General features: G+C 38.1%; 2 protein-coding genes across 3 annotated transcripts in view; both read left to right on the top strand.

Moving 5' to 3' along the window:
• Positions 1–64,761: 64,761 nt before the first annotated feature.
• Positions 64,762–246,078, top strand: LOC127985714 (gamma-aminobutyric acid receptor subunit alpha-3-like). Its single transcript, XM_052587784.1, has 10 exons — positions 64,762–64,925; positions 88,443–88,549; positions 118,344–118,465; positions 121,721–121,788; positions 156,659–156,879; positions 198,068–198,150; positions 202,456–202,599; positions 208,677–208,829; positions 222,234–222,439; positions 245,157–246,078. Exons 2-10 carry the CDS (start codon positions 88,464–88,466, stop codon positions 245,493–245,495), a joined length of 1,422 nt encoding a protein of 473 aa, XP_052443744.1. The 5' UTR covers positions 64,762–64,925; positions 88,443–88,463; the 3' UTR covers positions 245,496–246,078.
• A 40,728-nt stretch (positions 246,079–286,806) lies between these two features.
• LOC127985712 (uncharacterized) overlaps positions 286,807–288,358 on the top strand; it is a 7,020-nt gene continuing 5,468 nt past the window's right edge. The window contains exons 1-2 of one of the 2 annotated variants that reach the window (XM_052587782.1): positions 286,807–287,612; positions 287,788–287,989. In XM_052587782.1, the coding sequence (XP_052443742.1) occupies positions 287,358–287,612; positions 287,788–287,989 (457 nt within the window). In that variant the 5' untranslated portion in view covers positions 286,807–287,357. The remainder of the gene's footprint in view (positions 287,613–287,787; positions 287,990–288,358) is intronic. The other variant, XM_052587781.1, reaches the window with a different exon arrangement.

Genomic DNA, 288,358 nt, shown 5'->3' with positions numbered 1-288,358 from the left:
AGACTTGGCATTATACTGAGTATTTGTGTAAGATTCCAAGTCATATCTTTCATAATACCATAGACATAGAAGTAATATGGGTATGATATGAGCTAAAGGTTACTCAATCAACACTCACCTTTGGACATGTCTGACAGCTACTCCTTGAAATGAGCCAGTATCCCATTGTGTATGACCCTAAAATGCCAGTTTCTGGCAAATCTCATTATTACATGAATTGGTGAATTAGAGACATGAGTTAGGATCAGTTTCTATGTTTGAATCATATTCAGTAACTACTGTCATCATCAATATTGAGCATTGACGTGACCAGGTCCCACACTAGGACTGATGGAAGGGATGGATGCTTTGATGGAACAGTGAATAAAGGAGGAGGGGACAGACACTTAAGGCCTTCTCAGTCCTTAATACCTGGTGACTGATGACTCATTAATTTGACAAGCAATGCAGAGCAGGGATGGATTACACAAAGAAGTCTCCGGCCGGCCGTCCCCACAAGCATACAGATGAGGAGAGCAGAAGAGAGTGACAGATAGGAAACACGTGGGGAGGACAGAAATGTTTCTGAACATATCTCTGCTTTTATAAGCCAATACTGGTGACCAAACAGACCACATGTTCAGTGACATTTAAGCATGGCATGGTCACAGATAGGAAGGGGAGGGTTTAACAGAAGCGATGAGATCAAGCAAGACAGATAGAGAGAGATTACATGTTGTACTGCATCTATGTCCAAAAGCGTGCCCCTAGCCATTGTGTAGATGCACGTAACACAGAAACATTGAATTATTTGAGAATGTGAAATGCTTTTGTGCTAGGTATGTGCAACTACATATTTTTATTCATATTTCTTTCATAATATATACAGTGCTGAGAAGTAAATGATTACATGTAATCATTTGGAATATGTAATCAAATTCCAAAAAAAGAAATAAGTAATGGTAATTAGATTACATTCCATTTTAAAATACCTGTAATCAGGCTACAGTTATTTTTTTAATGATTACATGATATCTTAACATATTATCCAAGTGGTCACATGACATGAAGGTAAAATATTTGTATTAAGTGTTTTTATTTTGATTGTTGTATTTAAGTTTACATTTGAATTATTTTTAGCTTTTTGTATGGTTCCTTGCACATAACTACAAGTATGTAAGGACCGCAAAATACTTCTACCATGCAAGATTTATAAACTAATATATTTTAATATTTGCATGATCTATAAAGACTGGTCACAACAAAATGCAAAAGAGCTGAAAGCTTTGTATAAGGAAGCAAAAATCATGTTGCCGATTTACAAAATGTGTTTTTATCTCACATTTGCTTTTATTAACACTTTCAGTTAACACTATCAACAAACAACGTAATAAAACACTGCCACAGTCATGTTTATGAGAAAATTAAACATGCTATTTAGTATCAGAAAGTGGACAGTTTGCTCTGAAACTACCATGCAATGTGGTACAACAAGCAATGCAATATTATTTTGTTACCATTTTGTATCCACAGTCAGATTTTTAGCTTTGCACATGCTGCTACTAAACGGAAAACTCAATTTTGTAATAAATGTATATATTTTAAACAATCTCCTTATGTTTAATTGCCTACTCTATTGTTTAAAGACTTGTCGGCTATCTTTACCTATTCCAGCGGTGAAGAACTATCCACACTTCATCCTGCACTTCTGTCTTGTTGCAGTCGAGTCTTGACATGGCAAATTCTTAGCTTATGTATGTTAAGGTACTTTATCACATTCTTTCTAGGCAACGAAATGTTAGACTTCAAGCCATAAAAAGCATTGTTGCATTGTTATTGTTGCTCTTAGACAGCAGAGAAGCTCGATAGTGCTTTAAAAAATGCACTTCCTACTGATTATGCTGAAAAGCTAATCTGTTCAAGCTTCACAACAACAATGGAGTCCCAAACACTAGCATGCTCTCCAGACAAAAATACACTGACAGGCTCTTCATCGTCCGACGTGTAATTAAAACCAAAACAAAAGGATGGACGAAAGAGGTAATGTCAACACTGACAATGACAAAAGAAGCATGGGCTGTCCCTCCGATAAGACGCCCATGCAGTCGGAAGCTTGGGACACAGGGCCTCTGACCAGAGCAACAGGGCAGGGACGTCCACCTTCACTAAAGAGCCTGCGAGACAAGTCTTGGCAATGTATAGACTCAGCATACAGAGTCCTCTGAGAGTCCTCAACACCAGCCCATTGAACACTCTGCTGCATTAATCTTACTGCCGCTTTGTCCTGGTGTGCCTGCGCCCCCCTGTAAGGTCAATTAAACTCTGTAAGATAAAATACTTGCCATGATATTAGGATATAAATAGCCATGCAGTGGGTGTGTGTGTGTTGTACAGTTGGTTAGAGTTACACTTATGTCACACTAACATGGCGGGCATGAATGTTGCCTCAACTACCGTAAGTCATATTCCTTATGGCAAAATTAAAGGAAGTGCTGCAATGGGAAGCTCTATAGGAAGGGGAAAAATCCCTAAGGAAATTTGAACACTTTATTTACATTTTTATTTATAGTACAAATAATAACCTTTTTTTTTTTTTTACTATTAACTAATTACTTATTAACATGCATATTACTGGTATATTGGCTGTGTATTAGTACTTATACAGTAAAGCACATATTTTAGATCCCTTAATCCCAACCTGTCCTCCAAACAATATGTTCAATAGGACATTTTTCTCCAAATTCCTGAAATACGACCCATCAGAGTGTTTATTACAATTGTGCCCCTATCGGCAACAGGACGTTTTCATATTAATGTTTTGTAGTCTTTTATTTGCGCTATAATTCGGGTTTCATGTAGTGCAGTTGGTATGGTATTGTGTTATACGACGATATGTAATCATGCGATCTTGGGTTCAATCCCAAAGAACGCACATGCTCCTAAAATGTAAATGCTCTATAAATCATAAATTGTGAGGTGTAGGTTTAGGTGTGGTCATTCGAGCGAATAACCCTCCTAGTAAAATAGTTACTGTGAGATGGGTGCAAAAAGTCAATTTTGATTGGTACGACAGACGCAAAACAATATTCTCATTATTTTTACACTTGCTAGAGTGCGCTTAACTTTAAAACGTAAATATAGGTCGTAATAAGGTGCTTTCACAAAAGACCTATATGGTTGATTTTTGGACAGGCTCCTTAATCCACCCCATACCTAAATTTAACAACTACGTACCTTACTAAATATAAATAACCAGTAAATTAGGAGTTATTTTAGGCAAAGTCATAGTTAATAGTTCATCAATAGTCCCTAAACTAAAGTTTGACAGACAGACAAACAAACAAACAAACAATAAATAATACATTTGTATTTATTTTAATTATAATTTTTAATTAAAATTGCAATTTATCTGTTTTAGAGATGCTGATTAATGTTTTTGATTAAAATATAAAATCTGTTGTTTTAGATGCTCCTTCTCTCTCTCTCTCTCTCTCTCTCTCTCTCAATTCTCACTCTATACTGCCAAACCAATAACATAGCTCAAATGGGTTTTTAATGTTTCTCCCACATCACTTTCTGTGGTAGCTACCATTTTGGTGTGATGTCAGAGGGGGAATTTAGGAACAGCTGTTTTCTCTTTTATTTTGCTGTTAAACCTCTCTTCTGTTAATGTGTCTTATGGTATTTGTTTGGGAAGTTTCAGTTTTGTTGTGATTTGTCTTTATATTATTTATTTTGACTGCTGCAAAATTTTCAGTTGGTTCCAATTATGATGGTTTGTCCTGTAAGTGGGGCTTAAGCCTAGGCTTGCTTTGCGTTTATTCAGTTCTGCTTATGGTTGGGCCAATTGCTTTAGCCAAATTAGCACAATGTTGCTGTTTTAATTATTTTTTCTACAGTTTTTATTTATTTTTGTTTTGTCCTTCCCTGTAAATAAATATGCTACACCCTTCAATAAACCACCAGCTTTTGCAGTCTGCAAATTGTGTACAGCACGTCATTTCATTTTTTTACTACTCCGTTTGGCCTTCCTACAAACATCATTGTTAGCACTTTTTTTGTTTCCATGTTATGTTACCTGTAGTTATTATAGCAAACAATGAATTATGCATTATTGCATTCAACTAGCCTTAGTCCTAACTGCTACTTCAAGTGCATGTTGTTGATAATTAATACTACTAAGTACCTTATTGTATAATTTTACTCCAGCACAGACAACTTAAAGTGCATGAATTAAATTTGAAATACATTTCAGAAATTATCACTGAATAAGAACATACTTTTGGTCTATTCCTCAAACTGGACTATTATATTACTTGCTGACTATATTAGGCTAGTCAGATAATAGCTCCAATAACCACAAATGCGCATTCTAACCCAATAAAACAGTTTCCTGGACACCTTAAAAATCTGTTTAGCAAAACCAGTCAATTGAATTATATATATATATATATATATATATATATATATATATATATATATATATATATATATATATATATATATATATATATATATATATATATATATATATATATATAAAGACCAAAGAAATGGAATCCATAAGGGTCTCTGCTTACAGATGCATGCTAATTTCATACTGTACTGCATGCTATGAGTGACCACAGGAGGTTTCCACACTTTGCTATAATAACCAAATGGCAATCACTCACTGACTGCATTGTCATTACTCAGCAACCTCGTTAAGTGATTATCATAACAAGACAAGACCAAGGGGTCCTGGACGATGAATTTGAATGATTTTCTTCAGCGTAAAAACATAAGCTGATTATTTGGTTATATATGGCACGCAGCATTGTAATAAGCAGTATAGCAAGATAAAATAATGTATGTACTTGTAATATAATTAGTTTCAAGCCCTGTCAGGTTTTTGCAAAAATGACCGGCTGGCTGTACAGCATTTGAGCCCTGAGCTTTGGCATGAAATGCACTGAGCCTGTTACTATATATGGTGCATGTCACCCGACATCATTGACTGCACATTCTGCTGTAAAAGGGGGTTATTAAACTTTTTTATAATTAGGCAGTGAATTGTAAACCTAAAAATTTGAAGATAAGCACTGTGGCTACTAATAGTGTCTGGCCATTAGAGGGCGAACCAATGATGATGCCGTACCAAATGTAAATATTTACCTGTTGTTTATGCTTGCCAAAGCAGTTTGCCCATGGGGTGTAGACACTTTCTGTCCATTCCACTCGTGGAATGTTTTCCCATCAGGAACAGCTGTAGGAGACTCTGTCTAGGGACTGGAGGGACATCACATCCAGGGATTGCTGCATTTGGAGGACAGCTGCTGCTCCTCACTCACGTAAGTGCCTAAACTGAGTGAGTTCTTCACAGATTAATCAACAGCACACAGAAGTTTTGTCTCATATGCCCTATCTATTACTTCATATTTTGATAACATGGAAATATAGTCATGGATTTTTGCATTACTTCATAAATTATTCCTGATAATAGAGAAGGTCACAAATATTTGAACAAAGAACATACACACTTAGATACATTGTTGTAGTACATACCAGTAATACGTCACAAACTGCACCCTACAAAAAATAAAAAAATAAAATACATGAATGAAAATCAATGCTAAATACTAAATTTAGCAGAGAAGTTTAACCAACATGTTGTCTTTTTCCCCTTAGGAGGGGAGTCTCTTAAACTCTGCATTATTTGGTCAAACATTTTAAGGTCCAAACCATAAACTTTTGCCTCAATAAACTCCTACTTTGTTGCTTATAAATAGTTAGTAACGTAGTTGTTACATTTAGATATTAGGAATGTAGAATATGGCCATGCAGAATAGGTGCTTTATTAATTAACAAGCAGCCAATATGCATGCTACAATAGGCTTGTTTAATAAGCAACTAGTTAAAAGTGAGAACTGGTCACTATGCTAAAGTTTCCTCATTATTTTGATGTTAAATAATACAATTTATTAGAAAAGGCATAAAAAAGGAACATCACCCAAACCCCAACCATCCTCAAATAGGATAAGAATTGCATATTACGCAAACAGTTTGACTAAGTTATTCCTAAAATTGACCATTTTAGTATGATAAACAGTTTTAATACTTTAGGCCATGCCTTGCCTTGCCTTACATTAGGCACCATGAGCAATGTAAAATCAGGCTCCTGAAGCAAAACCAGTTGAGAATCGCTGCTCTTTTGCATATGCGTGTGTATGTTTGGCTCTATTATTGGTCAGTGTTGCACTAAGCACTCTTGAAGGCTGATTATGCACTCTTCCGTAATGCAGCCTTCAATGGCCGCTAATTTGGGGGTAGAGAACCTCCCTAGGGCTTTTTGTTCTGCCTTGCTTGCTGTATAATGGCACATATAGATTCAGTTCGATATCTCAGCGGATGAACGAAACGCTGAAGCCGGGGGCTTGTTCTCTTGGGTCAGGCCCCACACTTGAATCTTGAATCTTTGGAGAAAGAAGTGAACACATGGTGGCAAGTCCCTACCCCAGCCTATAGCAGCAGCACTGAATGTTAATCAAACAATTTGAACGCTATAGGTTATTTTCTCTATGTGTGATGGAAGATGTAGATAAATTAAGCAATAAAAGTTTATATTTGGAAACGCGGTACAGGTAGACTTACTGTTAGCCATATGGATCTTTACTGTAAATTTAGGCTATTGCTAACAAAATGCACTATGCAATACAGGTGCTTCTCAATAAATTAGAATGTCGAGGAAAAGTTGATTTATTTCAATAATTCAACTCAAATTGTGAAACTCATGTATTAAATTCAATGCACACAGACTGAAGTAGTCTAAGTCTTTGGTTCTTTTAATTGTGATGATTTTGGCTCACAGTTTACCAAACCCCACCAATTTACGATCCCAACAAATTAGAATATGGTGACATACCAATCAGCTAATCAACTCAAAACACCTGCAAAGGTTTCCTGAGCCTTCAAAATGGTCTCTGACAGTCATTGACACCCTTCACAAGGAGTGCAAAAATGAATTGCCAATAAGCTGGCTGTTAACAGAGTGCTGTATCAAAGCATGTTAACAGAAAGGTATCTTACCTGGGCTAAATGGAAGAAATGGACTGTTGCCTAGTGGTCCAGAGTCCTCTTTTCAGATGATAGCAAGTTTTGTATTTCATTTGGAAACCAAGGTCCTAGAGTGAGGAGGAAGCATGGAGAAGTTCATAGCCCAAGTTGCTTGAAGTCTAGTGTTAAGTTTCCACAGTCTGTGATGATTTGGGCTGCAATGTCATCTGCTGGTGTTGGTCCATTGTGTTTTTTTTTGGAAACCAAAGTCACTGCACCTGTTTACCAAGAAATCTTGGAGCACTTCATGCTTCCTTCTGCTGACCAGCTTTCTGTAGATGCTGATTTTATTTTCCAGCAGGATTTGGCACCTGCCCACACTGCCAAAAGCACCAAAAGTTGGTTAAATGACCATGGTGTTGGTGTACTTGACTGGCCAGCAAACTCACAAGACCTGAACCCCAGAGAGAATCTATGGGCTATTGTCAAGAGGAAGATGAGAAACAAGAGACCAAACAATGCAGATGAGCTGAAGGCCACTGTCAAAGAAACCTGGGCTTCGATAACACCTCAGCAGAGCCACAAACTGATCACCTCCATGCCATGCTGAATTGAGGAAGTAATTAAAGCAAAAGGAGCCCTTACCAAGTATTGAGTACATGTACAGTAAATGAACATACTTTCCAGAAGCCCAACACATGACTAAATGTTTTTTTTTTATTTTTTTATTGGTTTTATGAAGTATTCTAATTAGTTTAGATTGGTGGGTTTTTAGTCTGGGTGCATAGAATTTATTTAATAAATGAGTTTCACAATTTGAGTTGAATTACTGAAATAAATGAACATTCCATTCTCGACATTCTAATTGATTGAAAAGCACCTGTACATTCTGCAAAGGCTTTTAGGATTTAAATGTAAGGTCAAAGGAGCATTTGATTCTATTCTAAACCAGTACAAAAAACGTTGAATCACTACACACTGGGACACTGGATCATAATATTTTGGCAACATGACTATGTACTGTCACACACCTGGACTCATTTAATGTGTTTTTTGCCCGTGACCCAGTTTCTGTCTTTCCGTGTTTGATTAGTTCCCAGGTGTGTCCATTATCTTCCTCATGTGTTCCATGTCCCTGTTAAGTTAATGATTCCATCCACCTGTGTTTCCCCAATTATCTGTTGTACATAAGCCTTGTCCCTTCAGTTCTGTTTGGTCGGGTCTTCTCACTTGCAGCTCACTTGTCCTCACTTGTGCCTAACTTGCTACTTACGTGTGTCTACCTCTGTGCTCCATGTTGGATATCCCCTGTGTTGGATATATTAAAAGCCTTATTCTGTTTATCCTCGACTCCGTATTCCTTCAGGCAGCGTAAGACCGTGACAGAAGACCCGACCTCATAAGAGAAAATAGAAAACTGCGTGTTCTTCCCTCCGTTTTGCTTTTGTTTTTTCACAGTCTTTTCTTTTCTTAGTGTCTATGGATCCCCTCTATCGTCCCGAATTCCTCATCCTCCTGCTGAAGCAGGAAGGACGTTCTCTCGAGGACCATACCAGACAGTTTTTCCTATTAGCTAATGCCACCAGCTACCCGGACGGCGCGCTCTGCACCTTCTACAACACCAGCCTGAACTCCAAATGCAGAGCGTTGTCGTCCGAAGATGGTCCTCGAGAGGATTTCGCCGCATTCGTGGAGTGGACTCTGGCGAGAAATGGCTCATCTTTCACCATCTGCCCCATAGAGGACCTCGCCAGCCCCACTCCCGACCCAGAGACCAGCCAGCCACCATCACGCCGCACGGAGCCAGAGCCCACCGCAGCCGCAGAGTCCGAGCCATCCACTGACAGGGAGCCGGATCTCGAGAGCGCGACTGACCAGGTGTGTGAGCCGGCAACACTGTGCATCGTGGGAGTCCTCGTGGAGAACGAGGGCGTGGAGGAAAGCCCTGCCCACACTCCTGCGACTGAGGGTGAGCTATATGCAGTCTCTGAAAGTCATATGGAGCAAGTTCTGGATCTGATGGACTGGTCTACGGAGGTAATCCCTAATTTTCCTGTTTCCCCGCTGGTTCCGGCCAGCCCTGATTCCCCTGTATACCCTCTCAGTCTCCCACTCCTACCTCCTCCAGTCATTTCCTCTGCTCCATTTCCGCTGGATCCGCCCAGCCCTGAGTTTTCTGTTTCTCCGCTGGTTCCGCCCAGCCCTGAGTTTTCTGTTTCTCCGCTGGTTCCGCCCAGCCCTGAGTTTTCTGTTTCTCCGCTGGTTCCGCCCAGCCCTGAGTTTTCTGTTTCTCCGCTGGTTCCGCCCAGCCCTGAATCTTCTGTGTCACCGCTGGTCCCGCCCAGCCCTGAATCTTCTGTCTCTCCACTGGTTCCGCCCAGCCCTGAATTTTCTGTTTCTCCGCTGGTTCCGCCCAGCCCTGAGTTTCCTGTGTCTCCGCTGGTTCCGCCCAGCTCTGAATCTTCTGTGTCTCCGCTGGTTCCGCCCAGCTCTGAATCTTCTGTGTCTCCGCTGGTTCCGCCCAGCTCTGAATCTCCTGTGTCTCCGCTGGTTCCGCCCAGCTCTGAATCTTCTGTGTCTCCGCTGGTTCCGTCCAGCCCTGAATCATCTGTGTCTCCGCTGGTTCCACCCAGCCCTGAATCTTCTGTGTCTCCTGTATTCCCTCCCAGCCTCCCTCTCCCGCCTCCTCCCAAACCTGCTGGTCCCTCTACTCCTCTTTCGCTGGTTCCGTCCAGTCCTGATCCTCCTGTCCTTCCTCCCATCCTTCTCCTCTCTCCTCCTCCTAGACCAGCCAGTTCCTCGTCATCCCTGCTGGTGCCAGCTAGTCCCGCAGCTCACCCTCAGTCCGCGCCATCGGGGCGCGGTGGTTCGCCGCTGGACTGCCAGTCTCCAGCTCCGCCTTGGCGTGTTAAGGCCCTGTCTCCGCCTCCAGCCTCCGAGCCCTGGACTCCTCCTCGGTCCTTCGACCCAGCGGCTCCGCCTTGGCTCTTAGCTCCCTCGTCTCCACCGTGGCCTGTCATCCCACCTGCTCCACCGGGCTCCCTCGTCCCTCCGGCTCCACCTTGGTCAGTCGTCGACCATCCGCCGCCTCGGGACTCCACTCCTCTGGTTCCACCTCGTCACTCCATCCCTCCAGCTCTGTCAGGCTCCTCCTTCCCTCCGGTTCCACCTCCATCCTCGGTCGCTCCGGCTCCACATCGGTCTGCCAGGACCCTGCCTCCGCCTTGGTCGCCTGAGCCTTCTGCTCCACCTAGGCCCTCCGGAACCTCGACGTCCCCCTGGCTCTGCGGCTGTGCTGCTCCATCTTGGGCTCCTCACCCACCGGTGCAGTCTCCGCCTGTCGGCCCCCTGGTGTCGTCGACCCCTCCTTCACCATGGCTCCTCCCGCCGTCGACTCCACCTTGGATCTCCGTCCTGGCTGGTCTCTGGTGGACCATCTGGCTCCTCCTGCTCCTGTCTCCTCCCTGGCTCCTTCCTCCGTCGTCTCCTCCCTGGCTCCTCCTTCTGTGGTCCCTGTCTGCTGGCCCCCTCCTGGAAGTCCGTCCTCCACCGGAACCTCCTCCCAAGTTCCCACCTACGCCTCCCCCTGTTGTTTCTACGGTGCGAGGACGCACCTACCGGGAGGGGGGAGTACTGTCACACACCTGGACTCATTTAATGTGTTTTTTGCCCGTGACCCAGTTTCTGTCTTTCCGTGTTTGATTAGTTCCCAGGTGTGTCCATTATCTTCCTCATGTGTTCCATGTCCCTGTTAAGTTAATGATTCCATCCACCTGTGTTTCCCCAATTATCTGTTGTACATAAGCCTTGTCCCTTCAGTTCTGTTTGGTCGGGTCTTCTCACTTGCAGCTCACTTGTCCTCACTTGTGCCTAACTTGCTACTTACGTGTGTCTACCTCTGTGCTCCATGTTGGATATCCCCTGTGTTGGATATATTAAAAGCCTTATTCTGTTTATCCTCGACTCCGTATTCCTTCAGGCAGCGTAAGACCGTGACATGTACAGGGTCAACGTACAACATTGTAGAACATCTCTTTAAAAACGGTTGCACTGTTTACTGTTACATATCCTTACAACATTTCAGCTGAATATTAATTTTAAATGCTGACTTTTTATGCCAACATATGTGACCCTAGATCACAAAATCCTGCGTGTCATTTTTTCGATACATCATCTTAAAGCTGAATAAATAAGCTTTCCATAGAGGTTTATTATAATTGGACAATATTTGGCCGAGATATAACTATTTGAAAATCTGGAATCTGAGGGTGCAAAAAAATCTAAATACTAAGAAAATTGCCTTTGAAGTTGTCCAAATGAATTCTTAGCAATGCATATTCCAAAAAAAAAAACCTTCATGGAACATGATCTTTACTTGATACCCTAGTGATTTTTGGCATAAAAGAAAAATCTATAGTTTTGACTCATACAATGTTTTTTTGTCTTTTGCTAAAAATATACCCCAGAGACTTAAGACATAAGAGGCCCAGGGTCACATATAATAATAATAATAATAATAATAATAATAATAACATGATTTGTTTTAGACGACACTTAAAATTTCCGAATCCCTGATCAGTGACCTGACTACTGAATTAGGGAGCTGAGTGAGACGCAGCCTGATTTTAGCTCCAACTCAAATAAAGCAAACCTTAACCAGCTCTTCAAGGTCTTCAGCACTACTAACTTCCAGGCAGGTGTTTTGAAGCTGTTTGGGGCTACTTTTTGCTGGCCAGAAACCCTCCAGGACCGGAGTTTGACACATGTGGTATAAGGTAATTCAATAATAATTCAATAACTGAAGAATATGTAAAAATATCATATTTGGCACTGCAGTTAATTGGGGCTAAGAACACATTAATTGACTTAATAATAAATAACTGGTTGACTTTTCTATTTGTTGACATTATGTGGCATAACTATACAGTACTGTATGTTGATCTATCATGTTTTAATATCATGTATTAAGTTGGGGGTCCACCAGAAAATCATTGTATTTATAATAAAATCACCATATTTAAAGAGCTCTGAGAGTTTCAATGACAGTGTATGATTTTATGATTTATTTTATCACAAAATGTGTTGTTTCATCAATGTCCCAAAAAAAAAAAAAAAAAAAAAGTTATTCTGGAATCCCTTTGTTACCATTAAACTTTGCTGTACAGTATAGAATATTAATGTGTGTGAAAATATAATCCGGACATGCTACATTCCTCATCTTGTCATCGTCTCCTACCATTCTGCCATTCACAACTTTCCTGTGGCCTCCTGGGATAAAGTGTACATTGGATGCGCATTTCGGAATCTGGTAGTAGGTTTTTTAAGCCTACTGTTTTATGAACACTGCTAATTCAGACATATTACTCTTTTCACATACTGTTTGCCTTCTATATAGTAGGGAAGTATGGCTATTGGGATGCAGCCTTAGTCTTCTACACAGTGACTGGAGCAGCACATTTACCCACAAGTCCTTGCATGACCTGATGTGCCTGTGGCCCGAGGGCTCTGAACGGCTCCCTGCTCTTAACAACTGATTTAGAATCGCCTTTGCGTTCCTGTCTAAACATGTTTCAGCACAACTATGGACAACAACAGAGCAGTAAGTGCAAAGGTCATTAAATTGTCCATGTCAGGGCACGTCTTGCATGAGCTTAAACAAATGAACTACAGCAGAAATACGAGGTAACCTCAAAAACACGAGTTTTCTTCAGCCGCTCATCTAATTCAGTTTAGCAGAAAGTCTCTCTCTGAGGACACTTGGTTAGCAGCTGGCTAAAGTGCTTTCAGTTCTCACTGGGAACTGCTCGACATTTTTGCCAAGCGTAAGGTCCAGTGGCATGGCAGAAATAGAGCTTTAAAATGATCTTGCTTGCTGCTTTAAATTAAGAATCATATATAACTTTCTATTACGCTATTAATATATCACTGTATTGGTATGCCATGCAAATTGGTAAATTGTATTTTCTATGTCTTTATTTATATAATAATGGTAAATGGCTAAGACAAATTAACATTAAAAAATTCAAACATTCTAATACTTAAAGTGTTAGTTCACCCAAAAACCTTAAACTGTGTTCCGAAGATGAATGGATGTCTTACGGGTTTAGAACGACATGAGGGTGAGTCATTAATGACATCATTTTCCTTTTTGGGTGAACTAACACTTTAAGGTCTTGCATTTATATCATACCTTTTATATTACACACTTGTTGTTTGCCACACATTTGCCATATTGCAAGCAAACAAGCATATAATTAAATAAATGTTATTTATGTATTTATTAATTTTGTATTATTATTTTTTTTTATTAATTTTTTTTTAATTTGTTTTTGCTGTAATGTGAGGTAAAAATAAAGTAGTAACACTTCAAGCCTTTATGTATAATGCATTATAAAGGGTTATTAAAGGGTTAAATGCATTATATTTATTCATAATGTGCTGCAATACATTATATTTTGTTATAAATTATTATAACTACATTTAAAATGCATGGTGTAACAATGAATTGATAAGTGTTCAGTATTGTATTAAGTGTGGTTACAATTATTCATGAGATTGTACAATGCATTATGAGGTGCATTACTAGGCATAATAAATGCATCAAAACTACTTTTATAATGCAATATACATACAGGCTTTAAGTAAAGTGTTACTGATATACCTTATGTTTTGGACATGTGTTACTTTTCATGTAACCAACTTGGGAGAAAAAAAAAAATTGACTGGATCATTTGCGAGGAGTTTGTCTTGGGGTTTATCTGTCACTCTGCTATCTATTGAACAAGCATACAGTATGAACACAAGCTTGATTGATTTCCCAGTAGAGGTTACTTTGAAGACCAGAGGTCAGAGTTGTGCCCTTGTTTAAGATCATAGACAGATGCATACAAACATATGTAATAGCACATATCTCTTTGTGTGTTCACATTTGGAATTCTTAGTACAGTAGCATATCACATGATTGTTCACTTTCTTTAAACTTGAAATTAAATGGTGAAATACATGAGATCACAGTAGTGATAAATACGTAAAGAAAAAAATCCTTTACTTTTATATGTGGTTTCATCCCAGTGATTTACATTATTTGTGGCTGTGTGTCATGGCATACACATTAAATAGAAAATCTGGTTCCATATATGAAGCATTGCATAAGTCTATCAGTTACTAATTATAGCAGGCACTTGCTGTGCGGAAATAATTCCTTAGGCAAAACTTGAGGGTTATGGAGCCTTTGGAAGCCAGTCGGAATAATTGCAATAACTACATATATTTTAGTATGTATTTTGATGCTGTAAAAAAAATACTTACAAACCTTGCCAAAATAGTACTTATTTATATGGATTATGTCGCAATGGTCTTGTACTACAAGACTACATTCACCATCATAAATGGTGAAGCTCAAAATTGCAAAAAATAAATAAAGAAATAAAATAAAAAATTTGCAAAAAAAAAAAAAAAAACTATTACTATTAATTTCTTAACTAATACACATCCTTTGGTTTACATTTTGCTACATTAGCTCTGAAAAAGCTTCTTGTCTTTGTCAGTCCACTGGTAATCCTTCCCTCCAGTGAGCTGTAAACCACTATTAACTGTCGTGATCATTAAGTCAGTAAGTGCAACTTGAAAACCAGATCGGTTCAATTCATTAAGAGAGAAAGAGCGAGAGAGAGGCAAATTTCGCTGACCGTCATAAGTCCTTGGTCCACCCAGAACACCATCATCATCAAAAATGTGCAGTATTCCACACTGACTCACGTAGGTTCATAAACAGACACTCTGGGTCTAGTCTCTCTTCAGATAGAGGGCATCAGAACTCAGTAAATCATCTCCCAGTTTCTCACACAGCGGACACAAACCCACCAACCCCCACCCCCATGTCCCAGCATCCATCATGTTCAAAGATCTGAAGGTTACAACTGTACAGGATCCCAGCTTACAGAGAGGAACTAACTAGGCAATGAAGCATGCACAGCTCTTCCCGGGGTAGCGAGCGATGTCTATCGGTCTAGTGATTCTGTCATATGTCTTACATCACCACTTTGGTTTCCAGAGAACAAGAGTCGAAAGTAAACGGACATGCTAAATATAAAAGAATGAGGTTTATGGAGTATATACTGTAGCATGTGTCTAATATCAAGGGACTTTATCATTCTTAGCATGGTGCATAAATAAGAGCTCTTACTTTCACAGTGTTTATTGCTGTTGTGAACACTTTCTGCGCTATTAGCAACTCCAAAATGGAACTACAAATATAACTGAATTTTTCAGGACATTCTTAGTGGGTTGCTACAGTCAACAAAAAGCCCTCACCCAACCCTATACGTAGATATTCTGGTTACTAGTTTTACCCACGATCCCTCTTTTAATTATTTTTTTCACCCATTTATCTTTTTAAAAGTTTTTTTTTTTTTTTTTATCAACAAACCATGAGAATTAAAGTTATTGAAAGAGTTGCACTCCAAAGTTTAATACAAAGAGTTAGGGGGTTGTTCAAATCCCTAGACCTAAGTATGAACAAGTATGAGTCCTGCCCCAAGTGCACACCATTCCTCGACTAGAGACTGACATGTTGGACTTTTTCAAACAAAGAGAGAAATTATTTAAAAACATCACGGGACCAAGAATAGTCAATAGCTTTAAGACCTTTGTGTACACAATATACCTTTGATGTAGAAAAAGAGACAGCCAAGCTGTAACCAGGTCAGATTAAATGCTTGGTTGTACTATTAAGACACAAGCATGAATATGCACCACACTGTGTTGACGCTCATATAGTGAGGCTGTAACGTCATAAATATGCAATTACAGCAGATATATAATGCATTGGAATTTCTGAGAGTAAGCACCATGCTCCTAGTCATCTTGCTTCATGTAGTTCGGCATGAATTCTCTTTCTCCTTCAAGAGGCACTTCCTGGTAGCTTCATCCCACATGCGCAAACACATCACTCCACCATGGGGGTGGACAACCCCACCTGCCTCATCTCCAGATTACCAAAGACTCACAGAGACGGCCCAACCTGAATGACAAGATTGATTTATGTGAGTCGTTCCTCTGCCCTCAGCATTGGGAGGCCATCGAGCCTGCCTATAGGCAGCCCCCCTCACCGTTACCTCTTATTGCCATTATTGATCAGGCAGTATTTCAATGGCACGTGACCTGGGACATCTGTTGCAGATTGCCTACTTGTCACTCTGTCTGCGGTGAGGTCATGCCCCTCACGCCACTCCTGTGCATTAGATCATCTGTATTATTATTCGCAAGAGAAACACTCTAGGAGATTGTGTCAACGCATACAGAATCCTCCTGAGCGAGGCGTCCGTGGCTGGCTGCTTCGGTGGGGGGCGGCGTGATGTAGAGGTGGGAAGACAGACGGGCGAGTGAGTAGGTGCCAACACGCTCGAGTGACTGGCTTATGTCCGCAGCATATTACTGTAGTGTAGGGTAAAGGACCGATGCCAAGGTCCTGGCCTCTTTTTACTGAATGGATTTACTTAGAAGTGTGAATGTGGCGTACAAATGATAGCTTTGAGGCAGAGGAAGGACAGTTGTATCTTTGGTTTCAGGCAGGAAGTGGATTCTGACTTAGTATCTCTCTTGCAGATTTTAATTAAAGAAAAAACTTGTGGAAATAATGTAACTTTAGCATACTTAGAAACAGTACTTATTATGGTAACAGTATACTTTAAAATTAATATGCTGACGTGTTGAATATAATGTTTTGGACACTTAATTAGATGTTAGTTACAATTAAATGAAAATGTATTGTAGCTTAAATAAAATTCATTATTTAATAATATTATTTAATATAGAATATATTAAAATCCATAATGATTAAGTATATTACTTCAAATTAATTGACCTATAAAGTACTTTTTGACCTAATTAAGAAGACTTTGGGCCCTATAATACACCCAGCGCAATATGACGCAATGCGTAGCACAAGTGTGTTTTCTAGTTTCAGTCCGTGACGTACGCTTTTTTCCATCCAGCACCACATTGCTTAATTAGCGAATGCATTTGCGCAAATTTTTTCGGTCTTAAAAACAGGTGTGTGCAGGCTCATTGCTGGTGCAATGCTATTTTAAGGAGCTAAAAATATACTGTGCCATAGACCAACTCAAACCTGGTCTAAAGTTTGGTGCAATGTTTTTTTCTTTGTTATTTAAAGAGCATGTTAGTATAGGCGGGTGCACAATGCGCATTTTTCCATTGTTAAAATAGCAAAAGTGGATTTGGACACGCCCTGAGTGCACCTACGCCATGTGCTTTACACTTCACGTTTACATCGTTACATGACCATTCTTTGAATCTTCTCTTTTGTATAATACAACAACAACAAAAAGGCCTATGAGTAACTGAGAACGGGAATATCATTTTAAATGTTGACAGAATTTCCCTTTAATGTTAAAATATGCTCTCTTAACCCTAACTAATGTGCAGAGTTCTAGAAAAGTGTTTGATTAAATTACCAGATAGGTCAACTTCTGTCAAAAGCATGTTTAATTTTCAACAGATTTGATGAGCTGTCTTCAAATATAAGCACTGTAACATTAACTGTGTATCTGTAATATTATAAGAAGGCCCTAAATATAAAGGCTGCTGGAAGTGTATATTGTAGAGGTAAAGTCTTTTGATTTCAATGAGATCTCGGCGGTTATTTGCTAATAACTTGTGCTTTGTCTTCAGAGACCCGGAGAGGGCTTCTTCTCTGACCAGCTGGTCCTGCAGCAGAGGAAAAGCTGAAATAGATTCAACACAATTGTGATGTGCTAACTGATCAAATTGGGCTGTAATCACTCTAATCAAAGCTTAATCACTGGTTTATGCTGGAGTGGTTGCTCTGTTGAGAATAGCTTAATAGAGAGAAGCCATCTCTGTGTTTGTGGTGTTGCTTTGAAAGTCAGTTTCACCCTAACATTAGTTTCACCATAACACTAAACAAATGAGATTAGCAGATTAGCCTTGTTATACAATGTCGAATAAAGTGTTAATAACAAGTTATAGTTATGTTTTTGTGTGTATTGTAGGATTATATTTAGACAAAACTAATTGCATGGGCAGGTTTGGTAAATGTACTGTATGTTTTGCAAGCTTATTTTGTGATTTTATTCTCGTCCAAAATCAGTAAAAATCACAGTGCAAATTAATTTACGTTTCTCAGCTAACTGCAATATAATATCTCAATATTTCAGCCAGACCACCAGGAACACTTTCAGTCCTCTTTATGGCCTCCAACAAAATGTAATACTTTTTACTTTCAGTGATATATAAAAAAGTCCTTTAGAGCTTACAGAAATATATATAATGTTAGTAACCAACCTTGTACGACCTTCTGATTACAAAACATTAACTAATACAAGTAATGCAAGTTCGCTTATACAATGCCCAGGTCTGCCTGAACAGCCTTTAAACTGGCCCTTTGTAACTAATTTGAGTGCAGCATATGTATTGAATTCAGTTAAGCTGTAGGTCACGTGTGGTGCAATGCACCATGGGGCATGCTGGCGATGGGACAGCTTTAGCAGGTGAAGCTATTACCAGCACAGTTGTCCCGCTTGGCAGGTGAAGCTGGGAGGAGAAGCTGAACACTGTGAAAACAGGAAGGACACCAGTAGGGGACAACGTTTAGCATCTCCGGAGGAGCAGTAAAACCTTCCTGTTAAACTGCTAACACAAGATCTCACTGCTGATCGCCTCAATTGTGAAGCCTGCTGTAGAGATGCATGACTGCTTTCGTACCATTGAGTAAATGGGCCTGTGTGTTTTTTGTAGCTTTATAGCCTGCTTTAGCTGTGTTTTGCTGCTTTAGCTATTTGCATCTTTTTAGATTATGTACACATGAAGAAAATGTGGTTAAATGTTTGTAGGGATTGGATGTGAGTAAGGTATGAGAGTGTCAGGATGTTTTAAAGTTGTGTTATATGACTGGATTCTGGCACCCACATTCTTTGGTCTTGATATATCTCCTTTGGATGTGTGCTCTTTTCTTTGTTTCACATTTGGTTTTGGTGTTGGGATCTAGAATCTCATGCTCCATATTGAATTGTAAGCACATGACATTTGCTGTTAGCTCCTTTGCCATGTGCTCTTACTGCAAGTGTGTTTGACTTTGGCTGACATTTGGAACCCAAGTCTGTGCAGTAGTGATTAATTTAGAGATTGAGTCAATGCAGTTGTGATTCACTTGGAGCTTGAGTATCCGCAGCAGTGATTCATTTGGAGCCTGAGTCAGTGCAGTAGTGATTCATTTCAAGCCCGGGTCTGTGCAGTTGTGATTCACTTGGAGCTTGAGTATCCGCAGCAGTGATTCATTTGGAGCCTGAGTCAGTGCAGTAGTGATTCATTTCAAGCCCGGGTCTGTGCAGTTGTGATTCACTTGGAGCTTGAGTCTGCACATTAGTGATTCATTTGGAGCCAGAGTCTGTGCATTCATTTGGAGCTCGAGTCTGCATAATAGTGTTCCTTTTTGAGCCCTAGTCTGTGCATTCATTTGGAGCCTGAGTCTGCACAATAGTGATTCATTTGGAGTTTTAGTCTGCACAGTCGTGATTCATTTGGAGCCCGAGTCTGCACACTATTAATTAATTAGGAGCTCGAGTCTGTGTAGTAGTGATTCATTTGGAGCCCGAGTTTACACAGTAGTGATTCATTTGGAGCCCGGTTATTTGCAATTGTGATTCATTTGGAGCTTGAGTCTGTGCAGTACTGATTCATTTGGAGCTTGAGTCTGCACAAAAGTGATTCATTTGGAGCCGGAGTCTGAACATTCATTTGGAGCTTGAATTTGCACAGTCGTAAATCATTTAGAGCCAGATTCTGCGCAGTAGTGATTCATTTGGAGCTTGAGTCTACACAGTAGTGATTCATTTGGAGCCCGAGTGTGGACAGTAGAGACTCATTTGGATCCAGATTCTGTGCAATAGAGATTCATTTGGAGTTTGAGTCTGTACAGTAGTGATTCATTTGGAGCCAGTGTCTGTGCAGTAGTGGTTCATTTGGAGCCTGATTCTGCAAAATAGTGATTCATTTTGAGCCAGAGTCTGCATACAGTAGTAGTGATTCCTCTGGAGCCAGAGTCTGTGCAGAAGTGATCATGAGGTGGAGCCGACGATAGCTCCTCGCATCTCAGCTTGTCTAACAGACATTTCTTGCTGGATGAAGGACCATCACTTTCGACTCAACCTTGCCAAGAAATAACTGCTTGTGGTTCCAGCAAAACCATTGTTTCATCACAATTTCACCGTCCAGTTAGGCACATCAACAAGAACTCCTTCAAAAACAGCCAGAAACTTAGGAGTTACGATTGATGATCAGCTGACTTTCTCAGACCACATTGCTAAAACTGTCCGGTCCGGTCAACATTAAGAAGATCAGGCCCTTTCTTTCGGAACATGCTGCAACATGCTTGAACTCCTTGTTCAAGCTCTTGTTCTGTCCAGGCTGGACTATTGCAATGCTCTCTTGGCAGGACTTACAGCCAGTTCTATCAGACCTTTACAATTAATCCAAAATTTGTCAGCAAGATCTCTCCACGGTTGAAATAGCTTATAGTAGGCACAAGATTCTCCACCTCACAACTTTAAGGACTTAAAGTACCTGCTACTAAAGTCATGGTGCCAGAGACCACAGGACTCATTCGGGTGTCTTGTGGAATTCATGGCTCAATGCATCAGAGCTGTTTTTGCTGCACGAGGGGGACCTGCAAAAGGAGGTTTTAATGTTGTGGCTGATCAGTGTATATACAATTACCAAAATTCCAGTAATTCCAATGATAATGATAATAACAATAATAATACAAATTTATTTTGCTACACAGATCTGTTTGGTGAAGCAGTCATAGTCATTTTATCATAAATAAATAATGGCTGTTGGAATCAAGGACCAGATGTATCCATTTTAAGTAATTTCAGTATACTATAATACATTCAGCATTTATGTTTTATATATATATATATATATATATATATATATATATATATATATATATATATATATGAGTAATTTTCAAAAAATAAGAGATATAATGCATCTTGTTTCCTTTTGGAGCATCAGTGAATGTTTGAATCTTTTTAAATAGTTGTGTTGGTGTCCCTCAAATGTCCTCGGTCTGAAAAGATGCATCTCAAAATCATAAAGTCACTGCTGGAAAGGGTTCAAATATGCAAAGATGCTGGAAAACTGAAGAATCTGCAGGACCTTAAAGATTTTTCTGAAGAACGCTGCTCAGTTTAACTGTTCAGAACAAACAAGGGACTCATGCACAACCATCACAAAACAGAAAGACAGTCGAGGATCATCAGGTAACAGAACACAGTATTAAGAACCAAGGGTTCCCCAACTTTTGAGTGGGGTTATTTTAATAATTTCAGCATTTTTTTTTTTGTCTTGTGGACTATGTACAATATCTTACTCAGTACAGTACTAAATAAAATTTAACATGCATTTAGTATGATCTCTCTTATTTTTTTAAAATTACTCTTTTTTTCACAGATTCTGCAAGGGGTGCCCAAACTCGAGCCCCACTGTATACATACACACACACACACACACACACACACACACACACACATACATATAAAGCAATGAAGACAAAAATTGCACTACATTTTAAGACTTATTGGGGGGGGGGGGGGGGGGTTATGTGTGTGTTTACATCTCACTTTATTTTTTGCATAGCTGATATATAAAAAATATGTCTGATGATGTATTAGAATACCTGAAAACTTTGGATTTTTGTCAAATTTAAAGTATTGGCAGCATGGTGGGTGTGACATTTATCAATTAATTGACATTAATTGAATGTATGCTTTATGTCCTATATATATATATATATATATATATATATATATATATATATATATATATATATATATATATATATATATATATATATATATATAGGAAGTAATGTATTTAATTTATTAATTGTTAATATATAATAAAAAAAGTTTATTTTTTTTTTTTGTAAGGGTAATGGTGAGTGTCAACGCTATCATTGGCCATGCTGTATTACCCGGCCTTTGTGAAGGTTGCTAGCAGTGTTTGCTATAATACATCCAATAGAACATACAAAACAAGTCTGGTGGCTCTTATTCACTCTACAACAGCACGCCAGTTGGTTCAAGTAGGTAAAGACAGCTCAATCCGGTGCAGAAAGGGGGTGGATGAGGGGAATGAAAACAACATGGCTTGATTTGCATGTTTGGGGGGGATGGGTGGTTTGGGGTCTTGAGAATCCTACTTAGTCTAGTATGAACGAAAAACAGCATTTGAGAATGGCATGGCATCATGACATTACATAAAATCTAAGTGAATCAAAATGGTGCTGAAGCAGAATGAGAATGGAGAAAAAAAACAAGGCATGTTCTAGAGAGACAGCAAGCATGAGCCTGTTTGACTCAAGCTTCTGATAGTGTTGCCATGGTGACCAGGAGCAAATCTCCCAAGCATCGTCATCAGCATGACTCTTCCCGTGGAAATGGTGGGATAAAAATAGATGTAGGACCAGAGAACAAAGGCCTATTTATGAAGGAGGAAGAAAACGAAAGGAAATGGAAAAACAGGCAGTGATGAAAAAGATGCCACACGTCTGGCTTGTGCTGAAGCACGGATGTAAAGCAGACAGGCTGGACGAAGTTTTAAAATGGCAGCCTTCTGATTGACAGGAGTAGCTGAGTTGGGGGCTGGGGGGGCAGGAAATCCCATTGTTAGTGCAGCCCATTTTGAAGCAGTAGAGCTGTCGGTAGTGGCAGGGCCACCTCTGGTGTCTATACTGCTCCCACACAAATGCTCGCTTTGTGTGGAGAAGAAAACGGCATCAGTGGTGAAGACGTGTTTAGAGTTTACGTACAATTTCTATATTCAGTTTACAGATGATGATATAATAGCAGTGCGTGATATTGATTGCGGTACTATGCAGAGAGCTTTGGTTATATGCAAAAAAAAAATGGGCTATTAAATGTCTCATATTTTCCATAGAAACTCCTGGGGCCTTGCCCACCGCTGGGTCGGCAAATGCACCATCACAGCCCCTCTCATTGTCAGTAGTTAATTAACCATGCGAATCAGTAATTACATGTTTTATATGTTTTGGTTTAAGGGCAGAATCATGCATTCTTGGGATCTGAAAATGTTTGATTTCCATAGAACAGTGGACATGACATGCAGAAAATTAACACAAATTGACAATTTATTCCTACAATTTACTAATACCTCAGCATGATTTACTAATCTGGCTCCTTGTGTAAAGTAAATCCATGAACCATTTGGTAATTTAAGCACATCATGTGCATGATTTACTAATTAGTTTGCACACTTTAAGTAAATCATGAGCACCTTTTGGGCCTACTAATTTTTTTACCTCGTTATACACAAATTCGTTCTGTTCATTGAATGACTGAATGAACAGGCTACATCCTCGTTACAGTCCTGTCAACATTTATTCATAACGGTAGTAAACAGGTCTTTTCTCAGTGTGTAAAAAGGACAATGGGTGAATTAAATTGCGGACAGGAATATGTAAAAAGTGGGGATGCACGATATATCGGCCACCATATCTGTATTGGACGATAAATGTTAACTTTATCGTTATCGAACCGATGAGAGAATTTGGCCGATATCTCAGAGCCAAAAAATTATGCATTATTTCCTGCAGAGACACTTCAGATGTGCACTGTTCACCATGATGGTTTTTAATTGCTTGAAATATTATTGGAAAACACTATGAAAAGGAAAATACTGTGAACTGCAACATATGCAGGGCAAGTCTGTCATATTATAATGAGATTAGCTACTGTAAAATAATGTAACAGAATATTTGTTCACCCGCGTTTTAGCGCATTGTTAAAGGGTAGTTCACCCAAAAAGGAAAATTTTGTCATTTATGACTCACCCTCCTGTTGTTCCAAACCCGTAAGACCTCCGTTTATCTTCGGAACACAGTTTAAGATACTTTAGATTTATTCCAAGATCTTTCTGTCCCTCCATTGAAAGTGTGTACTCTATACTATCCATGTCCAGAAAGGTAATAAAAACATATTCAAAGTAGTCCATGTGACATCAGAGGGTCAGTTAGAATTTTTTGAAGCATCGAAAATACATTTTGGTCCAAAAATAGCAAAAACTACGACTTTATTCAGCATTGTCTTCACTGCAGTGTATTGGTATCTGAATCACTCGATGTAACCGGATACGGAACTTAATAGGTAGCCAGTGCAGAGACTGTAAAATTGGGGTAATATTATAATATTTTCTTGACCTGGTAAGGACTCTAGCTGCTGCATTTTGGACTACCTGTAACTTGTTTATTGAAGATGCAGGACAACCAAGTGCGTTACAATAGTCCTGTATAGAGGTCATGAATCCATGAACTAGCTTTTCTGCATCAGAAACAGGTAACATGTTTCGTAGCTTGGCAATGTTTCTAAGTTTGAAGAATGCAGTTTTTGTAAGATGGGAAATATGGTTTTCAAAAGACAAGTTGCCCATATGTTTGACTGTAGAGGAAGTAACAATACAACTGTCTAGTTGAAAATTGTAATCTACAATATTCTGTGTACTGTTTTTTGGTCCAATAATTAATATCTCTGTCTTAACCGAATTTAATAGGAGAAAATTATTGGTCATCCAATCTTTTACATTTTTAACACACTCTCTTTGCTAAGATCATTTAGAAGTTCCATCTGGTCTCGTTGATATATATAGCTGAGTATCATCAGCATAACAGTGGAAACTAAGTCTGTATTTTCTAATAGTGAGTAATCTCATGAGCAATATCATTGTATCATTTGTATTATTTTTTAATGCACAGGCTACCCTTTTAGAGTCACTTTTTGACCTTCAGGATCCTCCATTGCTTCCAGTAATTTGCCTTAATTTCATGGTTTGCATGCATTTGTAAAAAATAGATTATTTTTTTTATATAAATATTAGAGGTGGGCATAGATTATTTTTTTTAAATCTAGATTAATCACACTGTGATCTTGAAATTAATCTAGATTAATCTCGATTAAAATGGCTCATTCGAATTCTGCCGACGGCATTCAGAATATGTGTGTTACCCAAATAAAATTGACAAACAGTAAGTCTTTGAGAAGGGGTTTATCAATCTAGATGGTGCATTAGAAATGTACATCTCCTGTTTCCAAAATGCATCACAACCTGCTTGAAAAAGCTGTAAACTAATTCCACATTGCACAAGCTGGGACCCGGTGAAGGTTGCACCGGTGGGCCCTGTTTGAAATTGTCTAATTTGTATGTTCGTTTATTTTTATTTATTTGTGCTGTTTACACAATGTTTAAGGTTTTTTCAAGTTTGTAGGTGTCAAGGTACAGAAACTAAATAATTAAATGTAAAAAAGCACTGGATAGTCTTCAATGTAAAAATGAAATAGGCTATACAATGAAACCTACATTTATTCAGACACCTTCAACATTTCTCACATTATTACAGTTTTGCTATATATATATATCAAAAAATATATCTGGTGTCTGAATAATTTTTGGTTTGACTGTTAAAACTACAAAGTAGTCAAGAGCAGTGAGTGATTTTCATTTTCATTTTCTTGGATTAACATTACAGCAGCCAGTAGCTAAATTTGGCGCGGTCACTTTAAGAGACGATGAACACATCCAATATAATACACATCCCATTTTTCCTCAACCGTTTACTTTCACTTAAGAAATAACTCACAGTTTTTTCGAGCATAATTTCCAAGGTGGATATTTTGACATATTTTGTATGTATTTGTCGGCACTAGAGCAAAAATAAGCAAATTCGATGTTCAAGTGTTTTGATCAAAACACTTGAAAACGCTTATTTTTAGCGTCTCGAGATGCCTTCTCTGCGTGAGCCCTAAACACCAGAACACCGCGAGTACTGAATCGGGCTCTTTCACATCTTGTTGTTTGTTTCAAACTGCGATTTGTATAGGTTCGTTCCGGTGCAGGAGGGACTTTGAGGAGAACTTCGCAGAAGAGAGCTCGGTTCAGTGTCGCTGTCCGTTAGGCTGGCCTCAGCCAGTCGGTTATATAAAATATCAAGGTGAAAGTCATCATAGCTCGCTTAATATAGACCCAGCTCCCAACCCAACTTTGAGAATAGATTAACGGCAATATTTTTTTTATCGCCCGATAAGAGTCTCGCGTTAACGCAGCACGTTAACGGCCATAATGGCCCACCACTAATAAATATATACTTTAATTGAAGCACCTACACCTTTAGAACAATATAAAACACAGGCAAGTAAAAAGTACAGTGCTTATTACAAAAACTGACTATAAAAAAAGCAGTATAAAAGTATTACAAACAAGCCATGTTGCATTCCAAGTCTTCTGAAGCCATCCGATAGCTTTATGCGAAGAAGAGAATATAACATTAAGTACTCCCGTACTTAAGCATAATGCAGTCAGTCAGGAGACATGCAAGACCCAATGGCATTTCATAACCAAAGCTGACGTAATGCTTATTCTGGTGGCAATTTTTGATTTCGTGCACAGACTGCACACAGGATAGGGGCTTCATAGAGGACGGAGATTGCATCTATCTATCACTTAAGAAATAACTGAAAATCTTTTTTGACAATCTTTTGCCTTGGAAGACTTGGAATATTAATATTTTTTGAACAAATTATTACTGTATTTGTACCTGCCTGTTATATCCTGTGTTTTATTGACAGATGGTAGTTGTAGGGGCAGGGGTCAGGTTCGGGTTATGTGGCTACAAATGCGTAATTAAAAAATCATGCTAAATTGGCACCCTGTGCATCGACAAGTGACTCTAAAGAGTCCTGACCGAATGTCAACATTTGACGAGTTTGGAGTAAGAATGTGTTGAAAGATTTTCAGTTAAAATAATATATAAAATTTCTGTCTGTGTCAATAAAATCTGTGTTTTATGTACATACCTTAAAGCAATAGTTCACCTCATGGCTAATGTGTAATAATCAGCTAATTTTCCTTTTAAATCTGACCTGCTCTCACTTTTAAGGACAGCGGGGATCCTGATGTTGAGGGAACTCCTGGGGGAAGAGTCCCTGCATCCCAGCGTGGCAGCTGGCCTGACTGTTGGCATGCAGCTAATGGAATGCCTAAATACATCTGGAACTCTCCTCATCTTCACTCCCACCCCATCCCCCAAGCCAGCTCAAGCTTCCATACACCCACCTAAGTCTCCTAGGATTGCCCGCAACATGGTGTTGCCCACTGAGGCCCCTGCATCGCGTGGGAGTCTGGCTAAATACAGAAACCAGACTCTACACCTGAGGAACAACTGAAGCACGGAATCACTCAATGCATGCGTCATGATTTTATTGTATTGGACAATAAGAAATATTGTGCATGGTAGGGGTGACCCCGAATAGTGGACGGTCTGATGCTTCGATTCGAGGAGCCTGATTCGACTACCAATGTCACAGTTGAATATTCGTGGGATGTTATTGATTATGCCATTTTGACTATGGGGGAGCTCAAATGTCTGATTTCACATAGAACTACCAGTTTTCCTCCGATAAGTTAATATACAGCCCATTATGATAAAGCTTTAAATAAGAATCTGAAATAAAAAGAATTTTCAAATAAATATTTTAAGGTGAGTGAACAAATTTTAAATTTAACAAGACTCAAACTGACACAAGACAGAGACTGTTTTTTTTCCGATCAGGTAGGGTACAAGTGATTTCATTCCAACATCCCAGCTGGTGTATATATATCGTGGATATATTATTTACCTGATATAAGATGGTTTTGGTTTTAAGACAAGCACTTCATTGTAGTACTTACGGTGATATCTCTTCAGCGCACAGCGCGAGCAGCACAAACAACAATGCAGAATATTAATAACTATTACTGGGACAGTCATACACATACCATTATAATGAGAACATCATTATAATAAAACTCTTTGAATTTTTAGGGTTTAGCTGCCGTGTTTCTACACGTTGTTAAATGAAGAACGCATCAAAAAAATGATTAGTTAATTCAGAGCCACACATGCGTTCATGTGCATTCGGGCCCTTTTTGCAGATAGCCCAAAAGTTATTAATGTTTTGTTGCATAAATAACAAAGCATATTCTATATGAAATTATGAGTTTAATCCCACTGATTAAAAACTTGCCATCACATGCGTCACTCTACTGGTCATCTTCAGCACGCTCGGCTCAAAACAGAAACCCAGAACATTAACTTCTGTCATATCAGGAAAACATAATAATAAGTGCACTAAAAAAAAAAAGAAAAGAAAAACGGTTTAACTGATCTTTTAATCGAAACATAGAACATTATTTACCCAGTTTGTATCTGCGACGCGTTCATTACACATTTTCCCTGTGTGTAACATCAGTATGGCTGTCAAATGTCTGACTTGACTCAATATATTTTGCCCTACATATGATTCGACTATCAGTCGAATATTGGCAAGCTTAAAAAATTCAGATTCGACTTTGAAAATCTTTAGTTGGGGATACCCCAGTACATGGCTTTTTATAGTATTTTATTAAATTAATAGTTCCAGTCCAGTCCTGCAAATTACCTGGTCACTTTTTCCATTTTATTGAAGGACACTGAAAAATTGAGGGCAGAGAAGCCTGACTTGAACCCAGCAGTTCCATGAGCATCACTGATCAAAAACACGTATTTTAACTCTTTCCCTGCCATTGCCAATTTTCCATTATTTATGAGACAACGCCTTTTCAGCATTGACAGATTTTTTTCTGGCTTTCTGTGCTATTACACATTTTCTAAAAGAGTACTGAACATCTGGATCAAAACACAGCAAAGCATCAGCAGAAACAAGCAATCACGTGTACATATACATATAATGTATGCATATTAATCAAAACTGTCTAACATTAGTGAATGAAATGTTGACATAGAACTGTGCAAGCTTTTGGAGTGTTGATGGAAGCCATCTATTCTATTATGTTTTGATGATTATTCTGAATCTGGATGAATATGGACACACTAAATAAGAGAAAAGGTGATATTCTCAGTTTTTTTTTTTTTTTTGTGAAACTTACCCACATTCAAGTATTGATAAAAAATAAATAAAGAGGCTCTGTTCTTTCTTTTGTGTTCAAATATTCATATTTGATCAAAAATTCTGGTGGTGACTGGCATCATTTGGTAAAAACACCAGCAGGGAAAGAGTTAACTACAAGGCCGTTGCCCCTTGAATCTTTCATTCACTCTGCATTTTAATGATAACATAGTGGGAACGTGAAATAGTTTAAAATTATGGACTATACAGAGAGAACGCTAGTTATTGAATGCCTTTAGTAAGATGAATTACCTGATGCTCTTTTTCATAAACCGTAAAAGCACTGTGATCCCGTTAAAATGCTTAAGAACAGCTGTGCCTCGATTCATGTAAAATGCAGAAGAATCCATCCTCCCATGGGGGTCTGGGTGAGTGTTGGCCCTGTTTCTATGTCTGATTTATGGTGGACATCTCTCTGCACACCAGACGCCTGGAGACATGATGATCGTCCTGATGTGGGTGCTCTACTTTCCCATCTCCCCCCTCAGCACGAACGGACCACAGCGCCTCCTTCTTCTTCTTCTGTGTCTATATGCTCTCTCTCTCTCTTCGGCGAGCTTCATCATGCCTGAACAGCGCCACCTGCTGGTCAGATTCCTGTCAGACAGCCAGTGTTCTTACTGTAAATCATGTGTGATTTGTTGGTGTTGTTATGAATTGAAGGATAACCCCTACAGATGATCCATAATCATTTCATTAGGGCATATTTGTTCATTATTATTTATTACAGTACAAAAACTGTTGCTGTTTGGGATTTATTATTATTGTTGTTGTTGTTATTGTTGTTGCTTTGTTTATTGAAGGTTTGGTTGATTTTAGCTACCTGTATTACTCTGTTCCTTGATTTGTTATTATGAATGAATTTATTTAAGAGCTACTATCTAAAAAGTCTGTAAAATCAGGGCCCGACCAACTCTTAATATAAAAGAATAAATTATATTATTTATTATATAGGGGGCAGCTGTGGCCTAATGGTTAGAGAGCCGGATTAGTTACCAGAAGGTGATCAGTTCGAGTCTTGGTGCACTTGGATGGGTTAAATGCAGAGCACCAATTCTGAGTATGGGTTACCGTACTTGGCAAATGTCATGACTTTCATAAATATAACATTATTTTGACAAGAGTTGGATGATTCATTGTGAAATATAAAATATTTAAATTATTATTTTGTGTCTGTCTTCTTCCTATACATGTTATTTTATTATTCTGTGTCTTGCTACTGTGTATCTACTAGAAGCTCTGCTACACAAATCTAATTCTTTGTGACGTTTGGATATTTTCACTGGAAAATAGAGCAAAAATTGTGGCAATTTAGCCACAAATGATTTAGTTTTGTTTAATAATTAGACCTCAAATAAGGTGAACTATACACATGAGTGAGCGATGGGTTAATCAGTGACACATCAGTGAGCAATTTTTCTATGTATAGCAACTGACAAACAACTAATTCATCTGCAGTACTGTTCATCTCCTCCAGGGTGTCTCAAATATCCGTCTTCTGTAAGACAAGGCATTCATCACTCCGGTTTTCCTCTCTGCTCTTCACTTACTTATTCTTGCCCATATGGTCCTACAGTCAATAGGACAATTTGGATGCCCCTTTTACTGGGCTCAAGGGGGAGATTGAAGCGTGGGTGAGTCTGAGGGCCATTTTGGGCTCTGTGTAATCTTTTAGTCAGCACTTCATGCAGGGGTGCCAGACACAGGTGCCATCCGGCCCTCAGTATGCTCGACAAGAGGTTATCTGCTTAACCATGCAGAAGGTGCAAGCAATAACAACTCACACAGACATACAGATGTTCACAGGCATCCTTGTCAATCCCATCCAAAAATCTTGCTTTCCCCTCACAATCTTTTTGCTAAATTACGCAGATATTGTATTTTCACGTGGCATCTCCTCATTTATGTTGACCTTTGTTGAATACCATAATGCTAATTTTCTTGCTGTGCACGATTATTCTGACTGCCTGGTGCATCTTCATTATGGATTTAGACCTTTTTGCTAACATTCTGGGTCAAATAACGGTTGGTTGTTAAAATACTGCCTGCTGATGCCTGATTAAAAATTAAAAAAATAAATTTATTGATAAGGGAGCCTGATCACAGCCTGCTCAGAAATGATCATTTTAGAAGCAGCATCACATACAATCTAATAATAATAAATTATTTTCCTTAATTACATATACAATACTATATGTGGACACATCCAAAGCACGTGAACTTCCAGAATGCCCATTGACAGACAATAAATCTCAATAGATCCCAGAAGAATGTTTCAGATGAGATCCATTTTCAAAAAATTATGTTTGAGTTATATAGGAGATATGCTATTAGTATTACAATTTAAAACAATCAGTTCTGTTTTAAACTACTTTAAAATATGATTTATTTCTGAGATGCAAAGCTGAATTTACATCAGCATCATTGCTCCAGTCTTAATGACTACGTTTACATGGACATCATTAATCTAATTAATTCACCTTATTCTAAATAAGGCAATGTTATGATTAAAGTGTTTGCATGAGTTGCTTTTAGAATATTCCTTCCATGTTCCGTTTTACATGTTATAGTACATAGATAGGTTAATGGCACACATCATTACTTCCCCACGTGACGCCATCTGACGTCCCCTTTTGGGTGTTTCATTTTTAATTTTACAAAAGCTTCAAGTGCATTTAATTATTTGTCATGCTATACATGCAAACAAGTGATGGCTTTGTTGAAGCCATGCTCCTTTGTCTGCCGTCAAACGGTCGACCACAGCCTTGTGTGTATCATGTCACAAAACGCAATAAAAGTCCTACACAGCGTTCACAGTGCGATTAAGGTGTGTTCATGTGAATACTGCACTTTAATAATGCGATTAAAATAGGAATAATCAACGTCTTAATTTGATTTGTGTTTACTATGAGTATTACTTTAATCAAAAATCTCTGTTTACATGGTAGATTCTTCATTAGAGTATTGTCTTATTCCCGTTAAAATCAGATTTGTTGTCCATGTAAACTTACTGACTGATGCTACTGAGCTACTATGAAAGCCAGTTTTCACCACTGAATAAAAAATAAAATAAAAATAAGTCATTTTTATCTCAATTCTATTTTTCTTGCAATTGCGAGTTTACAATTGCAAGGGGGGGAAATAGAATTTAAATATAAACTTGGAATTCTGAGCAATAAAGTAAACATTGTGAAATATAACTTCATAGCTCTGCATTTCTTTTCTCAGAATTGTAAGATATAAACTCGCAATGCTAGAAAAATATATATATACCCCTCAGAGTTTATCTCACAATTCTGGTACAATAAATCAGAATTGCAAGAAAAATTTCCAATTTGCTTAAACATGCAATTGCAAGGGAAAGTCAGAATTGCATGTTTATACTTTGTTAATATCAAATCTGAAAAAAAAAGAAGAATAGTGAGATATAAACTCACAATTGTGAGAAAAATGAAAAATGGGCTTTCATAAGCTACTGATAAAACGAAAGTTCATCGACCAGTTTCTAAAGATGGATGCACACTACATTTCTCTCTCTGATGCTTAATGTCTATAGGATTGTGTAAAACTAAAATGAATGCTACAAATTCTCAAGAAACTGCTCTCCGAGATGAAATTTTAACATGAGCACACATTGAATTTTTAAACATTTTAGCATTGTTTTTCAGAAGCATTTCCCCCTATGTGCATACCCACAAATGAAATCCTGCAGGAGCTCCTGATAGCGCAGATATTGTTTGGGAAACGAATCCCTTCCAAATAGTGCTAGACTGGCCTGCAGGAAAGGATCGCAGAAAATGAGCAGGTGAGATGGGAATAATGTGGGTGTGTTGCTCCTGGTAGGTAGATTGAATAAAAGGGTAATGGATATAACAAGAGCGGCCCGGTGGGGACATGAGGAACAAGAATATTCTTGAGAGGGAAATGGCTGAGGCAGTAGAAAAAGAGAGGGGAGACCTTTAAAAGCTGAAGGGATGGAGGCGAGACCTCGGGTGAGACATCCCTGAGGCCCCGAAAACCTGTCGCTCAGATCCTGCGCAATCCCAGAAGGCTGATTATTTGACAAAGCAATCTGACCACCAGCTATATACCTGTAAGGCCTTTCTCGAAAATGTGACAGAACTGATGCCAAGTGCCAAATGAGGTGAGCTGTGCGGACTGAAGGAAAAGTGCAGAGGGAGAAAAAAAATAAATAGATGTGGGCGATGAAGTCCAAACGTTCTCACCGCAGCCTCAGAGGTGTTACTGTAAGTATTTCCTGATGGCTATGTGCATTGTGTAAAGCACATTCATTGCTCCTCAGCTGCCCCTGCACTGCAGACTATTGAGCTGTGCACAGCTAAGATGTGATTTTATTATTTTTTTATGTATATATATATATATATATATCTCCTGTAGCAAGAACTGCAATTACTGGCAACACCTTGCAATTCACTTTGGCATTGGAGCATGTTTATCTTATTTGTAAAAAAATAAAGGGAATACATTTGTAAAGGGAAACTTATAAATGCTTATATTCTTAGACTACCAAGTGAATAATATTTGGATATGTACATATCTGAGTATGATAAATTACAGAAATGTTGAACGTCATACACTTGCTTTGCACTAAATTAACTACAAATGTTTTTAATGCGCCCATATTTTAAAGCTACATTTGGATGTTTATCTTTTTCACATTTTGTTGATATTTTTTCCTCCGCTTTAGCAGTGAACATCAATAATCCAGCAGCACAACTTGTGTGTATAACAATATTACACATACGTTTGGACATAATGAACCCTTTCTCCATTCTAAACGCCTCATTGGTTTTTAGTTAGCTTTTGTATAAGCAGTAACAGAAGCTGAATTTTATAAAACCATGGATTATTCACAGTATCATCAACAAAATTTTGACCCAACTATTGTGAAAAATAAGTGTGTATGATTGTACTGAATGCATACTTTAAATCCTTAATCATTAAAAAAAAAGACTTCAAGTCACGATCAAGCAGTAGCAGAATCAGATCTTTTAAACTATTAATGTGTAACCAAATCATCTGACAAATTACGGAGTGTGTACAAAATTGTTCATGATAAGATTTAGAACATGCATTTAAAAAAATAAATTGTTTTATTTCATGCTGACTTTAAGTTATTAACTTATTGCATTTCATATACATTTAATGCTGCATGGTATTCAAACACTAGGATGGTTCGAGAAAATCCATAACAAACTGCTCAGCTTTTCCTGCAAGAACACAGTAAAATATGACTGTGAAAGATGGGTGGTAACTAAACAACGGAAACAACTGAAAAGGTTTGATTATTGAGTTGTCACCAGACTGTAGGAGTAGTTTAAAGATTGCTTGTATTGATTTATTGACCACGGTATCCTTCCTGAGCAATGTATCATCAGACACACAAAGCTGATGACTTTATTTTTCTGGAGGTACCACCATTCATAGCTTAAATGCTGGGGATGGGGGATTTGTTTTAATTTTATCTTTTACTTTTTTGCGCTTGTCCAAAAAATGAGCACAAATATTAACATCTACCAAGTTGACCAAGGACATGCCTTGATAAAATTTCAATCCTGAGCCAATTTCGGTAACACTTTAGAATAAGGGTCCATTAGTTAATGTATTAATTAACATGAAGAAGCAATGAACAATACATTTATGTATTTATTCATCTTTGTTAATGTTAGTTAATGAAAATACAGTTATTCATTGTTAGTTTATGCTCATTAACAGTTTTGATTTGATTAATACATGTTGAAATTAACATTAACTTAGATTAATAAATGCTGTAGAAAGATTGTTCTTGCTTAGTTCATGTTAACTTAAGGCTGGTTCACACGGCAGGATAATTGGGCCGATTTTAGCCCCGATTCAGCCCTTCCGACAATCTTAGGATGCTCCGATTATCGTAAAATAATCTGATCAAATATTCCTGCCGTGTGTGGTGTGTTAAGACTAATCTCCTCTGCTATGAAGAATGTCAGGACCGCTCTGATCTCAAATCCGGGATATCCAACATGTTGGATTTATTTTGCCCGATTTCTTCTCGTGTGTGGTGTCCCCCGAGGACAAACAATCACGCAGCCTGTGGACTGTGGCATGTAGCCAATCAGAAAGCGAGGTGACGAGGCAGTGATAGTACCGGGAAACAAAATCAAAACAGCCGGCGTATATAATATAACAAATACAAATAAAGTCGATGGGCATAACTACATCCACAACTGCAGTCCACCAGAGTACATGGAAACTAATATATGAACGTTTATTTCAACGGTTATTAATCTGTGTAGTACGTAACAACATTTCTATGAGATAAAACAACAACTTATCTCCATATCATGATATAGCAAGTATAGTCCATGCTCGCGTCGTCTCCACCTCTTTGACCATCGCCTTTTCTTATTTTTCTTATGTTTTTTTTCCCGTTAAAAACAAAGCACAAACTATGGTCACTGCATCCTCTTCGTCTGCCATGATTGTTTACTCTGAAGTCACTTTTGATCTCGAGGGATTTTGCGAGATTTCCCGTCTGACCTGGGAATGCTCGGGAGTCAAATCGGTTCGTGTGTGATGTGTTGATATTGCCGTGTGGCTGCACACCACACACGGAGCGACCAAAACTGTTAGACCCGTGATTTTTTATCGCCGTGTGTGGGGTCTCTCAGGTTTGGAAAATCTGCCGACAATTTTAAAATCGTCCCGTGTGAACCAGGCCTTAAGTAGTTAACTTACATTTACTGATGGAACCTTATTCTAAAGTGTTACTTTCATTCAAAAACACATTATGGATGCTCATCACATTTGATGTACTTTTTTTCTGACAAACAAAACAAAACAGATTTATGATTAACTTGCAAGCTACAGTAGGTCTGCCTGCAAGAAAGCTAAATGAGTTACAAAAACAAATCCCTCAACCGTAGCCTTTGTTTGGGTTTCATTAAAACTCTCCACCACACTTGGAGAAACGCTATGAAAGATAAGAAACATGCAATGAAAGATTAAGCCTGCCCTCAAGTTTATATATTTTTTAAGTTTAGAGTCGTGTTTGACAAATCTGGGAGTGTTTTCTTTATGCACACCTTTGGCCCTGTGCACTTTTACTCTAACAAACGATTCACACTCTTAGACTGAATTGTCTATATTTTAAAAAAAATATATATATTCAACTGGGAATATACATATAAGAATTCTGTCATTTTTCAAGTGGATTGAGTGGAATTATCAAATTTTACAAGTGGAAATTACATTTAAATATTACTATTTAAAAAATGATTTTGCTGTGCTAATTTCATAGAGAGCATTTTCTGTTTTCTGCCTGGTAAATAAGTATGTTAACTTGTAGAAATTAAGGTGAAAATTGCTGGATAAGAAACAACATTTGGCTAATTAGTTTTACTCAGGAAATACATCTGGTTTCCCTATTGTTCTGTAATGTTCTATTTCTATATTGTTCTGTATTTTAATATGGTATATTTTGTTTAAATATCATAATTTAATCAAATAATATATTATATTTTATAATAAATTTTCATATTTTAAGATTCAAGGTCTTGGACAAAATAAACCCAGCATTTATACATTGCAGTGCAAGGTGTTTTTTTTTTTTTTTTTTTTGCACCTATCATGGAATTTTGAAACTTACCTTTCATGTAGTGTGTAACATAGATCTAAGTGAACAAAAACATCCTGCAAAGTTTGTAATATGACAGTGCACCGTATATAAAGTTATTGTCTTTCAAATGTAAGAGTCGATTGTGAGTCATTTTTATGAATCGTTAGAAGATCGAAGCTTTTACTCTGACTAGATGACGTCTACTTGTCAAGTTATTTGAATACAACACGCCCACTTATTGCGCTACAAGACGCCAGTGAAAACTAGAAAACATCATGGCAACGAGCAATGTGTTCTGAAGTACGGTTCAGAAGCAAACTTTTTTCATCTGCCCAAGGATGAGCATTTGAAGACTAAGTAGCTACAATTCATATATACAACTGTACCACAGAAGTATAGTCCGAGCCTTGTGCTTTGTTCATGCCATTTTGAAGACGATTGCTTTACCAACTTAAATGCAATAAAACTTGGATTCGCGAGCCGGCTGATATTGAAGGAAGGTTCAGTTCCAAGTGTATTTGCATCAGCTTCCTCCTCCGTATCACAACCTGTAAGTATGTTATTAATAATTGTTGCTTTTATGTTGTATGTAGCATGCTTAATAATTGTTTTGTTTGTTGTGTAAGCAGCGTTTAGCTTCTAGGTCATCAATGACAATTGTATTGAGATATGTGAATTGTTTGTCGTTGTTTTCGGAGTTTTCTATAAGAATAGAGGCATACCTCGTAGTAACGTAACGTTACTGTTTTTTTTTTTGTTTTTTGTTTTTTTTTGTAAAAACGTTATGTTTATGCATCGAGTTAACACAAACAAAGACTGTGCTTTTACAATATGAACTCTGGGCTTGCTAACGTCACGTAAAGGCGGGGTTTTGAAAAGTGTATCACTAAACAAATAATTTGAGAATCGCTGTCAAAACAGGTAAAAATAAATGCATATTATAAGAAAACGAAAGTCTTTTTTGTCATTGCATGCATGCAAAACTGTTGTTGGGGACTTCTAAAACAATATTTGGAACATTTTAAATGCCATATTAGGTGCTCTTTAAATTTGTTTTAGGGGGAAAAAGCATCCTTTGTTTAAAAAAAGCATAAAAGTTGAAGAAACTCTAAGGTATTACAATATTCATACAGTGTAGTGATTTATTAAACATCCAAGCTAAGACGCAGAAAACTTGTCTATGTGGTTGCTTTCAAATGGGTTTTTTGTCAATCTTTTTTATGATCTGCAGGTCTCTCAGAACCTTGTACCTTTAAATAATGAGCTTTCCAAGCTCTGCTTACAGGGTCATGCCTTTGAATAAAGTTATGGGTACTGAATACATTCTTTTCATTGCATGGATTTTTCGAGTAATTTTCTGCTAAGCTTTACACACGGGATGAATACTGTTCTGGGGGAAGGGCCTCTGGCACTGCAGCTGCCATATCCCATGAGCACCACCGCCTCTGCAAAACAAAACGACGTGTCTTATGGTTTCACATCAAACACACTCAGAATAAACACATCCAGCTTCTTTCTTCACAGTGGATTACACAGAAGTTTTCCTTGTATTGATGTGAAGGATTTTTTTTTTTTTTTGCAGTCTCGCATCTATTCTCATCTCAGATCTCTGAGGGTTCACTGGTGGGCACACCAGGGGATAATGGATTTGATCATTAAGGAAAATGATTGCATATTATGCGCAGTCATTCTAAATATATGGGGAAGTGCTGTATTGTACAAAATAAGACACTTTAAAGGTTAACAATCCCTCTCTAATCTCGTGATGAATCCAAGCTCCTGATTTTCCCTCAGTCACAGAGTAATTAATTTAGCTCATCTGAATGTTTTGTAACCGTATGGCTAATGTGTTTCCCTCTGACTGTTGTGTTGATGTTTATTAGCTTTTATCAGTCAATGACGAACTCCATTCACACAGCACATCCATCACAAAGGTTCACATCTGCAACACTTACCCCCAATCCAATATAATTGTACCCTGTGGCTGTATATAGTTTCCTTCAGAGCAGCGGAGTTAATAATCAGACTAGATATATGGAACCTTCTGCTTATTGTGGTCATTGAGTTGATCAGCTGACCTTTGACCTTGGCTATGATTGCCAGAAGAGAAATCCTAAAGAGGCCACCTGTAGAAAAAATAATGAGAGCAATCATAACGCAGTAGGATTGGAAATTCCACCTGTCAGTTAAGAGAGATAATTGGCTTAATGATATAATTTGTTCTGTTTATTGGCCAGTGTTGTGCAGTAGCACTGAAACTATTAGTTTACAGCAGGGTCAATCGTCTTTAGCCCTGGAGGGCCACTACTGCAGAGTTTAGCTTAGGAGTTCCCGACTTCTTGCACTCGATGTCCACTTACCTCTAGAGTTTAGGTGCTTTCATGCCAAGTTCTAATTACTGTAATCACAAGATTAGGATTGTAAAAAGGATTCACATCTTTGTAGAACTCGCAGTTACATCTTGTAAACTGGAGGCTACAATCTATACTGTGTAACCACTGTGCCACCTTTCTGCCGCAGATTCATATTGGGATTGATAGTGTTGCCATAGCAATATATAATTCTGAGTCGGAAGATGTGAACCGCTCCGATTGGAATGTCACGTGTTGTCATCTCCTAATTACGGTAATTACAACATGGCATGAATGCAGCATTTAGCTCAAACCTTGATAAATCGAATCTGTCTGTAACTTTCCAGTAATTCTGAAGACCTTTATAAGCTTGCTCAGGTGTATTAAATAGGTTTGAAGCTAAACTCTCCTGGAAAGTGACCTTGAAGGCCTGAATTGAGAATCCCTGGTTTAGCTGTAAACTGCAGATGCTGCATCCATTGCATTCGTCTTATTTTCTTGCATCCTCAAACCCCTGTTCCGGTTTTGCTTTTTGATTAGTATAACCATAAGTTAAAACACCTTTCTTGCTATTAGCAACACAGAACATACAATTGGAAAACAAACCTTCGGTTATGTATGTAACATGGGTTCCCTTTGTAAGGAATGAGATGCTGCATCACTAGCTGATGCTATGTAAACCCTGCAGATGTGATTGCTGTCTGAATCCTGAATTGAAAATGACAATACATTAGAAAGTAGAAACAAGAAAAAGCATATGTGAGCAGATGCATGTGTAAAATTACAAGGTAATCAAATATTAAATAACATATACATCAAAACGGTCAACTGAATTACCGAATGAAATGTCGACCCAGGAAGTGGAATCTTAGAGGTGTTGATAGAAGTGATCTGCTCCATCTACGGTTTGATCATTCTTCTGAATCTGATCTGAACAGAGTCTTTGAGAAAAACATAATTTTTCTCAGCTTTTTGTTTAAAATGTTGCTGTTTTATGAAACATACCCACATTTAAGAGTTGATTAAAAAAACAACAACTGTATTTTATATTTTGTTTAAAAGCAGAGTCTCTGTTATTCTTTTTACACATTGTATGTTCAGACATATATGCAAGAAAATATTCTGGGGGACATAAAAGTTTTGTTAAAATTATTAAAATTCTAGCAGAGGTTGACAACACTGGTGGGGAAAGAGTTAAGTGTAGCATAAGCTGGAGATGCAGAAAATGCTGGAAGGAATGCAAGCACTGAACCAACTAGGCAGTGAACTGGCTCCAGACTGCACTCTCTGCACCACTGACGCAAACAGTAGGGGACATTCTTGTATTCATGTGCAGGGGGCTTTTGGATTCAAAATGGTCTTTTTAATCTCTCACCAACAAGAGACACACTCTGTCTTCACAAACTGTCGTAAGAACTGCTGGAAGCAGATGTCAGGAAGGCATATAAGCCACATACTGTATGAGCCAAGACATCTTACCCAGAAGTGATGGAGGAGAAAGAAAGAATTAAAAGGAGAACTGGGCTGCCTCTGCCTGGCCGAACCTCTATCAAATGTCTCAGCCTCCATTCTCCGGGCCTCAAATCATGCCTCCAGAATTGTCCTTAGTGCCAGAAACTTTTTCTGCACCCAAAGAAGAATGTTCTATACTAACCTCCACATATGGCTTCATGTGCTCGACTATCAGCATGTACCACCCTGATGACTATTAGGAAAGTTGTGAATGTCCACAAGGAAACAGCTCTAAACCAGAAAAAATTCTAAAATCGCTAGGCAATTTAAGTGCCACAGAAGAAGATCGCTCTTCCAGACTCTGAAGGTTGGGTGCCCTTTATAAACTAAACCCCAACCTTCTGATGAAGGATCTTGCAGTGACAGATTCCACTCAAAGGTACAAACTGGGGCTGTTACCAAGGTAATATGGTCCGATAGCATAAGTGAGGAAGAACTACTTGACAACAGTACCATAGGAGAATGAACTGCTATTAGAACCAATAAGCCTGTGGACAGACCTATAGAAATGTCAGTTACTGCTCTTAATTACTTTAGAAAAAAGAGAATTAACTGGAAGCAAGCACCAAAAAAATAAGTCTTGCATTGTGTGAGAGTTCAGTCCCATCTCAAAAAAAAATCACTGGACTGGGGTTAAACCACCATTGCTCTTTTGGATTTGAAAACACTGGAACCAGAAGCCAGAGCCATTTCCTTTAAGGCTCCTTTCTCCAACAGGGAGTTAATTTCACAATCACCTGGCATCCAATCCTTGTGGGGAGCACTTGGTTAAAATGAGGCAAACAGTGACTAAATTGGTAAGCATACCCTTCTCTTAGTCATAAAGAACCTAACAATTGGCAAAGCTGGCAAATGGGCTGAGAGAACCGTCAGCTGTTTTGAGCCTGAGGATGAAGACTTTGGTTCACTCAATGACCACTTAGGCCCATTCAAAACAACATTTGTAGTCAGCGGGTGAGATATCAGAGACATAAAATCATTCATGAACGTGGTGGGTGAGGCGAGAAAATGTAGTCTGTCTAACTGACATGCACAATAGAGGCAAATTCTGTTGTCATAGCCACAACCTGTTAATCCACGAAACCATTCAGAATGTGCAATTGAGGGTTTTTGTCCACAATGCAGAACATGGCCGATGGTAGAATGCACAGTATCGCTCATTATGAATGGTGCTGCATGCATTGTGCGTTCACAACTGGTTGTAACCATGATGTTGTAGTCATGCTTAGAGGTCAACCAATTGATTGATTTCGCTGGTGATTTCGGCACCAGTAGCTGATTAGTGGAAAAAAAAACAAAAAAAAGTATAGTGCCGACTTCAGTTACCCGAGTGAGCCTGTTTGTTATCAGCTTTTAATGGTTGTTATCGAGGGAAAACATACATCAGAATGTCACGACTGACCAATCAGAATCAAGTATTCCACAGAGCTGTGTAATAAATGTTTTTAATGTACTTCACGTCAGGTGGTTCTTGGCCTCCACGTCATGCATTCAAATTGTTTAACGCACAGCTAGCTGTAAGTAAGTTCAGTAAGTTCAACATTTGAGTCGAGTAAGGAGTAAGTTCAAAATTTGCACATGCATCCCATGAAATCATGTACAGATTTCCCAGTCATTGGATAACATATATCAAAACACTGACAATAAACCTTCCTCTTACAGCACAAAGCATATAATAGGTTTACTATGTTTTGAATACCAAGTTATCACCACAATATGCAGTTGATGTTCATTTTATTATTTTAGCTAATTGTAATGTTTTCTTTTGCTGCATTTGTACACATTTAAGATCCCATTCTTGTCTTAATGTCATTATTTTATGATTTTTAATCTTGATGAAGTTTTGAATATTTCAGTGTTTCTCCATTCAAGCTGAAGGAGCTGAAGTACTGCATCTAGATGACACGGAGTGAACCGATTGCCTTAAAGGAAATTTGTTGCCAGCCTTCACTACGGTTTCCATAGTTTGACCTTAGATGGGTCTTACCATTATCTTCAAGTACGCTAGACTTCTCCCACTGACACTGAGTTCAGGACAGTGGCTCTCATGTGAATAATAAGCTTTGTATACTGCGAGACCTGACACATCTAGGTTATGACACACTTTTTGTGTAGTTTGTGTAACTGAGTTTTGTCATATTTCTTCCTGAGTATTTTTAAAAGGATTTCTGTAGGGATGCATAAAGGGTTTTTGCCTTTCCCAGCTACAAGATATGTGGGCCACAGTTCTGGAAGCAGCACAGCACTTTTGGGACTTCTCGTTCGAGAGGATGTCTTGCTGCACACTGACCTGGCCTTTGTGCACATCCTGGGCTTTGTTTTTGTTTTTTCACTTCTACAATCATTGAAATCTTTTGTTCTTACTTTAAGTTCTCAAATAATAAAAAAAAAAAAAAACATCAAAATGTGTTATAGGCGCAGGGGTAATTCCCAAATCAGGAAGTCTTCAGTTTATAAAGTTTCCAAGTCGTGTAGGAATGTGAGCTTCAACCAGTAATGTACATTAAAGCAGACCTGCAAACAAATCTAACACATTAACAAAACAAATGCGTAAACTAGCAGAGGTTATTCTTGAATAACAGTTTTCGGCACCTCTAACTCAAAAGAGAGTGTTTTTGGAAATAGTAAAAAAAAAAATATTCCGGAATTCCTTTAAGGGGTAAGGCATACAAATGTCATTATATTTGAAACTCAACAACTGAAGGCTAGTTCCACAGAAGATCAATATTGTACTCTAACTCCAATGCTTTTTATACAGTTTTATAAAAATTATTATTATTTCAGTTTTGAGTCTGCATAATCTTTTTTTTTAAGAGTATACCTTCTTTGACTAAGAGAGTGCCGCAGCTCAGCAGTTTATCAGCAGTTAATTTGACAGCGACCACTAATTGCAGTTATTTTTCTGCTAGAATCATGCAGCTACAGTCAAAACATCACTGCATATCTTGCCTCAGAAGCTCTCTGCAGGGCTTCAGCATGGTGTTTAGTATTCTAGCTGCATAGGTGTGCATGATTACATGATCATGTGGGCTGAGCTTCGGCTGGAGGATGGGAGTGGGGGGAAGAGAAAGAGTGCGAGGTAATGTAGAGTTGTATGGAGAGGGGGTAAATAGGCCAGGCTAATCCACAACATTAAACCAAGAGTATGATTAGAGGTACCAGAGAAAAGGAAGCAACACATAACAAAGGAAATCCAATGAGGACCACAAATAATGGGACTTTTTCTGCTGCCTTTGTTAATTGAGAGATATGTAGGCCTATGCATTGGGCAGATTTAAAGACTGCTTGGGACTCTATGCACAAAGAGTTTGCTGAGAAAACACAATCCTTTTGTAGTGTGTTTGATGAGTCTATTACTGAAGTAAAGAGTATGGGTTTTATCAATGTGTTTGTTTAGTTACTGTGCAGGTGTAACCCTGAGCATGTCAGAATTGTCTTTATTGTTTCATAGGATGCATGAATATCAACACATTATGCAGCAAGTGTGTGAATGATTACAGTATGTTCAGCAAGGAATACCAGTTTAATTGTGATAGAAAACACACACACACACACACACACACACACACACACACGTTTGTTTTTGTGAAAAGTGTGTTCATCCCATAGGCGTAATGGTTTTTATACTGTACAAACTGTATATTTTATGGCCCTACATCAACCCTACACCTAACCCTAACCCTCACAGGAAACTTTGTGCATTTTTACTTTCTCAAAAAAACTCATTCTGTATGATTTATAAGCGTTTTGAAAAATGGGGACATGGGTTATGTCCTCATAAGTCACCTTCTCCTTGTAATACCTGTGTCATACCCATGACATTATACAGAGTTGTGTCCTGATATACTGTATCACATAGTATCACTGTATCACTTGAGCACAGAGGTCAGTAGAATGAAATATATCTTTGTACAGTCATATTGTTTTCACATTTAGATTACCTTTGCAATCATATAACATTCAAAGTTAATATTAGGAGGAAAAAAAATACTCATTTTTAATAAAGGCCATTCTTTGTTTATTTGCATCCCCAAAAATGCATAAATGAAACCCATTGTATTGCATTTATCCTCTGCTGCTTGGTTGCTAGGAGTTGTATTAACACTAGAAAACGACATAGCAGTCTGCACAGCATGAAAATAATTTATGGTATGATATTAATGATATCAAGTAAGTTCTCAATTTATATTAGGTGACATAATGTACTTATGTCAAAAATAATTAATTGTTTGAAACCATGTACATTTTACTACTATTGAGTAGTGTACAGTTAAGGTTAGGGACAGTTTTTGAAAGGGTATTGGGTTAGCAGTATAATTATGAAAGTAACAAATACAAAGATATACAGATTTAAGTATGGGTAACAAGTAAAACTTGTATGTACATAATAAGTGTTCTGTAGCAAATATTGATTTAAATGAAAGTCATTGTTAAAAAAAAAAAAAAAAAAAAATATATATATATATATATATATATATATATATATATATATATATATATATATATATATATATATATATATATGTAGTCCTCAAGTAGGAATATATGTCTGGTTTTCCACAGCATTATTCCAAGATGTGAAATTGGGGGGTAAATATTCACAAATGTTTTTGTCTTGATTTGATTTGATTTAGCATTCAGCATCAGTAGCATTTAGGTGATTTTCTGTTATTGTTATCTGGCAACAGTACTAGATTGTTTTTCCACATGAGTGAGCAATTTGGGCACAGCTTTTCTAGCGCATGAAATTGCCCACACGCAATCCAACCAATAAGAACACAGAACAATGACAAATCCCTCTGTAACTGGAACATATTTCAGAAAAGTCAATTTAATCATTTACATTTTACTATTGATATGAATTCCATGTTACACCTCAATTGGCAATGAAATTCATATAATAGTATTAAGAATGTGCCAATGGGGCAGTAAGAAAACTCATTCTGTCATATAGCTTGGGTTTATGGAGCATTAGATAGATATTGCTGTAGATAGATATTGCTGGAGAAACCATATATGTGACCCTGGACCGCACAAGCAATCTTAAGTGTCCTTTTTATAAAATTGAGATTTACACATCATCTGAAAGCAGAATAAATATTATTTCCATTGATGTATGGTTTATCAGGATTGGACAATATTTGGCCGAGATACAACTCTTTGAAAATCTGGAATTTGAGGGTGCAAAATACTGAGAAAATCATCTTTGAATTTGTCTAAATAAATTCTTAGCAATGCATATTACTAATCAAGAATTAAGTGTTTATATATTTACAGTAGGAAATATCTACAAATTATCTTCATGGCACACGATCTTTACTTAATATCCTAATGATTTATGGCATAAAACAAAAAAAGTATAATTTTGACCCACACAATGTTTTTTTGGCTATTGCTAAAAATATACCCCAGCGACTTAAGATTGGATGTGTGGTCCAGGGTCACATATAAGTATGCTTTCCAAACACAGCCCATGTTTGTATAAGATGCTAAGCAGAGAAACACAGACGAGCAAACTGCATCAAAACCCAACAGAAGATAGAAAAAAAAGCCAAAACCTGGCTATCTTGAAGGGCTGCGGTGCGAAATGATTTGCATAAGCCTACTCTTTCATCTGGCAAAGCAAAGGAAAAGTTTGCATGTTTACCATTTCAATGTGCAAATGCACATCACTCACTTTTCTTTCTCCTGTCTCCATCTAACTCAGACACAATTGTTTCCCAGGAAATGAATGCAATTTTCTTGTATGGCGCACTAACAGAGGCAAAACGGAAGTCACGTTTAGACTCAGGGGACTCATTTCTATGAAATTGCCAGTAGCTCTGCTCTTGTGGCCTTGCTCACTTGGATTAAACGTGGAGGCCATAGCCATTTGTCAATGTTCTGTGGCATGGCTAAGGTGCGGCACCTGAGCCAGTCTGCTGAACCGCCTCATTAGAACCGGGTCTGGTGTCAGAGATGCTACATGCATAAATGTGAGCAAGAACTCACAGTCACAGTTTGCTGACAAGGCCAGCTTACCCACATAGAACAAGTGAAACTGTTTAGACTGTATATTTTCTTAATCCAATAATCACAAATAACTGTGAAAGTCTTAATGGATAAGCTAGTTAAGAAGTCTGCTGTGGAGACTTCTTAGGAACAAGCAGCAACAAGCTGTGGTTAAATGGCAGCTTAGCCAGTTGTGTCATACTGTAAATCAACCAAGTTAAGGCTTGTGCATTGCTTAATATCTGAGTAATATACTGATCCAAACTATCTGCTGCTGTAGTGTGTATGTCCTTCATCTGTGGATCCAGGTCTGGGGATCATGAGGGATAATCGATGGCATCGTCCCACCGCCAGTATTGTCATGCTGGTTGATGTTGTCGGCAGCTTAACATTCCCCATGGTATGTCACTTAACATTAAGTTATTTATATGTTTAATATCATACTTGCAATTGTGATGATATTTGGGAAAACTGTATTCTTGCTCATGTGATATTGCTTAAAGGTCCCTTTCTTTGTGGGCGGGAGTGGCTCAGTGGTTCATGTAGGTTGTCTACAAACTGGAAGGTTGGTGGTTCAATCCCCGGCTCCACCTGACCAAGTGTAGAGGTGTCCTTGAGCAAGACACCTAACCCCAGCTGCTCCAGATGAGCTGGATGGCGCCTTGAATGGCAGACACTGCAGTCGGTGTGTGACTGTGTGTGTGAATGGGTGAATGTGAGGCAAATTGTAAAGTGCTTTGGATGGCCATGTGGTCTGTTGAAAGCGCTATATAAATGCAGTCCATTTACCATTCCATGTTTTAAACTTTAGTTAGTGTGTAATGTTGTTGTTAGAGTATAAATAATATCTGTAAAATTTTAAAGCTCAAAGTTCAATGCCAATCGAGATATTTGACAGAATTCGACTACAAAAAACGACCCGTTTGGACTACATCCCTCTAGTTCCTGCAGTAATGACGTCACTAAAACAGTATTTTGACTAACCTCCGCCCACATGAATTCACAAACAGGGGGCGTGGCCTTGTTGCGCTCCGACGGAGAAGAAAGAAGAGCTGTGTTTGTGTTTGTCGCCATGTCATTGAAACGCTGATATTTTCATCTCTGAGTCCAATCATCTTTGTTTGGGCTTCCCAGGGACGCTGTACTTAGAGATCAATGGTTACAATTTATGTTTAACTCGGTTCCGGAAAATTATAATCTACATGTAAAACTATGTGCAGCAAATTTTGCTGAGGTCAACTTTCTCAATCTCAATCAGTTTAATGCCGGATTCGCACAAATATTATTCTTGAAAGATGGAGTAGTTCCCTCTTTGTCTGGAGAAGGCGTTGTTTATGGACCACCGGTAAGTGTATTTTATTATTTAAGTTGGTGCGTTTAACAGTTTCTGTAACTTATTACCCAAAGAGCAACGCTGTTTAGCTTTGTTAACTAGATGTTAGGGCTGTGCAAAAAAAAAAAAAGAATGCAATTTTCATGCGCATCTCGTCAGTAAAAACGCTCCTGTGACTATAAATACATCTCCTGCACATGCTCCTGCCCACTTGCTTCTCAAAACTACTCCAAAACTAGTCCCATCGTGTTACCAGGAGGGCAGCGTGCTGTAAGCTGCTGTCGAATCACAACACAGGAACCGCTGGCCCAATCAGAACTCGTTACGTATTTCTGAAGGAGGGACTTTATAGAACAAGGAAGACATCAGCCCATTTTTGTGACAGTGAAAACAGCGGTATACAGATAGGTGAATTGTGTGAAAAATACTGTGTTTTTTACACGCGAAACATGAACACATGTTATATTGCACACTGTAAACACAATCAAAGCTTCAAAAAAGCACGTAAAATGGGACCTTTAAATATAACACTTCCAGTGTCTGTTTCACAAATTTTAATTATTTAGATTGTGTCATTAGCTTGATTACTCAATTTTGTAATACCGTCTTCTCAGTACATTTTTTTCTTTTTTCTTTTTACTGTCCCAATTTGACCAGCAATGCAAAATTACTAGGTAGTACTTCTCCCAGTCAAGCAGCAGTCATAAATTGCTCATCGAAATAATAAAAGAGAAGCAATAGTCGGGTGTCAATGATTTTTATGCAGTAGAAGGGGGCATGTAGTTTTCATGTTCTCGTGGTATGCTCAAACCACCAAGAGAGTGCTGGATATTCACTCCCCCACCTACAATCCCCACCGGACCTGAGGCTCAAACCCACGACCTTCGTGTTACAAGTACGATTTTCTGTCCATTAAACCATAACTGCCCCCTGAAAGTGAAAGAACTTTGCCATGAGTACAACAGAGCACTGAATCATGTTCAGCCTCTTGTATGTTTTCATGAATGCAAGCACAAGCAAATAGGTTTCTGGCTGCAGTTCACTTAACGGCCACTGGTGTCACTAATAACAAGGGTTTCTGAATCATCTAAATCCTATTAGTTAAGCCTTGTCTATATCACAATGCCACTAAGTCATAAATGAACAGGGGCGTAGCACTAAATTCTGGGCACTGTATACTCTCAATGTCAGTGGGCCCCCTACACATGCCATTGTACAATGCAGGTTAGCAAAATGAAAATTCAATTTTGAATGATTTTTTTTTATTTATTTATTATTATTTGAATATAAACAAGTATAAATAGTGTTTAAATCTATTTGGCCTACTAAACCCTAGGATACTGGACTGGCCAGTGCTGCTACTGCTGGTGTGTCAGAACCACTGGTGTCTGGCACTGAGTTCATTCTCTCAGTTGGTGTTATCAATATATTTTGAAATGAATAATGACATCAATTGGAGGGCCCAATTAAATCGAATTAGGCTACAAAAAAAATACATAAAAAAAAAATGATGGGATTTCAAAGGGCCCTCTCCCTAGACGGGGCCCTGGGTAGTCAGGTCCACTTTTCCCCCCACTACCACGCCCATGTAAATGAATACAGTGACTTTAGGTAAGACTTCACAAAAAGATGGTTTAACGCTTCCAGGCATTTAAAATATGACAGCTACCAGTGACCAACTATGTAGATTTATTGAGCAGGAACAATATAAACTCATAAAGCGTCTCAGTGCACACAGTCACTTGTGCACACAGTCACTTCAGAATCTTGATCCATTAAATCGGTTTTGTGTAGAGCAGTCTGAGAGCTTGCATGCGTAGGTGTATTTGTGTGTGAAGATGCCCCTGAGAGATGCACGAGTGACGGAGCCTAAACACATTTGCCTGGAGGCTGACAGAAATGCAATAAATGGTGTATGCATGTGAGCGATGAACATTAAACAATTCTTGACTTTCTGGGTCAGCACAGGTAGAGATTACATCAATGGGAAAGGCAATTCCTGAACAATAGATTGTAATTCTGACATTGTTGTCTATATGTATAGACGTGCATGCATAAATAACTGACAGTATAAACCATTACAAAGCTGCCCTGGGTTCCCAAAGCAATACTACAACAGCATGAAACTTCTCATGTTTATTGGCATGCTTTCTTGTTTGTATGCAAAACATGCACATTCTAACCCACATTTTATATTTGCTGCAAAGGAACATGATTTATTTTCCACATGGCCACTGCACAGGGTGTTGCTGGACATGTGTTGGACATGTGTATAGATGTGTAGGTCTTGTAATTGATAGATGAAGGCTTTTAAAGACTCAAAATAAATGCTGGTTCTGGGTAAAACCTAATCCCTTTGTCTACGCTAAACAAGAACATTCTCTATGCTGCTGTGAATGCAGAAACCTCTGTACTTATTTCCAGACAGCATGAAAGTTCTTATTCAACATTTGATAAAGTAATAGTTCAAAACCAACCAACAAATATATAAATAAATGCCGTTCACTCACTGTTATGTCATTCCAAATCTCTGTGACTGTCTTTTATGAAACACAAAATAAAAGATTTTGAAGAATCCCCAAGCCGCTCTTTTCCAAACCATAAAAACAGTGGGCAGTGGTTTTATTCTAAGCCATCATTTACTTAAAGCTTCCCCACTGCCTTACCTCACAAGTATCATTCACACACACCCACACACACACACACAAACAGATGTGTTTCCATGTTTTATGGGGACATTCCATAGGGATAATGGTTTTTATAATGTACAATCTGTATTTTTTATCGCCCAACAGCAACCCTAATCTTACCCCTTACTGGAAACTTAAAAAATAAATTAATTCTGTATGATTTATAAAATTGTTTCCTCAAATGTCAAATTTACTGGTATTACTTTCCTTGTGGGCAAATTTGGTCCCCATAACGTGATAAAAACCAGGTACACACACACACACACACACGCACACGTATTACCTCTCAGCCTCAAGAATACAGTATAACATTGTAATCAGCAAGTTTGCATTTATGCCACCTCTGAGAAGCATAAACAGTCTTAGCAACTTCCATACCACCTTTGCGGTATAAATGTGATTATTCTTTTTAGTGTAAACAGATAGGATGGTCTTCAAAATGGATGCTTTTGTGCTCTACAAGAGAAAGAAATTCGGGCTAGTTTTGAATTACATGAGACTTTGGTGAGTAAATGATGACAACATTTTTAATTTTGGGTGAGCTATTCTTTCAGGAAGCAGGGATGAAATGATTCAATATAACTATGCAAATCTACAGCTGTCTCTGTTAGAATTTAATGGTTAACCATGCCAAATTCCCTTTGGCTCTCCTAAAAGCAAAAATCAGCCACTGTCCCTGAGTGGCCAATGAGCTATTAGATATATAGTGTATTTCTTATGCTTTCCACTCCTGGCTTTGCCTCTTCCTTTTGTCCATCCATCCAATCCACTGTCGCCAAAGCTTGCTGGTTTGTGGACAAGAGCCTTATTTCCTCCCTGGCCTGCTGTGAAACCCTCAGGCTCAGGCGTTAATTTGATGAACATTCCTGGTCCTGCATGCCAGCTTTTTAATGATTTCGGGAAGGGGGGTCTTCACCCTGCAAGCCATTTCCTGTGACCCAATGAAACCCAATTCATTTGCTTGACTGGTTAAACACACACACACACTTCTTGGTGTACATGAATCTTATTAGCAGGATTACTGTAATTGGACGAGCCACAGTGATGTGATTGTACGTCTGGCAGGTGGACACAATGTGTCACTATATCCAAATGCTGCAGCTTGGCAAGTGGAAGTGGTGATTGTACAGTTTCACTACTCAACACACTAGCAGATATAGGAGTGTGACAGACTGAGAGAGAGAGAGAGAGAGAGAGAGAGAGAGAGAGAGAGAGAGAATAAATATGTAAGGGCCTGAGGCTAGAGGAAGAGAGATCACACCATTATCAGTTCTCCACCACCCACACTGCAGACAGTAAGTCAGTTGTCTAAAGGAATCTCCACTGACTGCACTGCTACATACATGAAGCCATCTTACTTTTATACATGCTGTCATAAACAGCAACATAAAACACATCCTAGATACAACACATCCCAGGTAGTGTCATCATTATGCCACACTATGTATGGAACATATCATACATTATGATACTAGATTTTAACATTTCTGAAGCAAATGTGAGTAGTCAGTATGGGTGGCTGGCAGGGCATTGCTATGCAGTTATGGGTCATTGTCTGGGAATGATTGTGCTGCTAAGGCATTCTGACCTGGTTTTGGGGTGTTGGGTCAGTGAAATTATGTCTGGATCTATTCATTTATTCAAGAATATTAAATGCAATTCATAGATACAGTGACTTGAATACAAGATGGACCTATAATGTTTAAATTTCTTCATTTAAAATATTTTAAATGCAGCAAAAAAGGTCACAAAGTCCCCCTTAGCACCTGGTATTAGCATGCACATTATATCCATAATATAGCAGTGCTTCTCGTCTAGTTCGGCCATGGGACCCACATTTGAACATTATGAAAACTAAGCCACGAATAAACCAATCAAATTAATTTAACAAAAATGACTGACACACACAAAAAAAGGATTGTCTTAGTTAACATACACATCAGTTGTAAGAATGAAATTTCCTTTGCGATGTATTTATTATAAAATAAACTACCACACACTGCATTTGTATGTGCAATGTAGGCTACACATCAGTTAGGGTTGCCCTAACCTTAACTAACCCTAACACGATATACAGGAGAGGAAAGTTGAAAGACTTTTTATTTTGTAACAAGTTATGAAAATAAAGTTAAAATAATGAAATAGACATCGCCTAAAAAAATCTCACCACAGATACTGAATCATCACGTTTTTTCCTCTGGCTTTTTTTAACTGCGCCCTCACAGAAGTGTCAACAGCTTTCCCTCATGCCTTTCAAAGTGAAAGTCTTGCAACAGAAAAACAAATTACTGTATGTTTGTTGCTGTTTCTTTGACTGCCCACTCCACGACCCACCAGTGGAGAAACACTGCATATAGTATCTGGATAGTTGTTGAGCTGGTTTCCAGTGTGTCTTTGGTGCAGACGGACAGAGATCTGCTCACTGTCCATCATTCAAAATTAAGTTAAAAAATGTTTCTCTTGTTATGAGTCACTAAGTGGGGGGGGGGGTAAGATATATGGATTACAAGTCAAGAAAAGTAATACGACTTATGTGACAATTTGATAAATAATTGGATATTATTGATCCGTGCATCTAAACCATGGCTGCGATCATCTTTTCTACATTAATGTACAGTATGGACAAACAGAATCTGAATAACTAAAGCAACATAGGGTGTTACTGTGTAGAGTTAAAAACTGCAGACTCTTGTCATCATTTATACAGTATGACACAGTTTTCCATTTTATGAGAGCCATCAATCTAAGTCAATCTCCAGCCATTCAAGTCTATTAAATAAGGTGTAAAATAGGCTGGCTCAGTTTTGACCCAGTGTCAAATTGGCACCTGAAATTTACTTCGACTCACCCAAAGGGAAAACGAAGCAAGCGCTAAAATATTATTCATGTCAAGTTGCCTGCCAGGCAAGACATAGATCGATAGGTGGGGAAGTCTGTTCAATACAAATCCATGGCATGGTGTTGCATCATGCACTTTGTGGAAGTTTAAACTCAGTCATCGTCTCTGACAGCCCACGATGATATTACTGCAGCATCATATCTGGAGATTTATGTTTTTATGAAAACCTTCCAGTGGCAGAAATGAGTTGTTCCATCTTTATTTCCTCCATGGAGACAATTTGATAAAATACCCCTGCTTCCCCAAAATCTGGAAAAATGTTTTGCTCATAAAAATATAAAATGCACATTCATTTGAGAATTAATGGATGGACAAGATTTGCATGCACCTCTAAAATACTGTTATCTCTGAGGTTTAATGCGTATTTTGATTTAATGAAAGCAGAAGCTTATTAGAAAAAATGGTCATGAGATAAATAATTGTGCTGTCATCATAATTCTTAAAGTAATTTAGCTGATCTAGGTTTGTTTTTGTTTGTTTTGCTGAATTGTCAGTTCAGTGCTTAATGTGACAATGTGGGTTTATTATGGAGGTGTAAAAAGATTGAGCAATATGATATATTTAAAAAGATATGCAATCATTTATAATTTTAAGGTAAAATACTGTTTTAAGAAAAAGTCATGAAATGAATATGACAATCTATGCACATTTAGCTCAATAAACAACCACTTAAAAATCAGATGCTGTCGTAATTGTATGTTTATTAGGTTCATATTTCATGTTTTTAGACTTTTTTGTTACAGTATATACAGTAGCAGAATGTAATGGAACTGTGAGGGATGTTTCTACAACAAATTATCTTTTTCATAACGGCAACTAATAATTATTTCGACATTTATTCGTACACTGAACTGTGAATCGTTTCTGTCGGACGTGTCTGATTCAAGAACCGAGGAGCATGCGCATGTGTGATTCAGTGTGAAGCAGACTGACACACAAGGTGTTTCTCAATGTCAAGGAAGGATCCTCGGAAGCCAGTATTTCGAGGATGCTACATCATCGACATCCGTCGAAGGATAGTTCCACTGTCGAGGATCCTCGGAATTTCAACCAAGGACTGAGTCCTTCGTTTGAAATATATGCCATACACAGGAAAGGATGCATATGTGCATCCTTCGCGCTCTTCGCACTCTCAAATCACCCACAATCCTATGCTCGCAGCTTTACTATCTTGTTCAAAAATGTTGAACGTTAGCGGAGTCGGAGCGTTAATGGTTTTTATTTACGTTACCAATCATTTGTTATAACTGTAGTAAATATAAGTAAAGTTTAACGTTTAAATGCCAGTACAAATTAATACCATATTCATATTATAAATTATACAAATACAAATGGTTAACTGAACCGGACCTGTTATTTTTACAATTGTTAACTTGGTTGCGTCATCAGCATTTATTTTATAAATAACTAGTTAAGTTGTCCAAAGTAATTTAATGATACCATTCACAGCGTTATTCAAACGGACCTTTTCACTGACGTAATGACGCAATTACGTGCACTTGCTAGCCTGTTCCATTTACGTGTTCTCCGAATGCTAAAGAGGAGTCTCGCCTAGCCTCTGAAGGAAGTGACTTGGAAGGATCAGTTCTGCCAAGGAAGTATCCTTGTCATTGAGAAACGCCTACAGAGTGTCTGAACCGAACTGATTCTTTAGGTGATTGATTCTGAACTGATTCTGTGCTAGTGTTATGAGCGCGGGTAAACCGAAGGCTTGAATCAAGGGCAATCATCGCAAATGATGTCATTACTTCGAGCGCAAAAGAACCGGTGAACCGTTTTCTTCAACCAATTTATTGAATCGAACTGTCCCAAAGAACCGGTTCGCCGAAAAGAACCGAACTTCCCATGACTACTGGTGATCTGAAAAACGATGCTACTGGTTCTTGACTCGAAAACGAGTCAATCGTTAATTCGTTATCTGGCTCGTTATCTTCTCTCTTCACAGCAGTTCAGTCAGTGTACTGTTTGAGTAAATGAATTACTCCGGGATATTGGTTTGTTTTAACTCAGAGGGAGTGTCAGCCACATTAAAAAAGTTAACAGCTTAAGTCATTTGTGGATTAATGCGTATTGGAGACGCGAACCTTTTAAAACGATTCAATTCGATTTGGTGAACTGGTTCAAGAAGATCTGGTTACATCAGGTGATTCATTCACGAACAGGATATCACTAAACTGCTTTGTTTTGAACTCTCTCTCACAACAGACACGGAAGAGAAGACAATGCTGAATAAAGTCATAGTTTTTGCTATTTTTGGACCAAAATGTATTTTCGATGCTTAAAAAAATTCTAACTGACCCTCTGATGTCACATGGACTACTTTGATGATGTTTTTCTTAACACTGAGTAGCCACTGTTAATGAGTAATATATATGTATTTTTTTTTCAGTAACGAGCCCAACAATGATCATAGCTAAAAAGTATGATTCTTCAGTGTTTAATACCTATATTTAGTCCCCATTAAATTCCTTGTTTGAATCTCATAAATTTGAGTGTGACAAGATGTCGTTAAGATTACAATGTTGTTAACTGTGCTTTCTAAAAGGTTTGTGTTCTTACTCTGCTCAACGATAGTACACATATGTGAGTTAGCATACCTCCCGTGGGTTCGGCACTTTAATTGCATCTCAGAATATCCCCTCAGTGAAAACACTTATCATATTGAGCTATTGTATAAAAAGGATCTCAGCTTTCCCCAGCACTGCCAGTGCATGATTAGTGGCTATCCCCAAGGCTCGTGTCAACTCACTGTCAAATTTGGCATTTGGCTGAGCTGTCGATCAATGCAAACCCTTCTTAAGCCAAAATGACAATTTTGTCGTAGTTTAGTGAGTTTCAGTGATCCGTCTATTTACAATGTACCAAAGAAAGAACACCACCCACAGACAATGAGGTCTTCAGCAATGAAAATGTCATTAAACAGAGCTACACTTCAGTGTGCCATACCTCAGCAAACAGAGAGAACATTCTGGGAAGGTTCTCTTAAAATTCTTTCATTTTAAGAGAACCTTGAGAATTTTGAGAACCTTGAGAAGAGAATTTCATACATTTGTTTAAGGTTATATGTTCTCAAAATAACAATCTCAAAATTTTTGCTCAAAATTATACTGTCATGATTCTGCCTTCATGTCCTGACTTTTCTCTAGTCTTGAGGCAGGATCATGACAGACCCGTGTTTTGTGTACAAGCACATGGCCTTGTCTTTGGGCCATGTGCTTGTGTTGTCTCGTTACCTTGCCCCGCTCCCCTTGTTATCCTAGTTGTCGTGATTGCCTTATCTGTGCCACCTGTTGTGTCTTGATTAGTTCTCCTATTTAGATCCCCTAGTGTGCTCTGTCTTTTGTCGGTTCATTATGATTGTTTCCACATTGTGATATGTGTTTCTACATGTTCCTGTGCTATAGTGTTTCTACATGTTCCTGTGCTATAGTGTTTCTACATGTTCCTGTGCTATAGTGTTTCTACATGTTCCTGTGCTATAGTGTTACTCGGTGTTGCTCTTGGAAGAAGACGTTGTTATTGTTTATTTGTGTTTTGAGTCTTTGTTTATCGTTTCTACCTAGTCTTGTTAAGTTATTTAGTGTCTGCCCTAGTCATTGTTTTCCCCCTCGTGGGTTTTGTTTTTCCCCTTTTTGTTGAGAATAAAACCTGTGCATTCCTGTCTGCAAGTGAGTTCCTCCTTACCCTCCACATAACATATACATCGTTTAAATAACTTTTAAACCGTTTTAGTTGGACATTTATCTAATTTTCTTCTTTCAGAACTTTCTAAAGTGACGTTTACTTTTATTATTATTATTGTTTTGTTTTTTTTCAAATGGATAAAATTAAATAGTTTGATATTGAATTCAATGATCCAAATTAACGACACTGATTTCACTGTAATACACAGATCTTATATACAGTACACATGTGATTTCTTTCCCAGCTCTTTACATTTATACACATAAAGCACTGTTCACACCAAAAACAATATAAGATAATGATATTACCGTCCACACCAGTTTTTTAATACTGAGAATGACTGTTAGAACTATATATCTTTATTGTTATCGTTATATAACAATATAAATGTTATTTGTTGGCCTTAAATGTGTTTTTGACATAATATTGTATTTATTTGACAGCATAAATGCTATAAGATGCAAAAGACAACTTTGTTTAGACTCACGTGATGGTGTCGTGCTTCAGAACCAGAAGTTTAAACTGATATGGTTTTAAAACTAATGCAAACAGCATACATGCATTTTTGCTTCTGTTTTGCTTTAAAATGGGCATTTATAGCATATTATCATTTATCTGTGGAGTATTCTAAGCTGAAAGTTTGTAGACCCAATCTAGGGACACCTGGGACCTATAATACATCTTGCAAAAAGCAGCATAAATAGGTCTCTTTTAATGTTTTCTCTAATGGCACATAACCAATAAAATATAAATAAAAATAAAGCATGAAAACAATGGACATTTTGTAGATTCAGCGGCAATACAAAAATAACATTTTCATAACTAAATGGGAACATTGACAAAATGTTCTAAGAAGATTAAGAAATCTTAATCAAAATGTTCTTAAAATGTTCACCTGTAGAATTGGTGGAAGAGGGTGATGTGTTCTTTTTGACCAGTTCAAATTGGCCTTTTACAGAACTTTTTTGCTCCCTTTTTACGTTTCATATCATTTTGAAAAGGGAATTATTTTCAATAAAAATTTAATAATCGTTGAAAGTTGAAAATAAAATATTAGGTTGGCTTAGGCTAGGTGTAGGCAGAGGTTTTTTTTGTCCCAGTAATATGTCATCATTTTATAATTTGAATTCAAACTCTAATTTACACAAATATTGTAGAAGTTATGTTTTAGAAGTGAAAAATAATATGAATGACAATTTCCTGTGAAAATGTGTATTAAACAAGAAAATGTATATTAAATAAGAGAATAATGATATTATTAATAAATTGATAGAGTATAAATTGCTAATTAAAATTAAATGTTTATCCATAATTTAAATGATTATTTTCTTTCTATGTTCTATATTTTTGTTTATCTATTTATGTTTACTGAATTTTGTATTGATTTCTTTGTCTTTTTGTGAGTCATACTGTATTTTGTCTGTATGTTATTATTGTGGCTGGAAAAGAGGTTTGTTAACTGTGATGAAATTAAAGACAGCTTTTGACCACTGATTACCTCCTTTGTTATAATTATTATTATCAATATATTTTAACAAGCCAAGAAGATATTGTTATATTAAGAGAATGTGACTGTAAATAAATATATTAAGGGTAATATGTTAATATATATATATATATATATATATATATATATATATATATATATATATATATATATATATATATATATATATATATATGAAATGCCTTTGTGTAATTCCTGAAGAGTTGTCACTGTATTTTTAATATTATATTATATATTCTCAGTCCTAAACCATCTTCAATCAGCTAAAAACATATCCCCTCCGTCTTTATTTGACCCTCTAACTTTAGCACTCTATTCTGATTTTATAAAAAATAAAAAAATAAAAAACTAACTAGCTTTCTAATTTTTTTGCATTCTATCCGTTTTCTTTTCATTTATTATAAAATTAACAAAAGCAAAAAAGACCTTTAACACTAGCTTGCTCTATTCTTTTTCTATTCTATCTGTTTTCGTTATATTTATTATATTATTCAGAAGCCCATGTTTTGTGTACTGTGCTAAGCTAACAGAGATTTGTTATAGCACTTGTACATCATTGCTCTTTTGTTGATAATTGCTTCCACTAATCCTCATTTGTAAGTCACTTTTTTGGATAAAAGTGTCTGCTAAATGTAAATGTATTTTATTTGTACTTACAAAACAGCTTTTTTTTATCTGTAATCTAAAAATGTTGTCACTGCATTTCATTTGTATTTACAAAAATGTATTTACAGTTTAATATTAAAATAAAATTAACAAGACACCACAATGGGCATACAATCTGTCTACATCTCGGTATGCAGTGCAGTCAACTTAGTATGGATGTGGCACATTGGGCTCTTCTGAAAAGGTTCAATCAAAGGTCTAGAGAGAAAGATGATAAGATCCATAGACACTACCTTGTGCTATTTAACATCTGGAAAATCAAACGGTTTCAGAGTCTTACAGCTTTTTCTTGATCAATAGAAACAATCCTCACTTTAAGACCAAACAGCTTAGAGATTTCTAAGTCAATATTATCAGAAATCAACATGTCATGGAGGCTGTAGGTCTAGTTAGCATGAACATCCCAGGTTACGTATATAGTCGGAAAATGCTCCTGTGTGCCCATGGTTACATACATAGCCTGGGACGTTCCCTTTAGGGAACTCGCACTGCTTCGGAGAGCACTTTGGGAATGAGAATGCCCACACCCCCATACTGACAAATGCTTGTCTAGTGTGAAATCATGGCGAGCACAACTAAGACAGATGCACCGGAGAGTCTGGAGTGGTACCATACTTTTCCTGGCCTCTCAGAATGAAAGAAACATGTACCAACGGGCTTTGCTCCCAATGACTGACTACTCAAAGGGACGTGATGAGCTCACTGCTGCGATGCAACATGTAAAAACACAGAATAACTCATGATAATCAGTAGTCATATCCCTATTGGATGCAACAAATGTCTCTTTTGTAACAGGTTTTATTGTTTTTCTCTTGTTGAACTGGTGTTCAAACCGGGATACGCATCATAGTATGGCAAGGGGAGGAACATTTCCATCACACGCTTGAGGCATTCGGCCAATCACAAAGCAATCAGAGCACACCTCACTTTTCATACCAATGAACTTTGTAAAAGACAACGTGTTTCAGAAAGGCGAGGCATAGATGAGAAACATTAGTGTACCCTGTAAAGAATGTGAAAAATAATGTTTTGGGTTTTTTTTTACCTTAAAATGCATAAAACACATTTCATTGCACCAAATACACAAAATAAAGTTATTTTTAGCAACATCATATGACCCATTTAAAACAGCAGTTTCCAGGTCTGGAAAAGCTTTCGAAATATAAATAAACCCAGAAAGTTTTGGAAAGGTAATGGAATTCTATTTAATAATTTTCTGTATGGATGGAATTATGTTTAATTTTGTCCTGAATTTGAATGTTGGATTGCACATATATCGCATTACGACTGCTCCCCAGTCCGTGAGGAAGGCTTCAGTCGTTAGCGTAAGCAACAACAAGGAGATAAGTGGTTCTCTGTAGTGGAGAAAGCACACTTTCCTTGGCACTTAGCCTTAACCCCAGCTCTTTCTTATGGGCGAGAATGACATCTCAATGCCGTACTGTACGTATGCTCCAAAGAGCTTGTATCAGCCAAACGTCGATGTAGTTGAGTATGCATGTGCTCTGAAACCATGACAAGGACAGCTGTGACAGCCTGTGACAGCTCGCTGCTCAACATCGACTAGTGATTGTGGTAACTGTTACAACACAGAACGCACTTCAGAAACCCTCCACCTTCCCCAGCTCCACCTGTATAGATCTGATACAGGGTGATCATGTATGCTATGGGGGTTATTCATATCTGTTATATGTGCAGCCACAGTATTACATACATGCTCACAGCAGCATGTTGTGGATGTATTGGCAGTAGTAAGTCTCTACTTGCTCTGCCGCAGCAGCAGAGTAACAGATCTTTTCCGCCATTACCATGCAAATCCCTCTGATAGTTGTCATGACAGAACTGTGAATATCTCTCTTTTTTTGTCCATTTTTATGCACAAAAGAGAGAGAGATCAGAAAAACTAATGAATAAAAAAACATTAAAATAGTTAAAACAATAAAAAATATTTTGTCTGGCAATTGACAATAAATTATCTTCACAATGAGTCCTGGTATACTGATTTTGATAACCATGTAAACCTCTTCAAAAAAAAAAAAAAAAAAAAAAAAATTAATATCTGTACTCTAACAAATGGAGCATATACAGTAATGAACAGTACATGTTCATATACAGTATTCCTCTAATTTTTAACAGACGGACTTTAATGAACTCTACAAAATCAACAGTTTTGGGGAAAGTATTCCCACTCCCAACTGTTACTGGTTTATTGACTCTGGGGAAAAAAAAAAAAAAAAAAACCTTCACCTTCCCATTCCCTCTTCCAGTCGACTTTATCATCAGTACTATCTGTAAGGGTGCACAGTCGCAAAAAAAAAAACAAAAAAAAAATTAACTCACTCTTAAAACCAAACAAAAAAGGAAACAAGAAAAACAAGATGAAAACAAAATGGGTGGAAAGTACTAAACATATTCACTATCTTTTTTTTTTATGATAAATATCATGATCATTGAAAATTTTCTCCCGTGCACTTTCAGAACTTAAAAAGTTCTTGCCAAAATCAAAGAAGAATTGTTACAGACACTCCCAGTTTTCCTCTCCCCTCTTCATTCCTGTCTCTGGTGCTCTTAAGAAACTTTCTTAATGCACAACATGGAGTGGCCACTTTTTTTTTCACAGACCAGGGGCCTCATTTATTACCATTGCGTACACACAGAAACAGTCCTGTTAGAGGTGTACGACGCTTCCTGCACAAAAGGTGGGATTTATAAAAACAAACTTGATGGGAAAATTTGTGCACCTGAAAACAAACTCTGACCCATTCTTAGAATGTATTCTAAAACATAACAAGGATATTGGATGATTTTTTGAAATAAAAATTAATATATGACACAAATGGCATTTGTAGTCCGTATCTCATATTTCCTTAATGCCTTTTATCTTCTAAACATGGTGTCATATGGGATGGGAATATGCATGGAAATGAAATGCAGATGAGGTTATGCATAGTAAAACAAGGCGTTGAAAGCTCCATATACGGTGATTTCGGGGAGGACACGGGGTGGAGATGCGCGTTCGCACAATCTTCCCTTGACTGGGATTGTTATAAATCTGAAAATGTTTGTGCTTACACACACACACACACACAAACAAACAAACAAACAAACAAAAATAGCTTATGAGCGTATGTACACTTTTAGGCTGAAATCTACTGAGAGTTTTATAAATGAGGCCCCAGGATTTTGAGGAACGTAAAGAATCCTCATCAGAGTTCACCCCAACGTCACAATAAAAGGTCTGAGAACTCAAGTATTCAACTCAAGCAAGTAATCAACAGCCTATATTATAATAAATTATAATATTACATCCATTATAATTGTAGAGAGGAATAAATAAATGATCACTAGTAATGTTTCAAACATCTTAGCTGAGGTAATGTGTGCTCAAAAGTGTTTTTTTTTATTATTTTTTTTTGGCTAATCCCATTCCTTCTGCGCAAAAGCTTTTTTTTAACCAGACAACATGGTGTGAGCTCTAATGTGAATGCAATGGAAGTAAGAATTATTTCCTTCTAGTTCCTTATGGAGCTTTCCTTATCAGCTGTTGTGCTTTAGCAGTGTACGGGCAAGGCGTCTGATTTGTTACCTCATTTTCTATGCGGACTGCAAAACCTAATTATATTGGTGATTTAGGGAGAGTTTAAGCCTGTGGAAATAGTGCTAATTCTGCTCATCTGAATAAGATCACTCACAGTAGTCAACGACAGCATTCAGCCTAAAAGGAAAATATGTTGATTTCGTAGGGTTATTCAGACTTCTGCAGCTGCTAAAAGCAAGAAATACATGACTGGACCAAGGGCACCTTGTGTGGATGTGTGCCAAAGCAGAGGTTCCTCAACATCAGGAGCATTTGAGTACAGTATTTAAATGCAATATCCCTGTGAGCCAGCTTTCAGGAGATGGGCAGATTCTAAATGTCATTTTTGTGCCCTTTAAAGGCACTGTGTGAAGGGGAACCTATTTTAAGGATCGTTGGAAAACAAATACATCACTTAAAAAAAAAAAAAAAAAAAAATATATATATATATATATATATATAAAGGCTCCACACTGTGTTATGCTGCTTTATGTCGCAAACTGCCATTTGTTATCATATTATTTGAATCATAAACACACTGGTTTTTACTGATTGCTGCACTATAATTTTTAGCTATTTATCTACAGCGTCTAATGAATGTTAAGTATGTGAAGTAAAAGACTGTAGCCCACTTTTGGACTGAAAAATAAAAGGGAAACTGTTTATTGTGAAGTTTTTTTTTCACTGTAATGTTTTATTGGCTTTGTCAAGAAAATAAACAGATTTTGGCTGATAACGTCAACATAACATATGGTCTAAATCAAATTCTACAAATGATTATCTGACCCTGACTGATGTATAGTAAATTACATTGTAATCTTGAGAAAACATTATGCCAAAACTGACAACTATTTGAGTTTAGGTTTTAAACAGCAGCACAGATTTGTTCATATACATTGTCTGGATTAGTAATCTGTGTTCAATATATAAATAGTTGAAATCTTGTGTTTGTTTGTTTTTTAAATGTATGAAATCATCATTATTTATTAATTTATTATGGCTTCAGTTTGCCTTCCTCAGCACTGAGCCTAACCCTTTGGTAGTGCACTGATTTACATATAAAATTTCCTCTAGCAGATATTTGTGTAAAATGTATATCTTTGACTTCCAGTAAACAAAACAAATGTATTGCTGACTCATCTTGCATTCAAGGGCAAAGATTTTTGTCCAAAAAGGTGCTTTCTCACACTTTTAAAATATACTGATGATGCAACATCAGCTTTTGTTTTACTGAGGTAAAAGCCAACGTATAACTATGAGTTGTTTGTTTTATAGTCGTCTATTTTACTGATGGAAAATGTAAAGGAAAACTGATTACTCTTGTAGTAACACATAACCTTGAATGAAAACTTACTACATTTTAGGATTCTTCAAGATTATTTCCATATAAATTCCAGTGTGCTACTATCATCATATTCGGAACTTAAATATTCCTAAATGCTGTAATATAGCTACATAGCCTACAATTTTGTTTATTTTTCTTCTTCTGAAATGAAATATAACTCATTAATCAATGACAATTGCCTGCACCTTGCTACTTAGCACTTTTGGTTCTTGGTATGTGTTTTGAATGAGACATTGTGAATGGAAGAGAGCTGCATAAAGATTCTTCAAACTAATCTGGGTTTTCATGGTTTGGAACAACACTAAGACTTGTAAAATAATAGCATAATGTTGGCTGAACTATTACATTAATTGGGTGATTCTCTGCCAAAGGGTCACCGTAGCCTTCATTTAAGCGCTTGGAAACGATCCGAGGCGATGTATTCAAACCCTCCTCCGAGCGGGAAATTTGCCGCCATCCAACACCAATCTGCGAGTGAGGGAAGGAGGGGGCGGGAATGTTCGTTTGAGGAGGGCAGGCTTTCCAACATTACTAACGCTCCCCCACTACCTTCATTTCAGCATCTGAGGCAAATACTTCAAAATTCACTCATTGGACATGATAGAATTCACTGGAAAATAAGTGCAAAGACAGAGGGGGGGAATCAGCTGCCAGAGCTCAGAAAGTATCTGAAGTCCGTCGGAAGAAAAAAGGATTTATCTCTGGTGAGGTACATTTCATATTATTATGACCGAATGATGCCTAAAATGCGTGTCTTGTACATATAACGACAGGGAAACGCCGTTAAAGAGATGTCTTCGTAAAATCCCGCAGTGTTTTATTCACGAGTAAGTGTGTTTTTCAGAGGAACACGTCATTTGTTTTAAGGTTTAACAGGTCTCCTCTTGCCACAGATACACTGAGGTGAACCTGACCAGGAGCGAGAGCTGATCGCTGGCAAGACTGACCACTTTACTTTGAGATGATAGTATCACTTAAATATTTTTACAGACATTCATTTTCCCTCCATTCATTAAGATACATTTTAGTCACGCTGTCGAACGGTAGCTAGTTTATTCACACTGTTGAAATATAGCCTACTGATGCTGCGACATAAGCTTTTGTTTTGCTGAGGTAAAAGTCAACGTGTAACCAGTTGTGCGTTGTATAGTCGTCTATTTTATTAATGGAAATGTTAAAGACAATTGATTAGTCCTGTTCTAGCGTATAACCTTGAATGAAAACTTACTACATTTTAAGATTCTTCAAGATTATTTTTGTTATTTCTATAATACGTGGTACTGTCGTCCTATTCGGAACTTAAATATCCTTAAATATTGTTATATTCCAACGAATAATTTCAGTGATCAAGACAAATAAATAATAAAAGAAAAAACAGCTTAGCCTTGGAAACTCGATCGATCGGATCCCAGTGTCTCAGAGATAACACTTGGGTTGCGCGTGCGTTTTCTGTGGTTTGTTCCGTCTGCTGGTTTTCATATCGTGACAAATCATTTCAGTCAATAGATAGCCTATTATGGTCTTCATGGAGTTACTTTATTTATGAGCTCAACAGTAAAGCGCCTGCTTTCAAATGGGTGGAAGACGTCTGACTGTTTATTAAAAGAGAGCGAGAGAGAGAAAAGGGGGGTTTAGTGCGCAAACAAGCGCCTTGGGTATGTATGAATACACTTTTATCATGTAGCTGCTGGAGGTCCTGCATTTACACGGTGCTTATAAAAATTGTTGCTGCTTGCATCAAAAAATGTTAAAGGAACATTTACCCCAAAATAAAAAATGGTCATTATTTAATCATCATGATGTCGCTACCAAATGGCCATCCACCCATCTAACCCTATAGTACAAGAGATTTGCAAAATGGATGAATGGATGTTGTGCCATTTATTTATTTATTTATTTTATTTATTTATTTATTTTATCTGATGTGCATGCAGCATATTTCAAATATCATAGTTATAATAGTAATATCATAGGTTTTTGTGAGGGACAGAATGGAAATGTTAAATTCTTCCTGTTTGCAGCTATTATTTTTATGTATTTTTTGCATTTTTTAAAACTCATTCACACTTGCGAGTCAAGAAAGTTTCATTGTGAATGTTCATTAGATGTTAAAACCAATGTTGTTCAGCAATTTTACTATCAGCCCTGCAATGGATGTGTTTTACAATGCCTTGTTTGACAAAAGTGAGGTTTATTTATTTATGGGTCCTTTGGCTTTTGATAGGAAAGTGTTAAATTTACAGAGATTGGAAACTTTTAATCTCAGGTCCACATACATTATCATTATCAAATTGCAGTGCATGTGCATTACATGAGAGTTTGGTGGGGGGTTTGGAGAAGATGTTCATTGAAAAAAAAAAAAAATACACATTTTAATTTTTAGAGCTCAAATGGCCTTGTTCCCATTCACATGGATTACAGCGGCATGTTATTTCTTTAATTTTTTTTATTTTATTTTATACAACATCTGCTTCTTACAGAGGAAAGAAAACAATATGGGTTTGTAACTAGAAGGTAACCTCATGATACACATTGACAAAACATTTGTCATGATTCAATATATTTTTATGGAGAATCATACCATAATTTGACACCAATAGGATGTTCAAGGAAGATGAAATTAAGCAGACACGTTAATAGAAGAAAGACCTGGCCACATAAATGTGACTGCAAAATGAATATAAAATCAATAGAGTTCACATCACTGAAAGCATCAGATGTCCTGCATTTTTTTTATTGTCAGCTAATTTCAAGATCAAAGGCTGCAAGATGAAAGAAAGCGACAACAGCACTGGTGACAGAATTGAGTGTTTACCACTTTTAACAAAACTGACTGTGTTTTGAGCTCCAGGATGTGATGCAGAACGCTGAGTTTAATTTGCGACAGTTTGCACATCTGCTTGCCGAGGAGAGATGCTCATCTCCAGCAGGCCTTACCTGTGGAAATGCTTGTTGCAGCAGCTCTGTGGCAGTTGAGTTGACTATGCCTTAAATAAACTACCCTTTAGAAGAACAGAAAATACGTTTAAACTGTTTTATATAAATGGTTTATCCCAAAGGTTGAACAGTAGGAGAAATTAACTCAACTAGCATTGCTTTTGGTGTATATCCCAACCCTTGAGAGACAAGGCGTACAGCTGTAAAATGGCCGGGAACAGATTGAAAACCCCATTAGATGTGGAGACCATAGCCCAGATATATTGGCAAGACCATGGTAATGAGGGCAATGGTAGATAAGAAACATGTCAGGTTAAGAGCTGAAAGCTGAAGGTCTGAGAGCTCCAGAAGATTTCTCCCTCAAGGGAGCCATTTTCAGCTAGCCTGTGAGCTTGGCTCAGGCCAGAGTTACAATTATAGCTCCAAATGCAGTGCTCAAAGCAAGAAAATAAACCCACTTTCAGCACCTCTGCAAAACTGAGAGGAGTGGGCAACAGTTAATGTCTGCTCTCTCTCTCTCTCTCTCTCTCACTCTCTCTCTCTTACTCTCTCTAGCTTTAGTTCCACTAACTTCAAGAAAAGATTAATGTTGTACATTAGCATTTCACTTTAAAGGAATGGTGCCAGAGTGATTAAAGTTACTGCGAGGAATTATTAGTTTGTGCTGTTGTTCGTCACAACCATCCATTATTCCTAAATTTTAAAACTGGCTTCTGTCCTCAAGATATCAAAGCTTGCTTGTTCTTTTTCAGGCAACTGAAATTTGCATATTGAAATTGAATTATTTTTTATATATTTATTTATTCATAAGGTTTGAGGGAGGCAATGTTATTCTAGAATTGTATACCCTCTTCGACTCTCTGACATTTGACCACCTGTTTTAATCTAAATGAGCCGTGACTCATCTACCGTGGAGTTGCAGGGTTTTGCTATTAACCTTGCCCTACCCTTTACACCTTGTTTTCAATATCACATAGGCAGAGCGAGGCATATAACAAGATGACTTCTTAACTGTGACTGTCTCTAAACAGACTTTTCACCGTTACTTCAACCTTTCAAGTGCTTGAAAGCGCAGAGCCTCTTTTTTAGTGGGTGGCTATGCTGGAAAGAAGTGAAAAATCCAGATTTGCACGTCAAACTGGGATGGCTGAAGAAAAGCACTGCCTTTTTTCTAATGCAGAAAAATGTGTCTGAGCTCTCCAAATCCTTAGTATTTGGTATTCCTAGATAACTCAGCAGTTTTTACACCTCTGAAGTAGGATTATTTGACAATCCCCACTGACATTTGCATGTGGTCAGCATGCAGGAGGAAAACACAAAGGAGAACGTACCAGCTAGACGGTCACATTTATGTGTTGTCTCATGTCAGACCGGGCCTGGTTGCGACTGACTGAAATGCTATCATGGGTCAGATGGTGTTTTTTTTGGCAGATTTTCACACATTCTGCTCACTTTAAGAAAATTATACAATTGACTTTTTTGTCAGTGCATTTGTTTGTGTAGTTTAACACACTTTCAGGAACACAAGTCAGATGACACAATGCTTTTGAAAACCAAGACAAATCATAACCCAAACTATTAGCATATAGTAAAATAGATCGGTTTACTTTAGTGTGATTGTTTTAGAGATGTCTGCTTGAGCTTAAATCACTGTGCCTTCAGCCGCATAATCAGAAAGGAAAAGTAGAGCTGGGGTTAATCAGTTCTGACAGGAGGTAAACTAGGTGAGCCTTTTTAATGGCAAGAAGACTTCAGCGGGGTCAGTCAAGAGCTTGTCACTCACTACTACAAGCAGTGAGTAGACAGAGATATGTGAAAGGAGAAATGAGAGTTAGCCTAGAGCACTCATGACTCACTGATTCAGCTCATGAACCCTAAAGAGCTGTAATAGCCAATGAAAATCTTATTTGCATCTATTTAATGTATTTGTGAAGTTTAGAAAGACCACTTAACATGCAAATATCGTATATATGTGCAAGAAAATTCAGTGCAATTCACCTATGAAGACTTGTTATGATAAGAATACAAATTTATTAGTTCAGTTAGTTTAGATTGTTAAATAAATAAAATAGGTTAAGATAGGGTAAGTTACTCCCTGCCAGTAGGATTTACACTTCAACACTTCTCATCTTCTAAAGGTAGGTGTCACACATTTTAGCATGCATATAATGTTCATTAAGTAGCTTAAAGTGTACTTGGACTTCATTTGATTTTTAGTTAAAAATGCTTCAAATAAATATTGATACACAGTGTTTGATAAGGCAAGTTTGAAGGGAACATGCATTTATTAAATTAGTCCTTTTTTTTTCTTTGTTCAATTTTTTATTGACAGCTGAACTTGGAAGTTGAAGAGACGAAAGGGAAAACAGAAGAATTGCAAAGTCAAAGATAAGGACGGAATTAATTTTAGGTTAAAAAAAATCCAGGTCACAGCCTCACATTCTCCCAATAGCTTAACTGCTTATCTTCTTCACAGACTTTTTGGTGGCTGCCTGCTCAAAGGCATAATGACCTGGACTCGTCCATAAAAATTCAGCCCATTAGCCATATTGGGCTTCAGGCACAGATTGGGACAATTACTCAAACCTTGGTCATTTCTCTGCTTTTCATTAGTTTTGTCCTGTGGATGCACTCGTCTCATTAACTATGTGTTGACTGCATCACACTAATTTTCTCCTGCCTGCCAGAACACCCCAGACAACTTTTTACTTTCCATTTCTTTCCTATTAATCATTTCCCCACTCATTATTCCACGTAGAGTCAGTTGGGATTGGTGGTGAGGCAGATAACGATAATGCTATTATGATTTCAGTTGGCATTAATCAGTATGATGGATAGAGTTTCAGATTGCATTAGCTACTCATCAAACCCGAGGCATCAAATGCAGTTGGTCAATGGGAGGGCAGCAGGTTATTAAATTTAGGTATCTGGAAATGACATGACATCACTTAACTGTTGGCTAACAGATATGTTGTTTACATAGTGCATGCAAGTGAGGGCAGAGAGCTTAAAACCTGTCACATCTGTTGGGCCAAAGTGCTTTGGTAGGAGAGATAATGCACAGTGACGCACATGGCACTTGACTGATGGTATTGATAAGTCAGGAGTCCCACCAGAGCGCAGGCATCTTGCGGTTTGTTTACCCTTTAGGTGACAGTCATCTGTGAGGCAAAACGTTAGAGCGGCTTTCTTCTTCAGTGGCGGTTACACCTGACGGATTCCACAAAATGTTCCTCCTCCAGGAGGATTTATAAGAGGGAACACTCAAGTCTTGATAATCTAGGAGGAGACAGCCAAGCTCCAAATTGACTAGGAATGTGCAAAACTACATTCCATTCCAACGTCTGACTGAAATACTGGAAATTTGTTGCCTGGGGACGCTTTTAGAAAATGCGGTGATGACTTAATGTTACTTAATCATGGTTTGGTTTTGAAATGTGCATTAAATCACTTAATTTCAAGATTTTTAAGTAATATTTGAAACGTATGCACAACTGCACACCAGCAAAACATTATAACCAAAAAGACTGTCCACATTCAGGTTCAAACAGAATGTGTGTTCTGTGTTAAAGGGGTCATGACATGGATTACTTTTATTAATATGTTCCCTGCGGGTTACTTATAATATGAATAAAGTTTGTTGCACAAACAAACAAATTACATTTGTGGGAAAATAACTATTTTCATCCCACATTCTGACCCTTATTCTAACCCGCTTAACTAGTGCATGCGCTCATAGACTTGCATCGGTGCTTTAGAGCCAAAGGAATGCAAGAATGTGCTCTGTAGGAATGGACCTTTCACATTATTATAATCGACAAGCCTGAAGTGTAGATCTTTTATTTCATTATAATGATATTCATTATATGCATCATTATATGTTTAATTGCTATGCTTAATTGCTAAGAAAGCAGCGAAATTCTAATTCTCAAAAAAAACCAAACTGTAGCAGAGGATCACTGATGACCTTGTGACATATGAATATGACCCCGAGGACTGTGATTATCCCTGGGCTAGTTGATGGGTTGTCTGAAAAACTAGTTGCCCTTGAAGAAGCCCTGTATGATAATGCTGGTTTAGGACCGTGTCCAAGAGCTAGATGGAACACAAAAGAATAAAAACATACTGGAGTATCCAGATGTTTTTAAAAACCCTTTTAGAGAGCACATTCTTAACAAACATATCTCATCGCCAGCATACTAAATCCCTTTCTAAGAAATTGCTGTAAAATGCATCACCTTTAAAGCTCTGCTTCTAAAAAAAAAAAAAAAATGCCAAAAAAGTAGGTTATGGCCTAATTGACATCTTTAACTTTAACTGTATGAATCTTTCAGGTAGCTTTTCAGCGTTTACATATAATGACAGCCATCAATTCGAAATGGATCATCAAGAATGCATTTCACATATAATTATATATTGATTAATTTAAAAAAAAAAACACAAAATGATGCATTGCTGTATCACATCTGATCATTGGTTTAACAGTGAGCTGTTCTTTGGCAGTATGCCTTGTGTATATAAATAAGAAAAGATGTGCAGGTGTGACAGAAACATTTATTGGGAGTCTTTGAACTGGAGTGAATGATTATATTTACTCAATCAGAGTGCCACAAAAAAGAGGGTCAACAGTTTGCACAAGAGACTTTCACCATTTCACCATTTTTCTTCAGAATTTTGAGAATAAAATGCATTTTTTTTTTTCAGAAACTAATCCTTGTAGTTGCTGTCTGAGGGATATCCAGTAGCTTACTTATTGTGTCCTCCACATCTTCATATTATTCAAAGATATGTTTTCAAGACTGGTTGTTAAACCTTAGGTTCCACTTCCATTTCTGTGGACATGTCTCTTCTTTACCTCGTTACCAACCTAGATGTTTCTGCAGCGTTACGTTCAAGCCATCACTTCATTCAGAGTTTTCACATGGATGGAAGGACTTTTCATTATCCATCTTACTGGAACCTCTTTTGTGTTCCACCAGCCTTGCCTGAGCACTGATATCTCTTGCCTTGGTTCCTTGGAGAGAGCTTTACTGGAGTCAGTGTATCATACTGTAAATGTGATTTTTGACATTTGAAGCTAGAAGCTTTAAAACCCCATTCGCCCTCAATCCGTCCGCCTGTCATCCCTTGCATGTGACACACATGAAGCAGTGCTGATGCAGCAGGGTTGAAAGGTTGTTTCATGCAGACATGTTCAGACGGGTGTAAATTTATCTTGACACTGTACAAGTTTGAGTTGGTTTTAAAATGAAAGCACTGCACTCTGCAGAACTTTGGCAATGTTGTTTTTTCCTCTTTACAGTGAAATTGCTTTTGCTCTTTTTGTCATCTCTGTTTATTAAACTGTGTTTGTACCCTGGAAGAAAGATTTGTGTGTGCGTGTCAGTGCTTGTGTGAATGTGTTAGAAAGAGTGAAGAATCTTGACATTCTGTCAACCGGAACAGTTCAGTTGTAAGAACTGCAAGCAAACAAGTGATGACGTACTTTATGTTACAGTACAAGATTGTACTGCAGAGATATTGCAGAGAAATTTTTGTATTATGGCAGAAAGTGTTTGCCATGTTTCTTAGTGCAATGAGTTTGTTCTGCATTCACTTATGTATTCAAATTTTATCAGAAATGTAGAAAATTGTAGATTAGGTTTGCTTTATCATGCTTGTTTAAACAGCTAAATAGAAAGTGGTCATAGTTTGGTAGCTTAAAAGCATAACCATTTATATCAGAGGTAGTTAAACAAACAAAATCACCAGGTAATTTCTATCTTTTTTGTGTGTAATTTGAAGTGGAATTTTCAATTTCCCCTGATCATTTTAAATGTTGCAATACCTTAATGGTGTGCCATAATTAATGAGTTTTAATGAGCAAATGTGCATCTGACTTTTTTATTTTTTGGCTAATGGCTGCTTGCCATTAGATTTCTTAAAGGGGTCATATGATGTTAGGAAAAAGCTTGTGCTGCAGGTTAAATGTGATACGAGATTCTTGAATAACTTTTGTATTTTTATTTTTGTTTCATGCTGATAAATTTCAGGACTGGCTACCTAATACTATGTATAAGCATGTATTAATCAATCAATAGTAGGGATGCACTGAATCCAGGATTTGGATTCGGCCGAATACTGGGCTTTTTGACAGGGTTCGGTTTCGGCCGAACCTTAGGGTTTTTTTTTCACCTAACCTAACCCAAGGCTTGCGTTATGCTGGTCGACGTCACGCGGCCGTTGATTGTGTGAAGGTGTTTCTATGAGGAGGAACAAGGCCCGACAGTTCGCTCTAAACTAAACTGTTCAGGAATCTTGAGCACCTGGGACGATTTATACCGTAGCAACACAGAGCCAGCCAGTCACATCGGGTGCTGACGTGTGAGCCTTTGATTCCTCTTAGAGAGGATCCTCTACAGTGGTCAAAGACAAACCAGCAGCGATTTCCTCTGCTGGCAAAAATCTACCTCTGTGCGCCAGTAAACCTCTGTGCCCAGTGAAAGACTTTTCAGTACTGCTGGGGACATTCGTTCCCACACTCGCAACCGGCTGTCACCTGTTAATGCAGAGCGTCTTGTTTTTTTTTTTTTAAATGAAACTCTCATTTCATGTGAAAGATTAGAGGTTTTACGTTAATGTAATTATGATGCAAATAAAATATTATACCCGACCTGCTTCCTAACCCGCATTTTTAAAAAGCAGTAAATGCTCATCGTAGCATCATTGGGCCATAGGAACGTATGCAAAAAAAAAAAAAAAACTAAAAAAAAAAAAAACTTAATTTATTATAATTTTCTTATTAATTAATTATAATTAATTATTTTCTCGCTCAACCCAGAGCGGCCTGCTGGTTCGAAAATATGCAAGGAGTCATTTAATTGTTTAGTAATAAACTGGTGTTTTCTGTGGTGCAGACTCGCCACGAACGCCAGAGAGAAATGCACATTTCATATGGATTAGATCATCACAGAGTAGCCCGTTTATTTTGGTTTGAATATTTTCATTTAAAAGAAGACATTTCACGCTTTCTGTAATATATAGCCTATTTTTCTCAAATCTGTGAGGCACACGCTGAGTTTAGTTCACATGCAATGCAAGTGATCGTGCAGGCGCCTCATTACATTGTCTGCTAGGCTATTAATTTGCTTCTTAATATGGGCAACTGATTGATAATACATTGATCAAAATTAAGATACAATTTATACAAAACAATAATCTTTTAAAAGGAGTTTTCTATAAAACAAAATTTAATGAAGTCATCAAAATCATGTTTTACCAAAAACAGCAAGGTTGCTCCCCATGCAGTCTTCTTTGACGCCTCCATCTCTACGTGCATCTTCATGCCAGTTATTCGGCCAATAAAGTGTAGGCTTATGTATTTCAAAAATCTAGTACTAGTACTAGGACCCGACCGACTGCGACCCGAATATCATTACAAATATTTTTGAATGAATCGTAACCACAGGCGACCGCAGGCACCCGCTCATTTTGGATCAACCCGCCCATCACTGACTTGGGTATTTTAAGTTTTTCTCACTTGTCATCCTTGCATAATTCTTTTTTTTTTTTCTTCTTTTTTTTGACAGTTACAATTAAATAAAATGAAAAATACATTGCTGTGGACATTGTTTACTTCATTAATGTGTTTTACTGTGTTAATGGAATATGCGAGTAGGATTCACTATTCGGTTTCGGCCGAATCTTAAACAGTGTATTTGGTATTCGGCCGAACCCCAAAAAAATATGGATTCATTGCATCCCTACTCAATAGCATTGATAGTTAACTTATTTTATCTGTTTAATATTTGTGTTTGTATAATAAATAAATAAATAGTTTTTGCTATGGTACCAAAATTGGTACAGAGAACTAGGTAATTTTACTGGTGCTGATAACGATTACTGAAATTTTGCTACATTTTAAACATTGATTGATTGTTCATCCATTAATTCTCCAAATGGCTTGTCGTATGTTGAATAACGGGATGCTGGAGCCTATCCCAGCATTTCTTGCTCATATTTTATGTAAAGATAAAGGGCCCTATAATAGATCCGGCACAATGCGATGCAAGGTGCAGCGCAAGTGTGTTTGCTAGTTTCAGTCTGGCATCGCTCGCATTTTCCCGTCCAGCACCACGTCGTTTAATTAGCAAATGCATTTGCACTCATTTTTGCGCCCATGGGCATGCTGGTGTGTTGAGGTGCATTGCTAGTTCAAGGAGGTGAAAATAAACTGTGCCATAGACCAACTCAAACCTGGTCTAAAGTCTGGCGCAATGTTTTTTCTTTTAATTTAAAGAGCGTACACGCTGCTTATTAAACACAGGGACGCACAGCAGCACACAAACATGCCAAATATAAAAAAAATTAAAGAATTGCAATGCATAAGATTTTTTTTGTAGGCTAAATAAATATACAAACGCACACACACACACACACACACACACACACACACATATATATATATATATATATATATATATATATATATATATATATATATGCCCAATTGCCAAATTCCGCTGTGTAAAAAGCAAATCCTTCATGGCACGAGCGCAGATGACTCTTAAAGGGAATGGAAGATGAGACTCTGATTGGTTTATTGCACGTTACGCCCAAAAAACACCCATTACTCATTAAGAGAATAGGGACAACCCATTCCAAAATTGCGCCCGGGCACACCAACCGTTTTTTCCGTCATTAGAATAGGAAAAGTGGATTTGGACACACCCTGAGTGCACCTGCGCCGTGCGCTTTACACTTTGCATTTAGATCGTTAAAATAGGGCCCATAAAGACTGTTAGAATGGTCTCTTGTTTGCTGCAGAAGGAGAGCTACAAGTGTAAACAATACACATTTGGCTGTAAAAGCTGGGCCATGTAAACAGAGCCTAGACAAACATTCTACAAGAAACTCAGCTGTTCATGTTGTTTCAGACTCTCATGAATGGACTTCTGGTGTGACAATCATTATTCCTAAACAACAGCAAAATGCACAACAAGGATTCGATTTCCCAGTGTTATTCCCAGCTATCCTGATGAAGAGTGTGCTCAGAGTAAACAGCATTAGTCGTAGCGGTGCTCATGTATAGAGATGGAGTGATGAATTGTGAGCCATTCTGAACTAACACACAGAAAACACAATTTATAATGAGATTCCTTCCCTCCCTTCTTGTCTGCAGCGATCAGTAGAGATGCCTTGTTTATGTTCAGCTCCAGTAGGCACTTCTAATGGTTTTCAGTCTGGAGACCAAAAACAAACCACCATAAAGTGCTGTTTTCTTCAAATAACAAAAGCTTTCAAACTGAACTTGAGGTGTTTTGGTTTCAGTGCAAGTTCATAGTTTTCTTTCTGTTGCCTTTGAGTCTATAATATAATGGCATCCTAACATGATATAATACTGTATATCAAACATCCGCAAATTTTGCATGCATTTGCAAGATACAAGGGGGTTGGTCCCCCTTGAGTAATACGTTCTGATTGTCTAAGTTACACCTTTAAATACAGAGGATGGTGACACTAAAGATTAAAAAAGGACAATGAAATTTGGGTTAAACTGTGTGCGAACTACATGCGACACAAGGCAGCGTTACACAATAAAGATGTGTAACATTAAAGATGTACGTATCAGTCACTCAATATGTACATTCAATAACATTAAAAATGTTTAATATTTATAAATTAGATTATAAACATCCATCACGTCCTTCTGATTGGCTGTATATTTGATTGATTCTGTCACATCAAGTGTGGACACCTAGATTGCTTGTCGCTTATAGTTAGGAGATGTTGTTATGCTTCATGTGTAAGAAGGTTTGTTTCCCAAGCATTTATTAGATAGCTTTGAGCGATTTTAGACCTAAAGCTACAGATTAATATGAATAATTATCTATCAATTAATATAGCACACAAACTGTACAAATCATCTTATGTGGCTTTCATGGTACTATATAGTCATTTTTGTAGCTTGACAGTATGGCTCGCCAACCACAATTACAAGAGCATCTTAAACGTTTAACAAATCATCTTTTTTTTTCCTTTTTTTTTTCGGCTCCCAAGAAATAAATCCATGTAATCTATTTACAATGACATTAGAGAGAGTAAACTAACAAAATGTTCATTTTGGGAAGAGTCTTTAATTATTCTGTTGGGGCTGCAATAATTGGTGGTTTATATATCCAGTTATCTCCATTCAACCTAGCATCATTTATTGACAGAGAGTAATCACTTGTCTCTCAATGAGGATTTGCTACCTAGACAACCACTACTAGACATGCAGGCACCCATGACAACCTATTGATAATTCTCATTATTAGTACCTTCAGAGAGCTCTCGTGTGCAACTGAAATTAGCTGTGTGCTTTCAGTGGACCACAGCCTGTACAACACAACTGGTTTATGTTGTGTGTGTGGGTGACACATGTGTGGTCACAGAGCATATAACCAGATAAGAGTGCTTAGCGACAAGCACAGGTGGCAGTGGCGTAGTGTAGCATTTTATCTTCAGAACAGCGCAGTAATGCATTAGGACATGTTTCACCCACTAGACGTGCTGGCACTGCACTTGCAGCTGGTCTCAATTGTAATGACGAACATTATCATCGTTATCATCTATGTGTGACCAGTCATAGCAGCATGCTCTAGTGATCCTAATTGCCACATACTTTCGCATAATTAGTGGTGCTTGCCAAGGCAGAGATTACTGTTAATATTGCTCATAGTAATGGTAATTAATTTTAATAAACCCCTTACATTAAATGTGAAACTTCAGCACTAAAGTTTAATACTGTAAAATGATATATCAAAGCACTTTCTAGAGTAGTTCTAATGTTTTTTTTTTTTTTTTTTTTTTTTTTTTAATGATTAGATTTAGTGCGTAACACATGATAAAAGGGGTATAAAAGACTCTTGATTAAGATTTAGATGGAGTGCCTGAATCTTATTTAGAGACCATGTCATTAAGACTTAGGGGTGGGCTGTTTTGACTTGACCAATAAACAGAGATGTATAAAGTACTAGAGACCCAGACTTGAGTAAAAGTACAAGTGCTCTATGAAAAAAGTGACTTGAGTATAAGTTGAAGTGCTCTTTAAGCACCACACTTAAAGCTGCGGTAGGGAACTTTTGACGCTCTAGCGGTTAATAAACAGAACTGCTTGCGTCTTGCGGAAGAACATCGTAGCCGGAACTACTTCTCTCTGTTTATGTCTATGAAGAATCACAAAGGTACTGGGTTACTCCGCAGCGGTACCCCCGAAGCAATCTAAAATAGTCCGAATATAAACACTTATTATAGGTGCACCCTAGTGATTCAGGACAAGCTAAAAACACGGTTTGGAAAATGGATTCATGGTGTACTCGCTTATTATATACATTTTTCTACATTTTGAACACAAACAAAGTTACGGACCGCAGCTCTGATTGGTTGTTTTTTACCGGGAGTGATAGAGTTTCTGCAAATGGCAATAGGACCACTCGGAGGAGCCAGAGGAGCTTGATTTTTTTCACTGATTATCTGTCTCATGTTCTACTGTCAGGACATAATGACAGGTTTAACAAATATGCAAAAAATATTTTTTTACAAAAGTTCCCTACAGCACCTTTAAGTAGAAGTACTAAAGTATTCCATTTTTTTTGGACCTAAGTATTTCAAGTAGTCTATTTAAAAATTGACTACTCAAGTACTGAAAGTAAAAGTAAAAGCATTGTGTTAATTAGTTATTAAAGAAAGTAGTCAAAACTTTGAACATATTGTTTTTATTATTTCAAATGATTAACCTAAAGGACAATCACAATTCCTTTGGCGGTAACTTTTTGTAAACAAACGAAAAAAAAAAAAAAAAACAGATTAAAGGGTTAGTTCGCCCAATTTGCAAAATGTCATTAATGACTCACCCTCATGTTGTTCCAAACCCGTAAGACCTACGTTCATCTTCAGGACACAGTTTAAGATATTTTAGATTTAGTCTGAGAGCTCTCAGTCCCTCCATTGAAGCTGTGTGTACGGTATACTGTCCATGTGCAGAAAGATAAGAAAAACATCATCAAAGTAGTCCATGTGACATCAGAGGGTCAGTTAGAATTTGTTGAAGCATTGAAAATACATTTTGGTACAAAAATAGCAAAAACTACGACTTTATTCAGCATTGTGTTCTCTTCCGTGTCTGTTGTAAGACAGTTTAAAACAAAGCAGTTTGTCATATCTGGTTCGTGAACGAATCATTAGATGTAACCGGATATTTTTGAAACAGTTCACCAAATAGAACTGAATCGTTTTAAATGGTTCGCGTCTCCAATACGCATTAAATTCACAAATTACTTAAGCTGTTAACTTGTTTAATGTGGCTGACACTCCCTCTGAGTTAAAACAAACCAATATCCCGGAGTAATTCATTGACTCAAATAGTAGGTACACTGACTGAACTGCTGTGAAGAGAGAACTGAAGATGAACACAGAGCCAAGCCAGATAACGAACAACAGACTGACTCGTTCACAAGTCAAGACCAGTTTCTGTCAGACGCGTCCGATTCGAGAACCAAGGAGCTGATGATACTACGCGTGTGATTCAGCGTGAAGCAGACCGACACACAGGGCGTCTGAACTGAACTGATTCTTTTGGGGATTGATTCTGAAATTATTCTGTGCTAGTGTTATGAGCGCGGGTAAACCGAAAGCTTGCAGTTAACGCCAATGACACCATTACGTCGAGCGCAAAAGAACCGGTGAGCTGTTTTCTTCAACCGGTTTATTGAATCGAACTGTCAGAAAGAACTACTGGTGATCCGAACACCGATGCAACCGGTTCTTGACTCGTGAACGAGTCATTATCTGGCTCGGCTCGGTGTTCATCTCTCTCTTCACAGCAGTTCAGTCAGCATGCGCTTGATTCGCTCAATGATGTGCCAGCTTCATCAAACCTGCCATCTACAGTTTTGGCAGTGGTAATGTGGGTTTATAATGGAATGATTCATAACATTTTTATAATTGTAACGGATATTGATGCAGCACATTAAAAAAATATCGGAGTAAAAGTATTAAACTCATCGAAAATATGTACTGAAGTAAAAGTGGAAGTAGGAGAAAAAAATAATACTATTGTAAAGTACAGATACCGCCTTTTAGTACTTAAGTACAGTAGTGAAGTAGTTCTACTTCGTTACTATACATCTCTGCCAATAAACAGCCACCCTGAACACGCTAATAAACCCTTATTAAGCCCTATTCACACACAGGATTAGTATTATCTAGTGACCTCCAGTCATGTGTAATCATTGCGGAGGTTGTTTGTGATCTTAACCCCGTGTGAATTGGCCATGTCTGTAATTTGTAAAGTAAAAATTTAACCGCAAATGACCTACCATATTTCGCAAAAAAAGGGGTCCTATGATAATATGAATCGCCATTCCTGTAAATTTGCCAGCATTTGGCGGATTGTATATCATTTTTCAAGGTTTTTGTTTCCATTGCGCCCTTTTATCCATATGTCATGAAGAATGGAGCTGCGTTGGAGTGTTTGATAGTATTTTGTGTGCTGTCATATCACTACACCATACAATTTGCAGAAAGAGAAAGCTGAAAAGTTTTTGAGGGTTAATACAGTATGTTACAAATAAATAAAGCATAAAGCTTGACATATTATATTAACCTGGTGAAATGTAAATGACACAGGGCACGAAACTATTTTCAAAATCACACAAGGTCCCCAGATAATACTAATCCCATGTGAATAGGGTTTAACTTCAACTTTTTCTGCTTTAAAAAAAAAAAAAAAAAAAAAAAAAAAAAAACACAAACACTATATCCCATGCCTTCTGCAACTTGAGCCATAGGCTTTACAAAAGATCTGTCTAGTTTATTTTCCAACTAGCCCTAAATTTGCTTGATGGGGTTGAGGTTTCAATAATTTATTATTATTACTAAAATGCTAATATTTTATTTCACTTACAGTAACAGTTCAATGCAGTAATATAACTGAGGAAAAAAAAAGTTTTCTTAACTGTGCATTTTTATGTGTATTGTGTTTCTGGGGCTCAGTGTTAAAGCATTGCGTTAGCAGCACAAAAAGTCCCAGGAAACACACATACTGGTAAAAAAAGAAAAGAAAAGTATAGCCCGATTGCATTGTAAGTTGCTTTGTATAAAAGCCTCTGCTAAATGCATAAATTTGTATATAATTGCGCATTTCAGAAGATTTAAAATCAAACTGTGTTATAATCAACGTTTTAATAAATTATTTACAAAAGTTTGTCTTTCCTCCTTAGCCAGACATTTAGAAAACCATACGAAAGATTGAGTATCTTGACAATATCTAGACTGTATTCAGACATTACATTTTCAGCACCAAATGCTATCTATATAGCTGCTATGAGTCAGGCTTTTCAGAAGTAATGATTAATGGATCCCTTATTTCAGCAAAATGAAAAAAAAGAACCTATATTCCCAGTTGTTTACTGCACTGATTATTGTTTTTTTTTTTTTTTTTTTTTTTTTTTCATTTTTAGAAAAGAACAAATTATGAAGAAAAAGAGAAATGTTGCAGAAAGAAAAACACAAATATACACTCCCGTGTTTCTTGCAGCTCAACTCTATTTCCTGGCCTCCTGGTCATGGGTATGGTGTTCTGACATATGATGTCTGATGTACTCCAAATGATTAATGGGCTGCAGTGGTGGTGGTAGATGTTCATTTATCAATCAGTATGCCAACAAAGCCTTCCCCGTCATTGGTATGACACTACATTCCCCCTCCTACACTACTTCTGGCTTTTTTACTTCTGTGTTTTTGCCAGAGGAGAGGCAGGTACTGCTTTGAAGTGCTTCATATAGCCTCAAGAACATAGCCAGTCCACCCTGGAACCCGCTTCAGCTCCCAACATGCAAATTAGTTCTTAAGGGAGCCGAGGTCGCCTGCAGACTCATTATTTGTTGTCAGCTGCCTGCACCTGATTGGCCGGACTGTGTGTGTGTGGCTCATGTCTTGTGTTGTTATCCGGTTATCAGTTCTTTCCTCTTTAGATGCAATACCAGAGATGACAGCGCTGTGTGTGCTGCCTGATCCCGGGACCTGTCGGTGTGAATAGGAGCAGGGGGCATTTAAGAGGACACTGCCACCATGCTGCTCGTCTGACAGAGGTGTTGGCTGTGCCATAATGGTGACTTAGCACTTATGCCAGCTTGAGTTACAGTAGCAGGTGTTTTTTTTTTTTTTTTTTTTTTTTTTTGCTGTGTTTGTATTAGTGATGTCTAAAATGATAGAAGGGCTACATGTAGAAATTTAGATTGTTTTGGGGTTTATCTGACCATGAATGAATGTGTTGCTTAGAGGTAATTTCTTAATTTGAGATTAACAAATTTCTCAATTTGTCACGCTGTCCCAAAAAAATTTCATGTTTGGGGTGGGACACTCAAAAAAAAGGAGATTATTTAAAAATCCAACTTAATGGTACCCGATGTTTTTCCAGTTCAGATTGTTAACCCCCTAAAGCAAGTACAGTATTTATAGATTGTTTTATGTGCTCATGTAGCATAATAAGTGACTGCATGCATGCACATGACTACATGTCTAATGCCAGCTTCAAATATTAAAATTAGTGCTGTCAATCGATTAAAAAAAATTAACTAATTAATCGCACAATTTTTTAAAATTAATCGCGATTAATCGCGATTAATCGCAATTAAAAGACTGAAACTTTTTGGATATGTAAATGTAAAATGTAAATAATCAATGTAAACTCAAGACAAAGAAACTATTTAAATTCAAAATATGATTGTTTATTGGAATTTTTGTTTAACTTGTAACACAGATTTTCTCATGTAAACAACATACCTGCAATAAACCATCAATATCCTCCAAATTAACTGTTGGCTTGAAAGCCATATTTATTACAGAAATAAAAACACAGGCATGTAAGTACCATTTGAATTTCAAAACAATCAATGCCAATAAAAAACAAAAATGATTTCCATGTTGAATACTAAGTGGACTGAAAAAAAATTCCAAAGTATAGTCATTGCCAGTGCTTTAAGTGGGCCGGTACACACCAGTACTCAGTACCGCCACTTCCAAATATAGCTCTTGAGCGTACCGCCACCTCTCCGTGCGCCCAGAACGTGCTTGTAGCGTACCGGTACGCTCATTTGGACATCTGTTTTAATAGAGGTTTTAATCTTTTTGCCGATTTTCAGAGCGCCCTTCACAATGCAAGCTTCCTAATTCATCCCACTCAGAGCAGAAACTACATTACCCATTCACCCTTAAGTTATACAAGTGAATAGCGCATGTGACGCTTTTCCCACTGTTAAGTGTCAACAACTCAACGTGGCCGGAGAAGGTGTGTGAAACTCGTTGTGAGTTATACTAAAGCAAAATCTTGAGTATTTATTGTCTGATAAACATTTAAAACTGTCTGCGGAGGTTGAGTCGTCCTGCAGCCCCCGCTGGCTGCTCATTGGCTGCAGCATCTTTTTTCTAAGTTCTAAAAAAATACCGTAGACGGCAAGGCACAAATTTAGATATTCATTTATCTAATTAATCTATAGCATATGCACAAAGACAATATGATCTTTTTGTCCCCTTTTTGTTTTAAAGCTTGATGAAGAGACAGAGCGCAAGTTGCTGCAGCTGAGGAGGACAGTGATGCACGCGCACAGGAGTGATTGACAGTTCGCGGCACTGTGTACAAAAAATACTCCGCTACACAATTATTTCTTTATTTTCGTTTAAGCTTATTAACGTTAGCATTACAGAAAGGTCTGATTTACGCACTGTTACAGTCATTGTTTTTTTTTTTTTTAAACAATGACATTTGAGTTCATGATTTTAATGTTTCTTGTGGCAGACTGAATGAAGAGTAATGTTTCTTGTGGCAGACTGAAGAGTAATCCGGCAGAGTTTTATACTGAAACTTTCCGTCTAAAAGTCCTTCCTTGGTCTTATCCATATTTCTTTGCACGTTGAACACATAGGCCACAACTGGAAATAAAAAAAAGCTGCAACCGCGTTAATTGCGTTATTTTTTTTTAACGCGTTAAATATTTCAAATTAATCGAATGCGTTAACGCGCTAATTTTGACAGCACTAATTAAAATACAAGAAATTATCGCTGTTAATAACCTGAAATATGCTGTTTAATAACCCAGTTTCCTTCCAGCTTATATATGCAAGATATTAAGAGCTTAAATAAAACAACACCATAAATCATTCATTCATGATGGCCAGCAAATGCGTACTGCAATCCACAGAGTCATTAGCACATACACTCTTACTTTATCTCTAAATGTTTTCTTATTATGTGAACTCCTTGTAACTGTTGTAGCATCCATTAAATCTGTGCGGATTCCTTCCATGTGATGCTTTATCATTGACATTTAGAGCTGTTAAGAGTGAAAGATTTGATGTAATGACCAGCATATAAGCTGGACTTTGTTAACTATAAATGTGGAGGAATATAGCAATATAGTCTGTCATTACTGGCCATGGAAATGTTATTTCTGGCTCTTGAAAAAAGGCAGGCATCGCACAGCTTTTATTACTCACATCTCTACTAATGATGCAGAATTGGTTGTAATGGAGGCTCATTAATAATAACATGAAATAAACGAATAAATGAATAAGTGAATAAACTGATGCTAATATGGCTCTTGTATAAAGTAGTATGTTATTGTAGCACTCAGTTAAACCACAGTTTATTCAGTTCAGACTGTACTAGGGTTGTCATAGCACATGGTATATATTAGGGCTGGGTTATATGGCAATCAATCATTTTCTTTATTAACCATCTAGTTAAAGAAAGTTCTATCCCACATGAAAACACACATGAAATTGTCAATATGGTATAAATATAAAAAAAAAAAATCACTTAAGTATCTTTACAGAAAAGATGCATGAAAATAAATATTATATGTACAGAAATAATAATAATAAAAATAAAATAAAAATCTCAAAAGCCATGGTAATTCTAAAATTATAACACCAGTATATTTAATAGTGAATGAATGGCCAACTCAGAGGTTCAAGTCTCTGCAATGTTAAGCGCTTTCACAGGGAATCTTCTGGGATCAAATCAAGCTGCAAGGTTTTGCTTATCTGGTTAACAAACAAACAAACCTACTGAACATTTCAGACTCTTTAGTTTGTTTAGTAAATGATTTTTGAGATTTTTATTTTTTTTTATTCTTTTTGAGACAATATAATAAGGACGCTTTACTCTAACACAGCATTGTTGATTATGTTATTAGAACAGCAGCCTTCAGAATTTCCCATTTAGATGAACTGCTTTTAAATTATTCAGTATCCTCCATGCTGGCAATGCTCCTGAGGCCATGTGTATTTAATGGTCTTCAATTAGCCAGGCACACACCAGACTATTGTTTGTGTGTGTGTGTGTGTGTGTGTGTGTGTGAGAGAGAGAGAGAGAAAGAGAGAGTCTTTGGAGGACAGTGACAGACAGGCAAACTATCAGCACAGAATTACTGACACAGCTTGGCATGTACTTTAAGTTGGTCAAAGTCTTAAGACCATTTGCTGATGCTTTGACAGTTCTCAGCAGCTACATGTAACTTTCTTTTGACTGATTGTTTTTCTTGGACTTGTGAGTAGCTGCATCAGCCAGTCTTTGCCATAGGAACTTTTTTACTGACTTTGTCAATGGTGTCATGAAGCACGGCAGCTATGGATTTGTGGATTTCTTTTTGAAGAGATCCGTGACAGGAAGTAAGTTTGCAGTTTAAAAAGGAAAGTTCATACAAAAGATCTTTTTTTTTTTTAAGAAAAATTTAACTCTCGAGTTTAATCTCAATGATTTAATCCAAAAAAGGCAAAAAGCAGGCCCAAAGTACTTTAAATGACTATATCTCATTCAAATGCATCCATCACCTGAAACAAGGTGTGTAGCAATCAGGGACAAAGCAGGCAAATGTGAAACTTATCTCATAACGCTTCTTGAGGTGGCAAATTTAGAATTTATAATGAGTGCAGGATTTGACAGTTACATCAGGATTGAACCGTGCTCAAGGTGTTATCCACAACCCTCTGCATTGTAGAGAAATGTTCGGTTCAGAGATACAAACGTGAATAAAAGAAGTACAAATAAGCTCTATATTCACAAGACTGACAGTTAAGTAGAGACAGTTAAGTCAAACGCTTAAATATTTATTTAACATTTAACATTATATTTAATCTGCAGCAACATTCTGAACTTTTATAAGGATATGGATAAGACAATAGCAAAACAGGTACGTTTGGACACTTATGCCAAAAAAATATGAGCAGAGATTTCCGGATGAAAGACCCATGACTGTCAGATCAGTGTGCTACGTGTTTTCTCTCCAATGTGGCAGGTAGATTTATTTGAGTATTGTTTTATATTTCATTAAAATCAAAAGTTTTAGCTGTCCAGCATGAATAGCATGCCAATTTACACAGAGAGGATGCACATACAAGTTTATGGTAGTGTGTCCCAAAGTTTGCCTACTCTTCTGCTACTTTTCTTCTCAAAAAGAGAAATCGGGGCACAGCAGTTCAAAAACTTCCTAATCAAACACACCTGATTCATTTTTCTTCAGATCTTTAGTAGAAGACCTGTTTCAAGACCTGACGTGTATGGGTCAGGTTAGGGAGACATTCATAATGTACTTGCCCCTATGCCACCAGCAACAGGGGTCGGAAATAATGGAATATACTGAAGAGTATTTTATTTAACTATTTCAGCGTTGTACCTGTGCTGTAGATGGGATATAATGTTTAAGGGTGCCACTGCTTTGAGAAACGAAAGCCAGATCAATAGGGGAGATGAAGGACTTATTTGCCATGCTGCCCTTGTGCTTCTACTGTTCTACTGTGAATGTCTGGCAGCAGACTATAAAATCAAGGGTAGCACTGCTGCAAAGCCTGCAAGCACCTTGGAACTTAATGTATTTTCACCTTTAATTTAAGATAAGCCACAGGAGCGGGCCAACTTGGGATGCTAGCATGGGCAATATATCTAATTTCTCCTCGTCGTAGATCGCGGATCAGTCAAAGGTGCTGAGACTTCAATTCAGCTCTTTCTTTTTTCTTGAATCAAAATATGCAAGGTTGTGTATGTGTGTGAGAGAGTTTTATTAATCCTTTGAAATGTATTCAGCATATACGCAGAAGTTGCCACTAGGAACATAGCAATAATGGCTTTGCAAATGCTAGCAGAAAAAAATACACCCTACTCTGAATGCAATTGCCTACTGCAGATAAACTTTTGTTAAATAAATTACTTTGTGTTTGTTGAGTTCAAGTGCTGCTTTGCAAAGGGATTGCATTTCTGTTTTGGGCTCTTTGCAATTAGATTGAAGTCCACTCCTAATTCTCTGTGCACTTAGTGGAACTCTAATGCAGCTTGCATATAAATGTTCATGTTAATCTCCCTCTCAATATTCTACAAGAGAAAACACTTTCAAGCCTCCTATCAGAGGCACGTTTACCCCTAGCAGCTGTAGATACAGATACATATCCATAACAATTCTCCAGAAGTTAACAGAGAAAATGTGACTGCAGGCTGCCATTTGGCAGGCTATCATTGCAAAGAATCTCCAGACAGTTTAATCAAATTCTCGCAGCACTGCTCTGCACAGTAGTTTCCAGCAAACACTTGTCACAAACAGGTTGCATTCTCATACATTGACAAGTCTAGGGATTTATCCGATACAGCTTCATACAGTACATTCTTTCACACTGTGACACTTCTTACCAAATACAGTTTATTGTTAGACACAGAAATGACACACAACACAATTCACTGCTTTTCTTCAAACAAACAAACAAATGAATAAATACATATTGGTGATTAGCTATAGTGTCCAGTATTTTAATATAGTGATGTTAGCAGGTCAAGTTTTAAATATAATGGTTCATATTTCTTATTTGAATGATGGATTCAAGAAAAAAAAAAAAAAAAAAAAAACATGTATTTGTATTTATTTTTATATGTTAGATTATAATTATACTTAATCCAAATACTAAATAATCATTTTATCTTCAAAGGGTCTTCTTATGCTTTAAATAGCTAAGAATCTTTCAGGCATGTTTTAGAAATTCTAATGTTATTTCTGCGTTTAAATCAAGGTACCAAATTTTAACTAGAAAATAAGTGTTATACGCACATTTATTTTGATGTTTGGACAAATCAAATGTCCACATCAGTGGGAGGCAGTGGAGTAGCACCTTTCGTATTTGACTTTCAGAACTGGCGCAGGTGAAAGGGCTTGTATTCTTGTGAAGTTCTCCACTTTGCTAATTTGCTTGTTCTCACCATCCTTTCCTTCTTCTTTCTACAGGCGTTCAGAACTCGGAGGGATATGGCTGGCGTTCTCCACAAGCTCACAGCATGCATCCCCTGCGTGTGGATTTTCCTCATGCTTTTCAACCCCAGCTTGCAAACCAGGTGGGATGACTCATCAACCCTCCCTTTCTAGCCACGTTCTACCTTTTCTTTGTTCCCCATGTTGCGGGCTCTAGGGATGCATTGCAGCTAATACATTCATTAATAAGGTTGTATTACTGTGCAGGGGCTTTTACGATCAGCAAAATGCTATTGGAGCCAACCGTAGCTGGCTGTAAATTGCTCGCACAAACTGCCATGAATTGGATTTTTGGTGGTGGAGCGGGCTTGGTTACAAGTGTGACTCAATAAACCTGGAAAGAAACTCACGCTGGAAGAACCTGTGGGATTTCAAGACGAGTTTAGCCTAGATTGCGTTGCAGTAATGCCAGTTGGTTTTCACTGCTCATTAGCCCACTCATACATGTCGTTGTGAATGTACATACAGACAGAGATTTTGGGGAAAGGGGGATTATGAGTTTGCAATCAAGTGGCAGAGCTAGTGGTCTTCCAAAAACTAAATACAGCATTAAATCATAAAATATGATCCCTTTCATGACACACGTCTTTCCTGAACCATTCTCACCATATCTCAAGCTTGTATTCATAAAGGCCCCAAGCGAATCAAAGAATGAACTGGAATGATTTCATTTCAAACAAAATTTGGCCAAAGCAAAGTTCATTTAGATTTGGCCAAATGAGTTTTTTTGTTCAGCCCGTTGGGTTGAGACACAGGGCCAGAGCCAAGGAGGGGTGTGATTGGGCATCGCTCTCTCAATCAGGGTGTCCAGTAGACAAGATGATTGTGAAGAGGTATTTTAATGATTAAAAAAAATCTTTAAAAGATGGCTTTGGTTGAATGCAACGCTGTCAGATCACCTCATGTCTCATTCACTGGTAAAAAAATAAATAAAAAATAAAAAATAAAAAAACATTACAATACAGTGCATAATATTACAATAATATCTGCTTCCATCCTTGCTCGCAGGGCTCTAAACTGGTTCAAGGAACGAAAAAGAAAACTGGAAACAAACAAAATTTTGACAGGAATAGAACCAGAAACAGAAACGAAATAAAATAAAATTCTATAGTTCCGAACAGAATCAAAAATTTGAAGTGGCCATTAACCAGTTAATACTGTTATTTTATCGTTCCATTTAATATTTGAAATTTGCTGTCAACCAATCACGAATTCCAGCAGTACAGCATGTGCAAATGTGATGCTGAAGCCAACAAGTGAAATGTGCGCTCAACTGTGAACTCATCATGTGCAATGGCAATGAACCGCCTTCAGGGCCGGATTAAGATCAAATTGGGCCTGATGCTGCAGCGAAAAAAAAAAAAAAAAAAAAACATTTATATATAAATATATATATATATATATATATATAAACTTGTACGTTTTTTAGAGAAAAATAAAAATATTATTTCATTCAGAAATAGACATAATGCAGACACAAAATGTTTACAAACATTAGGCTATAATGAACACTGTAAACACTGTTAAATACTAAATACTGTTAATTGAAATGATATGTCTCAAATTTCTCAGAAGCTGAAGAGCTTTCATTTGCTAAATTAACCTCAAAATAATTCTTAGAATTAAATTTGCAGTCCGACTATTGGACGCATATACAGCATTACTTATTATACAGTAATGATTATTCTACATTATTTGCTATATGCTACCTGTGTTCCACCTTTATTTGATGGTATTGCAGGTGGGCCGCCAATTTTTATTAAAATGAATAATAGTATTGTTAATATATGTAAAAATGTCTAAGTCATAACATAATAACATCATTTCATATAATTAAATAATAAAAAATAAATATTAAACCGTAACTATACTTCCACTATTCGAGCTCGCTATTTGGTTTAAGAATAAACCGCCAATTTATCTGAATAAATGAATAAATGGATGTCAACATGTTCCCTCCTGACTGTTTGCTCCGCTGACTGTCTATCCGCTGCCGAGCTCTGCCTGGATCTGGTTTTCCTGTTTTTCTGAGCGGTGCCAGCCTGAGTTATTTTCTGTTCATTGCCAGTTCATTCAATGAATGACAGTTAACAATCTACCTTCTGAGTATTAAGTTATTAACCCAACAATAGCGTGGTCCGTTAATGTTTTTGCAGTGGGCCGTGCAAACATATGTGTTTGGTTGTGTGGGCCGCAAGTTTAAAAAGGTTTGGAACCACTGCGCTATACTTTATTATTATTATATTATTATTATTAATAGGCAAATTAAAGGCAAAGAATATTGTTTTGTTTTAAAAAAAAAAACATTATCAACCAGTATTTCTTCCACCGAACCGGTTTCAGAACGCTAATAATATCAGAGGAACACAGAACAGAAACTTTAAAATATCGATTCTGCTCTGAGTGAACCAAATTATTTATTTTTTCCGTTTTCAAGCCCTGTTTGCTCTGTCTGCAATACCAAGTGTATTGTAGAGGTATGGAAATACATATGTTGACAGGTAGGTAGGATAACCTATCGTTGCCCTCGGACTCAGTGATATGATTGGACGAACATTTTATTGTCTATACCTTGCACAGACGATATAATACGTATGCATACATTTAGACCACTTAACTTGGTGATTGCTGTCTGGATAGTAGTAGAAGTACTGTAACTTTCAACATGCATAACAAAAAAATAATAATTCACGTATAGTTTGATAATTGAACATTTTGAGTTTATTCACTTCATTTGTGCGTAAAATTCGCTTCATTTGTGCATGAAATTAACTTCACAACAGATGCGAATTCGCATCATGGCAGGGGCTTCTGCCAGTTGAGTTCACGCAACATTGTAATTTCAACCACCATTTATTCTGATAATTTTGAAAATATTACTGTTATTGTGTCATGGAATGTAGTTTTTAAAGTATTTCAGACAAGAATCTAGTTGTTTTAAACTCAAATATGCGGTTTATTTATAAAGACAGCGCCTATTTAAAAATGTGTTTCACCGATTTTGGAGATGATCAGCTCCATGCAGGTCGTTCAGACATTTGCCGCTGGCTCTGATGTCTCTTTAGTGGCTAAACATTAAATATAATTTGTTTTCCCTTTCGAAAAAGTAGTATACTTCAAGTTTATTTTACTAGGTATACTTTATGTAGCAAGTATACAAATATCAGTGTTCTAGTAGTATACTTGTAAGTGTACTGTGCCAATACTCCTTGGGACTAAATTGGCCCACTTTCTAGTATATAAAAGTATACTTTAAGTATAACAGTGGTACACTACTAGTTTACCTCTATGTTTGTAGTTTGTACTGCAGTTATACTAAAAGTTAACTTATAGGTATACTGATATAATAATATAATAATGAAAACGCAGATTCTAGGAGTATAGCTCAAATATATTTAGAATTTTTGGAAGTATAAGTCAAGTATAATTAAATGTCATTTAAAGTATATTTCTGAAAAGTACATACAAAGTTAACTAAAAGCATACTTTGATATTTTTAGAAGTATACTAATAGCACACTTGAATAAACTTTTTTCGTAAGGGTTGGGTAAATCTAACAGGTAATCTTTGGTCTTTATTCAATTAATCTATTAATATGTTAAAATTAAAATAGGCAATACTGTTTGATATATATTAAGTGTAATTGTAATGCAGGCTATATAAGCCTACACATTTCCTTTAACTACATTTCTGCTGCTATTTAATATGTTTAAATGAAAACTAAAGGAGGCAGTGGTGTTTTTTGTTCAAGTTTAAAATTTGTTATAGTTTTCAAATGATATATCGAGCCACTGTTTCTATAAAAGTACGACGATGTATCATACAGCTCCGGGTATCCACATACCGCGACAATGATTTTGTCCTCCATTGTTATTTCAGATTTCTGCCTCTGCTCGCTACATCATAATCACGTCACTATTAGAGCAAGCTCCTGATTGGTTAGTGTGGTGTGAATTTTCGCCAAAGTTCAGATTTTTCAAATCACGCGTTCCACGTAATTCACGCCACGTCTTTCACGCAAATCAATGCGATGTTGAATGTTACCCTCAATGAAGTAACATAATTCAGCACTCTGACATCTGTTGATTGGTTGCTTTTAATTCCATAGTTGTGGTTTGTTTATAAATAGATGGGCCACTTCACATAGAGCTGAAGATACTTTGTATCACATCATCACCCTCTTTCTTTTCGTGATACACCAGCAAAAACATGAACACGCTGGAGAGCTACTTTATATTTGCAATTTAAGTTGTAATTTTAATTTTGTAATACGGTGGAAACATATCCAAATTACTGTGTTCAGATGCTTTCTTAACTGCTCTTTTCTCACAGCTGTCATTGTTTGTAGTGGTTTTGTTATTTTATTAAGAGGATAGCACATGGCACACATTAAAATATTATTATCATATTCTTGTTATTAACGTGTGGGTATGCAGCCATGAAGGTGTTGTCGGAATATATGCAAACAGTACAACATTGATCAGCCATTTGGAACTTCTTTTCCCCCTTCAAAAAAATAACAAAAATAACACTGCAGTGAGCATATTAGGCCTTAACTGTGGCCTAAATCCAAAGCTATCATACCAGATCATCTCTTGGTAAGTGTTTAAAAGAGAATCATTATACTGCAGATTTCTAGCTGCTTAGGAAGATATATTTGGCATGTTTCTTGATACAGCATCTGCGAGTGTGTTGCCAGGCATGCTCAGCAGGCATCTATTCATCTGGATCCTCACCATCTTTGTCAGAGTAATTAGTCAAAGAAGAACATTGATTGGAATCTACCAATTCCATCTGGCAGTAACATAAGCAAAAGAGAAACACATGCACGAGAGAAATAATAAAAGAGGGAAGAAGGGAACATCTTGAGATGAAAGAGGAAGTATAGCAGCCATTCATTTTAGTGTGCCCCACACTCACACAATATTCAGTAGGGGTCATTGAATGTGAGGTCCTTTCTTTGGAAGCAGAAATTCATTTTCCGTTATGTCAGCAGATTGAAAATGTACTGAATTTGATTCAGTGTGACATCACAGCACCAGTCTTCTTGAACATCTATCACCCCCCACCACCATTAAAAAATATCACCACCTTTTTTTCAGAAGATGATTTCAGATGTTGAAAAGCCAGGCAATTTTACTGCTCCCTTTGGAGATGATGCAAACAGAATCAGCATTTAACACCATGCTCACTTTAGAATTTTTTTCAAGTATTATTTATTTATTTTTGCATTTTATTTTATTTATTTATTTACTTACTTCAAGTGCTGTTCATGCACCATTGATGTTTGCAGAGTGAAACAGCAGGTGTTAGTTGTAAAACAAACAAAAAAAAAAAAAACATTTATTGCAGTTAATCCATTGGTAGTAAGCCATTAGCCAGTAACTAAACAGTCAGTTTTATATTGTAGTAGATCTAAAAATAAAGCTGTAAAATGACCTTTTATTTATACATGACAACAGTTTTTGATGTACAAATCCTGCAGTTCTGGAAACAGCAATGAATGACAACTAATTATCTATTAAATCTCCTTCTCAGATTTTTTTTTCTCCTAATAAAATCCTTGGTATGGTATTTTCCAAATAAGATCTTAGTCCTCAAAGTCAAATATATTTCAAGGGAGGGATGCACAGGGATGATGCAGATTTTGCCATAAACTTAAAGACTGATACCAATACTTTGCTACTTGGACCATTAACTGTTAGATCACAGCTACATTTGCTTTTGAATGAGCAGAAAGGTAACAATGCAAACTCAAAACTATCCCAGATGTGTAGTTGCCTTTTATAACATAGGTTTTAAAGGTGCAAGTCTGTCTTAACAAAAGGAAGCTTTTTTGTTTCTCACAGTCTGGATGTTTCATTATCAATGGCATGAGGTGCAGCTAGGGAACACGATTACATTCAGGTGAACTGAAAGCATTGTTATGCTTGAAAAAGCATTTCACACACATTTTAAAGATTGAATTTATTTGGGTAATACAAAAATAATACAAGCAGAAGCTGACTGTAGATGATATACAACACAATAAATAATAATAATAATTCCTTGTGTTTATATAGCACTTTTCTAAGCACTCAAAGTGCTTTACATTGTCAGGGGGTATCTCCTCATCCACCACCAGTGTGCAGCATCCACCTGGATGATGCGACGGCAGCCATAGTGTGCCAGAACGCTCACCACACATCAGTTTATTGGTGGAGAGGTGAAAGAATCAGCAGATATTGGGATTGTTAGGAGGCCATGATGGTCAGAGGCCAATGGGCAAATTTAGCCAGGATGCCGAGGTCACACCTCTCTCTAAATGTGGTGGCTAGGGTTGCCAGCCGCTCAGTATAATACGCAATTATCCAGTATTTGAGGCATCAAAGAAGCATTCCATATGAAAGCCATATGGAAGGCAGCTTGTCCTGTATTCCCTAGGCATTTGCACACATGAACACATACAACAATATATTCTCAATTTGAAATTAATCATTCTTTTATGACAGTCGTTGTTTTATTTGTGAACTTCCCATAGGAAAGAAAAATCAAAAGTGAGATCTCTTTAGCATCTCAAATATTTCTCCTAGACAGAAATGAGGTCACTTTAAGATCGAATGGAGATTTTTGCTCGAGTCTCCTGCTTCTCAAACCTTTCTCCTGAGACAAAAACTCTCACAATGGACTCTTTTAAAGCTTAAAAAGAGATCTCAACTTTCTCATGTCTCAGTTGTGTCTATTTTAATTTCTCCTAAGAATTTTTAGGAAAAAACATCTGTGATACTGTTGAGGCTAAAATGAGAAGTCTCCTGGGGTCAAAATGAGCAACCACTGAGCAATAAAATCTTCCTATAATGGAGTCTTGATAGAGATTGCAGCAAGAAAATAAAGAGATATTCTAGGTTTCTTTCACCACATTCTCTGTTTTGACTATATTTATCATGTCTCATTTATGTCTACTTCCATTTCTCCTAAGAAATTTGAGAATAAACATCTGAAATGATGTTGATATTAAAATGAGAGATATATGAGAATCAAATCTAAGTCTCCTGAGCTTAGAAAAAGGAACCACTGAGCAATACATTTTTTCCTGTGGGTTAACTATTTTAGAAAGACATTATGACCTTTAAGACATTTTAATTATTTATTTATATATATTGAATTATTTTTTGAATAATTGTACATAAATAGGTTAAGCTTTAATACAACTTTTTTTACATATACTTAACTGCAGACATGCAGTTAATATTTTGAGCGTCCCTTTATTATGTCCCTTATTTTCCTATAACGAATCACAATTGTCTCTCATTTTCCTTTTCTGAAACTGGTAACCCTAGTGGTGGCTGATACAATGATGCATTTCTAATTTCAATATAAATACCAAATGACTCCAAGCTATTCTATCATTGTTGATCTCGCTGCACTTTTGAGGATTTTTTTTTTTTTTTTTTTCAAGAGAAACGTATGAACCTCTGAGCAGCCTCAGAGCAATAAAATCTACGCAGTACAGTTCTCTAGGACACTTCAAGTTGTTTCATCAAGAGTTTTGTGTCTGCTTGTAGGTCTGTCTCAGAAAGAGGCTCATTATTTTGTTGTAAATAACTGATATAGATTAAAAACAAACAAACAGAGTAAACTAGACTATTAAATGGACAAACCAGGGCCTCATTACAGCATGCTTTATGGTGCTATCTACTTTGTTGTTTGCTGAATAAATTTTCTATTGAGAGAGAGACTTAAATAGTGCATTTTATTCAGCTGACCCATTTCCCTTACAGTCAGAGAGGTTTCTTTGGTTTTGATAAGCTTTTATTGTGATCCATAGCCCTTTGTTGCTTAGCCTCTTCCAGAGTAAATTTAATTTCAGCCTTCCCAGGCATGTACAAATAAAAAAAACGTACCCCCCCCCCCAAAAAAAAAAAAAACATACAGAAAAGTATACCAGAAGTGAGGCACAGCAAAACACTGGAGCAAGGTTGAATGTTAGCATTAAATCTGCTCTACCATAAAAATAATAATAAAATTAAATTAAAATTCAACATGTCTTAGTTGTTCTGAGTTTATGAAAATTGGATCACGCAATTCCACATATTAACAAGCATCAAGAATGTTCCAAGCTCTCTTCCAGCAACCCACTGTCTCCATCGTCAAACTCACTCTGCCATACCAGAGGCACTGTTGGAGACAACATAATAATAACACAGGCTCTTCATCTTGTGTCCTTACTCGCCCAAGCTTCAAAGAAACGTGTCTGTAAAGCTTTAAGAGATTTACTGAGCTACAAATATGTTGTTAAAGAAGTCTAAATGACTACTGACGCTGACTGCCAGGTCCTTATATTAGTCTATTCTGGATGGCAGATCAAACTAGCTCAAACCCTCAGCGCATACTAACAAGGCGACCTCAATCACACGAATGGCAAGAGCGTAGCTCTTTGACGTTGACCTTGTCGCATGATTCCAGCTTCAAGTAGCTGCTCTTCTTCCCCCATGCTACAGCAGTCCACACGGATGACGGGTATCTGAGGATATTTTGCGTGCCTTCTCGAAAATGCAGCGAGCCCGCAAGAGCCATGACCAAGTTTAGGCATAATCCCTTTAGACTTCAGAGCAGCAGAGTGCTTATACCTCATGAGTATCTCTCCGAATCAGCACAGCTGTCGCTCCACGAGTCCTGCAGGCTCGCTGATGCCTAACGATACTATCACACGACTCTAAATCGGCTTTGCGACAGCACAGGCAAGAGACTTTGCTAATGGATAATGTTGTCACAGACAAATCTCTCATATTAGCTAATGTCGATCTACGCATCACAGTCATCCCTCGCTGCACACACGTGCACCGACAGCCAGGGCTTGATAAAACTATTATTCGCAACAATCCATCTTTTACATATGAATGAGCTGCCTGTGCTTTGCCTCCCCGACAAAGCGCTGCAGAACCTCTTTTCCTTCACACACACACACACAGACACACACCCCACCCCTGTGTGGTGCAATCTCGAGTTAATGATTGTGGATAGCTCAAACCTCTTTTGTTGTCTGTTTTGTTTGGAATCAGTATCAATGCAACTGTCCGAAGTGACATTAAATCGATTCCCAACAAAGAAGGGGAGAGCGACACTCCTGCGGTCCTTCCATAAGGATCACTTCAAAACTTCTGGCCTCTCTCCCTCTAGCTCAATGCGTATGCATTATTCACAAGCTTTCGAAGGATAGGGTGGCACTCAGAGATGTGACCGAACCGACAAATAACACGCTGTCAGTGACTGGCGTGACTGTGTCAAGGTTAATGTGTGGCAGGGTTCAGTGAAAGGCAAGTTGAGATGCAGCAGTCCATTTAGTAATTCTCAGCATGCATCACTTACCAAGAGTTTTTACGTTCGCCACCTCCAGCAGGGTAATTTATCAGTTGCATCGCTACAGTGAACATTACGCTATGTAAAGATATTGTGCTTCATCTCACTGCAGACTCGCTTTGTCTTTGTCTGTCACAAGCAGCATATTCAGTACGTTTCCAATGTTGTGATAGTCGTGCTAATTAACTAGTATATTCTTCCCTATCTCACTGTTGCATTTCTGCACTTGTTGATAAACTGAGTAATAGTGTTGTCAACATCCGAAACGTTAAGTGGCTGATGGTCTCAGCTGGCTTCGTGGGAATCTGATTACACTCCCTGTTGGCCCAGCAGAGGGTATTTCAGAAGGGCTGCAGGCCAAACGGAGGAAATCAATGTCACCATCCCACTGCATGGAGCAAACGGCTTCTCATTTCAGCCGCAACATGAGCTTTTATGTTGAGGAAGGATATCATGCGTCACATGTTTAGGTTCACACAAGAGGAAAAAGGACAGAAAGGGATGCATGTTTCAACATAAATCCTACTCTGTCAGTGGCTTAGAATATATTTAAAGACCTTTCAAGTACTCTTTAATACATTTTGAGTAGCAAGCTTTGTTTTTTAGGAACATTATTAGAATGTCTTCGATTTGTGGTGCGGTTTCTCCAGGGTGCTCTGCAGGACTTTCTAAATGTGCAGCGGAGCTCGGGAAGGCCTGTCAAGATTGGGACATCAGACGTGGATGTTTTAATCCTTGCCGCTGATTTGCTTCTTAATTGCTCTGAGGGAAAATCACAGGTTTAATACAGCACTGCTGTTTTGAGCGCATTTCCATTTTTGTTGCGTCTGGCTTTCGTTTGATCACTGACATCAGCTTTTATGTATTTATTTTAGGAGGTTTTTTATGTATTTGTTTTGTTTATTTTTGCATCTTAAAGTCCACAAACGGTCTTAGTGGACTGAGGAGAGTACTTCAAATAGTGAATTTTGGAGTGCATCTTCGTATAAAGATAGCAAGAAAATAAACACATTTTCTAATGCTTCTGAATTATCAACATGATCAAAACCTGTATAATCTGCTACACACCTTCTTTCATCTAATCACTGTTAATTTTAATGTAGAATCATTTTTTCAGTAAAGCTAAAATTAACTGTAAGCAAGTAAAAGGCCTATTAGAATCATTCCAAAAACATTCACCTTCAGGTCATGGTTCACAAGTCTGACACAACATACATAGTTACTTGATTGTCCAAATATTCATTTAATTCATTATATATTTATTTATTAGAAAAATTTATATGATACTGTACATAACGTGCATCACCCTACCTTCCATCCATCCATCAACCATCCATCACAACTGCATTTATTTATTTATTTTTTTTGCCCCCGCAATTAAAAGTATGGAGATTTAATAATATAATATAATTTAAATATATTGTATAAAAGTTGTCTGCCAAACAGCTATGAAGAAATTATTGATGGTTTCAGAATTTCATCTTAATTTTTGGCCATGTAAACTATCAGTTTGGGCCACTGAATAAAACTGTGTTTCTGTTTTAAAAAAGTGTTTCTGTTTGTGTCATTGAGTGTGAACTTATATATATATATTATCTGAAGTTTGATCATCTGTACCATTACATAAAAAAAATCAATCAATCTATAAGATTGTCATTTCATGTCTTTCAAGGAGAACAAATGCAGTCATGTGTTTTCAAATTGTGACTCACACTAAGCACAAACAAAATACATTATTGTTACATTACGCGCAGTGAATGTGTTTTTCTCTTTTCAAATGTTTTAAGAATAATTTTAAAGTTGACATGAAATTGCATTTGTGTTGATTAGGGCTGCACGATTAATAGAATGCGATTGTCATGCGCATTTTGTTAGTAAAACCAGATCTGTTATCAGCAGTATATCTTCTTCAAGTGCTGTCAGATGGACAAATTTTTTTCGCGATAATGACAGCTGTTTGCGTAGCTTCTCAGTGAAATATGGCTCTGTTATGCTGCTCCATCTGACAGCACGTGAAAATAACACATTTATTAAAAAATTTTTTACTCCAAACTCAATTCACAACGTCAGTCGAGTGTTTGAAATAAATTCTTCGCTGAGATGATGTGGCTTCTTACACAGAATAAGGCACGCAACATATTACAGTATTCTAAGCAGCGATAATGGCACTGCCTTATAAATATACTTCATTTTAACATAAAATAATAATAAGAACTCATAAACCATATATAGTCATACTTGTTTATTTATAAGTCACTTTGAATCAATGAAAGCAGTTAAATCTCCTGTTTATTGAGCTACCACTATTTGTATTTCCTGGGTCTCTTCTTCGTGGCATATTTGGATTTTCAGCATGAGAGTGCCCTCTGGCCTTCTGATGGAGATTTACTACTAATCACAGAACTGTGCTTCATTGAAAGATACAAATTAAAATCGCTGCTTCTGTCTAATCATGATTTAAATTCCATTTCAATTAATTGTTCAGCCTTAGTGTTGATGCCGATAGCCTCGTGTTTAAGTCTCAACTCGCAGACCTTTCCTAATCCCATCAGCCCTCTCTCTCCCAATTTGCTTCCTGTCTCACTACTGCATATCAAATAAAAGAAAAAAATCATTTAAAACAAATTGCTTCAGCAAACAAATAACTTGCATAGTATTAAAGTGAAAATGTTTGTTGGAAGCTGATTTTATTCATCAAGATGTGCATGCTATGATGAAGGCCAAGTTCACTTTCACATCTCAACATATCCTAGTATTGTTGCTTCTTAATTTCACTCATGTATTTATTTTTAATGTACTGATGTATGCTATTATCACATGTTGCATTGACTCGCATTCAAATTATTGAAGTACTACTGTCAAGATATTACAAAGGCTAAAACAATGTCTAAAGAGCACTTTAGCACGTTGGTACTTATCCCTTCAACCTTTTAAATTTGAGATCCAGTACAGAGCAGGAGTGCTTAATGTTATGGCTTGTCATGTATGGTAATGTATTGTCTCGTCACTCTGGAGGTTGTGACTGTTTAGAGGGAGGGGGGTGGGTGATGATGAACACGTAGGTTATCATCATGTGAACATCAGTTCACAGTGTTATTGTTGATTTACTGTTTGTTATGATTATGATTTCATGTGTATGGGGACAATGCCATGTCTAGTGTTTAAACTGTATTTTGTAGTTGAGTACAAAAATCGAACAGAGACTTTGAAGTTTTCATAATTATTTTATTGCACATATGTTTGTTTAATACATTTCATAGTATAACTTACTTGTCTGGTCCTGTGTTTGGGAGGGGAGTGTTCTGATGATGTGAATATCCCAAATTACTCTGCCAATTAGGGAATGTAGATGCTTTGAAATGGTGATTGTATTATTTGGAAGGTGTATTGTTTGCATTTGATCAATTATAATATTCATGATTATGATTGTGTGTTTAAATGTGTAGCATTAACCAATAGCCTAGGTTACGTCTACTATACATTAAAAAAAAAATAATAATAATAATAATAAAGAAAATATTCAGTAAGGTCAGGAATGTGCTTTTACAAAGCAAACAAGATTTTACGTTGAAGGTAAAATGCTTCACTGAGATACAACGTGTAGCTACAGTACCTAACCAGTATCCATTAGATGCATTATTGCTTTTTGATTTTTGATTTTAGACTCTTGTCCTTTTCATTTTGATTATTTTGTTATCCAGATTATAGAACTGTGGAGCTGATAAAAGCTTTTATGTAATAATTTAAAATGCCGTCTTTTGTCAAACTAGTATAAACTTCTCATGATATAATTTTGCTTTGTCTACAGTCACTCACATTAGAAGTCTCTAGAACATATGTAACATGAACCTAGGCACTGAGAAAACAAGTGATATATGACAAACCTCAAGACCAAGATAACAGGAAATGGAATGGAATTTGAGACTCCAATAAAATACTACACTGCATTCGTGACCTGTCTGCGGCTGAAAGGAAAATCAATGCGCGCTCAGAGAATCTAATGAAAGCTACAAACTGTCTGTAAAATAGGAGGACGCTGGGAGATACAAAGTGTAAAATAATAATCTAGACATAAATATGCTCTTTCTGAGTTCATATATTTGGTGGACTTATAATTAATTGGTGGCATACGAAATACAGAGGTTTTTAATGATTTCGAAAAAAAAATTAAAACCTTATTTGGATAAGGTTTAAAAAGTATAACTTCTTTCTGAACTACTTCAGAGATTATCCTAAAACCAGAGAGGACTAAATTTAGAAGAGAAATAAATAGAGCCTTGAATGCATTTGGCTTCCATAAGTGCTTGCCATTGGTTCGTTAATCGTTTGTGTTTGTGTTTGCAGATGCAGTGCATTGAGTTAACTATTGCTGACAGAATGTAGGGAAGTAAAATGAAAAATTTACTGAACAAGAGCTTTAAGAAGAATTACATAATACAGCCTGTGCCAATGGATAAACAAAGTACCACCCATAGGGGTATAAACTCTGACAACGAAAAAAAAAAAAGCAGAAAACCTTTTCAGCAAATGAACAGTGACTCGAAGCACTGATCTACCAATGGTAATGGAGACACAGAAGACATTCATATACGGATGGTTTCTTCTCCATGATGCTATTTATTTATTTATTGCTGCAAGATGAAAAAATTTGTTTTCAAATTTGTCTGACATCTCCTTTTTTTCCATCAGTACATTCCATTTCACACCATTGATCAAATGTTCAATAGCTATGGCTAGTTGTACACCAGTAGCATCACAGTAGTCAGCACTAGGAATGCTTACTATAATCCACAATAGCACTGCTTACGGCAAACTCCTGTGATGAAATTGCTGTCGGTGTAAACGCACCTTTAAATGGGAGAGATCTGGCCAGGGTGGCATTTTCTTAAAGGTTTTCAAAAGGTTTTCTTCAGTTGCTCTTTACTTAAAGTTTAGAAGTCATGGATATGAAGATGCTCTGAAAAAATGAAGGTCACTAGTTGGGTGAGTGCATGCTAATAGCAAATTACCAAAATGTGAATCACTTTATATCAGGGATGGGCAAATCTGGTACAAAGTCCAGCACTATTTAGAGCAAGCCATTGATTAGGAAGTAAAAGTAATACACTCACATTAATGTGCTCCATATAGCTTTTGTGCTGTGTGAGGTGTATAAAGTATCTGAAGCCATACTGTAGGATAGCTTTGTTTGAGGAATAGACTGGTGTTTTTAAAATGTTCATTGTTATTACCAGTGTTGTATAAAGTATCTGAAAGCTATACTTAAGTAAAAGTATAGATATCTTACCAGAAAATTAATTTCGTAGAAGTTGAAGTCACCATTTAGAATATCACTTGATTAAAAGTCTTAAAGTATGTGATATTTATTGTACTTAAAAAATGTTATGCATGGTTAGTGAAAAACTTTTCAGTCAGGTTTGTGACTGAGAGGGGAGAGTTACAAGAAAGAATGTATATATTTTTATGTTTGTAGTTTATGTAGAATATGTTTAATTATCCCACAAAATAATTTAATATTCATTTGCAGACATCCCAAGTCTCCCGGAAGTTCCGGTAGTCTCCCGCATATTGAAAGCGGCTCCCTGAGACCCGCAAATTAGTTAAAATCTCCCGGAATCTAGACCGAGCGAGCAAAAGCACGCATGCAAAACAGATATTGTGTTTCAAACTGTGTAGCGCGCGCACGGCAGAGAGGGAGAGGGAGCGAGAGACCTTGCGTGTGTGTGCTAATGTGCGTGTGTACGAAGCGCATGTCAGACAGAGAGCATCCTGATTGGCCTGTTTCTGCAAATCAACCAATCAATTGTCAGTGTGGGCGGGCTTTTATCTCTTCTCCCGAACAAAATTAATCAGTTATGTCTATCTAGAAACAGGAGCACCATGGCAGTGCCACAAAAAAAAGAAAAAAAAGAAAAGTAGACGAAAGTGTACCCCTGTCTTATAGATGTAAAACATAATGACAGTCTTGCTCAAGCATTGCCCATGGTGGGTTAAATGATTGCAAAAGGCATGTTGAGGTGAGTTGACAAGTTTCATTTCATCTGCATATTATTCAGGCTAGTTGCCAAGGCTACATGAAAACAATAAACTCCTTAGACCTGTTTAAAGTTGCAATGGAAAATAAATAAAAGCAGTTTACATAAATTGTATAAGCAGATTATATAAATAGTAAAAGTAATCTACATATTTAAACATAATTAACGAATAATTACATAGGCCTATAGCTTATAGAAATAATATTTTATGCTATATCAATTAGGGACCACAACATGTTAGGGAGGCTAAGCGCAGGGAAGGTTGCTCCAATATATCTCAGTTCTCCCATTCAGATTCTGAGAAGGTGACTACAGCTGAGATGGGGGGGGGGTCTGCGGGAAAATGACTTTTTGCAGGTCGGGATGTCTGCATTTGCGTGTACAGATAAAGTGTTTATTAGGAACAATCAAAGCTGACTTTTAAAGCTGATTTTTTTTTTTTTTTTTTTTTTTTTTTTGCATCGTTACACCAGTCACACAATCCTTCAGAAATCCTTTTAAGAATCAGATTTTCCACACACTCAAAAATAATAATAATTATATATATATATATATATATATATATATATATATATATATATATATATATATATATATATATATATATATATATATATATATATATATATATATTTGTTGTTATTACCATTATTATTATTATTATTATTATTATTATTATTATTAATGTTGAAAAGAGCTGAGAATATTTTTATCAGTTTTTTGGGGGGATAAAATAAAACAACAGCATTGTTTGTTACATTTACATTTATTTGTTACATTGTTATTATTTACATCAAGCTTTTGAATGGTATAGTGTATTGTTAACTTCATAATCTTTCACTTGATTATACACGTAGTTAGGAATTATAGTTTGGAAAAAGTAGTAAAATGTTTACACCTTACGTGAAAACTAGTACAAGTATATACAAATTAAATAAAAAAAGACTTACTCATGTTTATGATCTCTGCTGAATATAGCGCTTCATTCTTTTTTCTGAGGAAATCCAAATCTCAAATCCTGAGGTAATCCACATCACATCTTCTTGGGGGGAATTATATCTTATTCCTCTCAGCGTGAAGCAAACAGTAAAATAAAATAAAACCTGGAAGAATAGTCTGGCTGCGTTGTCTTCAGTTGTGTGGCATATTCAATCCGTGCACTTCAGTGAAACATTAGAATCTGAATAGAGCGTTCAGCGCGGGGTTGTGGTCGCATTAGAAGATAATGAAGGGAGACATGAAAAACGGACATCACTTTGTTTTCATATGGATTATTTTATCACAGAATATTTGTAGCAATATATCTATCTATCTATCTATCTATCTATCTAGATAGATAGATAGATAGATAGATATGTCAAGCTTTCTATAGATATATCTCTAATGTCTCTTCGTTGAGTATTCACTGAGTTATGGTTCATTTTAATGACACGTTTCTAAATGAAGATCAGCGCAGACAAAGGCTGCAGACAGCACACCTTGTTTGTTATCTTTATTTTATAAATGCACACAGTTTTGTTGTTATTATGTCTGTTTACAAATAAAAGTAGACCCTTTACAGATTTGATTGATGTATTGCTCTTATCTATCTCAGAGAGGAAATGGATGCATTTAAACTGCATATGCAGATGTATAAATAAGCCTAATGTTTTATTTTTTACATAAATTGTTGAATACTGATATTTGAAATCATTTAAAACATGAAACAAAAAGTCAAAATGTGAAATTAAACGGCTGATTCATTTGACTGCATTAATAAGTGAATCACTGAATAATTTATTCAACTGATTAATTCAAAAAGATGATTCATTCAATAAGTGAACAACGTCCATTGCTAAGAGATGCGGAACAGTGTTGTGATCTGTTTGGAATTATTTTTGTTAGCGAAACTGAGGAAAAACAAGCAATATTATGTCTAAAAGTAATTTATTGCTTTATTGAACTTGTATAAAATTATTTAATATGTTCATTCATCTGCAGAAAAACGGTACTCTTTGTGTGATATAGATTAAGTTAACTATGCCTACATTCAATTATATAAATATAAAAAGCATACAGAAGCATTTTTAAAAAGTTACTTGATTAAAAGTCCTAAAGTATGTGATATTTATTGTACTTAAAAAAAATGTTATGCATGGTTAGTTAAAAACTAAAAATGTTAAATCACTTAAATAAGGCCATAAAACACATAAAGAACAATGGTTCACAGGACTTTTGAGAACTGAAATTTTTCTTTCTAAATTATGTGAAAATCATTTTGTTTACTCACTCACAGAAAACAATATATTGATTAAAATGTTCTTGGTCACTTTTTGTTGGTAAAAGTCATATGCGAGTAGGCGTCAACTATTATGAATATCATTTTGATTTACACCTGAGAAGACAAAGGCCCACATAATAAGCTTTTCAGTCAGGTTTGTGACTGAGAGGGGAGAGTTACAAGAAAGAATGTATATATTTTTATGTTTGTAGTTTATGTAGAATATATTTAATTATCCCACAAAATAATTTAATATTCATTTGCAGACATCCCAAGTCTCCCGGAAGTTCCGGTAGTCTCCCGCATATTGAAAGCGGCTCCCTGAGACCCGCAAATTAGTTAAAATCACCCGGAATCTAGACCGAGCGAGCAAAAGCACGCATGCGAAACAGATATTGTGTTTCAAACTGTGTAGCGCGCGCACGGCAGAGAGGGAGAGGGAGCGAGAGACCTTGCGTGTGTGTGCTAATGTGCGTGTGTACGAAGCGCATGTCAGACAGAGAGCATCCTGATTGGCCTGTTTCTGCAAATCAACCAATCAATTGTCAGTGTGGGCGGGCTTTTATCTCTTCTCCCGAACAAAATTAATCAGTTATGTCTATCTAGAAACAGGAGCACCATGGCAGTGCCACAAAAAAAAGAAAAAAAAGAAAAGTAGACGAAAGTGTACCCCTGTCTTATAGATGTAAAACATAATGACAGTCTTGCTCAAGCATTGCCCATGGTGGGTTAAATGATTGCAAAAGGCATGTTGAGGTGAGTTGACAAGTTTCATTTCATCTGCATATTATTCAGGCTAGTTGCCAAGGCTACATGAAAACAATAAACTCCTTAGACCTGTTTAAAGTTGCAATGGAAAATAAATAAAAGCAGTTTACATAAATTGTATAAGCAGATTATATAAATAGTAAAAGTAATCTACATATTTAAACATAATTAACGAATAATTACATAGGCCTATAGCTTATAGAAATAATATTTTATGCTATATCAATTAGGGACCACAACATGTTAGGGAGGCTAAGCGCAGGGAAGGTTGCTCCAATATATCTCAGTTCTCCCATTCAGATTCTGAGAAGGTGACTACAGCTGAGATGGGGGGGGGGTCTGCGGGAAAATGACTTTTTGCAGGTCGGGATGTCTGCATTTGCGTGTACAGATAAAGTGTTTATTAGGAACAATCAAAGCTGACTTTTAAAGCTGATTTTTTTTTTTTTTTTTTTTTTTTTTGCATCGTTACACCAGTCACACAATCCTTCAGAAATCCTTTTAAGAATCAGATTTTCCACACACTCAAAAATAATAATAATTATATATATATATATATATATATATATATATATATATATATATATATATATATATATATATATATATATATTTGTTGTTATTACCATTATTATTATTATTATTATTATTATTATTATTATTAATGTTGAAAAGAGCTGAGAATATTTTTATCAGTTTTTTGGGGGGATAAAATAAAACAACAGCATTGTTTGTTACATTTACATTTATTTGTTACATTGTTATTATTTACATCAAGCTTTTGAATGGTATAGTGTATTGTTAACTTCATAATCTTTCACTTGATTATACACGTAGTTAGGAATTATAGTTTGGAAAAAGTAGTAAAATGTTTACACCTTACGTGAAAACTAGTACAAGTATATACAAATTAAATAAAAAAAGACTTACTCATGTTTATGATCTCTGCTGAATATAGCGCTTCATTCTTTTTTCTGAGGAAATCCAAATCTCAAATCCTGAGGTAATCCACATCACATCTTCTTGGGGGGAATTATATCTTATTCCTCTCAGCGTGAAGCAAACAGTAAAATAAAATAAAACCTGGAAGAATAGTCTGGCTGCGTTGTCTTCAGTTGTGTGGCATATTCAATCCGTGCACTTCAGTGAAACATTAGAATCTGAATAGAGCGTTCAGCGCGGGGTTGTGGTCGCATTAGAAGATAATGAAGGGAGACATGAAAAACGGACATCACTTTGTTTTCATATGGATTATTTTATCACAGAATATTTGTAGCAATATATCTATCTATCTATCTATCTATCTATCTAGATAGATAGATAGATAGATAGATATGTCAAGCTTTCTATAGATATATCTCTAATGTCTCTTCGTTGAGTATTCACTGAGTTATGGTTCATTTTAATGACACGTTTCTAAATGAAGATCAGCGCAGACAAAGGCTGCAGACAGCACACCTTGTTTGTTATCTTTATTTTATAAATGCACACAGTTTTGTTGTTATTATGTCTGTTTACAAATAAAAGTAGACCCTTTACAGATTTGATTGATGTATTGCTCTTATCTATCTCAGAGAGGAAATGGATGCATTTAAACTGCATATGCAGATGTATAAATAAGCCTAATGTTTTATTTTTTACATAAATTGTTGAATACTGATATTTGAAATCATTTAAAACATGAAACAAAAAGTCAAAATGTGAAATTAAACGGCTGATTCATTTGACTGCATTAATAAGTGAATCACTGAATAATTTATTCAACTGATTAATTCAAAAAGATGATTCATTCAATAAGTGAACACCGTCCATTGCTAAGAGATGCGGAACAGTGTTGTGATCTGTTTGGAATTATTTTTGTTAGCGAAACTGAGGAAAAACAAGCAATATTATGTCTAAAAGTAATTTATTGCTTTATTGAACTTGTATAAAATTATTTAATATGTTCATTCATCTGCAGAAAAACGGTACTCTTTGTGTGATATAGATTAAGTTAACTATGCCTACATTCAATTATATAAATATAAAAAGCATACAGAAGCATTTTTAAAAAGTTACTTGATTAAAAGTCCTAAAGTATGTGATATTTATTGTACTTAAAAAAAATGTTATGCATGGTTAGTTAAAAACTAAAAATGTTAAATCACTTAAATAAGGCCATAAAACACATAAAGAACAATGGTTCACAGGACTTTTGAGAACTGAAATTTTTCTTTCTAAATTATGTGAAAATCATTTTGTTTACTCACTCACAGAAAACAATATATTGATTAAAATGTTCTTGGTCACTTTTTGTTGGTAAAAGTCATATGCGAGTAGGCGTCAACTATTATGAATATCATTTTGATTTACACCTGAGAAGACAAAGGCCCACATAATAAGCTTTTCAGTCAGGTTTGTGACTGAGAGGGGAGAGTTACAAGAAAGAATGTATATATTTTTATGTTTGTAGTTTATGTAGAATATATTTAATTATCCCACAAAATAATTTAATATTCATTTGCAGACATCCCAAGTCTCCCGGAAGTTCCGGTAGTCTCCCGCATATTGAAAGCGGCTCCCTGAGACCCGCAAATTAGTTAAAATCACCCGGAATCTAGACCGAGCGAGCAAAAGCACGCATGCGAAACAGATATTGTGTTTCAAACTGTGTAGCGCGCGCACGGCAGAGAGGGAGAGGGAGCGAGAGACCTTGCGTGTGTGTGCTAATGTGCGTGTGTACGAAGCGCATGTCAGACAGAGAGCATCCTGATTGGCCTGTTTCTGCAAATCAACCAATCAATTGTCAGTGTGGGCGGGCTTTTATCTCTTCTCCCGAACAAAATTAATCAGTTATGTCTATCTAGAAACAGGAGCACCATGGCAGTGCCACAAAAAAAAGAAAAAAAAGAAAAGTAGACGAAAGTGTACCCCTGTCTTATAGATGTAAAACATAATGACAGTCTTGCTCAAGCATTGCCCATGGTGGGTTAAATGATTGCAAAAGGCATGTTGAGGTGAGTTGACAAGTTTCATTTCATCTGCATATTATTCAGGCTAGTTGCCAAGGCTACATGAAAACAATAAACTCCTTAGACCTGTTTAAAGTTGCAATGGAAAATAAATAAAAGCAGTTTACATAAATTGTATAAGCAGATTATATAAATAGTAAAAGTAATCTACATATTTAAACATAATTAACGAATAATTACATAGGCCTATAGCTTAAAGAAATAATATTTTATGCTATATCAATTAGGGACCACAACATGTTAGGGAGGCTAAGCGCAGGGAAGGTTGCTCCAATATATCTCAGTTCTCCCATTCAGATTCTGAGAAGGTGACTACAGCTGAGATGGGGGGGGGGTCTGCGGGAAAATGACTTTTTGCAGGTCGGGATGTCTGCATTTGCGTGTACAGATAAAGTGTTTATTAGGAACAATCAAAGCTGACTTTTAAAGCTGATTTTTTTTTTTTTTTTTTTTTTTTTTTGCATCGTTACACCAGTCACACAATCCTTCAGAAATCCTTTTAAGAATCAGATTTTCCACACACTCAAAAATAATAATAATTATATATATATATATATATATATATATATATATATATATATATATATATATATATATATATATTTGTTGTTATTACCATTATTATTATTATTATTATTATTATTATTATTATTAATGTTGAAAAGAGCTGAGAATATTTTTATCAGTTTTTTGGGGGGATAAAATAAAACAACAGCATTGTTTGTTACATTTACATTTATTTGTTACATTGTTATTATTTACATCAAGCTTTTGAATGGTATAGTGTATTGTTAACTTCATAATCTTTCACTTGATTATACACGTAGTTAGGAATTATAGTTTGGAAAAAGTAGTAAAATGTTTACACCTTACGTGAAAACTAGTACAAGTATATACAAATTAAATAAAAAAAGACTTACTCATGTTTATGATCTCTGCTGAATATAGCGCTTCATTCTTTTTTCTGAGGAAATCCAAATCTCAAATCCTGAGGTAATCCACATCACATCTTCTTGGGGGGAATTATATCTTATTCCTCTCAGCGTGAAGCAAACAGTAAAATAAAATAAAACCTGGAAGAATAGTCTGGCTGCGTTGTCTTCAGTTGTGTGGCATATTCAATCCGTGCACTTCAGTGAAACATTAGAATCTGAATAGAGCGTTCAGCGCGGGGTTGTGGTCGCATTAGAAGATAATGAAGGGAGACATGAAAAACGGACATCACTTTGTTTTCATATGGATTATTTTATCACAGAATATTTGTAGCAATATATCTATCTATCTATCTATCTATCTAGATAGATAGATAGATAGATAGATATGTCAAGCTTTCTATAGATATATCTCTAATGTCTCTTCGTTGAGTATTCACTGAGTTATGGTTCATTTTAATGACACGTTTCTAAATGAAGATCAGCGCAGACAAAGGCTGCAGACAGCACACCTTGTTTGTTATCTTTATTTTATAAATGCACACAGTTTTGTTGTTATTATGTCTGTTTACAAATAAAAGTAGACCCTTTACAGATTTGATTGATGTATTGCTCTTATCTATCTCAGAGAGGAAATGGATGCATTTAAACTGCATATGCAGATGTATAAATAAGCCTAATGTTTTATTTTTTACATAAATTGTTGAATACTGATATTTGAAATCATTTAAAACATGAAACAAAAAGTCAAAATGTGAAATTAAACGGCTGATTCATTTGACTGCATTAATAAGTGAATCACTGAATAATTTATTCAACTGATTAATTCAAAAAGATGATTCATTCAATAAGTGAACACCGTCCATTGCTAAGAGATGCGGAACAGTGTTGTGATCTGTTTGGAATTATTTTTGTTAGCGAAACTGAGGAAAAACAAGCAATATTATGTCTAAAAGTAATTTATTGCTTTATTGAACTTGTATAAAATTATTTGATATGTTCATTCATCTGCAGAAAAACGGTACTCTTTGTGTGATATAGATTAAGTTAACTATGCCTACATTCAATTATATAAATATAAAAAGCATACAGAAGCATTTTTGCTGAATACAATTTAGAATGCCTGGAATTTAGATTTTTAATAGACTAATAAATAAATGTGTGTGCACTCTGTGTATGATTTGGTGATATAGCCTGCTTGATAATGTCAGATTGCACATAATTACAATAACGCTTACCATATTATCGCAGACGATGCTGTATCGCACACCCCTGACTCGACTTGAGTGGGAAATCATCAGCGGTTGTTTGCACGTGAGCAAAGCTGTTTTTTAGGATAGTATTACTTGCAAACGCCAGACCACTGATTCGTCAAACCTTCTTTTTTCTTGCAGTCTGCGTTCTTCAGACTGTTTTGTTGAAAGTAACGAATATACTTAGGGGAAATGCATCGGAGTAAAAGTATACATTTTAATTAGGAAATGTAGTGGAGTAGAAGTAAAAGTTGCCTGAAACATAAAAACTCAATTAAAGTACAGATACTTCCCAAAAAATACTTAAATACTGGAAAAAAGTATTTTTTACTTTGTTACATTACACCACTGTTTATGACTCATCTTCCCCATCTGGAGTCTACATACTGACATCTGACACGGGTTTAGCAATATACGGCTTTATAATGGCACTTGCTAGCCATTTCGGGTATCAAAACACAACATACAACATAAAGGAGGATGTGTGATATGTAGCCAATATGTTTACTTAAATTTGGGCAGGAGGTAACACCCCTTGAAACTGAATGACAGTGTGAGGATGGAAAAAAATTAAGTTGAAGTCATTTGATGTTATTAATTGAATGTCATATTCATATTTCTTTTAATAAAATGGATTTGGCCTAATTGTTTGGCATAATTGTAATCTACTAGCTTTCATAGTGTCCAAAACACACCCTTGAATTTTCTCCAGCAAATCTTGCCTTGTCATGCTATTTGTTGTGTAATGAAAAACTAATTGAAAATGGTGTAAGCAATACTATTAATACCTGTTCTGCTCCAGAAGGTGATTGTATTCCAACAAAATTTCTTGCATTACAAAACACCCTCCATTTTCTGAACTGTGTGTGCAAACACATTATACAATATTCAGGAGTTCATTTCAACACTGTCTATTTGCAGCACTCCATTCTATTGAAATATTACGTGTATGTATACACTCAGTGAAATTAATCACATTCGCTACTATCTGGACCTCCTGAATATACTTTCCCACTTACTTTATAATAGAGCGAGAGAGAGAGAGAGAGAGAGAGCTTCAAGAAAACCAATACACAGAACGTGATAGGAGAGGTGTGGGTTGGGGGTGGAGGAAAGGTGTTACGAGGGAAAAGTCCATTTTTTTATTTGCAGGGATGATGTGTTTGTAATGAAGAGGGATGAAGCAGCTGCCGCCAGGGCCCATGATCCTCCAGCACTCCAGCCGACATCTGAGAGAGAAATTCCAATCAGCTCACACACCTCACATAACACCAGATGGGGACACGTATGTCTTGCGTTTGGCTGCACACAGATGATGCATGTTTCCTGTCCAATCTGACTGACCGTTTCACCTCAAATCAAGCAACATTTGGCACATCTATTCAGTGAGTTTGTTTGCTTTTTTGGCAGCATTTGTGTACCCAAAATACATTAATTTATTTAGAGGCCCCGGGTTGAGAATTACAGTCTTGAAGAAGAATGTCCTAGGACCTGTTTACACCTGGTCACTTCATGCATTTTATTAATAAATAAATAAATACATTTGCATAAACATTTGCATTCTTTTATAATTGATATTAATTGTTGAGAGAAGACAAGGAAATGATAGGAGCCAGACTTTATTGACTACTTGAGCTCCATGTTTCACTAACCACTAGGTCACAAGTGCCAGTAGAAACTTATCCAACGTATTTTTCCTGTAAGCGTGGCCATTTGTAAATTGTACATTTTATATTATCTGGTCTCACGGCATAAATGTACCTGGATGCACTTTTTAGCGAGACGCGAAATACATACCACTGCAGTTTCCAAAATGAACACTAGAGGCAGTAAAACTCTGACACCTGTAGGACATATTTCAAGACGATAGAGTATTAACTTTTTGCGACAGTCGCCGGATATTTGAATTCTGAACTGCTGCAACACGTACCAGAAGCAACATCATAAAAACACAGCAATACGTAGCTATTTCAACATAATAAAAACGTGCCAGGGTTCACGAATTGAACCAGTGTTTTAGCGGCACTCAGTGGACATTTCTTTTTGAAAGTGCAGTGAAACGTGTGGTAAGGTACTTAAAAACGGTGTTGCAGAAAAGTGCACAGAGGTACGTATTTTTATGAGACCAGGTCGATTTTATAGGTTTGGATTTTGGTGTCACCCACTTCCAGCTTTTTTTAGCTGTACAAAACTGCTTACTTCCGCGTTGAAAAATAAGGTGGGTATAGTTGAAAGTACTTTTTTTGAGGTAGACAATAAAGCCTACAGCCCTAGAATGCATTTAAAGAGAAACTTCTCCAAGGACTGTACTGTAGAGATGCGTGGGCAATGGAACTGGGTAGCTTGTATCATTTTTCTTAAGCTGTATTTTTTCCGTGCTTCATACTTCACTTTCACCCTACTGTGCACTCATTCTTATCCTCCTCTGCTTGTTTTAATGGGCTGTAAATTACCTTTAAAGATTCGTCTTCACAGGGTTACGTAAATCTGCTGGAGAGGCTGGCAAACAAACGCAAAGGAGGACTTGTATCGCAGCCTCATGAATCCCACTAATAAACCTCTGGTTTGAGTTCACTGAATGGCCATCTTCACAGGATGAACGTCTCTGGCAAGTAACAGCCATTCATTAGCTTCAATTCAGTAATACAAAAAATTGCAATGTGCAGACACACCATGAAGAGCCGCAATGTTCAGCCCGTCTCCTCAGTTAATCAGGCATTAGCTCATTTTATCTCCTCGACACAGACAACGGAAGGTACGGCCATAGACAGTTTCCATTGTTCTTTCACGTACACTGTGAGCTGCTGAATAGAGCAGCCATGTTTCTGTAAACGGAAAGAGGCTGCATCATCTACTGCTGATTAATATCAAAGAGCCCACATTCAAAGGAGCAGCAAAGAAAATGACATGAGGCAGGATGCAGTTTCCACATACAAACGGTTCTCTTGAGTGTCACTTTAAAAAAAAACTGCAATTTGTCATCTGGGTGGCTTTCTTGAAATGAATAAATTATCAGAACCCCTTCACCACAACACAATGGGAAGATCATCAGCTTCCAAAATGTCACGTCACTGACAGGACTGGTTGATCCCTCACTGGCCGGCTGACACACACACAGATCAGTCACATGGCATGTCGTTAGGATGTGGGAGAAATACAAAGACCCCTTATCAGTCAGTCGTTGCAGTGCTTTCGGCTAAGCCCCTCCACACTCAGGTGAGACAGAGTTTTCCTGCAAGGAGGTGTAAACCCCCCAAAAATGGATTAACACTGGACAGAGGCTGGTCTGCCTTTGCTGTCGGCTGAAAGCAGTCGTTCCGCCATGTTTACCTCTCCGTGCTGCTGCATTTTCAGCTCCACAATAAAGTCGACAGCCTCTTGAGATGATTCAGAACAAAATATGCTTCAGAGTACTCTGACGGAGGAATACAGCTCTCTTAAACACACCCTGGCACTACACAAATGCTTGTTTTTTGTAGCTTCTATTATTTGCTGCAACACTAGAAGGGATTTTGCTCATGTTTCGCTGTGATGATCTCTGTAATAGGCTCTTGTGACTGTTTTCGAAAGTGTAAAGAGGAGAATCATTCATTCCAACCTTTTTAACCTCCTTTACAAATAACATTTTGTTGATGCTACTTGTTACATATTAAATAGCAAACTGTTAATTCTGCTTTTCTGTTGGAGGGAGCTAAGTAATATTCAGTGTCCAGGAAACTGGATTTAAGCACATGAATTATGAGTATTTCTTTTTGAGGAGTGCTGCGAGATAAAAGCAAGTACAGCACATTTGCTGACTACTGCATTTAAAATGTGAGCTAATAGGTGAATGAAATAAAATATGAATAAGATAATAATTAATAAAACATGCTCATGCCTTCATTTTATTTTATTACATGCATATGTTTAGTTTGCATTTATATTGACAATATGCAGTATAATTAGCATAAGTAGTGAGTAAAACTAATGCACAATGTACAATGTTTAATAATTATTTCCTGGAGCAGCGTGTTAATTTTATCATAAATATTGTATGTCAAGATAGTTTGATTATAACTATAAAGTTTTATAGTTTTATAATTCTTCTGTAATTCCATGGTACTAATTATCATTGTATTGTTTATTTTCACATAGCATCAATATTTGGTAAATATTTCGGTCAGGTCAGTTTTAGAATTTCTAGCATGAATCATGAAATCATGTGTGATCATGGTTTAGTACAGATAAGTTTTTTGTACTAATTGTGCATGTTTTGAAAATAAATTATGCTTCTGAAAGGATGGGAACAGAAGTCTCTGTAACATTCTGGAATATTCTACTGCTTTGTGGAACATTCAAGAACATTTTAGGACTAGTCATAATAAACAATTTTTTTTTTTAAATTGAATAATTTTGTCTTTCATAACAGTAATATACTATAATGAGAAATTTGCAGTGCTTTCTCTGTGTCAAAGGTCTGAAGCATCATTCCTAACACAAATGACTACTCAGTGTTGTGCAAAATCAAAAAGTTTATTCAGCAATGTGGTCTTGTTTTTGCTGCCACAAGAGGACTAAACCAAATCTTATGGAGCACTGTGACATGCATTGCATGTGTTTTTTGACAAAACTTTTGTTTTGCATGCTATTTTAAGGCCTTTAAAGGTCAGCATGTAATTGGTGCAAGGTCGCTTCGAGCACAGCCCTTGATTGAGGACAACACTCATTATCTCGTCAGCTTTCTGTCTATCACGCCCTCCATCGTGCCACTGCATTGTTCATGGGGGAATCACAGCCCCAGCCAGACGTAATTATTCTGCATATTTCAGGTAATTAAAGAACCAGGGGTTTGCTGAATATTCAAGAATGCATTTGCAACTTTTGGGATATAAAGCAGCCTAATAACAGAGCTGGGATTTCTGCAAAGCCATATTCGATTGCGTGACAGGTTTCACTAATCCACTTGGAGTTCCATGAGTTCTATCACTCCTCTGCTCTGTCAATCTGTCTGTTTTGTATTTATTTATTTATTTTTGTCACTTTAACTCATTTCTCTACTGCCTTTGTGTGCATGTTGTTCAGACAGGTCTATACACAGCAATGGTATTCAAGTAGATAATACTAATTATAATTGAGAAATAAAAGGCCATTTCTACACTGATTTTAGCCAAATTTTAGTTTAAAGGGGCATGTGACTTTAAGACTTCAATGTAAGCATCCACTGCTATGATTGGTTTACATATTTGCATATGAAATAGGTATTACATGTCTGCTCAGAGCAGCAGTGAGCTTGATCACAGCCACATTGCAACTTGATTCATGCACTCTCACAAATAATTTTATCGTAACTAACACAAAGCAAATGAGTAATTAATTATATAGTGTAGACAGTGTCATTGATTATAATGGAAGTGTTGCCGAGCGAATCACAGATAAACTTCTGCTGAACTGAGGAGATTGACAGCTCCAGTGATTATAAAGGTGGTGTTCTTTCATTCCCACTGGAAATAACACATGATTTTCATGCTATTATGAGGAACAATGTGAAGGTGACTGTTTAGTCACTAGCTTGGTTTACTAATGCATAAACAGCAATAAACTATTTTGCAGCAGAGAATGTATGACAGTACATGAGCCCTTAAAATCACTTATGCAAATGTATAAATAGGTTACTGGCCTAAAATGGACCAGGGTTCATTCCGATAGTCTAAATGCAAGTCTTTAAGTTAAAACTACCCTAAAAGATTAATTCATATAATTAAATTTATTAACAAATTCATAAATAATTAAATAAAAATAAGCTTATTTTTAATTGGTGAATTAACTTTTTCTTTTCTTTTTAATTTATTTTTGTAACTAGAGATTGCTTCACAGCTTTAAAAAAAATATTAAAAAAAAATCATCAATCGACCATTCAATCAACCAATCAGATAACTCTTAGAAGAAGCTTCATTTTAAGGTTTGTGGATTGTGTCAGCTGAGTCAAGGGAAATCAGGAATTTGGGTCTGTGGTAGAAAGAGCTAGAATCCATTTCATGCTTTAGTTTTTGGATCGTTTTATTTTATAGCTGATATTTTCGTTGTAGGACCTGTCCTGGCCCCAATCATAATGACTTCATCTCCTACCTGTCTATCGCAAAATAAATCTCTCTTCTTCTCTATCCATCCTTCTGTTTATGACTTCGGACTCATATTGCTTAGTGGCCTTCTTTCTACCTTTTATTTTTTGGCCTATTTGCTTCTTTTCAAAGCATCCTTCCTATCTTTATGAGACCTGAATCTCTTTTTTCTTCTCCACAGGGCTGTAACAGGTCACAGAGAACCCATTCCTGATGACAGCAAAGACAACATCACCATCTTCACCCGGATCTTGGACCGCTTGCTGGATGGTTACGACAACAGATTGCGCCCCGGACTAGGAGGTACGATAAATGCGTATACACATTTCCTTCCTCATTGTCTCCAGTGTCTACAAGCTGGCCTTACCGTTGGCTTGCTGATGGAGCATGCTTTTCATCAGTCTGTCTTTCATATATTACACTTCTTAGCACAAGTCTCACACCTCTGAGATCCATGACAGATTGTGTTTTGGAACAGTGAATTACTCATCTTCTCTCGGCAGTGTAATGTTTATCAATAGCAAAATCTGTCACAGAACGGCGCTCTCCTGAGATCGCTTACAAATCCTAAGCTTAAGGAGCCCCAGGAGCCTCATGAGTTGAAGACGGCTGATGAAAATAAAGAAACGTCTTGACAGCTGCTGTGATGGTGCACCCACAGATTGCTCATGTAATCATAATGAAGAAGCTGATCGGATCCCCTGGTCATTCTTGATTCAGAGCACATTAAATGCTGAGCATCGATGCACTATATTCTACGTCCCAATGACATTTATAGAAATCTCCCACAGATGTCCATTAGACCATCTCCCTCTGGGCATATTTTTTATCCTCCACAGAGGTCTCACAGAGTGAATCCCTAGTGACCTCTAAAAGTACAGACCCTAAATTATGAGCCCAGCTGTGGGCAGTCAAAAATCAAGATGTATGCTTTTATTAAATAGGCTAAGTCAGATTGGCGCACTGAGAGCTGCGGGCTGATACTGTGGATCTGGACGGCTTCCATCGCCTGGCTCGCGTCCAATCACCCCTTTCAAGCACCATCAAATCTTTCCATTTCCACCCTGCTTTACATACAGTAGTTGCTGGTGTGTATTACAGTACTCATCACATCAAAGTTGCTAACTGGAACGTGATGACTTACTTCAGATGGTTAAAGGCCTAGAGTGTGCCACACACATGGCATTTTTAAGTTCCCATATTATAGGCATTTAAAAGTTCACAATTTTATTTTTGGGGTCTGCTTACAAGATTTAAAGTAGATTTTTCTCATAATATAAATATCTATGGTACCTATTTTCACCCTCTGCCTGAAACTCTCTGTTTTAAGTCCTGTCTCTTTAAAGTAAAAGGCTTAGTAAACAGCTCAGTCTGCTCTGATTGGTCATCAGTCCGAGTGTGTAGTAATTGGTCAAATGTTTGTGTCAGTTTGTATCAGAAATGTAATGCCAATTACCATTAGTTTTCATCCCCCGAGGCATCGTGAGCACCTGTAAAAGGTGATGCTGTATTGGAACCCCATAAAATATTTTTTCTCTCACAGTGAAAAAAATCTGTATCTCATCGACATAGCAAAATCATTTTCCCAAATGTTTTCTGAAGCTGGGCAAAAGCAGCAAAGTAGGTGGGAATTATGCAAATGTGTAACATGGTGACGTACGTAGACACAGAAATATTGGCAGGAGTACAAAGTGTTTCGAGCCAGTTTTTTGCTGGAAAGAATGAAGGGGTCATGGACTGAGAAATATAAATTTTTAATAGGTCATTGTTATTAAAAAAAAAATGGAAAAAAATCTGCCAAAACGAGCCCGCCTCCGCAGAAGATCAATACCTGCTTCTGCATCGTTGCCTGTTTAGCCACGCCCACCGATTTCCATATGTAATAGGTAAATAGTAAGTGGGGTAAACAAAGGTTTTTGCAGAAATCAAACAATATACTTAAAATATTTAATGAAGATCCAGGACACATCAGTAAGCACTTGATCCTTTGTTTCACTAAATTTTTGCGCGGATTCCTTTTTTGAAAAAGTTTTTCAAAAAGACTGAAACTAAAAGATGATGCTGTGCCGAATATTTTGGATTCGATTGTAATGTCCCAACACACAAGTGTGAGAAACTGTTTTTATTATGTGCTCACTATTGCTTTGTCTGTTATAACAGATCGTTGATATGTACTGAGCAGATGTGGAAAGAGTACAAAAATATTCTACTCAAGTAAAAGTACCATCACATTAATTAAGTTTTACTTAAAGGTGCTGTAAGGGAACTTTTGTAAAAAAAATATTTTTTACATATTTATTAAACCTGTCATTATGTCCTGACAGTAGAATATGAGACAGATAATCTGTGAAAAAAAATCAAGCTCCTCTGGCTCCTCCCAGTGTCCTATTGCCATTTGCAGAAAGTCATCCGCTCCCGTTAAGAAACAACCAATCAGAGCTGTGCTCCGTAACTTTGTTTGTGTTCAAAATGTAGAAAAATGTATATAATAAGCGAGTACACCATGAATCCATTTTCCAAACCGTGTTTTTAGCTTGTCCTGAATCACTAGGGTACACCTATAATAAGTGTTTATATTCGGACTATTTTAGATTGCTTCAGGGGTACCGCGGCGGAGTAACCCAGTACCTTTGTGATTCTTCATAGACATAAACAGAGAGAAGTAGTTCCGGCTACAATTTTCTTCCGCAAGACGCAATCAGTTCTGTTTATTAACCGCTAGAGCGTCAAAAGTTCCCTACCCCAGCTTTAAGTACAGTCTAAAAATCTACTGAAGTAAAAGTAAAAAGTATCTCATTTAAAATTTACTCAGAGTAAAAATTACTTATAATTTTAATTAAATTCAGCTAAACTAATCATATATACATAACTGATAGCCAATCATAGCTGTCCAAGTCTACAATTCTCAATGCCTATTCAAACAGAGCGTTCTGATGAGGACAAAAAAACTTCCAAAACATGATGTTTATTGATGTAAAAATCTTGATAAAAATCAGGGAACAGCACAAAATAAAAATAAATAAATAAATAAACAGAGGCAGTTCATGACCCCTTTAATGGCATTTACATTATAGTCTTAAGACTTTGCTGGATCCTAAGTTGCGAGGCATAGCTCCCTATCTTTCTTCTAACCCATTCTAAAAATCTGCAAATCTGCTGTCAGCCCTCTTAAAATCAGTAATTTTGTGATCTTTATGAATGCTTGCTGAAACCAGGAGCTGCAGTGAGCCAAGTGAATTATTTGACTCTAAATCCCCATTAACAACTTTAAAGTTCATTACATAAAGTATTATCCTTCCCTCTAGTCAGTGGTGAACCCAGTCATAGACGACATGAGGGTGACAATGTGTCTTAAATTTCTCATTCAGACAATCTCTGTTCCAGTGAATTCTTGAAATAAAACAATGAAATACACCACCATAAATGGACCTGTTTTTCAGTTTGGTCAGGTGATATTAGACATATATCTCATTGTTGTCTTTACAGATTTACAACTTTCAAATGAATTTACATATTTGCTCTTACACATACTCTTTCTTTCTCTTTTTGTCCAATCAGAAAGTGTGACTGAGGTGAGGACAAACATCTATGTGACAAGCTTCGGGCCAGTGTCAGACACCGATATGGTAAACATGTTCTTAATATTGCTTAAAGTTTTTATACAGATTAGATTTATGTGAGGATTGAGTTTTTTCTTTCATTCTTTCTGTTTAAATTTTCATATTCGCTTATGTTAATATTTGTCTGTTCCTCAGATTTATAGCTTTTTTACATGATGTATTATGCTTCATCCAGGGATGGTTACATGTAATTAATGGCAGATTACCACATGAGAAAACTGAGATGTTTTCTTTGCTGTTGAATTTAAAAAGACTTGTTTGTCAAATTTGCCATAGAGGAAGACATAGTACCATCCTTTATTTCCCTTTGTCCCAGTGAATGTGTGAAGCCGTGTTCCTTCATGGACTCATTTAAGAGAGAAGATAATTGGTTGCGAGAATGCATGGAGAAATGCATGCATCTTAATCATGCACACAATTGGCTGTGGTTTGCAAGATGAATCACCGCAGCCATGCGGCAGCACTTTGTATTTTGTCTGAAACATAATTCTCTAATTTTCTAATCGTGAGAAGAAAAACATCACAATCTGTCAAATTATACAGAGCATGAAACGATACTCAAATTACACAGCAATAATCATCAAGGTTAATTTTTACATAATCAATCTATAAAATGTATGCAAAAATTCTGCATTTCTAAATATGTCTTATGAATTGCTCCACTTCAAAAAATAGAACTGCTATTATGAAATTAGTAGGAAGTTACACGATATCTGTTACACGGAGGACTGTGGGAAAGTTTATCACAGAATCTAAGTTTCTGTAATCCACAACTACAGCTCTCTTTCAAGATGTTTGTGAATACAAAAAATATAAATGTCACAATGCCCTACAGTAGGCCTACATACAGTATGTTCTGTAAGTGTTACCAACCCAAAATGTGGCTGTGAAGTACCCAGAAGACTCTACAAATCACAAGCTTGCTATAATTGGCTGCTGTTGCGATAAGGAAAAACTCATTATCTTTGATCTATGCCTTGAAGTGAGAATATCACATTCTGCATGAGAGCCCAAGTATGTTTTTATGACTTATCTTCAGCCTACTCTGCAATGGTGTCAAGACCGAATTAGAAGACCGAGGCACAACCAAAGCTGTCAGTTTCAGGATGGACAGTGGATTTGGTCGTTAAACCCAGACAGCAGGTTCTGAATTATTTGGCCGCTGCATCGTCATGCAATGACAGGAGATGTGGTGTAACAAGCAACGCTGAAGAAATCCTTTCGGAAGGTGAAGCACTGTGACTGTCTCGCCAGCTACCTGGACGAAAAAGAAGTGCAGGACTTTTGTGCTCCAGCTAATTTGATCAAAAGTCTGGCATTGACACACACCAGCTCATGTCACCTGATGGAATTTGGGTTTCTTACCACTGTCACCTTTGGCTTGTGTAGTTTGTCTTTAAAGCTATCCAGGCCAATACGTACCTATGTTTCTGCAAAACTCAAAAAGTGTACCTATACATAGAAATCCCTGCTGTTTCTATTTGGAATGAACACTAGAGACAGATGTACTCCAACAATGGATTTTTTTATTTTTCATTTATTCTTTCTATTTAAATTCAGTCCCAAATATTGTGTTACGACTTAACAAAAAATTGCTGAGAGATTTGAAAACTGATGTTTTTAGTGTTGTAAGTGGTATAAGTTAAAATAACATGGTTGTATCAGTGAATGCATTTTTTTTATCACTTCTGCATTCACTTACATTATCGTGTAGGTTTAGGGTTGGGTTTGGTTTAGTTATGTTGTTTTCAAAAACGATAGAGCATTTACCTTTTAGCGACTCTCCCTGGACATTTGATTTCTAAACCACTGTAATACATATTTGGAGCAACATAATAAAAACGTGCCACAGTCACATACAGAATGCCTGTTTTAGCTTTTATTTAAAAACACTTAATATTCAGTCAATTTTATTGATTTGACACCATTGACACTACTGAGTGTGAATAAAAAGTAAACTGAATTGAGCTGAATAATGGCACTATTGTATTCTGTAGAGCTGCTTTATAGCTGAAACTGAAGTTGTTTCATAACTGATGAACTTTAAAACACTGACACTACTTTTGAGCTGAATAATGACATTATTTGCTTGTTAGAGCTGCTTTAAAGCAGAAATTTAAATTTGTCTCATGAAGTTTACATTACTGCTTTGAAATAAAGATAATTTGACGATCATCTTCTACTATGGAACTGCTCCCTACACTGGCCACCCCATCGACTCCTTTGACAGAATAAGTGCCCTTAATGGACTTCCCCAAAAAGCCAGTTCCACACAACCTCTAGCTCCCCATAATCATGGACATCCTCATAGGCATCTGCAGAGGTGTTGTCTTTTTGGAAGTAGAGACAGCTAGTGTGCCCTCTAGTATTATATGGGGCGCCATTTGTAAAGCGGCTCACGCTGAAAATAACAGCAACATTTAGTCACATTTAGCTTCAAACAATGTTTAAAAAACTGGTATGAATTTTTTAGGGTCACTTTTTAGCACATTTACAACAATATTTGTCAACTTAGAGATATTTTAAATAGTTAAATATAAATATTAAATGTTAAATATAAAATGCTAAATCTAAATCTAAATGTTAAATCTTAATCTAATTCTAAATGCTAAATCTAAATCTTAAATCTTAAATCTTAAATCTTAATCTTAAATCTTAAATCTTAAATCTTAATCTAAATCTAAATCTAAATGTTAAATGTAAATGTAAATGTAAAATCTAAATGTTAAATATGAATCTAAATGTTAAATCTAAATGTTAACTCTAAATCTAAATGTTAAATGATAATCTAAATGTAAATGTTAAATCGAAATGTTAAATTGAAATGTTAAATCGAAATCTAAATGTAAATGTAAAATCTAAATGTTAAATATAAATCTAAATGTTAAATATAAATGTTAAATCTAAATGTAAATGTAAAATCTAAATGTTAAATATAAATCTAAAGGTTACATCTAAATGTTAAACAATGTTAAATCTAAATCGAAATGTTAAATCGAAATGTTAAATCGAAATCTAAATGTTGAATCTAAATGTTTCGGGTGAAACTAAATATTTAGCTAATATGTAAATTCAAAATTCAAATAACCGGAAGTGCCAAAATAAAAGTTTGATGAGGTCAGTATGTGTTTATAGCATTGTGTCAAATAAGTAACGAATAAAAACCATCTCATCCCAGGAAATTGTTTTTGGACATGGATTATCATGATAATGACTACCTAAAATAATAAACACGGAGAAACTGTATTTGAAGTGTAGGGTAGTGTCACTTTTATAAAAATGTTTGCATGCTTAAATTCCACCAAGAGACTATGCTCTCGGCTAACGCCGATTCGTTGGACCTTTTGAGCGACAGTAGCATCAATATTTACCATACCTGGTCAGAGGGCGGGGAAATAGGCTCTTGCTGGCGTTTAAGCATGCAAATATGACAGAGAGGGATGACATGATGAGTGATACAGTCTATGGTGAGGACATAACATTCAGTCAAAGTGAGACCCCTCGCGGCTGGCTATTATGGCTACAGGTCATCATAAGTCCCACACTTTTCATAATAAATATTTAGTTTCATCCGAAACATTTAGATTCAACATTTAGATTTAGATTTAACATTTAGATTTAACATTTAGATTTAAATTTAGATTTAACATTTAAAATTTAGATTTAACATATAGATTTAACATTGAGATTTAGATTTAGTTTTAACATTTAGATTTATATTTAACATTAAGAATTATATTTATATTTAACATTTATATTTAACATTTAGATTTAAATTTATATTTAACATTTATATTTTATATTTATATTTAAAATTTAGATTTAGATTTAACATTTGGATTCAGATTTAGCATTTAGATTTAACATTTAACATTTACGTTTAACATTTAATATTTATATTTAACTATTTAAAATTTCTCTAAGTTGACAAATATTGTTGTAAATGTGTTAAAAAGGGACCCTCAAAAATTCATAGCGGTTTTTTAAACATTGTTTGAAGCTAAATGTGACTAAATGTTGCTGTTATTTTCAGCATGAGCCGCTTTACAAACGGCTCCCCATAGTATTATAGCACATATCGATGGGTAAAACCCAGTTTAGGCATTTGAAAATTTGGAGAAGTGTTTATTAATGATATATCATAGATAGCCTAGTTGTGTTATATTGAGGCTACAGTTTATGTGACGATTGGTAACATAAACCTTGTTTGGTGGAAATTTGTAATTCCTTCATGCATACAGAGAATGAGTAAACATTCATCTCAGACTGTTGTTATGCCATCACAAGAGTTATTTTCATCGTGCTGAAAATAACCGTCCATAATAAGTGATCTGGTGTCTCTATGTGACGTCTCATCAACCCCCCATGATTCCAAGTCATTGGGTTTGCATATGGGACCATCAGTCTAAAATGAAAGATTCACAGAAACTGATAGAATATGCAGGCTTTGCGACACGATTCTGAATGATCAGTCAGTTAGCAGAAGATAGCAGTGGTAAAATGTCTCAAGAAAAAAATACTGAACCAATGTATAAAGTCAAAGCTGTTGGCTCCTCTAGTCTATGACTGTGTTTACAGTCACTAGCCTTTGCGGTGGCCTGGCAATGTCACATTATACCTTGAGGAATGCTGCATTGAATGCTGTTAGAGTTATGTTACTAATGACTTACCTCATGCAATATTGGTCATTCATTACCCATCTAATCCATATTGCAAATAAAACTTGCAAGAACTGTCCGAAAGGGCATGCTCTGGTCTGATAGTACTGACTCTCTTCATTTTGTGAGAGTTAGAATGTACAAGCTTTCATTAGTCAACCAGGAAAAAAGTTAGAAAAGTTACAAAAGTGTCAGTTCCAAACAAGCAGGTCATTACTTTCACTGGAAAAGTGCCTTCTCATAGAGTTCGCCAGATCATTATACTCTTGGTAGAGTGTTCTAGCAGCTATTGGGTGTTCTTGCCCCTGCATTATAAAGTCTAAGTTGTAGACAATAGTATATCCATGTGCTATATTAAAGGACACATGTCCAGTTTGTAATGTTAGTCTTGTGATCTTTCATCACAGGCCTCAGGAGTAAGCTGAGAGAAATGAGCCCATGCTGTCTGCACCTGAGGTCAAAGTACAGGTGCTTCATATAGCCTACTATTCAGCTTGCCATCTTTTTATATTCCCATACTAACTCAACCTAAATAGTATTTTTGGTCTTTCCACATTGTACAACGTCAGGTATAGTTCTTTTAGTTGTAACTTTCTCATTACTTGAAGATCTCAGAGGAAACACGTCCCTGTGACATTTAAAAAATGCACTGCATCGGCTTCATCAGCATCTTCTAATGCACAATATGTAGTTCTTTTGACATCGGCTTTATTACCAAAATCACATTTAGACTTTTTTTTTTTTTTTTTTTTACCCTGAGCCTGCATTTTTGGAAATGCCTCAGCCTTTTTAGAGTTCATCTTTTGTCCTTCCTGAAGGGATTGTCAGAGACTTACTTTATTTTGGGCCTTAAAGAAATTCTTCTTAATTCATTGCAAGATTAAGCTGGATAGAATCCATATATCAGATCAAAAGCGCTGTAGAATAATCTCTGAAGTTACGCATGAGATACTAGTACAGGTCAGTTATAGGCTAGAACAAGCTAGCATCAAACTATTTGCTTAGAACCTTCTAGCAAAGTCATGACATTACTGTATATTTACACTCTATTCTGGTTGTTTTTGTCATGTTCCTTATTAATTTGAAGTAGTTCAAGTAGTGGTTCCCAGGTTGCATACTGAGAGCTTTTTCAACAGCTTGTGCAAATGTCAGATTTGCTTCAGATAACAGTATGTGTTGTCAGGCTTTGTAGCAAATCTCTGTTATGATCCTGTTCATGCTTATTCAGATTTGTCGCAGACTCATTGTTCACATCACTTTGTAGGGATTTCACACCAAAGTGGGTCGCACAATCTGCACTTCTCCGGCTTGGATGTGCTTCTTATATTACCTCAAGACATTATTACATATAACCCAGATTACATTTCATCTCTTGGCAGCACCCAGTTTGTTTTTGTTTGTATGGGTGGTCTTAGACTTTATACTTTATATTTTATGTCTATGGATGGATGTTTTATGCTTGTTTAGTAAATGCTGTTCTGTTTTATTTTATTTTATTAATATTGTTTTTTTTAAGTGCTGTTCATCTTTTTTTGTTTCATCTATTTTTCTTCATGTATCATCAACAACAATAATCATAATAATAGTGTTTAAATCTTGGACAACTTGATCATATTTTCAACAAAAAAAGAAGTGCTTTGAATTGCTAGTGCTTCAAGGCAGATTTCATACAACTGTGAATGGATGGATCATGTTTATTAAATCAGACAAATTACTATTATTTCAGTAGTTAGTGTGTGGTAACACTAATATAACAGCAACGATATCATTACATTAATGTTATTATTTAATTGTATTGCAGGTTTGTATAATATTCTGAGTTTGCATTTGACTGTTTGTATTCATTCTGAGGAATTCTGAATGTGTTTTTGTGCAGGTGAGATGAGTAAATACATGTTCATATTAAGTCTAGAACTACAGTGACATCATGTTCACACAGCATAAACAACGCTGAAGAAGTCGGAATAACTCCGATATTTTCTTCTGAAATAAAAAGTAATTTGTTTCCTTAAAAGTAAACTGATTATATAACTTATAATTATTATAGTGTTATATAGTTGTTATATAACTTATATAATTATAGTGTTCCTGTAGCTCAATTGGTAGAGCATTGCGCTATGTTGTGGGCTCGATTCCCCGGGAACACATGATAGGTAAAAACTGATAGCCTGAATGCACTGTAAGTCGCTTTGGATAAAAGCGTCTGCTAAATGCATAAATTAAATTTAATATAATATGTGTTACTTGCAATGTGTTGCCCCTAACACTGCTGTTTTATATAGTAATATCTCAGAAAGCAGGACATTTTACCAAGAAGCACATCTGAGAGAAGACTGCAGAAGATTGCTATTTTTTTTACATTTATTGGTATTATTATTTTCTCCATATTGATTTGGTAATGCAGTACCAGTAGTTTTTACATGTTTGTACCTCTTTTTACTCATATTTGTCAAAAGTGCTATTGATCCCATTGTCTGAAACTAATAAGGAAAAAGTAATGTTGAGGGCACCTTGAAGTTGTGTTCTTGGAATCAAAGAACTTTATGTATTTGATGCCTTCATTATATTCTGACAAGTCTCAGTGTAAGTTGTCAGTTTATTACCTATTCTGTTCCCATTCCCATTTCACAAGCATTACTGTGGTGGAATGACCTCATAAAATGACTTTTTTTCTTTTTCTTTTTTTTCTTTTTCCCTAATCATCCTCATCAAAAGGGACAAAAATAGCACAGTGTCAAAATTCTTCTAAATATACTATGCCATTGAACAGATGCATGGTCTTAAAAGTTCCCGGGGCAAAAACGGCATCTATGCTTCCTACAGGCCTAACATTAGTGCAATTATATCACCGCAGCCTTGACCGAGTGCCTGAGCTGTCAGTCATGACATTACACTATTATGGAAGAAATGAGGGAAAGACATTAAGTGAAACAAGGTCAAGAAATAGCTTATGAGACCGGTAAAGAGCAGAGCACTTATGAGATGGCCTCGTCTGCAGATTACGACAGACATTTCTTTCACTTAGTTCTTTCACTTTACAAAGCCATCCATAGAGTCATTATCTCTAGGTTATTTCTGCAGTTTTAAGTATAGCAGATGTCATCGTGTTTTATACTGGAACCATTTTTCCTTTCACCTCCACCCTAGATCATCTTCTTCATCATCCTTCATCCATCCTTCAGTTTTTTTTTTTTTTAATTTCTCCTACCAAGCCTTTTAGCTTCTATTTTTGTTTCTGACTAATGCTTCTTTTTCCACCTGTCTTGTGAAAGATTGCACTGCTCTGTAACATTTGTTTGCTCGTCTGCACTGTCATTGCCCATTCCTTCCTTTCTCTATCTTGGGTTTCATCTGACAAGTCGTCTGTTTTGAAATTTAGGCCAGGCTAATTCGCCCCAGGTGATGTGTCGAGCCTTGTGCAAACTGAGGATGACATGGTTAGTCGGGAGTTTGTCCTGTAGCATGAAAAGTCCTCATCTCTTTTCAAGTGGAACTCAGGAAACCACGGGCATCTTTGACACATTGCCTCAACTTAGCTCTTAAATGTTTTTTTTGTTGTTGTTGTTCAGGTAAAAGTTAGGCTTTTATTCATATATTCTAACACATTTAATGGGATAGTTCAACAAAAAAATTACAACATTTTTTTTTTTTAAATCCGTTAAGACCTTTGTTCATCTTTGAAACACAAATTAAGATCTTTTTGATGTAATCCGAGAGCTCTTTGAACCTCCATAGACAGCAAGGATACTACCATAGTTAAGGCACAGAAACATAGTAAAGACATCGTTAAAATAGTCCATGTGACATCAGCTGTTCAACCGTGATTTTAAGAAGCCACACAAAAAAATGTATTGTGCACAAAGAAAACCAAAACAAATACTTTTATTCAGCAATTCTTCATCTCAGCGACACCCTCAGGCGCCATTTTGGAGAGTATCACAACGTATGTGTTTTTTACATCCAGGAAAAGCATGCAAATGCATTGTGATACTTTGCAAAATGGTGCTAGGGTGATGCAGAAGAATTCACCTCATAATGCAGCCTATTAGATTGTATTTACAATGCCCCTACAATTCAAGTTATATATTCAAATAAAATAGCTATAATTTTGCATAATTCAGCGAAAATAGTTCCAAACAAAGCCAGATAAGAACATTTGCATGTCTTCTTTGTTCCTGAATAAATCAGATTATTGAATGAATTGTTTGAATGAATTATTCAATGAATCACTCATTAAAGCAGGGACTTACTGCCACCTATGGCGGTTTTAGTGTTACATTTATTTATCAATGACAGGCCTAAACCTGACAATGACCAGCACAAAAACACACTCAGCAAAATATTGTTTAATTATCATTATTGAAAAATATCTCCCAAAATATTGAGAATTTTGTTAATATTGCACACCACTACTCTCTTTACCATTTATGTTTCGCAATGATTAAACATTGTAACCAATCATAAACTTGATTGTGTCCATGAATGCAGTTCTGAATCAGGAAAGGCCTATTTGTAATGCAAACCAGTTCTAATAAAAGCACTTTTCTTTTTGGCTTTTGTCACGGAAAGTATACTGGCTACTGGTTGAAGTCAAAGGGATAGTTCACCCGAAAATGAAATTAATGGACCATTGACACTCCATCTACAATCTCAATTGGAAGTGTCAATGGTCCATTTGAGAGATAGGTTGCAGTAATGCCTCACCTCACGCACCGACTGAAGAAGAAGACGCGAATGCGCTCAGGACAGTTCAGACATTGCAGTGAAAAAAACCAGACATAAATTATGTTCAATTTCTTGCACAGACCAATCGTTTTGTGTCTTTACACATCAATGCATCATCACGAGCCACAGGGTTTAATTTGGTTTTGATTGTATATATTTTATGATTCTCAAAGCAGTGATTCCCGTCGACTGACATTATAGGACCAACAGACTGCAACGGTTTGAGTTAAAAATCTCAGTTTGTGTTTTACTGAAGAAACAAAGTCACCTACATCTTGGATGCCCTGGGGGTAAGCAGATAAACATCACATTTTCATTTTTGGGTGAACTTTCCCTTTAAGGAGAGTGAATTTGTCCTCCAGTGACTGCAAACTCACAGTCATGTTGCCATTCTGATATCGAACGTCCACTTTTCCCATTCAGTTACCAAAAGATTTACATCAAGGTCGTTCTATTTTCCTGAAGATAGACTCAGAAATACATCAACAAGGCTGCAAATGTGGTTTCATACTGAGCATCTCTCAGTGTGACATTTCTTAGTCTGTGCTCATTCTTGTTGCTACCCAGTGTCATTGTAAATATGTGCCTCTACCTATGTTTCTGCAAAACTAAAAAAATTTACATTTACCTACAAATCGTTGCAATTTCAATTATACCAATTATGATTTACAGCGTGAGAGTTTTGATTAAGAAAGGCTGATGAAGTTCCTTGCACAATATTATGACTTAAAAACAAATGGTTCGACAAAATAACACAAACCCATGTAGAAGGAAATTCAAATATCATGGTTGCATCAGCAAATCACTTTTGCATTTTTTAACACTATCAGGTAGGTTTAGGGTTGGGTTTGGAGTATAGTATGCTGTTTTCCAATAAGACAGAGCATTACATTTTAGCGACACTCCTGGGACATTTGAATTCGGAACCACCACAATACTTATCTGAAGCAACATAATAAAAACACAGCAATACGTACCTGTACGAATGTTGTACTTATGGCTTTTTAGGTGCTGTACCTTTTATATATACATACATTTTTGGTTAGTCAAGTATGCAGTGGCAGTTTTCTGTTGGTTGATAACCTGAAACTGAAGGTCTAAAAAGGAGTTTTAGTTCAAGGAGTTTATCATGTGTAACACCACTTTCCAAATGATATATTATACTAATTAAAAATTATGTAATTTTATACTGACCTTCATGTTTGCTGCAGCTCTTTTTATCAGATAGGTAGCATAGTGACCCCATCAGTCAGACTCCAAAAGAAGCATGAAAAACTGGTAAAAGTCATTATTTAGCAAACATATTTAAACATTACCACAATGCTAAGTCGTTTATTAATGTGTTGTGCTGCCAAGGTTGCTGTGTGTGGGCTGCCCGTTTCAGTCACAGTGTGTCCTTGCTCAAGGGGAAGCAATAACCAAATTAGGACTCAGAGAAAGATCGGGTAGAAGTTAAGTGAGATGTGCAGTCATTGTTTACAAGATTTCAAAAACTTAGTTTTTTATATAAATGTACCAGTCAAATACTGAGTATGTCATTACAGTATATAATACTGATTGATAACATATCATGATACATGGATTGCAATACAATATTTTGCGATACAATGTGATACTGTAACTAAAGCTTATTTATATTGGGATAATTCTTATTTTAGGAATATGATATATTGTAAGGTAAGCTGTCATTAAGAACACACCACCATATGCAAACCTTAGCAAAAAATAAATAATAAAAATGATTTAACCAGAACACAGTGGGATCTGCATTTGCAATAATTAGTCCCTGTAACATTCAACGTTATTGAAACACTTTTTATGCTGTATGAGTAAAGGAGGATACATAGAGTGCTTGAAGGATCCTTCAGTTAAATGTATAATATGTATAAAATGTATTTTATAAAAAGACGAAATATATATTTTTGGACCCTGCTCTAAAGGTTCACAGTTTAAAGGGTTAGTTCACTGAAAAAATGAAAATGATGTCATTAATGACTCACCCTCATGTCGTTCCAAACCAGTGAGACCTCCGTTCATCTTCGGAACACAGTTTAAGATATTTTAGATTTAGCGCTTTCTGTCCCTCCATTGAAAGTGTGTGTACGGTATACTGTCCATGTCCAGAAAGGTAATAAAACATCATCAAAGTAGTCCATGTGACATCAGAGGGTCAGTTAGAATTTGTTGAAGCATCGAAAAATAGCAAAAACTACGACTTTATTCAGCATTGTCTTCTCTTCTGTGTCTGTTGTGAGAGAGTTCAAAACAATGCAGTTTGTGATATCCTGTTCGTGAACGAATCATTCGATGTAACCGGATCTTCTTGAACCAGTTCACCAAATCGAACTGAATCGTTTGAAACGGTTCTCATCTCCAGTACACATTAATCCACAAATGACTTAAGCTGTTAACTTTTTTAATGTGACAGACACTCCCTCTGAGTTCAAACAAACCAATATCCCGGAGTAATTCATTTACTCAAACAGTACACTGACTGAACTGCAGTGAAGAGAGAATTGAAGATGAACACCGAGCCGAGCCAGATAATGAACGAATGATTGTCCTATTCTCAACTGCACAAAACGCCCCCAATTCAAGAGACAGCTGCAGCCGCGGGACGACCCTTACACCTGATGCGCCAGCCTCTTCAAATGGGAAGCGGCGGAAACAAGGTAACAGCGGACGTTACCACAAAAGCCCAAATTATGGCACACTTCAGCTTTGTACGCCGAAACATGAACTGGAACAATCCTTTCACTCTCCATTACCAGCAGCAAACTACATTAATGCTAACATTAGTGGCGTGCTCTAATGCTAGTATTTCCTGTCACTCAGGATTTATTCAGAGATGAAGACTGCCATATAGTGGTCAGGAAATAAACTTTAAATGAAACAACTCAATAATATATCATATAATATCGATATTACGTTTTTAAGAATCGATAAATTATTTCCAAACAAAATATCGCGATACTCACATGTATCGATATTTTCTTACACCCCTAATATATAAAACTAATGAATTTTTGCTCCTAGCTTATTGACTTGTCAGTGTGTTAAGGCTGCTGTGTTAAAAGCTTCTTGGGCAGGGTATACAAGAGGACAATTTGCATCCTTAATGGGTGGCATCCATGAGTGCTGGTATTGTGTTTCCATAGCTACAAGTCGTTATGCGGTTTGCACAAATCCATGCTGTGTAATTGCAAAGCAATGTAAGAATCTCGGTTTCCCAAGTCTCAGTCTAGATGTTCTCTCTCAGATTAGTTTATTGCCATTACCCAATGTCGGATCTCTAATGAGCTTTCAGTCGGATGGGTGTGATAACGTTTTTGTTTGATTGCAATCAGGACTTTGAATTATGAGTGCTTCATGATTTAATAACACGCTTTGACTTTGCAAGTTAGGCTTATGAATGAGAATAACTTTGTCATTTTCCCTTGGTCCAGGGAAACAGAATCACACAAAACTTTTTTTGACCTTGAAATATGTGCAACGTAACCACCAAAGCACTGGACTCAATATTTAATCAGACATGTCACAAAATCAATAATAATTATAAGTGGGGAGAATTTGACAGTTCAAAGCTTGTTAGATGCTGAGGTAGTAGGTCTTACTGAAATCACAAAATGAATATAACTGTTCATGCACCAGTTCATTTGGATCTGTTTGTGTTAACTTTAATACTTCACTTTACGTTTAAACATTACTATGATAATAATAATAAAATAAATAATCATATGACAGGCATTCTGTCTCCCAAAAAAATGGGTTTCTCCTAAAAAACATTGGGTTCACAGTCATGTGATGTGTTAAATGTGTGATAGTGTTCTCATATAAGAGTTGACATACTTGATTTTGTACTTGTTATTGCCACAGGCAATATTTGAACCATGCATTCTGTGTTGAAATGTCTGTTTTTGCTTTGGGATTTATGTTTATGTTTTGTGATTGCGCCAACTGCTATTTACTTGACACCCTGAGATTCCAGTTGGTGGAAAACATAATGTACTGGAGCCATGGAAACCAGCAAACAAACTGGGTCAGCATTAGGGATGTCAGTGATTAATCGATGAATGATTAATTGTCGATAAGCGATGGAATCGATTAAAGCTATTGATGGTCGGTTAACCTTTTAAATTTTGGGCTGCATGCAGCTCATGCGCAAAATGTGTGAGCAGCTGTGAGTGACGGTGACGATATAAAAATGCATCAACATTAATTCATAATGGACAAAAAAGAAACAACACAAGGTTCTTCAACATGGAAAGCAATAGACATGTTGTAACTAAGTAATTTCACCAGATAATTATTTCATAGTGTGCGCTTTGCAGGATAGTTAGTCTATTCATTCCTGCAACTTGTTAATTAATTCCTGTGGCTTAATCATTTGTGGCAACTGTTCATGTTTCATTAATTTTGTTCCTTAAATGACCCATGATTTCAGGAATTGAGGGAAAAATCTATAAATTGTAACAAATTGGAAAAAATGGGATGCTTTAAAAAAAAAAAAAGCATAAGTAATAGGCCTAAAATAAAAATAAAAATGTGTTTTCATTAAAAATGTGCACTATATCTGACTTAATTAAGATTTAAAACAAAAAACACTCCATAAACAAGTTCACAGAAAGATATGGATGACACTGCACATTCTGCATTTGTTTGCTTTATTTTACAAGAGCAAAAAATCTACTGTTTTTATTGTGAGTGTGCTCAAATAAAAACACTTTTGTGGAATAGATGTTTTTTTTTTTTTTTATGTCTCAGCTGTTCAGGATTTTTGCCGAATGAGACGTTAGCAATAATATCCACTATCCAATAATATACATTCTGCAAAACCCGCACTCGCTCCATCCTCGTTTGCAGGCACGCACAGTCACGATCTAATGCACTGTAAATGCCGGATTTTTAAAAACAAATAGGCCTACTAGAATGCAAAAATCTGACATTTTCCGGGAACAGGATCCAGCAGGATCAAACTATGTACTGGTCATAATAGACTACTCACACAAAAATGTTTGATGTGAGAAACTGTAACAGCACCGATGGAAGCGGTTCTCTGACTGCGCAGCACAGCCAAATGAGCCACAGTTACATTTGGGATCATTTTATTTTAAATGCCATAATGTCAGCTGAAAACATTGCAGTTGTGTTTTAAACTACAACAACGAGCACAACAAAACCATTTCAAGAGGCACATTTAGCGGTCTCCATGCTGGAAAACAGTCACAAAAGTAAATTATCTCAATCATACTCTCTTCATTTTATCAAATGATCATAATCACATCTATTATCCTGCTACTAGCATTTTATTCAAACTAAACCCCCTTTAATTCCAGTGGAAAAAGTTTTTTTTTTTTTTTTTTTGAGTGGGTTTTGCTCATCCTGTCATACCGGTGACTGTGTGCTGCTGCAATAGATGCATTTTGCAGCATTAAGGTTAACGATTAATCGATTAATTGATTGTAATTTAAATGACAATCAATTATGGAAATGATCGAAAATTGACATCCCTAGTCAGCAGCCATCTAAAAAGCTATATTATTAGAGGAATATTAAAAAGCAGATAAATTAACACATTAACTTACAGTGTACGGCTCGTTGCCTAACATTCGCTGAGTTTCCATTCAAGGTAGCAAATTTAAGTTATGTGCAAAATTGGAATATCTCATAAAACATTAAGCACTGATTCCATCCAGTGAGTCAAAAAGAACAAAATTGGCACTAAATATCACTAAGAAAAAGCAGGAGTAGCAACTTTCTGTAATGATTTTAATGTATAATAAATTACTCACGCCTCAGAATTAGCAAACAAAACACAATAAATGCGCATTCATTGCTTTCGGAGGTAGATGCCTGCTGTTTGGGATTTTTTTTTGCCATTTCCATCACTTATTTCTGATGCAATACTTCACAATGTGCATAAAAACAGGGTAATGGAAACATACTGCATCTTACATTTGGCAACCCACATGAGCGGGGGAGGGGAAAACAATGCACTCCAATATTTTGAATTTATACTGCAGTGCTCATTTTAGCCACTAGCTGTCAATATTCCAAAATGCATCTTTAATGACAACATTTTTAATGAACACCCCCCCACACACACACCACCCGAATTGGACATCAGTAATGCCCTGTGCAACAATGAATTCCTGCTTCTCCTCCTCCTTTTAAAGCTAATGCTTTCTCATGGTTTTGCCAAATGTGTTTTGTCCAGCAGTCAAATGCTGAAAACCCACAGTGGCAATGGCTGTAATGGATGAATGACAGCCAATCATGTACTGACCGGTCAGATTGCCAGCAGAGAAGAGAGATGCTTTGGAAGGTTAGATAGAGAAAACAGAGGGGAAGAAAGAAAGAATCACACAATACAGTAAGTGAGAAACAGAGATGACAGAAAAATAACAGACAAGCTTATTTGTCCCCATTACTCAATGGCCCATTTCCCTTTGTCTCCTGTGAATAGAGAGATTTCAGATCTCTCGTAGCTTTCAGTGTGCACATTTTCTTTATTGTGGAAGGTGATTGTAACCAGCACCAGGGCTTGGCTGTCTGCAATACATGCAGGTAATTTTTCTGAAATAATCAGCAATCAGGCTGATGAGACGGCCTGTTTGAATGTCCCTTTTCTCTGTGTGGTTGCTTTCATTATCATATCTGTTCAATAATCAGAGTGATGCATGAATGTGAAGAACACACAAAAGGCTTTAAGACAGGAAACAGGTGGGTTTCAAAATGGTTGTATTGTGCATGATTCTATGGCATTGTTTAAATGTATTTCCTTTTTGGCAGACATCAGACTTCTCTCTCTTAAAAAAAAGTTATTTTTTTGCTTGGTAATAAGTCATATATATATGTGCTTATATTTCTATATGCATGTAGTTCTGACGTGAGTCATGTGGAACGACTTAAGCCTGATTAATACTGTCCTTGATCATAGATTAAAATAGAAGAATACATTAAAAGCATTGCATTCTTGTGAGTGACTATTCATTCTCTGTTTGATGTGGGTGGTCGGTTATAGACTTGGAGCTTTACATCTGCTTTGGATTCAAAGAAATGTTGCAGCCACTTTGATGAAGCACTTTTCACCAGAGCTGCTGGTGTAAGAGCTGCTCCGATCTCATGTAGCAGCAGGGAATCAGAAGGCACAGATTGTATTTCAGACCGCTCTTTTGTGACATGGCCATCTATAAGTAATCCACTGCAGGAGACCCAATGCACCAAACCTAATGAAACTGTTAAAAATGATACAGCACAACAGCCGCGTTATCATTCTGCTGTACATGTTAAATGAACGCTTATAATGTAATCTCATTCATAGTTACACATTTAAAGGGTATAGTGTTTTATAGATACTTCAAAGATTTGAGTTTTACAGTACTGAATGCATGTAGAAATGTTACCATGCTTTTTCAGAATTATAGCAATGCAACCCTTAAATCCCAGATTTCACACCCTTTGATTTCTTTTAACTTTTTCCCCACAAATAAAATCTCCATTTGATTGCTTAAGTGGATTAAAGAGGTTGGCTGAACTGCAGTGAATTAAACAGATCATTAGATTGATCGCTTCGTTGGATGCTGTTCCACTCAGAAAACAGTACAAAACTCTCAGCTGTCTGCCTGTTGTCTCCAAGCAAATGTCTGCTGCTTGCCTTTTGAGCATCTAAGCGTGTTTTAGGTGAACATTTTTTTTTTTTTCAGCACAATTTGCGCAGTAGCGTGTGTCCCGTTAGTTGGCATCACGCTTGCTCGTGTCAGACATTCTTGTAGAGCCTGTGTCCTGCAGATAAGCACTTCGATTTGGATGACTTCACGGCTTGCACAAACTGGCTAGCAGCTCAGTGGCTGGGAACATCCTCTTCTGCTGCTTAGACAAAGATATTCAAAGTAGCTTCAATTAGGAGCCAAACGAAGGTGGCCTGCCCACAATCTTACGGTCTCATATCCACGTATCTACAGCAAATGCAGTTTAAAAAGAACCCGTATGCCATTCTGTGAGAGTTTAAAACCATTTCCAATTATCAAAATGTAAAAAATAGTATCCATTTAATAATAAATGGACTTCCTGACGGTTTAAATAGTTCATTATTAGCCATATACATTTTCGGTAGACCGGAATATAGTAACAAAAGCCTCAGTGATTCATTCATAGAACATTCAGCAACGACTGGAATCTCATAAGATGCAAGTTATAGTCTTTAAAAATTAGCTTTTCAGTGACCTTAACACACAAACTCTGACCCATTGAGCCATAGTGCTCATGTAGGTGACGTGAGTTTGAGTTAGTTTCTGTTCCATTAAACATAAGTCCTGAAATGGAATAAAACATTACAAGCGAACTGCAGCATAAATATTCAGACATCTTATAAATCTTTCTCAATCATCACCATCTGAGGGTTTATTTTGTTTTTCTGTTAGATAATGGATGTTTTTTTCCCATCATCCCTCTGAAGAGGAGCTCAAGTGGTTACATTGTCCTCTCGCTTGCAGTGCTGCAGTAGGGATAAAAACTAAACCCTCATTTTCACTTCCCACTTAGGTTTAAGGTTCTTTTTTCCTCCGTTTGAAGTGGCTTAGCATTAACAACACCTTTCATTTGGGGTTGACAAATCCCCACACTCCATCTCACAGCTCATTAGCTCAGCATGTCATGCCACAAGCCAGCGGCCACCATTTTTGAGTCCGTCAGGCGCATGTTGCTGAAGTGTCTTCAGTAGCATTAGTCCTATAGGTAGAAGTCACTTCTCCTGGGGTCTTCCTTCTTTTCATTTATTCTTCTACTGCTGAAATGTAGGTCAAAACCCAGTGCCCCAGCAGGGCAAGTGTGAGAAAAGCCCACAACACTCTTTCTTCTTCTCTTCTGCGACCTTGCATGGATCAACCAGACCTCTGCACAGGAGTTTTGATCTTTAAATTAATCATAATTTGACAATACGCTCGCTCTTTGAAGAGCGGCTCTTGTGTGAATTAGATGAGCATGTTAGCTCACTTATTTCTAATTGTATATTATGAAATTAATCCTTTAGAGACTGCATGGACATGTGGGGGAAAAAAAGGTGATCAGGGCTTATGCATTGTTGATAATGATAATGCCACATCTTACTTTCAAGAAGGAAACTTGCACAAAACACAAAAGTGTATTATTCTTGATTAAACAAACGTTGATGTTCTCGTTCATTTTTTTTCACTCTTTTCTTTTCCATCTCTTCAGAATTCTTCTGCCATAATTAACACATTCCATGTGCTATAATTAATAGAGATGACTTAAAGGGGATAAAGTAAATTCTTAAGAGTGTGGAAATGGCTGTGGGAAAAGCAGAAACAGAACGAGGAGAACTGTAATTAAACGGCTGAAGAAAGCCCACTGAAACAGGGTTTTAAAATTAGTGGAATGGCTGAAAACTTCATTGCAAATCATGTTTCTGGTAAGTTATATGCTCTCCATTGTTTGTGTTCTCAGGGTTGTTATTCTCCACCTGGGAGACTTTGGCAATGAAAGAGTACAAATATTTGAAAGAGTGTTTCAGATTCCAAGTACAAGTCAAACTCTATGCATAACATCACAGGCATGCTGATGTTTCTTCAGACAATTATTTCTACTTGTCACAAAATTGGTAGCAGTAAATTTGGCAAATGACAGCAGAAATGTGAAGCTCATATTGCTTCTATTAATTCCTTTTAATTTATTTGCCTATTGTATCCAAGAGTGTCTCCAGTGCAAGACATTGATAATCATCACACTATTGGCACTTTCCACAGTCATTTGATGTCCGAAATTTTGCTTTACACTGGATGCAAGTGGTGCTATAAACATGAGTTTACAATGTCATTGAAAAAGATCAACACATTTTCAATTCAATTAAATTCAGTTTATTTGTATAGTGCTTTTTACGATACAAATAATTGCAAAGCATCTTTACAGAAAATGAAGTTTCTACAATATTTAGTAGTAACTCATAAGTGGTGGCTCTCAGTTTATGTGCATATGACAGGAAATTTCAGAAAAATTAATACAAGACTATGACGAGTGGGGCGGGGCCGAGAGCCGTGGAGTAATTGGAAATCAGCGACACCTGCGACACTCACCGGTCTTGAGTCCCACAGAGGAGATTGGAAGGATATAAAATAGGAGCGACAACAGTGAAGTACGAGAGAGGACAGGCCTGGATTTTAGTTGTGTTTGATTTTTGTTAGTGCGCGGCAGTTGTCCGTGAGGGGCTGCTGCGCAGTTATGTCTTTATTTTATTATTAAAGTTATTGTGATTGTCTGCCGGTTCCCGCCTCCTTCTTCCAACGAAAGAACATTGTTACATTGGAGCCGAAGCCCGGGAGGAAGGAGGGACGCTCTGCAGAAGATCCCTCGCCGCTGGAGTGAACCTGCGGTGCCATCGAGCAGGCGTAGCAGTCGGGCGCCGTGGATGCTTGAGGTGGTGGGCTAGAGTGAGTTGCCAGGGACGGACGAGCTCACTGCCACCCGTGAGGGAGGGGGGGAGTCGCCGCCGTTCACCAGGGGGCCGGAGCCTGCTGCCATCCTTGATTGAATCGGGAGGAGCAGGGAACGGGGGATTCCTGCCGGCTGCCCAAAACTGGAGGAGCCGTCGCCGTCCACCGGGTGGCAGAGGAGTGTCTTGCCGTCCACCAAGGGCCGTCCAGTGCCACCGGCAGGCAATGCGGAGGAGTTTGAAAGGATATAAAATAGGAGTGACGACAGGTGAAGGACGAGAGAGGACCAGGTCTGGATTTTAGTTGTGTTTGGTTTTTGTTTGTGCGCGACAGTTGTCCGTGAGGGGCTGCCGCGCTGTTTTGTCTTTCTTTTATTATTAAAGTTATTGTGATTGTCTGCCGGTTCCCGCCTCCTTCCTCCCACGAAAGAACATTGTTACAAAGACATAGTCAACAGCAATTATTATGTAGATTGCATAGTAAGCAGCAAGGCTTGTTAATTCTGTATGTTTCAAGATTAGCATCATCTGAGGTCCTCTGAGAGGTTGGCATCATCTCTTCTCAGGTGTTCTGGATCCAGACAGGAGCTTGTGTAAATCCTAGTTACAGCAAAACAGTGAAACAAATAGAGACATAATTAGCATAGCTGCTGTTTCAGCCAAGTAAAATTAGTTTAACCCAAGATAAAGAATAAGAATGTGCATTTGATCAGATACAACTGCAGTCACAAATTATGAGATGCATTATTCGTAGATTTAAACAGAGAGAGTGTGTCTGAACCCCGAACAGTATCAGGAAGGCTATTCCAGAGTTTAGAAGCCAAATGTGAAAAAGCTCTACCTCCCTTAGTGGACTTTGCTATCCTAGGAACTATCAAAAGTCCAGGGTTTTGTGACCTTAGGGAGCGTGATGGACTGTAGCGTGGTATAAGGCTAGTTAGGTACGCAGGAGCTAAACTATTTAGGGCCTTATAGGTAAGTAGTAATAATTTTTAACTGATACGGAATTTAATAGGTAGCCAGTGCAGAGACTGTAAAATTGGGGTAATATTATCGTATTTTCTTGACCTCGTAAGGACTCTAGCTGCTGCATTTTGGACAACCTGTAGCTTGTTTATTGACGAAGCAGGACAACCACCTAGAAGTGCATTACAATAGTCTAGTCTAGAGGTCATAAATGCATGAACTAGCTTTTCTGCATCAGAAACAGATAACATGTTTCGTAGCTTGGCAATGTTTCTAAGATGGAAGAATGCAGTTTTTGTAACATTGGAAATATGATTTTCAAAAGACAAAGTGCTGTCTAATATAACACCCAGATTTCTGACTGTAGAGGAAGTAACAGTACATCCGTCTAGTTGCAGATTGTAATCTACAAGATTCTGTGTAGTGTTTTTTGGTCCAATAATTAATATCTCTGTTTTATCCAAATTTAATTGGAGAAAATTATTTGTCATCCAATCTTTTATATTTTTAACACACTCTGTTATCTTAGATAATTTAGAAGTTTCATCTGGTCTCGTTGAGATATATAGTTGAGTATCATCAGCATAACAGTGGAAACGAACCCCGTATTCTAATAATATTACCAAGGGGCAACATGTATATTGAAAATAGAAGAGGACCTAGGACAGATCCTTGTGGCACTCCATATTTTACTGGTGATAAATTAGATGACTCCCCATTTAAATAAACAAAATGGTAACAATCGGACAGGTAGGATCTAAACCATTTTAGAGCCTGCCCTTGAATACCTGTATAGTTCTGTAATCAATCTATGAGTATGTCATGATATATGGTGTCGAACGCAGCACTAAGATCAAGTAAAACTAGCAATGAGATGCAGCCTTGATCTGAAGTTATTTGTAATTTTAACAAGTGCAGTTTCTGTGCTATGGTGGGGCCTGAAACCTAACTGAAATTCTTCAAATATATATATATATATCCTTTTTTTTTTTTTTTGCAGAAAGGAGCTCAATTGAGCAGACACAACTTTTTCTACAATTTTCAAGGACAACACAGCACTTACCCATAGAGACAAGTTAGACTCTCTCATCCTTATCCTTATTTTTTATTTTTTTTATCGTTAAGCCTGACAAGGCATGCCAGAGATGGCGTCCATAGAGCCAGTCTGAAACTTGAATTAAACCCAGAGCATTTCTTTATTTATAGAGTCAACAAAGTTACAGGCAATGTCTTGTAAAGATTTACAGTTATTCTAATGTGCTTTCTCTGCCAGAGCTAAACTCTGTGTTGGTATGAAACTAAGAGACTTTTTAACAAGTAACAAAATAAATCAAAATAAATGAAAATTGTTTTCATCTGTGAACAAATTGATAGAAATCATATTTGAAAAGCAGTTAATATGCATTGCTACAGAGCAATCAGGGATGAACTGGGATTAAATTGAACAATAAACAATTAATTCCTTTCCCCTCAGCCCCTATTAAAGCTATGATTATATGATCTGTCTTAATGCTGACTTAAAATAGCAAGTGCATTGTGAGTTACTTCCAGCTATGGGTCCTTCCATTACCAGTCATTAAAATTTAAAAGTTTACATTAAGTAATAAATGTACAAACACAAATTTTCAATAATTTATATTGCATTAAACATTAGCCTTTAAAACTCCAATCAGATTTTTATTAATTATGTCTTCCAACATTTCAAACTATGTTTCATACCAAAGATTTATATAGTTTGCCATAATTTTGAACCAGTCTGCAGATTTGGGCCAATCATATGAAAATCATGTGGTGTTTGATAGGCAGATACTATAGCTTCAGGCTATTTTTTCATCCAGTCAGAGGAAATCAAACCTGTTCGTTATTTTGAGGTAATTTCAGAAAACATGCTTGTCCAGAAAACAAAATCATTTCTCATTTGTCTCCTAGTAACGCAGTGCTAGATTTATGCATTTGTTAAGTTCCAGTTCCCTTTCAGTCGGTCACTCTCAACGCCATGTCTGTGACCGACGAATATGGGATATCACTTTGATAGACCAATCTACTTCGAGTGTAAACTAAATGAGCCAATGCACATTGGAATGCAGTTATTGCATCCAGCTGCCGCTGATCACTGCGTGAGTATAAGAAGGCAGCAGGTGCAATGCATACCAGCTTTTAGCTTTGGAGCCGAGCATTAGTATCACTCTGCTCACTTTTTTCCGGAAGTGCATGACGAGCTCACAAAGTCGTGGACGGCACCTTTTTATTGCCAGAAACCGGCCGGTGGGCTCCCTCCCTCACCACACTCAATGGCGGTGCAGGAAAGGGATATTCAGGAATCCCGTCAGGAATCTACCGGCCGCAGTGCCCCAGCCTGCTCGTCGCCGAGGTCATCCCCCTGCAACCACCCCCACTCACGCGCCGCATCTGCAGCAGCCTCCAAGTGGTGTAGTGGAGCTGGGCGCAGGCAGGATGCCCCTCTCGTCCTGGCCCCCGTCAAATTGCCGGTGAGCAGGAGAGCAAGAGGCCCCGGGACGGGTGACCCAGAGAGAGGTAGCTGCTTTCTGGGGTATGGAATCTCGAGCAATGCTCCCGGGAGAATGGCGACTCCATCCCCTGATGGTCCAGCTGATTTGGAGTCGGTTCGGAGCCGCTCAGGTAGACCTGTTTGCTTCTCCCTCCACCCTCAAAGTCCAGGTTGCTGCTATTGCTGCATACTACGACCCCGTGAATGGGAAGTCTTTGGTTAAGCATGACCTAATCATCAGGTTCCTTAGAGGGGCCAGGAGGTTAAATCTTTCCCTGCACCCCTGTATACCCTCTTGGGACCTGTCTCTAGTGCTTAAATCACTACAGCAGGGCCCATTCGAGCCTTTGCATTAAGTTCTTTTATTGAAAACTCTGCTCCTGCTTGCACTGGCCTCCATCAAGAGGGTAGGGGACCTGCAGACTTCTGCCTTCCCAAGAGCATTTTAATCACCTCAGATTTATCCATATACACGTAAATGGATACTATATGTGTATTTGCACCCGAAAACTCCTTCGGGAAGGATGGGGCTTCCGCACCTTCCCTGTTCCAAGCAGAATGGGTAAGTTATCTCCAGTGTTATCCAATCTCACCCAGTGAGGTAGTGCTTTGACAATGGTAGGTGGAACTACTTGTTCCGAGCCCCGGCTTACACCTAATAGGGGTGCAGGTGACTCGTACAGGGCACTGGAAGGGGCAGCACCCATGGCGCTTTGGTAGGGATCCCAATTTTGTCAATCACCGACTTGACATCAAGAGAGACCGACTGAAAGGGAACGTCTCGGTTACGTATGGTAACCCTCGTTCCCTGAAGGAGGGAATGGAGACATCACATTGCCACGGTTTCTGTACCACCACTAAGCCGTCGGGTCACCGGCTCTGCTCCTCATTGAAAACTTGGTATGCATTGGACCTGCAGCCTTATTATACTTAAGCTGCGATCAGAAGCAGCTGGATTCAATAATCGCATGCCAATATGCATTGGCTCATTTAGTTTACACTTGAAGTAGATTGGTCTGTCGAAGCAATATCCCAATTTCGTCCCAATTTCTTCGGTCACCAACATGACGTCTCCGTTCCCTCCTTCAGGGAACGAGGGTTACCATATTTAACAGAGACGTTAGTTATGTTTTGAAGTTTTTTTTTTTTTTTATTAGGTACACCTTTCTAGTACCATGTTGGACGCCCTTAATTCTTTGTGATATATATTCAACAAGGTGTTGCAAAAAAATCCTCAGAGATTTTAGTCCATATTGACATGATAGAATCACGCAGATGCTGCAGATTTGATGGCTGCACATCTATGATGCGAATCTCCCATTTCACCACATCCCAAAGCTGCTCTATTAGATTGAGATCTGGTGAATGTGAAGGCCATTTGAGTAAAGTGAACTCATGGATGGACATGGTCAGCAACAATACTCAGGTAGGCTGTGGCATTTAAACAATGCTCAACTGGTACTAAGGGGCCCAAGTGTGCCAAGAAAATATCTCCCATATCATTACACCACCAACAACCTGAACCGCTGAGACAAGGCAGGATGGATCCATGCTTTCATGTTCTTTATGCCAAATTCTGACCCTACCATCTGAATGTCGCAGCATAAATCAAGACTCATCAGACCAGGCAATGTTTTTCCAACCTTCTATTGTATAATTTTGGTGAGCCTGTGTGAATTGTAGCCTCTGTTTCATGTTCTTAGCTGACAGGAGCAGCACCCGGTGTGGTCTTCTGCTGCTGTAGCCCATCTTCTTCAGGGTTTGACATGTTGTGCATTCAGAAATGGTATTATGCATACCTTGGTTGTAACGAATGGTTATTTGAGTTACTGTTGCTTTTCTAACATCTCTAACCAGTCTGCCCATTCTCCTATAAACTCTGACATCAACAAGGCATTTTCGTCCACACACAACTGCCGCTCACTGGATATTTTCTCTTTTTCGGACCATTCTCTGTAAACCCCAGAGATGGTTGTGTGAAAATCCCAGTAGATCAGCAGTTTTTGAAATACTCAGACCAGCCCATCTGGAACCAACAACCATTCCACATTCAGAGTCACTTAAATCCCTTTTCTTCCTCATTCTGATGCTCGGTTTAAACTTCTGCATGCGTTGAATGTGCGCATGTGCAATTAGTGTTACCAAGCATTTGAACAGGTGTACCTAATAAAGTGGCCGGTGTGTGTGTGTGTGTGTCTATATATAAATATATATATATATGAATGGTGAATGGAGATAATGTGATTATCATGTAATTGTTAATGAATATGCCGTCACTAGTGGGTGCTACTAGAGCACTGGAGCTGCTCTGGAATACTGGGCATGTTAAGACATGTATTTCAGCTTCCAAATTACACTTCTTCTAACAGAGTCTGACAGATGTGCAATTTTCTAGGTATCTGGAATAGTGCTGCATTACAGTCAGGTAATTAAAGCTGAGTGCTGTGACAGTCTTGCAGGCAGTTCACTTCTCATTAGAGACCTTTGCATGGTGTCAGACAGTTAGTCTGACAGTGTTTGCACTCTGTAACTTTAGTCTTCATATCACTACTGATTCCCAACCACTGTACATACTGTGTGCTCATCCTAATGGGCCTTGTAATTTTTTTGCAAGAGATTTTGCAATGTACTTTTTTGAAAATAGCAAGTTAGCTGGAGAAGATATTACAGTAAACTAAAATCTGTATGGTTGGTAAAGGCCATCTTGGTTTCATGATTGACTGAATTTCTGTATACATCACTATAGGTTACTTTTTAACCATAAGATTAGGCTTGAAAAATATTCTAATCTGCCTTGCATGTACCAATCATGTTTATTTGGAAGCCAAATGTGATGATAAATATAATAAAAGTTGTGTATTTCTTGCATGATTAAACACCTTTTGTACTGTGTGAGAAAATTAATCATATCATACAAGTCAACATACTTTTTCTAAAATAAAATAATTGACTAGGCAAGAACGTAGTTGTTTAAACTTAAAACAATTTAAATGTTGTTAGTTGTTTAAACTTAAATAAATTTAAATTTCAAAATTAGCTTTGATATTGTCAGAGATGTGAGCTACAAGATGTTGAAAGTTTTATCACAGGTTGAATGCAAATGTTTCAATGCTGGTATTTCAGAAAAATTTATTTTATGCAACATTTAAAACCTTTAACCCACTTGGGAAAATCTACCAATGGCAACAGTTTAAAAGAAGCCAAAATCTGTGTAAAAAACGTTGACTTGGCAACCCTACACCAAAAAGAACTGCAGGAGTCAGATTTCCCTGATTTCAGCCAGGTCTAGAATAAAGAGAGATGACAGACAAAAACATGCTGGAGTTTTTGTTACCCAACAGATCCTGAGCTCATTGACAAATATTTGATCTTGCAAGATGTACTCCCTTTACACAGAGTGTGTGTGATTGCGATAAAACTATGAAAGTAAACAGCACAAATGCTCATTCAAAAGATATTTAAGTACTCTGAATAATGAGACCCGCTCCCTGATGCAACAAAATTATACATATAAATATTAAAATGTTTAAAATAGTGGAGATGAAGATCATGTGAGCGAAACACATTTTGTGGGAGCAGGCGGCAATTGTCAGAAATTTATGGAATTACATTTGCTTCGTAACGTAACTTTACGTAACTTTATAAAACTGAACGTAACTTTTTCAGAAACTATCAAATATATGCCATTACAAAAGAAGAAAAGCACAATAAAAAAAAAGAACTCAGTCGCACAAATTTAACGGGCTCTTCAAATATGCTTTATTCTTTGTTAATGTTTTTCAAAGATTCATTTTCGCTAATCGTGGATTCTGAATGCATTGCCACAGATTTTGCTTATACTTCGCAGTTTTTCGTTTCGTGCTTTGACACAAACCTATCATGGAGATGGGCTTAACAGTGATCTACTCTGATCGGATAGTGAGCTTTTGATGGACAGGTGCTCTCTGACCGCGAAGTACAGACTTGTTTTTGTTTTTGTTCTCTTCATTAATAAGAAAAGGGGAAAAAAGCTCTCGCGGTGATTTGTATGCAATAACAAATGCAGAGCCTTGATGGACAAGAGCTCATCTTTACAGACTGAGACGATCAAAGGTCAAATATTATTTACATATTTAGTAATACAAATCACCGCGAGAGCTTTCCAATATGCGGGCCACTGAGTGACATCTGTACTTCCCGGTCAGCTCCTGTCCATCAAAAGTTCACTATCCAATCAGAGTAGATCACTGCTTACACCATGAGAAGTTTGTGTCAAGACCAAACGAAAAACTGCAAAGCATTAGCGAAATCTGTGGCAATACATTCAGAATCCACAATTAGCGAAAATGAATCTTTGAAAAACATTAATTAAGCATATTTGAAGAGCCTGTTAAATATGTGCGACAGAGTTCATTTTTTTTCATTTTCATTGTGCTTTTCTTCTTTTGTAATGGCATATTTTTCATAGTTTCTGAAAAAGTTATGTTCAGTTTTATAAAGTTTCATTCATTTTTATTGAAGCAAATGTAATTCCATAGAAATTCAGCAGGATAAAGAAAACGTTCCCGGTTACTTAACTGTAACCTTGTTTCCTGAGAAAGCCGAACGAGATGCTGCACTGCTCAGCGCATTGGGAAACGTCTTATTCGTGATCAGCTGTGAATAATGTGTGCAACACGTCGAAAGAATTGACCCGGTGGTAATATAGCCTCGGTTGATGACGTCATCGGGCCGCGCGCCCGCAACAAGGGACTATAAATAGATACGCCACTGGTGCATCAACAGGAATTTTTGTCTGAAGAGCAGTCTTGGGACATATTCAGTACGGCAATACAGCGCAGCATCTCGTTCCCCTTTCTCAGGGAACAAGGTTACAGTTAAGTGTGCAGGTGTGCTATCAAACCACAAGAAGGCCTCAGACATTAGCTTGTGATGTTGACTCAAGGACACGAGAGCCCGGAGTAGGTATGGACATCCAAACTATAAAATCTTATGAATGTGTGCGGAGAGGACCAACCTGCCGCATCACAAACCTTTTGTAAGTTGGCACCCCTTGTTGCAATGAGAAACACCATTTTAGAGTCAGAAGTCTTATCAGACGCTGATTCTAACATTTCAAAAGGGGGTTTCACCAGACCCTCGAGAACTCTGTCTGGTGGAGGAATCCCCAGCACTAAGAATGGTATTAATAGCATCCGGCGAAAGCCCTATGTTCCTCAGTTGGTACCCTTCAGGGGCCAAACATGAAGATTCCACAGGTTGGGCCTGGGATGGAATATCTTGCCCCCTGCCTGAGACAGAAGGTCCCTCCTCTCCGGAATCACCATGGCAAGCCGTCGAGGAGATATATTATCCCCGAGAACCATACTCTGTTCAGCCAACGTGGTGCTATCAGCAAGAGGCAAGACTTTTGTTGGCGAACTCTGGCTAGGACTCCCAGGAGCAGGGAGACTGGAGGAAACGCATACAGCCACATTTTGGGCCATATGTGTACCATCGCATCCAGACCCAAGGGATGGGGGGGGGGGGGGGGCTGGGTGACTCAGAGAAGTAGAGGGGACATTGCGCTGTCTGATGGGGAGGTGAATAGGTCCACCTCTGCTTTGTAAAAAAATTTTCCAAATCTGTTTCACTACCTCTGGATGGAGTTTCCATTCTCCCATCAGTAGTGTCTGTTCAAACGCCCTGGTATGTAACCTGGTGTTGTCCACCCATACTAGGATATGACAGCCCCTCAGATTATGTTGATGTTGTGGTCTCGCTCTCCTACCACCCGACAGAAACCTATCCTCCAGCTTACTATGTTTGGGGGTCTCTTGTTTCGCGTGGCCAGTCAAGCTGCAATCTGTCCACCGTGCGAGTAACCAGCTCGAGCAGTTCCTCGACCGATTTCCTCTTGCGTGAGGAACGCTCAGAGGCGGGCTGCTCATGGTCCGAAGACCCAAGAGATATATCATCTTCCTCGTGAACCGAAGAAGCACCGGAGTGCGCTTCGAGACCACGAGTGTGGATGCATGGATCCGGTGACACCACAAGCGAAAGGGACGAGCCCGTCGCTCGTTTGTCATGCAAACCCGCACGAGAGCCCTCCAATGAAAAGGTGGGTGCAGTCTGAAAATAGTTCATAGCAGGAAATAGACGAGCAGGAAGCATCTTCACTGAGAGCAGTACACAATGCTCGCACTCACCCGTCTCTAAAGCCAGAACCGCGTGCTCTTTACCCAAACAAACAAAACAGTAAACGTGTATCCAGCTCATACATAGGACGAGAGCATGGAGGAACACAACACTTACCATTTCGTTGACTCATCCTACGAAGATCTGTATCCGACGAGAAGAATATTCCTGACGCACACATGCACAGAATGATCTGAAGACAAAAGACCTGTTGATGCACCTGTGGCGTATCGTGCGCCCCGATGATGTCATCAACCGAGGCTATATTACAACCGGGTCAATTCTATCGACGTGTTACAACCATTATTTACAGCTGGTCACGAATAAGACGTTTCCCAATGCGTTGAGCAGTGCAGCATCGACTGAAGCTTTCGAAAGGGAACAAGCAAATCCCAGACATTTTGGGCAATTAAGAAATCCCAGCCAAATCAATTTTTTAGGTCCAAAAAGAGAACAAGTCCTGGAAAAAGGGAACATAGTCACTCTAATATCTGTCACGCTACGTTGTTCAGGGAGCACACTGGAGGCACGAGGAAACATTTAACAGTCTTTAATCAAGGAAACACTGGAAATTATCCACAGCAGACGCTTGAGGAACAAACGTAGAAAACAAGCTGCCCCAACAAACACTGAATGCAAAGGCAGAGACTTAAGTACAAAGCATAATTGAGGAAACACAGGTGCATAGGATCATAATCAAACTAAACGAGGACAGGAACATGACCAAATAAGGTGAATAGTGGTTAAACATGCTATAATTCGACTTGGGTAAATCTAATGGGCAGTCTTTAGTCTCATTCATTTATAATTACAGTAAATATACAGTTTTGGTTGGGAGATAAAATTTTGTTTTGTACATAACTTAAATGCTTAATCATAGTTCTGCCTTTGTACTTTGACTGAATTGCTTTTGTAATGGCTGTTGTTGCATTTCATCTTCTTTTTTTATTGACGATTGGTTGTCGCCTGGTGTTTTTCGCTTGATATTTGTATAAAGTTGAGGAATGTCCAACATTTTTTATGCTCTTGGCTGCTTTTAACAAATTATTTGCATCACATTCAATCACATAATGCACTGTGTGGGTGTTTAAGCTCAACTTATATAGGAATTCATTGAAAATTATCGCTCAGCTGTGCTTTCTACGTAAGATGCAACCAAAAACTACACCGAGGGGCACTGTCATCAGAAATCACCTGTAACAGATGAAAGGATTCTTCAGCAGACATTCAAACTAATGTTTTATCGTGAATATGAGATGGACATGAAGAATGAATGCTTTATCAGATGCAGTTAATCACACTTGCACAGTCAGGCTCTCTTATAATACTCATATAATACATAATAAAATAAGCATTTAACTTCGGTAAAGCAACTCTGTGTTCCTCTACATTCTATTTCTAAAGTGATACTTTGAATTCGTAACAGAGGCTTTGGCTCATTTGTTAAACTGTCAACTTGAGATTTGAATCTGTAGTGGAAGGAAGTAGTTCCACACACTTGTGCTGTCGAACTGTTGTTCTATATCAGCAGACCTGTGATTACAGAATGTACACATCAGGTCATGTGCACATGTGCACAACATCTAGTGCTTTATCTGTATGACGCGTGTTTGTCCTTGGTCTGACCAAAACAACAGCTCTCTGTACAGCTCTCAGAAATAGCTTTAAGCAAATGACCCTTATTGGGTTGTAATGCGGGAACATCCATGCTTGTCCAATCACATCTCGATCACATTTCTGTTCTTCACCAAACACCTTGTCACAATCCTCCTCATTAACAGTAAACTTCTGTTTCTTGTCCCATTCCAATCTGCCTTGAAGCTATAGGCCGGTATTTATTTTCACTTTATGAAACCATGTTAGTGCTGACTCATAAGTTAACATGCAGGGAACATCAGTATTGTAGGTACTCTCTATGAACAAATATTATTACAAAATATATGCAAATATATATATATTGAGCAGAAGTGGCGGTGTACTAAACCATCTATCAAAGTGTCATGTGTGATGGATTCATAGCAGCATGCCTTTGCATTATGTAGCCTAAATTGTACAATATTTCCTTTTTTCATGTTTTGTTGAGAAATTTTGTCTTTCATTGACAACCCTGTATGCACTATTATGCAGATATCACTTAACAAGCTTACCAGGCATTTTTTTTACTGACTATTTATGCACACACACACACACCCACACACACACACACACACATACTTCTGGTCAGCCATCCTTGTAGGGGCTCCCCATAGGCATAATGGTTTTTATACTGTGCCAACCATATTTTCTATCACCCTACACCAACCCTACACCTACCCATCACAGGAAACTTTATGTATTTTTTTTTTCTCTCAAGAAAACTCTCTTCTGTATGATTTATTAGCTTTTGTACCCATGGGGGCCTCAGTTTAAAGTCCCCATGAGTCTGTTTGTATTTAGGCTTAAGTCCCCACAAGGATTTATAAGCCTGTACATACATACACACACACACACACACTTCACTGCACTGCATTGCACTATAATGCACTACACTTAATGATTCCACTCAATTGGCATGTACCATCTTTTTCGGAATATATGTCGCACCTGAGTATAAGTCGCATCAGTCCAAAAATACGTCATGACGAGGAAAAAAACATATATAAGTCGCACTGGACTATAAGTCGCATTTATTTTGAACCAAGAACCAAGTGAAAACATTACCGTCTCCAGCCGCGAGATGGCGCACTATGTCTTCAGTGTAGATTACAGGAACATTGTGCAGTATAGATCGCCCTCTCGCGGCTGGAGATGGTAATGTTTTCTCTTGATTCATTTTTAGTTCGTTTCTCTCGGTTCATGTCAAATTAATTTTGATAAGTTGCACCTGACTATAAGTCGCAGGACCAGCCAAACTATGAAAAAAAGTGCGACTTATAGTCCGGAAAATACGGTAATCTGTAGGAGTCAGCAATGTAATGCATTTACGAAAAATAGATTTTATAAAATAAAAATAAAAATAAAATAAAATAAAACTGTCAGCTGTGGAAAGAAAGAAAGAAAGAAAGAAAGAAAGAAAGAAAGAAAGAAAGAAAGAAAGAAAGAAAGAACGAAAGAAAGAACGAAAGAAACAAAAAAGGAAAGAAACAAACAAACCTGCAAGTTTTACAGTTTGCATTACTTTAAACTTTGCATATATCCCATTAGATACTGTACTGTGGGTTTATAGGGGTGAGTAAAATAAAATACAAATAAATAAATAAACATTCTCAGATGCATCCAAATGTTCTCTTCAACAATTCTGATTAGATTTTGAAAATTTTAATTCAAATCTTGAAACTCACTTATTGACAGATGGCAGATTTTAAACACTCATGTCTGTTTTGTATGTGTTCATTTTGATGCTCACTCACAGCTGCAGCTGTGCATAACTCTTTGTAAGTGAAATGACTTGTAAATGACTTGCATATCAAAATGCTTTTATGATGTGAAATTAATGTAAACACAGTTATTTCTTAAAGGACAGGACGAAACATCTGAATTTAGTTGGGTCATGAGGTGCCTAAAGATTCCCACCCATACAGATTTTCACCATGTAGCCTAGTGTTAAAGGGAATTAACAGGTGGCATTTTTACATTGTTTACAGTTAAAATTATTATGACTAACTTTAACTTTTCACTTCAAAATAGAAACAGCATTTTTCCCCCCATACAAATCTAAATAAATAACAACACACCCCTGACCAAATAAATTTGAATTAATTTCTAGGCTACAAGCACTTCTTCCTGAAACAGTATTAAAAAATGTAAAATGCATTAATATTTAAAGAAGTAAAATGTCTTAAATATCTTATATTAACCATTTGAAGAGTTCTTAAATGTGAGGATGGAAAGAAGATGATTAAGCTAGATTTACTCTACTGAGTGAAGTGTGTGTGAGAGTAGTGGAGTGAAGCAACAGTAATTTTCCCTCCTCGCTCAAAGCATTCTGTAATCAGTTCGCTCCAGCTCCACTCCCTGTTTTGCTGATAAGCAGCGTTAAGTTCCAAGGCCTTGTCAAATATATGTCCCAGCCTGTCGTAGTGATAAAAAACAATCGGTGATACATGATGCATTTTGAGATTGTGCGAGTTTATTCCGGCATTAAATAGTTTTCATTTTATTTACTCAAGTATTGTAGGCATTGAATTGTGAAAACCCTGCTTAAACTCACTCCTGTGCTTTCTGATGTAGATGTCATTTGGTGTCAGCTTTCAATTCTGATGGTATAAAGACACCTTCTTGGGAACTGGAGTACCCGCAGAATTTGAATCTGAAACAACTTCAGATTGAAGACTGGAGCTTACTAAATAAATGATGTACACCAGCATGCGCATGACAAGCATACACGCTTTAATGCTGAAAACTAAACCCGTCATTCACTGAGCAGCAGCCAGTATGATTTCCTGCCATTGTGGCAAAACCTTCTGCTGAAGGCTGGAAGGCATTTGAAATGAGTGGTTTTATCTGACTTGTTTTCTGCCTTTGTGCAAGAGCTTCTTGACATTTCTGATTGACTGAGCAACATAGATTTCCATCTGTTGCTTCCCAAATATCTTCCCAGCAAATTGTACCTCGTGAAGCATGACAAAAAGCTTACAGTTTTCAGTTGTAATGCAGAACATAAAGCAAAAAAGAGACATGTCCTGTAATTATCTGCTGCCACGTACTCAGATAAAAGATTCAGTTACAGATCCCACTCAGTGTGGTGTTCGAAAGATTTCAACGTTCATTTTTAACCCCAGAAGAACTTTGCCACTATTTTTATTCATGGCATTGGATGACTTATGAAATGTAAGCAGATAAGATTTCTTTTGATGTTTGTTCCCAAAGAGAACCTGAAGAGTATTGCCTCATCAATAATGGAAGTCTTAAAACATGAGCGATACTCATCACTGTAGAAGACGCTGTGGATTTGAGACGATTCCTATTCCCAGCTCAGCGGAGGTTCATCGAGGACAGTGTCCCCTGTTCCATGTTAGCAATATGGTCAGAGAGATAATTCTCGGAAAAAGCTTGTTTTATCCCTCCAGCGACAGCTGTGAAAACGCAATCATTCGAGTTTGAACTTTTGAAGGAGCCTTAAGGATCTTACACCAACAAGGCTGCATCTCTCCTTAAAGTGCGATGAATTATTGAAGTGTACAACTGAAAAAAGCATCTCGACCAATCAAGGGCAACCGAACAGGAAAATCTGTTAAATGTGAAGTCTGAGGAAAAAGTCTGAATCTTTTTCCCATTTTAGAGTCATTTGCCAAGACTGGAGAAAAGCTTTGCATGCCAGCACAGGCTTTCTCTCTAAGAGGACATTAGATCAGAGGAACGGGAAACTTGGGGGTGAAGTGAAGTTTAAAAAGGACTGTCAGAAAGTCTTGACTAATTCTGTTTTTTCTCCTCCAGGAATACACGATTGATGTGTTCTTCCGGCAAAGCTGGCGGGATGAGAGACTGAAGTTTGATGGGCCTATGCAGGTTCTCCCACTTAACAACTTGCTCGCCAGCAAGATCTGGACTCCAGATACTTTCTTCCACAATGGCAAGAAGTCAGTAGCCCACAATATGACTACACCCAATAAACTCCTGCGGCTGGTAGACAACGGAACTCTTCTCTACACAATGAGGTATGACTTGATAGTCTCTATGATGGCCTTGATGCATGTTGTGCAACTTCAATTAATGTTTTGCACAGTTTCTGCTTCCAGTCTTCGATGCAAGCAAGCAATCTAGTTTTGTCACATGTTTCACCTGCAAACTACACAACCAAATGGTGAACTTGTGCATTATACAAGTATTCTCCTATCTGGCTTCTTGAAGCTATGCTTTGGGGCGAGGTTGTCAAACTAAAAACAAATTCTGCCTGATTTCTCCAGCCCTTTCAGATGAGCTAGCACAGGCAGACTAATGCCTTCTTATCATTGGCGGACTCCGGATGAACAGTACGATGGGGAGCTGGCCCAGTCTGTGACCCAAACACCCCAAGTGCTTGATAAATGAGTCAGGGAATTGAATTGTGACTAGCTTGGCCAGGAGCTGTCCAGAGCAATGTGTTCAGCTGCCATAGACAGAGTAGGCCAATTCCACCAGCCATTTTGACACAGCACCTGGGCTGCTCATGCACAGTCACTATGAGAGATTGGTCATCTGTATCTCAGAGCTATGGGTTCTATCTTTTAAAATCTTTAGCTTCATCCCGAATGTAATAAATGGCCATCAACTTACAGGAAAAAGGTATTACATCATCATATTACCACTAATTTATCGGACCGACATAACCTTGAGGTTTCCCATAACATAAAAAGAAAAAGTTTTTTATAGAAAAAGTTTGAGGAATTGAGATTCTTGAAGCGCTGCAGAAATGGTTGTGAGAAACTACTATATGCTTAAAAAAAGATTCCAAGATCTATGCTATGTGTTGATCTGCGCCCTGTGAAACTGCATGCAATTGATTAAAACAGAGAAGTTCTTGCTGACTCTGCTGTGTTCGGAGTTTGACTGTAACACGCCTCATGCATTAAACATACATGAATTTCACATTTGCAATATGTACATATCTTAAAGATATTCATGAAATCCTTTTACCCTGAGGTAAGAGACTGCACTTGCCGGGGAGCCAATAACGTAGCACAGTAACACTGGGTAATTCATCATACGCAATAGTCTGGATACATCGCATCTTATCCATGCAAGATACAGTACTGTGTCGAAAACGTCACTTTTAAAAATTACTTTCTCATCACAAGTTAATAAACTGTTTTCTGTTAGCGCTTTTTCCCTCACATAAGGTGTTAAATCTCAGCAAACATGAATTTAGTCACTTATTCACCAGTCTGTCAACTCAAGCATTTGAATTACATGATACATAATGTGTAATCAGAACTGCAAATCCAAGCATTTTCCAATTTATAATAGTGCTTGTCCACAGGGATTATGGCGATAATGAAGGTGGCTCATGAAATAGACCCTGTGTGGTGGCACACTAGATATGGATGGGCGATGCTGCTCCATTCTCTTCTAGGCCCTGTCTCATATGAATTCATTTAATATGGCTTCAGTGCTCCCCAGGCTAAGAATAACATTTGAATTTGGAAGCTTTAATGAAGGCTTGTCACTCTCATTGTGTTTGCCCCCGGGAGTAGCGTGTTGCAAAAAAGTTGTTAACTAGAGCTCCTAGGGACAAGAACACTGATGTTTCCGGACAATTATGGGCAAGGACATAATTGCATTGTATAAGTGTTTGGTTTGTATGGAGATGTCTGTTATGCGTTTTCAGAATTTCACACAGAGGCTAATTCACAAAAAAAGTATTTGGTTTGATCTTAAGGGATGGTAATTGTCTCTGATTGTCTTTTGCAAGTGAACATAGCATGTAAATGTCCTAGCCAAGTAGTTGTTCTTTTCTGCATTCAGTGAGTTATCTCCCAAACTTTTTTGTTATTTGGTTTAGGGGTGGGCGATATTGACAAAAACGTATATCTCAATATTTCTTTTCAATATCTCGATATAGATATTTAGATGATTTTTTTCCTTTAATCCTTTAAATAAATGTGTCCGAATTGGCAAAGAAGGTCCAGTTGTTTTTTTTACTTGCTGCATTTGACCGATTATTGTATAGAATTACTAGTACATAAAGATATGAGACATTATTGATTAAACATGAAACAAGTTACTGTACTAAATATTTATTTTAATACAAGAACAGTGCTTTTTCAGTACAATATATGTACGTAATAAATAAATTTTGTGCTTTGCAAACAGTACTCTATTAGTAATAGACTAACAGCAATGTGACTACCTCTGTAAAAAAGTTTTGTTTTGCAAAATGTAAACATTAGAACACAACACAATATAACATTTTTACACATTTTATTAATATAAAAGATGAGGATAAAAAAGGACAAAAGGAACAAAATAAATAACAGACACTGCTCTGCAGTACGGCTCCGAGGTTCTGCTGGACCACAGATCGGAGGTTGTGGCATAATAGGTGTCCTTCTGCAGTTTATGGGACAGCGTTTGTCGACAAGACTTGAACAGTTTTCGTAGAGCTGTTTCACTGAAATATCTACTTGAAGGCAGATTATTTCCGGATTCTAAAGTCTTTTAGAAAGACATTTCTTGAAACTCATCCTTCTCGACTGATTGAATTGGCAACATAGACCTTGCAATAAAACTTGTTACAGAGTTTGTAATCGTTTTCCACTTTTCGCTTTTTTTGTCACATGGTGTTTTCTTTGTGAATGTTTCTGCCAAGGTCTGTTGGTTCTGTTCTTTTTTTCTTTTTTTACAGTGTTTGTAGTAGCAGTGCTGTTTTGTTAAGCACAAAGCCTTTCATACTCTTCAAACTGTGTTTTGTGCATTGTATAGAGATGATGGAAGAGGTTGGCTGTGGCGCTATACGGCGATCTGCTTGGGACAAAAAAATGGGTGACTTTTGTTGCTCGTCTTTTTGGTCAAATCCAAACCATCTCCCGGTTAAAGAAGGTTAACTGGCACTGGTTTTGAGGATGACTGTGTATTTTATTATTATTTTTTTTTTTTGCTTTCTTCACTCATTTTTTTGTTTTGTTGCACTCGAAGCTAGATAACAAGTGACTGAGTAACATAGGCACGGCACACTGTAATGACGTAAGACGTCAGGGTCACTGACGCGTTATAGGCAGTTCACCGTATTAATAAAAATGTTTTAGTTTTTATAGAAAAAAAAACTTTTTCTAGAAGTTAAAAGAAGCCCTGTTAGTGTTCGGAGGCTATTCCGGTGGATCTGTTGGGAAAATATATTCCATCTTTTGGACTCATCATTATACAACATAATTTTCTAATGATGCAATCATGAAGCTCGCTACTTGAGAACACCACAGATATTTAAGAAAAACTTTTTAACTTCAGAGTTCAGTTTTCTGCAAACAACGCATATTTTGCCTTTTCTAGCAGCTATTTTATTAATCGTACATCTGCTTTACTCTTTAACGTTTTTGGATTGTTGCTTCAACTAAGAAACGTCATAACACAGGTAAGAACGCCGTGGTTGTATTGCAAATTAGTAGCAGCTTAATCTCATGCAGTTGAGGAACGATCATGATTTTGTACAAAAAAATAAAAAAATAAAATACAGTCAAACAAACCCCTACTACATAATTAAAATCGCTACATATGATTGTTTAGAAGGTTATAGTGTGCATTATTTGTTTTCTCTTTAACGGTTTTCAGCTCCTTTCATGTTTGGGGGGTCGGATTGTACAAATTATGAAATATTCGATATCCCAATTTTGCATATCGTCAAGACAACAATTTGGATATTATCTTCTAAACGATATATCTCCCACCTCTAATTTGGTGTGTGAATTAGCCTGAGTGAGAGAAATCACTAAATAAACCATACACATTTAAATTGACGCATTTTGCAGACACTTTTATCTAAAGTAACTTACACTGCATTCAAGGTTCATACATTCTGCTTGTGCCTGTGTTCCCTGGGTATCAAACTATGACCATTCTGTTGCAAGCTCTGTTTGTGACTGGTTGAGCTACAGGAATGCCCCCTTTCAGGCCTTCCAGCCTTTCCACTTTATCACCATATTGTAAGAAAAAATATGGCGTCTTTGCTCTTTATGCGTTATCATCAAATCTTACTATGTACCATGTGTAGCACTTGCTAATGTTATAGTTTGAAAACTGGAAGTTTGTTGATGCAGCTTTTAAAATGTCCTATCTTGTCATGTTTAGTGTAGCGCATTGTAAGTTTCACTTGTGTCTTTGTGTTGAGTTATGAGAAAAGAAAGAGAAGTTAAATTATTAATCATGTTTTATTGCTTTCTTACTGCAGCAAGTCTGTTTTGGGCTTTTTGTCGTGGTAGTCTTTTCAAGTGAAGTCAGTGTCAACCCTTTTCTTTTTTTACACAGTCTACAATGTGTTTTCATGCATTCATGTAAAAGTCGGTCCAGTGTCATGCTGTGGAAACTGTGGAGAAGAGAATCTCTTAAGGATTCATTATTTAATTATTCAAACCTTATATTAAAACACACACACAGACACACACACATATATAAAATATATATTATGGCTGTCAAAATTAAAGGGGTTAAAAAAGGCGTTAACGAGAACTAATTTTAACGGTGCTAATTTTATTAAAGCGCGATTTTTGAGGTTGAGGTTTTGCATCTGCCCGGTTCAGCGAGCAGCTGAAAGGAGCAGCACTTTTAGTTAAAACAGGGCTGCATTTCCAAAACGCTGCATAAGCTTAAGTTGATCATAGCTCCACTGGTTTCAATGGGCGTACTATGTACTTAAGCTTATAATTTTTTTTGTAAAACGCAGGTCTGTAATGTGAATGGCACGAAGTGACCGCAGAACCTTCTGACTCCAAAGGAGGAGGTGGCGGGTGAGTTGCGAGATGGGACGAGAGCGCAGACCACCTTAGCGGTTGATGTACAGAACAGTCGCAGTGTTGTCCAATCGGACCAGTACAGGCTTGCCTCATAAGAGACCTTTGAGATGGTTCAAGGCAAGGTGCGTTGCTAACAACTCTAGGCAACTGATGTGCCACTGCAGCTGCGGGCCCGTCAAAACCCCTGAGACTGCATGCCCATTGTACGTGGCCCCCCAGGCGGTGGTGGAGGCATGCGTGCAAACCACAGCATGCCTAGAGATCTGCTCTAGGGGCACCCCTGCCCAGAGGAATGCAAGATCTGACCATGGAGTGAGGGTTTGGCGACAGGCTGGTGTAACTTGGACCCGGTGAGTGCCGCGCTTCCACGCCCACCTCGGGACTCGGCCATAAAGCCAGTGCTGGAGCGGTCTCATATGTAATAGGCCGAGCGGTGTAAGTGCCGCTGTGGCCACCATATGCCCCAGGAGCCTCTGAAAGAGTTTTAGTGGGACCACTATCATTCTCTTGAACGTATTCAAGCGCTAGCACCGACCGCGCACGTTCCTCTGTGAGGCGTGCTGTCTGTTCGACCAAATCCAACTCCATACCGAGAAAAGAGATCCTCTGCAATGGCGAGAGTTTGCTCTTTTTCCAGCTGACCTGAAGGGCCAACAGGCTCAGGTGCCGGAGCACCACATCCCTGTGCTTGCACAACTGATCTCGAGACTGTGCTAGTATCAGCCAATCGTCTAAGTAGTTGAGAATGCGAGCACTCTGCTCTCTGAGAGGAATGAGAGCTGCCTCCGTGACTTCCGTGAAGACATGGGGAGACCGGGACTGCTGGAAGGGCAGGACCTTGTACTGATATGCTAGTCCTTCATACGCAAACCGCAGAAAAGGTCTGTGGCGCGGAAGTATGGACACATGAAAGTACACGTCCTTCAGGTTGATCGCTGCAAACCAATCTTGGGGACGGACGCACCTGAAAATGCGTTTCTGTGTCAACATTTTGAACTGTAGCCGATGGAGGGCCCGATTCAAAACTCGCAGATCAAAGATCGGTCGTAACCCACCGCTTTTCTTGGGTACAATGAGGTATGGGCTGTTAAGCCCTGTCCTCATATCGGCTGGAGGGACTGGCTCTATCGCGGCCTTCGCCAGTAGGACTGCGATCTCTTTCCGCAAGACAGGGGCATCGGACGCTTTCACTGTAGTGAAGTGGACACCGCAGAGCTTGGGGGGAAGCCGGGCGATCTGAATCGCATAGCCGAGGCTGATGGTTCGCAGAAGCAGCCGTACCCGCAATGGGGCAGCGAGGTGGAACACAGGGACCCAACTCGGGCGGCTTGTGAGCAGGCGGGAGTGTGGTGCGAGTGTGGGGTGCAGGGCTCACCTGGTTCCACGGCTGGCAGAGGGTGCATGAGTAGGACCTATGTTGATGCTCTCGAACGGCCCGCTGCTGCCATCTGGCATAGGAGGAGGATGAGTGAGGTCCGGTCCGCAACTCTCCGTGCCCTCCTGGGACCCAGAGAGGGAGGAAACTACTCTCCTGTCGAGATTTCCAGATTCTCCGCCTGGCCTTCCTCCAGGGGACGAAGAGGTGCCTTCACCATCCCCCAGAAAGCAGCTAACTCTCTCTGGGTCATCCGTCCCAGGGCCTATTGCTCTTCTGCTCACCGCCAAGTTTGAAGGGGGCCAGGACGGGAGGGGCAGCCTGCCTGCGCCCAGCTCAACGGCACCACTTGGAGGCTGCTGCAGATGCGACGCGTGAGCAGGCTGACGACGTTTCAAACTTGAAAATTATTAATTTAAAGTACACTTAGAAAGTTAAAAGTGTCTGATTAAGCTGTCATTATATACAGTACAGACCAAAAGTTTGGACACACCTTCTCATTCAAAGAGTTTTCTTTATTTCATGACAATGAAAATTGTAGATTCACACTGAAGGCATCAAAACTATGAATTAACACATTTGGAATTATATATGGAATTATATACATAACAAAAAAGTGTGAAACAACTGAAAATATGTCATATTGTAGGTTCTTCAAAGTAGCCACCTTTTGCTTTGATTACTGCTTTGCACACTCTTGGCATTCTCTTGATGAGCTTCAGGAGGTAGTCACCTGAAATGGTCTTCAACAGTCTTGAAGGAGTTCCCAGAGAGATTCTTAGCACTTGTTGGCCCTTTTGCCTTCTGTCTGCGGTCCAGCTCACCCCTAAACCATCTGGATTGGGTTCAGGTCCGGTGACTGTGGAGGCCAGGTCATAATAGGTCAGGTTTAAAATAGTGTTGTCAAAATCAGCACATTAAAGCAGCTGATTACCGAATAATTTTTCCAGTTTAATAATCGTGGAAATGATACAGAGGAGAGGACAAGGAAGCTTCAGTGGCACAACAGTGAATTGTGGTCAGATGAGATGTTGTCAGGCCACATATGTCAGTAAAAAATAATTTTCCGGTCCTGTTAGCCGTTATAATGTGCTGGTAGTGCATGCTTTTCATTTGCATGCATAAATACAGTGGCACACACTGTAGCATGTATAATTTCATATTAAAGCATTAATAAAACTACGAGCATGCATGTCAGATCTGCATCGCATTTAGCAGTGGCAGTAAAGTATTAGCACCCAAATTACCTCATAACCCAGATGCTTAGTTGTCTGTTATTCAAGGAACAACAACAACAAAAACTATATTTAACTATATTTAATTTAGAAATTAGTGTTTGATAACTTTATTCAGTTTCTGTGTATTTCCCACTTGCTCAAGGGCACAGGTAAATATGACATTTATAATAATGGGTTTATGTGAAGTTAAATTAGAAGTTGTTATTTTTAAAGTAAATATTAAAATTGATAGCTCTCAATTATACTGTCATGTTGAATGGCTATAGTCAATGGTAAAATGTAAAAAAATAACAATAAAAATTGTAAATATAATAAATGTAACAATAAGTGGATAAAAACTAAATACTAAATGACAGTACAGATAGATAGATAGATAGATAGATAGATAGATAGATAGATAGATAGATAGATAGATAGATAGATAGATTTTTTTCTGAAACCAGAAAGCAGTAATAATCATATATTTCAGATGGCCAAGGTGAAAAGGACCATAAAATCAAAATGACAGTATTGAAATTTTCAGGTATTGTGTTCATTTAAAATCTGTTATTGTATTAAAGCATGTCACAATAAATGCGACCACGTCAGCTTTTCTGCCACACAGTAGATGTGCCTTGGCTATTTTATGTCATAATGAACTGTATTCAGCTGTACGTTTAGTGCTGATCTGTATTCAGTACGTTTGTTGTTGTAGAGCTGACTCCAAATATATGAGCACAGGGAGCAAATCGAATGCAAAGTCATGTATAAAGTTTAAAAGTATTTGTACTTTATAAAGTTTATAAAGAGCAAATATTCCCTTCAATAGTGTTGCTGTGATAAGACAATTCAGTTTAAAATACAATGGCAACATCAAACAGCATTTTCCGGTTACACTATATTTTGTGTCCTTGTTACAATGTAATTATACATTTAATTACTGAGTAATATTAATTAACTACATGTACTGTACTTACTCCATGGTTAAAGTTAAGTTTAGGGTTTGGCTTAGGGTTACGTGCATGTAATTATGCATAATTAATTGTTAATATGATAGTAAGTACATGTAATGTGTGTAACAAGGACACCTTAAAATAAAGTGTTACTTATTTTGCTTACACTTTAAGAGAGTTGTATTGTAATGTAGAATGTAACATTCACAATTGTAAATTAATCTGCAAATATGTAACTGAAATCAACATTATAAAAATTTACAAATGGCTGCATACAATATATCAGTGTCTATACAATATTCAACAACTTTGAATGCAAAAATGAATAGTGCCCCTGCTAAGTGGTTAGCCAATCATAATATAGCTTATTTATTAAAGTTTTAAAGGTACAGTGGCAGTTGACCTCTAACACCGTTGCTACACCAGACACAACAGTTTCCACACCACAGATAAAATCTGTCTACACTGGACGTGACAAAGCTACCGTTGAAAGCTACCGTTGAATATCATTTGAAATTTGTGTCAATACATCATAAATAGAATGCAGCAGTTTTTTGTTGGGGATGTTGTGTTGCACCGCGTCACATCCAGTGTAGACAGCATCAGTGATTATAATGAATGTTTTGTTGTGCCGCTCGCATCCGGTGTAGACACTGTGTAAGGAAAAAGGACCACAGTGGTGCAACATTTTAAATTAACTCCAATGACTCCTACATGCAAAATATACAAATCTTACCTCTGCTGAAAAAGCTTTCCAGCACTTTAAATCAAATACTTTTCTTCTGGCTTTGGAAAGCGTATATTACTGTGACTGTTCCAGTGTCCTGGAGGGATAATGGAATGTTGCATGTCTGTTTGCTTTAGAGTTAGAAACACAGAATGCCAGCAGTGCTCTTTAATCTTTTAATTCCATAAATGAGTTGTTAATTGAAACATGAGGGTTTTGCAGCTGTTTTGGCCCAGAGCATTCTGTTTAAGCGATCATAAACTACTGTGGAGCATAATGAATGAGAATCAAATAGATATTTAACTGTTAAATTTGTACTGCAACTGACTTATAAACTTCCACCCCTCCCAGTGAGCTCTGTGGCCTCGAATCGGTTGGAATCCTATTAACACATTGCAGTCTGGTGCCTTCTTTTAAGATGTTATTGTTGTTATTGTTGAAGATAATGATGGAGTCCCTTAGGCATAACAGCCTATCAAATAGATTTGAACATGTTTTCATTTAATTGCAGAATGTGCAGCAGTAAGCTCTTCTCTTGGACAGCAAACGGGAAATATGTGGCAAGAAAATCAATATGCCAGGACAAAAAAAGAACAAGCAGTTTGATTGTTTTGTCTTCTGCGACAGACATTGTGCCACAATCTCATTAAATCTGGGGCCAGCATTGCTCTTGTGATGATGTGCCGACCTCCAACATGCCACTGAAAGTAGCTATTTTGCCTGGAATGGCAGTGCAAGGTTAAACACTGAAAGACATCTTGAGGTTACTCATTCGTTGTCTATGCCTTCTGTTCTGAACCTGCGGCAGCAATATTGAATAAAAACAGAATAAGCCATCCTGCTCAGCTCATTTTATGAGCACAGCTTGAATGGGTGAATAAAACTGTCAAGATATGGCCAGGTCATAACTCACTAAAAAATAAAAACAAATAAAAAAATGATATATCTGTCTACAAAAAAAGGGGAAAAAGAGAAAAGAAATAGAATCCTGGTTTGTAGAACACCATCACACTATTGTTATGACAATAAAGCAGTGCAGTGATAAAGCTCATATACATTACTACAAAGTGAAACATGATCTGGATAGAAGAGCTAATTTTTACAGTGTACATACAATTGTTTTTACTGCAAAATCAACACTAGTTAATATTATATATATATATATATATATATATATATATATATATATATATATATATATATATATATATATATATATATATATATATATATATATATATACAGTATATGCTTGATTCAGCATGGTCTGATGAAGGGGCCTGGAATGCAATTTCAGCCTGAGTCAATAAACTGTCCAGGGGGCCCAGCAACCCTAGAAGCAGTAAACCAACCTTTATCCTTTTGACACAATTATAATTATAGGGTCAGACTTTTAATTAAAGGGGTCATATGATGTTCCTAAATAGAACATTATTATGTGTTTGGTGTAATGAAATTTATGCGGTTAAAGGTTAAATAAACACATTATTATCCACATACTGTACATTATTGTTTCTCCTCTATGCCCTGCCTTTCTGAAACACATAGTTTTTTACAAAGCTCATTGGCCTGAAAGCGAGGTGTATGCTGATTGGCCAGCTATCCAGTGCATTGTGGTTGGACGAATACCTCAAGCATTTATGGAAATGTTACGCCCCTCACTGTGAGGACGTGTCCAAAAACAATAAAACCCATTACAAATAAAGGATTTGTTGCATCTAGTGGGGACATAATACTGATTATAATAACTTGCACAGTCTAATTACATGTTGTGTTTCGTTGCGTATCATGCTGCGTAAGCATAAAACCATGTCTGCTTTTCTGACTTGAGAAACAACTAGCTACACTGCTCAAAAATCGTGTTTGAATCTTCAGTGCCAAATCCTTAACATATAAATACGTACTTGCAGACTGTGTGTCAGAAGTGCCAGACTGTCCCTGCAAACATGGAACTGTCCGACTTTATAGAAACACACACTGGATCACGAGTCACAAGTTCGCTTTGCATATAATCAAGCAAGAAGAATATATGTGTATTTGGCATGCTGCCCATGGGAGAGGGCTCCGAGCTCGTATATTCTCCTGATCTGAAGTTGGAATTAATGATTGTATTCTGGATTACTCCTGCATCGTGGGTCTGTCTCCAGGAGCACCTGTGACACTTTCTTTACATGAACATTTGGGCGGTGTTATGCAAATCTTCCCACATAGTGACGTAGACATGTGGGGGTGTGCCAGAACGAGCCGTTTTAATGGGGGCGTGGTTGACTCTTAACATTTATAAAGAATATCTCTTTGGATTTGAGACTTTAGTCTTTGCAACTTTACAGATCTTCTTTATGCATCAAGAGCTTGTAACACTCCAATGAAAAAGGAAAACTTGAAATTGCATCATACTGTATGACCTCTTTAATAAAGATGGATTTTCTTTTTACAGTACAATGATGTCACCGAAACACTGACCACAGTGGATTAAGGGGTGGGCATTATAGAGAAGATATTACAAGTTTTTTATTTTATTTTTTTCGAAATTTCACAATTTTATCACGATTCTTTGTCATGTTGGTTTCAATATTTTTCAAGTTATCCGAGCATTACATCCAAACTAATTTCCCTGTAATAAAGACTATGCCTTTCTAGGTAACAAAATAAAAAGAATGGCATATATTTAGGCCAAATTGGGTGAAGATAAAAATCTTTTATCTTTGTTATTTATAAAATAGGACATATATTTATAATAATTACAACTAAACATAATATACAAATAAAACAAGCAGTGCTTTATTTTCAGGTGCAATAGGTGTATTTAGCAGGAGTTTTCAAGAAATTGAAAGAACAAATATAAAATTAAAACACTATATAGACTTAATTCCCTAAGCAACTATATTTAAGTTCTTCAGTCAAGAATAGTGATTGATTTTTCTCTTTGCATTTTGTTGTTTTATTAACATTAAACGAATAAGAATATTTTATACCATCATTTACTGACAAAAACAAAAAACCTGAATGAGTTTCTTTCTTCTGCTGAATGTAAAAGTTGTTTTGAAGAACTTGAAATCCCAATAGCTTCTGGTCCACAGTGACTTCCATAATATTTTTATCAAACATGGACCGGCAACTGTTTGGTTACCCACATTCTTCAAAATATCTTACTTTGTATTCAGCATAAGATAGAAATTGATACAGGTTTACGACGACATGTGAGTGAGTAAATCACTCAGAGCTATCCCTTTATTTGACAGTCGGCTGCATGTTTAATACACTCCCTTTAAGACCTGCATGCATCTAATATACAGGCACATATCCGTTTCTCTGGACTGATAACTTTTTAGACATATCATGTCATTTTAGACATATCCAACTGCGTCTATGTGTAAACCATGTGTGTTTTGACAGTATTAGCGTAAAATATAACTTAGTTCAGTAATCAGGTGCTGTTTAACAGGCTTTCTAGTGCACATGCTTCACGTGTACAGGCTCAGAAAAAGCGTGCGTCAGACCAGTTTGCGAATCAAACATTAAACCGGCTTTGAAGCGCATGCAAATAATGTACATTTTATGACTGTGCAATAAGTGCAATGTCCTGTGAGAGTACCTCTATCGCAGAGTTAACACTGAAGTGAATTTAGGTTGCATTGTACAGTATCCTGAGATGGAGGCACCAGAACTGTAACTGATCAAATGTAATACAATATTTCTTCAAAAGCAGATTGTGGATATATTTTTATCATCCACGATCAAAAATCATCATATCTTACACCCCTAAGTGGATTGTTTCTAGACAAATACATTTTGACATTTACATCACATAACCAGCTCCATATATATGAATGTTATAATAATGTAAACTTATTAGCTAGCTCATGTGGTACAGTGCTTCACTTGCAATGCTGAGCGCTAAGGTATGAATCCCATGTAAAAGAAAAGACCTCAAAATTTTGCTGAAGCAAGCTAAAAATGGCAAGGTTACTTCAGCAAATGCATTTTCTTGTCTTAGTTGCTTTTGTTAAAACTATCAGTAGGTTTAGGGTGGGATTTAGTGTAGGTTGCTTATTTATTTCACAATTTAGCACCACTCAATGGATATTTCACTTTTGAAGTATTGATGCATCAAAATCGAAATCAGACCTGAGCACAGGTAGGTGAAAGATGACACCTTTTCACCTTTATTTGTAAAGTGCTATTCGCAAAATATTTTGCAAGTTATCTCGGCTGTATCCTTAACAAAGTGAAGGGATAATAAAGAGAGGGGCTACATGCACAAACACACAGCAGCACTGCAGTGAACGCTCTCCGAGAGGCAAATCTGTCCGATGTATCAGCGCCATCTGCATTTACCAGACTTGTGGGTCTGTAAGATCTGCATGAGAGAGCTTCATCCATTACAGGTGCATGCTAAACTGACAAGGTGAGAAAACACAGGAGGCTGTCCTCCCGTCCGATTTTCTGGTTGGCTATACGTTATATATGACAATTATATATATATATATATATATATGTCACCCCCACCTCCATTCAAAATTGGATGAGTGACGATTAATTTAAGTTCCCATTTGTATAGTTGAAGCAGTGAAGTGAGACAGAGGTGAGAGTGTTTGATGAAGTGTGGCACTCTGTACAGAAGCCCATGCTGAAAATTAATGAGGGGAGGGATTCATTGCCGAGTGGAGGGAGGTTGATGTCAGATCGCTTCTTGATCCACCCGTGTCTTCTTGCGAGACAAACGCCCAGTAGCAAACCGCATTATTAATGAACTTGTAGCTTTCAAATCTTTACATTTATAAAAAAATTACAGCTGAAGTTTTTAAATGTTTCTTGATTATTTTTGACACCAGAAGCCCCTTAATGGGATAGTAGACTCAAAAATGTATATTCTCTCATCATTTCTTCACTCTAATCTAGTTCTAAACCCATACGGTTTTGTGTATTCAACTATTCAATCATAAAAAAAAATGTCAATAAAACTTTTCTATATCCCAAGCCTTCTGAAGACAAGTGTTAATGCATCGCAGTATGAATCCTGATCAGCACCCAAATGCAAAATGGACTGGTCATGATACACTGATACACAGAAAGGGTTTATTTTTATTTATAATGACCAGCTGACTACATTATCCAGTTTATGACACATTTACTCACCAAAGAGATGCAAGATGGCAGCAATTGTGTTTCTATGAAACATGAGTCTGTGATACAAGAGACATAAAAGTTATGCATGTTCAGTTTACCAGACAAGCCTTTTGACACACATCTGCTCGATAGCATGACTAATCAATCAAGTAATCCAGAAAGTCATGTAATAATCATGGATAATCTTCTCTCCCAGAGGGGGTCTCCCTCAGTAGAAATGACATTCCTAGATAGGGCACCAGGATAGGACAGAAAGGGCACTTTAGCTTTGGCGATTAAAGGGGAAGGGGCTTTCTCTTCCAGCAGGATATTGCATACTGTAAAATTTGTTCAGGAATGATTTGAAGAAATTAATTAATTTTGCCTGCTTCACTATAACACATGCTCACTGCATTGCATAATATTATGGTGGATTAGAACCGTCTGAACTGCTACCAGTGACAAACAACTATGACCAGTTAAAACATGAAGATATATAGATAAGAAGACAATGCACTTACAGCCCAGGTAAAGGTTTGTCATCCCATTTAGATGCCAGTCTTCGTATTTATTGCACTAGTCACATAAACTACATTTGCTGGTGTTTTGCTTTTTATAGAATCAGCATGCTTGAGGATAAACTTATCAGTAGGTTGCTAGAAATGACAAGGAATAATGGGCAGAAGAGTGGAGAATGAAGTCTGGAAATAACACAAGCCAGACTTGAATGCAGAGTTAACATTCCGGCGGACATGCACTAATCGCTTTGCTTATTGTGATGATTGTTTTTGGTCAGCCCATTTAATCCATTTCTTCAGTTTCTTTTATACTCTAAATTTATAGAATTATAGAGTTTATTTCTGCCCTCACAGTAAATGTCATCAGGGAGATATTTAAGACAAACTCTCTCATATGATCCTGCCCAGAATGAAAAAGAAGATTCTGCTTTTCTCCCTGTGGTTGAGTTAACACTTCCTGACCTCACAGTGACATTCACATCTAGCCTGGGAATCCAGCCACGGCAGTTTGTTAGCTTGGGATTAGCCGGCAGATGAGTTCACAGAAAGAAGCCTGCCTCTCCTTCACAGCTTCAGTCCCAACGCTGGCTTCATCCCAGCACTCAATACCAAGCTGCTCAGGTTAGGATTTAATTGCATGTTCAGAGCTATAACAGGTGCTCCCTTTGGAGAGTGTTGGGGGACTGCCATAAAAGAGCCAATACTGATGTCTGACCCCCTGCATTGGGAGGAATGACACTGGGGCACCGTACTGTGTGTTCAGATTGGAAGCAAAAGGAGCAAGAAAGGATGTCCCATTACGCATTAGGTGACTTACAATTTTACTCTTGGGGTCTCATGTGCTTCTGGGGGTGTTGGGCTGAACAGAGGGCATACCGTGTGCTTGCTCTTGCACTGTGTGGTTGTCAGTGTTGCTAACAAAACCTATTATTTTGTCACCTGCGCCTGACACCATGAAGAGTTACCATTGCCATCAACTATTGGCTTCATAAAATACCCAACAACACTCTTTTGGTGTTTTAATGGTGTTCAAACCACGCTGTTATAAAAGAGCACATTAACACTGTACAAAGAAAAATGATTTTATATCCTGTTCAATTAGGGGTGGGCGGATCGATCTAAATATCGATAGTATCGATGCCAACAAAGTTATTGGTATCAGATCGATACAATTGTAACTGAATCGATATTTTAATTTAAATATCTCTCATCTACGTTCATTATACTTTGCTCATGTCTTCTACCTCTACAATCCTGAACAAACGCTGCTTTCACATCCTGGCCCACTTTGCTACTCCTCCCCCTCCTGCTGCTCTGCTGTGATTCGTAGTTGTATCGTCACGTGACTCACTGACACAATGCGCAGAGGAGCAGCGAACAGATTGAGCGAAGCTGATAGCACATAGACCAAGATAAGGAAACTGATCACCTTCAAGAGGCTGGTAGTCAACGTATACTGGAGTATGAGTGCAGACATAGCCTATACGAAGGATCTTGCTCTTGGATGCGTTAATCCGGAGTTCGGCTTTTCCTGCTTCTCTACCAAACCACACAATATCGTCTGCAAAATCAAAATCCATAAGTCATCCTGAGTCTTATCTCTGTATGTACATTCCATGACGAAATCCATTAGAAACTTTTTTTGAATTTTTTTATTTATTTATTTTTATGTAAAGTTCTGTCATGAAACTCTAGATGGTGCAAGCTGACATGTTCTAACTCAATAGGATTTTTTTATAAATTATTGTTGACCTAGAGTAATTCTTAAACATATCATTGTTCTTTATTATTTTATCTGCATAGCTTCCCTGTATTCAGATAGTAGTTTTATACCTGTTTGCTATTATGTTGTATTTTTTGTAAAAAAAACATCAATGCAGATCCTGACAACTATACAAACATATTCACGTAGTTGTAAGCCACTGTAGATATTTAGTAACTATCAAGACTAACTTGTGCTTTCAGTAAGCACTAAAATTGTCACAAGCACTATTTTAGCAAATTTTTTTCACCTCTTTCTAGAAGTGCAGACACTTAATTGATCTTTAAAGTGCTATTTTACAGACAGAGACTTTATGACAGGCCAATTATACATCATTCTGCCAGCATCAGTGCAATCGAGATCTAATAGCTATGCAACCATCAGTAACATTTACTTGCATAATTAAATCGTTAACAAACATTACATAACACTAAAACCATCAGTAGCTGATGTACTTTCATGTATAAGTATGATAATATATTAATTTGTAATTTTAAACTAGTTAAATGTGCAGCGACAAATAGGCATTTTCAGATGTAATATTGTTAGTTTTATTAATGAAACTCTTACCTAACCTATTTTTTTTTTCTCACAGTGTCCATCTCACGAGACAAAACCTCAACCACATTTAAATGAGCTTTCTAGGTATTAAGAATACAAATTCTATTAATGTTCTAGATATAAAAGAGGAAAATCTGTAATGCTTCTTTCAAAGGCCATCACACTCTAGCTAGTCTGCTTTTGAATTGAAATGAAAAAGGGCTCAGGGCATCATTTTAATGATGTTTGTACGCTGTAAACCGAACAGCGGTGGCATTTAAATCACATTCCATTATTGCAATTAACAATGCCACAGCTGTTTAGATTGATGTTCTAAATTTATATTAAATCTCTGCAGCATGCCTGGTATCATGACCAAACCATAAAGCCATCCAAATTAGATTGCATTGCAGCACATGGGGACTCAAATCAAAGCCAATGTTTAGAAAAATATCAAAGTACTTTGTACTATAGGATCATTTGTTGGACTATGCAGCATGTATAGTGTGCAGTATGCACATATTGTGTATGCAAAAAAATAAAGTATAATACATAGTATAAAACAGAGCACATTTCATGGAAATGTTATATGCCACAATGCACAATTCTTTCCAAGGCTTACATAATAGTTACTTGGAATATCAAATATATTTATTGTCATATGCTGCGTAGTGTATCACATGCTATATGCAGTAAATACTGTACAGTGAAGTGTTCCATCTCATTGCTTGCTGCAGAAAACCTATCGGAGATGGGTTTCTATCCATAACACCAGTAAAAGCTAATCTGTATCTAGTCTCTCCTGTGTTGACCTGTTCTTTCATTGATGTTCCTGGGAGTGTTTTTGTAAGGTATGGTGTGCTAATGAGGTCTCTGAGTGAGGTGGAGAGCAGAATAGGGAGTCATTATGACGTGGGAGATAAGAGGCAGTGTGTGGGATTGTACTGTTTCGTCTCATGGGGCTGAATGAATAACTGACATTCATTCAAACAAGAGATTCTCACATGCCTAATCAACCCTAAATGAACGTGTCAGGCTATTAGATTTTCAGAAGATTATGAAATTAATAATAATGTTATCTGTATTCTTAGCAAGGAGAAACAACCTGTATGAAATCCAGACAAGCAGATTTTATGATTATGGCTGCATCATTTGTGGCCAAATGCATGGAACAATAATAAGGTATTTAAACTGTTTTTATGGCTTTCAAACACACTTAATACAAAATGTCTTTAAAACAAATGAGCAATTTATAAACCAACAGTATTTTGGTATAAATATTGGTCTGGTTAACCAGGCTTATGAAACATATATTCCTATGGCCACACTTTTCAAACATTATATTACATTGCTTCTTGCATGTTTATTGGCAGTTTCAAAGTGAATGAGTGACCTGAACTTATTTATCCATTTTTTATATTGGTTGTACTTGTGCAACTGGTGCACCACTTCTGTGTATACCTGATTATGTTGGTTCATTCATTGTGTTAGTTCAGAAATTAAATGTCTCAACTCCACTGCACATTTTGTACGTCTCCCTAAGCTAACACACCCGACTCATCAGCTCATTAGTAGACACTGCCAGACTTGACTTGTGTGTGTCCGATAAGAAGACATGCAGTGGTGGGGGTCTCCAGGACAGGCTTGAAAAGCAGTTCCCTACTCCAGCTACTCTCAATTCTAGTCTGTCTTATCTAACATGCCTGATTCAGATAATCAGCATGTTGAGAGAGAGCTCCAACTGAGCAGCATTTGATTGACACCATCCCCATGCAGTGTGTTCACTGCTCCCTATTTCTTGTGCGTGGGATAATATACATAACAATACATATTTTACATATTATAATATACACTATACGATTAAAAGTATTGGAACACCCCCTACTGATGAGCAGGTTTGACTATTTTAGTAATTTCCATGAGTACAAATCCTAATATTTAAGGGAAATTGTGTGCTTCTAAATTCATAGCAACAGTTTGGACGGGACCCTTTTCTATTCTAACATGGCATGTCTCTCTGTATAAGGTAAGGTTAAAAAAGAAATAATTTATTCAGTCAGTGTGGAAAAACTTGACTGGTCAAGTCCTAAACCCAGCAGAACACCTCTGGTGTGACTTTAAATGCAGACCTTAAGCCAAAAACTCATCACAGTGACTATGTACATATGGGTAAAATCAATTTAGACACTTCCAAAAATGTTGCAATAGAGATGGAAATACTCTTTAAAATACATGAATTATGTTTCCATCTTTATTGTTTTGGAAGTGCCTTTCTCTGTTCTAAAGAAGGGGGTGTTCCAATACCTCTGTCCATATAGTGTATTGTGTACGTGTAGCACCCTCTGCCCTCTCGAGTGTTTCGGCTCTCAAAGTTCTGTTAGGGTGGAGCACCAGGTTCTGGTTATATGTCTCTCAACTAGTATTATAAACTATTACACGACTCTGTGTGTAATAGATAAATAGGTCAATAAATAAATAGACAGTGTGTAAAAAGGTAACAAAATAGACTAGAATACACAGCATCAGTATCCAATCTATAAATGACAACACTTCAATAAAGGAAACGGTTTACTTAAAATTTACTCTGAGTGAATTATTTCCAATGTATCTCAGCATCTGCACATGACTACTGGAATTAGTCCCTTTGGCTGTATACAGCTTGCTGTAAGAGCAACTGGGACAATAACAATAACCGTAAATGGCATTTAAATATCAAATAAAAATAAACAGCATATCATCAACCCCCACCGTTGCAGGCCGCTGTGGCTGATTAAAACACAAAACTGGCTGCTTCACTCTAACCGAGCAAAATAAAACAATGCAGAGTGCCTCAATGCAAGTGAATGACAAGAGGTTGGGCATGAAGATATTACTTCACTCAAGCCCTCTCTTGCACCGACGGCGGTCGTGAACTCTCCCTCGAATCGGTGTATCCAGTGATGCCAGAGAAACTCTGAATTCTCTCTGGGAATCAGAGCACTATCTGGGTTGCAACACCTCTCTATCGATGCCGGAGAAACTTGTAATACAAACCAATCAGCACTCTTGTAGTCTGTCATCCAGTGATGTCCTCTACACTTTAAAAAAAATAGCAAGTTTAAGACACTTTAACAATCGCGGATCAAACAAATTGAGTCTTCTCTCTCTCTTCTCCCTCTCCCAGTCAACAGTTCTCCTCTTAAAAGCATCTTAATCCCCCAGTCAGAGTCCACCAACCAGTTAAGGGGCTGGGACCATTACATTTACAAACCAATCAAAACGCATGATTTTGCTCACCCATATTTGCATACTGAAGGTTATAAATATAGGTGACCACTCTTAAAAATTAACACATTAACAAACTTAAAGTCCCGTTCACACCAAAAACGATATCTATAAAGATAACAACATTAGGGTCCACACCAGCAGAGGTTATCATCTGTTTATTCTACGAGCATGCATGTCTGCCGCTTTCGAGTTTGTGATAGCAGGATGGATTCTGATTAGCTCTCAATGTTTGTATCGTTCATCAGCTGTAAAAGATCGTTCTGGAAGTGATTCCAGAGATATTGTTTCTCTGTGCATTTGTCATTATATTTGTAGTGTGGACTCTGCTATTCTTTAATATTGAGGATGATTTTTAGAACTATATATGTATCGTTATAAATATAGTTATCATTCTTGGTGTGAACGGAGCTCTAACGTGAATGTGTACAATCAAAATGCACAGGGATTAATCACACTAAATAATGTAAACTCAAGTTTACCCAGGGTTACATACCTATTATGCATATATACTTTTTCTTTTTTCTTTTTTGGTTCCATTAGTTAATGTTAGGTAATGTGTTAATTAACATGAACAAATAATGAACAATAAATGTATTACCGTATTTATTATCTTAATCTTTGTTAATGTAAGTTAATGAAAATACAGTTATTAATTGTAAGTTCATGCTAATTCAAAGTGCATTAACTAATGTTACCAAGTACAACTTTTGATTTGACAATGCATTAGTAAATGTTGAAATTAACACTAATATTAATTAATGCTGTAAGACGATTGTTTTTGCTTACTTCATGTTAACTAAAGTAGTTAAACTAAAGTAGTAATGAACATAACTAACGTAACCTTATTCTAAAGTGTTACCCTCTTTTATATTTTTATTCTATTTTTTTTTCCTGTTTCCTGTTTTCCTTTTTCATGTCCAATTAGCCTGAAAAAAAAAAAAAAAACACTTTGGGGTTTGTTCAAATCATGGATTGTAAGTGAACAACTCATGGATTAACTCATTATACATTTCCTTTTAAAAGCCTGCAATACACTCTCAGCTTTGTGGGGAGCTGCTGAAAGCAAGATTGGCTCCGGGTGCTGATATTTTCTTCTTTATTTTTTCTTTTTTCTTTTTTTTTCTTAATAGAACCCCACTGTAAAAACCATTCATATGGTTTGAGTGGACTAAAAATAAACCTCTTTTCCAGGTTTCCAAGCAACAGGCTTCTGACACAGATAAACACAATGCTCTCCACAGCCCTGAACCCTGATGGCCTCGATCTGTTCCTCCACACGTCCGCCACTCCCCTCTGAAAGCTTGAGAAGTGGAGCGCTGCTGAGTGATTACCATGCTCTCGCCTGTGCCACCTCTTCAGCCGAGCGCTCGCATGAGTTAATGAACATTTTCTGAACGTAAAGGGAAATTAATTGTTTGGTGTGTGGCAGCCTAATACAAAAGCATTCCCACCAGTCACTTCTAATAATGGTAATTACTAAGATCGGTTTGTGCTAATTACCATGCAGTATTGCAACTAAAGAGGGCTTGTTTGTGAGGCCAACCCTCAGCCTTTACATTAGGTACCAGAGTTTCATCATACTGTTTCATGTGTTTCTCATTTTAAAAAGATTTGTTACGTTTGTGTATATTTTATTATTTTATATACATTTTTGTTATACCTTTACTGATTATCAGTTGTCTTAGCTGAAAAAATTCTGTTTGACTTTTCAGTTGTCGCTTGTTTTTGTTTTGTTTTTTAACAGCGATAAAACATTTTCATAGGGTCTCTGTAATTTATATTTTAATATCAACGTTCATTATAATATAGATGCAGAAAACACTGGCTCACTGTGGTTGTCTGACATGGTTGTCTTCAGTGCATTCAGACTTGAGTATGAGTTGTCTGGACTCAAGTCTTACGACACTGCTTGTTTATCAAAGATTAGTACTTATACTTGGATTGCCATATTTTATTTAAGATTACAATTCTAGCTTTGTGACAAAAACAAAAAAAAAGCAATATAAAATACAAATAGATGCATTTGATTGAAGAACAGTTGCCAGCGATTTTGACGATTTTCACTCAAATTTGACTCAGGATATTTTGCTGTATGAATATTACTGTAAAATAGGGAATTAAGATGTCAGAGTGAAATAACCTCAGATAGGACAATGAAACTGCTGTTTTTAGCATATGTAAAGAGGCATCTGATCACAGATATTTAACAGTGTTTTATGGCTAAACACAAGTTTTTAGGAGAGCTGAGATGAAAAACATGAGGGCTAAAGCACTCTAAACAGGGTTTAGTGACGCTTATGGTTTGCAGTCATTATGTAATTATGTCATTCCATGCAAAACTAGTTTGAAATCCCACAGGGTTTGGGGAGGGGCAAATATTTTGTGGTTGTCAAGAGAAGTGACATGACCAAATCCAAGCTAAACTCCTGATTAGCATAATGAAGCACCCAGATGTCAGGCTCTTAAAAGTCACTTTGGCTCTAATGTGACATCTTGTATTCTGACAAACTGTGGCGATCAGGTTCATAAACTCAGTGTGTTCTCATTCAGGGGTTGCTGTGAGTTCTACCTGTTCGGGTGTTGAAACAGTATCGAATGAGTCAGACATCAGTGTATAATAACGCCACGAAAGACAGACAGCCTGGAAATAACACTTGCCAAGGCAATGCTCTCATTCAACCTTGAGCGCATGATGAGGTTTAAAGAAATTCTGTTTTTGTGTCATCTGTCAGCTCTGCTGGTCCATCTTTCAGCACTCAACCATAGAGCTTTATTTGTTTGCTATTTCATTTTTGTTACCCTTCCTTCAAGGACCCATGGGATGGTCAGTGCTTGTTTTTGTCTAGCTACTCTAAAAGCAGCCAGTCAAAACTAACCTGTAGAAATGCACTTACTAGATTCATCATTCTAAGTGCATTCTAAAGCTTATTTACATGTCTAAAGGCATGGCCGCACACTTAATCAAAATTAGGGTTGCATCAATACAAAACATCTCAGCCGGTGCAACAGCCGAGTATTTATAACAGTGGTTCATGATCCTGGTCCTCGTGAGCACCCCACTCTGCATATTTTTCATGTCTTTTGTTTAACACACATGATTCAGATAACCAGCTCATTACAAGAGATCTCCATAAATGAACCCTGTTCCGATTTACATGTTCCCTTTACTGCTCTCAGGAGCAGTAACCCTGCACAAGGGAAATCAGCTGAAGTTTACTTCACTTAAGAACATAAATTTGCGCTACACTACTGCCAGTAGCATCTCCACACACAGACGAAAATTACTCCATAAGTTTGGTCTCCAATGATATGGTGTTGTTGTAATTATGTGCAATCTGACATTATTACTGAATCATACACAGAGTGCATGCATATTAATTTATTAATAATATTAGTCTATTAAAACTCAATATACCAGACATTCTAAATTGTAGAAAGCAATAAATCTTCTGTACTTTTTAAATTTAAATAACTTAATGTAGGCCTTGTTAGTGTAATATTTATCAAATAAAGAGTACTGTTTTTCTGAAGATACATAATCACATTTAATAATCATTTTATACAAGTTCAGTAAAGCAATAAGTGACTTACATTTTATACATAATATTGCTTGTTTTTACTCAATTTTGCCAATGAATGTAGTTGCAAACAAAGATAACAGCACTCTTTTGTGTCTCTAAGCAATGGACGGTGTTTACTTATTGAATGAATCATCCATTTGAATGAATCGGTTGAATCTCAATGACTCACTCATTAACATTCACTTGCTGTCACCTGCTGCCGGTTTGAATTTCACATTTCAACTATTTTTTTTTTCTCCATGTTTTAAATTATTTCAAATATCAGTATTCAATGTTTTATGTTAAAAACAAATCATTTAGCCTTCATTTGTAACTGCAGTTTAAATGAATTCATGTCCCATGTAATTAGTACTAATATATGCTCAATATTACACACTAAGGCCCAATCCCAATTCTATTTTATACCCCTTCCTCTTCCCCTACCCCTCCGCCTACCCCTTCCCCTTGTCCCTTGAAACAGAGTGTCAAGGGGTAGGGGAGAAAATATTCCCCTAAGGATTGGGACACCACTACCATGATGCAACACAGATCAGATCTGTACGGAGCACTGGCTGTTGTCAGACTCCTTGTGCAAAAAAAATATGACAAAAAGAATGTTTGGAAATTTAATATTTCTACTTTTTTTTTTTTTTGCATTTTTCTATAAATTATACTGCACACTTTACATAAAGAGGCTAAACATATCCAAAAGCAAAAAAAAAAAAAAAAACTTTTTTCAGGTTCTTCTTTTTTTCTTTGTTTTAGAATACTTTAACTTTGTATCTTAGTTTTCCTCTTCTCTGTCTCCAAAATTTAATGATCCTTGCTATCCGTCTGGCTTTTGTTTTTCCCATACGTCTATTCTGTGACTCCAGACTGGTTGGCGAGACCAAGCATCAAAGTCCTCCATCTAGAAACTGTCATCATTAAGTACAGCAGAACCGGTGCATTGGGAATCTCGTCTCAGCTTCTGTAAACCTTCATTGATCAACTTCCACGTCCAGGGATATGATGATAAGTGTAACGGACAACTCTGTCCTGATGGTAGATTTGTCACACGTCAAGAACACTATCTGCTTCTCATCAGTGGTGTAAACCTCTCAGGCTAGAGGCCAGGCTAGAGGTCATTGTTGATGTTCCTTTTATGAAGAGCATACCTAGACAACAGTAAACCTCAAATGACTGCAAAAACATTGATAGACCGACACCATGGAAGATTCAGAGCCAGAGAGAAAAGCAGAGGTAGAGAGCTCCTCATCCAATGGTTTAGAGCAGGGCTATTCAGATCTTACCCTGGAGGTCCAGTGCACTGCAGAGTTTGACTACAACCCTAATCAAACACACCTGAGCCTGTTAATCAATGTCTTTGGGATCATTAGAAAATCACAGGTAGGTGGGTTTGATCAGGGTTGAAGCTAAACTCTGCAGTGCACTGGCCCTCCAGGGCAAGATTTGAATACCCCTGGTTTAGAGCAAAGGAAGGTAGGTGATGTGATTTCAGTGCCGCTGGTGGCACTAAAATGGAATTACAAAAATAATATAATCACTCTCAATCGAAAATAAAGGTAACACTAATGGTACCACACCAAAAACTTGTGTTGCTTTTCACACAACTTGTGATTACAGAGATAGTTAATAAACACTACATAGTTAATTTAACAAAGCTGTTACAATCTCAAGAGTTACACAAGCGGTTCTCAATTCCAGTCCTTTCTGCACATTTTGTATGTCTCTTTGTTTACACACATAATTCAGATAATCCACTCGTTAGAAGTGAGCTCTGTGGATGATGGTCCCCACACAGTGTTCATTTCTCCCTATTCCCTGATCAGGGGAAATCTGTTGAGGTTTACCCCACTTCAGAACATTCATTCACGGATATGTGCAGCGCAACGTCTTCACACATGGACAAATGTGACATCATATACCCCTGTAAATAAATACAATTTAAATTCATGTTTCACACACTTCAATGCACTATGAATGGAACATATATGTTCGCTTCGAACTGGAATCATGACAGAATATCCTGTGATGTCCACAGGGGTTCACATGGACTGGAATTGAGAACTGCTGAGTTATACCATTGTGCATCGTTTGTCAACTAATACAGTATATACTTTTACATCAGATAACCAGATCCATATTTGACTTTTCTAATATTTAACAATTGATTGGTAGCTCATCTGGTACAAGGTTTTTTGTTTGTTTGTTCGATTGATTTTTGCACGGATAGGAATAGAGTAAAAACACAACTCATGACACTTGACATGACAGAGGCTCCGCAGTGCAACAGAATGACAGCAACAGAACAAAAAACACATAATAAAAGAATAAAAAATAGACTTTTAGGTAAGAAGTAAGTAAGGAATGACAATATACAAATTGACAATTGTATGGCAGGTATATTACAATAAGCAGTTATGTATGTACAGGTATATTATGTGCAAAAATTTTAGTGTACATTAAGTATGTGTGTTAGATAAATAAGTGTATCTGTATATAAATATAAATGGTGTAGTGTGTTCCACAGTTATTATAAAGTGTTCATTAGATGCATTGCCTGAGGGAGGAAACTGTTCCTGTGTCTGGCTGTTCTGCTGCTCAGAGCTCTGTAGCGTAGACTAGTTGGCACTTCAAAGAAGTGTGCTGGATGTGAGGGGTCCAGAGCTGAACCAGACAGTTACTGAAGTGCAGAAGATGGATTCAATGATGGTGGAATAGAACTGTTTCTGCAGCTCCTGTGGCAGGTTAAACTTCCACAGCTGGTGAAGGAAGTAAAAACTCTGCTGGACCTTTTTCACAATGGAGTCAATGTGAATGTCCCACTTCAGGTTCTGAGAGATAGTGGTGCCCAGGAACCTGAGTGACTCCTCTGCAGTCACAGGGCTGTTCATGATGGTGAGTGGGGGAAGAGCAGGAAGTCTACGATCATCTCCACTGTTTTGAGAGTGTTAAGCTCCAGGTTGTTGAGAGTGCACCAGACAGCCAGCTCTTTAACCTCCTGTCTGTAAGCTGACTCGTCACCGTCCTGAATCAGGCCGATGAGTGTGTTGTCGTCTGCAAACTTCAGGAGCTTGACAGAGGGGTCCTTAGACGTGCAATCGTTAGTGTACAGGGAGAAGAGCAGTGAGAAGAGGATGCAGCCCTTGGGAGCTCCAGTGTTGATTGTATGGGTGCTGGATGTGTATTTTACCAGCCTCACTAGCTGCTGCCTGTCTGTCAGGAAGCTGTTGATCCAATGACAGACGGAGGTGGGCACGGAGAGCTGAGTTAGTTTGGGCAGGAGGAGGTTTGGGATGATTGTGTTAAAGGCCGAGCTGAAGTCCACAAACAGGATCCTCACATAAGTCCCCGGTCTGTCTAGGTGTTGCAGAACATAATGCAGTCCAATGTTTACTGCATCGTCCACAGACCTGTTTTCTTTGTAGTCAAACTGAAGAGGATCCAGAAAGGGTCCAGTGATGTCCTTCAGGTGGGCCAGCACCAGTTTTTCAAATGACTTTATGACCACGGATGTTAAATCCACAGGCCTGTAGTCATTTAGTCCTGTAATTTTGGATTTCTTTGGGATGAGGATGATGGTGGAGCGTTTGAAGCATGAAGGGACTTCACACAGCTCCAGTGATCTGTTGGTGATCTGTGTGAAGATGGGGGCCAGCTGGTCAGCCAGGATTTCAGACAGACTGGTGTAATACAATCTTGGTCTGGTGCATTTTTCCTTTTATGCTTCCGGAAGAACTGGCGCACAGTATCCTCGCTTATCTCGCTTATCTGTATTGCAGGTGTGGGGGAGATGGGGGATGCAGGAGGTGTGAATGGTGAGATCGGTTTTTGGAGAGGTTTTCAGAATGGTTTGCAGGAGTTGTGAATGGTGTGAACAGTTGTGTGGAGAGGCATTCAGGGGAAGTGATAGGTGTTCTTCTTTCAAACCTGCAGTAAAACTTGTTAAGATCGTCTGCCAGTCGTTGATTCTCCACAGTGCTGGGGGGTGGTGTCTTGTAGTTGTGATCCCTTTCAGACTTTTCCACACTGATGCTGAGTTGTTGGAAGTGAACTGAGTCCTTATTTTTCCAGAATAATTCCTCTTTACCACTTTGATCTCCTTTTCCAGTGTGTATTCAGCCAGTTTATACAAGACATTGTCCCCATTCCTGTAAGCATCTTCTTAGTCCTGACGGAGCTGTCTGAGTTTTGCAGTGAACCATGGTTTGTCATTGTTGTAAGTTAGATGAGCCCTGGTAGGTATACACATATCCTCAAAGAAACTGATATATGATGTTATCGTCTCTGTGAGTTCGTCCAGATCAGTGGCAGCAGCTTAAAAACATTCCAATCAGTGAGGTCAAAACAAGATTATAAATCCTGCTCTGCTTCATTAGTCCATCGTTTTACAGTCCTTTATTGTGGTAACATTGATCCAATATAGTGCTGTCTCTGGTGGGACATGTGATGTGCTGTCTGTATTTTTCAGTTCATGGGAGAGATTGGCTTTATTAAGTCCCAGAGAATGATTAAAAGGGAGTCTGTGTGTTGTTTTTATGTCTCTGTGTTTTGATAAGCGAGTTTCTGTAAAGCCAGACTAATGTGCGCTTGCGGGGAAATGTAAACACTCAACAGAATGAACGAGTGAAACTCCCGCAGCGAATAGAACGGCTTGCAGTTAATGAATAGTTTCTAGATCTGAACAGCACATCTTATTTTACATCTGTACTCCACTTTTCATTGATGTACAAGCATGTTCCACTGCCGCGTGATTTCCCCATTGATTCTGCGTCGCTGTCCGCTCTAAATAGCACTGTCTGGAATGGTGTCGTTTAGCCAAGTTTCCATGAAACACAGAGTAGGTTAGGTTAGAAATCGTACTCGGTTACGAACGTGACCTCGGTTCCCTGAGATACGGAATGAGTACTGCGTATGGGGAAAGCTCCTTTTTTCCTTGATACCGAAGCCTTTTTTCAATAATGCAGTGCAACTGCACTGCCATTGGTTTAATCTGTAAACTTTTTTTAAACCAATGACAGCGCTGCGTAGCTGCGCGAGCCTGTGGCGATGCAGTGCGCCAAAGCCCACCAAAATGGGCGGGGTGAATGGCTATATAAGCAGGCAGGTCATACGACTGAAGCGACAACACTGAATCCGCAGCCTCGTGGCACGGCATATAACGCAGTACTCGTTCCGTATCTCAGGAAACCGAGGTTACAGCCTGAACGGCTGTGACTGCTCAATGTATATCCTCAAAGCCCTCACTGGGCAGAGTAAATCCAGCTCTCGCTCACCTGACAACGGAGGCAGAGCTGAGAGGGAAATTACCTGTGCTCTGAATGGCGTCGAGAGCACTTTAAATACGTAGCCATGCTTGGGTTTTAAAATGACCTTAGAGTCATTGGGCCCAAACTCAAGGCATGCAGGGCTCACCGAGAGGGCCTGCAGATCACCAACACGTTTGACTGATGCTAGAGCAAGTAGCAGAGCGGCTTTGAGCGTTAGGGGCCGAAAGTCAGCTGACCGCAGCGGTTCAAAGGGAGGTCCTTTGAGTGCTCCAAGGACCGTGTGAAGGTCCCAAGTGGGAACGGTGAGAGGACGTGGGGGCTTCAGCCGCCTAGCACCTCTCAAGAAACGTACAATGAGGCTGTTTCGACCCACTGATTGGCCAGCAATAGGAGCATGAAATGCTGCGATGGCTGCTACGTAAACCTTGAGCGTGGAAGGGGTGAGAGCTTTTGAGCTTTTCCCCATATGCAGTATGAGTGGAGTATCGAAAGGGAACCTTATTTGTCTGGGAGAGCAGAAGGAGTTTGTCTGTTTTGTTGGGTAGAGAGCGGAGATTTGCCAGATGGATGTTAGGCAACGGTGTTCGAAATCCGCGTTTTCTGAGTCTCACTAGCGTGCCAGCTCTTTTTCCCCGTCTTTGCATCCTTTTGAAGCGTGTGATCAGCGCAGCTGCTCTGCCGACAAAAATGTCCAGCAAAACATCAGAATAGTCGAAAACCGGTTATATATCAGGAGATGTGTGGTACCAAATGTCCAGCAATTCGCAATTGGACCTTTTCCAAAAGTGACTGTATGGTTTTGAGATCCATCTTTTCACACTGAGGATAACTGGGGGACTCATATGCAACTATTTCAGAAGGTTCAAATGCTCACCGGAAAGCTTGTGATCCACTGACAGATAGAGCTATGGACAGAGAGCTGGGTTAGTTTGATCTGGATGGCTTTTGGAATGATGGTGTTGAAAGCCGAACTAAAGTCCACAAACAGGATCCTCACATAAGTCCCTGTTTTATCCAGATGTTGCAGGATGAAGTGCAGTCCCATGTTGACTGCATCATCTATAGACCTGTTTGCTCAGTAAGCAAACTGCAGGGGGTCCAGTAAGGGTCCAATGATGTCCTTCAGATAAACCAGAACCACTTTTTCAAACGACTTCATGAAGACAGACGTTAGAGCCACAGGTCTGTAGTCATTAAGTGCTGTTATCTTGGGTTCCCTATGTGTCGGTCACTACGAGTTATGTCGAACGACATATGGGGTCTCACTTGGGAGGCCAATCATCTCTGAGTTTAAGAAAAAACCCCAATGACAATTGGCTAGTGGATTTAACATACCTGAGCCACTCCCCGTGCCAACGGGTATAAATAGGGCGACAGGTGAATCCACTCATTAGATTTTTGCTTCGAGTGGTTGTATGAAAGCTGTTATACTCCACAAAGCCATTCATCTGCTGTGTCGGGAAGCTGTTCTGGTTGGCGGTACAGCGCAAACAGTGGTGTCCCTTTCTGTGATTCCCCTGGGCGCTTCAACTAAGAGAGCAGATTTCCTAAAAGAGCAAATTGCGGACATGTGGGTCTTTTTAAAGACGTCGTTTCGTCCGCATCCTTCTGGATACGGTCGTTTCCTGTTCTCTGACAATGGCCACGATCGTTGTCTTCCATGTCTGGGCATTCAGCACACTGAAGGCGGGATCGTGGATGGTTCATGCATGCACTGCGTGTGTGACCATGGCAACGCTTTGATCGCGTCTCCCCTTTCTTAAAGGGAAAGGAGCAGACCCCTCTGTCACTACCCATTCCGGTTTCTCTGCCACGAGCAGAGGACCGCCGGCTAGTGCTCTGAGAGATTTGAAGGTGACAGTGAGAGCTTCTCCGCCGGGCCACGTCCCATGGACCTCTTACCCCTTCCGCAGTGTTTGTCCTGTGCAGCTGCTGGGTGATTTTGCTGGGCTGTCTTATGGCAGTCCCAACGGGTCATTCAGTTTGCCGCTGGGGATCAGATGTCGATTGCAGCATCGGGGGTGGGCTGTTGACCTCTGTGGATGAAGATTCTGCGGGGCTGCCTCCCCGGGTGTTGTCGCCACTGCCGAATTGGACCCAGAGTTGACAGCCATGCTTGCCCGGGCAGCTTTGAGCATCAGGATGGAGGTGAGTGCATCGCCCAGCCTTGAGTGCTCATGGCTGCTCGATTGGTTCTCGATGTGGAGCGCGGCTCCCAACCGCGTTTTGCTCTGGTTCCTTTCTTCCCGGATGTGCACATGGAAGTGATGTAGTCATGGATGGCCCCTTTTTACGGCCGGAAGCAGCTCATTTCGTTCCTCCGTCCTCACTACCCTCGATGGCGGGGCAGCTAGGGGTGTGTCGACATTCCCCAGCAGGAGAGTGCGACAACCACATATGAGGCCACTTCAGCACTGGTTGCACTCCCGAGTCCAGAGATGGGCATGGCGCCGCGGTACACATTGTGTCACCATCACACCGATGTGTCGCCGCCAATTCAGCCCCTGGTCGGACCTTGCCTTTCTATGGGTCGGCGTTCCCTTAGAACAAGTGTCCCGGCATGCTGTTGTCTCAACAGATGCCTCCAACACGGGCTGGGGCACGACATGCAGCGGGCGAACAACACTGCGGCTGTTTCGTACATCAACCAACAGGGCGGTCTACGATCACGTCGCATGTCTCAACTTGCTCGCCATCTCCTCTGGAGTCAGATGTGGCTCAAGTCGCTGCGCACTACCCACTTCCTGGGGGAGCTCAATCGTGCAGCCGATGCGCTCTCACGACAGCTCACCTTTCCCGGGGAATGGCGACTCCATCCCTAGATGGTCCAGCTGATCTAGAGTCGATTCGGGGAAGCCCAGGTAGACCTGTTCGCTTCCCATGATTCCTCCCACTGCCAGCTGTATTATTCCCTGTCCCAGGCCCCCCTGGGCATGGATGCACTGGCACACAGCTGGCCTGCAAGAAAGGCTGGAGCGTGGGCTGTCACCCTCCACCCTGAAAGTGTATGTGGCTGCCATTACAGTCCATCACGATGCAGTGGACGGCCGTTTCCTGGGGAGACATGACCTGATCGTTAGGTTCCTGAGGGGTGCCAGAAGGTTACATCCTCCTAGGACACCCCTGATTCCCTCCTGGGACCTCACTATTATCCTGACAGGACTTCAGAGGGGTCCCTTTGAGCTACTGGATTCAGTCGAGCTTAAGTTCCTGTCTCTCAAGACAGCGCTCCTGATCGCTCTCACTTCCATCAAGAGGGTCGGGGACCTCCAAGCATTTTCGGTAAGTGAAGAGTGCCTTTTGTTCGGGCCGGCCTACTCTCACGTTGTCCTGAGACCCCGGCCGGGATACATACCCAAGGTTCCCACTACTCCCTTCCGAAACCAGGTGGTGAACCAGTAAGAGAGCTTTGCATATACATGTACCGCACCCAGAGCTTCAGAAGCTCTGAGCAGCTCCTGGTCTGCTTTGGAGGTCAGCAGAAGGGGAAGGCTGTCTCCAAGCAGAGGTTGGCCCACTGGATAGTGGATGCCATCGCCTTGGCGTACCATTCCCAAGGCGAGCCGTGCCCCTCACATGGAGTGTGGCCTCTTCCTATGCGCTGGCGCAAGGCGCCTCTCTGGCAGACATCTGTCGAGCTGCGGGCTGGGCGACACCTAACACCTTTGCATGGTTTTGCAACCTTCGTGTAGAGCCAGTTTCTTCCCGTGTGTTGGGTAACAGGTAAATTGGCAGGAAGGGCTGGCTGGGTGTCACGCTTGCTGCGCCATTCCCCCTAACACAGGGATGCGGGCACCTTTCTTCTCCCAGTAGAGTTCCCCGGCTGGCGCACCCTGGTTGAGCATCCTCCAGCACCCTCGGCAGTCACACTTGGCGGAGCAGTCTGTCGCCAGGCCCAGTACTGGTGTTAGCATGCCCGGAGCTCCGGTCAGCCCTTGTAGTGGGCTAGGTGTCCATATGGCTTGATTCCCTAAAGGTAATCCCATATGTGTATTTTTCCACAGTAAGGTTTCCTTCTTGGCAAACCCGTGTCTTCCCTTGACAGACCCGTTCTGTCAGTCTCTTCTGGCAGCGTTCCATCCCTACTCTAAGGTAGGACCTGCCTCAGAGTCCCCTTCCATATGCAGTACTGCCCCCTGGGTCAGTCCATATCATTATCTCCACGTCACCTCCCTATGGGTAGGTTGTGGTCTCCGTAGCGACCTTTTCCTAAGGCTCGCTTCCCCATTGTCTTGCCAAGCTGAAAGAACAAATAGAGAAGATTTGAAGCAATCTTTTTCTGAAGGTTGAAATCCCTTCCATTAACTTTATGTGGGCGGAACAGCAGCGTGGCCTTCTCCAGCAGCGATGTACTCACCCTCTGGCCCCTTCGGTACCAAGGTCAGTGAATTTGTGCTGGGGCTTTGGGAAGGTTATGACCTTAAGCGTAGGTTTTGTGGCACGCCACGTCTTGCCTACAATTGCAGCGCCACAGGGTTGTGACGGTGTTCAGGTTGTGGCGTTTTCCACAGGACCCCATATGTCGTTCGACATAACTCATAGTGACCGACAGATAGGGAACGTCTCGGTTACATACGTAACCCTCGTTCCCTGATGGAGGGAATGGAGACGTTATGTCCCCATGCCACAAACTTGAACTGGTCGCTGTTGCCGGGACACATTCTCGGTTCCTCAGTGTAAAACCTAATGAGTGGATGCACCTGTCGCCCTATTTATACCCGTTGGCACGGGGAGTGGCTCAGGTATGTTAAATCCACGAGCCAATTTTCATTGCCGTTTTTTATTAAACTCAGAGATGATTGGCCTCCCAAGTGAGACCCCATATGTTGTTCGACATAACGTCTCCATTCCCTCCATCAGGGAACGAGGGTTACGTACGTAACCGAGACGTTTCTTTGGAATGGGGATGATAGAGGAGTGTTTGAAGCAGGAAGGGACTTCACACAACTCTCAGAGATCTGTTGAAGATCTGTGAAATGATGGGGGCCAGCTGGTCAGCAGAGGTTTTCAGACAGGCTGGTGTCACACCGTCTGGGCATGGTGACTTTCTTCTTTTGTTCTTCCTGAAAACCTGGCACACATCATTCTCACTGATCTGAAGTGCTGGAGGAGGGGAGAGGGGGATTGCAGGAGGTGTTAACGGTTGTGTAGAGAGATGGTCAAAACAGGTGTGGGGGGTTTCAAATCTACAATAAAACTAATTCAGGTCTTCAGCAAGTTGTTGATTCACCTCAGTGATGGGGGATGATGTCTTGTAGTTTGTGATTGCTTTCATACCTTTCCACACTGATGCTGAGTCATAGGAAGTAAACTGATCTTCCATCATTTTAGTGTAGTTCCTTTTAGCTGCTCTAATCTCCTTCTGATCTGCCCCCTTGTCTGTAGGCATCCTCTTGATGAACCAGGAAGTGATCAGAGAGCCCCAAAGCTGCCTGTGGGACAGAGTGATATGCATCCTTTATTGCTGTGTAACATTGATCCACTATATTACTGTCTCTGATGGGACATTTAACATGCTGTCTGTATTTTGGCAGTGCTTTATTAAAGTCCCCGAGAATGATTAAAACAGAGTCCAGGTGTTGTTGCTCTGTCTCTGTAAACTCTGATTAGTTTTTGCAAAGCCAGGCTCATGTGTGCTTGCGAGGGAACACTTCAGGACGCGAGTTTTTGCAAAGCCAGGCTCATGTGTGCTTGCGAGGGAATGTAAACACTCACAACAAGTGAAATTCCCACAGCAAGTAGAATGGTTTACAGTTCATGAAGAGTGCTTCTAGATCGGGACAGCACATCTTCTTTAACACAGTTACATATGTACTCCACCTTTCATTGATGTAAAACATATCCTGCCACTGCGCGATTTCCCCATTGATACTGCGTAACAATCTGCTCTGAACAGCTGAAAGCTCGGCAGATGTAGCACACTGTCCGGTATGGTGTCATTCAGCCTGGTTTCTGTTAAACACAGAGCAACAGTGTGTGAGAAATCCTTATTTGTCCGGGAGAAGCAGTTTATCCATTTTGTTGGGTAGAGAATGGAGATTTGCCTGATGGATGCTGATGGATGTGTTCGAAATCCATGCTTTTTGAGCTTCATGAGCGTGCCGACTCACTCCCCCATCCGCGTCCTGAAGTGTTATGTTATGAGCAGCGCAACTGCTCCGATAACTAGAAATCAACAAAACATCTGAATAATCACAAACTGGTAGGAGATTTTGTGCTGTATTTTACAAAATGTTCAACAGTTCATCCCTGGTGAAACCGATCAACAAAAAAAAGAATAAAAACTAACAAAATCACTAAAACAGCTGAAAAGCTAAGCACCGTGGTTGACATGTGCTGCGCAATCCTGAAATGTTATTTTATCATTTTGAGCAAATTATAATTATTTCATTACTTTTAAACTGTTAAAGGTGCAAGGAACTTGCAGAAGAAAACTTCATAAAGAACAAGACAGAAAAAGTGTTAATGCCATGACTGGGCAAATCTGTCAGTGCTGCAAACTGTGGTACTCAGCGCATGGTCTGCTGTATCTTTTGGGAGCTTAGCTTAGCTGAAATATCACCATCAGACGTTTTTTTTTTTTTTTTTTTGTCTGTTCCTGTACAGCTCACTGCGTCAAACTATATTATGCTACTGGATTTCAGATATGGTAGATCTTGCAAATGTAAAACAGTTTTGTTTGCTCATTTATCATGAACCCAAGCAGCACCAAAGCACAAGGAATAAGCAAGCCTTTAGATCATATTTTTAAATGAGGAAAAAGCTCCATCACTCTTCATTTTGGTTCCACTTTCCACACTGAAAATTACCTGTAAAGGAACATCTTACCCCTGGTGAGCTAGGCTTGACATTTGGTATTGACCTTAAGGTAGAAGCCATATATTAATTCAACTGGAATAAAAATGAGACCTTAAGGCATAGACACGTTCGTACTAAACAAAGACTTTATCCAGAATTCAGTGCTTTCATTAGATTTAAAACATAAAAAATTAACATAAATTACAGAAAGATAATACAATAATAAATCAAAATATTTATCTAGATTTCTACTACAAATTTCAATTACATATATTACATTACATTTAAAATACATATAAAGTTAAAGTATATATAAAGTACCATTACATATATATTACACATCTTATGAATCCTGACAGAGCCTGCCTGCACTTTTACACAGTTCACCAGCTTTTGGCCTTTTTTCAGACAGCTCACTTCTCCAGCCCTGGGGTGCAGTTAGCTAGAGGTGTAGGATGGACAGATGGTTTCACTCGTCCTTACAGGCTTTAGGGACCTCTCACCTTTCCCAGATCAACTCACAGGAATGTAGCTAGAGGAGAGACAGCTGTGTTCTAGCTGCAGTGCGACTTTTACAACCAGCATCCTCTTTGACTCAGAGCTAAAACAGATGAGAGTGTTCAATTCTTATGGTTTTAAGATTAAACTGAGAGACACAAATTTGATAGGGGATAAAAGGAGCTGTGTGTGAAACCTTGTAAAGTGCCAATTGCCCAGTGGCACTAAATATTAGGTTTGCCTGATTTACTGGTTTGTTAGAGGGTAACCTTCCTTAGGAACTACAAAACCATACATTTATCCAAGCATTAGAAACCAGCCAATCTACCTGAAGAGAGTTCTTAAAAACTTTTTCTTCTCTTTTGTTCACTTCTAATCCCTGTTAAAATCCTTTACTGGAATGTGTGTGTGTGTGTGGGGGGGGGGGGGGGTCCGGCAAAGTCAGAGGTGTAGAAAGTGCACAAAAATTATATTTAAGTGAAAATACAGATATTCAATTAAACTTTTATTCCGTTAAAAGTAAGGAGATTCTTGTAATTGCATCGGAAAATAAATTGTTAAATAAAATGATAAATAAAATGTTTTGGCAGACATACAAAGGTTTGGTTAAAGGAACAAGTCAAAACAAAATGCAACGGCACAGGTCAAAATCCTTAAACAAATCCTCCATGCTTTACACCCTCATGCCACCCAGTATGTATTATTTCCTTTTTCTTTTCTTTTCTTTTTTTTTAAGAATACAGTTATTGAAACAAATATCATCTTTCTGCATATAATTCAAATGTAAGGATGATACTTCAAAAACTACACAAAGTGAACATGACGGTAACCCATATAACCCAAGTTGATGAATCAATGTCTTCTTAAATTAAATGATAGGCAAATCAAGTAATTATTTAGATAAAAATAATTAATTGACAGCCCTAATTGTTGTAATAATTGTAATAATAAACAGTCCGTATTGTATAACAATACATCTCAATACACTTTTAAATTTGGATTATCAGAAGCAGGCTCAGAATTTAACTTGCAGGGCTTAGGGAAAAAATAGTTATAATATATTATATCTCTCCGCATCACCATAGTACCATTTAAGGAATATCCTCTGAACACAAACTGCGTACGCTATTCTATTATATTTCCAAAAGAATAATTTTTTCAGTAATTTTAAAGTATTAATCTCCTAACATGATGCCAGTGGTTCCCAATTCCAGTCCTCATGCCCCCCAGAGCTGTATATTCTGCACGTCTCTCCTTGTTAACACCTGATTCAGATAATCAGATCGTTAATGAATATGATAATGAGCTTAGAGCATGAACCCTGTTCCCATTGACATGGTCCCTACACAGTGTTCATTGCTCCGTACTCCCTGAGCAGGGGAAATCTGTTGAAGTTTAATGTTTCCTCTTTGGAACACTCATTCATGGATTTGCACTGTGTGACATCATATACCTCTGTAAATAAATACAATTTAAATTCACGTCTCACACACTTCAATGCACTTTGAATGGAACATTCAAATGGGATATCGAGTGATGTCTACTTCGCAGAGCACTTACATTCAAATACACCAAACATCTGAAGCCATAAGAGAAACGTGCAGAGCAGAGGGGCACGTGGACTGGAATTGAGAACCGCTGCATTATGCAGTTGTAATTTCCCTGTAAATGCATTCATGCTAACTCTGAGATGCATTAAGTAGTCTGTGAAATCTACATTAAGGTCACTTCATATGCCATTACATCTGCAGTGTAGCGATGACTTTTGTTGATACTAATTTCTTTTGATTGGTAACAGCCCTATTAGGTTTTGTTTATTAATTAATTTAATTTATTAATTTAAATAAAAAAATGTGACATTAGACCCTAACATTTAATAAGTTTAGCAAAATTGCTCTTACAAAGTAAAGGAAAGTAAAGGAAATAAAAGTCAAAGAACATGTTTTGAAAGTAAACCTTTTTTTCTCCAACAACAACAAAAAAGTACAGTTTTGTGGTCTGTATGAATATTTATAGAAGGTAAATTTTCTCAATTCAGGCAGTTGAACTAAATGGTATTATGAACCCAGCTTATATGTCTGAATGCCCAGGGTAGAGACTTTTGAAAGCAAATCCCTGCCGTAGGCTGTCGCAGAACTGCCTCGGGAACAGGTAATGTACTTTGGATCTTTGGGTCAATATGTTATTGAGGAGATGAGAGACGCAGAAACTTGGAGAGCCTGAGACATGGCGCAAAGCTGGGGGAAAAGCCCAGGGGGACCTGTCTACCCAGGAGGGCCATAACGTTCACTGACCGTGAAACTGACAAATGGCCAGTAAAACAGCCGCAGCAGTGTGCATGCGCATTGACAAGCCAGCTGAGCTACGTGACCATAGGCACACATGTGCACACTGAATTAAAGCTGTAATGCTAGCTTCCTGTCACACTCTGTAATGATATGGTTTACAAACGCTAGAGGTTTGAGGATGTAAAATAAAAACAAATACTGAGATTTCCTTGCACACATTCACACTCGTGGGCTGCCATGTTTTATAGCTTGCAACACTTCTAATGTAGTGACCTTTACTGTTTTACACACTCATACCCTCTGGCACTCAGTATATCACATACAGCAATGCACAGACACATGCTCTTCTTACTGTCCTCTTCTGGAAAAATGTCACATCCTTTTGAGAGCTGTGGATTGTCAGACATGACGGGCACAAATTCTGCCTCCGGTTTCACAGCCACGGCCTTGGAGAAAGTCAAGGAGGAACAAAACGAATTCAGACGATGCTACATCAATCTGCAGAGGGGAACAGAATGAATTACACTACCACCTGTGGTTCTCCACAGACATGAACAAGAAGAACCCCAAAGCCATTAAACTGTCTGAGAGATGACTTTGACTCACCTTAATGGATCAGGCCTTGATACTCACTAATTAAAATCTTCAGTGATCTATTTATAGGTCAATTTATCCGACGCCATACAAGCTGTCTGCTTGTGACTCAGCTAATTTCAGGCAATGACTCATGCTGTGTACAGTACACACACAGCTTTTGAATGCTTCATCACGGTTAAAGAATCTGTTTTTAGCAGTTGTCCTTTATTCATTCATCTTAGTGCGAGTTTAACCTTCATGCTCTGTTCGATTTTTCTTCCCTGTCTTCTGTCTTAAATGTAAATCACGACTGCAGATTCTTCAGTGGATTAAATAAAATATATAAATGAGTGTTTGATGTAGCAGTTCTTTATAATTGCTCAATCTTCTGTTTTGAAGTCAGCATATAGTCTAATGAAACCTATTTGCTTTCTTAGTACATGTTTGTGGTCTTACTGAGAACAATTTATCAGTTTGCATAATAACAAAGAAAAATAGGTAACACTTTATAATAACTACACACTATTAATCATTAATTAAGCATTAGTAAACAGATAATTCATAATTTATAAAGCATTTATAGACAGTAATAATCAGTTCATAAATACAGATACAAATGCTTTATTCTTGATTTAAAAGCATATCTATAATGTGTAATTTCATACTTTATTCATGATCAATTTATCCTTTCTCAATGAAGTATAGCATTATTTACAAACCAGTTATTTAGGAGTTGCCAGTGATTCATAAGATCACAAGAAATGTAGTAAATTCAGGTAGTTATAAAGCATTTAGTAGTGGTCAGTTAACTATTTATGTGAGCTCATCTAAAGTGAGGACTAGTGATGCCTTGTAAAGCATTTATAAAGGATATTTAAAGGCTCAGTTATCTTCTAAACAAAAAACAGAAACAAACACCAAACAGTGATACAGAACATAGAAATATTAACAGCCTTTAAATCTCATTTGTAAAATCTTTACAAGGCATAAATAGTCCTCACTTTAGATGAGCTCACAAAAATAGTTAACTAACAACTACATATGTTTTATAGCTACCTGAATTAACCCTGACTTACTGTAGAAATACATGTTAATAAACCATTTATTAACAATATAAGTAACTATTACTATATATCTGAATAAAAATATGTATGAATGCACATTTAAATAGTTTATTAATCATTTACTTACAATTTCTAAGTGATCTTATGAACCACTGACAACTCCTTAATAACTGGTGTGTAAATAATGCTATACTTAATTTAGAAATGATAAATTGATAATTAATAAAGTATGAAAAAACTATTATTAAATACATTATAGATATGCTTTTAAATCAGGTATAAAGCATTTATATCTGTATTTATAAACTGCTTATAAATGTCTATTAATGCTTTATAAATGATGAATTAACTGTTTCCTAATGCTTAACTAATGATTAATAGCATGCAGTTATTATAAAGTGTTACCGAAAAATATTATTTGTAATTCAATTAAAATGTAATAACTTCTTAAAGTCTCAAAAAGATTTTACTTTTCGTCTGACATTATCTGGGCCACAGGATTTAGCAATTAGCTGAACAGTTTTTTTTTTTTTATAGTCAAATATTGTCGCCACTCTACAGGCATTGTTTGGCTTGTTGGCTTGTTAAACTACTGTTGTAGATAATGCAACTATTCTAAAACATCACCAATAGTTACAGCTGGTGACGCCATTATTAAAAATTGAATGTGATAAAGATTACAGCAGTAGGAAGTAATACAAACTCACAGTCAAGTCTGGCTCTGTTTTAGTATTTACTGTGACACCCAATTTTCATGATCCAGTCAGTTCCCAACAGATGAAATAAAATAATTTCTTGTTGAATATCTTGTTTTACTTTTAAATACATTACATAACAAAAGTTGCAAATACTCTTTCAAGCTGAATTTAAAAGCTCTGTCTCTGTTCTTTTCTACATAGATTAACCATCCATGCTGAGTGTCCTATGCATCTGGAGGATTTTCCTATGGATGCCCATGCCTGCCCGCTAAAGTTTGGAAGCTGTAAGTAATTCTCTGTTGTCATCATTTAGCTTTTTTAGATTGCGTAACTGACAGCTGCTCAGATTCTCTGGAGTATTTTCTATACATGTTTCCTTGTGCGCATGACATTGAAATCTGTGGAACATACTGAACTGGATTAAGTGGGTGCAGGTTGAACATCTAACTGCCTGTGACTACAGACAGACTCTTGTTTGTCTTAAAGACAGCCTAGATCAGAAAATTCTTAGCAGCTTATCTTCTAGACACAGCTCAGAGCACCCAATAACACAGTGTCTTTCTCCCCACAACTCAGAATGGCACGTAATGTCACACCTGATGCTTATTACCCATCTGCGATTGCTCCTTACAATAAAAAACATCTATCCGATTCAGCATTGTAAGAATACAACATAAAACCCCAAAAGGCAGACCAAAAAATACAGACCTTGTTTTTCCTGTGTGGAGTCACCAGTCCTAAAACAAACAAACGTGTTTCGTAATTCCCCTCCTGTGCAGAGCCTCAGATTAATAGCCCAGCCAATGACACCAAAGGTCACCATGATGCAGCAGTCACACCTTTATGAATAAAACATCCCACTGGGCAATAAAACAAAAGTCCTTTGCTCATACATTTTCAGTAGTGCCTTTCCCCCCATAATACCTCTTTTTGACAGATGCAGAATGGTGACCCCTCACTGGATCTGTGATTCATGCAGCAGAAAGACACCAAAGAATTGGCTCTTTAGCAAGACATCGTACAGTGGGCTGCATCATTAGGGGCTTTGTTAACAACAGTCAATTAAAAGCACTGTTCCCTCAATCCCCCACAAAGCCTGTTTACTTGCTTTTATGTTGTTCTGTTCTTTTTTGCTCGCCTTATATTGCTTTTACAGAGTTGTCTGTTTGTTTATCTTTTTAAATATTCGTCATGTTTCAAGGCACATTTTCCCCCTTCTATTTAAAGACCTGAGAAATAGTAGAAAAGTGCTCATTTGGGTTGATTTTGGTTTTGTTTTTGTATTCTGGAGAAATGTTATCATTCATTTTAAGAACAGCTTGTTTATTCTCTTTAAAGCAAGCTGAGCGCATCTTAAGGAATAATAAACTTGATATAATGAATAGTTCAAAACATCTTTTTCTTCCCCTTCTTTTTTATGTCACATAAACTGTGATTTTAGGGTGCTAATTAATCTGGTAACTGTCAAAAGATGCACTTATGTATTACATTGCCAGAAGTGTCCTGTAAGCATAATTATTATGCGTCACTCTGGAATGAGATTTTAATTGGTCAGTTGTGGCAACCCATGTTTCTTGTACCACTCTCTCATTAGTAATTATTTTGTTTAAAACTCACATTATGTCTTTTTGCTCATGTATTTTTATTTCGATTTAGGATTTAGTTTTGTGCACAAACAAAAAATACATTTTTTATTTACTTTCTTCACTTTTTTAAGCATTGCATGATTTATTTTGCTTATAGTTTGGGTATTCTGCCTGCACTGCAAAAGAATTGCAGACATTCAAGGACCATTAACACTAAACACGAACGGCATAAAAAAAATCATCTTGATTCTCCACCGTATTCTATTTTTCTACTTCTTATTACTTTTCCATTATTTGGTCTGGTAAACAGGTAAAAGGTTCATTTCACACCAGCAGAATGAGTGTCCGGCTTTTATATGACTGCCAGCCATGATGATTTATAATTGAGGCTAATGCATAACGGCCATCGGAGTAGAGAGCTAATGACACACAAGCTCCTCATTCCCTCGTTAACCAGCTGCTCATTTTTAAATGCTCATTTTACAATAAACAACCATTTGAGGTGTGCAGTAATATGTAAGTTTCTACTAAGACTTAGAAACTATTATTGGACTGTTAATCAAATTATAGCAAGGTCATTCACATGAAAATAGTGTTATAAAGTGATATGTGATGAAATATGTCCTTCTCCATTCCAATTTGAATTGCTTCTAATTCATTCTCTCATGTTATATTCTCTTTCTCACTCCCATCCCTTTTTTAATTGAGCTTTAACTGAGACACTAAATTTAACTTGTCTTGTAATGTGCTGAAAGTCTTTGACAGTGTTGAACTTTTCAGCCTATAGCCATTTCTCGCAGGCCAGACTAAATATGAAACGATGCCAGTCGTATAATTTAAATATTTATTTAAACATGGAACAATAATGCACTTCATTATCAATTACTATTCACAATGGATGAAGTGGCATTAAACTTGATGTGTTTAGCTTTTGATTAATGACCTTCCAACAGAATAAAACAATAAGGTTTCTATGTGGCCATCAAAATTTAATTAGCAATCCTCAGCCTGCTGTGTGAATTATGTTTCTAGTGTTAAGCCTGCCAGCTTTTCTCCCGCTTACTTGCTCAGGGTCATGTGGGCGCACATGTGTCTGTCTGTGTATGTGTGTTGTTTGTTCTGTGTACAGACCCCAAGATAATTGTTTTTCATGCTCTTTTGCAAAGTTCGTCCTTGTGTTACATTTCCCCGTTATATACATTAGATTCAAGGAAGCTGCTAATCGGAGGGAGCAGTTGACCCATGGTTAGTCAGCTTTTATTAAAGTTGCATTCCAATTGCCCTCACTGAGATGCATTTATTCATTTTACTGCCCACTTTTTTTATCATGAGCTCTGTTTTGTTATAAAGTCAGAATTTTCAGTTGGTGCTTTTCCAGTATTTTTAGTTGGATGGTTTTAATTCTCTCAGAAGGCAAACTGACCAGTAAAATGTTTTTGCACTCAAATTGCACAGTGCATTCTCAACTGGTAATAAGTATATCTTAAATTTACACACTTTTTAGTTTGCATACTGTTTTGTAAAACAGGCTGTACAATAACTTATTTATGCACTACATGTTTTACTGAGCAAATAAGTACTAGTCAAAACAAAATACAAATATTGGTTTGGCCACCTAATTGTTTAAACCTCTTATCCGAGTTATTTTTAAAATTTAGTTTGGACATATCATCTGAAAAAAAGTGTGTGGTAACACTTTATTTTAAGGTGTCCTTTTTACACATATTCCTTACTATTATAATAACAATTAATTATGCATAACTTCATGCAAGTGACCCTAAGTCAAAACTTACTCCTAACCCTAACCCTATAGTAAGTAAATGATGTTAATTAATATTACTCAGCATACATATAATTGCACTGTAAAAAGGACACCTTAAAATAAAGTGCAACCAAATATGTTAATATATGTATACAGCATAATGGATTCTAACATCACTTAGGAATGTGAACAATTAAACAAATAACTAAAGACTTGTTTGACGTAAAAATCACACAGAGTCCCTAAAATACACTAGTGATGGATAATTCATGAACGATTTATTCATTGCATTTCTCACATGACAAATAAAAAAAAAACTCAGGAGGTAATAATTTCTCTTCATAAATTATCTTTGGCTGCAAGATATTGATTTCCTAATCCATAATATGATCAAGATTGTGTAGGTGGACATGTTCCATCACTATTATTGGCCTTAGTCAGGTTAGACGCTATATAGAATTTCACACAGATGAAAATGAAGCAGTCTGAATTAATGTGTGAAAACTTATCCCAGAGTGCTAATTAATGCATTTACTAACAATCATGCACTAACATGTAGTGTAGTCAAGGGTATCGTTATTTACATATGAATGACACACACATGATTTATGTAAGGGTAGTTCTTGATTAGTATAAGCCTTAACTTCTCATTAGTATATATTCAAGTATTTTTTTAATGTAGGTATTAGTCCATGATTGTTCATCGTAAATGGCTGCTAAAATTATTTAGTCAAAAGTGTTCATTTTTATAAAGACTGCATTAAGAATGCTGACATGAAATGACAAACCTGTTTCCAAAAAAGTTGGGACACTGTACAAATTGTGAGTAAAAAAGGAATGGAATAATTTATAAAACTTATATTTTATTCACAATAGAATATAGATAATATATCAAATGTTGAAAGTGAGAAATTTAATGCCAAATATTGGCATATTTTTTTATTTCATGAGCTACACATTCCAAAAAAGTTGGGACAGGCCAGAAAAGTTAAATGTACATATCAGGAACAGCTGGAGGACCAATTTGCAACTTATTAGGTCAATTGGCAAAATGATTGGGTATAAAAAGAGCCTCTCAGAGTGGCGGTGTAAACATAAAGTTGCAAAGGGCAAACCTAATATTTATTGCTTTTTCAACTAGCCAGTCAGTCTAGAAGTATTGTTTTATGTGCATTATTTTCACCACACTTATATGCATTTGGTCAGAATAAACCAGTACTGCTTTGGTTTGTCTTTCTAAGATGCCTACACCAACAACGAGGTTGTATACATCTGGACAGCAGATGATGAGAAATCTGTTTCTGTGGCTCCTGATGGTTCTAGACTCAACCAGTATGACTTGTTGGGACATGTCATTGGCAAAGAGACCATCAGCTCCAGTACAGGTAAGTACTTTTCTATTCTGATTGTATAGTGAAGTTAAAGCAGATCAAAAGTGCTGGTTAAGATCTAGGCAAATGGTAGCGGATGAAGAAGGGAGAATATAACATTGTTTTAATGTTATTATTTTATTTATTTTATCATTGCATGTTTCCTATTGCATTTAAATAGTTCTAATGCGTTATTTAATATTATTCTCCAATGCAGAAAAAATCCATGTATATCACATTATCTTTATTGTCAACGACAATAAAGAGTGCATTATCAGTTACTAAAACCAGCATTTTCAGAGCTGTTTCTATGACATGTTGGACCAGGCAAAAGTGAAACAAGCAAGCAGACTGAGAGTTTCAATAAGGATGCAGTTATGATATTGTGATGAATTGATATATGGTTTGCATTTATTGTGTTACAGTACATATTATGATAATTGTTAATACCTAGCTTATTTTTTTTTCATTTTATACAACACCAAATCCTGTGTATTTACACTGAATTCTGCTGTCTGCCTTCCTTTGTTTATCAGTATTTGACGCATAGTTACAGATTCATGCTGGATAATGAAAACCTCTCTTTCTCTTTAACACAGTTTATTTATATGCATGAGTCTGTAATACTCTTCTGTACATAACCTTCTCTTTATGAAATCTCTCTTTTGCAGCTGACAACCTGAATTAATTATTTTTCCTTGCTTCCCACATGCTTTTCTCCTTTCTTCCAGCTTCAACATACGCTTACAAATTCCATTTTGTCTGTTAGTAAAGTCATTTATCTAACCTGCTTTGCAAGCACCTAGCTTATCGATTGCTCTCTGTCACAGTTATTGGGGTCATACCGCCTCTGTGAAGCAGGAAGAACTCAAACAAGTATGAGTGCAGAAGAAAAGTGTGTGTGCTCAATAAGACGATGTGCACATGTCAAAATGAGAGATGAAATTGACCTCAAGTCCATATTATTTGTGGCGCACTTCTTCTAGAGCCAGTGAAAGGGAAATTGGTCATAAATGAGTAAGCTTTGATCCAAAGGTATTATATAGATCATAGAAGTCCAGATTCCATATTTACCTCTCAGCAAAAGTCGCACTCAACCTGTCCTCCAACCAATACGCCCGTACAGGTCGTTTGTCCAAATCCCTGAAATACGACCCATCAGAGCGTATACTACAATTGCGCCCCTATTGGCAAAAGGTTGTTTTCATATTAATTATTTTGTACTCTTTTATTTGCACTCTGGTTTGCGTTTCGTGTAGCTCAATTGGTAGATTATTGCGATATACCTTGATATGTAATCATGCTATCATGGGTTCAATCCAAGGGAACGGACGTGCACGAAAATGTATATGCTTAATTAATCATAATTTAGCATGATTTCTGTGAGGGTTAAGTTTAGGGGTGGGGTAAAATACACTCGGAAGTCACCGGGCATTCGGATGGATCAAAAATATGTGACGCAGAGTTGGGGAAGCACTGTACCTACTCCCACCTCTGACGCATCGACCTCGACCACGAACTGACGTGTGGGATCATGGGCGACTAAGATGGGAGCCAAAACGAAGCGGCTCTTGAGGTTGGTAAATACAACTTTGGCTGTATTAGACCACCTGAACATAGTTCTGGGGGAGGTCAAGGTGGTCAGAGGTGAGACTAGTTGGCTGAAATTGCGAATAAAACTGAAAAAACTAGGGCCTTAAGAGAATCTGGACTTGGCCAATCTATCAAAGCCTTAACCTTGTCAGGATCCATACATATTCCCTCAAACAAGACAGTGTAACCAAGGAAGGAAACAGACTGTGCATGAAATATGCATTTCTCCGCCTTCACAAAAAGCCCATTCTCTAGAAACCTTTGGAGCACTCATCTGACGTGTTGCATGTGTTCCCGGAGAGACAAAGAAAAAAATAATATGTCATCCAGGTAAACATATATGAACTGATCTACCATGTCTCTCAACACGTCATTGACGAGTGCTTGAAAAACCGCTGGCGAGTTGGAAAGCCCGAATGGCAGAACCAAGTATTCAAAGTGCCCTCTAGGGATGTTAAAGGTGGTTTTCCACTCATCCCCATTCCTGATGTGGACCAAATGATAAGTGTTACATAAATCCAATTTTGTGAAGATGGATGCTCCCTGTAACCTCTCGAAGGCTGAAGACATCAACGGCAAAGGATAGATATTCTTCAACGTGATGTTGTTCAACTCTCGGTTATTATTACAAGGTGACAGAGAACCATCCTTCTTACCAACAAAAATTTACTCCGCCCCCGCTGGAGAAGAGGAAGGGCGGATGAACCCCCATGCTAGAGAATCAGACAGATATTTGTCCATGACCTCCCTCTCAGGAATGGAAAGAGAGTAAAGCTTGTCTTTAGGCGGGGACTTACCTAGGACTATTTCTATGGCACAGTCATAGGGACCATGCGGAGGAAGAGAAGCAGCGCTTACTGAACACTTTCTTCAGCTCCAGATACTCCGCGGGCACGTTTGACAAAACCATTGCCTCCTCCTGAAAAACAGAACTAGACACAGAAGAGCAAGCAGACACCAGACAAGACTCATGACAACACTCGCTCCACAAGGTGATGGTCTTGGAACCCCAGTCCAAGGGCATGACAGGTGTGCGTGTTGTTCGCCCATCTCAGTTTCACTGGAAGGAGAAAAGATGATGTTGAGGACTTCCTGGTGGAGATCCCACCCGATAGTACCCTCAAGTTTACAACTGGGCTAGCTCTTTTACCGGGCAGGAGAATAGAAAATGTCCAGAGCCACTGCAATACTAACAAAGTCCTCTGGACCTCTGCCTCTTTCTCGCTTCTGTCTCGAAGGTGCAAGGCTGCAAGGAGAAATACATGGAACATCTGGTAAGGTTGCTCCACAGAAGTTAGGCTCACCAGACTAATTCTCAGGAACTGGTAGGCGGGGTTCCGGACGGTAGTTCGACTCGAGGACAGCTCGGGGAACAGACATGCAGGCGGCACAGCGGGAATGGTCAGCTGTTGTATCTGCTGGGTGAGCTCGGACACCTGTGTCACCATCGCTTTGTACAGCACATCCGGTGTTGACGATGCTCTCTTGCTGTTAATCCATAAGGGTGACGCTGTGGTGGCCGAATTAGGCTAGGGATGTGGAACTTGCTGCTTCTATGTTGGTCAGAGCATTCTGTAATGGGAAATGATGGTAAGGAAGCAAGTGCAAGTAAATGAAATAGGATTTATTAACGGAGTCCAATGAACAGAGAAGAATTGCAGGAACAACAGGTATGTAGAGATGTCTGACGGTGATCCAAGAAGTGGCGATGAGAAAAGACAGCAGGAGAGCGTGACACAGGAACAGAGATGAGTGGTCCTTGGTGGTGTGGAGTGGATGGGGTTCCAGAGGAGCGAAGATCCAACGATGAGATGAAACAGAGATGAAACAGGAATGAGAAACCAGGCATATGAACGGGAAACTTCAAACAACAATCTTACAAACACAAGATGAAAGAAAGAGCAATAAGTAGGGATCGGGTAATGAGTGGCAGCTGTGGCTGATAAACAGTTAACGGAGATGCCCACATGAAACGATCAGTGCTGATGAGAGACACACAAAACTCCACCCACATAGTGCAAAACAGAGACGATGGTTTACTAACCGTGAGACTAGGGGCTTGAGCTCCAGTGAAATAACACTGTTCCATGTAACGTATGTAAAAAAAGCAAAAAAAATTAAACAAAATTAAAAAATTATAGTCAGAACGGAAGTCAGATAAAACTGACTAAATGAATGATTATGAGTGTAAAGTACATTAACATCGAAAGACAAAATCTATGAATAAAACGAATAAAATATTGAAAAAAAAATTTACATTGGCAGACTGGCAGCTACAATTGGTTGTTAAAATAAGAAGTAAAATCATAGATAGACAAAACATTCATTCCACATTCTTAGGACTTAGGGATGTCATTTAGGGCAGTGATCCTCAAATCTGGCTTGCGAGATCCACTTTCCTGCAGAGTTTAGCTCTAATACTAATCAAATACATTTTAGTTTACTAATCAGTGTCTTCAGGCTCATTAAAAAAGGTAGGTTTGTTTGATTAGGGTTGGAGCTAAACTCGGCAGGAAAGTGGATGCCGCGAGTCAGATTTAAGGATCACTGACTTAGGGTTAGGTTTATTTATATAACTATATTATAGGGCTTTTTTTGTGATTGCAATTGAGATTGTTGTATAATAAATATATAATGTATTTAAAGATGCAGCTTCTATGTAATCTTAGTTGCGTAAAGAATGCTTAAAAATAGAGCAACAATTCTATCTATAAATATATTTCAGCTGTCCATTTAATTTAGTTTAATTATGTATATTTAAAAAGTAATGCATTTGATCATGCTTCCTCATTCATACGTAAGTTGAGGATTTTCCTTTCTTCTGAGTAACTCAAGCTTGAAATACCGCCTAATTGCAGTTCCCACAGAATGCTTTCTAGCATTCAAAAACAGCTGGATGAAGTGCAGCAGAGTGGATCGGAATTTGAGAATCTGACATGTTATATGAGGACATTCCATAGGTGTATTGTTTTTATTCTGTATAAACTGTATTTTCTATCCCCTTACCCTAAACATACCCCTCACACAAAACTACAGGCGTTTAAAATGTTCTGTTGGATTTACAAGCTGTTTTCCTCATGAGGATCATAAATCAATAAATTTCCCACAAGATCAAAACTTGTGATTACTATCACTGTGGGGACATTTAGTCCCCATAATGTAAGGAATACCAGGACCCCACACACAAATTGGTGTCACTATTAAGACACATTTGAAAAAAAAGCTCTGGTTGTTTGTCAGTGCTGGAGAAAGGGTTTGTACTTGCTTCCAGATGAGACACCTATTTTATTGTTCCCCCTCAGCTGAAATGGAAAAGACAAATGTTCCAGTGTTTGTTTTTAAAGCACCAGAAGCATCTGTTTATTTTTCATTTTGTCATTTTAATTGTCCTCCATTCTGCCTCCCAGTGCAGGGAGAGAATGCTAACTCAGTCAAAAATAGCTTTTCCCACAGAGATTAGTATTTCAACCTCAGGTCTTGTTCAACTAATATTTTATACACATAAAAATGAAAATTCTGTCATTAAAAGAGAATATACTTTACAGAATGCCAGGGGTTTTCTTTTCTAGAATGAGGGCTGATAATGAACAAATGCAGTCCATATCACTATATATGTAATATTACAAATCGTTCACTTTTGCACATTGCCAAGTTTGTTTCTGAAGTGTCTTGTTACTGAAAGCACAAGCACAGTTTCAAAATTCTTCTGCCATTCTTTAAAACCAGAACTATTAATTTGCTTATATAAATAGCATGATAGTTGTTAAGTTTGGCTATGGTGTACAATTAGGAATGTAGAATATGATCATGCAGAAGATATGCTTTATAATACTAATATACAATCAATATGTTATGATTAGGCATGCTAATAAGCAACTAGTTGATACTGAGAATTGGTCCCTATAATAAACTATTATTGACATGAGGTTTTGTGCTAGAACAAAATATGACTGATGAGTCTATGCTATTGCAAAGAAGTAATCGAAAGAAAATGTAGACTTTTACATGAGTCTCCTGATTCTCCTGATATACGATAGACCAGCCACTGAAAAATAGGATTTCCTTTCATTTGATTTTTATGGAAATTTCGAACCAAAATTAAATGACCTTTGCAGTGTAATTTGGTCATCTGACCTCTGATTTTAAAGACATAATTGCAGCCCCTCATGCTCTGTCAGAACTTCAGAGAGAACAAAATTGCAGAGCTTTCAGATTGACCAATTGTCTGTCACTTCCTTCTCACTGTTGAGGTTAGAACATCCAATCTGCCCCAGCCATGCTGGGAAAGCACTCGAATCCTCTGCCCTTGGTGCTGTGATCTACAAGAAGCAATCAGTTAAACCTCCTCTTGAACACAAGACCCCCACCTCCTACCTCTCAGTTGCTCTTCCTGCATGATCATCCATAAATAAAATTCTGAATATTTTAGTCTGTGTTGTCTCATCAATAATTCTTCCTTCTTATGGTCTCTCTCTTCTCTTTTCTAATTTCTCATATAGGAGAATATGTGGTGATGACAACGTATTTCCATTTGAAAAGGAAAATTGGCTACTTCGTGATCCAAACTTATCTCCCTTGCATAATGACAGTCATTCTGTCTCAGGTCTCCTTCTGGTTGAACCGGGAGTCCGTTCCAGCACGTACCGTCTTCGGTGAGCTTTTCTTCTGTTTGTTTACCAATGCACAGATGTACTCTGCGAGTAATCCGGCAAATAATACGTCCAGCATAGAACTGCTGTTCACATTATGAGACTACATCAAAACATACTGTGCATTATATTTGTAGAGATGCTTTTGTTTTTATCTGCCATTATGAAACAACAGGACACATTCAGTAAACAAGAACACCTGGGATTATTTGAAAAGTTTGTATTCCGTGTAAAAGTTTTTCAGAGAAGTCCTAAACCTGGATAGTGATGGAATCTGTTTTGAAATGCTGTAATTACCACAGCCACCACACAAGCACCTAATTCATTACAGATTAGATGAACCTAAACCTGGAGTCAAATGAAAAAAAAAAAAAAGTAAAAAAAAGTAATGCTGACAGGACAGAAAAGGAAAAGATAAACACAAGAGCGTTGCAGCTGTATCTCCTTCAGCAGCCTGTTCGCACAGGATCTTTAAGAAAGCTGAAGTTAAGAGATTATAGCTTATTGAGCTTACATCCACTTTGGCATGGTGTCTGACTTCATCTGCAGTTTGCTTTTTAACGAGGGCCGGAGCATCAGGTGCAAAGAAGTGCTCATTCTGCCAGAATTACTGTGGAGGATGTTACTGATGAGAAAGTTTCTGCAATCAGCTACCGAATAAATGCATTTCTGACACTTCTCACAACCATTCTTGATTCACTCAAGCTGCACACTGCACGATTTTCAGGGGCCACACATTAGGCAATTTTTCAATAGGAAGAATCGCTGTCATTTACGTTTAGTCATTTCGCAGATTCTTTTATCCAAAATGACTTACAATTGGGGGAAACATAAAGCGATTCTTCTTAAAGTGGCAAACAGTGCTTGTAATACCAAGTTTTATGTATTGTTCAAATCAGTAAAAACTAGAAAGAGAAGGAATAAATAAAGGGGAAGGTTTTTTTGTTTTTGTTTATTTTTTATGCAGGTGCTGAGCCTGAGGCTGTTCTATTTGCAAGCATCAATGTCTTGAACTTGATGCGAGCCGCAACTTGAAGCCAGTGCAAGGAGATAAAGAGAGTTGTAACATGGGCTCTTTTGGGCTCATTGAAAACCAGTCTTGCTGCTGCATTCTGAATCATTTGTAGAGGTTTGATTGTGCATGATGGAAGTCCAGCCAGAAGTGCATTGCAGTAGTCCAGCTTAAAAATTACAAGGGCCTGGACAAGAAGTTGTGCAACATGCTACGTTAAAAAGGGCCTGATATTTCTGATGTTGTGCAAAGTCAACCTGCAAGATCAAGCAGTCTTTTCAATGTGGTCTTTGACGTCATGGTACTGCTGACATGTTATTGAAGCCCAGGTTGCTTTGATAGCGGCCTTCCGCTCCTCTGTATTGCTTGTCAGATGTTACTTATCTTCCTCCTCACAATACCCCATAGATTCTCTGTGAGGCTCAGGTCAGGCATGTAGGCTGGCCAATCAAGCACAGTAATTTTATGGTCATCGAACCATTTGGAAGTGGTTTTGTCACTGTGGGCAAGTGCTAAAGTCCTGCTGCAAAATGAAATCAGCATCTCCATAAAGCTTGTAAGCAGATGGAAGCATAAAGTGCTCCAAAATCACCCCAAATCATCACTGATTTCAGAAACTTCACACTGGACTTTGGATTCTGTGTCTCTCCAATCTTCCTCCAGACTCCAGACCTTGATTTCCAAATGAAATGCTAAATTTACGTTCAACTGAAAAGAGGACTTTGGATCACTGAGCAACAGTCCAGTTCTTTTTCTCCTTACCCCAGGTGAAATGCTTCTGACATTTTTTTCTGGTTCAGGATTGGCTTGGTTCTAGGAATGTGAAAGCTGTAGCCCTTTTGGTCTATGTGGTAATATATAGTACATTGAGCAGGACATCCATATGCTCACCTAACATTCATCGACCTCAAATATGGCTTATCATCTGAGATATGTATAGTAGCAACTTTACATGACAGCTAAATCTAATGTTAGCCTATAAAAAAAATAGCATTTTTGTGCAGAGTGTGGAAGCCAAACAGTAGTGCACTTGAGATCCTGCAGCACAGATGAAGGTGCTGCCCGCCCTTTTGGGCATTTACTGGAGATTTCCACAAAACTATTGGAGTGAAAATTAGGGCTAAATTGTTCAGTGTGAATCCAAAAGAGGATATTCTAGATGCAGGAAAACTTGAATTAAAACATGCACAAGTAGCATCTATTCACTAAAACATGAGAATAAGATCATAGGAATCACTGGGGTTTAAAAACAGAATATATTACAGTATAAAACAAGGAACAGGTGAAAGTGATAAGTTGCTTTGGCGGGCAACTATGGAATAATGAAGCAAGGCAATCATAAGTAAAACCATGAGAGCAGGTACTACATATCAAAATTCTACTGTTTCTAGTTAAGAACCAACCACGTTAAACAACATTATTAAATTATAAGGTATTACTGTATGTAAAGAAGACAGTCCTATGAGAAGACCAGAGGGGAAATTTTTTTGGTTGTCTATAAGTTGTCATTTCTATTAAGATGTTAGCTGCATATGCAAGCAGTGAAAAGCAAGTCATTGGTACGAACACAGTTTTGAGTGCTGTAGTAAACATGGTTCCTTTTTATATCTTCACTGAACACTATGGCAGTAACTGTAGCACTAAAGACTAACGTAATTAAAAGATAAAGAACTAATCAGTAGAATAAAAACTAGAATGATTAAAAATAAAAACAAAGCAAAGGACAAGAGTAACACACTCAAGAAGACTAGGAAAAGAGCTACAGAACATACTGAAAGTAAAAAGTAAATGAGAACACTAGATAAATAAAGCAAGAAAATGAGAATGTAGCACAACAAAGTGTGTACATATGGCACAAAACAAACTAGTGAAGACAGTAGCAAGGTTTCCATCCAAAGCTGCAAATTTAACGTGTGCAAAATTGGAATATTGCATAAAACATAAGCGTCATTTCCATCCAATGAGTCAAAGAGAACATAATACACTCTTACTGATAAACTAGCATTAATATCACTGAGAAAAGTAGGAGTAGGCACTAATTATAATAATTTATTAATATAATAAATTATATGCACCTCAGAACAAGCAGGTGAAATACTACAAGTCAGGTTGTGCCATCATATAGTCACAAAATCACATTTTTGATGCGCATTGAGAAATGTATTCCCAAAGTGCATTTCCATCTACCTTCATTGTATTAATCCTTTTCCACACAAGAAACCTCAAGCAAGCGTAAATACCTTTGTATAAATTGTGGTGTGGTTTTTTTCGTGTTTTTTTTTTTTTTTTTTTTTTTTTTTTTTTTTTTTTTGCAGTTTCTGTCATTCGTTTCTGATGCAATACTGCAAAATGTGCAAAAGAAAAAGAAAATGAAAGTAAACAGAGAGGAAAGCAGGAACTAGACAACGACTAAATGAGAGGGCATGATAAAGGGAAATAAGGAGCAGGACAAGGAGAGCACATGACCAACATAAATAAAATATACCCTTGTGCTTACACACAGAACAAACATAGAAACGTTAAATAAACAAGGACAAAATAAACAGAGCTGCCAGGACAGAGCCCTGCTAATTCCAGTCCTGTAATCTTCTCGTTTTCTTCTCCATCTGTCCCCTTCAAAGTCCCCAATATTTCTACACCTAAAGTTAGTTTTTCCCTTCAGTAAATATTGAATCATGCCGCTTAGGTTCTTGTACTGCCACTGTTTCCATTTTATGTGTTTTATCATTCCCTCTCATCTCTTTGTTCTTTCTAAAGCCTCTTTTGCCTATTCGTTGTTGTCTTTTATCTTGTGCTAACTGCATCATTTTCAAGCTAAAACTAATACATGCAGTGCAGCTTACTCAGGTGTATAGTCATATTTCATCTTCACCATCTTATTCTTTGCAGCCCACCATCACCATTATCGTTTGCACACCCACAACCTTTAAGACAGACTCCTTAGAATTGTTCTTCAGCCCACACAGGCTTAGATATTCATTCATGTTTTAATATTGAGTGGTTTTCATAAGCATGCATCACTGTTTCTTTCGTACTATTTTTTGTCCAATAATCTATTATTATTATTATTTTTTTTTTTTATCTTTTAAAAAAACCTTGATCTTAAATAGTAATCCTGGTCTGACTATGTAAAGCGGATTTTTAATAATGTGTTCTGATATACGAGACATTTATTAATTAGTTATATGTAATCTAGATTGTTTATAACTAGGCCAAGCAGACAGGAGTAATTCAGAATAGAACATTGTTTTCAGAATATAACATCACATTGAGTTGAGTTGTATTAAAGCATTTGACTGCTAAGTTAATCAAGAAGAAACAGCTAAGAGACAAGCAGAAAAAAGGCTGTTAATTTCCTTGTGTCAAAAGAATAAAAAGCTGTGAGTGCTCTGAATGCTGCATTAATTAGTATCCTATCATACATCTTTCATAAAGACAAGTGGGAGGTTGTCTCTGACTGATTTCCCATTACCCAAGTTGAGTCCATAAACGTGACTAATCAGAAATCACACTCTGGGTAAGAATTGCATCATTAACTGGTCGCCACACTTCTATGAAGAAGCCCCACTAGGCATGCTCTTCACCTCCGTAAGAAATGCCACTCCATCTTTTGCGACTTTAACTTTTAGTTTACTTCTGCTATTAACATTCCCTCCTGCTTATCTTGTCCAGAGGAGAGGTGTTAAAAAGTGTGCAACAGAAACCCCAGGTTTCTCACACAAAGCGAATGTGCCAAGGTTAATCAGTGATCTGAAGCCTGCCTGTTTATGGAGTGCAAACACATGACCGGAAGGAGTAATTTAAATGTTTCATCCTGTTTTTTGAAGCAAACTTTCATGGAGTTGTCTTCGTTGTTTGAAATCATAAATGTTATTAATAATATTTATATATATACAGTAATGTGCAAAAGTCTTAGGCCACTAGTATTTTCAGCAACAAAAGATTGCTTTTAAGTCAGTTGTTTCTATGTATTGCTGTAGTGTGTCAGTAGGAAATATCAATTTACATTTCCAAACATTATTTTTGCCATTAAATGTAATAATCCAGTCAGATTTTTGTTTGCACAAGGAGTCTGATAACAGCCAGTGCTCCACACAGAGATCTGATCTCACCATCATCAGTCTGTCTGGAATAACATGAAGAAACAGAACAAACTGAGACAGAATATATCCAGAGGAACTGTGGGAACAGCAAAGAAGACATTATAGCTCAATATAGCTATGTTTTTATAGCAAACCAGTATTTTTTTATGTGGCTTTTTGGCTATGAGGGTAATCTACATCTAATCTACATCTAATGAGGGTAATCTATGTTAATAAACATAAATTTAATAAAAGCGCATGTACAGCTTTTATTTTGCACTATTTTGTATATATCACTTCACTGTGGTTATCTTTATTGTGATTTATGTAATGCTATTATATAATATATAAAAATAAAGATTTATTCTGTTGTAAACTGTACTATTTAATGTACTATTTTATTTGTGCTGAAACCCACTGTAGTTATGCTGGTAGGCTCCATTCGAGAGGTACTAATGAGGTGTAGAGCAGACCCTTATTGATATTCCACAAGGTTCACACAGCTATGTCTGCAGACGTGATGAAACAGCACAGAATCAGGCTGCTGGCTGGATATTGAAGTAATGGAGAAGCCAGGTTGGTAGACAGCCATTGCTAAATGTAGTGTTTTCCAAGGTGCCTGGAGGTTGTACTGTGTAGGTCCTCAAAGCCAGCTCCCCTAAGTGCTACTGTAAACCTCAGCAGCTTTAGCACACCAATCTGCCATCTGACTGCTGCCCATAGATTTGGCAGTAATCATAAATGGCTGTGTTCTGTTGTCAACTATTTTTGCCATAGGAGTTAGTTATTGCAGAGATGTTACCCCCTCTTCTACCAAGGCACTTGCATATTCTTGAACACGTCCGCGGGGGACGCATGGTTATACATGGTTTGCTACTACATGGATGAACACCTGCCTTTCCTGTTGTCACCCTGTAGCATTGACATGGGCTTAGATTAAAGACATTGCAGTTTATTTCTCTTGCTATATCTATGCCTCCTGCAGCAGGTCTATGGCATGTCCATGCAGGTGAGCAGGGAACCCGGGAATCTGATGTTTTTCATAGTCAATTGAAAGGTGTATTTGCTGTCTTCAGTTATTATAACTGTGACCATAATTGTCTACTGCCCATAAGCCTTAAGTGTCTTAAGGGTGCAATAGGTGATTGTCTTTAGAAACATTTTTTGTTATGCTGGTTCAAAGTCTTTTCTCATTCCGATAGCAATCATTAAGTGATGTAAATGTATTAATCTGTATTTATATATTATGTGGAAGTCGAAGCACCAAGAAATGTCCATCCAATCAAAACGCTCGGTTCAAGTGTTTTAATTGGAGTTCCAACCTGCCTGTCAACATATATATCTGCATACCTCTGTGCACCCAGTGTGCGCAGACAGGATACGTCATCAGTGCATTCAATCACCCTATGCAGAATGCAAACATCAACAACCTGATCTCCCTTCCTGGAATTGTAGTACTTTTTAATTGATAAATGACACATGATGTAGCCTATAAAGTTTGAATTGTGAGATAATATACCTCTATAAATAAATACTATTTAAATAGGGGGGTGCGAGGACTGGAATTGGGAACCACTGATGTAGCCTATTGAAGTAATGTTCTCTTTGGTATTCTGGTCTGTGTGTGCGTTCATGAGTTCAGGGGGCGTGGCTTTTGACAGCAATTGCAGGGAGGTTGGCCACTATGCTCTTCAGAAAATGCTGCTTGTAGTCATCATTTAAGCAAGTGTTTGCTTTTCCATATCATGTAAAATCAATCAAATGTCAAATCAAATCTTGTACCTCAGGTGGACTCTAATCAAAGAGTTGAACGATGCCAAAGAGACATGAAATGCACGTGAACTATAACATATATATATGATCATGTTTACATTTAGGATGCAAGGTTGTATGATAAAAATCTGAATCCACATTTTCCAATATTTAAATAATTCCGAAACAAGGTTTCAGGAAAATGACCTTGGAATTGACCACTGTTCAAATCATGCACAGAAGAAACCATCTCATCCACCACACTAAATAGCAAAGCCTGTGTCAGTATTTCTAGGCTTATGCATCATCTCACAAACATCGCTTTGAGACTGATATTTAATCAGTCTCTGGATAGCTGCCAGTTTCTCAGATCTCCTCTGATGGGTCTAACCTGACATTTCACTCAGATAATCCTATTTTGTAATTTTCTTCACAGCTCCACAGTGTAATGTGTAATTTATGGTTTCGACACACGCGGCATATAATAGACAACTGTCTCTGCAGAGACAATAGCAACTTGTGTGACATTCTTTCTAATGTTCCCATTGCTTTTCACTCCATTTCCAGATGGAGATAATGCCTAATGAAAAGTTTAATGAGAATCTTCTTTGCCATTCGACTTTTTGACACTCTACAGATCCTCATCAGCCATAGATTTCAGTTTAATTGTCAGCCACTGACATTTATGGGAGCAAACAGTGCTCAGTATTCATTTGAATTGCAGCCTCTTTTCAACAGCACACCATATATTGCACATTATATAGCTATGTTTTATTTATGCTGTTTTATTTGCACTGAAGTCAGAATGCCCCCCTGGTAATAATATACCAGCATCTTCCATCTGCATTCTCTTCTAAGTCAGTGGGCAGTAACAGAACGAAACACTATTGCATCTATTCAGAGCAATTTGCTTTTTATGCTTTTTTTTAATCATCAAATTTAATTCTGCAGAATTGAAGGGCCATGATTTAATAGCACAACCAATTTATCTTGTCAGTTAATTTAGTTAAATTTAGATTCACCAGATTGTTATTGTAACCAGAGCATTAGTCTCCTGGATCCAGACATCAACAATGGTCCATGTGGAAGCATATTCCAAGAATCCAGTCCATTCCATGGCCAAGAATCACCCAATTTATGCAGGAAGGGGCCTGTATGAAATGCATTTTTAATTGGATTTACTGCCTTCAGCAGTCTATTGCCAAATGGCGAGTCATTCCAAAAGATCAGATATCACAAATCAGAAATTCATATCCACATTATGCCCTCTAATAAGATTGTTGGTCACACTTTATTTTAGGGTCCAATTCTCACTATTCTCACTATCTCACTACTAACCATTAACTATGACTTTTGCCTCAATTAACTCCTTATTTGCTTTTTATTAATAGTTTATAAGGTAGTTGTTAAGTTTAGGGTATTGGGTAGGATTATGGATGTCATGCATTATATGTCAATATAAGCACCAATAAACAGCCAATATGTTAATAATAGACATGCTAATAAGCAACTAGTTATTAATTGAACAAATGTTTATACACATAATTAAAAACAAAATATTATTTACATAAGGTTGAAGTACACATAACACAGTTTTGGTTCTTAGTTCACTTAAAGTTTCACTTGATGAATAACTTTCAGTTCAGTAAAAGAGTGGAACCACTGTATCTTTCTTTTTTTCAATTGCTTACAATTTCTGAAACTATGACTCATTTTCTCTCAATTCTACACATCACATGCACACAACATGCCAAACATTATGCATCTCTTGCAAAGGCAAACACTTCTTTTGAAACAATTTTAACTTATAAATTTGCATAGTAAATCTACGCAGAAACATCAAATTATTAACTACAGTATATTCTGTACACACCAAACACCACACGAATGCGACAAATGTAAAACACTACTATCTTGTGTCTTTTGCTTGTTCAGTCTGCAGTGGAGATTGTGTATGTGTTTAAGAAACATAAAAAACACCATGAACACCTGCAGTGATGTTTCTTATTTAGCATATCTGACAAATTAATAAATTAGACAGCATGCCTGGTTAAAGAAGTCACCACTCCTCACTGATATATGCAGCAATCTAAGGCTCATAATATTTTTTTATGAACGTTATTGTGGTGTAAGAGCAACTCATTTCCCATGTTTACTCCCATTTCCTTTAAAAGCTTCCATCACTTATAAGGATACTTCTTTTTAGCCTATGACACCCTGTGCATTGGCATGAATCCCAGTGCTGAGAGCTTTCATTTGGTGAAATCAACTAAAACACTTCACAAAGTAAAGTGGTATATATTATAAAAGCACCTGTCCTTGAAACAGTCACAAATGTTTGGGTTAACTTTCTAATCACAGATGATTAGATGTTTCAAGACCATTGGCCACCATTGTATTTATTTATAGTTTTTATTTATTTATTTATTTTTGGTCCCACTTTATATTAGGTGTCCTTAACTACTATGTACTTACATCAAAAAATAAGTAAAATGTACTTATTGTGTTCATATTGTATTGCAAAACACTTGTGCTGCTATTGAGGTGGGATACGGGTAAGGTTAGGGATAGGTTTGGTGGTATGGGTAGGTTTAAGGGAGGGTTAAGGTATAAAGGGATGGGTCAACAGTGTATTATAAATATAATTACAGAAATTATTTACAGATGTATTTACATGCAGGTATTTAAAAATATATAAGTACAGGTATTTAGTATATATAAGATTCAACTTTATTGTCAATGCACATGTAAGGTAAAAGTCAACTAAATGCACTTATCTAACCAGAAGTGCAATAAGCAGTAATTACAAATGTATAATAAAAATACAGATAAGGACATATATTACAGGTGTTTAAATACTATCAGCATGATATACAGATAGGTGTACTATGAACATACTATACAGATGGATTATGTAACAAGTGTATGTACACTATAAGCAAAACTATGAACACCATTTACACTAGTACAATGGACAGTAAAAAAGTGCATAGAAAAATATTCCAGTGTGCAAATGCATTATTTAGTATTCTGGATTAACAGACAGCAGTGCAAGTGAACAGTTTTGTTTGTTTGTGTGATGTAGATGTAGTGTTGAGGAGGGGTGAAAAATGTGTGTGTTGGGGAGTGGGGGGTGTCGGAGGGCAGAATTCAGTAAGGAGATAGCTGTAGGGAAAACGCTGATCCTGAGTCTGCTGGTCCTCATCCGGTGGCTCCTGAAGCACCTCCCGGAGGGCAGGAGGTTAAACAGTCTATGGTCAAGGTGAGAAGAGTCCTTAAGAATTCTGCGAGCTCGACAAAAAAGCGTTTTCTGTGGATGTCCTCAATAGCAGGAAGTGGTGTCCCTGTGATGCTTTGGACAGTTTTCACCACCCTCTGCAATGCCCTGAGGTCAGCAACTGAGCAGTTCCCATACCAAACTGTGATGCAACTGGTCATGATGCTCTCAATCACACACTGGTAGAAGTTCACTAGGATGGCTGAAACAGCTGGTTCTTCTTCAGTCTTCAGGAAGAAGAGGCACTGGTGAACCTTCTCAAACAGGCTAGAGGTGTTTGTGGTCTAGGACAGGTCCTCCGAGGTGGTGGTTCCCAGGAACTTGAAGCTGGAGACACGTTCAAAAACTTTCTTGTTAATGTGGATGGGGTCATGCGTGCTTCCTACCTTCTTCCTGAAGTCCACAATGAGCTCCTTTGCCTTAATGGTGTCGAGGAGCAGGTTGTTGTCGGCGCACCATGCGGCCAGGTGCTGTACCTCCTTCTGTAGGAGGGAGGTCTCTGATGAGGTCAATCACCATGGTGTCATCTGCAAACTTAATGATGATGTTGGATTCATGCACAGGGTTGCAGTAGTGGGTGTAGAGGGAGTAGAGGAATGGGCTCAGCACACAGCCCTGTGGTACGCCAGTGTTGAGTGTGATGGTGCTGGAGCAGGTGTGGCCTGACCTAACATGCTGAGGTTTGTTGGTCAGAAAGTCCATAATCCAGTTGCAGAAGAAGGTGTTAATGTCCAGATCTCCAAGTTTTGTGGTCAGCTTGGAGGGAATGACAGTGTTAAATGCTGAGTTGAAGTCAACAAACAACATCCGTACATATGCATTGTGATTTTCCAGGTGTGTAAGTACAGAGTGCACAGTAGGCAAATTGGTGTGGGTCCAGTGTGGGTGGAAGGCAGTATTTGAGGTGTGCTAGGACCAGTTGCTCAAAGAATTTCATAATGATGGCTTTGAGTGCTATGGGGCAGTAGTCATTTAGGCACATCGGGGAGGAGTGTTAATGTGGACTTAAAGCATGTTGGCACAGTTGCTTGGGTGAGGGACAGGTTGAAAATTTCTGTGAAGACCCCTGCAAGCTGCACTGCACATGCCCTAAGCACACGTTGATCTGGCTCAATGCAGTGTGGACATCTGTGGAGGTGAGTTTGAGAGGTTGGTGGTCTGCTAAGGATGTGATCTTGGTGGCTGTCTCCTTGCTGTTGCAGTTGAAGTGAGCATAAAAGTAATTTAGTTCGTTAAGGAAGGAGGCGTCTGTGACCGTTGGAATAGAGTTGCTTTGTTTGTAGTCAATGATGACCTGGATGCCCTGCCACATGCATCGGGGGTCAGAGTTGGAAAAGTGGGTTCCTCTACCTTCAGCTTGTATCAGTACTTGGCGTTTTTGATGCCCCTCCTCAGGGTAGCCCTGGATTTCAGTGTTGCAGGCTTTCAGCAAAAGTCGCACTTCCTTGTTCATCCATGGCTTCTAATTAGGGTAAGTTATGATCTGTTTTTCTGTTGTGACACTGTCAATGGTGGTGTTGATGTAATCCAGTACAGAGGAGGTATAGATATAAATGTCTGTGTCAGAGCCACAGGCAGCCTGAGAAGCAAACATACTCCAGTATGTGCATTGAAACCTGTCCTGAAGTAAAGAGTCTGCTCGAGTTGTCCACACTTTGATGGTCCTCACTGATGGCTTCACGTGGTTGATGAGGGGTGAATACTTAGGTGTGAGAAACAAAGAAAGGTGATCAGACTGTAGTGTCTGGCTAGCTTAATAGAATTATTGGCTATGTCACTGTGTAGCCATGTTTCTGTGGAAACGATGACATTGCAATCCAAAAGTCTTTTACTGTGGGTGATGTGAAGTTGTAACTCATCCATTCTGTTCACCAGTGACGCACATTAGTGAGGAAAATGCTGGGTAAAGAGAGCCGGAGCAAGCACTTTCATCCAGCCGGGTAGAGTGTGTAGCCTCGGTTGTTCTGGAGATCTCAGGGATGAGTCAAAGATTGGGGATAAAACTGTTGGAAAAGTAAACACCAATATCCAAAAGCTCCTGTCTGATTTACGATGTTAAGGCAAAGCTGTTCAGTATAAACAGACCGAGATAAAAATACTTTTGTGTACGCGGCGCCATCTTGGTCTATATCAGTCCCTTCAGAAAAACGCGATTATGCGATCGCCTGATTTAATGCAGGGTGAAGCACGCAAATCATTCTCATAACAAAAATAAGCGCAAAAGACCGCAAGAAGCAGTTACACGGTGTGTTACATGACAGTGGGGGCAAATTATTTTGAGAGAGGGATGAGGATGAAGATGGCGAATGATAGGTGAGGCTACGAAGTTAGTTTTCATTTTCACAGTGGACTGTTGTAGTTTCATTCAGAAGTTGATGCACCTCTACAGTTGTAAGATTGCACTTTTTTGTTACAGAATAGTACCAAAACCTTACAGTTTTAAGTATATTAGTAGTATGTAAAATAATTTACGTTGCAGTAAGATATTGCACTTTGCAATTCCTGGAAAACAGCATTTTTGAAAAATATTTTATTTATTTATTTTTACAGAAGTTGTTAAATATTCCTTTTGTAAAGTTCGAGAACTTGTTTGACTCAATGTTTTGTAGGTTTGAGCCATGTGTTAATTAAGGTCTGAAATAAAACAGAATGAGAACTTAAATATTATGTGATTTAGTATGCTTGCTTATCATAGTAAGTCATAAGTAATGACTCTTTACAGTAAGGTAGTGAGAACAGGGTGTTGGGGGGATCACCTTTTTTTCTCTTTTTCATCAAACCGCAGTTTTTGCAAGTTCCCGCAATTTCATCGCATAAAATTGCAAAAATATCCCACATATTTCATCGCATATTTTAAGAAAACCTGCCGCAAAATCAAGGATTTTTGCCCACAACAATCACAACAAAAATCCTCGTTTTTTTTGGAGGGACTGCTTTATAGAAATATGAAGTGGGACCATTTTTTTTGTTCTCCTTAAGCTACGGTAGAAACCAGGGTGGCATGTTGACTAAGTGAATAGTACCATCACCTCACAGCATGAATGTTCTGGTTCAAGACCTTTCTGTTTGGCGCTTTTATGTTGCCGTTGGTTTATTTACTTGATTTTCATTTAAGGTGGAATTATTCTTTCACATCATTTCTTAATCACTATTGGTTAAATATATTGGCTAAATCAACTAAAACAGCAACTGACATTGCAAAAAATACAAAAATAAAATGACTCCACGTTATCTATTATCTTGACTATGACATCTAAAACTTTTAACCACTTCTGTTTTTTTAGGTGTCACAACTGTCCTGACCATGACGACACTGAGCATAAGTGCCCGGAACTCACTTCCCAAGGTGGCCTATGCAACAGCTATGGACTGGTTTATGGCAGTGTGCTATGCTTTTGTCTTCTCTGCTCTCATTGAGTTTGCCACTGTCAACTACTTCACAAAGCGCAGCTGGGCGTGGGATGGTCAGAAGGAGGCTCAGGAGATGCGGGTAAGATAGATCTGGTTTAATACACTAGAAATAGGCTATCCAGAGCTGCTGTGAAATTACAGTTATACCTGTACAGTTGTGTTCAGTGCTTATATTATATAAGGCCATGTCATAGAGATAATGGATGTACTATCATTTGAAAAAAAAAATTCAAAGAAGTTGCATTTTATTTATATTTCTGAAAATGCAGAATGCTTTATTAAAGCTTGAGTACTTTTAGTGTGTTAACCTGTGTTATCAATCACTGTTTCATTTTCCAGTATCGATTTGTTTTTACAAAGTTACTTCCCACAATAAGCAATAAATATTCAGCATATAAATCCTAAACTAACATGGGCTTGCTTGCTAGCAAGCTTGTCACTATTGAGGTTGTTCCTGTTCAATAAGTCTGAAGCTGCCAATCGTCTCTCTCTCGCTCTCCCCACTGCTTTTGCTTGCTCTTGATTATTGCCACCCTCTGTCCTGGCCCTGATAACCTCTGCAAAAAAATGTGCTCAGAGCTAATGGATTGGAATTTCCACAGAGAAAGCTCGGCGAGTTGCCGTTTTGCTCACAATATAAGGAGATATTGTGCGAGTAAACCGGTAACATAAATTCCTGTTTCGTACTATTGTTCTTCCTCAAATATACGTCTTTATTACATTTTCAATAGAATGGATTATTTATTATTTAAATCATGTGTTTCTGAGGAAAGCATTGAGAGCAGCTGCAGAGTCTCTCACAAGACAGTACAATGCAAATCTGATAGCACATTTAGACTTGAACATGGTAGTTAAAGTTGCTGGTAAAAATGCCAAAATGAAACTTAAAAGGTGACAATTCTTTAGAATAAAAGTTGATAAACAATTAAGTTTTAGATATGCTAGATGCCTACATGTGAATACAATGATATACTTAATATTGGCTAATTGTTACGGAGTAAACAGAGGAAGCGTGCAAATCTATATGCAAAGCTTTACTCAAAGACGTGGTCAAAACAGGCTATGGTCAATAGCAACAACAAGTATGGAACAGGCTAGATGAAAGGGTAATCCAAAAACAGGTGAGGGTCAATTGACAGCAAATTTAACACAGAGGGCAAAGCACACAGGTAATCCACAAACAAGAAATTGTTCAGGTGTGGTGCGAAAACAGACTGAAACAGCAAGACAAAGGGATAATCCAAGACAGACTAAAGTCCAAGGCAGGCAGAGAGCAGACAGGACAAGTTAAGCAGGCTAGGATAAAGACATGGATTACTCAAGCAATGAACAGAACTAGGCTAGACTAAAGGTCATATAACACACGTTGAAAAATAAATACCACACGTTGTGTCAATCATGTTTACACACTGCCTCCAAAACTTTCATCCGTCATAAAAAAATTAGGTATGATTTTCTGAGTTTTTGCATCGTAGCATACATTTTGATAGGAAAGGATGGTAAATAAGAGTAAAATATGGAAAAAAGTTTCACACTTGGCGTGCAAAGAACTTTAAAACTCAGAATGGCTCTGTAAAATAGTGATAATCGCTAAACAATACTTAGAGAGCTGAGAAGGGTCTGAGTGGGTGTTATATAGTATGTGTGATTGGCTACAGGTGAGGGTGTAATCAATTAAATAGAACATTGGAAATGTAGTCCGGGGTGACATGTAACAGTCTGTTTAATGGGAGAGTCAATGGAATGGAATGGAGTGTAATGGAAGGGTGACCTCTGGTGGGAATCGGGTGGAAGGCCACGGACAGGATTCGTGACACTAAGTGGTAACCAAAATAAAAAATGCACTGGATAAATAAGTTCTGTTAACTCATTTGCATACCAACATGGTTGGGAGCTGTTAATGTACAATCACTGTTTCCAACTAACTGTAATGGTAAATAAGATTTCCATATAAACTGAAAACACAGGCTACTGTATGCGCTGCAATTTTAAAAAGTAAAAAGCAAAACTGTGACACTTCATTCACTGACGTGTTAACATGATAACAATTCTTATTTTTTTCTTTTTTGATAAATAAAATAAGAAATTGAAAGTGAGATATTTGTGTTGTATTTAAGTGTGCTATAAAATAAGTGTATTTTTATTTAATACTCACTTTTTATTTTAAAATAGTATTGTCGAACTGTATTATTTTTATTAAAAAAGCAATATAAATAAAGTTTAATAATATTATTATTAATAATTTATTGGTATAGGTATATTTAATGGTTTACTCTATGTACAGTGTGAGGGCCAGACCAAATCTCCAGTTGCTTTCATGAGAACCATAACTGAAAAATGGAGTTTAATTAAAGCAGTTGACACATATGCATGAAATGCAGAACATTTTCATAAAGAAAAACCGTTTTTGCATATTATTTGAAAACATTTGAAAGCAGAAAGTGTGTGTTATCATCAGACTTACTTTGCCAAATGGATTCTGTCACGATATTGTGTGGCTGTGCTTGTGGTCTCATGCTTCATAAATCAAGTGAAGATACTGATAATTGGTTATGTGCAACAGGCTTCACTACACTTCTGTAATGATGGCTAGGTTCTTGGCCTTTTGTGGTACTGGTACACCCAAAGGAAAGCTGTTGGCTGCTTTGAGACAGTTTAAAATTGCTGGACCTTTGAGATAGAAGAGAACTGAATAGCTATTAAAGCCCAAAAGAGAAAGATCGAAAACAGAAGAAAGCACGCAGATGAAAGATAAATTGAAAACAGGCTCACTGGGGTCTTTGGCTAAAGAAAAAGCCCAAAACTGATTTGTTATTGTTAAAAAGAAAGAAAAGAAAAAAAGAGCAGCAAAAGCAGCAGAGACAATCAGGAACAATGAAAAAAACGTTTGTAAGGAAAGGAAAAGAGAATGATTAGAGGAACAAGAAATAGGTTGGTATTGAACATTGATGAGAAATTGAACCGTTGCGATCTCATCTCATTTGCTTTACTCCAAAGGTTGGCAGGGTCACATGTTTACTGTTGAGCAAGTGGTGTGATAGCAAGAACGTGAGAGATGACTAACTGCAGATGTTATCTAAGAGAACTCTCTTTATACTGGATAATGGCTACTGTACTCATTCCTGAGTGTAATTCGGATCGAGTTGTACACTGACCTTGGTGCTCTCTGAGGTTCACCTGTCTTTGAAGCACAGATTGGCATTACAGATTGGGGTTGGTGTGATTTACCTTAGTGGGGAGAAGGTTCTTCACCGGGTGTTTGCTCTTTTAAAGTTTCACCACTATTGGCACTGATTACATGATATCACTACTGTAGCAAACTTAAAAAAATAATAATAATAAAAAATAAGATTGTTGCAAATAATTTTTTGTAGTCTACTAATTTTTAGTAGTCACTGCTCATATTTAGTTCATAAAAAAGGTTTTATTCAGAAAATACAGTTCCATATTATTATTTCTAATTTAATGGTCATTGTAATGTGTATAAGAGTATAATGTTACTATGTTACTATGGTAATAATAGTGCAGTATCACAAAGACATTACAAAAAATGTTTTGTGTTCCGCGGGGAACAGATAATGGATGAGTAAATTATGACAGATTTAATTAGTTGGTATCCCTTATGAAACAAAATTATATTGCAGTATATTGGAAAATTTCATGCAATATATTAGGCATATATTCTTATATATATATTCATTTTTTCCAATATATTTAAATATATTGAAAGCGGCAATCATTTGTATATTTTGCAATATATTATATAATATATGTATCATCAATATATTATTAAATGTATTCAAATATATAAAATATTAGAAATTAAAAGGGAAAATAATATATTACAATATATCACAATATATTTTAAGAAATATATTGGTAAATATATTTTCCTTTCGTAAGGGCTAGGATGGTTGTGTGGTGATAAGCCAAGAATCCTTTTGTCATGGCAAGTGCTAATATGGCTGTTGCAGTTATGCTAATGCATAACCTATTTTCAGAGTATATTTGTACTAGTATATGTGTGCAGGGAACTAAGTGGAACAATTGTGCAGCTGCTGACAGAAAGGATGTAACATGGAGGCCCATAGTGACAAAATGTCTCAGGGTTACGTATGTTACCTGGCTCCCTGAGATTCGTCTTGATGTTGATGCTATGAGAACACCTTCATTGTGTGCTGGTGTATGAAGCATGTGTAAAGACACAGCAGCACATCACCAAGGAACCAAGGTGTCTGTGCATAAAGTTGATCAAGTGCAATGGGTTTCCCTGCCTCGGGCAATCAGATTTGTGTTTTTTCATGTGCTTCAAACACTGACACATGCCAAAAACATTCCCATACCATCAACACCTTACTGCAGAGTTAAAGTTCCCTCAAAAGTAAATGCTGTGATCTTGTGCTTTTTAAGCAACGCTCAGATGTTTATATAACTTCAAGCACGCGCTTGAACACAAACAAAGTCTCACATACAACCTGCTTTAAAATATATAAAATGCAAAATCATAGAAGTAATAAATACCGCCCAAATCATAGTGATTGTTTTGCCAAGATTTGCCAAGACACCGAAGTCTGCAACAAGTAGTAAGATATTTCATAATGAAATGAAACAAATTTTTCAACCATTTATTTTCAAGACCGAACAGGTCTGTAAAATGATTTTATGTCAGCACTTTGGCATTTGATTCTGTTATTTCTCCCAAGTAATTTGAAGAGAAGCATTCACAACAAAATTGGTACTTCAGTTAATCAAAGAGTAATAACATTCTCCTGGGCAAACACACTCCATTCATGTACTAATTAGACTATTTGAGAGTTTTTGAATTTTCTGATTAGTTTTATAAATCAAAAGGGAATTCTAAGGTTATAACAGCACAATATATTAGACAAGATAGTGTTTATTTCCATTTCTGGCCAAACCATCAAGATTTGAAATTAAAATTAAATGCTTCACTGCTTTGTGATATTCCAGTCAGTAACCGTCAAAACTCTTAGAAATGAAGATGACAGAAATGGGTATTAAATGGCAAATTAAATATTTAACCTACCTTGGTTATATCAAGTATTACATTCTTCCTTAAGGTTTGCTGAGGTTGAAGTTCTCCACATAATTACAATTGACCATTGCATATCACCATCTCAGTATATAAAAATTTTATAATTACCCAATGGCTGTTTATCGGTTATATTGTTAGATATTACATAGATCTTCAGAATTACTTTCAGCTGCTCCAGTAGCCTTGCAGATGAGGTCTCCACATGAGGAGTTTAGTAGATGCACACTGAAATTGAGGATATTACTTTGCACAGCAGGAATTCAGAGTCTTTCTCCTTTGATCAGAGTATGTCCTCGGGAAAAAAACTGAGATAGTCAAAACAGAAAAGAATATATATCGCATTTGGATAATTTATGAACCACATGGTTCCATCCATTCTCCAAAACGCTTGTCCTGTGTAGGGGATGCTGGAGCCTAACCCAAGGGACTTTTTGAAGCCTATAGTTTTATGATACAAAAAGGCTGTTAATGTAACACTCACCAGGGTCACTTTTGCATTAGATTATGGAAATGCAGCAACCATTGTCATTGCTCTGATGAAACAGGAATTCTTTGTTGGAGAAAGGAGCCACCGAGGAAGTGGTTTTAAAATCCAGGTTTTATAGCTGGTATATTCTTGTGCCGAAAAAGTACCATGGTTTGTGGCAGAGATGGAAAAAGTACAAAAATATTCTACTCAAGAATAGTCTACTCATTACATTAATGAAATTTTACTTATGTACAAGTAAAAGTACCAGTCTAAAAATCTACTCAAGTAAAAGTAAAAAGTAGCTCTTAAAATAGACTCGAGGAAAAATTACTTGGTTACATTTTAACAGTGTTAGGGAGGCAAAAATGGGACAGGCCAAGGGTGTTGAATTCAGTTCCTGGGGGGCCACAGTCCAGCACAGTTTACATATAACCCTAATTAAACACACCTAATCATTTAGGCTTATTTGAAAACGTCCCTAGGTTACGTATGTAACCCTAGTTCCTCGAGGGAACGAGACGCTGCGTCGAGCGCTTTTGGGGAACACCTTTGGCAAGAATAACTATGAATATCGTGTGCAATCAGTCCAATGGAAGAGACACATGCAGGACACATACAGTTTAGCTTTTCCTGGTCTGGTCTACCAAAGGGAGGAGGACAGAAGGCCTGAAGTACGATAGGTTATGGTGTAACAGAGGAAACTTTAGGAACATAACCCGCTCGAGGGTATAAGAATGCTTTGGCCATACCTGGGGCAAAGTCGAGGTAGTTAAGGGCCACCGAGAGGGCCTGAAGGTCTCCAACTCTCTTAAGAGACGTAATCACCAGTAACAGGGCAGTCTTAAGGGTCAGATGTCTATCTGAAATATCTTGAATTGGCTCGGATGGAGCTTTGCAGAGAGCCTCTAATACCACAACCAAGTCCCATGGGGGAATACGGGACCATACTGGAGGTCTCAGCCTCAGTGCACCGCAGAGGAAATGTGTAACTAGGGGGTGCCTACCCACTGACTGACCATCGAAAGGGACGTGGTAAGCAGCTATGGCCGCCACATACACCTTTAGGGTGGAGTGAGTTAACCCTGCAGAGAGCCAAGCTTGTAGAAATTCCTTAGCTGTACCAACTGGGCAGTTAACAGTGTCAAGCTAACGGTCTCTGCACCATGAAGTGAAGAGTTTCCACTTCAGGGTGTACAGTGTCCTCGTAGAGGGAGCTCTGGATTGGAGGAGAGTCTCAACAACCTCGGTTGAGAGACCAGGAGCTAGGAACTGTGCCCCCTCAGAGGCCACACCCACAACTTCCACAGCTCCGGGCGAGGGTGGATTATTTTGCCCTGCCCTGAGAGAGTAGATCTGTCCTGATCGGAATCTCACATGGAGAGCCGTCGAGGAGAGAGATCAGATCTGCGAACCATACTCGGCCCGGCCAGAACGGGGCTACTAATAACAGATGGACCCCGTCCCGGCGTACTCTCGCCAGAACTCCCGGGAGCAAAGCGATGGGGGGAAAGGCGTACAGACGAAGCCTCAGCCAAGTCTGTGTCATGGCATCTAGTCCCAGTGGAGCTGGGTGAACTAGAGAGAACCAGAGGGGACATTGCGATGTCCCTCAAGTCACGAAGAGGTCCACCTGAGCTTTGCCAAATATCTGCCATATCTGCTTCACCACCTCGGGTTGAAGCATCCCCCCCCCCGGGCCTCGGCCCCTATCTCGACAGCATGTCTGCTCCAACATTCAATCTCCCAGGAATATATACTGCTCTTAAAGAGAGGAGTTTGCCCTGGGACCACAGGAGGATCTGGTATACCAGCTTGTACAAGGGGCGTGAACGCAGACCCCCCTGGTGATTGATATAAGAGACTACCGCTGTGTTGTCAGTGCGCACTAACACATGACAGCCTCTCAGGTCTGAGAGGAAATATTTCAATGCTCGATACACTGCTAGCATTTCTAGACAATTGATGTGCCGTGTCAGATGGTAACCGCTCCACAGACCACGGGCAGGGTGGCCACTCATTCCCGCACCCCAACCGGTGAGGGACGCATCTGTCGCTAGCTTTACATGGCGACCAAGAGCTCCCAACACCAGGCCCTGATTCAAGAACCATGGTTTCTTCCATATGTCTAAGGCATGAAGGCATCGCCGCGTGACCTTGATGGTTCGCAATGGGGAAAACCCCTTGGTCTTTAGCTACCACTGTAGGAGCCTTGTGTGCAGGAGGCCAAAAGGTATCACATTGGACGCAGCTGCCATGAGCCCTAACAGTCTCTGAAACTGCTTGACAGTGAGTGACTGGCCTTCTCTGACTCTCTTGACTGAGGAAGGGATTGACTCGATCTGAGCAGGAGACATACGTGCCTGCATCGTGGTCGAATCCCATACTACGCCTAGATAGGTGGTTCTCTGAACTGGAGAAAGTACACTCTGGGCAAGAACGACACCTCGCTGTTGAACCGCCATCTGCTCTGATTGAGCTAAAATCAACCAATCGTCGATATAATTCAGAATGTGGATGCCCTGCATACGGAGGGGTACCAGAGCCGCATCTACACATTTCGTGAATGTGCGGGGTGAGAGTGCAAGGCCGAAGGGAAGTACTCGATATTGATAAGTGAAGCCACGCCCCCGTCTGACCTGCTGCCACATAGCCCTTGCCCATTAATGTAGATGTTGTTTTTAACGGTTTTGTGGGCAAGGCCGGAGCTTTCAGAAACGATGCCGAACCGGGTGACAGATAGCTTTAAAGCGTCTGTTCAACCCGGGGCATCGCTCTGTACCTTCGCTCATCGAGCCCCGCGACATTGCCATAATATTGAGAGTTGGGGCCGAAGAGACAGGTTGAATAAGGGTGTTTCCACGACCTCGCTATTTCTTCGTGGAGGTCGGGAAAAAAGGGAAGGCTCCGGGCTGGAGGTGGCTGTCTCGGCCGCAGAAACCGCTCATCTAGTTTGCTTTTCTGCGGTTCATGTTTTTTCTCTGCAGGCCACTCGATTTTTAATTTATCAACTGCACGAGTTACCACCTCCAACAGCTCCTCATACTGGGGCGATAGGGGTGGCGAATCCCTACTGATCGTCTCCACATCCACCTCATTGGATCTGGCAGATGAGGAAGGAGATAAGGACTGGCCCGTTTCCATACCCTCCGCCAGATCCACCTGCGAACCCCACGAGTGCAGCAGCTGTTCTGCCTTGGCAGAAGCGGGGCCAGTACCGTGGGGAACGCTGGCGAAGGCTCCGTCCTCGAAGAGAGCCCTCCGGGATCGAAGCGTCCGCATCGGCAATCGATCACAATGCTCCGACCCCAGGCAAACCACGCATAAATCATGTGTATCCCCAGCCGTGATGTAGCGTTGGCAGGGAGGAACACACTATTTATAGCGCGATTTGGATTCGCCCTTCACATGTCCAGTCTTAGCTTTGCACTTTGGCATTGTGTCTTTATTGGGACGGACAACAGTAAATAAGACTTACAAGACAGACTTTTGAACATGTACACACAGAGCGCTTGCTGAAAGAGGCAAAGCTGAAGGCAGCTGCGCGGCACGTGCTTTTATAGCTTCCTGGTCGCTACGTCACTCCGCCTGTGACGTCACGCTCTTCCATTGGACTGATTGCACACGATATTCAGAGTTGTTCTTGCCAAAGGCGTTCCCCAAAAGCGCTCGACGCAGCTCGAGTTCCCGAAGAGGAACTACATGATATGTGTTAGAACTAAACTCTGCAGGGCTACAGCCCTCCAGTAACTGAGTTTGACACCCCTGGGATAGGCCTATTAATCTCAGACTAGTTGTTTTTAATTAAAGGAATCAGTTATTTAGAATAATACAACATTTGGGCTGTTACCAGGCAAATCAGTATCAACAAACTCATCTTTACAATGCAGACAAAATGCAGAAGCTTAATCGGAAGTGGCATTTTTATGTATTTACACACTGTTTAGTGCAGGCTGAGGGGGGGCCCCCAACGATCTCAACGGACTGGCTGAGGCCAGCCTAAAAAGATGCTCAGTACAGTTGATGGGCCACTGCTGCGCATCATCATGAAAGCTAATCATTTACACATGTTTTTAAGCCAATTACCACTTGTCGATTTAAACATTAAAACATGCAAAAACAAGACGCGGAAAAGCTGAACTGAGTAGCTGGTTACTCGCACGCTGTGTTCGGTGCGCACTGGGCACCAGAGAGAGAGCCCCGTATCATGGACAGCCACACTGAACCGAGCTCACTTCCTCAAAGTTCTCCTCGAAGTCCCTCCTGCACCCGAGCGAACAAATACTAATCGCAGTTTGAACAAACAAGAAGATGTAAAAGAGCCTAATTCAGCACCCGCTGTGTTCTGGTGTTCAGGGCTCACGCATGGAAATGTGTCTCAAAATGCTTGAACACCGAATTTGCTTCTTTTTGCTCTTGTGCTGACAAATACATACAAAATATGTCAAAATACTCGCCTGTTATATTAGCCGTCAGTTATTTCTTAAGTGAAAGTAAACAGTTGAGGAAAAAAATGGGATGTGTACTATTTTGGATGCGTTCATCATCTCTTAAAGTTACCGCGCCTAATTTAGTTATAGCTGCTGTAATGTTAATCAAAGAAGATGAAAAAAATCACTAACTGCTCTTGACTGAATTACTTTTTAGTTTTAACAAGAATTTGTGCATAGTCAAACCAAAAACTATTCAGATACCAGATATAATTTTTAATGTTTATATTTTACTAGTAGGTACAGGACACTAATTCGTTTATGTAAGTGATTATAGCAAAATTAAGCGAACTGTGACTTATTATACCCAAAGAATCTTCATACAGTGAACTACTAGTGAAATTGATAAAAATTGTATCTATCTATCTATCTATCTATATATCTATCTATCTATCTATCTATCTATCTATCTATCTATCTATCTATCTATATTAAATTGGGACCAATAATTATTCAGCACCTTATAAAGCACCACATATTGCTTATGTGTTTCTTTTTCTTCTGAATTGCTAATGCAACCTTTTCACACCACAGTCTGAACAAAAAAATGTATTGCTTGGTAATTTGTCAACAAAGTATTGATAGTAGTGTAAATATTGTAATGATAACAATTGTCTGTAGTTATGGTTGATTGTAATCAATTACATACATTTCTAAGTTAAAACATTATCAAGACGAATTTGTTCTAACACAGTTTAACTAAGTTATTTTCATTTTTCAAGCGATAGCAAATAAACTGTAATGTAATGTGAGAAATGTTGAAGGTGTCTGAATAAATTTTGGTTTGATTTTATATCTAATTTTTACATTGAAGACTATCCAGTGCTTTTTTTACATGTAATTATTTGATTTCTGTACCTGGACACCTACAAACTTGAAAAAAAACTTAAACATTGTGTAAATAGTACAAATAAATAAAAATGAAAGAACATACAAATTAAACCATTTCAAACAGGGCCCACTGGTGCAACCTTCACCGGGGCCCCGCAAACCCCAGCTACGGCCCTGTATCTATGCTAATATATTAACTTACAGTTTCCCTCAGTCACTTTGAAACATTTATCAGAACACAAGTGAGCAAACTTTGATGTATTCTCTGTAGAATAGTTTTACCACAAAAAAAAAGAAAAAAAGTGTATTGCATAAGTCATAAATACACTTGTACCAGTGTATGTACCAGTTGTCTGTCAAGCTAATTTTCAGTTTTTGTTAATTTCTTGAATTGATAAGTTGCTCTCAGAAGAGTCTTTATTGTGATTTGTTAACAGATAAATTGTGAAAGTGAATCCAGTTCAATGTCTTGCAATCGATATCCCACATATAGTTTTGTGCACAGTAGAAATTGATATATGGCATACAGAAAAAGTGCAGACATGCATTTTCTGTAACTGTTATCAGAACTGTAGACATAGTTTACATCAGGGAATACAGACAGAGTATACTGTTGACAAACATCTTGTTTGTGAACAAATGACACAATGATTTGTCATTCTGATGGCAATGAAACATTCACTGATAAATTACTTACTTTTGAGAGATGATCTAAGGATTTTGAGCAAGTTACAGGCTTTTGCAGGTCATTTTTTATTATATCCCTCCACTGTGTTATTTTCTTAATTTCAGTTATGACCTGAACTTCATATGTGATTAGGTTGTATGTTTTTTTTTTTCAACATGTACTTTGTTTGCTATTAAATAGAGTAGATTTACTTTTTATAAAATTTTGGGTGTTTTTAAAGCTTCAAGGCATGTTTACAATTCAGAGAATCATCATCATCATCTCTCTCTCTCTCTGTCTCTCTCTCTCTCTCTCTCTTTATTTCAATTTAAGTGTGGTTTATTGTCATGACAAAAACGTGTCTAGGTTACGCATGTAACAATGGTTCCTCGAGGGAACGAGACACTGCGTCGAAAATGATATGGGGAACGCGCTTAGCGTGAGCGATTCTGAATATCATGTGTAATCTGTCCAACGTCACGGGGCAGGGTGTCGTAAGCGACCAGGAAGCTATAAAAGCACGTGCCGTGCAGCTAGCATCAGCTTCAAGTACCAGCAAGCGCCGGCAGGGGTGCCAGGGGTATGGCATCTTGTTCGCTCGAGGAACCATTGTTACATGCATAACCTAGAGACATTCCTCTTCAGGAACTCGAGCTGCGTCAAAACACAATGGGGAATGAGGTGCCCAAACTGCCAGACTACCAAATCCCTGCCTAGTGTGTATCCGAAGATCACAGCTTAGGACGAGAGAACAGAAACGCCTGGTGTAACTGGCATATCTAGGCAATAGAAACTCTTACAAATGTGGAGGGCGTGGACCACCCCGCAGCATTGCAGATGTCCAGCATGGACACACCTACTAGGAAGACCTTGGAGGCCGTCATACCCCGTGCAGAGTGAGCCTTGGCTCCCAACAGCGGGGGAAGACCAAAGGACTCATAGGTGGCATTGATAGCCTGGACCAGCGGTTCCCAAACTTTTTTTCCTGCGCACCCCCTTCTATGTCCCAACCGGGTTGGCGCACCCCCAATCCCCACTTTAAAAAAAACAAAACACAACAAAGCTTTAAAAAAATCAAAAAAAAAATATTTTATCACCATATAAAGAGTCATGAACAAAGAAGATCAAAAAAGTTTCAATACTGTATAATGTAACAAAGCTACGCACAAGCTTCCACTTTTAAGAGGACGAGTGACAGACACAGGCTCAGTAACAGAAAGCACGGTTATTTTCAGCCACGTAAAAGAAACAATATGCTAGGCCTATTAAATGACCATGGAGCTAGCAGCAGCATCATCTCAACCCGCGGCCCGTCACGAATTCAAATGCGTCCCACCATGCTGAACAAAATTTTTTTTTTTCAGTTTTACAATTAATATTATTTTTACATTCATTTAAACGTTAACTTAAGAAATATCATCGTCATGGGAGAGTGTGTGCGGAGGCTCTGAGAGGACGAACGCGTACCTCCCATTTTTTATGACCGCGCGGACAGGTGCGTGTGGTCAGTAGGCTTCAAAAGCACAATTGCACATGTGGAGGCAGTGTGAAGAAGCCCATTGCTACTCGAACCTGTGCAATCCGCTTGCACTTGGACTTGGACCATAGTTGCGGCCCAGTGGAAAAAAAGGTTGAGAACCACTATAACATAACGGTTATGGAAATTAGAACGACAGTACATTGAATTAAATTGCAATGAAGTTACAAACGATCCACATCATTAAAGATAATAAGCTCCGAAATATATGAAATTAATAAAAACGAGGATCAATCTGAAACTTTTCAAGTGCGACAATAAAATTAGCCTACACATGATCCACAACATAATTAATTTGCAAAGAGCATAGGCTCAAACATAAAATAAAATGAAAGAGGATGCATCTGGAAATTTTCGAATGCAGCGCAAAAGTCTCTCAGCCTGCAGCGAGAGAGAGATTTCCTCAAGATTTTTTATTTGCTAATTTTCTTTCTCTATTCTCTTCGTCTCTGTTGCCTCCAAATCCTCAAGAGGTCCGACTTGACAGTTTCTCTGATTTCAGCCAGTTAAGCATATTTATAATATATATTATGGAATGAATGAAACGAGTTGGCACGCATATTAGCCTGCAGTACATAAAAGAAGAACAGTGCGTGGAAGACAGCATCTGTCTTCTAAGTTTCCATCGAAAACTAGTAAATTATAGTTTTTATTTAAAATAAAAGCGATTACAAAGAAAATGTTTACTGTTCATGTTTTTTTATTGTATGGAAAAATCCCATTAAAAAGAACCGCCATTACATTTTTCCTCTCCCGCACCCCCTGGTGGCAGCTAGGAATATACACCGCTCTGAGTGAGAGGAGTTTGCCCTGGGACCACAGAAGGATCTGGTGCACCAGCTTGTACAAGGGGCGCGAACACAGACCTCCCTGGTGGTTGATATAAGGGACCACCGATGTGTTGTCAGTGCGCACCAACACATGTTGAACCCTCAGGTTTGGGAGGAAGTATTTTAGTGCTAGATAAACAGCTAGCATCTCTAGACAATTGATAAGCCATGTCAGATGGCGACCGCTCCACAGACCACGGCCAGGGTGGCCACTCATGACCGCACCCCATCCAGTGAGGGATGCATCCGTTACTAGCGTTACATGGCGACAAGGAGCTCCCAGCACCAGGCCCTGATTCACATGTCTAAGGCATGGAGGCATCATCGCATGACCTTGATAGCTCGAAGTGGATTCCTGCTTCGGGGAAAATCCCTTGGTCTTAAGCCACCACTGTAGGGGTCTCATGTACAGGCCAAGGCCAAGAGGTATCACGTTGGACGCAGCTGCCATCAGACCCAACATCTCTGAAATAGTTTGACAGTGAGTGACTGGCCTTCTTTGACTCTTTTGACTGACATGAGGATCGACTCGATAATGTCGGAGAAACCCTGTTGAATCTCGGCGGTGGAGAGCCGAACTGAATACAGTAGCCTTTCTCTACTGTGCACAGGACCCATTGAGATACATTTGGCAGTAGTTCCCCAGTGCTAAATAATCTACTAAGGCAATCAGTCTCTCGAGACTGATCTCTGGTGTTACTGAAACAGCCAGATTGGTGTTTCTTTGATCTGGCCATTTTTGAGACCTCCGAAGGGGTGGCGAGTCTCTCAGATCCGCTACGCACACGGGAGGAAAATACTGAGAGCGGCGCTCGCTGGAAGCTGCTGCGCTCTGGAACTCTGGAAGGGTTGGCAGACTGAACTCCCGAGGGCACTGAAGCGAGTTGGGAACCATGTAATCCGATGTACCCTGCTCTACCCAAGCATTGGCTGCCCTCTGAAGCCCTCAACCCCTGGCGTCAGGACTTCTTGGCCGAGGACTTCTTAGCTTTAAACACTGCCCTAAGATCTCGTTTGGGCATAGAAGTCCCGGACCGAGAGCTCTCGTTCCTGATGTGGAGGAGCACAAGAGGTGACGCTCAGTTTTTGAGCCTTCTCTATATGAGGAGCTGGCTGGCGGCTGGGGCATCTCCTGCCCAGATGCCCCAATAGAGCAAAGAGGGAGGAATTTTTTCGAACATTTTGTGCCTCTTGAAACCTGTCGACGACTGAGTTGACAGCATCGCCGAACAGGCCAGAAGGCTGGACCGGGGCCTCCATAAGGCAGACCCTGTCCTTCTCCTTCATTTCGGACAGGGTTAACCATAAATGTCTCTCTGCGGCCACCAAAGCAGCCATAGACCGCCCAATGGCTCGGGCGGACTCCTTGGTGGTGCGGAGGGAGAGATCAGCGGTCTGTCTTAACTCTGATATATCTTCGTACTTGAACTCCTCTCCCTCATCAAGCTCTTCTAGCAGGTCGGCTTGGTATGCCGGTAAAACTGCCATGGTGTGCAGACACGCACCAGCCTGACATGTTGCCGAATACCCTTCAGTGATGCGCGGGTCAATGTATTAATAACCCGCACCCGACCGACGTTTTCAACTAACCAGCCCGCAACTCAGACCGCAAAAAAATGAAAAAATAAATATTGTACCCGACCTGCTTCCTGACCCGCATTTTTAAAAAGGAATAAATGCTCATCGTAGTGTCATTGGGCCATAGGAACGTAGGCAAAACTAGGAAAAAATATACAAATAAAAAAACAACAACAACAAAACTTAATATATTATAATTTTTTCAAGAACTATGAAAAATCGTCAGTAAGCTAATAATGTACTAAAATAGTCTAATCTGGCTATGTCTATTTTTATGTTTCTACAAGGTCAGCAGACATTGAGGCTCGAGTTTGTTCTGATCAGATCTCGTGAGCGAGAGCGCATTTCTAAATATTCCGATCCGCTCGCTCATTCCTTGGGGTCTCGATCAACCCAGAATGGCCTGCTGGTTTGAAAATATGCAAGGAGTAATTTAATTGTTTAGTAATAAACTGGTGTTTTCTGTGTCGCTGCAAAGATGAAGTTGACGATGCAGACTCGCCATGAAGGCCAGAGAGAAATGCACATTTCATAAGGATTACTTCATCAGAGAGTAGCTCATTTATTTTGGTTTCAATATTTTCGTTTAAAAGAAGACATTACAAGCTTTCTGTAATATATAGCCTATATTTCTCAAATCTGTGAGGCACACGCTGAGTTTCGGCACCCTCCAGTTCACATGCAATGCAAGTGATCGTGCCGGCGCCTTATTACATTGTTTGCTAGGCTATTTATTTGCTTCTTATTTATTAAATACTACTAACTGATTGATAAAACATTGATCAAAATTAAGATACAATTTATATCAAACGAAAATCTTTTAAAAAGAGTTTTCTATAAAACAAAACTTAATGAAGTCGTCAAAATCATGTTTTACCAAAAATAGCGACGTTGCTCCCCATGCAGTCGCCTTTGCCGCCTCCATCTCTACATGCAGACTGAGCTTGTGTGTCATTTTCATGCCAGTTATTCAGTCAATAAAGTGTAGGCCTATGTATTTAAAAAACGTGTCTAGTACTATAAAAATGACAAAGGTTTAATTGGCATTTTTATTTCAAACGACCCGACCCGTGCATATGATGATATGTTAGGGTGTGCCAAAACTGGAGTCAAAAATTATTCTGAGGGCATCACCTGTTTTGGGGCACCAGAGTTTTGTTGTTTTATGACCTAGAAACAGTTTCCCCTTGTAGGAACTTCCATTTGGAATACATGAGGATGGCAAGGTCAACCTCTATCACTGGCCATTTATCAGCAGGGGTTGTAGCTGTAGTGTTTTTCTGAGGTTTAATCTCTGGGTTTCTGGGGGCTGCCAGTGTTTTTGCTTCTCTTTGGTTTGGTGAATTTGGTTAGGTTTTGCTTCTCTGATGGTTTGGTGAATGCCAGAGATGTGCTGCTGGAGCTTGGGAGGGTAGGGAGACGCCTCATGTTCTTTGGGTCTTTTTTTAGTCCTCGTAAATGATACGGGAACAGTGTGCAGGAAGCTATGTGCCATGGAGTCAGGTGTTCTGTGTCCTTTTGTGTTTTGAGCTTGAGTTGTTGTCTGCTCTCCTCAGACTGGATGTCTGGGGGGTAGGAAAATGTATAAGCTCCAGTCCCCTTTGCTGTTGTTGCCATGGTGATGTCATTTACAGGTCTTTGGTACTGATAATGATGGCTTACTTACAAACCCGATTCCAAAAAGGTAGGGACACTGTACAAATTGTGAATAAAAACAGAATGCAATGATTTGGAAGTTTCATATTTCAATATTTGAGATATGAGCTGACATATCACGTTTAAACTTAGAAAACTTATAATTTAAAGGGAAAATAAGTTGATTTTAAATTTCAAGGCATCAACACATCTCAAAAAAGTTGGGACAAGGCCATGTTTACCACTGTGTAGCATCACCTCTTCTTTTAACAACAGTCTGAAAATGTTTGGGGACTGAGGAGACAAGTTGCTCAAGTTTAGGAATAGGAATGTTATCCCATTCTTGACTAATACTGGCTTCTAGTTGCTCAACTGTCTTAGGTCTTCTTTGTCGCATCGTCCTCTTTATGGTGCGCCAAATGTTTTCTTTTGGACATGGAGTCTTTTAAATTGCAGTGGTGTTATTGTAATATCATCTGTATTGTAATTGAGGGATAATTAATTTTTTGAATGTTACTAATTTGTAGTTGTTTCTATATATGATTCAGTGTTTTGTTTGGTAAAATAAAGTTGTTTCTAAAAATCAAACCTCTCTCTCTCTCTGTACTTTGTACTGTTGTAGTGTTGATCACACTGATTCTCTTCTAAGTATTTTCTCTGTGAAATCCAGGAGCTTATCTTGCCAAAACTCAATGCAAATGAGACCTAAGCTTAAATTAAGAGTTGTATCAGTGTGGGTCATGATGAGCTTGTTGTTGGCATCCTTTACTAATGTTGGCTTAAGCCTAGACTGTGATTTAGAGACTCAGGTGCTGGTGTAGTAGCAGGGATCGATGGTCTGTGATTGGGAAGCAGCATGCAGTAGTCCCTATAGTGAAATCCCTAGCACAGATATTAGCATCAGAAAACAGGGCCAACGGTCTGGCGTCTCCCAGTGCAAAACTCTGAGCTGAGCGTTTTCTGTTTGTGTTTGTGTCAGTAGTTCCTTTGCTCTTCTTGTACCACAATGCATTGTAGTTTCTACATTAATTGCTTTGTTTGTCTTTACCTAGTCAATCCTGGTAAAACTGTGACAGTATGTGCAACAAAGTTTAATATTTATGCTTTGGGGCGGTCAATACACAAGCACATTTAGTAACTAGGGCTGGCAATGGAGGTACACAAAGGGATTGAGTCCAGGGAGGGAATTTCGAAAGGGAGGGAGAGGCATTAAGATTATTGTTTCTATTCTTTATAATATATATAATATATATGTAAGAGAAAGTCTTGTCCATACAAGCCATGTCCACCAATATTTATACACATTTTGATACATATAGAATTGTTTAACACTTTAGAATAAACAGTGGCTTAAGGCTGATTTATACTTCTGCATCGGACCTACGACATAGTCTATATACCGTAGGCTACTCGTCAGTTTTCTTTTATAATTCTGCATCATTGTCCGTGGAGTACACATGCAAACCGCTAGTCTGCAGTGCCCACGGGCATGTTGCTGGTGTAACTTGCAGTACCACGACAAAAGCCGAAGAAGAAGCGGCTCATCTTAGAAGCATTATAGCCGCAACGGCTGCAAATAAATATCAAATCATTAAATCATTATTTAAAACTACAAAAGAGTCAACAAGGTAACAGGAAAAGATGGCATTCTTTCCATCTCCATAAGGACTTGACTCACGGCAGATCAACATTGTTTGTTGCGGACAACTGCTGATGTATAATGCTATGTAGTATAATAAATGATAAGACATTGGTCTTTGCTTTATTTTATTTTATATAAGAAGGTGTAACATTAAAATATACTGAAGTGCACATAAACACACACAAAACTCAAGTACATACAGAAGGAGGGGTTCTGGCAGACCAATCTGCTTGCTGTAGAATTTACATGCTGTTAGAATTTTGGAGAGGTGCATGTCAAGTTACACCTAAGCCTGAAAGTACTACGCACAAACTACGACGTAGGTTCAACACAGAAGTATGAATCAGTCTTTAGTAAACACCCAGAATACATTAACAACCACTTAAAGCTGCGGTAGGGAACTTTTGACGCTCTAGCGGTTAATAAACAGAACTGCTTGCGTCTTGCGGAAGAACATCGTAGCCGGAACTACTTCTCTCTGTTTGTCTATGAAGAATCACAAAGGTACTGGGTTACTCCGCCGTGGTACCCCGAAGCAATCTAAAATAGTCTGAATATAAACACTTATTATAGGTGCACCCTAGTGATTCAGTGATTCACAAGCTAAAAACACGGTTTGGAAAATGGATTCATGGTGTACTCGCTTATTATATACATTTTTCTACATTTTGAACACAAACAAAGTTATGGACCGCAGCTCTGATTGGTTGATTTCTTACCGGGAGCGGTCTGTAACTGCAAATAGCAATAGGACACTGGGAGGAGCCAGAGGAGCTTGATTTTTTTCACAGATTATCTGTCTCATATTCTACTGTCAGGACATAATGACAGGTTTAATAAATATGTAAAAAAAATTTTTTTACAAAAGTTCCCTACTGCACCTTTAAGAAATCTGCCAAATAGCACTGTGACGGTGGGTCTTGTGCTGGTAAGCACCACTTGAATGTAGTTTATTCTTATGACTGTCAAACAAGCAGATTTTGGTAGCCCACTTCATCAAAATCACTCATGTCCTATAAAGCTGACATTAATGATCTATGATTTCACATTAAATCATAGATGATCATAGAGGATTACACTCCTGTTATCCACTGTACATTATCAGTTTATTTTCTCAACAGTTGATCAGAGGTCTAACTAAAAGTGAAAATGTTTGCACAGTTACTAAGTAATGAGTAAGGATTATAGCGTCTGATAGCATTATATCAAATTATTATATGTGCTGCAAAATCCTCAGTGTGAAACGTAATGACACATTTACAGATTCTTATTTTCTTCTACTTATTAAGGAAGTGAAAATCTTTGAAACCAGCCAAGAGTCAGCTTATTGTGTGATTCTTATCAAACCAGTTTAGACTGAAGTAGTTTACCCAAAGGTTATTCTATGATACTTTTATTTTAAGAGCTTGACAGTACCCATTGTAATTCAACCTTAGTGACTGGGAAAGAGATATATTCTGCTATATTTATCCTTTTGTGTGCCACTGAGGAGGAAAGACATTCATACATATTTAAAATGGCAGGAGTGTTAGTTTAAAACATTATTGTGGGTGAATTATTCCTTTAGAAGAATTTTGAAATATAAAATAACAGCAACATCGTATACAATCTGTATACAGTAAATGCATGTGATTAAGCATTGTAGATTATTGTGGTTAGACACCATTAGACAGTTTGTGTTTTTCTTATATTTTAAGCCTGCTAACAGAGGCTCTGTTTGTTTACTTGCATACAATGTTTCCTGCTGTGCCATTCCTCCTATGATTGTGACTAAAGGATGAAGTCTGGTTAGATATTCCTATGGAGACCTGGAAGCTGCTACTAGACCACCTCTGGTTGAGTGTGTCTGTCTGTGTGTGGTCCAAACTTATAAATCATACAGAATGTGTATGTTTTTTTTTTTAAATAGCTGAAAGGTTTGTGTAGGTTTAGAGTAAGGGGATAGAAAATACAGTTTGTACATTATATAAACCATTATGCCTACGGGAAGTCCACATAAAACATGGAAATCCAACATGGATGCATGTGTGTGTGTGTGTGTGTGTGTGTAACTGGTATTCCCTACATTATAGCATCCAAATTTCCCCATAAGCACAAGGATAGTAGTAATACCAGTCAATTGTGACCTAGTGGGGACATATTTCTGGTCCCCGTGAGGAAAACAGCTTAAAAAATCATACAGAACTGTATAGCTGCAAGCTTCCAGGGCTTATTTTCCTTATTGTCATTGCAACTTCTTCAGCTGTGACTTATTCACAATACAGCCTTGAGTACCTTTTATAGGTTTTATAAAATGGATATAGCAAAATACAAAAATTAAAACCAAGAAAAAATGTATGTATTGGTCCCTTTTTTCATTGCATTAATTAAATGCAGTCCTTCTGCTAATAAAGAGTTCATGACAGTGACCGTAAAAGGCAAGATAACATTCCAGTGAAACATTCCTCATCTTATGGAGCTCAAATAAAAACAAAGAATTGGAGCTGTTCATCTCATTTGTTTTTTAACAGTGTATATGATAATTTCTCACATATATCTGCTTATCACTCAGCATGACAAAATGCCTGATGTCCCACATAAGAAGACTGTTTTCTTTGATGAGGGATCAGAATAAAGTACTGAAACAACCTGATGCTATCAGTGCAGAAATTACTTGATTAAACTGTGGCATGAATGCTTTATGAACACAATACATAATATCACACACAAAAGTGTTTAGTGAATTTGCCCTTCACACCACAAAATGTTCTCTATAGCAATGGTCACTTTCTGTCATGGTGCAATGTAAACCACTGACTGTTTTGCATGTAACAAGGCTCAGTGATTGCTTTAAGAATCTCTTTGTTCTAATTAATGTATTAATATATACACCATTGATGCAGATTGCTTGAAGCTATTTTCCTTTGTTTTAGTTTTTTACAAAATCCCTGATATTTTGTTTCGGGACTGAGGAAGTCCCTGAGATGCATCCCACAAGAGCCTTGGACAATTAATCATAGCACTTGTCTTAAGCAAACAAAAGCCTATTTATCAGCCTTCAGTCATAACAGTGTACCCAGATATTTGGATGTATATGAACAAGCATGTCCCAATGTGTGCTAAAATGCACTGAAATTTTGCTGCATCTAACAACTAAATATGGGAAATGCAATGCATTAAATACATTTAGCACAGATTTTGTGGACATGTTTGTACCAGTGCACCTGATTCTATAATTATTTGATTAAAATGAGTGCTAAATCTATGCAGATGGTATTATGCATGCTATATTCTGGCTTATTATAGTAATATTTTAGTTTATACATTATTGCAGATGTATTCAATTGCCAAAATGTCATTACACTAAATTTGTCAACAGCACAAAGAATAAGAATTTGGATTTACCTTTAAAATGAGTTCTGTCATGACAAGTCTCAGAGGGATTGACATGTTAATGTATATGCCAATGTTAATGTATTTGGTCTTGGCGGAATAGTTCTGCTACGCTGCTGCTGCGGAAGAGCAATTACCGAGACTTGCTACTGCCAATACATTCAAAACATGATGCAATGTAAATTTTACAGCTGCAAATATAACATACATGAAAATCCCAATAGCATACATGAATCACCTCGTAGCAGATCTATACATGTGGAGCTGGGGAAGGTGGAGGGTTTCTGAAGCAAGCTGCACTGCTACAGCAAGCTCTAGACATATATATGGGAATGCTGAGCAGTGAGCTCATTGGCTAACAATACAGGAGCGAACCAATCAGCTGTGCCATGTGATAATGATGTTATTACCTCAGATTGAGTTAGAACTATCAGACTTCATCATCTAGAGTTTCATGCCAGAACTCTGTATTATATATGCTGTCATGAATATACAGTTTCTCTTACTGCACTGAATGTATTTCCCACTTCTATAAAGAGACAAAAAAATAATACAAGTATATAACAAATTGTGCAGTAAGGGAAAACAGGGATTTACTAGAGAGTCCATTAGGAAGATGAATGCTTCACTTTTGCTCAAGATAAGGTGTTTTTATTGCTCTACTTTTTTTTCCCCTTTTGACTCTTTCACAGAGGCGAGAGTCGTCTTCTTTCTCCAAGAAGACCAACAATACTTTCAACATTGTGGGAACCACCTACAGCATGAGTGTAACCAAAGATCCCGGACTGACAACCGTCTCCAAGAGTGCCACATCCACGTCCACCCCATCCCAGCAGGTCAGAGAGATACGGCTGCCCAAAATGGATGGTGAATATGTGCCAGAGGGAAGGAAGTCCTACAATCGTGTCAGCAAAGTGGACAAGATCTCTCGTATCATCTTTCCAGTGCTCTTCTTCATCTTCAACCTGGGTTACTGGGCCACTTACGTCAACAGAAAGCCAACCATCAACCGGTCCAGCCCACAGAAATGAAACTGGAATCCAGAAACAAATAAATAAACTGCCAGTCCAGTCTTAATTAGCAACATGATGCTACTGCTACTGTGTTCATTTTCTTTTTTTAAGCAACCATGTAGATACACAGCTAGTTAGAAATTTGTTTGTTTGTTAGTATGTTTGTTTGTTTTGTTACGTGTCATTTTATGTGTTGCATGAGTAAAGTATGACAGTATTGCTGGTCTTGTACAGATGGCCATTATGAACCCACTAAACCCCGTACCCCACTCCGAACTATCAGAGTCTATCATCAGAAGAAAAACATCAGTCACCATTGGCAAGAACCTGCAGCCTTTCAGCAGTCAGTAGTGATGTCCTTAGGTGCATCATTACTGACTGTCTGTTCTTTGACTCTTGGCAAACCCAGAGTATTATGTCAGTAGTGTCATCTAGATATGTTTACACCCCCATGGGTCTATCAGTGCATTTTATCGTCTAGTGACTCTTATTGTTTAAACAGCCTGAGTAGGCTCCAAGAAAAAGAAACTGTGTGCCTTTTTAATCACTCGCCATAGAGATGAATAGTTTGGCACATGCTGACATTGTCTTTAAGTTTACGCCTGCCTAAAGAAAACGTCAGAGTTGATTGAACTCTCACAGGGTGGTATTAAACTCAGAGCTGTCCTGCATGCGAGTTGATTTAGTGCTGACGGCTGACTGTAAGGCACTGAGCCAGACAACGCTTCTTTGTTTGAGGCCAGTATGAGCAGTGTGGATCAGACCCTCATCTGAGGATATGAAACGCTAAGAAACATTTCAGTTGTGAAGAATATAAAGGCTGCATCTGAGATTTGGGCCAATGCCACACAGGATAAACATGCATTTCCATTACATCACACTGAAGTGTTGGTGATTTTGGTAGATCATTACACTGGTGATTTGTGTGTGTGTGTGTGTGTGTGTTGGACAATACAGTAGTCATGTTTGTGAATGCACTATTTCTATTAATATTGATATTTTGGCAATTGCAAGCCAATTTCATAATTTCCTGTGTGTAAAATTTCATGCAAAATTCAGTTAGTGTTTTTAAACATATATTTAAGATAATATGAGAACATGCACTCAACATGGATGTGTGCATATTTATGTGTTGTTATCCCCATTGTTCCCTTATGAATTTGATTATTTATTAATTTTTTCTTATAGTTTGTTACATTTTATTATGCATCTCGTTTTGGAACAACAATCTTTTTTGCATTCACTTAGAAAGTGCCAGGTTTACATGTGAATTTAAATAGAGACATTTTTGTAGATAAACTTAAAAGTTGCGTAAAGTATGTACTTATGTGACAGCAAGCTATATTAAGCAAAAAAACATTACCTTTGCCATTTCATCAGGTCATTTCAAGAACAGTGTACACTAACAGTTGTTGTTGTTGTTGTTGTTGTTGTTTGTTTTGTTTTTATCAAACGCTATGACCGAATTCTCAATACTTGGGTCACTTTTTCTAAACTCTTCACACAGTTCTGCTAACCGGCTTTCTGTCTGTAACATTAGCAAATTTCACATCCAAAATGCAGTAAAAATACCAAAAAACATCATGCATGTCTCAAATGGTTTCATTTTTACATAAATCCTTCAAAGGTTGACATCCAACCAACATACTTTGTCACTCATAAAAATACAATGTCCATGTTTACAGTTTTTCAGTATTGTATTTTGTGCCAAAGCAATGAAAAAATTACCCACGTTTTAGCCGGCAGACTGCTATTGTGTTTACTGTGTGAAAAGTGATTTAAGTATGGAGAAATTGGTCCTACCGATTATATATATATATATAGGTGCTGGTCATATAATTTGAATATCATCAAAAAGTTGATTTATTTCACTAATTCCATTCAAAAAGTGAAACTTGTACAAAGAAAGGATTTTTAGAAATCTTGGCCACCTGAAAAGTATAAAGATGAAAAGTATGAGCATGTGCAGCACTCAATACTTAGTTGGGGCTCCTCTTGCCTGAATTACTGCAGCAATGCGGCGTGGCATGGAGTCGATCAGTCTGCGGCACTGCTCAGGTGTTATGAGAGCCCAGGTTACTCTGATAGTGGCCTTCAGCTCTTCTGCATTCTTCGGTCTGGCATATCACATCTTCCTCTTCACAATACCCCATAGATTTTCTTTTGAATTAAGAACAGGGGTATCATGGTTCTTAAACCAGGTGCTGGTAGCTTTGGCACTGTGTGCAGGTGCCAAGTCCTGTTGGAAAATGAAATCTGCATCTCCATAAAGTTGGTCAGCAGCAGGAAGCATGAAGTGCTCTAAAACTTTCTGGTATATGGCTGTGTTGATCTTGGACCTCAGAAAACGCAGTGGACCAGCAGATGACATGGCACCCTAAACCATCAATGGCTGCGGAAACTTTACACTGAACCTCAATCAATGTGGATTGTGTGTCTCTCCTCTCTTCCTCCGGACTCTGGGACCCTGATTTCCAAAGGAAATGCAAAATTTACTTTCATCAGAGCACATAACTTTGAACCAAACAGCAGTCAAGTCCTTTTTGTCTTTAAAAGCTTCTGACGCTGTCTGTTGTTCAAGGGTGGCTTGACTCAAGGAATGTAACAGCTGAAACCCATGTCTTGCATACGTCTGTGTGTAGTGGTTCTTAAAGCACTGACTCCAGCTGCAGTCCACTCTTTGTGAATCTCCCCCACATTTTTGAAAGTTTTGTTTCACAATCCTCTCCAGGGTGTGGTTATCCCTATTTTGCTTGTACACTTGTTTCTACCACATCTTTCCTTCCCGTCACCTCTCTATTAATGTGCTTGGACACAGAGCTCTGTAGACAGCTAGCCTCTTTTGCAATGACCTTTTGGGTCTTGCTCTCCCTGTGCAAGGTGTCAATGGTCATCTTTTGGACAACTGTCAAGTCAGCAGTCTTCCCCATGATTGTGTAGCCTACAGAACTAGACTGAGAGACCATTTAAAGGCTTTGCAGGTGTTTTGAGTTGATTAGCTGATTAGAGCGTGGCACCGGGTGTCTTCAATATTGAACCTTTTCACAATATTCAAATTTTCTGAGATACTGAATTTGGGATTTTCCTTAGCTGTCAGGTATAATCAACAAAATTAAAAGAAATTAACATTTGAAACATATCAGTTTGTGTGTAATGAATGAATATAATATACAAAGTTCACTGAATTAGTGAAATAAATCACTTTTTTGATGATATTCTAATTATATGACCAGCATTTTGTTGATCAGTAGCTTCAGACACAAGCCATTACATTTTTATAGTTTTAATCAGTGCATATATAAGCAAATGAATAGAACTCATGTTCATTTTAATATTCTAAATAATAATAAGATTGTTTTTCTCTTACATTAGGATGTGTTAAAAATAAATGAATGCATGACAATCTATTCATTAGTTACATCACCACATATGCTGTTGTGTTATCAGGAGACTTTATGTTTTTGTATCTCATAATGGCCCTTCAAATAGCCATATACAGTATCTGGAGTGCATATCCATATGCTCCATACATCTCATCTGAGCTATAGTAGGGCTAGATCAACTGATGTTGGTATTGATTGTTGACAAATAAAACAAATCATTAATAAAATCACATGTAAGAAGTATATTTATATAGAAATTTAAATCTATTTATGCTAACTACATATCTGATAGCATACATGATCTATGTTTTTTATAGTACACAGTATAACCCTTATAGCATCAGTACAGATGTGCAAAAACAACATTGTGTATAACTAACCCAGATGGCACACATACATCTCTAAGACGTCTTAAAGAGTTCTTCATTTGGAAACATCTAACATCTGCTAAACATCTTCTAAAAAGCAGTTTTACAATTATTTAAAATAATAAACATCATAAATCAACTGTATATAAGTTGCATACAGTTGCTTTGAGGACATGTGTAAATGTCTAGAAATGTATCACAGATGAGCAAACTGAAAAAAAATAGATCTTCCAGGTGAAAATGTGCACATTAAATAAACGTCTCCATGATGTATTCTACTTGTGCTATCAGGGTAGTGGCATGATAGTTTATTCAAATGTGAGAACAAGTAAAAGTTGTATGTGTTTTTTTTTTTGTTTGTTTTTTTTGTTTTTGTTTTGTTTTTTGATGTTGTCAGCTCACTTGACATAGGATACTTGGGAAATGTAGTCGTGTTGATTCCCATAAGCATTACTTCTGTAAACTTTGTCGGCAAATGTACAGCACTACAAATGCTAATTGGTAAAGTTATCACTGATGAATTCTGACAGAAAAACTTTTCAAATGTTGCTGATTAACAGCTTAAACTTGCTTTAAAGCTTGATTACACATTTGTGATCCTGGACCACAAAACCAGTCTTTAGTCGCTGGGGTATATTTTTATCAATAGCCAAAAAAAAAAATTTGTATGGGTCAAAATGATAGATTTTTCCTTTTCTGCCAAAAATAGGATATTAGTAAATATCATGTTCCATGAAGATATTTTGTAAATTTCCTACCGTAAATATATGAATACTTGTTTTTTGATTAGTGATATGCATTGCATTTTCTTTTTTTTCTTTTTTTGCACCCTCAAATTGCAGATATCCAAATAGTTGTATCTCGACCAAATATTGTTCAATCTTTATGAACCATACATCAATGGAAAGCTTATTTATTCAGCTTAAATCTCAGTTTTGTGGTGCAGGGTCACATTTGAAATCCCCCTTGAGTATTTTTCAAGTCTAAAATTTCTGGATCATGTTGAATGGTTAGCATCTTGGCTACTAACACTAGCCTTATGCTAGCTTTGCTAGATGTACCACCTTGTGTGCAGTTTTCTAAATGTTTAATGTACAATCTGATATACAATCTGCCAGGTCCTCTGTATATACTGTATAAAAAAGAAAAGAAAAAAATGATTCCGGCAAATTCCTGCATGTCCAAAAGCATCTGACACAACCGTGTGGTTTAGTGGAACTGGTAGATGTAATTTTATTGCGTTTTCTGGTTTATTTTCACAATTATCTGGGTTTGATACGCGACTTGTTCTTTACAAAATGCCTTATTCTTGTTATGGTATGAGAAACTGAAGTAGGAAAGCTCAAGGGAATCATAGGTGCACATTTCAGGCTTCTATAGGATGAACATTATCTTCTTCTATTTTCTTTGTTTTTGAACAACATCAATCTTGTTCCTCTTGGTGGTTCGTCACGTCATACTTATTGTACTCATGCTACACATGCTAGATATTTTATGTCGTATTACACTGTGATTCAATACCAAAAGGTTGATAGAACAAGGACATAGGCTGCAAACAGTAGACTGTGTCATAGGGAATGACTGATATCCCACTAAATCTTGTTAGGGCGGCACTTTTTGACTGGTCATTTTAGTCATCTTAAGCACAGAAAACAGTTTTTTCTGACTTACTGATTCAATGTCCTCTGTATCAGTGCATTTTTGACAATCTTCTACTGTCTCACAGTTACTAAGATGTGCATCATGGATATGTGTTTGCAATAAAAGTCATACTGTAACTGTCAGTGCAGAAAAGAAAGTCAAAATTTGTCTGAAGTAAAGTGCTGCGCAAGGGGGAACCTGCCTCAATGTATACGACTATGAGACTGCCATGATTATAGCCAAATTATAAGTTGTGCCAAATGAAAAGTACAGGGATAATGATTTGCCCACGGATAATGCATAATGTTGTATGTATTTATATAAATACCTATAAGCATACATATATACATATTAACTTTGATGTTAAGCTTCTTGCACAAAAATATCAAGGGAGCTTTGTGATGGGTCAGTTCAAGAAACAATGTTTTTTGCATTTTTTTTTTTTTTTTTTTTTTTTGTAATTGTTGTAAAGATAGGTTGTTGTTCTGTCACTTAATAAATCATCTTAATAAAACTGTTCAAAACTCTACACAAATATGTGAACATAACATCACTTCTAGTTGTGCAAGTGTGATGCATGACATTGCAGTGCAATCCATAATTCAATGCTAGTATCTGTCGTATTCTCAACGTCGCCACAAGAGGCGCTAGATAGTGGGCGTTAATGTAAATTACTTTTCTTTTCTTTTTTTTTTTCTTTTTTAATGGCTAGCTGAATAATATCCTGTTTAGTTTAAGGCACATTTAAGGATAGCACCACCTTTGAGTATTAGGTTTGTTATCTTAAAATCTAACACAAGAATGCATTTACAATAGGACACCTGTAACACACTAGTATACACTGAGTATTTGAATCTGCATTTGCAAACTTATGTAAAATATGACTCTAAGATTTTTTGTGCACTTTGCTGCCCTTATGACCCTCTTGCTTACATGTTCAGTCAGCCTATCCAGTACATTCTGCAGCTTATTCTGTTGGTTGGTTCTGGATTTGAGACCAAACAATAAGGATTACATGTTATATACTGAGAAGAAAGATTTATGTTTTACTTTTTCAAGCTCCTGGTGGACTTGACTTACTCTGTAACATGCATGTTGCAATAGATTTCAAGTGGAACTGTTGTCAAACACAACTGAAACCCAAGATTCGTCAGTGAACCTATAATTGTGAGGTTATGTACTTGGATTAAGATTTATGTGAGGTGTATAAAATGTATGGACTTTAATATTTGCAGTGTCTTAATGTATGGCCAACTAGTGTGAAATTATTGGAGCTAATTTGGTTAAACTGAAAAGTTTTGTTTGGTTATTTGACCCACGACCCTCCCTGCCACTGTGTATCTCTAAGAAAGAGTGTCAGAAATGTTTTTTCTGTTAAATCTTGACTTCAAGGTGTTTCGCTCTTATTTTTGTTGTGAAAGTTTGTTTGTGGAGCTAATAACAGTATTCTTGTGTTGTTTTCTATCTTTATGTGTCCTGGTTTGCTATTCTTTGAGTTGAATAAATATATTTAGTCCTTTCATTTCCTTGTCATTGCTGCTGTCTTGTCACATTAGCTATGATTAGGTGTGTGTGTGTGTGTGTGTGTGTGTGTGCGTGCGTGCGTGTGTGTGTGTGTGTGTGTGTGTTCCTATGACCTTGGCCCTCTCCTTTGCATGGTTTCCATCTGGACACTCCACAAATATCACACATACATTAACATTTTCTTTGTGACACTCACTGTATGAACAAACAGAATACTGAATGGACCTCCCAAACCTAATTCAGGCGTCACATATTTACAGTCTCGTACAGCTGCTCTGTCTTTAAAGGTGAGGTATATTTTTTGCCCTCAAAAAGCTATCTATCTGTCTACACACACACACACACACATATAGCTTTATATATTATTCAGACAACTAACACTGCCCTTATCCCCTACTGATCACATAACAATGTCATCTCTTCATTTTAAAGTGGAAAAGCATCAACTATAGAGCTTTAACAGATGTTCTTACAGATGTAGATAACATCTGTAATGCAATTTATATAAAAAAGAAACAGATGCTGAAGTTAAACATTGACGTCCTTAAAGAATGCACCATGATTATTGTGATTTCATCAGACAGTTTGTCAGATGTTTCTATCTTGCCATACATCAAGTACAGCAGACAGCACAGGCGGCAGCACAAGTTTAATAAAAGTCAGCAACTCCTGTTTAATAATCTGTCAAAAGTCTTATGCAGAACCATAAAAATGTGATCATATTTAAAGGGACATTGTAGCCATTAGTTCACAGATTATCTGAGGCTTCACTGAGAGTGAAAATGTTTGCACACAGTCATTGTGCCATGAACAATGGTTATAGCATTTTAAATAACTGCAACCCATCAAATTCTCATTTTCAAGCAGCAAAATTCTCAGTGTATGATCTTATGACGCATTTAGAGATCCTTATTTTATCACATTTACGGGGGAAATGAAACAGAAGCAGAACTATTTTCCCATGGACCTTTTGTCATGGTAAAGCAGGCAGGGATACGAATAACATCAGAGACAATAATCATCCAAATGGAAATACAGTATTTGCCTTGTACCACCTGTGTGGAGGTGATGTGAATGAGGAGAACGGATAGATGCCTGTGACGAGCCAGAAAGAGTATCAAGGAGTATGGAGGCTGAGGGTCTAGTGAGGAAGTCTACTAGGGAGAAACGGTCAAGAAATATTTACATTTATGACACCCAGTTCAGCCGGCACAACGACAGTACCCAACACTTAATGCAGTGACAGCTTTGTCCCATCACACACAGGTAAGGAAGATAAGAAAGGTACGAAAGACAGGAATTTATATAGAAACCATTAAAATGTAACTATTTGCACTACTACAATGCATTGTGATTGTAAACCTAATTGTTATTTATAAACCAGTTTGAAGTCTTGTTGTTTTCCTTTACATACGATGTTCACACTAACGTGACAAAAAGTAATTTAAGTATGCTCCAGTGATCATTATGTTTATTTTATAGCATTATACTATAGATTTTCAGTAAAAAAAAATATCGCAAACTCTGACCCATGCATACAGATGTTTTTCCTGGAGTGAGAAAATTAACGAAACAATTAAACAATGATTTTAAGCTCTGTTTTCATGTCGACATATACACTTACACTAAATATTCCACTCTCATATGGAGATAAGGACTGAAATTACATGGTCATTACGCAGAATTTAAACCAAAATTATTTGAATTTAGACCTATTTGTAGTGGATGCTTTTCCTCTTTTATTGTCAGCAAGGAATGCTATAGGTGCACAACAATTCAGCTTTAAACTGAAGTGCAGCTCTTATGTTATTAGAAGATATTTTTTAGCAAGAACAATTATCAAGAACGCGCACTTAGTTCGATATTATGGCAGACACTGCTGGATTCAGTGGTCGAACAGTCCTTTATCCAGTATTTCTTGGGGGTTCCTCTGTGGAGGAACTTGTGCTTATGTTTTTCTGTTTTTGCCACAATGCGGACTACTTTTTGGACAGAAAAGCTGCAACTGGATCTATCTTGTTTGAAAGCTCTTCATGACAAATACTGTACAAGCACATATACAATTAATATGCATAAACACACTAAATCTTATGTGGGTGAACATGAATATTGCTGCTAATAAAAAGGATGTACTGAGTATTTAAATGTTAAAAATTAAGAATTGTGACCAAAGAGATTTATTTTGATGTCGGTGACACCAATGTGAAGTACTAATAAGAGAACCACAGACAAATGATTGTGGTGCTTTAGAAGCAATATTTGTATTTGAAGTTGACTGATTGTGCATTAAATAAATATTACATCAGCCAAAGAGCTGTGAAGCACCAGACATGACTCTCCTCTTCTTTTAACTTTATCCTGTTTTACAGGTAACACCAATCTGTCGGCTGGGTCTCTTGAACTGGGGAATGTGACAAATGCAGAAGCATTACATTTAATTAAATAATAATATTTTCGATGCTTTATGAAGCTGTGTTTCAAAAGCGACCATCACTACTTTTAGCAGTCTTGTGTCCTAGCTAGACTCAGCTGTTGAAGTTGAACCCACAACTTTCTGCTTTTTCATTGTTATTATTATTATTAATATAACTAGAGCTAAAAGCTCTGCCCTTTTTCCTCCAAAATCCTTATCTATCTCAGTATACACATATCAGCACTCCCGGTCCTGGAGTCTTTGAGGTACCCAAAGTTAAACTCTTTGCTCTAAATTTCCTCTCTTTTTTCTCACTGAAAGTACCTGGCTTAATGCCATTCACCCTGCCCCATTCAAACCCTCTTCCCTGCCACTGGAAGTGTACTAGCTCACTTTTGGCCTTGCCTTCATGAAATATGTATTATTGTGATGTTCTATTCTTTTTGAGTACCACAAGCTGGCAGCTTGTGGAAAATGAAGGGCGCAGCGTGTATATATGGATATTGTATCCATGATTTACAGTACTTCAGACTTGCCAGCTTTTCAACCCCCACAACACCAAGATCAAAGAGACGCCGACTAACATGAAAGAGATGGCCATTCAAGTGATGGTGATAGTGGGGAATCAACATTACACACACAAACAGAAGTTGAACATCTTCATCTGATTTAACCGTTGATACTGGTGAATTCAGGGAGACGTGAAGTGAGATAAGCTAATGTGAATTTTTCTAATGTGATTGATGCTTGTTTTTAGTAGTTGAACAAAATACTGTAAGAATTAGGGCTGTTAACGTGTTAATTTACAATGAATACAAATACAAAAGTAACACATTTAACCATGTCCTGGGTCTGTAGATGCAATAATTTCTTTGTCTGAAAAACCTGGAAAAATCCAGATAGTAGTTGATTCCAGAAATAGTACTTTTACTCAAGTATATTTTTTAGCTACAAGTTAGCTTGAAAAAAAAAAAAAACTCCACTATGGTTAGACATTGGCAAGTCAACTTTTTTTTATATTGCACTTTACACCACATTGTTCCAAAGCAGCTATAACAGAGCATTTTGCAAGACTAATATCTTAATTTCACATTACCTTTTTTTATGTTTTGAATTTGAGAAACAGCAACAACGAACAAGGCTATTTAAATTGTATTAATGACAAGCAGCATGTAAATGGGACTGAATAGGTTTTTCCATATCGCTGTAAACCGCGTGATCCACGTAATGTATTACTGTGATTATTACTCAAAGGCAGATCCAGTAATAACAGTATAATGAAATATAGCAGACTTGATGGCTTTAAAGTGTAACTATGGTGTCACAGACATGCCAGGCTCCTCTGTCACCAGAACTGAAGGAGCACAGTAACCCGAATACTAATCACCTGCACTTATTCACAGTTAATCAGCTCACATGTCCCGGATCTTCACCATAATCAAGTCATGCACAAAAGCACACACCTCAAACTCAGCCATCCTCAGTTAGTCACCAGTTATTATTTTATTTTATTTACTGCAGTGCGAGTGATTGGTTTTATATTAAGACTGAGGCGAAGAACAAAAGCGTGTCTTGCATACCCAGATAACACAGCAGGCGTAGTGCTGTGGAAAGCCAACCATACATGCCCAAATACCTACACCACTGCTGAAGCTCACAGAGAGGAGGATATGGAACAAGATGGATGCACTGACAGTACTAATATTCACAAGTGTTCTTGAAACTTCATCAAAAACTGATGTTAGTCACCACACAAGCATTTTGATAGAGATCCGGTAATCATTCACACGCACAAACACACATACTTGCACTTCCCTTGCCCTGAAGGAGGTTGTCGGATGAATTGGATTAATAGGCGAGAAAGAAAAAGACAGATTAAGGTTATAGAGTTTGATCGAATCGGATGTAATAAAATCTACTCCAAACTCAATGACTGCAGCCGGCTTGGTGGGGAACGTGAATAAGGAGCCACAAAAACACACACAACCCTGCTTTCAAATGAAATATAAAGCTCCAAACTGCATCCAGCAGTCTCCAGGAAATCGATTTTTTTGTATTTAGATTTGTTTTTCCTATTGCTCTAAAATCAATTTCAGTGCAGACCATGGAAAAATCTCAGTGCTTTCTTTATTCCTTAGCTCAGGCCCACAGTGTAGAAATAAATATCTGCTGAAACCTCTCAAACACCACTGTTATCATTTACTGTACTATTGTGCTATATCATAAATATATAATAAATAGAAATAGAAATAATACATAGAAATAAATAAACATCTGACAAGTTTTAGATCAGTGTTTTATGTAATGCTTCTAGAGTAGCCCACAGCACTGCACATTTTGTATTTCTTTGACACCAACAGAAAACCATCCATACACCCACAACGGACAAGATTTGACAACCAGCACAGGAAACACTGGGCTGTAAATACACATGGTGACAAGGGCTTGACAAGGAAAAGATTTAGGTAATGAATCGCTATGGCAACAAACAAAGATAGGATTACAAAGGGATTACAAAACTAGATACAAGAAATGAAACAGTGAAACAATGGGAATAGAAAATATACTTCAAAATAAAAGCCCTTAAACACAAAACAGCCCAATTTGACAGGAATTATAACACCCCTGAACTGACTGAACACCTTATCTGTGTATATTTTTGCAACATTTATAATAAAGCATTTATAAATACATATATATTTTATGTCGTAGCCTGCCTTAAAGTTGGCATTAAAGGAAAATTCCATATTTTCATATATTCCATATTTTTCCATATTAGATTAGGGAGACATGCAAAATGTGCAGTGCTGGTGATGCTCCAGAACAGGCTTGAAATCCACTGTTATAGGTCATATAAAAAATTTGGAAATTAAGCCCACTGCTAATATTGTGAAACAGAAGAATAATAGATGAACACCAATCATAATAATGCTAAAAAATGTACATATTCTGAAAACAATGTGGGTATTACTAGTACATATCAAAAGATCTGAATCAGACAAAACAATAGTGACGCATGGTAAAAACATTTTTACTCGCACTTGTGTGTTGCAACATTACTGTCAGATCTAATGTAGTCTGCAGTGCATCATCTTTTATTTTCAGTCTCTCTGAAAAGCCTGCATTGAACGGTATCTTGTTTAAAAATGAATCTGCAGTGAAATCAAACAAACAAACAGACAGCATTTATCCAAACAAAGTTCATGTATTCTTTCTTTCCTAATGTTACTCCATGTGGGGTGCACAGTCCAATGCTAAAGTGCCCTTTCGGTCCTTTCTTCTACCAAAGAGGACTAAACTACGATAACTACTTTTTGTTGGCCGATATATTGCCCCAGAAATAATTGTGATTAAAATTGCAAAGTCAAAAAAAACAAAAAACATATTAGTGTCCACACCGGCAGACAATAACATTGTTTATTATATGCACGCTGCATTTATGTCATCTAGCACTTTAATCCTGGAGCTCATCAGCTGGAAAACCATTCTAAAAGTGAATCGAACACATGAGGAGTGCACTCCACTGTTCACATAGAATAATCAAAATGATCATTATAGTGAACATCCTTGGTGTATAAGCCTTTATCTGTATGCGATATTCTGCCTTGGGTAGCCCCTTTCATATGCCTGTCACTGTCCATTCTGTATGTGGAGAAGAGCTGTGTGAGCCTATATTCTCTGTAGCCTCTTTCTAAAGTCTGCAGGACCCATCAAGACACATTTGGCTGAAGTTTCTACACTGTCAGATGATCTAGGAGAACCAGGTGAATACTAGGTGCCCTGAAACAGATGACTGGCAGAGAACAAGCAAACTGGTTGCTCCTATAATTTCATCAGAGGTGGTTGCTTCACAGTGCTGCAACGTCTCCAAGCGTCCACTGGGAAATGACTTGCTGGAAACTGCTGCGCTCACCAAGCAGCTGCCAAAACTTGAACCAGGTGAGGGAGGTAGCTCTTGAACACGGCAGTTTGCTTCTTTGCCTCTTGGAACCTCTCGACATCGGTGTTAATGGCATCACCAAAGGAGCCAAAAGGTGAAAGCGGAATTGTCCCTTTACTTCAGGTCAGATCAATTCAACTAGAGATACTTCTCAGTAGCCACCAGGGCTGCCATAGAAGGTTGATGGTTTGGGGCATCTCTGAAAATTGCAAATCAAAGTCAGCACTGAAAATAGCTTGCTTGCAGTAGCTCTGCTACAAAATTTTTTATTTAAAGATGAATATCCTTGTACATCAATGATCAGCTGTTCCTCTGTCTTGGCTGAGCTTTCAGTGTTGTATTGGAAAGGGTAAAGCTAGCTGATTGGTTGCTTCTTGTCACTTGTGGCATTCTGAAAAGTTGAAACAATTTTGTCTTGCCATGACGTAGATGTGCCTGGAAAAAAAGCATGTTGCAGTGCATGAGCTTCTATTATGAGCGCGCTAGACGTGTGTCTACATTTGAATTGGGGCATGCAAAAGACACAACGTCAACATGTCAATGACCCCATACCCGTTCTGCTTCAATCCACTTATATTTCAGTAATTAGTGACTTGGGGACTGAAGAGCCGGGCTGACAGCAGTCTCTTGACACCTCGGTGTGGAGATCAGGAGAAACAGCATGCCCCGAAATGGAGGTTGTGATTTTACTGGCAGGAAACATTCATCCAATTTACTTTCAGGACAAACATCCTGCCTCTTAACTGGCCAGTCAATGTTTCACTCAGCCACAGCATGAGTAATAACCACCACCATCTCCTCATTAGCAAGAGATAAGTGGCGAGTCCTCAATGCTGAGCACATCCACCTCCTCATTTGCAATCCCCACAATCTCAGCTGCCACTGTACCTCAGCAACAGCAGGCCATGAACCGTGAGGACCGCAAGCCTCAGCTCCCTTTTGTAGAACAGCTTATAACGGAATTGAACTCACTTCAAATTGATGATTGTTACACTGTTATTGATCTCAGCTGAACCTACACTGAACTGATTTGAGCTAATGACACTATTATTTCAAGCAGAAGGAACTGGATGAATTTTCAGAAGTATATCAGTCCACAATTCTGACTTGGAATTAAACCACACGATGTTGGTTCATCTTGCCAGAGAAGAATCTCAGTAGAAAAAAAATTGCACTTCCATAATGTACTTAAAATGCTCTATATTCGCACACTAATTTTGTACTTGTATTTTATACCAAAAAAAAAAATCTTATATTTAGTTACCACTTTTAGTACACTTGAACCCATCTCTCATAAACTAGTGGGTTCAAGTGAACTACAATTGGTATCTAAATACTTTTTTTTTTTTTTTTATTAAAGAGATTTTATATCATTCCCATTGTGTCCCAAAATAGCACATTTGAGTACAGTTTGATGCCCTTTAGATTATCTTAAGTACTATTAACTGTCACTCACATTTTTGAACATAGACTTTATAGTGAACGATTCAAACTTAAATTTTTATAATTCATGAATGAAAAACATTTTGTAACATGATATTGATGTATCATTTACAAGGTAATGCAATTTCTGATTTTAAAATGGGTTTTAAAGGATGAATTTTGAGATATATAATTTCTGATGATTTCTAAAATGTGATGGCAATGAAGAAGGTCAAAACTCCTGTTATAATGTAGATTTTTGAGGGTGCACTCTTGTCATAAATTAATCTATTACTTTTCCTACATAATTTTTAACAAAAGACAGTGGTAAAATATATATTTGGGAGTCTTAGACCTTTCAGTTCAGTTGCTCTCTCTGCCTTCACATCCACAGACTCAGAGTTGTATCATCAGGGACTCTGCACAAGATCGCGGGCCCTATGCATAGGCAGTCCTAATGGGCCCTCCCCCCCTTGAAAATATATATTCCAGACTTTTCAAGGGCCCTATCTTCCTTTGGGGCCTGGTAATCAGTACTGGTTTTACCCCCAGTCCGGTGCCCCTGTGTATCATTGTTATATCTGTTACTGCCTGCTATCACACGAGCTAAGACTCAGAAGAATGGAATCTGTTATTGTCTCTTTCTACACAGGTCTCAGAACATGGATATATCTGTTAATGTTGCTTCTCTCATGGGCCAGAGTCTCGGATCATTGTATCTGTTTTTTTTTCTGACAGGCTGGAGACTTCTATCTCTTTCTAGTGATGAGGAGATTGGCATCACTTAATCAAAAGTGCGCATGGTTAGAACAGCATCTTTTAATTCTCTTTACTGTATTAGAAGTAGTATTGGTAGTATTTAGCTATTATTTCTATTTATTTCATAATTAAACAGGTATATGACTATAATAAATTATTACATACGCACCTTTTTTCATAATAATTTCTAATCTATTATTTTTATTATTTTTCCAGTTAGATTAAATTGTTGCAGTATTTTGGGGACTTCTTTCTCTATGAATGCCTTAATTTATTATTTATTATTTATAAAACAAAAATTGCAGGTATTGTTTATAGCAGCATAATGTTGATGCCTACCTTCTGAAACAGCTTTTGCATCAGTCTATGATGCCATAAAATGCTTTTGTCATTGTAGGCAGATCTTTGTAGGCAGTTTTGAAATTGAGCCATAAAATCACACAAACAGTGAGGAAGTAAAGCAATCTCATTGGGCCCATGGGTCGCCACACAGCGCTGATGACAGCACACTGTCAGCTTGTGCCCTTGACTCACCAAAGGACATATCATTTGGAAATTACTGCTTAAATGAGAAGGAAACATACTGACTGAACACTCCTGCCTGCACATCCCATCACCTTTACATACAGAAGAATTCTTTTTTACAGAAGAATTGTGGTGCATCTAAATGTTAATTATTTAAATCATCAAAGACATGGGACTGCTATCTGAGCCCAGCAAATTGAGACAGTGACTGTCATGGTTCATGAATGTTTCCTGCACGTCTCATGTTACATCATGTTTATTGTTTCATGTGGGTGATCATCTTGATCAGCGGCAGCTGCAGCTCATTCCACCAGCCTATTTAATGCCCTGTCTTTCGTCTCTTGTTAGTCAGATCGTTGTTTGAGGTCCTCCATGATACTTGTCTGTGTCCCATCTGCTCAGCATACTCCTTGTGTCTTGTTCCTGTTCGGTCGTTGTGGATCATTAATCTCACGGATCCCTCATCATCACCCACCTGCGCACTCAATCACCTTCTCACCAGTCTGTGCTGCCATCGAGGTCCCAGCGTCACCCACCACCAACCCAGCCTGACCTTACGTCTCTAATAAAGGATTGTTACCTTGCAACTTGCTTCCTGTCCTTTATACAATCGTGACAGAACGATCTGACCACCCATGGAAGCAGCAAGTAAGCCATCTTCGGCGTTATATGCTCGAACGATGGACTCCCAGGAATGGAATCTTAACAACACTGGTCGTGCTGTCCAGGCAACTTCTGTGAGCCCCCACTCGGCACTCACACCGTCCGGTCCCCCAACACCACGGAGACCCCCTCCCAGCCGGAACCACACCTTCCAGTTCCAGAAACCTACTCTGGTGAGCCAAATTTCTGTAGAGCTTTCCTAACACGATGCTCTATGCACTTCTCTCTTCAACCCAGGACCTTCTCCAACAAACAAGCCAAGGTGGCGTTCGTTTTGACGCTGCTCACTGGGAGGGCGGCATTATGGGGAACGGCGGTGTGGGAGAATCAAGATCCATGCTGCACCTCGTTCCAGACACTCGCCATGGAGATGAGGCAAGTGTTCGATCGAGCCATCGCCGGGAGAGCAGCTAGGAGGCTAGCCGAATTACGACAAGGAGAGGGATCAGTATCGGATTACTCTATTGAGTTTCGTACCCTGGCGGTGGAGTGTCAATGGAACGAGGAGGTGCAGTGGGACATGTTCCTGCATGGGCTGGCTGACTGCGTCCAGAAGGAGATCTATGCCCCTGGACCTTCCGACCTCACTCAATGGACTAATTGAGCTGGCACTAAGGGAAGATGCATGACTGACATGAGTGGAACGATGTAACCTACCCAGTCTCACACCGAGAGTCATCAGGCCTACACCTGTCCGGTAAAAGGTCAAGCCCGGTAGTAAGTATGAGGCTACTATCGGGTGGGTTCTCCGCCGAGAAGACCTCCCAGTAAAAATGAGATGGTCAGCATGTTTTCATGACTGTCAAGCACTTCTGGACTCCAGGGCTGAAGGTAATTTCATGGACCATGCACTTGCACGCAAACTTCCAATTCCCCTCAGACCCCTCACTCACCAGATCATGGTTCACGCCCTCAATGGACAAAGATAGTTCTTGGTCACCCCTGGCTCTTCCGTCACAACCCCAAAGTGGACTGGCAACTTCATTCAATCCTGGCATCTTGTCTAGTGTCTGCTTGTCCGTCTGTATCTATGTCTATGTTTCAGGAGGAAGCAGTGGATTTGTCTAATGTGCCCGCGGAGTACCTCCACCTGAAGGAAGTGTTCAGTAAGTCTTGTGCTGCTTCTCTCCCTCCGCATCGTCCCTATGACTGTGCCATATATTTACTGTCAGGTAAGTCTCCGCCTAAAGGCAAGTTATGTTCACTTTCTGTCCCAGAAAGGTAGGCTATGGAGAAATATATTTCTGATTCTCTAGCTTCGGGGTTCATCCGCTCTTCCTCTTCTCCAGCGGGGGCAGGGTTCTTTTTTGTGGGGAAGAAAGACGGGTTGCTGCGACCTTGTATTGATTACCGAGGACTGAACAACATCAAGATAAAGAATACATACCCTTTGCCGTTGATGTCTTCAGCCTTCGAGAGGTTGCAGGGAGCGTCGATCTTCACGAAATTGGACTTACGTAATGCTTATCATTTGGTCCGTATTAGGGAGGGGGATGAATGGAAGACCGCTTTTAACACCCCCAGGGGGCACTTTGAATACTTGGTCATGCCCTTCGGGCTGTCCAACTCCCCAGTAGTCTTCCAGGCATTCGTCAATGACGTGCTGCGAGATATGATCGATCAATTCATATATGTCTACCTGGAAGACATATTGATTTTTCCTCTTCTGTCCAGGAACATGTGCAGCACATTCGACGAGTGCTTCAGAGGTTGCTAGAGAATTTTTTTTCAAGGCAGAGAAATGTGCTTTTCATGCACAGTCTGTTCTGTTTCTGAGATATATCGTGTCGACTGAGGGAATGTGCATGGATCCCGAGAAAGTTAAGGCTGTGGAAGAGTGGCCAAGTCCAGATTCCCGTAAGGCCCTACAGAGGTTTCTGGGGTTCGCCAACTTCTACCGACGTTTTATTCGCAACTTCAGTCAACTAGCCGCATCTCTGACCGCCTTGACCTCCCCCAGAACTACGTTTGGTGGTCAGACACAGCCGAGGCTGCATTTGCCAAACTGAAGGGCTGCTTCGTTTCGGCCCCTATCTTAATCACCTCTGATCCTTCACTTCATTTTGTCAGAGGTGGGGGTAGGTGCAGTGTTATCCCAACATTCTCCCTCAGACGACCCGTGCGGGTTTTTTTCATACCGATTATCCCCTGCCTAATGTAATTATGATATTGGTAACCGAGAATTGTTGGCAGTCAAGATGGCATTGGAAGAATGGTGCCACTGGTTAGAAGGCTCGGGGGTTCCTTTTATAGTATGGACCGACCACAAGAATTTAGAATACATTCGTACTGCCAAAAGGTTGAACTCCAGGCAGGCTCGGTGGGCACTTTTTTTCGGACGTTTTGATTTTACTCTCTCGTACCACCCGGGTTCCAAGAACATCAAACCCGATTCTTTGTCGCACATTTTTAACCATTCCGAATGCCCATCTACTACCGAGTGTATTTTACCTGAGACATTAGTGGTCTCCAAACTCAAATGGGAGGTCGAATCAAAGGTCAAGACGGCCTTAGAAGGGGTAACGCCTCCGCCCGGGTGCCCACCGAACCGATTACTTGTGCTGGAAGGATTACGGTCCAACGTTATTCAGTGGGGCCATTGTTCTTTATGTGGCTTGTCATCCAGGAGTTAACCATACAAAATTTTTGGTCAAGCAACAATTCTGGTGACCACTTATGGCTCGCGACATTCACAGTTTTGTTTTGGCTTGCTCGGTTTGTGCCACTGGTAAGACTTCGAATCGACCCCCTGATGGGTTACTTCAACCGCTGCCGGTCCCTTCGAGACCCTGGCCCCATATCGCACTAGATTTTATTACCGCCCTCCCAGGGCAACAAGGTAGTTTTGACCATGGTTGACCGGTTCTCGAAGGTGGCCCACTTTATTCACTTGCCCAAATTACCCTCAGCCAAGGAGACACCATTAACCGTCGTAGATCACATCTTTCGTTTACATGGCCTCCCGATAGACGTGGTTCCTGACGGGGACCCCAGTTTGTGTCCAAATTTTGGCATGAGTTCTGTAGATTACTGGGAGCGTCTGTAAGTCTGTCCTCAGGGTTTCATCCCCAGAGCAATGGTCAAACCGAGAGAGCCCACCAAGATTTGGAAAGGGCATTGCGATGTCTGGTCTCCAAGAATCCTTCCTCCTGGAGCCAACAACTGTCGATGGTGGAGTACGTCCACAATACGTCACCTATATCAGCTACGGGTCTATCTCTGTTCGAGTGTAGTGTAGGATACAAGCCACCCATTTTTCCCCATCTGGTATCCGAAGTCACGGTGCCCTCCGTTCTCGCCTTTGTCCAGAGTTGTCACCACACTTGGGCTAGAGCCCGAGAGACTCTACTCCAAGTGGGGGTGTGCACCAAGGCTAAAGCCAACCGCCACCAGTCTAGGCCTCCTGTAAACATTGTGGGTCAAAAAGTGTGGCTTTCTACTAAGAACATTCCTCTCTGTTCCGTCTCTTATAAGCTTGCTCCCAAATTTATTGGTCCGTTCACTGTCACCAAGATCATTAGTCCGGTGGCAGTCCGCCTTAAACTTCCTCCAGCGTACAGGAGAATTCATCCCGCCTTTCATGTATCTAAAATAAAGCCTGTATTTCATTCTTTGATTAATCCGCCTGCCCTGGTCAGGTAAGGGAGTCTTGGGACGCCAGGAGGCGTCTTTAGGAGGAGGGGTACTGTCTCGGTTCATGAATGCACTGTTTCCTGCTTGTCTCATGCTATGTCATGTTGATTGTTTCATGTGGGTGTTACCGCAGCAGCTCATTCCACCAGCCTATTTAATGCCCTGTCTTTCGTCTCTTGAGGTCCTCCGTGATTCTTGTCTGTGTCCCATCTGCTGAGCATACTCCTTGTGTCTTGTTCCTGTTCGGTCGTTGTGGATTACCATTCATCTCACAGATCCCTCATCATCACCCACCTGCACGCTCAATCACCTTCTCACCAGTCTGTGCTGCCATCGAGGTCCCTGCATCACCCACCACCAACCCAGCCTGACCTTACGTCTCTAATAAAGGATTGTTAACTTGCAACTTGCTTCCTGTCCTTTATATGATCTTGACAGTGACTGGCCAAAATTGGTAAAAATAAAGAAAGAAAGAAATACAAAATAATCAAGGAAAATTATGCTGCTTTTGCTGCTGCTTTCTTGTATGTGCATGATATCTACATTAGGGACATTGACATGGATTGGGGATTCAAAATACAAAACAGCATCTAACTCATCCACTAACTGTGTTTCCACTATCAGGCCAAACGTGGTCATCCTATTGCGTTCAAAGGCCTGTTATTTCTACTGTCACTTCCAGCGACTGATCAAGCCTCTTCAAGGCCCACTGCCAAGGGCTTTTTGCCCAGCCAAATACCTTGGTCCAAAGTGGGCCAACCGGGTCTTGAGTTGTCTCATATGCACAAAGACAGAGTCAAAAGAGAGTCAGTGTCCCCAGCTCAAATGCTAAAGGTTACGTATGTTAACTAATGGCATAATAAATAAACATTATTCTTATAAAAAAATTTTCTATAAAAAATATCAGAGACTGGAACATAGACAAATTATCTTATCATAATTGTGTGTGTTTATTTGATTTTATATTACTATCAGTACCTCTGTCTGAAAATGCTGATGTTAGCTAGGCTAGCTACAATAAATGATGGTCCCAATTTTTATTAGGTGACCTTAACTACTATGTACTAACAAAAAAAAATAAGTACAATGTACATATTGTGTTCATAATGTATTCCAAATCACTTTTGCTGTTATTGAGGTTGAATACGGGTAAGGTTTGGTGGTATGGGTAGGTTTCAGGGTGGGTTAAGATGTAAGGGATGGGTCAACAGTGTATTTAAAAATTACTGTTATAAATTAAATAATTGCCTAAGATGTAATAACATGCAGGTATTAAAAATATATATATAAGTAAACTGTAAAAGCATGTGTGTTCACAATAAGAGCATTATATCAAATTATTAATTTAAATGTAAGAACACAGTACTAAAGGCCAACTAAAATAAAGTGGGACCTAAACTACAAAATTATGAATAAGCAGCAGAACTAACCCTCTCCGGACTCATCTTTGTCCATGACCACACCATAAGCCCCACTGGGAATCTGTGCCCCTCAATTAAAACTTGATCCATACCTAATCAAAACTGTCTCTGTGGAGCTCTTAATGGGGACTTCTAAAAATCCTTCCTCCTACCACCTTGTAAAGGTGTTGGTGCAGCTGTTAAGGGCTACTGTACAGCTGTTCAGTTTGTCGCCTTGCCAGCACCGGTCTTAATTTGATAACTGTCACTGTCAACTGTCAGAATAGTTTTCTTTATTCCAGAGACTACACAAAGAAGATCCTCATTCACAAACGGTATATTCCAATTTATTTTAATCATTCACAAATTAGTTGCCTTGTTTAGTGCTGCATCTCAGACTAAATCAGACTAAAATCTGACGAAATCAGACAAAAACTGCCCTAGTTAAACACATCGGAACTAGCTAACCTAAGTATTTCAGATTACTAGAAACTCCCAGGCTGGTGTGCTGAAGCAGCTTTGAGCTAAATTCTGCTAGACATTGACCTTCACGGAGCAGAATTGGAAATCCCTAGAGTTAGTAAAAATGCAACTACATTTGCTAAACTGCTAAACTAAGAACTGAATATGGACATATAGATGGAGAAGGTGTCATTGTGTCTAACATGCAACCCTTTATGATCTGCAATCTTTTCTCAATCTGAAACTCTGTTTTGGACCTTGACGACAATTGTTTTAGCTGTCTCCCGTCCCTACCCTACACTGTTCTTAGTGGACATTCTGGATTAAAATCAGACAGGGAAGCATTGCTACTTAAAGACATTACTGCTTAATGTTCATTCTTTGATTATTAAGAGCTTTGTTTTACATTACTTAAGGGGGATTAAGTTGTTGTCTTTAAAAACAACTTTTATGGCCTGACCATTCAATCAGAAGCATATGCCAGTTTTGAGTTACAAATGTTTTTTTGGCAGATCCTACAGACTACATATCGACCTCAGCCGTCAAATATTGTTTAAACAAATGTGACCCTGAACCTCAAAACCAGTCTTAACTTGCTAGGGCATATTTTTAGAAAAATCCAAAAATACATTGTATGGGTCAAAATTATTTACCACTCTGGTGGAATACAGTATGTTTGTGTAAGGTGCAGAGAAGAAATTAAATTGTAAATCGCTGCAAATATTATGCAGATTATTTTCTCGATCCACTCCATGAACTTGTAAAGGCACGTGCGCATCATTCAAACACACCTCACCAGAAACACAACATATCAAAATCTGTGATGATTGCATGCTAGAGCCAATGAGCATTTGATTATTCTGTCGTAAAACCTGTCATTTAAAGCGGCAAAATTTGAATTGTAAAGAGCGGCTCAGTCCGTGACGGCTTTGATGCTTAGTCACTGGACTCGCTGCTCGTGATGGAGATGAAGATTGCCGAATAAAGGCTTGAATTTGGGTCTGTTCCTCGCAATCATTGGATTCTGAAGATTTGGATTACAATGCACAAATAAAATAGTTTTATTTTGTGATTATGCGTTTTTAGTTCTATTGTCAGTCACAGCATGTCAGAGAAAACGCCTTTTGTGGCTCGTGGCAAACAAAGTGAACATTACATGACAAGTAAAAGTCAAACAATTGCAGAAATGCTATTTATTTTAAGGGTTAAAAGTAAAGTCTTGTTTAATATTATGTAGGCCTGTTCTTGGGAACAAGCTGGCAGCATAAATCACAGAACATAACAAAATGTTATAATTTTATATTAAGTAAATGAGTAAATAGTTTAATTATGCATTTGAAAACAATGTCATTGATAATTACAACTAAAAACAACAATAATAATAAAATTAATGCAGCGATTTCAATATTAATAAGGATTACTTTTAAGTGTCGTCAGTAAGTCCATTTTGTATGTTTAACTGCTGAAAATATGTAAGTATTTGTACGTTTAGATGCTGAAAATACGCCAGTATTGTACATTTTAGTGCCTGCAAAAACGTTAATTAAATCTAAGTTTTATAGAACCAGATTTGACATAAAATACATACAAGTTATCATGAGACCACGTTGAATGTCTCAGAGAGGGAAGCTTCACGTTGTTGACTGTTATTTCATTACCCTCGGTATTGGATGTCCTGACCAGAGTGGCATTCAGTAATGGAATTTATTTTCCTGGGAATGCATATCTTCTGGGGCTAGACAGTACAGGCTATCTCTTGGAATGAGAACGAACAAGCACAGAATTGATATTGCTTACGCATCAAGTGTATGTTAATATACAATTCCTACATGTGCTCCACTACACAACTAATATATCTACAGTAGCAGCAAAACATCAAATCTAAATGTGTTCTTCTGGGCTATACCACTCTACGCCAGCAATAACCTAGTTGGCTTGTCAATCAACACTGAGTGCTTGCAGCTGTGTTTTGCTGGCCCAGCACAGAACCTAAAGCTTTATTTGTGTTAAAGATTTGTGAAGTAATGATCTGCAGACATATTCAAAGCAAGCATTAAAGTGAAAAAAAAGGTTATGAAATAGCTAATATAACTGAATCAGATGATGAAAGACAGGAGAATGCACGCATGCCAAGATTTTCCCAAATAACCATATTTGGTTTCCAGAACATTTTGTTTAGAAGTTTATGTTAATAAAAATAAATAAAACTGGCAATTGTTTTAATTTTTCTATTGACTTGACTAAATTAATTTTGGACACAGATGAAAATTACACCACATGTGTCCCTCTATTATATGATTATGTGTCAGAGCTGTAGTTGGTTTGTTATGCCTGATGCCTGGTTGGAGATCCCAGAAAAGTGCTGAACAACTTTATTCCAGAGAGAAAGACATGAAAAATAAACCTAAGAAAAGATATTACAATGTAGATCTTAATGTTTGGCGCAGCCTTTGTCTGCAATCGCTACAAGCTCATGTGCACAGCAAGCGCTGCATTCGTTGCTAAGAAACTGTATAGCAGTGCCGTCTTGCTTATGTTTCACGTGTTGCGTATAATGGCTTCAGTGATGGTGTCAAGTCATTGACATCTAACTCTAACTTCTCCCCTATTGTGGCTTCTGGCTCTGGCACTCCTGATGTGTTCATTCATGCTTCCCCCAGCTGTCAGCACAGTGAGCAGCAGGTACCGTGGAGATTCACAGGTCATGTGCATTGGAATTGAGACTTGTTTACTTGAATTTTTTGGTTGGCAGGGAACAACCCCTCTAAAATTGTTTTGTTGTTCCTCTAAGCTAATCTGTCCACTGTGCCAAAGTAAACAGCCTTTGTTTAATTTTCTGCATGAGATGAAAATTATTTGTTCCAAGAGAGTACAGATATTATTCACAATGGCCTGTCTTTCAACATCTGCTTAAAGACTGTGAATGTGCTTCTCCCTACTCATGGGTGAAATTTGATGTGCTAGGAAACACCCCATTATGGTGTGGCGGCTGCATTTGCATGTCCCTGCTGAACAACAGGATCCAATATGCATGTTTGCTAACAGCTCTCTTTTGCTAACTTCAAACTGAACTGACACATAAAATGAGGACAGCCAAACTTGTAGGAAGCAGGATTCTAAGGGGAAAATGCATATTTCATGTCTTGCCTCTGATATCAGTGGCAAATGTGATGCCCCATATATTTGAAAAATGGAAGAACTGGTGGAAAGTATGAGTGCACCTTAATCTTACAGAAACTTTGTCAGTGCCAAAAACCCTTGGCCTCTGAGAGCTTCCATATTTTCAAGATGTAGCTAACCTTGATCCTTCATGGTAGTGGAACTTAACTGCAAATAATTTCTCAGGACTCAGCAGGAGCTCAATTACAGAGAATCACTTTTACCTTCTTCATGTAATAGCCCTCCCAGAAGAGTTATGTTCTGATTATTAGCAGCATGCCAAACCATGTGGTGAGGAGAGAAAAAAGCAGCCATAAAAGAGCAAATCATGTAATATTTTAACTTTCTACTGATTTTTTCATCTATCCTTTCAATATAATACATGTGGTTCATCTTCATTCTAGTACCCGAGTGATTGATGGAGAGAGATGTGTGAGCATAGCATGAAAGGTTACACCACACACTGACATTTTCTCTATCGTGTTGAGTTGTAAAAGGCAAGTCTTTCCCAGTCACTAATGAGAACCTCAGCATGACATGGGACTAGCTGCAGACTTGTACTCGCATTCTTTGACTTATTCTCTCTGACTTGCATTTACCACTTGCATTCACCAAATTATTTATAAAATAAACTCTCAACAATATGTATATTTTTCAAAATATACAACTAGCCATAAAAAATACAGTATACTAAACTGAAAAAGCATTAAAAAAAAAAAAACACTCAAAGACATTCATTAAACAATATGCTTCAAAGGTCAGGGAGAACAGATGGGTCTTGAGATGAGACCCTTAGATCTTGCATGTTACCTGGGAACAATAAAAAACAATTGATTGTCTCATCTCAGGGACATTTGAGAATGAATACCACTGGTATAAGCAGCTACAATTCCATGTAAAGCTTGAAAAATTGGCCAATAGCCAAATATAAGCATTAATCAAAAGAAAATTACATAAATGCATGTATTAATTATTCAAGGATATGCAAATGACACAATATGTTTAAATTTTGCAACGACTCTGAGATGGAAGAAACCACTCTACACAACAGGTTTGATATGCTAGTCACATTTGAGCTCAGAATCAAAAATCACTCCAAGATTTCAAGTTTCAGTTTATTTTTTTCAAAAAACCCTGGAGGAATAGGTTCAGATAATCCAATCAATCAGTATTAGAAGAAGCCTATATATAGCCCTCTCTTACCTCCACTCTGCAACGGTTTTCTGGAATTTGGCCCTGCTTTAAGTGAATACCATATCTGAAATAGTTAAGACACGTCCTGATTAATGCAGATATTTAGATTTCACATATGCCACATTTCCACCGAAATTACCTGGAACATTTGTACCAGGAACTTTTTCCCCCCAGACCTGTTTTACTTTCTGCGTTTCCACCGGGTTTAAAGTACCGGGAAGATTAGGCAAATAGACTGGTGACGTAGGTCTGCGCGCGTTTCTCAATACAAAGTACCGCTGATAAAAAAAAAAAAAAAAAAAAAGGACGCTGATTTTGGATGTGCATCCTCAGTAGTTACCAGTCCCTGGTTCCTGGGTAAAGTTCCTGCGGTGGAAACGCGGCTATAGACTGATGAAGCTCAACTATACAACCTGTATGATTCTCTATGATCCTCAGATTGACCTGATTAAACCAACATATTGTTTGACTAAGATTGTGTAAAGACCACCTATTGACCCAGTTATGGAATTCAACGGCATGGGTGATGGTATAATGCTTTGTGATGTTTTATTAACAAATTTCGGAGGAGCACGCGCAGATAATTAACACGGCCAATTTACAATCAGTAATCACATCCATCTATCCAGTCTATCTAATCAGCTCAAGAGAGAATCCCTGTAAATAATCAAAGCAGTCCTACTTTCATTATTTCTAGACCCAATTCCCGTCTAGCGAAGAGAACTATACAGGGGATTTTTTTCAGATCTGCCGCAATTTGACTGCCCCATGATCACTCCTACCCCACCAGACACTGCCGCTGAGCACCAGGCTTCATCGCACCCGCTGCTCTCCTTGACTTGCCACACGCTGTGACCAGTAGACCATGCAAAGCCCCAAACTTGCCTCGCTCGACACGAACATTGTGCCACACAAGACATAGGTTTCACGCAATTCTTCTGGCAGGATCAGTTCATTTATAGAAATATTTCACCATTCACTGGTTCACTCAATCACAGAATTGATCTAAAACGCAACTGCCCTTGTGTTTTGCCGCTGGACAGCGATTGTAATATGAAAAGTGTGCAAAGTAAATATCTTTAGCAACAGTGTGAAAGTGAATAGCACCACTGCAAAATTAACATTATTGGTATAAACATGTATTGGTACAAATGCGTTACAAGACTAAACATGCTTCATTGTTTTCAAAGGCCTCAGTTTCCACAGTCCATTATACAATGTGAAAACAGCATTTTCAAATTTATCCGCTCTGGAGAGTGTCTAAAAAGGCTGGAAGGCTAAAAATAAAAGGAAAAAGATGAATTTTCAACGGAAATTTATTAATGTGGACTAGGCTTGAGGAATTGCCAAATCTAGCAACAAATTGCTAAGTCAGCAACACCAGAGGCTACCCAGGCCTTTTTTAGCTTGTCCCTTAAATGTCGCTAACCCTTCTACTTTCCCGTGGCCTAGAGCTAAAGCATCCGAAGCAAGCATGAAGCTGCTTCTACATGAAACACAGGGCAGCACATCTCCATATTTCCATCATGTTACTTCTAACCCCCTTTTTTCCTTTCAGTGGCCTCCAGCTCGCGTAGCACAAGACGTTAGCATTAGACTGCCTCTGCTAGAAGTGCAGTCTACACAGGCTCTTCAGGACATCGGATACCCCCCTTCCCATGGCCTACAGCAGCTGAAGCAAACGTGAGGCTGCTTTCATTTGTAACACATGCCCACATCTCTTCCGCTCCCTCATGCTACTAATAATAAGTATTTTTCTAACTATTTATCTATTTTCAGTGGCCTCCAGCTCCCGTAGCAAATGCTTGTGTGAGGCTGCCTCTGTTAGCAGTGCAGGCTCCCATAGCAGATGCTAGCATGAGCACGCCTCCGCTAGTGGCGCAGACCCATCCACACCCCTTTCTTACAAACCTCCTCCCCTACCCATGTCCTGCAGCCCAACAGTCTAACCCTAGCGTGAGGCTGCCTCCGCTAATGGGCTAGACCCCAATGCCTGCCATTCCCCCTCTCTTCCCCTCCTTTTCTCCTGCTCCCAGAGCCATCCCTAGTTTGAGCATACCTCCACTAATGGTGCAGGCCACAACGCCCGCCATTCCCTGCTGCAGCAGTGCCCACTCCCACAAGAGCTATTCCATATCACCCAATCGCCGCAGCAGTGCCCGCTCCAGCAGGAACATTTTCTGTATTTCTCTACTGCCGCACCAGTGACTGCTCCCGCAGGAGCTTTTTCTATATTTCCCCACTGCAGTTCCTGCAGGAGCTCTTCCATATATCTCCTGACTGCCTCAGCAGTGCCCGCTCCCACAGGAGCCTTTTCTGTATTTCCCCACTGCCGCAACATTGCCCGCTTCTGCAGGAACCTTTTCTGTATTTACCCCTCTCCCCAGACAGGGGGGATACCCCGATCCAATCAGCACAAGAGAGAACACCTTTTTGGAGAAATTCATTTCACTTTAGACTCAAGGCATGTTCATGTTCATCATATTTTTTGAGGTGTTGAGTTAAAGGAGAGATCTTTGTGGAGCTGAATTTTCATACCACTCTCTGGAAACAAATGTCATGGTGTGTCACCGGCTGTCATCTAATAGTCACTGGTATTGGTGATTGATTCCACTGCACCTGCTGAGATGACGGTTTCATTTTATTGAACCGTCTCAAGAAGGATCTTTAGAGAGATAAAAAGTTTTAACCACTTAGCTTATTTGACTTCCCCATTTCAATGAATGTTTTAAACTTCATTCCCAGTAGTATTTTTATTCATTCAATATGTTTCACCACTTGTAGTATTTAAAAGAGGTTAAAAAGTGATGCTGAGTGATCCTGACCAAGTGTCAATAGGTGATGAGTTAGGAGTGAGAATGTGTTGGACATTGCATTAGATATTACAACAGATAAAATGTCAATACATGTGACAATACACTACAAACAAAACTACTTGCCATATTCTCAACTGTGCATGGTAAATTTTCATTTGGCCCCAAACTTATGTTTAATAATAGACACAATGCAGGAAATCTATGTTTAAATGGTTTGATTTTAGTTCTAACAAACTTTTTTTGCCCACAAGTTTGTACACATACACAACAATAAATGTCTGTAAATACTACAATCATACCATGTATAAGGGATACTGGAGCAACAAAAATGACTTTTTAATATGATAGGCGGCTAGTTAATTTTAATAGCTTTTGGTCATCTTTGGCTGTTTTTGCGAATGAACAGTATAGTAATGAGTTTTTCCTACTACTACGCAACTCTGGAACTATAAACCTTTGGTGGCATTCCCTGTGGAGTTTGGAATATCTGTTTGGAATACTGCTGTAAACAGAGGATAGGTATCCAAGCTGAAAGGTGTGAGGAAGAGGGGGAGATTGGGGTGGATTGCATCCGAGGCCTTCGTTCAATACCTCTGCCTGTGGTCACGTTGGCTAATGTTCAGTCACTCTGTAAAAAACTGGACAAACTTGGAGGCTATATTGTTAAGAATTGTGCGAAACAATGTGCAGATATTTTTCGTTTCATTTCTAGGTTGTAATTGCACCTTCTTAAGATTCCAAATAATTAAAATAAGTATAAGCCTGGAGCATTTACCTCTCTGTGAAATCATTGGAGAAAATTGTGAAAGATGTGCTGTTGGACATAAAGCAGGCAAATCTAGATTCTCTTCAGTTTGCCTGCAGGACTGGCAGGGTTGTTGATGATGCAAAGAGTGCTCTATTAAATATGATTTTAGCACATCTTGAATGTGCAAAGACTTTTGTGTGTTTAGTTCTTATTGATTTTTCATCAGCTTTGAACTGTATGCAGTCGCATATCTCAGCAGAAAGGCTAGAGAGTGAATATTGATCCTGGTGTGATATGTTGGCTGATGGATTTTATAACTCAAAGGTCTTAACATATGAAGGTTGTTTTATCTGATGCATTAATTTCTACCAGGACGGCGTGTTCTTTTATTTGTGCTTTATAGTAAGTGTCATACACAGCTAGAGGCATCTTATCATTAAGTTTGTGGGTGATTCAGTGATCGTTTCTCTTCTCAGCAATGATGATCTTGACCATGGTTCTGCAATGGCAGGTTTTATCGACTACTGCAATCTGTCCTTTTTTGACATAAATTATCAAGAGATAGTAATAGATCTCAGGAAGAATCCTACACTCAACTCCCCTGTAGAAATTAAAGATCAAGCTGTTGAGGTTGTACATCAGTTTAAGTACCTTGGTACTGTAATTTATGAAAATTGACTTTGAGGCTCAGAAAGTAGCTTTAAATCCAACCAGCAAACATGAGTTATGCTAGCTAATATGTCTATGGCTGAATGCCATCTGTATTCTTGCTCGCAAAGAAGCATGGTCAATGGTCTTTAATGGCTTTAGAGGTCCTTTCTAGGTGCTGATCCACCATCTGGTCTTGATATAAACTGGATCTGGGTGACTGCAGTGACCCTCTGATCTGGATATAGACTGGATCTGGTGGCTACGGTGACCTCGGAATAAGAGAGAAACAGACTAATATTAGCGTAGATGCCATTCTTCTAATGATGTAGCAAGTACATCAGGTGTTATGGGAAGTGTTCCCGCTTCCGGTTTACCTAATTAATGCAGCCTAAAAATCCTTTAACAGCTTTGGATATTAGAAGCGTATTAGTGTATGTGTAAGCCATTTTAAAGAGATGGGTCTTTATTCTAGATTTAAACTGAGTGTGTTTGGCTCCTGAACAATGTTAGGTAAATTATTCCAGATTTTAGGCGCTAAATAGGAAAATAATCTGCCATCCCAAGTTGATTTTGATATTCTAGGTATTATCAAATTGCCTGAGTTTTGATAATGCAGCAGACTTGGAGTGAGTTTGTTTACTAAGCGTGCAGAACAACCACCAATAAAGCATTACAATAATCTAACCTTAAGGTCATAGATGCATGAATTAACATTTCTGCATTTGACATTGAGAGCACAGAATGTAATATCCTTAATTTTTATGCAATTGTTGATATTTTTTTTTATTAAATAGTTAATTTGTTTTAAAAGTGAGAAATGCAATAATTTGTTCCAAAAGTCAGTCTCTGGCATCAAAGAGTACAGACTCTCGTGTGTAACTTACATGATCTCCTTTGTTGATCTTATTTGATGACATCGTGGTTAATATTGAAAACAACTTTCAAGATTATGGTGTGTGTGAAAGTCTACTTACTGCTGTGTGTGTGTGTGTGTGTGTGTGTGTGTGTGTGTGTGTGTGTGTGTGTGTGTGTGTGTGTGTGTGTGTGTGTGTGTGTGTGCGTGTGTGGTCATCAATAAATGCCTGAGTTTGGGTTCCAACTTTCTAGCCAACTATCCCTTTATTTAATTTTTTGGCTGAACTATCGTTTTAATAATCAAATTTTCATACACTCAGGAGATCCACACATCACAGGAGGCAAACCAGGGGATTGAATCCGCTGTTCATCTTCCTAGCTACAAAGTGCATATTTGAGAGTTTTCATACATGTATTCTGGCAGCCCATCCATCTTCTTTGTGCAGCTTTTGCAAACCCACTGCAATAAAGAAAGCTGCTGGAGGTTCAGCCAAAGCTGAAACCTAATGTAACCTCGTGTCTTGTATTGTGCTTGAATTGAAAGCCCAAAATATTCTCCCTAAGCAGTAAGTATTTCAATTCAAGATAGCTTTAAGGAGAAAGTTTGAGTTGTCACAGCATTTAGAAAAAAATTGTGGCAATCAAAAGCATACAAATTACTCTAGCTGGTGGTAATACGCCGGGAGGTGAACAGCTGTAGTGCAGGTATTGTGTATCTCTTGAAACGGAAAATGCATGGCTGTGTCTGATGGCTGAACATCTGATTAAAGTCTCCTTCCTGATTCCTCATACATTAAGATCTGTCAGTACAAGCCAGAATTTCCAATTTCCCCACAATTTATTGTCTCCTCTGATGACTGCCTCTGCCCCTCTGCTGTCATTGCACTACAGAAACTGATAGAGAGGAGAAAAGCTTGTTTTTTTAAATCACTGCTGAAAGAGAAACATGTATGTGTCAATGGGCAATGAGTGAATTGTGGGTACTGCAGATCAAATTTGCTATTTTGAACATTCAAGAAATGTATCTAATGCAAAAAAAAATAAAAATGAGCTAACTGATGTAACTGTGAAAAAGGTCTATTATACATAAATATGCTATTATTCCTTCTTAATGTAACTACAGCCTATCCCAGATTATCCAGCGGCCCATGGGGAAATCTACTGGTGGATCTCCAGAGGACCAGTTCGCCTCTGATCTGAGCTAACGTAAAGCCTGATTTAATATTGGAGACCCAAGGAAAACAAAAGAAAAAAAAAAACATATGAAAAGAGCATATGCTAAAGGATAATGCCAAAAGCATACTTTAAAATCCTCGCAGTAACAAGATTTGTCAAAATGTGCACCCTAAAAGTTTCTTTGTGATATCTCTTATGGCAATCAAAAAACCTTGTAGATATGGACATTCATGTCCTTAGAAAGGAAGGATGGGATCTTGCAATTTGCATTATAAAAGTGCATTGTTGCTGGTTACCTACTGTATGTGACCAATATTACAATGGAAGAATTTAAAATCTATAAGAATTTATAAAACAAAGCTGATTGTTATCGAATATGTTCACTTAACATTTACTATAGGCCTATATGTGCACTATATATTTGATATAAAAGACAATTAACTAGTAAGTAGATTTCGCTAGATCATTTACAAACTGTATAAAACATCATTTTAAACACAGTATTAGTGAATCATTTAAGTAGGCCTACAACTGTTGAAAATTTGCTCAGGATGTGATTACCCTAAATGGTGCAGGGTTTATAATATATTATAATTGGGTGCTTACTGAGATACACATTTGTATAAAGAGCTAAACTCTGCAGGACAGTGGCCCATCACCCCTGTCCTACTGAGAAACATGAGTATGTTTTAATACTCAATTAAAATAGTTTTAAGTAATTGTAAAGCAAACACAGATTTCCTCTACAGTGTTGTGTTTATGGGTTGCAGAGACACAGTATATTTAGTCTCAGTGGTGTCCTGTGCACTGATGAAATCTACTAATTTGATTAGGCAGTGTAGACAGTGATGCCATCTGGACATCCTATGAGAAGCAACTCTAAAAATAGACCTGTCAGTCACTATTTCAAATGACACAATCCGGAACGCAAACCAGAAATGAGAGAAAGCATTTGCTAACAAGGCTAAGAATGAGCCTGGCACCTGTTTTAAACAGCTACACCAGACCTGCATCAGCTGCCGTCATACATATCACCTAGAGATTATCATCAGCTTGCCCTTCTCTGATCCATAAACTTTTTTTTTTTAAAGAAATCGTTCCCAGACATATTCCTGGAGTCTCCCAAGCAGAGCACATGTCTGCCTAATCAAACACAACTGATCAACTCATTAGTATAAACCGGTGGTTCCCAAATCTATTCCCACCCCACCTCCTCCATATTGTGTATATATTTCTGTAACACATGCAATTCAGATCACCAGCTCATTAGGAAAGAGCTCTATAAATGAACTGAGCTTTGTTTCGATTGACAGGGTCCAATGCATAGGAGTTACTGTTCCCTATTCCCTCAGTACATTCCCTTAACCTGACACAATGCATTCAATTGGAACACCCTCATCATACACAATAAACTCATTACAGTAGAGAAGCTTACGTTACGCAGATTCTCCAACTCTCAGTTCCACTTTGGATATTTTTAACATCCAACAAAATCAAATGAAACCACTAATAAGATCTTGATAGGGCCCGACTGGTAGGGATCCTGACAGTATAACTGTACTGAAAGTATAGTTTTATGTAAATAGTGTACATTGAAATCTGTGAAATACTTGTGAAAGCCCCCAATTAAACATATTTTCAAGTTGCCAGATACTATTAAATTATTTCAAGATAATATATATTAAAACAATTCAAATTAATAAAACACTTAAATTGCAAGCATAAATTAGGGTAAACGTAATAATAGAAATGAATGACAAAAATTTAAAGAACCTTAGGATTTATGCTTGAGATTAAGTTTTAAACTGTAAATTATATTTATACTGACATGAAAACAGAGTTTAAAAACGTTATTTAATTCATACGTTTTCTCACTCCAGGAAACAAGAGTTTTTATGCATGTTTCAGGGTTTGCGTGCAGTTGTGCAAATTTTCCAGTCAAGTTTGTTTTTATAAATCACACCTTCTGCATAGAAAGTGGTGTACGCCTCTTTCAGGGTAAATACACAGTAGTAAATACAGAGGTCACAGTAAAATCTCAGTATATGAAATGACATACAACCAGTGTTAATTCAAACATTGTTTTGAAAACTAATCATGTCTAAACAGTATTATGGGTGGAGAAAGAGCCAACGAACAAAATGTCTAGCGTGATGTATCAAAAATCAAAAACAATATACTATTGGGAATGCCAAAGAACTTACCATTTTACTGATGTTTTACTATTTAATTAATTTAAGTCATCACAGCAAACTAGTATTACATCAATTTAACATTATATTTCTTTAGGGGTGTGCGTCATGTTTAGCTGCTGAAGTGACACTAAATGGATTAGCCTGTCAGTCTCAGCCAGGTTCACTGAAAACCTTAAATCAAATCATTGATGCCAATTCCATTTAGAGCAATCCATACGATCAACTAAATGATAACTTAAAATCCATGCTGGCTGCCATTTTAAAATACAGACAGCATTTATGAGCCTTGATTTGTATAAAGTTATCCTATAGGAAACGTGTCTAAATCTTTTACAATTTCTAAATCATTCATTCCAATGTGCAAGGAAGTGTCACAATTCTCCTAAGTGTCCATCAAATGTATTGTTCAGGGTTAAATTCATACATGAATGAATCCAACATCTGAATCTTGAAAAGACAGATTGTAAAGATGTTTTTTGTTGTAGTGTAGATTAATAAATTAGGCAGTTTTAAAAACAAGTAGAAAGCAAGACCTTGAGGCATAGAGGTTTGACTGTCAGTGAGACTAGTCTAATCAAGTTTATACTCTCTAGGGAACTCATTGTATGATGTGTGTCTTGTGTAAATAATAATTACAGCTGAGTCCAATCATATTCAATTTCATGGGCGAACACGGCTTCCTGTTTGCATTTCATAATGACAAAAATGAAATACCATTCCTCCTTTTTCAAGTTGACTTGCAAAGTCTTAATTATTAATGCCATTCTCATCTTTATGCCATGAGAACAGAGACACGTTTTGTAATATAAACCGAACTAAAAAAAGCTCAGTCAAGCATTCACGATTGTCAAGCTTGAAAAGCACTTATTAGGATCAATTTGAGACTAACAGACTAGGATGTTTTAGGAAGCCTTTTCTGAATAAGATTCCATTTTGACATGGACCCATATTTGGTAACAATGAGCCAATATTTTTTCCATTTTAAGTGCTCATGGCCAAATGTAAAGCAGCTTCTTTGAGAAACTGGGTCAAAATTGCCAGTAATTCATTTGTTTGTTTAAAAGATTTGTGCCCTATTGGTTAATCTTATTGTTTATGCGTACACTTTCAGAAAAAAGGTACAAAAGTTGTCACTGGGTTGGTACACTTTTGTACCTTTTAGGTACTAATATGTACACTTTAGGTACTAATATGTACCTCTATGGTACCAATATGGACTCTCTGGGTACAAAGTCATGCCTTTTGAAAGGTACCGCCCCAGTGACAGAATTTGTACCTTTTTTTTCTGAGAGTGTAAGTATTAGTGTGTTATATTGTTATATTTTATACATACATTTTGATAAATGCTGAAATGTACAATTTTGTATAATTGGAGACATCTAAAAATTTCAACATTATGTATTTTCAGCTAAAGAAACAAAAAATATGTATCTTTATATCATAGATACACTGCTTGAATTGTATCAATAAATTATTTTGAATTTTATATCCATAAACCTGTCCACCAAGCCTAAACCTTACCATTTTATAGAGAATATAATCTATAAAAAAGAAATACACAGAAATCTGCAGTGGGGGGAATACAATTTAGTAAAAAATACAAAAATAAAAAGATAGTTTGAGATGCTAATTCCACTCCTACATCCAAACCCTAACCTTACAAATATCCACCAATCATATGATTAACCAAAAGAGAGACCACCATATGAATAGCCCTTATTTATATCATGAGTTTGTCACCACTATTGCACTATTGTTTAAAAAAAGGTATTTCCACAGATACATACATATTCATTTTTTCAAACATTTTCATGTACAGTACATATGTATGTACACATTATTTTCATTGGTGGATATCATGTAATCCAATTTGTATTAACTCTTACTGGTTTATTTCAAGTATGAATCTTCTCTTTATTTATTTATTTTTTCATCTGCTAACCCTAACCCTAAATTTAAATTAAATTTCTTTTTTGGAAACTTCCAAAACACAAAGCTATTGGGAACACCAGTATACAACACCAAAATAAAGGAGATATTGTTACTAGTTTTATCATTTGATTCTTACATTTCTCCATTTCACAAGTGTTGCTCTTGTTTTTGTGCTAACTGGTCGTGTCACAAGGATGAGAAATTGTTGCTGGAGGAAATTTGTCTTATTGGTGACCTCTCATTAACAACCTGTCCTCTGCGATATCAAACTAGTAAATCTGTTCTAAAATGTCTTTTCCTTAAGGGTTTAGGAATGTCTTTGAGCCCCTTGTTCAATGACATGATGCTAGTGATTGTACCAAACCTCTGTCAGACCTGTCTTTCCACGTATTTGTGAGCCACATGCTGTAATGATGAAACAGACTAATTAACTACCTAACCTACGCAAAAAAAAAAAAACACTCCACATCACATTTATTTTTGCCAATTATTTCTAAAAAAAATAAAGCAATATTGGCTTTGGCACAATGGTTTAAACTGATTTATTTCAGCAGACAGATTCTGCCATAGCAGAAGTCATTACCTATAACATTATATGGAAATCTTTCTCCATTGATGGCCATACAAATTTAGCCATGCACTATAAAGATTTTTTTTTTCTCTTTAAACTATATTTGTTGATAACATGCATAACTTCTTTGCTTTCCCTAATTTATCTCTAACTTGTTAGGTGAGTTTGACTTGAAGCATTGCTCTGCGGACCGATTTGTATGACATCAAAGTCCTGTGAGAGCGATTGGAAAGCATATGTAGCCGTCTGCTCTCTATAGCTCTCACGGTACTTTGATGTCACACGCCGATCAGTCTACACAAATTAGACACAATACATAAGGACTCTCAGTGTGTTCATTTCCCATATGCTGATGAAGGCTTGCTAGCCGTGATGTGTGGGTGTGCAGCATTAGTGCTTGTTTTTAATATTCCTAGCCGTGATAGGAATGATAAAGCCTTTTAAACAATTTTTGAACTTAACTGCCTTGGCTTAAAAAAGGGTGCGATTGATTATCCCATATCCAAAGAGCACTAGAAGATATTGATATTTACACCTAATTAGAACTCTCTGCATTCTTTTGAATTATTTATTTATTTTGGTCAGCTTAAGATATTAATTTTGCTCTAGACTAATTACTGTATATGGCATTCAGGTTGTGTACTTCCGTTGACACGGAGCAAATGGAATTGAGATTAATGAGAATGCTAATGGATAGCTGTTTCCAGATCATCTAGAACATCTTGGTTGAAAACTATATGGAAAATATATGAGCCAGATTGGATACTTGTACCCGGTCGTCCCAAAGTGGCTCTGTGTGTTTTTTACTCCTCAAAACTTGCTGGTTCAACTAGGGACTTTTGTGTGAAATATTACTTAAATCTCAGCCTTTATGAGTGGAAATTTCATAATATAATAGTAGATCTAACATGTCTGTTATAGTCTACAATTACTATAATGATCTTGGTTTTAATTCATTACTAAATTAGGCAATGAGTCGGTTAATATTATAAGCTCTATACTGCGATTTCAAAGTTTCTCTAAAGCAATCTGTGTTGCACACACTGTTCTTTTGGTTTCTCTGCAGCTCCCCCTTACGTCTCACTACTTAACACAGGAATACCTAAGGCCCCTGCCTGCAGCATTAGCCCCAGAATTCTCCACAAGCAAAGTACATTTACAAGACTGGGTCTTAGTGACCTAGATTTGTCAGGTCGGAATCATCAAGTCACTTGCATTACAGCCGCCCTGTCAAGAAGTGATACTCATATTCACAACATGACAACTCATTTTAGAGCAAGTTGTGCAGATTCATACACTGTCACGGATTGGAGGAGGCATGAACGGGTCATAGTTAAGAACGTGGGCTAGTGAACATCGAAAAGTGAGGGATATGTTATCTGTGGCCTGCGGCGTATTCAATTCACTGTCACACCCATAGCGCTTCACGTCTTAAACCCAGTATGTCAAGAAAGCTCAGTCGTATTGGTTTTTACTGCACTGGTAAAATGGTACTCTCTTTCTGTTGCTCTCTTTTCCATTTCTTATTGTACCTTGACACAACTTTTTATTGGTCCCTTGTGGCGTGGGGCATATTTCCACAGAAACAGAGGCCAAAACAGTGGATGACAAATTGCTCCAAGGTGCTGTATATTCACTCTCTTGCTTTTACAGCAATTCCAGCCAATTATTTTGAAGTCTGACACTTAAAGCGCAATCAGCGGTGGATCATTATCTGGCGGGAGTGATAGCCAGCAGCCTCCTTCCCTGGTTTGCCCAATTTGGCAGGGAGATTGCAATTAAGGGTGCACAACTATTCCCTGTATCAAACTTTCTTCACGCAGTTATCGCTCTTGAAATGTTGACTGTCTCTTACAACTTCTCGGCATGAGAGATTGTGATTGAAAGCGGATAAGGCAGCCTGGAACTTATAACCCATCTATCCTGATGACATGCACAGTTGAGACATCTGATTTCTGGCAGTGTTTGATGTTCTCTCGGTGTAATTTACGAGGTTACGCAGGTGTTCAGAACAGTCACAGGCGAGAAGGGAGAAAAATTCAGACCACGCAAGCTGCTCTTTCCACAGTGTCACCAAGCTTGTAGGAGATAGCATTGGACCTTGGATTATTTGTGCAGCAAAAACCTCAGGCATCCCGCTGCTGAGACAGGTGTCCCTCGTGGAGCAAATTCCAACAGCTGCGCAATGTCCTTGTGATGAGAGAAGTCAGGAGAGGGAGGAGCATACCTGAATAAACAACCAATGAATATTCACTATTGTTTCGTCAATGTCATGCTCCCCCATCATTCAGTAAACATACACATTTCCCATCAAAGAGCCCATTTGTATTATGTTATGGACATTTGTATTCTACCGATGAGTGAACAACTTTTGCACTTCCAGGAGTAAAATTTAAAAACCCATTTGTGTTGCAAAATATTCATAATATTCATATATATTTGTTTGCACCCACTGAAACTCTTAAAATTTCTCCGATTACAGGAAGTCATCAAGCACAGATTTCCCATAAAACCCGCTTCCAGCAGTCTAAACAGAAAACTAATTTCTCTCACAACTGCCACACACATACTAATTACTTATCAGATCATTAGCCAGTTGTCAGAGCTGAATAAAGATTTTGATATTACAGATTAAACTTAGTAAGAGAAACTCAACTTCTAATGATGACAGCCTGCTGGTAGAAGTAGCATGACTTGTATTGTTGAAGTTTTTCCAGTACAGCTGTCTTTTCCTACGTCTTCCTTCAGCAATAGCATGCATGAGTGCTTTGGAAACATGACTGATGTTTAGCTGACTATCCTTGAGTAATTCCTGAAAAACTTTTTTAACTTGGCAAGTTGTGGTTGCCCACAGGTGTCCAACTTTACTGTGGGCCTCAGAGAGAGTAAATTAGTCCAAAGGAACTATGAATATCTACTTTCGAGTCATAACACTTTGTCAAATCAGAGCTAATAAAAACATTTCAACAGCAAGGTCTTGGATGTGTAACAAGGAAACTCTTGATGCACCAAAGCAATTTTATCTAGGTAAGACGGGACCAGAAAGAAGACGCTTGAACAGAAGACTACAAATACAACACAGAGCAATAGCAGCATCTTCTGGTAGGATGTGCCTATAGCTATAAAACAGCACTGAAAGAAAATTACATTAAAAAAAGAAAAAGATTTACAACTTCAGGGACTAAATGCAAATACTGAAGCACTCAATCATCAATCAAAATGCAACAGCAGATCATTAGCTACATCTTCATAATTATTGTCACAGAGGAAGAAAACTTAGATCCTTTTAACATCTGAAATGTTTCTCCTAGACATGAATATCAAGTCTTTTCTATACCTGCCTTGTAAAAATAGAAAGAAAGAACAAAAAACAGTTATATATATATATATATATATATATATATATATATATATATACGAGTTATATATCACGTTTCTCTCTCTACTTTCTTATTTTGACTCTTCTGCTCAGAACTTTCTTATGAAATGTGTGTGGAAAGGAGAAATTTAGAAAAAACTGTCAAGACACTGTTGAAACTAAAATGAGTGATACAGTATCTGAAAATCACTTCTGAACAGTAAATATTTACTGTGAGGTGCCATGTTTGTGGGAAAGCAATAAGTAGAATATAAGAGTTATAAGAGAATATAAGAGATCAAAAATCACAAACTACAGGACTATGATACCTTAAATAACTTAAAAATTAACAAATTGAATAACAGGATGGAATTAAAGACTACTAGCTACTGCTCAGTAAGAGATCATGTAGGTTTCAGAAGATGATTTTTATATTTCTTTAATTGTGTTTGGTAATTCTGTGTCGATTTGTTTCTGTGCGTACCCCTCTATGTCACACTGACAGCCACCATAACTGGTGTCACATCTCATGCATCCAACCAGTAGAGGGAGCCCTCTCTGGAATATTGACTGAACCCGTCTCTCTTCTGTTTACAGCATGGCTGCATCCGGAAACTGAAAAATGCTGCCTTCGGAAGACGCATTCCAAGGTAGCAAGGCATCAAGGCATGTCCGAATTCAATGTTAGCTTTAGTTCCTGTCTCCAGAGATTTTTAAGGCAGCATAGATGGATCCTTCGCTGCATTTGATATCCCACAATCCTGTGCGTTCCATTCTGTGACAGTTAAAGGGAGAGTTCCATGTATTCAGAGTTGTTTACAGTAATAAAGAGATGGATTAACATGCTAAACATGGCCAAAGTTAAAAATATATTTATATTGGACGAATAACGGAGAGTTTCTGTGCCGAAAATCTTCGGGGTTGGTACAAGTTTCGGCTGGTGTTTTTACGTCGTGGATCAATGACGTAGACGAGAGCCGGAACACCTTATATGAGCATTTATTTTGTAAATAACACACTTTGAACAGAGGAGAGCGAGACCGCGCACATCAACGCGCTTCATCGGGAAATCGTCTTAGGATTTGTTTGAGAATGTCTCCAAAAAGGTGTGTTTTTGGATGCGAGGGAAAGTTTACCGTGTTCAGCTTCCCAAAGAACCCAGTGTTACAGCAACAGTGGATGCAGTTTGTTTTTCCGGGGCAGCAACGGAGTGTAGCAAGTGCGTTTGTCTGTTCTCGTCATTTCACTGACGAATGTTTTATAAACAAGGCCCAGGTCGATGCTGGATTTGCAAATCGTTTGCTATTAAAACGTGGAGCCGTCCCAGTGATAAAAGACACCATTCATGTAAGTACAACTGGATCAGATTTTTGTCTTCTGCTGGAAATCAGCACATAAGTAAATACATTATATGTTAATGGAAGAAACATGCGTGTTATTTAGTCTATTGATTGTAGTCTATCAAGGTGATTGTAAAAGTCTTGTTACAACTGAATAACTAATAATTTTATTGATTTATTAGAGCACATCTACTACCAGAGAACACGTGCCTTCAGTAAAGCACACAGAATGTCAAACAGAACACAGACCTACTGTGTCTGCTAAAGTGCAAGTCAGCCCACTGAAGATATCTGTAGGCATTCAGTGTACCTTTGCTCCAACTCAAAAGACAGTTGGCACACAGTTCTCCTTCTGTAAACAGACAGGACATGTACGTAACAAAGGTATGTAATATGTGAAATGTTTCTTACTACCTTAAAGCTGCAGTAGGTATCTTTTGTAAAAAAATTTTTTTTTTACATATTTGTTAAACCTGTCATTATGTCCTGACAGTAGAATATGAGACAGATAATCTGTGAAAAAATCAAGCTCCTCTGGCTCCTCCCAGTGTCCTATTGCCATTTACAGAAAGTCATCCGCTCCCGGTAAGAAACAACCAATCAGAGCTGCGGTCCATAACTTTGTTTGTGTTGAAAATGTAGAAAAATGTATATAATAAGCGAGTACACCATGAATCCATTTTCCAAACCGTGTTTTTAGCTTGTCCTGAATCACTAGGGTGCACCTATAATAAGTGTTTATATTTGGACTAT

This window comes from Carassius gibelio, chromosome B21, assembly GCF_023724105.1.
Source record: "Carassius gibelio isolate Cgi1373 ecotype wild population from Czech Republic chromosome B21, carGib1.2-hapl.c, whole genome shotgun sequence".
Classification (NCBI taxonomy): Eukaryota; Metazoa; Chordata; class Actinopteri; order Cypriniformes; family Cyprinidae; genus Carassius; species Carassius gibelio.
This window is presented reverse-complemented; position numbering and strand designations above follow the sequence as displayed.

Coding starts and splice junctions, on each gene's coding strand:
- LOC127985714 (XM_052587784.1), top strand. CDS start 88,464: ATGGCTGGCGTTCTCCACAAGCTCACAGCATGCATCCCCTGCGTGTGG. Junction 118,466..121,720: donor ATTGCGCCCCGGACTAGGAG/GTACGATAAATG, acceptor TTGTCCAATCAG/AAAGTGTGACTGAGGTGAGG. Junction 198,151..202,455: donor CCCGCTAAAGTTTGGAAGCT/GTAAGTAATTCT, acceptor TGTCTTTCTAAG/ATGCCTACACCAACAACGAG.